We start from the raw sequence: 288,358 nt of genomic DNA on the forward strand, positions 1-288,358 counted from the left end.
AAGAGACTGTTTAGTTGCTTCCTTGATGGTAAGATAAGGTCTGTGAAGGCGTATAACCTATGGCTTACTCTTTGATCTCTCTTTACCTATGGAAAACTGAAAGCGGTTAAAGAGCAACGTGGAGCCATACACTTGTTCTCAGTTGTTGAATGCACTGCCGTTGGCTAATGAGGAACCTGTGCAGGGTGTCTGACCCTCTGCAGCTTCCCAAGGCTCTTTCCTTGCAAAGCTATCACCTCTGTAAATGGAAAGCAACTCAATGATGCCAGAGACTAATGCTCTCACTAAGACTCTACTATGAAAAGGGTGATAGACTAGAGACTCCGTGCATAGGATAGGATCATTTCAAGTTGGAGTGACTCGAATTGATGGCCACGAAAAGAAACGATCAATGAGTTCAGATCGTTGACTCAAAAAGCAAAGCATGTAAAGGAACCACAGTCTCTGGGTGAGATGTCTTTGATCACGACTCCCCTAACATTCCCCATATCTATTTAAACTTTGTTAATTATATCTGACATTTTAGCCCATGCTACTCTTACAGACTAATCAAGGGAAAGAAAGAAAAAAAATGTAGCTCAAAGCCTGAGAAGAATGCGGTTGTATTCGTTTTAAGAATGAAAAGAACACTTTTCATATGATGACGTCCAAGGCCATTGGGCAGAAGGACCATTGATAACTTCCATTAGCAAGCAGTAGCTTTATGTGCATTCAAGCCTCGTGCTGTCTGGTCATTCGATAATAATTATCAAAGAATGTGCTTATGAAGCAAGTGGCTGTGCACGGAGTGGGTGTCCACAGAGAGTAAGACGAGTGCTGTGTGTCCTCTCAGGAAATGAAGCTGCGTTCACCCTGACATTCAGCTTACGGGATGCTTAATGAATCTATCATAATTACCAACACTCAAAAAGGCAATTTTCACTCATCTCAAAAGACTTTAGGGGTGTGGTGGCGCACGCCTTTAATCCCAGCACTCGGGAGGCAGAGGCAGGCGGATTTCTGAGTTCGAGGCCAGCCTGGTCTACAAAGTGAGTTCCAGGACAGCCAGGGCTATACAGAGAAACCCTGTCTCAAAAAAACCAAAAAAAAAAAAAAAAAGACTTTATAAATTCTGAATTTGTAGGGTTTTAGTTAATAAGGTATTTCTATAATACTTCCCAAAACTATTTACTCTGAAAAAATGTTTAGAACACCGATGTGGCGCACTGATGTTTCATTAGTGGTCTGCACTTCAACAGGCCTTTGCCATTTACAAGGGATATTCTGTATGCTTCCTCTATAGAAGTGCCTTCAAGGACCAAGGCCTTTTTGATTATAGAAGGATCTTACTGTTGGAAGAAATAATGAGCAATATAATTCAGAAATGTGCACAACATCAGTTTTAGGGAAAATATATTCAATAAAAACATAACTCTTTCCATTTTAAGGTTTATTTATTTATGTATTATATGTGTACAGCTGTCTTGTCTATGTTTATATCTGCACACCTGAACAGGGCATCAGATCTCATGGGAGTACAGCGGCTACAGATGCCTGTGAGCCGCCATGTGGGTGTTGGGATTTGAACTCAGGACCTCTGTAACAGCAGCCAGTGCTCTTAACTACTAAGCCATCACTCTAGCCCATATTTCTTCCTTTATAAAACATTTGCTTATTATTTTCCTTTACGTGTGTGTGCTTGCACATGTTTATGTGCGCAACAGGAGTGTCAGTGCCTGTGGAGGCCAGAGGTCAGCAGCTGACCTGCACTGCAGTTACAGACAGTTGTGGGTTGCCTTCTGTGTACGCTGAGAATGGACCTGGGTCCTCTTCAAGAGCAGTACATGTTCTTCAGCTTGGCGCAACCTCTCCAGCCCCAACATATTTCTTTTTAATGTAAAGTAATGGGTGTTCCAAATTAAAATTCAAGTCATACCACATAGAAAACTGTAGAGTGTATTAAATATCCCTGATAATTCTGCCTAGCATGCAAGAATAGTCATTTACCAAGAATAGCCGGTTACCATTTTTACATATATCAGTCCAAACAGATTTTATGTATAATATATGTATATATGTATATATTTTGCACATTCACTATACATATGTTGTATTTATATAAATTATATATATTATTTTGTATACATTTTGTAATAAATACACATATATACATATGTTTTAAAATAGCAAAGTTGTGTACATACCACAGATTCTTAAAGTATGGGGGTGTAACCTCCTGGGCCATGTAATAGAATATGGGTGTTGTAAAAATTTTGGCAACACTAAGAGCTTTCTAAAGGCAAAAAAATGAAAATTAATATTAAATCAAACAAGTAATGAGTCTAGGGTGTTTTTGGCAGTGTGGACAGTTCGCATCCCATGATTTCACTGAAGACCAAGCTATCAACATACAACACGAGCACTAATCCTGTTGTCACACCGCACGAAGTGAAGCAACATTGCTTAAAACACCATGGCTCAGAAGCAAGGCCATTTCTCATTATGACTTGCAGGGTTTTTACTGTCTCTATAAAGTGTTGTGCTCATATGAACATAATAGTTTAGTTATGGAAAGGAAACTCTGTTAGTATTTTCTATTATCAGTATTCAGGATGGAAGAAGTACATCCCTGCCCAGCAAGAACCAGTTAGAAAGCGTTTCCGCAGCCACCTATCAGAGCCTATCAGGCATCGCTTCTTTACACTGCTTGGCTAGCTTGTTTCTAAAGGGTCTGCGCAAATTGTTCTAAAGTAAACTTGGTTTCTTTAGCTAATATTTTAAGTGTGAGGGAAAGAACTTAAACAAATATGTGGATTTTTGTTACATTCCTCATGAGTTAGGGAAGCAGAACACACCACTCTCCAGCCGCACATCAGATGCCAGGCAGTCTGGACCACAGTGAGGGCGTCTTTTGGAGGCTATTACTGCTGCAAGAAAATCCTGTTCCTAGACCAAGTTTGGGCAGCGACACCGAAGTTTACGAAGCTCATTTGCTCAACTCTTCCTTACTGAAATAACAGGCGTGAGTGTGATTATTGTTTTGTAGATTCAAACCACTATTGCTTAAAAACAAGAGAGCCACGGAAGGATAGCAAAATCGCTGGTTTGTACTTCATCCTTTCTGATCACGTTCTGTCCCAGGAGCCGTGGGTTTGCAGTTTTCATCTCCCCTGCAGTTTATCTACTGCACTCAGAAAGAAAGACCGACTTTGTTTATAAATTTCTAAGAAGTTAAAACCACTAAGATCCACTCCTAGTGCTGCATATCACTAGCAGTATACAAAATGAGATGAACCCTCTTAACGAAATCTCTCAGCAAGTTCTAGAAAGAAAAATTAGCTCGCTGGTCCCCAAGTGCAGACTGATGGAGGTGATTCTAGTGTTGGCATGGACTTTTCTTCTTTCTTTGAAATTTCCAGTTATAGGCTGGGCTACAACCCTTCGTCCTACACAAAAACACAGCTTTATTGTGGGTAGGAACAGGCCAATCGCTGTTAGCTGCTCTATCTCCCTTCGCAATCCACGGGGTAAGAAGGCCACATCATGAGAGAGATGACTACAGAGCTGGTTGCCCAAATAGCTTTTTCCCCTGTCATGTTTTGATGGTTCCCGCCTGTTTTCCTAAGGCAGAAGAAGATGGGTTGAGCCTCTTAGGGGAGGTTACTATTTCTTTCCTGAGATGCTCTGTAGAGATGATGAACATGGGCCAGGGTGGGAAGCAGGGAGGACCCGGCTGAAATTTTGGCAAGGGCCGCAGAGTGGGCCCCACCTAAACACTGACAGAACACACGGTCCTGGTCCAAGCTGTTCCACAGATGTGAGCTGGGTGCCTCCCAGCTCCAGCTGATGTGGCTTAGTAGATGAAGTGGCATTTTCCCCTTAGGAGTCTCCAATGCTGAAATCCTCTCAGGGGATTGGCTGCTTATGATAACGTGTGCTTGAAGATAGCCCTCCACGCCCGTCTTTGGGTGACCTCATAGGCAAGAGGCAGAGTGGCCTCTGAAGGAAACTTGCAGAGTGGAGACTCCCGGGTGGGCGAGGTTCCCTTCCTGGTTTGGTAATCCTTATGACCCCACAGGGTATGGAGAGTGGTGTGAGGGTCTGGTCTCACACAGCTGTCGGGTGGGAAAGAGGGAACTGAGGCAGGAGGCGAGACTGCTGTCGCAGATATTAGTTCACTGAGCAACTGCTGAGTGACAGGGGCTCCTCGCTCCCAGCAGGCGGCCATTCATGGAACATATTTTTAACGTGAATCGCAGGAGAAATAACAAAAATATGAAATGGCTAATTAGACTGCCATCTCACAAAGGCCCTGCCTGATGACAAGTTTCTTGGTCAGTCTCACCGGTTGCTGGTTTCCAAGCAGAATGAAGTCAGAGGCCATGAATCCTGGTCTCAGGCGGGGCTGCGGGGCGAGGGTTGCGGGGAAGAAGGGGATAAGGGTGGATATTCAGCAGGCCTTAATGTATTCCTAATGTGTTGGTGAGGTAAGCGTCTTCTAGAAGCCTCTGGGGTGGGGGCTGGGGAGGGCACCTCAGTTTGAGGTGGGAGCAGTGGTCTAGACACACAGAGTAATCCTAGAGAATATGTTCTTTGTGCGACAGTGGCAGTGTGGCCAGAAGGCTTTCTGGGAGATTTTAAACTCAGGAGCTGGTAACCCAGTTCTTGAGATTAGAAGAAGGATAGAAACTCGACTCTCTTCGTTTGTGTGGGACTCACTATATCCCTGAAGGGTATACGGAAAATAAGTAAAATAAGGTTTTCTTCATTGTTTGATGGTTTATACTGCAGTTTCCCCATATTTAGAAGCAGAGTCCATGAAAGGCAGCATTGCTGGGTCATACCGAAGACTCTGTAAGCTAAGCTTGGAAAGGATTTACAATATTCGCCTGTAACCCCATCTCACAAAAAGGAAGGAAGGGAGGGCAAGTGCTCTCCCACTGGACTCGGCCACACTGCTTTTGAGTTCTCTCTCCCCTCCTCTCCCCTTCCTTCTTTCCTTTTGTGGGATGAGAGATCAAGCCCAGGGCCTTGTAGATAAGAAACACGCATGCTGCCAGTTACACCCCTTTCCCTTCTCCTTAAACTCAGTTACATGATGCCAGTGGACTCACTCGGTCCACTCGGAGCAGAACTTGCCCCTGAAGCTCAATCACATCCTGCAGATACAGGAGTTAAGAACTAGAGACTCACTGTTGCCCTCAAGGGGAGGGAAAATTTTATTCTGTACAAGTCAACTTACAGAACTTGTACTTTCAAATGCAAAGAGATGGGGATGAGGAAGCTATAAAACCACAGGAGGCAATGCTGTCCTCCTTTGCAGAAATGGTGATTTCTGTCTCTGTGGCTCCCTGACAGCAGCTCCTCTTATGAATGTGACTGTAGGTCTGCGTGGACCTGAATGGTTTTCTATTGTTCAGGCCCCTGACGTGCAGACACTTATAAGGATCGATCAGTAGGTTAGTCAATCAATCAATTCATCCACCCATCTTTCTATAAACAAAGCTAAGGATCGAGGAAGACACTGCCCAAGTCTGGCTTGATGAGGACTGTTATCTCTGGCAAGCAGCAATGGTTCCGCTGTAGAGCATAAAAGAATGGTTTACTGTCCCACTTTTCAGGTCCTACTGATCTGTCAGACAGGAAGCACACGCAGCTTTCTCTAAATAAATTTTGCCAGTGACAGAAAATCTGAAAGCTAAAGCCAGGAAGGTGTTTTCCATGTTTCCTTCAGCATAGGAGTCCACAGGAACATTCAAAATCAAAGCTTTGTGAATAGTGTTGGATGCTTATTTGAAATAAAGGGCATAGATGTCCAGCCTCTTGAGCAGCTCTTGCCAGTAAAGGGTTAGGACTGTTCTGGCTTCTAGAACCCGTGTCTCAGGAAGGAACCATCTGAGATAACACAGAAAAAAGCATTCTGTTTCTTGTCTAACAACGTACAATCCCCATTTTCCACTTAAAAATCCCATTCTCCTTAAATCTCAGAGTTGGTTTTGCTGAGGTTTTCTTGTAAAATTTTAGGGCTTTAATTGCATTTCTGCGGCGAGTCACCTTCGAGCTTTCTGTACTTTCTAGATCAAGAAGTGTCTTTGCTGTAATGAGGAAAATATAGGCAGATGTTTGCTCTTATCTAGACTGAGAACAGTTCGGAGGGCCCAGACTAAATGGGAAGGTGGCCTTGTGCTCTGAACCTGTAACCAGGAACTATGGCCTATCAACAGAGTCTAATGGAATGGTCAACACAGAAAGCTCCCTTTAACCTCTGTAGCACTTAACATGATTGTCCAGTAAAATATTAGCCCCAAGGCCACTACTGGGTGGGAGGTCAGAAAAACTGGCTAATTTGGGATCCACTGAATTGAATGGCCATAGCATCATTGAGATTAATGCAAGTCAAGGAGCCTCACGTGACTGCCTCAGGGATGTGTGCATGTCAGGGATGTATGCATGTCAGGGATGTGTGCATGTCAGGGATGTGTGCATGTCAGGGATGTGTGCATGTGTCCTAGGGTGGAGAGCTCTTAGAGACTCCTGGATCAATTATTTTCTTCCAGGACAAGGTCAGTGTACCCAAAGGAGAATGGCTAAGAGCTTTTCTGAGGTTTCACAAGTTACATGTTAATCACATTTGGACTCTCTACTGGATTTTGTCGGGGGAAAGAGGGGCCTTATCTGCATCATTGGATGAAATATCTGAGCAATCGGTTCCCAATACTCTTAAATAAGACTGTTATATTTTGTTTTGTGTTGAGGTCGTGTGTGTGTGTGTGTGTGTGTGTGTGTAGAGAGAGAGAGAGAGGAGAGAAAGAGAGAGAGAGAGAGAGAGAGAGAGAGAGAGAGAGAGAGAGAGAGGAGAGAGTTAGTTATTGGCATTATTATAGAAGTTAGTAGAATATACTCAAACACATTTGCAAACCCTGTCTCAATGCCATGCTCTGTATTGAGTACCATAAGAGACAACAGGAAAGAGTAAGTTAAAACACAGTTCCACAGATGCGATATTCTACTAGGTGAGTGAAACAGAGATGTAAACACTGACATGAAGCAGACTGTGATAGGCTACGGTAAAAAAGACTACTAAAACCTTACACGAGTAGATAAAAACACACATTGCAATTCTCAGTAAGGGACTTGGGCCTGCACTTGGAGGATGTGGGAGTTTGACAGGCATTGGTAGGATGAAGGGGCGAGTGGAGGGATTCCTGACAGAGGAATGTCTGTAAACAAATTCATTTGTGGATAAGGGGCAGGTCTGCATGGTGATCCTGGGACTACGGAATGAAGCAGGAAGGTGGGAAAAGATGTGGAGGATTGGAAACATGCTTGTGAGAATTTGCAGAATTTTATTGTCAATGTATTAAAGTCCCTGAATCTGGGATTTGCTTGGAGCTTAGTGAAGAGCCACAGAAGGCAGTTCAGTTTAGAAATGGGTGTGTATGTTTGTACTAGAGTGGCCTCTGTCTGCACACATATATGTGTTGTGTAAATATTTGCAGTCATGTCAGGGGAAAAGAAGAAGGCATCAAAAGGGAAGCAGGGAGCGCTGTGGGCTGGGCCTGTCTTGGATTTTCCCTGGTGTATAAGAAGGAACTAAGATTTGTGTGTCAAACCAGAAACATGTTTGGCAATGCCAGTAGCGAGGCCATTGCCTTAAGGGTTCTGGATCCTAGGAACCTGACTTTTCACTCTCTTGAAGGGCTGTAGTTATCAGTCCCAAGACCACTGGGTACTTGATCTTCAGCATACTTGAGGTATCCTGTGTTCCCTTTGGATGTCATTACTTGATAACCTTCCTGCTGACTTTGTCCTATTGTAGGATAGCTTTCTGCTGGCCCTGTCCCCTGAAGACTGTATATAAGATGCTGTACTTAGTAAACTTGTTTAGCACAAGGTGTAGCTTAATGAAAGATCTCCTAACCCCAAATGTCCTATCTTCTTCATTATTCCTGATTTCCGTCCCCTTCCCCTCAGGAACCTATCACTGAAGAATAACCTGTTGGTCCTCATCAAGAGAAGACGGAGATGTTTGTGTTTTAAGGAGTGAGTGGATGGTAAAGCAGTTTTAGAAAGGAATGGCTGTATGGTAGCCGTTCTATGCTACAGTCATCTAGCTGAGAGGTAGCAAGGTGCAGAGAAAGGGGAGGCAAGGCAAATGGGCAGGTTCAGGTGTTATGTTGAAAACAAAACTGCCTGGCTTGACATCTAGTAGAACCAAAAATCAGAGGGAGGCATGGCAGCTAAGGATGAGGTCCCTGCCATACCTACCCCATACTCTGAGGCCACGCTTAGCTTATGGTTGGGAGATGGAACAAGTAACTACTTTGCATACTCTTTATTTAATGTAAGTGCAAATGAGGGCTGGGTTATAATTAAGGCCGAAGGCAGAGACACGGCATCGAATGGAGATTGTGAGAGAAACTAGGTTCTAAGTCACAATGAGGGAGTTGTTCTTCCAGAACTGACTGGTCTAAGGGACGGAATGACTCACCAGGGAAGACACCCATCCATGAGATGGAAAGCCTGTGGGCATCTGTGATTCTTCTGTCCTCCGTATTTCACTCAATAGTAGTAAGGTGAAAACAGTAATTTGGGGCTCACCCACTAAAAAGCAATGGAAAGGACGCACATGGGATGCGTGTGTGTATTCTTATGGCCCCTGGAGAATATTTGAGCTGAGCATCACCCATCCACTGTCTTTTTTTTTTTTTTTTCACAATTGGGGTAAATCTTACTAAGTGAGCCTAGAGGCGAAGTCTCTTGGATCAGATTACTCTACATCTAGATTAGGATGGAACAGGGTAGGGTGTGTGTGTGTGTGTGTGTGTGTGTGTGTGTGTGTGTGGCTATTTCCCCAGTTCTTGGAGACTGGACTGCTCAGGTTCATTCATGGTCAGACACTCTTTGCTACGTGTTTACGTGTCACTATCGGGGCACATCATCAACACTGTGTCAGCCTTAAAAGGTAACTTTCAACACACAACACTGCGAGCCAGGGAGGAGAGAGAAGAGCAGCCATCTGTATTAAGTGACATCATTTTAATCTCTGTTCTGACACTGAAAGTTCGATTCAAGAGATACAGAGGCTACAGGGAGGTGTCACAATGCTGGTTTTCTTTGTGTGGCAAAGCAGCTGTTAAAGAATACTGCACTTTACTTAAGCGAGTCTCCCACGGCTGGTTTAATGGACGCGCCTGAACATAAAAATTGCACAGTCCTGACCTGTATCTGTTCTGGCCCCTTGTTCTGGAGAAGTGGGCAAGGCCTAATTGCATGATTTGGCTGTTTGCATACAAAAAGGGAACTCAAATGCATCTTATAAGTGAATACTTGGAAAGGGAGTAGAAATCCATCCATTAGCTGAAAGAGCTGAACATAGTGCAGGATGAATAAGAGATGCTGTGCTCATTAAGTGCTTTGTAAACTGAAACTGTAAGCTAACAAGAATGAAGCGAAATGGCCCAATGGCAGAGCTAGAGCTAGTTTTTACACCTTAAAATGAACCAAGCATCACCATGGGTGCCTCTGCCGAGGAATCGCCAGCATCTTTGTAGATGTATTGTGTCTGTGCTGCATGCCAATAAACATCTCAGTATTTCCCACTGCTTAGATTCATCCCGGGGAAATATGTTTTATCTTTCTTGTCTTCTTGGATGAGTGCATGCATGTGTGTGAGAGGTTATATGTCGATGCACATGCTGGTTGTGGGGAGACACATGCACACAGAGAGTCAAAGTTATCTTTATCATCTTCCATTTTAGACACAGGCTTTCTCACCTCACCTTGAGCTCACACTGTGCCACTATTCAGCGGCCATCGAGTCAGCACCCAGCATCTTCCTTGTCTCTGCCTCTCTAGTATTGGGATTATAGGCACATCCTACCACACTGGCTTTTACATGGATGCTAGCGATAATTTGAGTCCTCAGAATTGTGTGGAGGGCCTTTATACCAATCAAGTCATCTTTCTAGTCCATCTACCGGAGTCTTTATGTCTAAAATATATTATTGTTGTTTTTGTTTGCTGTGCTGGCAATTAAGCCCTGTCAAGCAAGTATTCTATCGCTGGTATATTTCTATCTAGTGTTCTACATTGTAACCCTGCCTTTTCCTTGGATATTTAAACAGTAAGAAGTCTCATTTTTGCCTCTGACTGTGAGTATAAGAGCCATGATGTAAGAAGTCAGGAACTCTTGTCGTATATTCTAGTTCTTCTAGGGAAGTTCCTCAATTCCTTGCCCTGATCTGCCTTCCTGATGGGTCAACCTGACCCTACACACACTTCCTGGTGGGTCAACCTGACCCTACATGGCATTGGTGCTTTTCAGATCCTAGTCACCCTGCGAGCTTCAGTGGCTTACTGGCTCTCCCTCCTAGTGTGGAATGTTTGAGGTGGAGCCTATGAGCCTGCATTTCTACAGCTTCCCGGGCAAGATGATGCTGAGGTTACCCAGACCACACTTAGAGAACCAATGAGCTTCCTGCTTCCTGTTGTTCTCCGGACCATTCACTTTCTTGCTTAATAATACACATGAGTGTGAGGGTGCTGTCAAGTGTTCCATAAACACTATAATGACTTGACATTTCTTATGGGTTATCTCTGCTTGGCTTTCCCTTCCTTCCTTCCTTTCTTTCTTCCTATTATTTACTCTGGTTATAAGTCATTCTGCTGTGACCATTCTGTATGATGAATTTAGTGATTTCTAAGGTGACTTAGGCACTTTAAGTAATCCAATGAATATCACGGGGGGGGGGGCTTTTCTTTCTTTCATGAGAAAAAGAAAAGAAAAATGAAATTTGCTTCAGTTTACTGTGAATCACAACATTATCTGTTCTTTACTAGAAAGGAAAATCTCCCAGGATCCACAGATGTCCTTGCATCAAGTAAACAACAGAAAAATACAGCCTTAAATACTGAATTCTCCTGCCAAGAAAGGGGCTATTCAAAAGTGTGAGAAGTTGCAATTTTATACACACACACACACACACACACACACCTTTGAAAATACACAATGGATAGGAGCACTGTCTTCCTTGATGGAGACTGGAGGCTGACTTTAGGAGAGCAACATGACTGGATGGAAGGAAGGTCGGAGGCTCACACTGGGGAGCCGGTGGGAAGGGAGCTGAACTGGAAATCAGCAGTGGATACAGTTTTGCTGAAGGGGTGAAACCTGGTTCTGCCTCAGTGAGCGTCTGTGGCCTTCTCTCACACCCTGCTTCCATCTCTATTACTCCATCCACATGACTAAGGCTCTGAATCATAACCACATGCCAGGGAAGCTCTCTAGCTGGGGGTGGGCAGGGGCAGAGTGTGTGTGTGTGTGTGTCAGGGGTGGCGGATGACCTGAGAGTTTATTCAATGTCATTAAGTTTAAACTTGGGCTCAAGAGTCAACAGTTCTAATCAGCTCCCGAGTGACACCTATGCGGCTCATTTACAATCACTGATGGCCAGGCCAAGCCCCACAGGTATGCACCTGTATAGCGGCCACTTAAGGAGAGGCATGGTTAGTGAAACCAACCATGCAGGACAGCTTCCACAGGCATGCCTAGTACAGTCACCTGTGCAGGACTGGGGAGGGTCCTCAAGATGCCTACTGCCACTTTCTGGTCCTTATTGCATCTTATCTCCCAGCATCCCACCAGTGTTTAGTTGGCCATGTCCCTGCTGCTGCCTATGAAGCTGGCGGCTTTCTGTTTTCCTGCCTTTGATCTAAGTGGTCCTGAAGCCGATGTAGAGGTGACTCAGCCGATCTCTGCTAAGCTGATTTTCAGATCCCTAGTAGACTTTTCTCTTGAGCTAAACTGTTCATCTATCTTTGATTTTCAGAGAATCTCATAACTCTGTGTGTGTGTGCGTGTGTGTGTGTGTGCGTGTGTGTGCGTGTGCGTGTGTGTGTGTGTGTGTGTGCGTGCGTGTGTGTGTGTGTGCGTGTGTGTGCGTGTGTGTGTGTGTGTGCGCGTGTGTGTGTGTGCGTGTGTGTGTGCGTGCGTGTGTGTGTGTGTGCGTGCGTGTGTGTGTGTGTGTGTGTACTAATGTCAATTATTCTCTAGCTCCCCTCCTTAAATTTGGGTAGGAAGATGAACTATGGTCAGAGATCACCATAGCTGCCTTGGAATTAATTATCCCTGCTGTGGCTGCTAGGTAGTCTCTCTGCCTAAGGGACAGAAGATTTCTTCCCTTGCATAATTTCAGTCCTTCTTAGTGCCTGATATGATTTCTAACTCAGTGACAGACGGCCAGAGTGAGTGGCTCAATAAATTTTTATTGAACACCTTGTATGTTCAAAGCCCTCATGAGGACAGTAGTCTGGATTTTCAAGTTGATTATAACTCTGGAGAAAAATAAGTCGGACAAAAGGAGAATCCATTTATATGAAACTGAAATAATGTCCCACTAGCGTTGACCCATAGATGATAATGTGCTCTTACCCATTAGTGATGGCTCCACAGCAGGCAGGGTGGGCAGGCACAGTTTCTCTTGGTTCTCTGAGAACTTCCAAACTCAGCACTGATGTTAGACAAACACAGATGTGGCTCCCACAGAATTTGCAATTGTCCTGAATTGCTCCTTTCGCGCGTCAGACAGTCCTACTCAGTGACTATGTTTACTGGTTGGCATGGAGGAAATGTAAATCACTTAGTTTGCATGTGTACATTACTTTTCTCATAGCTGTGACAAAATGCCTCTCAGAGGTCATTTAGGAAAGATTTATTTGGGGCTCCTGGCTTCAGGGGTGCTATCAATCACCTGGAGAAGGCAATGTCAAGTGATGGTGTCCAGCAGAAGCCTGTGGGTAGGACGGTGAAGAAGCAGATATGCCATGGGCTAAGATGCTCAAAGACCTTTCTTCAGTGACCCAGCCACGTGCCACAGCCTCCCCAGACAACAACCAGCTGCGGGCCACGAGTTCAAATCTAAGAGCCTTCAGGAAACATTTTATATCTAAACTTTATCCGCATGCTTTCCCGCTCTGTAACTCTGACTTCGTAAGCGCCGTGCAGGTGTGCATACTACATCATCTTGAGTGAAGAGTGTAGTTGTCCTGATTTTGCACGCACAGTAACTGACACCTTTAGAGGATGATTGTTGGGTATTACACTCAGTGAGTGGCAGAGCCAGCATTCAGACCCAGGAAGGCTGATTCTGCTCATCATACTTTCTGGAAGCTTATGGAGTTTGTGCATTTAAAGAATGTTTGTTAAAGCATTAGGGTTTTTGTTGTTTTGATGTTGTTTTGATGTTGTTGTTGTTATTGTTTTAATTGTCCCTGGTGAATTTGTGCAATACTTTACTCTTCGGAAGAACTCTAAAATAGTTTAAAAACTAAACACAACTAAATGGCTTTGGGAGCTTGGTTGTAGAAAACTCTTTAATGTGATTCTAAATATTTTAATCTCTTATTAGTTAATGCCATTTTGATTTAATCAAGGGCATCCCCGAAACAATAGAGCAAGAACCATCATTCCATCATTAATGTTTAATGCCAAAGGTTTGTACTAGGAGACTGTTGTGGAAATCTGATCTTCCAGAACACAGTCCCCTAGACTTCTAAGAAGGCTGTTCACACAGAGGCACAAAGTAGCCCTGTGACCAGACATCAGGAATGGTTTTCTCTGAATGCACTAAAACCATCCTTATGTGAAGTGTTTCGCTTATCTTTGAGGTTTGAAAAAATGTCCTTCTTCTCTTGATCTTATTTTGTTTTACAAGAGAATTTTTTTTTTCTTTTTAAAGAGACGCCGTTTCGCTGGTTGTAGTATATTCAGTTTGTTGGGCCAATAGAGAAACCAACTGAAACATTTGGCCTAGTCATCTGGAGTCTGGGCCTTGCCTTGGTGAGTCATTTAACAGCCTCGGGCCTCTGACTCCTTGCTGCAGAAGGGGAAAGTGCGGCTTGCGCTCCCTGCAGGTTGTTACTGCTTCTGAGTCCCTCTAGCTCACTAGCACATGATCTCTTAGGCCTGTTTCACAGAAGCAATGTCCCTTCCCTGTTCCTTAGTCAAACCAGGCCAGTTGCTGTTTTCAAGAAACAAAACAAAAACAAGCAAAGGAAAACAAATCAAGAGCTTAATGACGTGGGAGTGACCTTGCTCCTGCAAACTCCAGTGTCTGATCAGCCAGCATCAGGGATCTGGGTCCTACCACCCCCTCTCTCCCTCTGCCTGAGCTAGAGATGGAATCCAGGACCTTAGCTATGTTAGGCAAGTGCTCTGCCATTGAGTTACCCTGTAACCTTTCTCAACTCACTTTTCCTTCTTTTTTTTTTCAGAAGTAGTTCCGAGCCCTTGTCAGAGTAGGAGGTCCAGGAGCATCCGTTGTGCATGGGTGTCATCCCGACCAATGACTTCACACACTGTCCTTACCCCTCTGGCTCTAGATAGCCAAACCTCCTTTAGTCAAACATATGTGACAGCTTTCAGGTGATAGCTTCTTCAGATTCTTGATAGACAACACAACTATGCTCACATAGATTGGTGACTAATATCACTAAAGTAGCATGACTACTATTTAAAAGTCGTGAATGCAACGAACTCTTATTCTAGCACTTCTTATGACAAATGTAATACAAACTCAGCGTGATAATGTGAATGTGTTTCAAGTCCAGTCAAAATGTTCAAATCTGTGTGTCTAAGTCATGGGAAAGCTTTGACTTCCAAAGTACAGTGAGCTGCAGCAGCTTGGAAGTGGCACTCCCAATGTCAGAGACATGGAAGACATTGGCCCTGTATCCCTGACTTCCCTCACCTCATACTTCAGTCTTTGCAGTCTCCTTTTAGGACACCTGCTATGAGGATCCCTCCCTCAGGGACATCAGCCTCCTGTTCCTATGCATGGCTGTGAGCTTGTACATAAGTGTCACATATCCCAAGCTGACAGAGGGGACCAGGTGATTCTCCCATGCTCACTTCCTAAACAGGCCACAGAGTCTATCGGACACATCACCGGACACCAGTTTATTTAAATGAACTCAGATAAAGCATGCTTATAGCTATAAAATGCATGTCAGAAGGAAGGTTCTAGATGCATGAGAAATGCACAGCTATACCCTGTAGACCACATCAACAGCCCATCAGTTGGGAATCTAACCCTGGCCTAAGCTAGCATTCTGGGCTTGTCTCCCATGATGCCAGCCTCTGGTTAAGGTAAGATTTTTCAAATGACCTGTTCTGGTCACTGAAACCTAGATAAGATTCGCAAGGACAAGAGTTGTTCTTTGTTTTCCTGGTAGAAAAGGACTAAGAAGGGCATCCTTGACCCTGATTCTCCCCTTTGCTGTCTGGACTGTGTGCAGGCCCTAGAATCCCAGTAGTTCTTTGTGAGGAGACAGGGAGGTCTCAAGCACCTGAGAGTGCCCGGGAGCATCCCAGAGCTGCCCGAGAGCATCCCAGAGCTGACTAGGAGCATCGCAGAGCTTTTGGCACTCACATGAACTTTCAGAGTCAGCACCAAGGACTTTTATTATGTAAGAAAACCATAAACCAGTGGTGTCTGCAGAATTCCTTAAGACATTGTGTATGTGTATGCACTACACTTTCATCGTCTTTCTCCTTCTCACAACGACTGATCTTCCTCCTCCCTCCTAGTCCTCCTGCCCCTTTCAAGTGTTGTTTCTTTACAGACCCTATGAAGCTCATGAAGGTTGCTCACAGGAAGGTCGATGAGTGGATATTAACAGGGAAGACATGTTACATGGCAGGTGTGTAGGCGCCTACCAGTGGCTACACCAATGAAGAATCTGTTTTTAGCTTTCCCTAGCAACCATTAATTGTATGTATATAATTCCCAGGAAGGGAAGGGGCCTCACGAACTCCTCTGAGATGCCTTGCTTTTGTTTTGCCTGTCTTAATCTCTCTCTCTCTCTCTCTCAATCCTCATTCTTCTTCTCCCCCTCTTCCTCCTTCTCCTTTTTTTTTAGTTTGTTTTGATTTTCATTTTTCATTTCTTTGTTGTTTTCTGAGAGGGAGAGAGAATGTGGGGAGGATCTAGGAAGAATTGCATAAAAATTAATGTGTGGTGTTTTTTTTTAAAAGAGATTGTTTTTCTGTTCTTATCTTTGAGGATATTAGTCCTGCATCCTCAGGAATGCTTATGAGATTGTAAGAAAAAACCTTTCTTGGAAAGTATATGTATAAAATCATTTCAAAGCAAAAGAATGGAAAATCATTATAGCACTTGAGAATACAATATCCTTTATATGAGAGCTGATATCTGTGCTTTGGATATCAAGGCCCGTAAGCTGAGCCATGACATAGAAAAACATATAGCTGCATAAAATTATTTTAATCTTTTAAAAAAGATTTATTTTATGTAATGAGTGTTTTTGCCTGGATGTATGTACACAAGCCTCTTATGTCCCTTGTGCCCTCTGAGCTGGAGTCACAGACAGATGCAAGACACCATGTACGTGCAGGGAACTGAACCCAGGTCCTCTGCAAGAGCAGCAAGTGCTCTTAACTGCTGAGTCACCTCTCCAGCCCTGCCTTTAATCTTCACTAAATGCTCTGTTTCAGCCCCGTGCTTTTAATACAACAAGGACTCGTCCTTCATTCACTCATGCGTGCATTCATTTGATAAACAGATGTTAACATCTGCCTTGCACATGATGGTGTGCTGCTGTTCTCCCTGAACTTCAACCTCATGGTGTGCTTTACAGTTGGGAGACTTGATTTCTACAAGGTACTTACAGAAATATCAGTGGCTTTCACTAAGTCACCTTTTCCCCACCTCTGCATTCCCTTTTGGAAAATCCTTCTTTATCTCCAGAAGTCAGAGGTTCAAGCCCTCATCACCCAGCTTCCCAAAACAGGTCTGATAAGGAGAACCACTGGTCCGGTGTGTGCAACCAGGTTCTCTCTCCTGGGGAACAGGGATTAAAAAATGCAAGCATCATGAGCTGCTTGTTGGGGGGTGGGGGTGGGGTGGGGAAGGGAGGGTTTGCATTGGAAGACTGAGTGTGCCCCTGAGTGAGGTCATCTGAAATGCTGGAGTCATAGAACCAACGGAATGAGCAGACAAAGCGGGGCACATAGAAAGAGGTCCAGACACAGTGCACAGTGAGAACACGCGTCCATAGACACCCACGGAACCAGATAGTCCTGTCTTCCCAGTGGCCTCCTGATGAGAACTGATATGTAGCTCGGCTGGATGCTGTGAGACACCTTTCACGTCTGTCCAATAACTCTTTTATCACTTGAGCCTTCCTGGCAGGGCTCCACCTCTTTAAGTAAACCTACGCAGCCTAAGAGGAAAATCAAGATCAAAGCTGACAAACCAGGTTTGCACAACAATGCTCCACTTAAGATAATGCAAATGAGCTCCTAATGGGTTATGGAAATGCAATATGAACTGTTAGTTTTCTAGCCAGAAGAGAACAGAGTGAAACTTATAAGTGGACTAAGTTCTTCCCTCTGACTCACGTGGAGAACAAGTCAGCAGCAGTTCCTGTCCTGAGAACATGCAAGCAGGAGTGACCCACGGCCAGTCTTTCAGAGCCTAGAGGGTCTGCACTGCAGGAATATTGGTTTCAAAGGGTTAATGGAAAAATTCTGGCAGCCTCTTCAGTTCGGTCTCCCATAGGTCTAAGGAGATATAGTATAGTATGGGGAGACCAGGTAAGAGGAAAGAAAATTATTTTAAAAGTTACTAAAACAGTAAAAGCCATGGGTAAGAAGGAGGGGAGGAGGGAGCCATCTAGAATACTTCAAGAGGCTGTTGCCATACCCAGAGAGAGGCCAAGTGAAGAACTTCCCTTTGGCCAACAGTGGCTTCTCGTTCTTCAAGATAACCGCAGCTTGAACTGTGGACATTTGGTATTAAGATCTGCAAAGCTCCACCCTCTTTTGTGAAGTACAGGTGTGGTCACGCCAGTAAGAATCTGTTACACAGCTTTCTCAGCTGAGAAGCGGGATGGAGAAGGGAGGCATGCAGAGACACTCTGAGGGAGAGATCCTCACTCAGGTGTCCCTACACAACAGTGATCTTTGGGATGGGAACCTTGGTATACCGGGAAGTACTAAGACTCTGGGAAGAATGAATGCCATTATCTACAAGCCCAGATTCCATCAGACAAAGGTTACACACATTCTTTGCATTTGAGTGCTTTATTATATTGGAATTGCAGTGATATTATTAACATTTGTACAAATGCACAAAATCTTGTCTCTTCTTGCTAGAAAGAGAAGTAAAAATCTGACCTAGTCGAACAGTCTTAATGAACTCATTGTCCACTGGTAACAATAAATGTGTTCACAATGCAACAAAAAGCTAAACAGAAAATTAAACACATTAAAATGCTGCAGCAATATTTACACTTATGACATATGCACCCCCCCTAGGTTTTATTTCTCCTTCCAGTTGGAAGGTGGTTGCTTTACAGACAGACACACAAACACAAAGGCTTTGCTGTTTACAAGGACAAACAACCCCAAGTCCAGAACTTAAAGTGACGGCACCTTTTTTTTTTGGGGGGGGGGGACTTTTTCAGTCAACATTTACTTTACACAGTGCTAAACTTTTTTTCTACTATATTTTTGGACAATTTTTCTACTCCAATTGTCCCACAACATTGTGTTTGAATAGAGCCATGATTTTGGGGCCTTTTCAGAAGATCCCAAGTGTTGTATACTCTCTATGGGGGACATTCCAGGCTTGCTTGCTTATTTATTTATTTATTTATTTATTTATTTATTTATTTATTTATCGCTTAGAGACAGTCCTTAAAGGCAGTTTCTCTGTGAGGCAGATGAGATTAGCAAAGCTCTTGGAAGGGAAGGGGTGGGCAGGTCTTCTTGCCAGAAGCTCCTTGGGGGGGGGGAGGGGTTCCTTTCTCTTAACTCCCTGCCCTGGGGCACCACTACTTTCTCTTGGAATCTTGATTCTCTAAAGGCAGTGTGGGCACTGTAAAGGAGCAAATGAGAATCTACTACACTGACTGTGTGGAAGATTCTAATGATGTATTTAAAGCTAATTTATTCAGGTCCCACATTTTCCACCTTGAGGCAAAATGACTTTATGTTTTAAAAAATTCCTGTAAAGTTCTCAGATATAAACCCCAAGGTAGAACCTTCAATGGCTTAGGAAGAACTTCCTAGGTCCTGTATTCTGATGAGCTAGATCCTTTAACTTGGTTTAAATATAGCAGTTGATTATTGATTCCTTTCTGATGATAGGCTTGGAAAGGCATCAAGAGGACCACTTAATGGTATTAATGTTTGAAAAAATGCTGGCAATTTGGCTTTACCCTCTCTTCAGTTTGCAGTTAAATAGGTTTTTCTTTGTCAAAAAATAGATGATTTATAAGGAAAAAAATATATAAACACTCTTTAAGCAATTTGGCTACAAGCATTATATCACTGAAAAGTTCCACAAGGAATGGCAAGAGACTTTGAGCACATGGACACATTTCTATTGTCACAACACGACGAACGAGGCTGATTTCAAAAGTTCTATGTGTTTTGGTATCAGATGTCTACTTGTAAGTTTATTGCTCCTGTGTTCTCTGATCCGTCCTTAGACTGTAATTATAAAACAGAGGTGCTGTCTTTAATCACCCTACAAGGCAACATTGTATATTTGAGACATGGGAATGGGAGGACAGGGCCACTGTCGATTCAGCAGCCTTACCAAGACTATGGCTAGGAAAACAGTGAAGTGTGCATCGTGGCACACGAGAGGATAAGTCTCCTGGCTTGTTCAGGACACTTTGGTTTGGAGGATGAGATAGAAAACTTAAGTGTAGCTTTGCTGAGACCTCATTGCCTCATTGCATGGTGCAACCATTTTTCAAAACCATGCTAGGAAGAAAGAGATCAAGGGGACAAACCATTTCATGTATTGGCTCTTCTTGGCATTCTTTAGCACGCTTCACAAGGCTGTGAGGACTAGCAATGAGTGTGCACACATAAACTGGGCGTACATGCCCTGGAAGGCTTTTGAAAGGGTGCAGCCGAGAGTCTTCAACAGACAGTTGTAAAGGGCCCAGGCAAGATGAAGGTCAAGGAAAAGGGCATAGGAACAGGAAGGGATCAAAGAGGTAAAGTGCAACTTTAAAATATAAATTATTTTTAAAGGCAGAAAAGAGGTTCTAAATCCCCGCTGTCACATAGGCACGGGTTTATCCCGGGAAGGCGCTTCCCTTTCGCTTCTGATACAATGGGGGTAGGGGTGGGGGTGGGGTGGGGTGGAGCTTAAAAGCTTAAAGCTGCTGCACACAGTTCATTCGCTGTTTGGGAGGGGCCAGGCAGCTCCAGAGAGCTGAGTGGTGCTGGGTGCTCTTGGAGATGGGTGTGCAGTGAAGAGAAGCCAGGAGGAAGGCATTTTATGGGTAAAAGAAAATCCAAAGCCGCTCAGGTTCCCATCACTGATGCCCTTTAGTTGAATTTGCTTTCTAAATGAAAGAGCTTACGTGAAAAAAAAAATGAAAAGAAGAAATACATTTTTTAAAAAAAACTTTCTCAGAAGGTAATTAACTAAGAACTCACAGAGCAGTAAACAAGCCTCAAAAGATGCACAAAGATCTGCGCGCGGGCTTCCAGCAAATGACAAGAAGAGCCACCCAAGACCCTGAAAAAATGGCACCCTAACTAGGGCAGGTTATTAGGGACTAACATTTTCAAGACACATAGAGCCTACAGAAGAATACTGTTCAAATGGAATGTTTAAAATAACATTTATTAATAAATATCTTATACATTCTAAATTAATAGATTCCTGTTCAAATTTTGCTTTGGTCCTTGAATCCCACTGTACATACATACATATATATTTTCTTAGATGGTTTTGCTCAAAAGGAAGGACATCCTATTCTAGCTGAAAGGCTAGTTTTATAGCAGTTACTGGTGCTTAAAAATAAGCCCAGCTAAGGGCTGTTTTGTTTTTTAATTGAAGCTGGTTTATGATTCTAATGGCAAAGTCTAGGCCACTATAATCTGCTTTCCTAGAAGGCAACAGTTACTGGAACATACCCCACTGACACCTCTCTTGGAATACCCACTGCATTTTATTAATTGATTAGACAAGTTCCACGGAGCACTGGCTGAGCAAGTCACGGAGCACTGGCTGAGCAAGATTGGGGAATCTTTATGATACACACCGCAACAGCACACACACTATCGGTCACCCACAGGCTATTTTAATATGGCAACTCGCATATGTTGACATGCGGTAAAGAGATGACGAGGGTCACCAGCACCAGTAGACCATAGCTAACTCCATATCTAGCTTTGAGATTAGAACACTCATCCGGGGCTGGGACTTTGAGTCTGCCTATCCCAGCATCGAAGATTGAGAAAGGTGTTTCTAAGAAGCATTAATGTGCCATGTCTTTTTCCCAGTGAGTGGGGATGTGCACTAAGTTTCCAGCCCTCAGCATGTTAGGCAGGGAGGTACTGGAGAAGTGCCCAGGAGGCTGGCAGGGACTTCAGAAGCAGATCCTGTGATAATGGAGCCACACAGGAGTAAGAGAGGCAGTGTTACTTGAATTTTCTTTCCTTCCTTGGATGGGGGTCCTCTGAAGGCTGTTACCACTGACTCCTGAAAGTCTGTATGGCTGACACTGGTAACTGGATGGGAGAAGACAATGGAAAGGAATTAGAGAGATGCTCTCCTCGAGTCGCTGGTGTGTGGCAGTCAGTGCAAGGGTTGTTTCAGGCAGGCTCTGAGATCTGGTCAAGGATGGACCTTTCTGTGGAATCTTGACTAGGGATAAACCAGGAATTAGATTTTCCCCAGAAGTTTTTCTCGACTGACAGCGAGCTGGCACCCTCACCGACTCTATCCATACTGCAAACAAACACACCTAAAGGGCCTGCCCATAACAAGAAGGCAGTTTATCCTAATTATATGTTGAGAAAGGTTTGCTGTGTGTGGTGGCTTGCCTACTTAGCATAAAAAACAGACATAATTGAGCTATAAATAATGCACATCAGTCAAGCTGTCGAGTCTCTGAATTAAGAAAACCCAGGCAAGTTCTTAACTGCAAAGGCTGTCCCTGGAACGGCTAAGTACTTCAGTTGAGAGGTGGGAAAGACATAAACTGAAAATCATCATTTTAGTGGCGGGTCACTCCCTGGATGTTATATTACTAGTGGATTAAAAATTCATTTCTTCAAGTGCTATACATGCAGGCAGGAGGGAAAGGTCCTGTTTACCCAAAGCAAGTGTCAGATAGAAGCCACAAGCTCTGCCACTCTAGCTTGCCCCTTCTGTTTTGAAGGAAGCAGAGCACCGACCTGATCTAAGGAAGGAATTTTACAGAAAACGACCTTTGATTTCAAACCAGAGCTATGAATGTTGAGTTCTTTCAAATCTAAGACTTACACGTTTCTTAGCAAGCCAGTTAGGTTAAACCATTTTGTTACTGCTGGAATTAAGGGAAAACAAAACAAAACAAAACAATATTAACTCAGTATTTAAAATACTTGAAAATACTTTCCTAAAATACAATAGAAATTTCTGTTTGCTCCATCTTCTTTCTTCCCTTTTCATTTTTCTTTTCCCTCTTTTTATTTTTTTTTAATTTCTTTTTGATTCTTAGGCCATATATTCTTATGCTTTACTGAATAGCCAAACATGTCTCTCAAAAAGCACAGCATACATGAAAAATTATTGATAAATATTGATTTTTTTAAAAGTAAGTTATTAGATAAAACTGAAACTAGTTATAAAAGTCATGCTCAGAGCCCTCATATTTTCTTTTTTTTCCTCTAAAATAGAATTTTTTTAAACTATAGTGAGCGAAGAAGTGCATCCTTCCTTTACAGAACTCTTATAAAAGTGATGGCTTTTGTAAAATACTGTTCTTTTAAAACCTATACTGTTCATAAACACACACACACTCACACACATACACTCAGGCACACACACCCATGTGCACACACACACATAGGTTAGGAGGTGAATTATTTGGGCAGAGATGAAACACCAGCATATGCCCAGACTGCTAGTGAGAAACATTAGCCCCTATTATTTGTGAAACACGATAGTAAAACACCAGCAGAGTAGAATGGCTTGTTTCAAGGAGGCACAACTGTGGTTTGGGTTTGATCTGCTTTCCGTAATGGGCAAGTCCGTGGACATTGCTGAAAATATAAATCAGAACTATTCAGATGAGCGCACCAGCCTGGCCACCTCCATGGGACTCGGTCAGCAGCCAAGGAATCTGAGTGTTCTGGCAGACTGCGAGTACCCTGAGAAACGCTGGCCTGGCCTCGCTTTCTCTCTGTTTCTCCAAGAGTGAGTTTGCTTTTGCCCACCAGAACAGCAGAGCTGGTTCCCTAGGCTTAAGAAAAATAATAATAATAAATCTTAGGTTATTAGCAGCTGATGATTGAACAATGTAATCTGTGTAGTGAACAGAGCCCTTCTGAACTATTATATAGTGCATGGATTTTTTTACATTATAGACAGGCCATAGAAGCGAGCTGTAATTCGAGGGTGTGATGTTAGAGCCCACATCCTTATTTGAATTTTCACAGTTGGAGCTTACGAAGTCCCTTTCCCTAGTGTCTCCACAGCTGGCATTCAACAGTGCTTCACCTATAACCAAACCACCTTTTATTTGCTCTGGTTATTAAAAACATTAAATCAGGCACATTAAACATCTCCTGGTTGCTATTTTGTGAAAGGCAAAAATTGAATGAACTCCAGCTGTGGGTTAAATGTGGCTAGGTCCACAGTTCCCAGATTTGCCTTTTCTTGTCTTTAAACATTATTTTCTCTTTTTACATGCAAAGCTAAAGGGGAGAAAAGGAAACAGAAGAAAAGTCAAAACAAAGAGTAAGCAAGGGATCCGGGGAAAGGAAAATGAGATGGATATTGGACATCTGCGAAAGTAGAAAAAAGAGAGGAAGGAGGGGGCCTGAGATGCTTGGTGGCTTTCATGGGATATGGATGGACCATAATTTATTTTTTTCTAGCAAGAGAAAAAAATTATTCAGGAAGGCCCATGTGTTTATCTGAGATTCTGGTGACATCACAGCACAAACTCAACATGAGTTATGACATCATGAGCTTTCCCACCCAGTTACTGTGTGGATCCATCTCGCTTGACATCTAAGCATACCTCATTTTGGCTAAAAGCTGTAGTTGAACAAGATTCATTGTTCCAGGCAAAGGGTTGGGCTGGTAAGAATGAAACCATGGCTATATACAGGAAAGGTTCCGTTTATAAACAAGAAACTGGTACCAGAAAATCGCAGAGAAGCACCAGCGTGCTCCCCAAGCTGATAGATATTCATTGCATATCTCCCTTTTTTTTCTTATATAACTAAGTATAAAAGACAACATTTCCATAATAACTATAAAAATGAAAGCCAGTCTTTGAAGGGCTGAGGCGTCTTCCAGGTCTGAGATAATTCTAAAAAAAAAAAAAAAAAAAAAATGCCCCTTTGAGAAAGGATGTACGGCATGCTACAGCTCTTCTCAAAGACCAGGTTTGACCGATGCCTTTTAAAGAATAGGATTCAGGTCTGTTCTGTGAGTTGTGAGCTGACTGAGGGTGGAGCTCCCCACGACCTCGCTGACCGATGAGGATGTAGTGATGGTGTTGTGTTGGATAACTTGCTGCTGAGAGCATGCTGGCACAGGGCTCGCAGGAGGGCTGCTCTCTGGACCTAGGAGGAAACACAGACACACATACACAAATATAGCTCTTTCTTGGGGGAGCTCCACAGGAATAGGTAGAAATGCTATTAGACATTAAACTGCGTATGGAGGAGCTTCATACATTTCCTTCTGGAAGGGAAGGCCAAAGCTTCATTTTAAACTGAGGTCGCCAAGCTAAGCCTCCCAGGCTCATAGCTATGGGAAAAGCCAGACTTTCCCCATCAGTAAGATGACCCCCGTAAAATGTGTTTGATCAAGCCTTGGGGGGTGTGAATTCCCCCGTCTTATATTTTCAGGTAGCCATTCGTATTATTAAATGTGGAAAAATACTCACATGTGGTGGGAGAATCTGTGTTGCTCAATCTAAAAAATTATTTGAAAACAAATTCACCTTCAGCCATGATTCATTGTTCCTCCTGCCTTCCCTGATTCACCTAGCATTTAGTCTACTGCCATTGTAAGTACAGAAAGTGGAGCCAGAGAGGAAGGGACCCCCACACGGTTTGCTGAAAACAGGGTGGGGGGGGGAAGCCCAGGAGCTTTGCAGCCTGGTGAGCAACATGCAGCATCTCCTGAGAAACTAGAGGCAAGTGATACACCCAGAGATGTCTCTCAACTCCCAGGAGGATCCTCTCAGGAGGATGAACAGGCCTCTAGTAACTGGACCCCTACAGACTCATTTCTGGCTACAAAGCAGGAATTTGGTAATGTGCTGCCAGGGAGAGTAAGGCCAGACCTTAGTGTGGGGGGGGGGAGGGGTGCTGGGCATGGTTTTGGAAAGAGGTCAGGAAAGATGGCTCCCCCTGGCAGAAGCATCTATAATCTCTTAGTCATTCCCAAGTATCTGTCTGGGTGTGCAGCCTGTGCTGTATTTTTCCCTTATAATAAAAATTCAGGGCAAAATGAGAGGCGAGTTTTCTTCTAAGGAATAAAAACGTGACTTACTTAAATACCCTTGGGATTCTTTCTGCATGGCTGTTATCGGACAGTCTTTATGTGTTAACAACAACTGCTTCAGCTGGGCCACCTCATTTTTCAACATGGACACTTCATTCTGGGAAGACATAGTAACATTTTGTTGAGAAGACCAAAGAATTAGCAAGCACAAAGTCCCATCATCTGCTTTCAACCGCAGAGTTATCAAGCTTTACTACTGACTGTGTTCAAATGACATTCAGAACGTTACTTAGAGGGATTGATCCGAATTCTGTAGTTTCCCTTCCATTTGGCCCTCTTATTGTATGGGTCTTTTGAAGAGACCAAAGTTTAACTCAAGAACTGAACCCCTACATAAAAAGCAGACCATACCCTTTAAGTGACGGGCTCTGGAACCAGATTATATAGCTGAGCTCCCCATGCTGCACTGACCATGTGACATGAGATAGATGTGGCCATGTATTATCTAACATGATTAGGTTAACCTTCACCAACCTCATTTATAGCATTTAGAAGATGGAGTTAGAAATGGTACAATGTACAGTGAAGTTGGTGACACCCACGGTACAAACGTACATAAGTAGACATCGTCTAGAGAAGAAAATTCCTAGAAGTCTAGAAGTTACTTGAAAAAATGAAGCTGTTTCTTTAATGAATATCTCCCACTTGCAAATGCATTTGGAACACTGGATAAACTGCACCCCGAATAGCATTGCTAATAAAGTAACAAATGTCTCATCTGCAAAAGCTTTCCCCATTATCCTTCAAACCACAAAATAATGATAATAGTGAGAAATTCTCCTAAAGATGAATAAATCACTTAATGGTACAGGAAAATGCTCTTAAATCTGCGAGCATTCAGGAAGGCAAACAGTACCTCCCACTTCCCAGCCAGGATGATTGATAGGTAGCCAGCCATGGTTTGAAGTGACTTTTGGCAAGTAAGGACAACTTTATTTTACAGGGAAATTCACATCAGCCTCCAACCAACTCCTCTTTGAACTTTAACTGAATTATGTTGTTTAAATAACATTCTTTGTTTCCCCACACCAAGTTCTCCTATTTTTAAAATAGTATGTATAAGAGAAATTCACCTTTAGAACATTACATATCTTTAAGTATATGTTTAAAAATAAAATAAAACTGCTCAAGCTGAAACAGTGAATTGTTGTGTGTGTGTGTGTGTGTATGTTTGTGCATGCACACAGCAAGGTGAAATGTCCGGCTACTTGCATACGTTAGCACTGAAACCTTTCTGAACACACCATTCCGGATACCCTAGCAAAACTGGCAGTTACAGATGATGTAGACAATGCAACTTAGAAACCATTACGGAGAACCTACACTTTCTCTACTGTGGCCCAGAAAACAATAAGCAAAGTATAAAAGCCAAACTTGGGGGTTGGTGAGATGGCTCAGTGGGTAAAAGTGCTTGCTACCGAGGCTGATGCCTGGAGTTCAATCCACATGGTGGAAGGAGAATCCACATGGTGGAAGGAGAGATCAACTTATAGATGTTATCCTCGGATTTCAATGTGTGTGACAAAGCACATGCAAATGCCCCCATAACCAACCAACCAACCAACCAACCAACCAACCAATCAACAAACAAACAAGCAAAGTATCGTAGTTTTAAAATTAACAAACAAAACCAAACTGGATTATTTTGCTTTCTTAACACGTTTTGAATTGAAAACCAATCTTTTTTGAGATCTAGTGGTTGTTTTGGAGATGGGTTCCATTTCTCCCTTACTGTGTCCTGGGCAGTGGCTGTGTCTTGGTAGCACTTGCACTCCTGCCAGGGTGTGTTGATGGGCTATCCTTTGAAACACTGGTAATGCTATTCATTAGCTGTCCACCATTAGTGGGAGCACATCCAAACTCTTTCACAATACACGTTTGCTTCTACAAAGTAATTTTACTATAAAACAGCATAAACTTTCATGCTTATCAATAAAGCACTATCAAAGTATATGAGAACATTATTTTGTCCACAAATAGCAAAATACTTTGCTGATAAACCAATAAGCTGCAAGCAGAGAAACGAAGTAAGGTCTTGAGTGGTGTAAAGTTTTGTTAAGGATGTAAGAATCAGGACTGGAGAGATGGCTTGGGAGTTAACAGCACTTTCTGTTCTTGCAGAGGACCTGATTTGGGCTCCCAACACCGACATAGCTCACAACCATCTATAACTTTAGTTCCAGAGGATGTAGCAATGTCCTCTGCCGTCTTCGTGGGAACTAGGTATGTACATAGTGCATATACATGCATGTAGGGAAAACATTCATATATATGAAATATATATGTGAAATATATATGAAATATATATACATACATATATATACACACACAATCTAAAAATATGCAGTGCTTTAAAAACAGACCATCTGCATATACTTCTGACATTAGTAATAAATTGTGTTATCAGGTCATGTCATGGTTCAGAGGTGAATACCAGTTAATAACATTAACAGAGAGGAGCAAGCAGTCCCTGAGTTCAATACACATTACTCGGATGCAACAGGGAAGGAGGAACAACCTAATCGCCTTGAAATTCATGCACAGGAAGTTCACAGGAAAGAAGAGAAGCAGCTTGCTCCTAGGGTTGAGAATAATCATGAGGGCTGAAGGCATAGCCCAGTGGTACAGTGCTTGCCTGATATGGGCAAGGGCCTGAGCTGTGTCCCCAGAACTACAAACCAAACTAAATGACACCACTACCAATGACAGCAGTTGGGGCTGACTTTCCAGATCATTCCACTGAAGTCCAAAATGAGAAGGCTCGGCTAGTTTAGTTCCTCACAGTAAGACAAGCTTCGCAGTCTATAAAGACTGTGTGCTGCCTTTCTATTGGGCTCTAGTCACCTAGCAATCAAATGAAGGAGCTGATCATGGACTTTTTTTGGTCAGTGAACTGCCCTGGACATTCTCACAGGTGCTTGCTTATACTCCAGGCCTTGTGTCTCATGAGGAAGCCAACTCCAGCATCTCTTGTATGACCAGATCTTACCAGTACAAGTCACAGTGCATGAACCACAGTTTCATTTCAGAGAGAACAAAACCTGTCGTCCACATCTGCACTCGTGTTGAGAAAGAGATTCCAAAACCTTCTTGGATGTCACAAGGAAGGGCCCTTAACTTGAGAAAGGTCAAGAACTGATGGCGTAGAGAAAGGGGCTAAGATGGGAGCCTCTGCACAGACATGGCATCTGAGGACTCCAGATTCAAAGAAGACAGAAGCAAGAAATACACCAACAGCAGGCTAGGCGTCTAGTAGGAACCTTTTGGAGGTGAGAGGACTAGAACCACCTTGAATTCGTTTTCGTAAGAGAAAAACCAGATAGAGAATATTTCAAAAGATGCACGAGACGAGTCAGATTTGGCCTGGAAGTTCAGCAGGGAAATAAAAGCCCGAACTGTGGGAAGAAATCTCTCACTTTATCAATGGAGGAAAAATTCACCTTTGTTGGTTGTAACACCACATCTAGTCTAGGTGCTCAGAGACAGCTTTTTAAAAAGTATAAATAATAGACACACACTCTTTGACTGAAGTCAATCCTTTCCTTTCTCAGCTGTGGAGTGATTTGGGGGTTGCTGTTCTTAAAGCAGTTAGCTATTTAGATAATGATGGTAAGAGAGGGACCCTGTCACACTGATGTGTTTTCAAACCCATAAATCTGCCTGGGGATGAAGTAGGGATTGCATGGAGGTGTTCCACACTGTGACAGCATCCTTTAAACAGCACGTTCAGTATCCCCTGGCAGGCACATTTACAGCTTGGGGCTTTGATGATGTCGTTTAGTTATATGACAAATCCACAATCCTTTTTTTTTTTTTTTTTTGGTATAAGCTGGAGTTTGTGCCAAAAACATAATTATCACAAAGGGCCCAGAATCCCACCCCCTTTTTCAGATTAGCCGAGGGCAGGTTTGGTCCCTCAGAAACAAAGGACTTTCAATTTGTCAAGCAACAGTTTCCATCTGGCCCGCTCCCCTGCCAAGTCCCAGACCTGGGTTCGTGTGTCTAAAATTTCAGCATCAACTTAGACCATGTGTCTTTGCACTAAAAAGGAAAAGCAATTACTTTAGTGGGTGACCAGATGATTTCCATATCCCCACTGAATGCAAGCAACCTAGGAGCGCCACATGGGCAGGGATCTGCCACTGCAGCAGAAGGAGACAGACTCCTTTGGTTCACTTGTGTCAGAATGAAAGATGTCAAAGCTGTGGCTTAGGGCACAGGCGATTTGCCCAAGTCCCTGGTCTGATACTTATTGGTTGTTTGGCATTGGGGTTGACTCCTTATCTCTCCAAGCCTAAGTTTCTCCATATTGCAAAATGTCAGATTGGGCATTTTCTAAATTTCTCTAAATCCTATTCCTATGATGAGTTCTTGGGCAGAAATTTACTGTGAAGCTAAGACTGAGGTCTGCCTTTTATTTTTCTGGGTCTTGTTTTCCCAATGAGAAGCTCTGCAGAAGCCTAGCTATAAGATTCTATTCTGGAAAACAACTCAAAAGTGGCAGCTGGCCACGCAGACTTCGGAGATTCCATTTGGCTGGGGCTTGTTTGCTTAGCGCCTTCTATTTCTGTTTACTTAAAATTTGGCTCATGGAACCAGTCTCAAGAAAGACACCTTTTTCTTTTGGCATCGAGAGGAAAAGGGTCACTCAAAGGTAGCTGAGACTGTGCTATCCTCTCCTGCATCACAAGGCATGGTCCACAGTACACAATATAACAGATACCATGGGACTGCTGTGCCCTCTGGTGCCTCTGTAACAAGCAGTGGCTGAAAACATCAGTAAGTGGGGTCTTCCCCTGCCCCTTTCTCTGCATAGCTTTTGTAGCCAAAAGATACCAGTGTCTACTGCTAAGGCTAAGGTTTTTTTTTATCCAGTTTTTAAGACTTAGTACCTCTTTTTCTTGGATGTCTTAGCTCTAAAATATTAAGCACACACACACACACACACACACACACACACACACACACACACACACAGTGAATTAGTGTCTAGTAAAGGGTAAATGTACTTTGTATGTTTCTTGAAAGCAGTCATAAATAAGGGTATGTCAAGGCACAGGCACATCTGACCTTAAACTCAAGGGCATCTTTCTGTGTGGCTCTGCTACGACTCTTCTCAGAGAAGATCCTGGAGTAAATCTGTAGGGACTCATTTTAATTCACCCTGATTTAACGTTTTGTGTCTGACCTGTGTCTGCTGGCTGTTCACGGCTCTGCTTTAAAGAACTTGCACTCAACCAGAGATGATGTTTGCACTACCCACATGCTCTGCTCCAACCAGGGGACAAGTGGCAGTGTCTGGAGACTCTGTGGTTGTCACAACTAAGGGAGGGGTTTCCTCCTGATGCTAATATGTAAAAGCCAAAGATTCTGTGACATAGAGTTTCATAGGGTGTAACAAAGATTCCCAGAGTCAGTAGGGCCTAAATTGGAAACCCCAACAGGTTTCCACCATCCTCCTGTGGGCCTCAGAACAGTCAGAATTTCCTACTTCAATCATTGCTCAGCCAATGTCCCAATGTGTGCTGGGTCCGTGCAGACCGCAGTCTTCACTTTTTAACATGCATGCATAACACACTTCAATTCTTTAAAAAATGTGTTTATATGTATGTGTGTCTGTGTGAATGTATGTCGTGCGTGCAAGGTACCCATAGAGGCTAGAAGAGGGTGTTAGATGCCCTGGAACTGCAGGCACGGGCAGACATGAACCCCTTTCTATGGATGCTGGGAACCAAACAGGTCCTCTGTAAGGGCAGCAAGTGCTCTTAACTGCTAAGCCATTTCTCCATCCCCCAATAACACTGTAAACACATGTCAAAGAGAAAATGTATCCATGAATGCTAAAATGCTTACATGCACTCCTGTTAAAGGTTTTTCATGGCCGCCTCTGCCCTGTCTGAGGACGGCAGTAGCTTTCAAAGTGTTTAGCTCCAGACACTACTTTGTGGTTTGACTCTGCAATCAAAGCCTTACCAAGTTGGTCGGGCATCCAGTCTTTGGACACTCTAGACACAGGGAATCATTCAATGATTCAAAGAGTTCAGGTCCACTGCTAGAACAGGGAATAGCCAACAGGGAGGCGAAATAGTGAGACATTGTCTCAAAACTATGTCACAAACCAGTATATGAGCTTATTTTTATGTAAGCTGAATACTTTCTAACGTTATCTTGTCTATCACAAGCAGGGTGATAAATTTAGGTAGGGGGATGGGGGAAGATGAATGCCTGTAAGTTATGGACTTTAGTTCACAGTTACTCTAATCTTCCTTTGTATGCTTTTGATTTGTACACTGGATGCCATAAATCTTGTCTGTTTAACGTAACTCACAACGCAAAGACATCTCAAGTGCCCCCTTTGAAAGGGTGCATAGATGGCGAGGGATGTAGCTCAGGTGGCAAAGTGCTTGCCTAGCATTAGGGAAGCCATGTTCCCCAGCACCACATAGAACTGAGCACTGATGTCATATGCCTTCATTGCCCACACTCTCCAACTAGAGGCAAGGGCTTCAGAGGAGCAAAGTCATCCTTAGATGCATAGTAAGTTCAAAGCCAGTGGGGTTACACCCTGTCTAAAATAAAATAAAATAAAATAAAATAAAATAAAATAAAATAAGATAAAATAATCTTCAGTAACTATTCTGAGACCAGCCTGGAGATACTATCAGTTTCTAAGGTGTACAGTTTTTCTATTTGGGTGTCACCTTCCACCTTCCTTATACCCATAGCTCAGTTCTGAGAAGAGCTGGCTCAATTTCATTGGCATTTTCTTGGGAGAACCTTCCTGATGTTAGGAAAAAACAACAAACAAACACTTTGAACGACATCACTGGTGAGCCTGGAGTTCTCCAGAGAAACCCAGCACATTAGTTCCAATCCTCTCTGCCCAGGACAATCCCAGAAACAGCTTCCTTAAAGATGTTCCTAGCTAAGCCACCCCTGGAAAGCAAAAATCACACAAGATTCCAATGTCGCTGAGGTTGAAATGAAGAGGGAAATAGGTATTTACTTTTTAGAGCAAACAAACCCGACACAACGCCAAGACATAAAATATTTTTCTGTTAAAAATAAAAATACAGACCATTGGGTGTATGCCTGGTGCCCACACTAGATGGCTTCCAGATGAAGAGCCTCCTCTGGACCATGCTAAGTGCCGAGTGGACATAGGTTCACATCTTACCTCCAACTCTGTAAAGTTGGTCCCTAATTATAGATGAGGAAACAGAGAGCCAGACTGCTTAAACACAGCCAGAAGCCACCAAAGCAAGGCACAAAGCCCTGCTTCTGTGCTTGGCCCCATGCATCCTTCATCTCTTGTGGGAGGACTGATGGTACTGAACTACTTAATGATGCTGGATGAGAGGGCCTGGGTTCCTCTGAGGCCAGGTGTGTGGTAGGATGCATGGGTCAACAAGCCTCAGGGCAGGAAACGCCAGCTGTGATGAGGCCGGGGAAGGGATGGGGGCCGCACCTGAAGCTGCATGTTTGTCTGGGTGAGCTCTTCAGCTTTCTTTTCCAGTGACATCACCCAGACCTTCCTCTTCTGTCTGCAGCGGGTGGCGGCGGCCCGGTTCCTTTCCAGAAATTTCCTCCGCCTCTCATCTGGGTCCTCATCCACCACCCTTCGCCGGCGTCCCCCTGTGGGCTGGGGCGGTTGTATTGTCTGGGTTGGCTGCATCTGTTGTGTAGCTGGTGAAACCTGAGGGGAAGGAGAGGGAGGAAGTGATGGGGACAGCGAAGGACATTTTGGGTAAGGAAGACTCCCAAGCCAGGGTTACAAGAGCAAAGCTCAGGAAGCCAGTTGCGTTTTAGTAAGCAAGGGAAACTTGTTCTCAGGGGATGAGACTAGCAATGAAATCACACTTGTGAGAGCAAGAGACCTTGAGTTGCAATCCATGTACTTGGGCTTGATGATACAAGCAGGCGATTTTTTCCCCTGCAGGACATTTGGAGAATCCTAGTGGTGGTGCTGTGTGTGTGTATGTTGGGGTGGGTGTGGGGCATTTGTTTCTTCTTCAGGTAATAAAAAAATGTTTTATTTAAGATGCTTTAAAGAGCATTAATTTGGCAGTGGATGGCTACTGGGTTGAAACAGGTAAGGTCAAGGTTAATGGGATGATATTTTTGTTTTGTTTTTGTTTTTCACAGAAAAAAAAAAAACCCTGTATCGTGGGTTGTGGGCTCTGTTAATTCCAAATGTTTTTAAAAATCACCTCAGTGGAACACACCCGTGGGACACTGCCACCCCTGGACTCTTCCAGAAGAGCCTTGCACATTCAGAAGGCAGCTGGGGTCCTCTTTCCTGTTCCCTCTACAGACTGCAAATGGGTGTGGTCTGCACTGTCCTCGGGGCTCTGACTAAGGAGGAGGGAGTCTCCGGAGAGTGTCTTTGTGACTGTGGGCCGGGCCTTGGACAGTTGGCAAGTGTTGCCAGCAATCCTCTCTGTTACACACAGTATCTGTGAGGCAGAGAGGACAGGTTGCCCAACACACATCTACATTATAAGGAAATCCTAGGAGGTCACATACTTTATTAATAAGGTTTTACTAAGCCTGTAGACTCCTTGTAAGGCCTATGTGGGACTCCACAACACAGAAAACGTAGAGATCCTCACAGAGCCAGCTTTATTTCCCTCTAAGAGGCAGACACATGGTCCCTTGTGAAATTTCTATGACTCCCTCTTTATATGTCTGGATACCTAATGCTCCCGCTAATGCCCTTCACTCCTGCCCCGTCTCCTGTCTCTCAGTCACCCAGGTTTATGGTTTAATACCTATAAAGCTGTTTTACAAGAGACATTTAACCTACAGAAATAACAGGGGAAAAGTTTGCAAAAGCTAAGATCAAACCCCCTTTCTAGCACATTCAAACACCATGATTGAAATCAATCAGAATGACTGTAATGGCACCAATAGTGGCTTCGAGTTGACGTCAGTTGAATGATGATGATATATTTTAGTCCTAAACTCTTGTCAAACCTTCTATGACTAACTGCAAAAAGAATCGGGCTCGGGAGGTCGGTCGGACTGCATCTCAGTAATTTTATCTAAAGCAAGGACGTTTTCTGAAACTCTTTATTGACAATTCCTTTCCGCCCAATCACAGAGGGATAGCAAAATAAATTAATTTTCTAAGGTCTTACTCACTGGGGTGGCTGGTGATGACATAATCTTTGCCATTGGCCAAGATGTAGCAAACTTGCATTTCAGATGCTAACCCCTGAGCCAACTCCTGCAGAACCAGACAACAGGAGCTTTTGACACAATGCTGTTTTCACGTCTTCTTTTTGGGGGAGATCTCTTGCTACCAGTTCTATACAAGATGAGTTTAAGCCCAACTGGGTTTTATTATTTACAGCAAGGACCTCTGAATGCCATGTTCTCCTTTCCTAACTTCAATCCACCTTACACTCAGTCACCTTTCCTGTTTCTTTTCCCTGTGTGCTGAGAGTGAGTCCAGGCCCAGTGCTAGGTCCAGGGCTTGGGCTAGGGGAGCAAAGGCTAAGAAATATTGCCTGTGACCATCAAGCGTCACCAGGATTCTGAACTCACACCTAAATTATGTAGGAAAATCACAGGAAGCTGGCAGAATTTGAAGCTACAACCTAAAACTAGAACCTGTATCCCTGGTAATTGCCGTGACTTTTACATACAAGGTAGAAGTCTCTTGGCGGGATTTGTTTTGCACATTTTGATAAAAAGTAAATGAATGGCAATTTGAAGAAGACAGAATTTGTTCCAAGTTATCTTAGACTCTCAGAATTAGAAGGACCTTCTGAGATCTCTATATCTCCTGCTCAGAAAACTTTATAGGATCTTGTCAGTAATCAGTCATGTGCATAGAGCCTGAGCGTGGTAATTTAGAGTGCTGACTAAATGATCAGCAGATATGGAGTCCAGAATAAGATTTAAAAAAGAAAATCTAGGTGTAGCTAATTATATTTGCAATTAGCTAATTACATATACAATTGGGCACTTACTGACTTGAAACAGGGCAATTGGCTAATTGGCACTTAGCTAGTGAATGCCTTTCATATTTATAAAACTGTTAACTGGTCTGAAAGAACTTGCCCAGAAAGGTGCCCAAACCTTGATGTCCTATGCGTCAGTAATGAACTCAAAGTGAAAGGACTGCCTTTGAGGTGGCTTTGCATTCTCCTTTTTGATGCATGTCCCAGTACAACAGCTGATTAAAATGTGAATAAAAATATCCCCAGGGCAACGTTTTATTTCTGAATTACTTGCTAAACTTCTTTCAAATTGTTTGAGTTTAGAATTGATCCTGGCTAGCATGTTTTAAAAACCTTTACAGACCCTTGGTGATTTCATATTCACGAAGGCCTATACATTTAATCAATCGGTATTACTACTTTGCTGATTGGAAATGCTGAGGGTTAATCTATCCCTCTGTTCACAGTCACCAAAGTCAGTCTAGAAAAGAACTGGTTTTTACTGCATAGCTCAACTCCTCTTGCTGGGTAGAGTGCCACTGAGGATCTTTGCAAAGGTAAATTAATCTAAGGGACAGGTTTGGCTGCCTGTGGCTGTCCTCACCTCTGTGCTCTTTCCTTACCTCGTTTGTTAGGGCAGGGAACTCTAGAGCTCAAAGCATCACTTGGTCTCAGAGCTTGGCTCCAGAGGCAGAAAGCAAAGGAGAGCGCTAATAAGCACTCCTTGGCAGACCTTAGCTTCCGACCCAGCGGGTTGGGGCTAGACAGTAGGATCTGGGTGGAGAGGACGAGTGAAAGTCATCTTGCTCGAAGCCCCAAAGTGACCAGGGCTCACCACACTCTTGGACATATCCTCCATCTACTTAGGAAAACCCATCCTGTCCAGGGCCTTGCTTGTCTTCTTAGTCTGGGTGACATAATGTCTGCTTGGTCCTCCACTCTCTCTAAGTGCACTCCGCATGCCTGTTCTCTTCCTGGCTAGCCATGGTGACTCTCTACCCCTGGGATTTGACCTTTCTCTTGGTCTGGTCATCTGCAGAGCTTGGCTGCCTCTCTGCCTCCCCCAAGATGCTGCACACTCAGGGATGCGTCAGCTCTCACCATCACTCCAGCACCTTGGGCCCTTCCCTTGCACTCCTTGAAGACCTTCATCTGCTGGGACTGATCCTCTTCAGCTTCTTAGCTCTCAGTTCAACTGTTCACATCTTTCATCATGAGCTCAAGTTTCTCTTAATCCTCCTATCAGTATTATCTATTTCTTAGGACAAACTTTATGACATGCCTGCAAAAATATAGGTTTTGGAGAGCTTACAGTTTTCATTTGCTCCTAGCGATTGAAGCTGAAATTTTCTTCTATTGTTTATAGAACCTATGAGCCAATCCTGTCTTACAGTTCACAATCACCTCCTAGGAAATGCACAGAGCTCCCCTAGAATGTCCCTAGGCTTATTAAACAAGGTAGCAACAGATGACTGCAGAGTTAGTGCTTTATCCATTAACAAGGCCAGGAGGAAGAAAGAGATGCAGGTGAAAGTCTACCTGTGCTTGGTTGCCGGTGTGCAGGGGTGGGTGTGGCGAGGTCTGGTGGTGCGCCGGGTGTGCGTGAAGGTGGGAATGGGAGTGGTGGTGCGGGTGGTTCTGCTGGTGGTGAGGCTGTGGGTGGGGATGGTGTGTGGGGTGCTGGTGCTGGTGTGGATAGGGGTGGTGGGGCGGCAGTGTCTGGTGCTGATGCGGGTGTGAGTGCAGGTGGTGGTGCGGTGTCTGGTCTTGCCGAGAGCCCATCATCTCCATCATGTGTCCGATGGTGCTCATGTTCCCGTTCGACATGGCGGCAGGATGGTGAGTCAGCGCAGCCTTCAGTCTCTGAAACAGAATAAAGGAAGGGGAAGCTGAGGTCACTCACATACACAGTGGGGATGGATATGGAAGCCAAAGGACTCACACTTTCGGTTCTCTAGTATTTTTGGTACTATTGTTACAGCAGCTATTGTGAGTGCATAGCTTTATAGAGTTTCACTTTGTTTTAAGTGTATTGTGATGGGTAGGGGGATCACTGTTGGTTCTGTTAACTGTTGTAGTAAACACACAGGATATCCTATCAAGATTTACTGAAAGGTATTTCCTGTGCTACTGTCGCTCATCATGGCCTATTGATAGCAAAATGTAAGAACTAACCCAATGAAACCATTTAATATACTGATGCATGAGTTGGAGGGTTCTGGCCCTCACCTGTGTGCAGGGACATCTTGTCTGCTACAAGATTTCTTAGACGCAAGGAAGAGATCGCATTCAATTTTAGCATGCAGGAAAATAACTAATATTATTTTTGGAGTTCGAGTCAGCCTTAGCAATCCAAAGGTAATGTGAAAATCTTTTGCATTACCACGGCATTCCCATGACCCTACTGAAAATTGTCTTTTTTTTTTCTCACACAGTCAGCTTCTTCTAACTTCATGTATGAAGTGAGGGAAGAAGAATGAGTTGTGGTATTCACACGCTGTGATGGCCAAGTTGACAGGCCAGTACATGTCCACTGACTGAGAAACTCTGCTCATTACGAAACAGGCATGCATAGGAATAGCTTCCACCTGAACCTAGAGCAGAGGCAAGCCCGTGTTATCAGACAGATTCTCCACCACTGTGAACTTCAGTCTCTCGGTTCAGCCACCCTAATGCCCAAGCAGCTGTGTAGGATGTGCAAGGGAGCCTGCTCTTCTGCCCAGCAGCTTCATTTACAGCCAGGAAATTGGCATTTCATGTAATACAACATAAAATGTTAGATACTTTGCTCTTTCTCCTTTTCCCTTCCTTTCCCTTCCTTTCCCTTCCTTTCCTTTCCTTTCCTTTCCCTTCCCTTCCCTTCCCTTCCCTTCCCTTCCCTTCCCTTCCCTTCCCTTCCCTTCCCTTCCCTTCCCTTCCCTTCCCTTCCCTTCCCTTCCCTTCTCTTCACTTCCCTTCCTCCCTCTCTCTGTCCTTCCTTCCTTCCTTCCTTCCTTCCTTCCTCTCTCTCTCCTTCCTTCCTTCCTCTCTCTCTCCCTCCTTCCTTCCTTCCCCTCTCTCTTTCCTTCCTTCCTTCCTTCCTTCCTCTCTCTCTCCTTCCTTCCTTCCTTCCTTCCTTCCTTCCTTCCTTCCTTCCTTCCTTCCTCTCTCTCTCTCTCTTTCCTTCCTTCCTTCTTTCCTTCCTTCCTTCCTTCCTTCCTTCCTTCCTTCCTTCCTCTCTCTCTCTCTCTTTCCTTTCTTCCTTCCTTCCTTATTTCTCTTAACCCAATCACTTAAATTATCAAAGGCATTCCTAGCTTACAACATACAAAGTTAGGCCACAATGTTGGACTTGGCCCATCAGTCAGTGACAGTATTAACCCTGTTCCTTCCACCTTGTGTTCTGTGTGGGAAGTTATCCTAATTCTGATGGCCCCTGGTGTGCTAAAAAACACTGTGCAATGTAGTTACTCCTTGGAAATGTACCCTAGGAGGACATGAGAGCCTCCTTGGCAAGCTCACTTGTATTGGCTCTATGAAGACTAGTGGGCTCAAGTTCTCTGCAGATTTGTGGCCTTATCTGATGACAGTGCGGAATGTTGCTGAGATAAAGAAGAGCTTTCAGATGGGCACAGAGGCCCTGGCACTGTAGCCAACATATCAGTCTCTCTCAACCAGCTTGACGAACCAAATCTTTACTTAAACACAAAGAGCCTCCAAAAGCAGATAGGGTGGAACTCTGTTGATCTAGATCATCCACAGCTATTTTCTGTATCTTGATCCTGTGGACCGATCTCACAGTGTGAGCTGTAGCCAGTGCTGGGACAGGAAGGGCTTGCTGAGGACAGTCTGGAGAAAAGGAAGCTTCCTGCATCCTGGGAAAGACTAGGGCTTGGGCACTGTGTTTACTACTAAGCAGAAACATGAAGTGATAGTCCTCATCTCTGTGTTTGAGAGATGATGTCATTGGTTTTGTTTTTTTTTTTAAACACTCATTATAAAAAATTTAAGCCATGCTTAAATTAAGATTACAGTGAAGTCACCCACTTGGAGCCAGATGTACTGTTTGTCCTGGTGGGCAAGCAGCATTCCAGAAACCCACATTTGCATATGCAGAACGAGAGAAACAGGTGGGATAATTGTAGCAGCAAAAATCTTAATGAATGTTTGACTTGGGATGAATTGGTTCAGATACCGCCTCTTTTCTTTAACCAGAAAGCCTCTGAATGCTGTTTCCCAATTTAAAAGAAAAGGAAAGCATAGAGGGGATTATGTTGCAGTTGTGTTTTAATTTAAGTTGACTTAAGTGGAATGTGCCAACAGGCTTTCTAAGCTATTTTTAAAAGTATCATTACAAAAACATATAGCATACATGTAGTGCCAGCACTGAAGAAGACAAAGCAGGAAGCTTTCAAGTTCAAGGCCAGACTGGGCTAGCTACATGCACACACACACACACACACACACACACACATTTGCATGCAGTTTCATAGTTTAAAAAAAAATCCACTGGTACATGAGTACCATGTGAAAAAGTAAAAGCCACTTGCCTATGCACTACCCCATTCCTCTTGGCACTGGCATGTACCTTCAGGCCATGATGTAGGGGGTTTGTGCCAATCCTTTCTTTCTACTGTGGTTTTTATATATGTTGCCTTCTGTTATTTTTTTACTGCTTTTGTATCCATAGAATTAGCAAATGTGAACGACCAAGCATTAACTGAGCAGGGGCCTGTCCTCACTCTGTGTTTTATAAGTATTGAGTCCCTAGGTTTCAGAACAATATTAGAGGCATATACAAAGAGGAGGACATACACCCAGGCATGGCTGCTGCTGAGAGAGAGGCAGGAACCTTTCTCTACCTGGGAAAGTGAGTGTGGGAAACCACACCATACCACCCACTCCCAGAAGCAGGGATCAACTGTGCTATGATACTTCTCTCTCACCAAAAGGAAAGGCAGAAAGAACAGAAAGGGCTGGTGGACTGACTTGGCAAGATAGAGGTCATGCTGCAGGCTGCAAAAGCAGGTATGTGTGTCTGGCACTCAGAAGACAGCTAGAGATGGAAGGCATTCTGTGTCTAGGAGGAAGGGAGGTGCCTGTGAGAATTTCTGGGTTTCCTATAGCACAGGGCCATTCAGGGCTGGATATCTGGGTCATCCAGGGTTGGGTATCTTCTCTCTCTTTGTATTTGTTGAGGGATTCATTCTTAAATCTACACATACCAAACAGGTATGGTGAGCCTTGTTTGGGCCCTGCAGTAAGGCTTGCTTTGCCACCAGCCCCAACTCTCCTCATAGATCCATACTGGTTGACTTCTATATAATTTTTCTGGTGATTATTTCGCTAATGCCTGATCGTGAAAAGAGAACCATCTTTGAGTTTTGTTAAGTGTTAACTTCCCAACTTTAGTGCAAACTAATACATAATTACATAAGAAATGAATGAATGAATGAATGATCATTCATTTCCCCCAAGGCTTATGGAGGAAACTTAGCAGCATTTTTGTCTTAGAGCACCACACATGGCTTTTGTTGGGAAGGTGCTAGATTTGCTAGCAGATGTCACGGAGGCAGTTGACCCCTAGAAGTGACATCAAAGGACCCATTCCTCCTGTACCCAGCCTGCTCCCTAGGAAACAGCAGAGACAAGGAAGCAAAAGGTTTTGAGGCGTGGTGTGTGCTAAGTCCATCTTCACTTGTCCCTCAAACGGAGGCATGGAAAATTGAACATCTCGGCTGAAGTGGGTCGTCGTGTTGTCTCTTCAACACTGGAACTGACTTTCCCACCTTTAATTAGGAGCAAATGGAGCCTGACAGATATATAGTGTGTACCAGATCTTCATCTCTCAAATAATTAGCTTGTACTGGTGAAGGGAAATTACTTGATTGCCTCAAGTCTGTTCTTGTACGTTCCAAGCCAAGGCAATAACACCAGCAACGCTAATAACATTCCATTTAACTATTTATTCACCCAGCAAATATTTATTAGGTTTTGACTCTGTGCCAGTACCGCACTGGGCACTTTGTTATTTGCCATCTGAAGTAAATGGAAGATACATCAAACCAGAGCTTTTAAAAACCAGTGGGGAGAAAAAAAATACACTATGGTACGACTTTGGCTCCCCTTGGAAAACCTTGGGCCTGAGTTAAGTTTAGCCTCCGGTCCTCGGCCTCCACCACAGTTGAAGGCAGTCGGTTTGGCAGCTGCTCTGCACATGTCTTTCCCCACCCCCCTGCCATTTTAGACCAGTTGGGGGGGGGGAGCAGTTCTTAAAGTCATGGATCCGCTGCTCCACTCTGTTTCGGTACCAAAGGGAGCACATGCATTGTGAGCCATTAAAATATCCCCACTATAGATAAACGCACCCCACTGTCTGAGGTGTGATGAATGACCAGCAAATGAGTCCAAGCTGTAGTTTGCAGAATGAGTTTTCTTTTTGAAGCTGAGAGGTGTCTTGTTTTAAATATACTCTGTCAAACGCCAGGAAAAGACAAGAGTGTGAGATAGACATTAATGAAACAAAAAACAAGATTTTTTTTTTTTTGTTCTCAGCTCTAAAAACAGAGAGCTGGGACTGCAAGAAGGAGATTCAGTTGACTTTCTGTCGTTTTTCTTCCATGATTTTACTATTGCTTATTTGAGAGAGAGAACTGAGTCTCCATCACACACACACACAAACCATCTCTGTTCCAGCTACATGTTCCAGCCGCTTGTTCCATGTTCGTGGTGGGAGTGTGGGCCTGCTGCCCTGGCATTGAGTCCCGTAGGATACTAGCTGTCCACTCCTGCCCATCTCAGCATGGCCACTGCTGAGCACCAAGGCTGCAGCACGCTCACATTTAACTCAGGTTTGTATCACGGCAGATCTTGTGAACTCCAGACACACACACACACAGCATCAGTCTTGCAAGCATGTGGAAATGTGTGCTTGTGCGAATACACACCCACCCACATACACAATCCAAGCATGGCATGTACACACCCACACCCACCCCCCCCCCAGGCAGGCTTTCTCCCATTAGCAACTTGTCAGTGCCAATTAGAAACATTTGTGTAATTCAAAAGCTCCCTCAGTGAGGTGGATTGCCTATGCTCCATCGCCTTGGAAAACCAAGACAGATTATTAAACTCTATTTGAAATTCAACTGGGTGGGAGGTGGGCACGGTGGGAACATTCTTCCTAGGAAGTTTTTCATTACAAACTGACATTTGATATGTGAACATGCCAAAATATGGTTCTAGACACAAGCATAAATCTAGCTAGATACAAATGTGGCCAAGTCTGTACTTCTGTTACACATTTAACCCAGTATTTCCTCAGTATTAAAATACTTTGGTTTCACTTCAAAATTTTTACAAAATTCAATAAGAATCAACAATGAAGTGTCAACTACACCCTAACATACAATGTCACAAGTATTAGTTATCCCCCGCTGTTGGCTCCCTCAACTTTCTTCAAGGTGCTTTTTCCTTTAGCATCCTCCACATAGTTGTACCGAGGGAGGGATGGCTTTCAATGGTGTGAGACCAAGGGCTTTGATGGATGTGAGCCTTCAGTACCAGTGTCGGTTGACCTGCTCTACTTGCAAGGACTTCTGAAATTAACATAATTAATGAGTTAATGCCAATGAGCAAAATTAAGCTAGTTACTTATTCACTGACTTTAATACCTACAACAAACTAGTTTAGATTCTAAGTGCATCCTAACTTAAGAATGTAAGAGGTCGAGTGGACGGCATGGGGAAGTGCATGAGCTGTGAGCGTCTTCTGTATGATGGATTTGAGTCCCCAGGAGCACACGGGCTTCAGAGTGTGTACAGAGAATTACTGTATAAACCTGGCTCTTAGAACTCATATGTCTCAGAGTTTTTATGAAGACAATCAACTAGAATCCTACTGTTTTTTAACCGTGGACTACGACTAGTCTGACGGGAGGGGAGACTGCTAGGACATCCTTTGCAACCTAGTCAACTAGAGATTTGACTGAAAGTGGTGCTTGCTGAATGGCACCAGCTGGTGGAAAAGTGTGTGGGGTGAATGTTAATAAGAGGGAAGGAATAGCCATTGTTTCAGAGAACTTAGAAAAAGAAAAAGAAAAACATGTAACTTGAAGTGAAGAAGTTTGGGCACTTGTTGCTATTGTTTTGAGACAGGCTCTCACTATGTGGTCCAGGCCTTGAACTCACTGTGATCTGCCTTTCTCTGCCTCCCAAGTGCTGGGATTAAAGGCATGTGCCTCCCTGGGGACATCTTGGTTCCTAGCCTTGGTCTACTGGCCCAGGAAGCAGTCCTGCCTGAGCTTCAGGTTCCTCTTTTATGAAATGCAGACACAGGGTAAGACGAGAGAAAGGTTATCCAGGGAATTGTGGGGGCAGATTTGGGATGCTTTGTGAGTGGGCATTTGGGTGGGGTGAATCTTTGCTTTTTATGAACCAGAAGAAAACAGGTCCAGTGAGATGGTTCCGAGGGTAAAAGTGCTTGCCACACAAGCTGAAGGACCCAAGTGCCGCACAAGCTCGAGGGTCTGAGCTCAGTTCCTGCATCCCAGGATGGGAGGAAAGAACTAACTCCTAAAAATTGTTCTGTGACTTCTGCATGTGCACCAAAACACAAGCACACCTGAATTCTCAGACATCTCTCTCTCTCTCTCTCTCTCACACACACACACACACACACACACACACACACATGAAATACAGTTCTACAAAGAAAACAAGAAAATCAAAACTCCTTTTCTCAGTATTAAAATGCTTTGGTTTCACTTCAAAATTTTTACAAAATTCAATAAGAATCAACAATGAAGTGTCAATTACACCCTAACATACAATGTCACAAGTATTAGAGTGTACTTTTAAAAATCCAGACACAGAAGGTCACATTCAAATGCAGTATCTAAAACATACAAAGCCAGAGAAAAGACTAGAAGTGGCCAGGGACTGGGGACAGGGCACAAGGTTTCCTTCTGAGTGACAAGAACACTTTGGAAGGGCAAAGGTAACAGCGACACAAAATGTAATAAGAGCTACTGAGACACATGCTCTAAACTGGTTAATTTTATTAGGATTTTGCCTCAATTTTAAAAGAAAAATATTGCAAAAGGCTGGGTTTGTGGCTCAGCTGCAGAGTTCTTTTTTACCCAGTGCTGTGCTGGCTAGTTTTATGTCCTCAACACAAGCTAGAGTCCTTCGGGAAGAGGGGAATTCAGTTGAGAAGACACACCCATAAACTTGGCCTATGGGCAAGCTGTTGGGCATTTAATTGATTGGCGGTTGATATGGGAGGGCCTCCTGTGGATGGCCTCCTGGGGAAGGTGTGCTATAAGAACGCAGGATGAACAAACCCAAGAGGAAGCTGGAAACCATCACTCCTTCATGCTTTCTGCTTCAGTTCCTGCTTCCAGGCTCCTGCATGGAGCTCCTTCCCTAATTTTCCCCGGATGATGAATGATGTCAAGCTGTAAGATGAAATCAATTCTTTTCTCTCTGGGCTGCCATTGGTCAGGGTGATTTTATCACAGCAATAGAGACCCAGGACAACAACCTGAGATTTGACAAAGATAAAAAGCTAAACTAGGAGCTAAAGGGGAATCGTGTTCCCTCCGACAGAGCACTGGCAGAAACTTCATGTGACAGTCACTGGGATGCCACCAGAAGAAGCACAACATCATCTATGAGAGAACACAAAAATGCCTGGATCTAGAGTGACAACAGTCAACAGGAGCTTCCAGCATCTGTCTCTAGGAATCTGTCTCTTCGGCAAGAAATTGGACCACCCCTTTTCTTGCAACACAGTCACCTGTCAGCTGGCTTAAAACCAAAAGAAACTGCAGAAGACATGGTCCCAACTTGGTGACAGAAAGCCAATAGTACTGCTGGCTGCCGGTACTCCAAGACTGGCCCCACCTCAACCAAGAGGAATTCAACACAATGAGGCAACACCTTGTCCTTGGTTAGCAAAACCAATAAAAAGTCCATTGTCATTATAGTCTAAGGAAGATGGGGCTTGACCCAGGCACATGCCTAACAGGATGTGGGGATTCCTTAAAGCACACTTAGGCAATGCAGCCATTGAATCTGCTAATGTGGGTTTCCAGTTAAATCTGTGGTGCCGAACCAGAGAAGCCTTCATGCAAGAGAGCAGAACTCTGATACTTCCCTGCACAGGACGTACCATGTGTGAGTCCATGCCTCTGTCCTTGTCTGTCTTCCTCGAATGCCTGCACCAGTCCTTGCCAGTAGAGGAGCTTTCTCCTAGTACTGAAATCTTCATTTAGGCATCATGTGGATTTCATTTTTTACCCCTGGAGGGTTGGGATGGGTGTCCATTATTCCTGTGTTCTGGCATGTTTGCCTGTTTCCAGCATTCACTGTCTTTTTAATTGATAAGTTGATCCATCTAGTCACGTTCAACTGCTATGCGGAGATGGTGGTAAGGTGTGTGTGTGTGTGTGTGTGTGTGTGTGTGTGTGTGTGTGTGTGTGAGGAAAACATCTCACAACTTTCCCTTTTAAAAAGCCTGTTCTTGGGCTGCCCTTTCCTGTTCTAGCCATAGCTTGGATGTCATGCTTAGACTGCATGCTCTGTAGCTCTTTGTTCCTTTAAGCCTCTGAGCCTAACTGTTAAGGGATGACCTCAGGCTGTAATTTGTCCCTAGAAGATAGTATCTGCCCGTCTCTCTGTGGATTTTAAAGGTAGTGAGGGCACAGTGTGGGGGTGGGGGTGGGGTGGGGGTACTGAGCACACAGTGGGCCAACTGCTGGTCCTCCTGAGGAGACTCTTCCTGTGTCATAGCATCTGTAGCATCTGGCTTGTCACTTTCTCAGTAGAAAGAACCTTCTGGGTGGCAAGTGTAGAGAGAATAATCCCTTTGTCTTGTTGCACACACTACTCAGTCCTAAAACCCCAACACCTGCAAACCTAGATGCCTTTAGGAGAGGGCTATTTCAGAGTTTTATAGAAGAAACTTCTATTGGAAAAACCAAATCCCTTGTTATGTTATTTCAGATGAGGACTTATTCAGGATCACAGGCAATAACGTATGTTAGAAAAACACAGAACTCTGCATTTGTAATTCACCATGGAAACTCCATGTGAACACAGCACATAGTCGAGGGTTTTAACAGTACAGAAGTCAGGGAATTTAGAGTTAGGTTCCCCAAAGACTTCATTTTATATGAGCATCACAGGGCCTTCCATGAGTTGTGATCTAATAATCTGGCAAAGGAGGTGTAAGGAATAAAGAAGGAAAGGGTTTCCTCTTTATTCTAAAGTTCCCAGAATCTAGCAGGATGGCCAGAGAACAACTTTTCATAACTTGTACCCTTTAGGTACACTGTTTTGCCCGGGTAGGTGACAATAATACCATTGTCCTGTCTGATGCTGGGGTGCAGGACTTGGCAGGGGTCTACATTGCTGGAACAGCTAATTAATTGCCACTACCTCTCCTAGTCCTCAGGTGGATCATGTCCATACTCTTGTTAGGATAGCTGCATTCAGTAGATGGTGCCTTTAGCTTTCTCCCCGGAAGGTACCTCAATCACTCTGATACCCAAACTTCTAAATCTGAAGTCTGTCTCCAAACTCCATGAAACCTGGAGGATTTCCTGTGACCATATCTCTGACTAACCTCTGAGTCGTCCCTGATAAGATGTTCTGAAGTATCATCCTTTGGCTTCGTTCCAGTTGTATGACATCAAGCCCCTGCTGGAGTCCCTTAGGGTCAAGGGCCCTGGGATTGCTTGTAGTAAGAGACTTCCTGGTGTTTCTCTTCTTTTGGGGGTAGGTGATGGTGTCCTGAAGCTATTTTCTATGATTGTGTCACTGATTTTCATGGTTATGAGAGGAGGGTGGAGAGGATAAGTGAGAATGATTGACACTAAGGTGCCATGTAACTTACTCTTTGGTTTCAGGGGTGTTAGGGGGTCCAAGGAACCGCTAACACTGACTTTTGACAGCTCTATCTTCATGTTGAAGAATAAGTCCAGGCTCACTGTTTTGGTCTAGATTATGACTCTTGACTCATCAGCCACATGAACATGAAAGGGATGTTGGGCATTAGCCCCATGATTCTACACGCAAGGTTTTCGGTCTGTTCTTATGAATCTCCTGGTCTACCTTGGCAGGGAGAGAGTACAGAAAGCTGAGGTAGGTAAGCATTGTATAGAGGTACCATTACAGCCAGTCTTCATGTGTGTCCTTGAAAATCATACCATGGAGAAGAGGATGCATGAGGAAGGTAAAACACACACACACACACACACACACACACACACATGCGCGCACACACACACAGAAAGAAAGAAAGAAAGAAAGAAAGAAAGAAAGAAAGAAAGAAAGAGAGAGAGAGAGAGAGAGAAAGAAAGGAGAGAGAGAGAGAGAGAGAGAGAGAGAGAGAGAGAGAGAGAGAGAGAGAAAGGAACAGAGAAATAGAGACAGATTTTTCCCCCATCCTGGATGTGTACATTTAAAACATTTCAAATGTGGGAAGGGTAGAGATTCGTAATTTATAAAGAACCCAGCAGCTTGTATGTGTTTATAGCAAGAAGCTGTTCATAGGAAAGCTTTAAAATTATGGCCAAGCAGACATGTTCAGATTTCCCCTGTTCTCTTCTACATTTTACATTTTCCTTGATAACAGTATTATGAGAAACTGAATATTTTAGGTGTTCTCCAGGCTTCAGTTTTTGTTGCTTTCTTTTGAGAGTATATGTGCATGTTAGTAACAGCATAGCAGGGGCTCTTGCTAAATTTCCTTCTTATCCTTTCTGTTGTCTTCATGGGCTACTTCAATAAGCCAGAGATCTACAGCTTTACTGCCTGAAACACTAGCAATGGAGGTGATGGGGCAGGGAGTGGGAAGCATCTCCTTAAATCATCGTCCCAACTGAGCACCATTCTAAAAATGCCAACTAGAAAGCTCTCGGGTTGATTTATGAGTTGAAAAGGGCCTTTCCAAGAAGTTGCCTCTTAGCAAGATGAAGACAGCGTTTTCTCAACCCTGTGGTCATCTCCATCCCACATCATTATGCTTCTGACTCCACTTTGTACTTAAGCTCACTGGGTACTAGGGGTGCTATAGTCATTTGGGCTAGCCACTAGCTTCCTCAAGAGAGTTAAGACTCCTTAGGTTCCCAGCCCATGAAGCAGGAGGCACAGATCAATCCACATGTTTGGAGTAAATATAGAAAATTCTCGTGAAGAAATAGTAAGCCATTTGCTTAAAGGCTAAGAAAAGGGATTTGACACTTGGTGATTTTCTCCAGGGTGCAGGCTGCTAGGCTGGGCAATTGTGTGATTAGTGGAAAGATGATGGGTAAGAAAGAACAGGGTGCCCAAGGCAGGGAAGGGTGGGGCAGAGGGAAGGCAAGAAGGCTGGAGGTGAGAAACTTCTACCAGAGGTTGGAAATACCTTCTTCTTATAGGTGTAACATCTGTTGGCAGAGCTGAGACAGAGTATCATGAATACAAGATTGAGTTGAAATATTCCCCACCCCAAAATAAGTTCAACTCCCCCCTTTGAAGATTGTCTACTCCACCCTAATTTCAAGATAAATTAATCACCAGGGGTATTACCAAGGAATTTCTTCATTTCTTCTTATCTGTAAAGGGAGTCTACTTCTGATATAACAGATAAGGAAGAAATTGCACCGTACAAGGATTTTATTTTATTTTATTTATTATTTATTTATTTTTGTTTTTTTCGAGACAGGGTTTCTCTGTGTAGCCCTGGCTGTCCTAGAACTCACTCTGTAGACCAGGCTGGCCTCAAACTCAGAAATCTGTCTGCCTCTGCCTCCCAAATGCTGGGATTAAAGGCATGCACTACCAGGCCCGGCTAAGAATTTTATTTTATAGGAATAACATAGGAATAATTATATTAGAATTTTATAATTTATATTAGAATTTCCTCACTTCTGTAAGGTTTTCAAGCCATGAATGGTTAACCAGAAGCTAACAAAATGGTTAACCAAACATGTCAACCGCTAAGCCCGTGGAAACAGTGATGGCCGTTCTACCAATGAAGAGCTGCTCTCCCATTTCTGAGATCCATGCCAATCAGCCCAGCTAGTTTCAGAATGACATGGTGTTAAAGGAACCCACTCAGGTCTGCAGAGTCAGCATATGTAAGAATACTGCTGCAGCCAGGCAGTCCTTGCTGCTCTGGCTGGATGAGAGTCTTTCCTCCATGTGCATAGCCACTGGGCTTCCCACCTGTTCTGGTCTGACTAATGACATTGTGACACTGAGCATTATTTTTTCTTTCAATTTCTCAGTAGTACCTATGTGCATGGCTGTACACACACACACACACACACCATACCACATGTGGAGTCACAGCACACATGTGGAGGTCAGGGAGCAGCTATCAGGAGCCCATTTCTCTCCTTCCACCATGTGGTTTCCAGGGATTCAACTGTAGCCATCAAGTTTGGTGGCATGTGCCTTTACCCTCTCAACCCCGGTGTTGGTCTTAGGAATCTTTTCCCAAAGAGAAAAATCTATTAATATTTTTTCTTGGTACTGTTTCAGAGTCTGGTATTTTATTTATTTATTTATTTATTTATTTATTTATTTATTTTCTCTTTTCTCATTCAAAACTCTCCTTGGCTTCTTTCCAAAGCTTATAAACTCAAGGAAGCCCACCACTCCTCAGCCTCCTTGGTGGGTACCACACATTATATACTTTGCTAAAAAGGAAACCTGTTGAAATTCAAATACATGACTTCTTACAGTAAGCATCATTGGCTATGAGTAGAGCTGTGTTTTAAATGAACCCAATTGGTTTCAATTATTTAGTAGCTCAAAATCCTTTCTGGAAGTAGGAGGGATGGCTACTAAAATTCGATGTATAAACAAAGAAAAATTATGAAAATAGCTCCATTTCCTCTAAGACGCTAATAGGATTAAAATCAGATTCTGGTATGACAAAATATATCAAAGTGCTTTTGTTGGTTCTATTCAATAAGTCAGGGTACCCACCATTGCTTCCCTTGGAAGCAATCTGTGTTCCTGAGCGGAGTATTAGCGAGCTGTACACAGAAAAAATGTGGTGGAAATGGAGGCATATAAGTCATTCCTACTACCTCAGGGTTTGAATGTAACTACCAGTATACATGGCAGGAAGATCTTGGCAGACTAGAGTGTGCGCCCTATCTATGCTGACAACACAGACATAGGTTGGTTGTTTAAAACAGCAGTTACACTTCTCATTTAAGCCTGAATTCTTGGGAAGAGATAAGCTCTCCAAATGTATTGCTCTTTGTTTTAATCTATTTTTGTTTGTTTGTTTTTCACATTGTATGGGGATAGAACCCAGCGCAGAGTAAGGAAACCCTCAACCTCTGAATTATATTTTCCAACCCTTGGTTTTGTGAAACAGGATCTCCTTAAGGAGCCCAGGCTGGCCTCAAATTCACGCTTTTCCTGCCTCTGCCTTCTGCTGCTTGGATTGTAGGTAGGAACCATGATGCCTGGCCATGCTTCTCTTTGATGTTGGACAGAATTCGGATTTCTTTAACAGCACGGGTCAGTTTAGCAGAGATGCTCTTCTGTGGATGATGGGGTGACATCCAGATAAATCATAAGTTGAAGATATAAGTTGAAAATGTAACCCACCAAATACTTTAGCATACAACACAGCACACTATAAACCCAGACTCCTTAACCTCACAGCTGGATGGTATCTCACTGCTACTGCCTACCACTAAAAGATAATACAGCACTGGGAATTCCTAGTCCAAAACTCAAAACCTGAAAAGATCCAAACTCAAAACCTGAAGGTTTGTACTGAATGCATATGGCCTTTTTACCAGACTTAAAGCAATACATTGTAGCATCACATGTCTGAATATTATCAAAAGCATGCAATGTAGGAAACCTTTACTCAGGAGGTTTATTTCTAAAGCGATGGACAGTCAAGAAGCCTGGTCTAAAACTAGCAAGCTCTGGAGAGGAAGTGGAGAAGAGACCGGAACACACTGTGCAACCTTAGCTGGGCTGATTTCACTTTAAATGGCAGTAACTATCTAGGTAAGAGACAGCCTCCTGTTGACCATGGCCATTTTAAGACTTAAGGGATACAAAATAAAGTCACCAGTGCTTTGACCTAGAGACATATAAGTTACACAGATATTGTTCTGAATTCAAGCATGATTTTAAAAATAAACACATTAAAAAAAAAAGCCTGGCAGTGGTGGCACACACCTTTAATCCCAGCACTTGGAAAGCAAAGGCAGGTGAATTTCTGAGTTTGAGGCCAGCCTAGTCTACAGAGTGAGTTCCAGGACAGCCAGGGCTATACAGAGAAACCCTGTCTTGGAAAAACCAAAAAGAAAAAAAAAAAAAAAGACATATGAACTGTCAAGGGTAAAGGCAAACTCAGTGCAGTACTAGTGTCTGTAGGCAGATATAGGTAGAGTCTGTTTATTATGAGAAGAGACTGTTGTCAGGACAACAGAGAAAAACGTTTGAAATGCAATTTAAAGTCACGTGGGTTGCACACCTGAGATTTCCATTATCCAGGGCCTCCAAAAGACGTGCTGATTTGGAGGTATAGTCTGGGGCTAAAGTGGCTTTACCTTCCATATTCGCATGCTCAGTGGAGCACAGCTGTACAACTTGGACCTTAATGTACTGAGGCGCTCCACTAAATGTTCCATGGTTCTCTTTTGAAACCATAAGACGGTTCATCTGGCCTCACTTCAGCTAGGCTAATGGCAGCCTACCTCCCAAAGATTCCTTTGCCTTTTCCAACTGGCAAACCCTGGCTTCATTTCCTCTGGTGCTGGAGGGATCACAGAGAAGGGCTGGCTTGGCATGGAAGCTTCCTTTCAGCACTGCCCTGGCACTTGGGGAGACAGTGCTCCTTCTCTGAGCACAGGTCCTCTGAGCACTTTCTCTGTGCACAGTAAGAAAGAGCTGGATGAGAGGACCTTTCCCATTCCTATCCAAGGAGCTTGGCGTCCACTCTGTAACGCCTGTGCTGGGTGAGATGGTGGTATCATAGATTAGTTTAGGTTGCTGAGTTCCATAGAGACACCAGAAGTCCCAAGGCTAACTCACATCTTTAGAACGTAACATCAAATATACGTGGTTACTGGATTATGTGCTGCTATTTTCCAAATAATTAAAGTAATGTCGAGGCATTTGAAGTGACTCCCATCAAACCTCAAACCTGACATTTTCTTCTTAGTGACAAGTTTGTCCATGGCCTTTGAAGGACAGGGTGGGTGGCCAGCTCTAGACAGCCTACATGTGTCTGTTGAAATACAGCCACCGAGACCCTGAGTTAAGCAGAGCACCAGTCGCTTCCTTGGCTTTCAAGACTAACGAACACAAGACTCGAGATTCTAGCAGCATCCTCACATGGCCTTCTAGTTCAGGCTCAAAATAGAGCAGTTAGGTTTCCAGCTCCCTCCATGCCTCCCATTCCCTGATAAAGAATTTCAAGAGTGATCATGGGCATATACAAATTAAAGCATCTATATAAATTCCTAATATCTTTCCTCAGAGCTTCTATAAAATATAGATTATGTAAAAATAAACTTTAAGGTGTACTGTTTCTTTTTCCTTTTTTTGAGATACTAAGAGCCTTGTCCTTGATGGGCAGGTGATCTGTTGCTGTATCCCCAACTCTCTCTCTCTCTCTCTCTCTCTCTCTCTCTCTCTCTCTCTCTCTCTCTCTCTCTCTTTCTCTGAAAGTTGGTTTTAATAAGCTGGCCAAGCTGGCCTTGAGCTCACTCTGTGTTCCAGGCAGGTCTTAAAATTGTAATCTGTCATAGTCTCTCTGGTTGCTTGGAATTTCGGGCTTGTGCCCCATGGCCTGGCCCAATTTTTTACTTTATATTTAATGTGCTCATTTCCTTGGAAAGAATTGAGGAAAGGCAGAGAAAATGGGCAACTACAAAGTTAGCTACAGCTGGCTGTCTTCTCACTCAGCCTTCTGACGTTACCCTTAATGTTCTATTTGATACTGCCTGCCTCCTGTCTCCCAGATGCCACTGGAACGACCCTGTGGCCAAGGAATGGAATGATACCTATGCCTCTGTGTGTGTATGTGTGTGTGTGTGTGTGTGTGTGTGTGTGTGTGTGTGTGTGTTAGAAACAATGTAGTTTGCTCTGGGATTTTCCTATAGCTCTTTAAACAGCTCTTTGTCATAATTTTTGGCTTGGGCCTCACAGACCTCAAGTGCATTCTTCAGGGCAGACAGGCCTCTGAGGTGTGAATGCCCTCGAATTCATGAGCACAATGTTTCCCTTTGTTCTTCATAGTAACCTGGATTCCTTGCTAAGTGCCACACCTCATGTGCATTAAGAAGCTGTTGGGTCAGAGACAGACCATGGCAAAGCCAGGACTGAAAAATGTCAACAAATGCACCCCTTCCACACACACACCCAAAAACAACAACAACAACAACAGTCTAGTGCAAGAATAAAGCAAGACATTAATAAGGAATGCAGTCCTCTCTTGCATGGCAACAGCCAAGGGCTCGTCCTAGAGACTTCATGGTTTGGATGTAACCCTAGCCTCACTCCCAGCACGCAGATGTGTGAACATTTTGTCCCAGATGGTGGTGCTATTAGGGCAGGCTGTAGAACATTTGAGATTGTGGCCTAGCTTGTAGAAGTGGATCTTTGGGGGTGGGCCTGATACCATGTGACCTCCTGCCTCATGTCCCTGTTACCTTGCCTTCCCAGACATGATGAGCCAATACTTTCTGATCCAGGATCCACAACTCATCCTTCCCTGAAGTTGCTCTGTCAGGTGTTTGGTTCCAGAAATGAGGAGGGCTTATGCTTGGAAGGCCGTGAATGAAACAGATGAAGAGCCCACACTCAGCAGGCCAGTGGCAGATGTGAGGCCCAGACTGTTCTCTGAGTAATTTGTGTATTACCCCACAGACAAAGTCTTAAGATCCACTCAGAGATTGAGAGATGTTGGTTGGGGAGGGGGAGGGTGGGGTATACAATCCACATGCTTCCTGAAGCAGTGGTCCCTGCAAGGACTCTGAAACACAGAATGGCATCAGAGGCCCGAGGGGATCCACACATGGATTTGCCCTGACGAGGACTGTTTATTTTCTAACTCTGAGTACTGACACTGGAGACCATCAGAAAAATGAATATTGAAAAGCTACCTTCAATTGTACAGAACTGTTCATAGGTCATATGATTCCAGTGACCCATCCTGACAAAAAAACTGCTTGTCAAAGCCAGTGCCTTTAGCAACAGCAACTTGTGATGGGATGTTGGGATACAGAGAAAGAGGTCTGAACAAGAAAATGAAGGAAGATGCTAAGGTGGAAAGTGAAAGGCTGTTTGGATTCTGATGTCTTGGGAGCTTTTGCAAAAGGCCCAGAACTGTCTGGGCCTTAGCAGTAGAGTTTGAGGGAGTAGACACCATTAAGTCTTCACCGTGAACCGAATCACACCCCATTTCTTAACAAGAGTCTTGTGGGCTTAAACCACAGGCTCACAGCCCAACCTTTCTTGCCAGGGCATTAGACAAGTCTTGCTTTCCCACAGCCTGGCATGGAATGTCAGCATCCCACCACAGTACTGCGGCTTAAAGATCCGTCACTGGAGCAGCCAAATACATTTCTCTCCACACAGCAACACTGTCCTGGCCCTCTGCCAGAGTGGGAAGACCAGGAAGGGGGGGGGAATCCTATAACTAAGCAAACCAAAGAGGAGGGTGGGTTGTGGGGAGAAAGGGTTGAAGTGGCTAATTTTCCCACCTTCCCCCTGCTGTGGTTAGAGCTGGGGCAGATAATTTATCACACATTTTGACTGCACGCCAGCTGGTGGTGGAAAAAAAAAGAGAAAGAGTTGTTTATTAATTCAATTAGTTGGCTTATTTATCAGGGCTAGGTTAGCAGGGGCAGTGTGGAGACCAGGGGATGCTGGCTGTCTCTCACAAGCCCAGTAGGCAAGTGGAGGCACATACGCTTAGCCCCTAGATGTGAAGTGTCACATAAGCTGTGTTGGTCATGCCTCAAAAGTGACAAAGAGGCCCATCAATTGAAATGAAATACTAGGGTGGGAATATGTTCAAAACAGGACAAAGTTGTCCGAGGGATGACAGCCATTAGTGTTTATCACTCTTTGGGGGGTGACTCTCATATACAATGCTATGTCTTTTAGGCATTTGGTACTCATCTTGGTTGTCTCCCCCATCATTGGTGGTTAGGCATAGGCTGTCGATTAGAAGCCTGAGCAGGATCAGACAGATTGGTTACTCAGCCACGTGATTTATTAAGGGAACTCCACAGGGTTTGCAATGGTTACTGTATGCTAAGCTGTGTTTGCAATGGCTTTATCTTGGGTACTGCCAGAAGTCCCTGGGCAGTGGATGAGATTTGCAGCTGTCTTGCCAGTGAGCTTCCTAAGGTGCAGGACCTCATCAGTTTGCCCCAGGACTTCCTTAACGCCTCACGTCATTTATTGCACGTCTGTCTTCTGCTCTAGGCTGACCCAAGCACTTGGTAGCCCTAGGCCACACATCTGCTTCTAACCCAGTGGGGATAAGTAGAAAAGAGGTCAAAAGAGAGAGGACTGTGATTTTATTCTTATTCTGATTACATCTTATTTCAATGTAACTTGATTATAAATTGACTGTAACATTTGATTTTTGTTTTGATTCAGAGTATAACAATTTCCTTCATGGAACCTACCAAGAAGAAATTTTAAAGACTTAAAGGAAAGTGGGTTCTGGGCACATGTATTGGTGTACTAATTTCATACATGATTTAGAGAAAGTGATATGATTAAAAGTGGTAATAGAAAACTATTAATGTAGGAATATGGTTTTTGTGGATTAAGAGTTAAGGGAATTTTGTTGCCTAAGGCATGGCAATGGTAAAGTCCCAATACTGGCTTTAGTGAGAAGCCCTGTGATTTTCTCATTCTTTCCTGGTTTTGTTCTCTAACATGTATGGAGTGTGCGCTGATTACTCTCTGACCCATCCTCCATGATTCAATTCTTATTACCCCTATAGCTTCCTCCCATCCCTATCAGTCCCTGACTCAGATCTGTGACTCTTCAGGCAAGGCCATCTGTGTGAGCATCTGGTTAGAACTATCTCTTAGAGCCAGGTGAGGTCACCAATGGCTACCCAACTGAAAACAGTGTCTCCCTCTCTCTGAATCCATCAGGACTCAGGATATCAGTGATCTTAGCTTTATTATGCTGGCTCACATGTATGCGGAGAAGCACACCCTCTTTGTTGTTCCCTATTGTCATAGGTGTGTGTGTGTGTTCAGGTGTTCACTCATGTGTGCACATGCCTATGAAGGGCAAAGGCTGACTGGTGCCTTCTTCCATGATTCTCCATCTTAGTTAGGGTCTCTCACTGACTTAACCCAAAGCTCATTGATTTGACTAGACTAGCTAGCCACCAAGGCCCAGGAACAACCTTCTCTCTGCCCCGCTCCCCAGTGCTATGTACTGGCAGTTACACTTGCTTCTTACATGAGTGCTATGGGGGGGAGGGGTCTAAGCTCAAGTCTTCATGCTTTTTCAGGAAGTTCTTTACTGAAGGAGCCATCTCGACAGACAACCCTGTGAATGTCCTAAATTGTCTTCATCCCCCGCTTTTCCTCTACCCCTTCCCTCTTTTATTCCGTGCCACCTCATCCCCCATCCTCCCTGGCTGCCTTTGTTTCTGGCTCACTGATTGCTCCCTCCACAGTTTCTCTAAGGGTCCCAGGAAACACATCTTTAATGTGTCTCCTTCCAACTGTACTACCAACACTTGGCTTCAGACATCTTCCACTGTGTCTGCCATGCTGGGTAAAGCCAAGCAGAGTTGTCTCCTTCTCATGCTAATCAATGGCTTTTGCCTTTCCAGTTTCCACTGCCTGGAAGCTTCTGGATCAAGAAGGAGAAAGGAGCAGTTGCTGGTGATGGATCGATGATTGCTTCGTTACCATTTCTCATTTTCAGATCAACCAAACCAAAACCAATGGATTTCAAAGATGGCGTATCTTAGTACTGAATTTGGCATTCTTGTTTCTCCATGTGTTCAAGTTTTCTTGTTACGTGTGTTGTTTGGGGGCTTCTGCTGCTGCCGAGTGTTCTCACAGGACTTTATAAACTCCCTGTGACAATTATATCTTGTGATGGCAAGACCAATATGGCGATCCCCTGTAGAATCTCTTCACATCCCCAAAAGGTGGTTCGTAAAAAGATTTCAGCAGTGTGGGGTTAAAAATTCTCACAAGTGTTTATGGCCGCCTAGGGTCAGGTTGACATGAATAAGAAGTTTATTTACAGGTAAGAGAATGGCTGGATTTTTGAATGCATTTTTATAATCTAAGACATTTTGGATTCAGTGAGCCTCAGGTGTTTGGGTTCTGTGAGCCCTGTGTGTGAAGTTTAGCATTTAAAGTTCATCTTTGGGTTCATAAATTGTTGCAAAACTCAAATCATCCTCAGCACACTCTAAGCATTCGTTCAAAACAAAAATAGAATAGTAATAATGACCTTATGCTAAACAACGAACTTGTTGGTCCACAGGAAACTTTAGGGAAGGGTTCATGTATTTCTCTGTAATTATCAGGCCTGAATTCAACTCGTTTCAGATTTCTTTTGTAAAAGAAGTGAAGTGCCTCTGCATGGAGTGCCAGCCTCCATAGCTCTGAAGTCCTGGTGCCTGAAGTGTCTCCTGACCTTCACTTGACCTCCCACATAAGTCTTTCCCATATTGACTACTAGGAGTTGCTTCTAGAAGTTTCTCACAGCTGAACCCAATTTACCTTTCAAGCCCATGTCAACATTGCCTAAGTTCTCACTTCTCCACTATAGCTTATTGACCCATCTGACTGAGAGCTTCCATGCCACTTGGGCCCAGTGGGGATTTACAGGATTCCACTGGATATTTTCCTCAGAGAGTAGGAATAGCACCTGCTTTTCTAAATAAGATCCTTCAAGGACACTGACCCCTTCAGATGCCTCATCAGATCAACTCACACCCAACTGACCCCAGCTCCTAGACCTCTGGCAACGGGCTAGGCTGAACACACCTCCTTTCTGATGGAGGATGCTTGGGAAAGTCGCAGTGGGAATATTTCCACTATTTAGAGTTCAGTGTTATACCACAATTCTGTTTCTCACCTTCAGTTTAATATGCATTTAGCATCCAGCAAGATTTTGACAAAGATAGCTTGGATTTATTCTACTTTGGTACACTGAAGGACACACACAGCTACCAAATGCAAAAATGAGAGGGTTTTTTTTTTTTCCCCTCACCATGGATCCATGCTCCAGAAAATTTCAAGGATGGCGGTTGGAAGAGCCACCTGGATTGAAGTGTGTGTCAGATAATCAGCCCTAGCCAGCAGCCACTTTAATAGAGCATTGATTGTGCTTTGAACTGTATGCTGCCTCTCTGTCCCACGTCACCAAGGGTAAAGGCTACTTCCCTTAGGAAAGGAAGACTGTTTTGTGGTATACATGGTTACACCAGCTTGGATAGAAATTATAGTCTGAATAGTCCGTTAACTTTCAGCTCCTCCTTTCTCTGTGTGCATATGAGTGTTGAGATGAGACCTTTAATAGGCTCCTTGCCTAAGAGGCTGAATCAGATGGGGTTAATTCTGTATGGGAAACAGCAACGGGCAGAGGGAGACAGGGGTGGTTCTTGCTCTGAACAGATTGACTAATAAAAATATACACTGTGGGTAAACACTGAAAGTAACAGATATGCCAGATGAGTGTAAAGGATACCAAGTGGCTGTCAAAGGAAGCAGGGTCTGACAAGCGTGCAGGCCATTGTCATGGGGGTGTTTTCAGCGGGGTCTTAGAGAAGAGGGGGACACGTTTCAAGTTTCTAGCGAGGCTCAGAGACTTTGTACAGGTATGGCAAGAATTTTTCAGAAGAGGCCTTCTTCCTTTCCCCGGCTCATTGCCAGCACTGGGGATTTGCTTTAGGGACACTGGGGGATTATTGTCTATATAGTCCACCCTTCTAAAGAAAAGCAGCTCGAACATTCAAAATTTTCATCTGCAAAATGAAAATCAAGTTCATCACCTCCATCCATAGGGTAGGCCGGCTTGGCCAGGGAGGCAGCGTATGCTAGAACTGTGTATTATTTATGCAATTGGCATTTATATTCACTTCCCCCTTTCTCCTTGATCTAAGGGAGGGCCATGCAAAAGCAAATAACTCCAGTTAATAAAATATGCCAAGGTAACAAATCCTACGAGCCATTTTCTTTTAATTTTCAAGCTGTCCTTTGTGTAGATGACCTACTCCCTTGCCAGGCTGACTGGCGAGGGCAGGATATGTTCCAGAATAGAACCCTTTACTCTTCTTCCAGGAAAGAACTTCTCAAATGAGGTCCAAGTGCTTGCTCAGTGTCAGAGAGCATACAGACACCTACACACGGCCGCAGCGTGCCAACTCCTGACATGGGAATTTTCAGAAGCACACCAAAGTCTCTGTTGGATTTAAATTTATTTTTAATCACATAAAATCCAATTTGGAAAATTGGTGCATGGGATTTTCTGAGTCACTAGAAATGCTTTATAAAGTTGTAAATACATCAAGAAGGAAGAAGTCCACCTCGGCAAGGCCAGTGTTCCTCAACAATGGGAAAACATGATCACAGTTCAAAGTGAATGAGATAAATATGTGTATTATGAATATATACTATGAATATATATATTCATGCATATATATACACACACATATATATATGCATGCTGAGGGACTTAAACATAAACTCTGAATACATTTGCTATCTCTCATTCATGAGGAAGAGTTGAGGAGATGCGGTCATTATTTGAAATAGCTTATTTTATTAACTTTGCTTTTCAGTGTTTTAAAATTATTTACCAAATAGTGACTATTCTGGATCATAGCAATTAATTATAATGGTGATCTTTGTCTTCCTTTCCTGGTAATTTTTGTTGTTGTTCTTGGCAGTATATACCAGAACATTTTCTAATTCCTGCAGGAATTTCCAAGAAGGATAATAAAAATTATTTGAGTTCATTCCATGTGCTATTCGCTATCACTTGTATCACAGAAATAGTCCTGTTGCCTATAAATGAAGTTCTTGAAGAAAAGCATGGATGTTTTTATGAAGCATACTAGTGTTGTGTCTTTGGTATGAATGGGAACCACAGATGTCTAAGCACATCCTCTGATGGTCACACTCCAAATCTCTATTGCTCTGCCAGAAGCCTTTAAGCTGTGGTTTGCACTCTCTGTGCACAAGCAGTTATTTGCTTCTCAGGAAAAAGTTACTGCCTTGTTTCTGGTGGGTATAAACATCAAAAATGCTCTACCAATTCCACCTTAAGCGACAAAGTATAGCTAGAAAACTGCAAACACGAAGATGCTCGGCAAGTCTTAACAAGTTCTTGTATAATCTCACAAATCTGAACTGTGGCCTCTACCTTCTGTGGGAAATCGGGTGTCCTCTTTCCCTCCTGTGAAAACAAGTCACGTGCTTAAGATGCTGCCTGGAAATATCCACAAAGAAAAGGTCAACAAACACTTCTCCACCAGGGGGATGGCCCCATTAATCACTGTGTGCCTCTGTGACAATGTATCATTCAGTCAGGGGAGCTGTGTGCAGACCCCACTGATGGGTAGACAAAACACCTAATACTTTGTTGACAGTCATCCCCCCTGAATAACTAGATTTGCAGTCACCTGGCTCTATCTATTTATTTTCTCTCTTTTTTTGATATCTTGCAAAAATTGGTTCCACAATAAATATATGATTAAAAAAAATACAAAATTTGAGATTCACCAAGCATCAAAAAGTTCAAAAGAAACACAGTGAAGATTTATATTTTGCAATTAAAAAATATGACTCAAAATTGTGACAATTCACAAGTCCAGAAACTTCCCATGGCAGACATCTGGCCAGCAGATTAATCTTTTCTGATACTGATTGATTTCTGTGGTATCTGGTGGACTGATTTTTCTTTTATTCGGGTTGAAGATGACCTGCCTTCTTAAGGCAATGTAGTTATAGAAAAGTTCTCTGTATAAAGACACCAGGTGCTATTTTTCTAGTAATATTTTTTAACCAGAGTCATTTAACTTCAGTAGAAAAAAACAAACTTTCAGATGGAAACTGTTGTAAGGATTTCCCCTACAATGAATCTATAAATCTGAGGTTTGTGTATAGATATAATGTAGCGCCAGGCTATATCGCTCATAAAATGCAGGCACGGTATTCAAATTGCTAGGGGAAGGGGTATGGCTCCAGGTTGGAAATAAGATCAAGGCTCTGAAATGACTTTGAAATCCAGAACATTTAGTTAGGAATCATGATAGTAACAGTTAAGAATGCTTTGGACTGCTGTGTCTCTCACAGTAATGTACATGGTAAGATATAGTGTAGTCACTTAGGCAACAGTTCAATAAAGCCCCAGACTCAGAAAATTAACACAGTTGCCACATGGCCTACCATTCTGCACTCAGGGAGAGCCCCGCAAGACTGGAAATCCTTGTTCACAATAACTCGCACATTACAGCATTATTTAAAACAGACTGAAAAATGGAAACAAGCCAGATGGCCAACTGATGAGCTGAAAAATACATGAATCAAATGTAGACCAGCCATGATGGGATACTGTGTGACAGCAAATGGGAAGGAGTACTAACAGGTGCTCCCCGGTGGGCAAGCCTGGAGAACACTATGCAAGTGAGTGTGGCAGCCCCTTCATCCCTCTGACTCAGTTCCATTTCTGTAACATTGTTCAAACAGGCACAAACACAACAGGCTAAGCAGCAGATGCCAGGAGCTGGAGAGCTAGCTGGGTAAGATGGGTGGCTACTGATGACTAAGAGAGTTCTTTGGGGGGCATGAGTATATTGTGGAGTTAGATAAATTTGAGAGTTTCATAGCTCTGTGACTATTTTTAAGAGGACCGTGCCCTTTGAAAGAGTGAATGCTATGCTTTTGTATCTCAACTTAGAAGAATCAAGCTTTGTGATGGGCTTTCTCCTAACAGCTGTTGTGGGTGAGAAGCAGAGAGACTAAGATTTTTAAATCATTGCAAAGAAGTTTCAAGTTCCAGATGAAAAAAATTCAGTTTTCTAACTACGCTTAGATGGAAACATGACTTCTTAACAACCTAGCTAAGAGATGCACAGTATCTGATGTCCAGTTCTGTTTCAGCTGTTGGTTGGCTGTGCTCAGTTTCCCTGTTTGGCAAAAATACCTGTTGGCTATCTTGCAAGGATTTAATGTTAAACAAGAGATAATGCAAGGACACCTACTGGGATCCTGGGATGGCAGCAGACAGAAGGAAAAAGAATTACACACACAACTACTTCACTCTGCAACATAACTAACATCTCGGTGATCCATTGAGAATTGTATGTGAGCAAATCTAAGAAATCCCATTCTATGTTACACAACTGATATGAGGAAAGCCACTCGTTGTATGATAGCTTTTCTTTTTCAAAGCTAAATGTTAAAATTTAATTTTTTTGAAAGTTAAACGAATGAAAATGAAAAAAACCATACAGCATCTATGAAAACATTTTACATACATGCAGAAGGAATGACGGATAAACATTGATGATGGAATTCCATCCAACAGTGGCAGTGACTGAAGTACACCAATCAACACGATGAATCCAGTTAATGCGAATTGACAAGATCATCAAAAACTTTAGAAAAATATGCATAGTTTATAGCTACTTATAAAAAGTTACATATAATTAAGGAATGTACACGCATACCAGAGAAGGTACAGATGGCTGCGAGAATGGTAAATAGCTAACTTCCATTCTCAGGGGCTTCTGCCTTGCAGAACAGAGCAGAGGAGGATTACGGTATCATTTCTTGTCCAGTTTTGCATGTCTTAAACATTGCATGATACTAAGGAAAGAGTAGATTCCAGGAAAACAAAAGCCCTTTTTTCTTTTTTTTTTCTTTTCTTTTTTTTTTTTTTGGTTGAGAAGGAGCTAGAGGTTGAAGGAAGACTTCTAGGAGGAGATGTCTGAGCTGAGCCTAAGAGATCTGAGGTTCTAACAAACCTGGGAAAGGGTTGCTGGTAAAGAAAACAGTGCAGGTAGAGGGAAACAGCAAGGCTCTTTGGCACGAGGAAACACACAGCTTCTTTAAGTCACACAGAGAGTGTTAGGTTTCAGCTCTGTGCAGACTTTTCTCCAGGCAGAGGCAGAAAACAAGGAGATTTTCATGATACTGGGGTGTAGAAAGCTTGATACATTGAAAACAAAACATGACCAGAATCTCCAAGTGCCCTTGGAGGGGTTGCAAGCTTGTTCCTGCTTTTTAATAGTGAGAACAAATTGGGATCCCTGGAATATACCACTTGAGATGCTGGGAGAACAATTTTATCCACCAAGCATTAAGTTGTTGCTGAGGACAGCTGAGCAAACAACTCGCTGAAGTCCGTCTGAGGCCTGCCAGCTAGTCACACCCATAATTTCATCTCTATGAACGAAAACAGCTCATACTGTCACACTGCCCTGCTCTGACTACCCCGTGGTTTGCAGCGTTTGAGTTATGGAGTGTCACTTGTGAAACTTTCTATAGCAGTGGGGGCTGTGTTTTGATGTCCTCTCGTTACCCCACCCCCGCTCTGCTGATTTATGGCATAGCGCACAGAGACTTAAATCAAAACGAGAAAATACGTGTGAAATAATGCAAAACAGAGCCAAGGGGCTGGCAATTCCATAATTACACCTAAAGGGAAAATAATTATGCAATACCATATGGTAAGGGCAAGCCTCTGAATCACAAATGTCCATACTGTGAGCAGAGAGCTCTCGGAAGAGCGAGCGGGGCCTTTGAGGAGAGGCCATAGAGAAGCTTGTCTTTAAAAAGGACCTAGAGACAGCTTTGTGAATGATGCGTGGCCTTTGATAATTCCGTTTATAGCCCAGGAAATGAAGGTTTGAGTGAGTGAGTGACATGGCCCTGACAAATGAATGTGGAAGAGCAGGGCTGAGCTTGGTTATTTATTGTTTCTGCACAGTGTAGGCTACTACCTACAGTGACCATGGGGTCTACCCACAATTCAGAAATGTGAAAATGACTTATTGATAGAAACCAGAAAACTCTCCAATCTTGACAGCAACTGTGAATTAGGAACTAAATCAACACAAGAAACAACTCACGATGGTGACCTTTCCGTTTATAAAAGGGGCAGAAGATGAAAGAATTTCTCCGTTGTCAAGAATATGAAAGTTCCCTCTGTAAGTCTATCAGTTAATGAATAACCCCTAAGTGTGAGAAATGACTTGGGCAAGTTTCCAGCTTAAATCTTCATGCCCCGGCGTATGGAACCTCCGGGGGGAGATGCTGGGAAAAGGTTGGGGGACTGGGGCTCTCGCTGGCCAAGTTTCCTTATGAAAACTCAGTCCTGAATTCAGTGCCTTCTGAAGTCCCTCACATCACTCCTCCAAGTGGAGTTTACTGAGACCTAGCCCAACACTGTGGGGGCAAGATGGGCTAGCCATTAAGCCAAACCCAAAGAGGGAAATCAAGGAAAGAGTTAGAGTTAAGGTAGAACTTGTCAAACTATGCCTCTCATGTCCAATCTGGCTAGCTATCTGCCTTTATAAATAAAACTTTATTGCAATGTAGCCATGCAGCTGGGAGACCTCAGTAGTTGCTACAGAGAGTGGTGTCCATAAAGCCTGGACTATTGACTACATGGCCATATGACTATATTTTCAGAAACATTCTCCATCTCTGCTGGAATAAGTCATTTACAAGGAATAGCTTCTGCTGTCAAGAATACTATGAACTCGGGATGAGGGTGGTTAGCAAAACTTCTAATGATCCCTGGTTGGCACTGGGGTTCAACAGAGGGGGAGCCATTCAGCTTCAAATCAAACTCTTCCCAGACTCCCTAACCACCCACACTCCTTTCTTCTCTGGTGTTTGTTAGGATGATGGGGAGTTTCCTCTGTGAGGTCAACTCTGCCATAGGTGGTGGGTATATTGGCCATGGCCTTGAGACCAGTGGCTCTGAGCTGACTTCCCACCTCTGCTGCTGCTGACCTGGGCTTCCCATTCTGCAGCTGTCCATTCCCTGCTGCCTGCCCCCAATTTTACCTCAGCCATTGCCCCTCAGCCTGTCCCTGCCTGTCACTCGGCTGTGACTGATCGTCCATCACAGCCTTTTCACTATTAGTCCGAGTTTGATTTAAGTGAAAGCCACCAGGTCCCTAGTCAGCATCTGAAGTGGAGTCCCTCTTTCGACAGTCTGCCAAATTCAGGAGACTCCACCAGTCTGCCTTCAGAGGAGGTGGTTTTTAGAAGTGAAACCACCCTGTGTCCCTTCACAGCTGGACCTGGCTGCCAAGCCAGACGGCTGCCTCAAAGTGTGGGCGAGCTTCAGGGGACAGCCAGCTGTGCCTTGCTGTCCAGTTTTCACCAGGCCAAGGAGAAAAGGGTGACTTTCTCTCATGAGAAATTTATGGAGAGGAAGAAAGAAAATACTGACACATCACCCACGTAGAGCAGGGCTGGGATGCTCTTTCAGTCAAAGAACACACTTACAGAATCCTTTCTTAAGAGACCAAAGAAACAAGTGACAAATTTTTTAAAAAGTCTTCTCTTGTGATATTAGCCTCAACCTTTCATCCACACACCCACGCACTCAAGGGAGCTATAAATTAGATATTACAGGCACAGGGAATTGGCAGTTAATGCTTTAAACATTATGAAGTTCCAGGTCTGGGCCTTTACACAGATACTTTTTGTTGTTGAATTAGGCAGTTACCATGTAAAAATACAAAGAGAAGTTTCTGGAAGGGATATACGTAAAATGCCCACACCAAACAGCAGGGTATGGGAAGGGCTGCCTGGCTTCTCACATGTACCAAGGACCAAATAAGAATCATTTCACATATTCACACAGTAACTCACCAGGCAGGTGTCATTATCATCCAAGCTAAGATGGGAGAGGTCCTCACAGGAGAAACAACTTGTTCGGAGCCACCTGTGAGCATGTTCCATCAGGAGGGGTTCAGAAGGCAAGCCCAAATCTCCTGTGAACCTCGTATTCCAGCATGGCTCCCACAACAAGGAAACATACATTGACCCTGAATTTTTTTCCCCTGGGAAGTTTGGGAGACAGTGATCATGAACTCCAAGTTTGCATTTCTCCCCGGAAGGAAGAGCCCCATTCATGCTTCTCTATGAACCATCATGGCCTTGGAGACTAGGAAGAGCCCCATGCTTCTCTATGAACCATCATGGCCTTGGAGACTTGGAAGAGCCCCATGCTTCTCTATGAACCATCATGGCCTTGGAGACTTGGAAGAGCCCCATGCTTCTCTATGAACCATCATGGCCTTGGAGACTAGGAAGAGCCCCATGCTTCTCTATGAACCATCATGGCCTTGGAGACTAGCTCATACAACCATTTCACAGGACAGAAAGTAAATAAGATGTAGGTGATTGATCTGAAGGAGGACCCTAGTGGAAGAGCTTTCCTTTTGGTCCTGTGACTATCTGATGCTTTAACAACATATAGACAGTGCTTTCCAGCATCACTGGAGTCAGAGTGGCAAACATAACTGCATGATTTGCAGTTGTGCTATGTGATACTTTGTTTATGGGATGATTACACAATCAATTAACTTTTTATCTAGTTGCCCTGCTTTGATTTGTTGGGAACATGGACACACATTTCAAGGAACTCACATTCACAGTTAATTCAGAGACCTGTGGTGTGATCCTCTGAAAGTACCCACACTGTAACTAAAAGAGTTTGTACTATTCACCCCACATACTCCCTTCTTCCCATCCCTCTTCTGTTTAACTGCTACATAATTTCCTCTTCCTCTCCCTTTTCCTCCTTTTTTCTCATCACCTCTCCCTTCCCTCCTTCCCTCCGTCCTTTCTTTTCTCCCTGCCATGAAACACAACTTACCTATCACAGAAAGAAAAATTTAAAAAGTGCTGTTCGTCGTGTGGCTTTGATTTCACTTTAACAGAGCAGCAGTGAGTGGTTGATCAGTTTCTAGCATTGCTGTGAACGAATGTGACCACCTTTGCCATAACTGGTTTCTCTCTTCTTTTACTTGGTTATTTTCATGTCATGAAAACCCAAACAGTGAGTAGACTAAGGGATGAAATGTGGACCATTGTGAAGGATCCACAGTGCACCATCTCATTAAAAAGGAATGGTTCCTTCTATCTCCGTCACTAGAATCAGGAAGCCTGCCCAAGGAAGATGCTTTGGGGCAGAACTTAGAGTCCTTACAAATCTTTTGCTCTAAGGTATGGCATTTTACTTTCCCAATGGTGGCTTTTGTACTGGGGATAAGCTTTCTAGTCTGTGGATGCAGATGCCCCAGGATGATGGGCTTTCACAGATGGCCAGGAGAGCTCACTCCTCCAAACAGCCAGCATCCACAGCTCTGTTCTAAAGATAGAATGGACTGGCTGGAAGCAAAAGCCAGCCACAGTGTGTTAACTGGACTCTTCTCTTCTGTCCACTCACAGCTGCCCTTTTCCACTGCCTTGGCCTCTTTGTGGAGCTTTTGAGCAGGGGTAAGAATGGGGCTCTTAGGAGATCAAGAAATTGCTGCAGGTCCTCAGCAGTCCCTGGCTAGTGACAATTCTCTCTGGGCACACTGTTGCTTGCTGTCCTTTCAACATGGCCAACAGGCCCGTTGTGTGCAGTGGAAATTTATGGCTTTTATGCTGGAGGGGAGAGCCGATCACCCTACTCATCCTTTAAGTTCAATCCAGTTTCCATCTTCCTGAATTGTCCCATTCAACCACATAATGGGCCTCTTTATTTTGGTCAGGGTTATTCTTCAGTTGTCCCCATGGAGACCAGAAAATTGCATGTCAGTCAGGTCCCCCAGGACCCTTCCTTGGTGCTTCTTAATAAGGAATTAACTCTGAGGGCTGGTTCCACCCTTGTAAATGTAGTTAGCTAAACTATTTCACTACTTCCACCCGACAGGGACTTTGCGACTCTTGAATCGGGTTATTTGTTTAGTTAGTTGGTTTTAATTTTTATATGTGTGCAAGGCTTACAAACAAAACATGTATCTTGTAAATGAGAGTACAGCTTCCAGCTGATGTATCTAACTGATTTTCAATAAAAGCAAAGAAAACAAAGAAGATGAATCTCACATCTTAAATCATTATCATTCAAACCAAAGACAGACATGCTTCCTTAAGTGAAACGGAGGACCGACTCTGCACTCATGGCTAGACGTCAATACTCTCTGGGTTTGTACGATAGAATCTTTGGAATATTCTGGAAGAAGAAAGGGGCTTCTGGGGAGCTGTGTGAGACTGCAGACCATCCTCAGCGAAGGCTGCCATATTCAGATATTACCAGTAGGTGGAAACCACTTCCTTCTGAGAAGATAGCCTGTGGCTAACATCTGATGAGGGGAGGGGTCTCTCCAGGTAGCATTGTAAATGGTGGGTCTTGATTGGACATCAAAGCAAATTTCAGGGTTTGTAGGACCCTCTGAATGCTTGTCAGGAAGTGAATGCTTCAAAATTACAATTGTGGGACCCAAGCTAGAGGAGAGCCCAGGCAGGTGTCCCGAGGATACCGACACAGCCCTTAGAAGGTCTCCCATTTGTCCTCTGACCAGGAAGAGCTCTCTGACTACAAAGCAACTCATTCAACCCCAAGGACAGCTTTATGTTCCTGGCACTCAACTTTCTTTCCTGCTCCAAAGTTTCTAACGTAGTAGGGTAATTGTTATGACTTAGTTCAGAGATGAGGCCTCTTCTAGGAACCTTTCACCTTCTCTACAGAGTTTGGGGAGGAAAAAAAATCATCAGCAGTGTTATCTCAGGTGGGCAAGATGGCTTGGCCAGTAAAAGTGCTTGCTGAATGGAAACCATGGAGCGTGGTGCAAAGCAAGAACCAGGTCCCCAAAGTTGTCCTCTGACCTCCGTACATCAGCATTGCAAATGTGCCACCACGTGTACATGCACAGGGACACACACAGGATAGATCAGGTAACTTTTAATAGTTTTTTTTAAAGGAGTATCTTCTCGGGTCTTCCCTTTCCCGGACACTTCATGTCCCCTGTTTCCTGGTATACACCTGTAGAATCTTCTTCACTGACCCACCTCTCCCGTGATACACACAACTTGGAGACTAGTCTGTATCTTGACATCTTGACATGTGGGCCTGTGGTTGTTTGAATGAGAACATCTCCCCCAAAGACTTGGGTATTTGAAAGCTTGGTGCCCAGTTGGTGGCACAATTTGAGGAGGTTTAGGAAATGTGGTTTCTTGGAGGAAGTGTGTCGCTGGAGGTGGGCTTTGAGAGTTTAAAGACCCATGCCACTTCAGTGGCTGCCTCTACTATGTATTTGGGATTGATCAAGATGATATGAACTCTCAGCTTTCTGCTTTAGCTGGCCTTCCTGATACTCACCACCAGGACTGTGGCTTCTCCACCTCATGGGTTCTTAACCCTCTGAAACCCAAATAAAATTTTCTCTACATTGCCTTGGTCATGGTGTTTTATCACAGCAATAGAAAAGTCACCAGTACTGGGCTTCTAATGGGTTAAATTCCAAGACTCTATAACCTTTTTTCATAGTGCTCCCAGGAGTGTACTAATCCATCAATTTTCAAACATTTTAAAGATTCCTAAAACATTTTTCTCAAAGTCTTTTCTTCCAATTTTACTGTGTCTACTGGAATTTAATTGTCTCCTATTTTCAAGCGAGCCAAGTTAATGCAAGATCTCCTCACCAGGGACTGAACTATTGAGGGGCCATAGGAAACTTTGTTGTCTTGGAAACAACTCTTTTGGTAGAACAAGATTTAGGCAAGTGGGCTGTGTCTGATCGAGAGCTGATGATCACTTTGGCATAGAAGCTGGAGAAACCCACAAGTTTCGAGACTTAATACTTTTGAAAGTTACTTTTGTTAACTGGAGAGGACCTAAACTGAGGGCCGCAGAACAGATGTGTGCCCGCTTACAGGAGCGAACTCTGAGAGAATGTGCTCCAGAGTCTCTGCAAAAGTCCTCCTGGCTCACTGTGGAATACTTAGGCAAATGATAGGTGAGTTTCATGGTGGGGTCTTCAGGAAGATTCCAGTGAGATGGTCACTCTGTAATATCCCCAAACAGAAGTTCTGCTGAGTTAAAACTACACCCAATTTGGCTAAGATTTGGCCAATAGAGAAATTCCTGAAAGGACAGGATGAAGCTCAGTAAAGAAATTCATGTCAGGACTTTATGGAAGGGGCTGTCTCACACTCTTCAGCTTTTCCAGTCTCTCTCTCCTAGGTGCTCTGTGAAACCTACCTGTGATATACTGGTGGCAGCTAGTCTGGTATACATAGTCACAGTGACAATAAAGAGGGGGCAGCAAGATCTGAAAAGGGGCTAGGTGATGGGAATGCACAGCTCAAGGGTGACGTCATTTGACTCTGTAAAAGTTGTCATGAGAGGCAGGCAAAACAGAAGTTTTCTCCCTGCATGGATTGGACCTGGCCTTGTCTTATTAAAGAGAAACCCTACAAGCAAGAGATGGAAAAGTGGACACCAGGACTGAAAACATGTTCTATGTCCATTTCTGAGTTTGACAGCTCTGATGCTCTGTTCTAACTTCATGATCTACTAATGCTCAAAGAACAGGAAATAGTCTGTCTCCAAAGATGGCCCCAGAGATAGAACTCTTTGCTATGAATTTCATCCTTCCATTTTTACTGGGTACTAGAGGTGAAGAGTCTGGCTAACATGGAGTCTGGGGAACTCTTCCTTCTTAAAGGCTTCTTTGAGCTTAGGTAGACACAGAGGCCATTCCATCTGAGTTGCTGGAGCAGCCATCACCTGGAAGTGAAGTCTTACCGAGGGCTCAGATGTTTGTCTACTAGACATTACCTCTCTTGTGCTTTCTGGATATAGAGCCAGACACAGCTTGGTAAGGCTATGTAGACATTTCACCAAGAACCAAGGGGGAATTTAACATAAATCTTGGGATATGGAAAAAAAATCAATATTTTCGTTTTGTCAGACTATTTGTTTATTCAGCTCTTGATTTTCAAATAACTTTAATGAGCTGGTGCATAACATGCAGTCAACAGCACACTGGCTAAGCCAACACCTGAAATTCTTATAGAGCAGTGGGAAAGGACTAATGCATAAATATTTATATTTATTTATATACTAAAACATAACTATGTATCCTCTTATTTAATATACATTAGGATTTCCATTTATATCTTGGAAAAGCTGTGGCCCCAGGAGGTCTAAGTAACCTTTGTTGAACTTGCCCCAGTGTGATTTCTACCCAAGGAAATGTTCAGTGGTGAGGGCCACTACAGTGTGAATATAGCGCCCAGCTTCCTGCACAGTCCAGTAGCAGTCATTCTGGACACTGTGTTGAGAGGAGACTTGACATAAGGTGGTGGTCCCTTCTACAAACTCTCCACTTTCATTCCTCTGACTCCCTTCTCAGTGCCAGGACTAATTGTCCGCCACCATCAACTCATTGTCCTTTGTCTTTTCTTGTCTACCCATGTCAGGGATCCATAAAAGTGAAAAATATAAAGGACATAGACACAAAGTTATGGGTCAGGGAAATGTGATTAGATGACATTTGCTTTCATTGGAAAAGGAACAACCAAACAAAGAATAAAGCAAGACATCTAAATCTTTACATGTCCATCCACGGTTCCCTCTTCTCACTTTGCATACATCTTCCATCATAACCCATGCGGTTCGCAGAGATGGCATATCCAAAGACTAGCTGGATAAAGCCTGATTTGAAATTTTCTGCAATGTTTTATAATTCCAAATCAGATCAATGTCACCTACGTGAACAAAAATAAGGTGAGTAGCTCTTTGTCATTATCTTGATGACAATATTCATGGCTTTGTAAAAGTGAGATTTGACTGACTATAGACTCCATGCTATTTATACCTCTGAAGGACTGTGCGAAGGCACACTCAACAGACAGACGAGACATGGCTGAAGTTCATTTATGACATATCAACAAAATGTCTTTTGAAAAATCTCATCATCCCTAGAAATGAGTCTTAACCACTACAGAAACTGAAATTACCACCACTAGAATTTACAATTAGATGCTAGGAAAAAAGGACTAAGTCTTCAGTTACCTTTGAGAACATATAACTAGTCCTTTTTTTTTTTTTTTTTTTTTTTTTTTTTTGGCAAAAATCTACAGTCAGTCTCGGGCAGATAGATAGATAGTATCTCTACAAAGCAATAACTTTTACAAAGTTTTAAAAATTGGAAAAGGATAATATAAAAATGAGAAATCAAATAAATTATAGCTCAGACTTTCTGCTAATGCACCAGAATCAGGCAGCGGGAGGCCATCCAACAGGAATATTTCCACTAAGTAAATATTTGTACATATAAACTCCCTCCTTTTAGTTTGATCTTTCTCTTAAACGTTATGAATTTTATAGCTTGGCAAAGTGTTGAGTTTGCTGTCCAAAACCCAAAAGGCTACTTTCAAAGATTAAAAGTACAAATGTTAGTGTGGGGGTGGGATGTGTGAATCAGAACAAGTGCAGCCTTCTCTGTGAGCCTTTATAGAGGAGAATCCAGCATCCTCTCCACTCACACTATGCACTCTAGCATGGCTTAAGTATAGCAGTGTGCATTTTATTATAATGTCAATAGCACATATTTTATTTCAAATTAGAGATTTTTAAAATAATCAATGATAAGCAAGGATGTTATTAAACTTCAAGGGAGAATTTGAGTCAATAAGAAAATGACGTCTACCCATTAGGTGGTCATGCAAGGAGACGTTTTCTAGCTTCACAAATGTAATTACTACACAATTATAATTAAGTAATCTTTACACCCTGACTACATAACATTTTCAAATTCCATCAGTAAGAGAAAAAAATTTGAGACATCTCCAATGAAAAAATATCTTCCGTAAATCAGCCAAATGTCCAACTAGAAATAAGATAATTTACAAGAATTGCTAAGAGTTGCTGACTATATTCAAAGACCCTTCTTGTGTCCAGGTTTATGTTGTAAGTAACAAGGCAGTCAGAAAGAAAGGTGCATGGCAAAGAGATAGATGCCTTGTCAAGGTGAAGGTGTGATAGGAATCTGGTCATGGTGGCACATGCCTATAATCTCAGGGTTGGGATGGCTGAGGAGAGAGAGGATCCAGTGTTCGAAGCCAACCTGGGATACCCATTGAAAGCTTCCCTGAAAAGACACAAGAGGGATAAAGGGCAGTTGAAGATACCAGGAGAAAACATTTAACTTCCTGGGAAACTTGACTGATGCTGGATGCCAGTGGAATGACAAGCCAGAGGGCTTTACAGTCTTGAAGACAATTTTCTCCCTACCCTAACCCCCTAATCAAGAGTAACCTGTCTATAAAAGCAAAGTACAGAAAGAAAGTATCCCTGTTGAACCAGCATACAGCAAGCATACAAGGAAATACTGTGTTTGTGGAATGCGTACAGCTCAGGGTCTGAATCCCTGCTGCTAGCTATGAAGACACAGAGCCAAGGGTGAGGGACTGTGAAGATTCTGGAAGACACGGAAATACAAACAATTAGCACAGCCACTGAAAGCAAACCACAGCATTATCTTGCTTTAGAGTTCACGGAACTTAGTTGCATCATAATAGGACATTTGTCTTCAGTTCTATTAGTCAATCTCATGTCCTTGTCACTATTAGACCTAACAACAACAAAAGTAGTAACGTTACATAATAAACGCTGGCCCGAAACCTACCGCTCCAAATACAACCAGTTGAAAATTCTTTTAAAAGTAATGCATGCAGTATGTACAACCTGCAAATAAAGAATCGGACTCTTGAAATGTCTACATTAACATAATATTTGTTTTCATAGAGAAATGCATGGCTTTTTCTTGACACTTGCTTTGAAATAAGAGGTTATATTAATTGACCCACACTGACAACCAAAAGAATAACGTATTTCAAGGAAACGACTGACCTTGTCTTCCTTTGTTTCTTTTTGTTTCTCAGTGTGGTTGTGCCATTGCAAATGCTGCGCGGATAGCCAGGGGAATCTGTGCAGCTTAACTCTAAACGACTTGGTAAGTTAATCTTCCTTACAGACCTTCCCCTTATGTACTCAGTTGGGTATGCTTTAGTTTGGATCCTATTGTTTTATATCATTTTATCTTCATAGTACAAATTCATTCCTAAAAATATCCTACTTCTAAAAAAAAAAAACCCAGAACCACACTATTTTTACATGATCCGAATATAGAAGGAACCATAGACGTGCCTTGTAGTCTTGGCTTATATAATTGGCTTATTATCCTGAGTTATCTCTTGCCCCCACTCCCACAAATATTTCCATGAAACAAATGATAAACTCGCGCGCACACACACACACACACACACACACACACACCTCACAGCATTTAATGTGGCGGTACACAGGGAAAAACTTGGACTGACTCCAGTCATAAAGAAAAAAAAAACGCTAGCTGTGTGAATCACTCCACCTAAAAAGCCCCTGCTCTGTTTGCATTTGTGATATTGGTACAGCGCCGGGAGAAAGGAATCTTTAATTAAGGTTGGAGTTTCAAACTAATTGGATGAATGTACTGCGCGCAGATTTATGCCATAGTCCTCCTCAGCAGCTGAAATGTTAACTCACTAGGGAAATAGTATTCAGAGACCCTTCCCAGGGCAGAATCTGGTCCTGTTGACGCATTACTTGCCTTGTATAGAGACCTGAATTGCAGAGCAAAGAAGCCCCCAGGCACCTGCTATACCAGTACCCATAATCCATAGGTGAGAAATCTGGGCTTCAGAACTGTTAGGGTCTTGTCCAAAGGCTCAATACTGGCTAACTAGAAGCTCTTCTGTGTTCCAAGGAATATATCCCATATTTAAATCACCGAGTCGGTGTTAAAATTGGCTTCTTTCAATCTCTGTTTGCTCTTTATTTCTCATTTGTGATCTTTGGGCTGTGCGGATTAAGGATGAGTTGTTTTTTCATATTAAAGCCCCGTTCCTTGATCTCACTGCTAAGCCTGCCAATTTTGTACTGTCCTAAGCTATGAGTGCCCCGTTGCCATCATTCAGTTTGGCTTAGACGTGTGGCCAACAGCAAAATGACAGAGAACATTCTTGGGAGGCCAGCACTCCCTATGTGGTCTCCTCTTGATACAGCAGAAAGATGTATCTCCTTCCCACTTGAATATATAATGGAAGATTAATTAGTTTGCATTTGCAAAGTGCCTCGAAAATCAAAAGTGCTATGATTACACCTAATTAAATTTCTCTCTTATATGTTCAGCAACAATTTCATTTGTATGCGCTTCTGTGCCAAGAAAATAGCTGTGTGGCTCAGGGAAGCTTTACTGTGAAAGTCTGTCACATGTGGATCTCACCTCTGCTGCCTGCTTGTTTCTTCTCTCCTTAATTTCTACTTCTGGTCTCTAGATACGGGCTGGCCTGAGTAGACATGGATTCTTGAGTTTGTGCTACATTTCAGAGTGAGACACTTTTAAATAAATGGACTTTTGTGCATCACAAAACAGCCTCCTGAGAAGGTAAATGCTGATTCATAGAGACACAGCCACACATGTTAATCTCTCTCCTGTGTGCGCTTGGTTGAGCGTGCCCATCAGATGAACAGGAACATGCAGAGGCAGTGTGGCCTGAAGCAAAGCCCTGGCAGGTCTGAGTCATGCCCTCGGCTTCTCGGGGTGGTATCATCACTGGGTCCTTGTAAACACCTTTCCCCACCAGTCAGGCTACTGTCCTGACCTGCCGAGATGCCTTCAAACTACAGGATAATTTGGTTGGTCTGGTTTTGCTGCTGCATGTAGACACAGAATGAAGCCTCCTGGGAGAGGAGCAAGGTGTGTGTGGAAACCCAATCTGATTTAGAAATCATCTCTCCTGTAGGTAATGTTGTGTTCTAATAAAGACCTGGAAATACAGACGCAGAGGTCTAATTAACCGAGTTGGGAAATCAAGAAGTCAGAAAACTGTTGATAGAAAAGTATTTCTATTGTCCAAAACATATTTGATGCATTAGGAAAACAAAAACCGAATTCTTTCTCCCAGCATCTACCCCCGGGGAGTGCATCAGCTAATGAACAGGAGCAGGTCATCGGGATTGACATCACAGCAAAAACAGCAGCCTGAGACCTATTTGTATGTGGTTAGAAGCTAAGTTCTAGTTTACTGCTGATGTCATGAGTCAAGCTCGAATTAGTGGAGTGGATTGGCAAGTTTTCCCTTTCTTACACATAATAAAACAGCCACAGCACATCTAGACCAACCGACTGACACACCTGAGCAGGTCAGACGCTGAGAGAAGATGTGCGGTGGTAATGGCCCTGTGGCTCTCAGTGTGGAGTGGTGACACAAGACACTGCTGCTTTGCATTTGCCACACAAAGGGAAGGGACCGTCCATCCTCGCCAGTGCACACATGAATGGAAACTGTCCGCTACTGAAACCTACTCAGCTAGAAATGCTGGCAGCCAGGGTCCTGCTTGGATACTGAGCAAGAGCTAAAGCAAACTCGGCCCCTCATTTAAGGAACATGGTTTGATCGGCATGAATGTGTGCATTGTCGGGGTCTAATTGTGCATCCACTGTTTCTGGTAGACTGCTCCGATCTCCTGTAAAGCTCTCAAAGCGGGCACACACCTGCTCCAGTTATTGAAGCTGGAAGATGGCGTGCTTCGAATCCATGTCCCTCATGAGTGGTAACAATCAAGCTTAGACAAAGGAGAATGCCCAAACTGAGCAAACGTATACCTTATTGATTATTTTCTTTCCTTTGGAGCCGTTTTCTCTTTGGGAGCCATGAGGAGGGAGAGTAGCCCAAAATCAGCTGAGCTCCCAGTACAAATCTCTGTGGCGCGCACGTTAACTTACAAACCTAGCTGCTCATTGCTGAAGTAATCACCCAAGGCGTCCCACTGAAGTATTTTCTAACAGGGATGATAATCACTCCAGTACAAATTAGGGGTGCTTGGGGGCTCTTCTATTGGCCTCCCGACAGTGTGTGCTTTTCATTAGTGTGGGTCCCTCAGTGGAATGCCTGACAGCTCACTTTAAATACACTTTTCTGCAAGTCAACTAACGAAACTAATTAGGAACTGTGAAAGGCCATATTGATAGACTGAAATATATAAGCTAGCTCTGACAATTCTCTTAGAAGACTCCATACATCATTGGCCTCTGTGCTGGGTGTGGGGCTCTCTTTTTTTTTTAAATGGCTGTAGTATAAATAAACTGAAGTTAAATCTCACATTTTAAAATGACTTTAAAGAACCACACGCTTCCTGAAAGCACCATTTTCAAATTATATATAAACATGTTTAATCAGTCTCTACTGCTCTGAACCACTGAGGGATTTCTCAGGGCCATGACTGGGTGACCTGCTGACTGGTGTCACAGACCCTAGCGCAGGCAGCATGAGACTGTGGTTTGAGCTATCTTCCTAAGTCGACAAGTTAGCTTACTCACAGCTAATCTTCCCAGCTCTCCCCAGTGGACTTTCTTCTATTCCCACTTTTCAGCTTCCACTCCAGCAAACTGATGGTTTAAACTGGACAGAATCAAAGTTAGTGACAAGGGCAGCTATGAGTCAAATCTGCATGACTATTGACACTTCTTGGTAGTTGTTCAAACAGCAGCCAAAGCACCCGGGCATGGCCGCGCGTATGGCTTCTGTGTGTGTCTCATCTGCACAGTCATAGACTCAGCTATAGGTGGATACAGATTTCTCTCTCACCTCTTGTCATTTGGTCTTTCTATGATCTGAATAGAGAACATGGCAGCAAGGTAACAGTGTCAGTGACGGCAACTGTGGCTACTTCAGTACTCTTAGGAAATACCGAGAAATACGCCATAACCCTAACCGCCTCTGCTCTACAGGCCCCACTGTTGGCCCCATACCACAAAGCACTACCGAAGAGTTCGTGTGCTAGCATTACACAGCATTCAGGACCGATGTTCTCAGATTGATAATTTACAACAGTATGCTGCAAAGATCAGCCAGGCTGACTGATAGCTGCAATAATACAACATGAAGGGTGGTGCCTGTGTTTGACTTGGTACCAGCCAACAGTTGCAGAATGTCGGAACTCATTTATTAATGGTTTGTTATACATTTGCAGAAAGGTGAGTGCCTGAATCAATTATCCAGGACTATCAAGCTGCTCTACCTGGCAACTTATGCACCAAGGACAGCCGACGATTGATCTTGGTCTCTGTCTGTCTCTCTGTCTGAAAATTGTCAACTCACAACAGATACCTTTGAACACCATTTGTAGCTTTGGCTGGGCTTAAGGTATTTGGTTGTGACTGAGACAGATGACCTAGGCGGTGCTGGAGAACCTGCCAGAGTGGTTATGGAAGATTTGGGTCCTGGATTAAAACTTAGAGGGAAGATTCCTGTGTATGTGCCAAGTAACTGGGTCTGTATCTAATAGACACCCAGGAGCCATTCCATCCACCTTACTTTTACCGAGTGTTATGGTTTGAATAGAAAATGCCTCCAAAGGCTTGTTCCTCAGCTGATGACACTATTGAGGGGAGACCACATTAGGAGAGAGTTAACTTCATTGATGAAGTAAATGATAACTTCATCGTTATGGGTTATTAGGAGGTGAGGTCTAGTTGGAGGAAGTGGGTTGCTTAGAGTTTGTTTTTGAATGGTGTATCTTGTCCCCAGGTCTGTCTGTCTCTGTCTCTCTCTCTGTCTCTCTCTCTGTCTCTCTCTGTCTCTCTCTCTGTCTCTCCCACTCCCTCCCTTTCTTCCCTCCCTCCCTCTATTCCTCCTTATTTTTCCCCTCTTTTCCTAGCTTCCTCGTTTTCCTCTCTCTTCTCCTCTCCCCTTCTTTTGTCCCACAAATTGAGCACATGATACATTTCCAATCATGATGTTTGGGCATTGTGGCCAGAAACCTATAAAATCATCTGCCAAGACACATGTTTTCTTTAAGCTGCATTTATCAAGTGTTTTTGTCACAGCAATGAAGCTGAGGAACCACTGGATGACAAAGGCAGGACTTTCCTCTGGCCTGGCTTGCTCCTTACACAGAGCTCATACATGCAAAGCCACACAATCACAGACTACACCAAGACCAGGAAGTGGGCCGCGCACACCTCCTGAGTAGGAGAGTTTACATTCCTTAGAACTGTCTGTGCCAGCCATTCTGTGCTTCCACACATCCCCAGGCTCCAATCTAGAGCAAATACAGATGCATTCCTGTACAGCAGAGTTTATTTCATTTTTCTTTCTCCTTACACTCAGGGTCTATCATGATGCCTGATGCACAGTAGAGCCATACAAATGTCTGATAAAAGGATTGATAACAATGAACAGCAGAAGTATACTCTAGTGTCCAGTGCATGTGTTTTAGGGGCCATCTGAGTCATGGTTAGGCCTTTGGCTGACAGCGTTCACTCTGTTTACAGTGAGAAACCATCAGAGTGTGTGCTCAGCAGAAATGCGCAGGGGTCATAATTTAGTTCATGTCCCCAAAGCACATATTGTGGTATTTCCAGCTTAGCGAAGCTTTTTCTTCACTACCATGAGCTGACGTGTGCTCCTACACAACACTTCCAGATTCACAGTCCAGAAAACATAATGTCATCTTGTCTCTTCCTGCTCCAAATCCTCCAGTTATACCTACTGCCCAAAAAATAATGACCATTCCCCCTGTCTGGTGTTCCAGAGACCCCTGGATGTTAGAACCGAATGTGTCTCTCTAGCAAGGCCTCCGGTCTCTCTCATACCAATCCACACTCCAGAGTAGCAAGTCTGCTGCTGGTGGGGTCTGGAGGAGCTGTTTGTGTGACGCCAATCAACCGTCCTCTGCAGTCTGTCAAGGTGAACTGAGACAAGGGCCCGTTACACTTCCGATTATCTGCTCAGTTTCTGCTGCTCTCCTAAGACTTCTGTCCAAGTGCAGAGGACTGTTTTCCTGACAGGAACATCTAGTGCACCTTCTCTCCATGTCTGTGGCACACGGATCATAAACCAGTTAGTGCTAATATCCTGATTCCCCAGTCTGCTGAGGCATATGTTTGTCATATAAGATCATCATATAAGCCACATGTGACCGCCTAACCGAGCCAGCCTCAGTGTTTTGTTTCTCCCCAGTTGGAATGGTCAACGTGTAACTAACAGAGTGCACGCTAAGAAATCTACCTCCCCATCCTTACAGGTTAGGTGGGGAGAAGGCACAGTTCTGGGATGCTGGGTCCATGAGAAAGAGAGTGTTCTAGGAGATTATTAAAAAGTAGATGTCCCAGTTGCTGTGGCACCTGCAGGGGCAGACACAAGAAAAGGCTAGGCATGGTGTCTCAACACTGTCTTTCTATCTAAGTCGAATGTCATTTGATATTGAGTGGAGATCGAAGCATCCCACAGCTCTGTAAAGTAGGGGGTCCAATCTTAGAGATCTTGTTGAAGGGGAAAGGAGAGTAAACTTTTTTTCATGTTCTTGCAGCGCAGACGCTGTTAGCCAGGGGCTGCTTGCCAACAGGCTCTTGGCAACTGACTCATTCCTCTGTCTGGTTAGTAGGAAGTGTAGGTAAAATATGAGCCATCATTCATCCTTAATGAATCTGTGGGTGACAGCCTGTCACTGCATGGGAGGCAAGAGCATCAAGGTACAGTCCCACAACTATGGCCGCCATCCTTCACGGATCCTGTCACAGAGCTGGAGGAAGTGAAAGGCGCAGTCTTTCATCACAGAGCAGGTGGCCACCAGGGGTGTTTAAAGGAGCAGAAACCATAGAATGCCGCAGTCCCAGCCAACCACATGCTCTTTCTTGACATTCTGGCCCTCACGCAACACTTGAATTATTCACGGCACATGGTGCCATCCCTGTTCACAGGCAAGAGGGGCCACAGCCCGGCACAAACAAACTGAGGGCCTTTGGTGGCGAACGAACGGCAGCTCTCTGGCTTCGAGAAAGCTGGTGCAGGGTGCAGCAGAGGGGCCTGTGGTCTCAGCTGTGATCTTACCTCACTGTCCCCTGCAGTGACCTCACCCAGCCACAAAGCCACTATTCATGGAGAGGGGCTGGAGCACGGCATACAAAAGCTTCATTTAGCCACGAAAACATGAATATTTAGCCTGTTTGATTAAAAATGAAACCTAGATATTTGGCTTTTGTGATTTGATGAGCTCGAGGGGGTTTTTGTTGCTGTTGTTAATTTCAAAGACTAACCTTGAAAAAAATAACAAAAAAATGTATCTTCTAACTTGTATTTAAATGAGATTTCATATTTCCTGAAAGGCTAGCCTTCTCTTCTCTTTCCCCAAATCCTTAGCTCCCACAGATGCTCTTACTTTTAAAGTCAACCATAGACAATTTAGCTATCAATTTTTTTCAAATACAGATAAATATTTTTTTAAAGAAAATTTATGGAAGCCTTTTATTTCGGTGGAGATGGGACACTAAGGTAGCATACTTTGTTGAGCTAAAATATATTTTTAGTAATTTTGAAATTTAGAAAGATGATCCCATCTTTCCCACAGATGGAAACATGCCATGGGAGTTTTTTATACAAAGAAAAGAGGGAGATTTCTCTTACAAATCTCTGTCCATAAAAATGTCCCTGGGATAAGTATTATAGCCACTAAATTGCCTGACGTATTTAACTATGCAGTTCATCGCAGGGTGAAACTGGATGCCCACACGTGTACAGAAGCACTCAAAATCAAATTTTAAATGCCATTTGGTTATTTTTAAAGTTTCAATAGCTGCTATTGAAAGAGGAATTGGACAGAGGGTTCAACAAGCTTCCTAAAGGGCACCTGTGGGGTGGCTGGAAGTTTCAGTCCCTATAATACCTGTGCCTTGTTCCCAAGAAGAGCCAGGCAAACAACACAGGGAAGAAAATAACCACCAGGCCTAATTCTCACTGTTACTGATGCTTGATTTCCACAGTGCTCAATGGCAGGGCTGAAGTGGATGACTGGACTATAACCTCCTGCCTGCATCTGGGCCTATCCTTTTCTGGGCAGATTCTTTGGAGTAGAACTGGAGGTTCTTCTCCAAGGTTTATGCCCTCAAAGTACCTGACACCTGTTCCCAAACTGTCTCCCAGGAACTAGAACCGGGTGTATAAGGTTTGAATGACATCCACTCTGTCTACACTGACTCTAAGTATGGTATGGCTCAGTACCTCTTAGACTAGCTCTTCCCCAAAGACATGTTTAATTTTCCAAGCTATTGACTATAGTAGTAAAAAGATTTCATTTTAAAAAAAGGCCAATGAGCAGAGACAAGATCAGTTCTTTCTTCCATCAGCATCCTGCCAGGTTTGAGAATCCCACTTTGTCTTCTAATCACATCAGAGGTTACCCAATACTGTTTGAGAAGGTAGACAGTTTCTCTTGGAAGACGACATGTCTCAAAAAGCTGTATAGATGACAACATTTGTTAAAGGAGCCACACTTAAAATGTACTGCAATTAAGATTGTTATTTAATTGAAATCTAAATTAAATACCATTGGAAAGTAATAATTTTGTTAATGCAGATGAGATCAATGCTCACCTCCCAATTCAGATTTGTATGTGGCTATTTTCCTTAAAACTGAGTATTCTTTTATCACAAACCCATAGCTGACGAGATGGCTCGGTAGGTAACACTGAGACCTGAGTCCAAATGCCCAGGCTGTAGAGTGGGGCATAGCATTTGTAACCCCAATGTTCCTGTGTTAAAGAAGGTGGAGCCAGGAGACTCCCCAGGAGTTCAAGGACCAGCTGGTGCAGTGCGTGCTACAGGAAACAGCAGCCTCACCATCAGAGGCTGTCTTCTTACTTTCTACAGATACTCTACGGCACACACATGTGGGCACTCACACACATGAACCCATCTCCCTCCCTCCCCCAGCCTCTCTCTCTCTCTCTCTCTCTCTCTCTCTCTCTCTCTCTCTCTCTCTCTCTCTCACACACACACACACACACACACACACACAAATTACTGTCACGTATCTTTTGACACCACATGACAAAGAAGTGCGATGTCACTTCTGGATGGTCATTCTTTCTGCAAACGTCTAACATTTGCATACACTTTCATAACCTTAATCTAACCACAAGGAAACACAGACTTAAGAAACTCTACCAAAGAACTGACCAATGTGATTTCAAAGGTCAAGATCATAAAGGAAAGACTGAAACTTAGTCATGGCTTGAGTAAGGTTGAGGAAGACACCTGACACCTAAATGTAGTGTGGCCTTGGAGGCTGGAGCAGGACAGAGGGGCATGAAGGCACAGCGAGCAAACAGAGGTGATCTGCGGTCCAGCTGAAAGCAGAGTCAATGTGCTTTCCTGGCTTTCAAAATTATATTAAGTTTATAAAAGATGTTACTATTATAGAAAGAAGCCTTGGTGAATTTGTGAGTTTGCTGTGCTACTCCGACAACATTTCCATAAGCCTAAATTATTTCAAAATGGAAGTGAAAAAAGAATTGCAACATTCATAATAAAAACTGGAGGTGTACCTATAATACAAAACTTTTTATACAACTGAGTAACTTAGTCTTACTAGGAAGTGGAAAGCACACCTCCTAGATTTTTGTGAACCACATAAATTGCCCACACAAATAAATAATCGAGCAGAAAACTGTAATTCTGAAATGGCTACTGCTAAAATCTAAGAGCACTATATAGCCAAAGTCCTAAGGGTCTCCATGGTCTGGGCATGCAAATCCCAGATCTGTTAGTTTCCTTCTTTGAATGAAATGACCGCAGTGGCCACCCTTCCAAGCAAAGCCAGGATTGTGTTTAAAGCAGGGAGTGAAGGGCAGCCCAGATAAGAGCTAGACACGCCTCTGTGCCACCCTGTTCACAGGGGCACGCTCAGGTGGCTGCTCTGCCTCTTCTTCCCAACCCATGGCCCAAGGGATGGTTTCTTTTCATGGGCAGAAAGGAAAAGGCATTTTCATCTTTGTTTAGTAGGAGCCTAGGAACCTACACAGACTCTCTACACCCTGCACGTGTCATTTAATTTTGACAAGGTGATCAAACATATCCTTCTCAGCCCTAAACATTTTTTTTTTAAATCTGTATCCAGCCAGTTGAGAATTGAAGCCTCCGTGGGCCTAAGAAAGCTTGTGTATAGTCTGAAGCGGATGGAAACCTGAAATTTCATTGCCTGATACATTCACCCCATTAAAGTTAGATTTCGAATCTCACCTCACGACACGCAATTACACACTTACATGGGAACATTTAAAGTATATTTAATTTGATAATTTTTATGTGACCATTAGTTTTAAAATGTATCATATAAACTATACTCACTTTGGATTTGGTTACTGCACTGTAAAAACATTAAAAAAAAAAGAGAGAGATGATAAATATGTTATTATCTTTTACCAATTAAAATGGATCTAGAAACTACAAAGATTTTTAACTTGAAGAAGGGTCATATATTTTACATTGATCCGCAAGCTCTGTTTCTTGAATATTAAGTATCTATGATAAAGATTAGACATGATTAACGTATCACGAAGATTTGATTACAAAAACAAACAAACAAACAAACAAACAAACAAACAAACCAAACCAACAGCATAGCCTTATGTGTCTGACACTTGGTCCCCAGCTGGTGACCTTTGGGGGGGCTTTAGGGAGGTTGTGGAACCTTTAGGATCTGAGACCTACCTGAGGGAAGGTTTTGAGTGATGGTTTATGACATTGTTACTCTGGGCCTGCTGCCTGTCCTGGATCTATTTCCAGACTCACGTGGATGTGGAAAGACAGCTGTCTCCCTTCCCGCTCCTTGGAAGCTAACCCACCAGGCTTCTGCACCTTGACTGACAGTATCCCCTCCAACTGTGAGCCTACACAAACCTCACCTCCTTTCACTTGCTTCTTATCAGGCACGGTGATAAAAAAGGTAAGGAAAACACATGACCGTTCTCCCTTTGAAGATGGGATCCACAAGTTTCCTTCCGAGAAATAATCCAAAACAGAATAAAAAAGCAACTCCAGGCTATAACCATACCATCCACTAGAAAGTTCAAAACTAAAACGTTCACATATGCATAGTGCAGCTCTGGTCATCGTGCTTCACTATAGCAACATACATCATGATAAACACATGTTTTACAACATGGATTGTACAGACTTCAGGACGTGGGTAATCTTGATTTGGGAGAACAATGTAGAAGCATACCCCTGGTTGGCAATGACTGCTGACAGTCTTGTTCTAGGAATGGGGTTATTGGCTATATAACATGTATACTTGCATCTTAAAAATGCTAAAGACAGTCGGGCGGTGGTAGTGTATGCTTTTAATCCCAGCACTTGGGAGGCAGAGGCAGGCGGATTTCTGAGTTCGAGGCCAGCCTGGTCTACAAAGTGAGTTCCAGGACAGCTAGGGCTATACAGAGAAACCCTGTCTTGAAAAAAACAACAACAAAAAATGTTAAAGACAAGAAGAAAATATGTTTAACTGCTACTATGACTAATAGTTTTTGGAGATGCAGTAGTCCTCTGATTATTCAGAGCTTTCCACTCTCAAGTGATGTTCTGTTATACATGGTCAATCATGACATAAAAATATTAAATTGAAAAGTCAAGACATATGTAACTTTTATTTCCCTGATTGTTCTTCTAAGTGGCATGATGGATTTATACAGTCTACTCCTTTATTAGTATCTGCTTTCTGTATGCTACTCACATGTTAGTCATTCTTTAACATCTTGGTCATAAGAGCAATTATACCTGGGCACACCTTTTGTTCGGGTAACCTTTATTTTACTCACTAGTGTTCCCAAAGTGCAGGAGGAGTGGTGCTTATGATTCAAATATGTCTAAGAAAATCTATGAAGTCCTTCATTTAAATTTAAATGAAAAAAGCCAGGCATAGTGGCACACGTCTTTAATCTTAGCACCCGGGAGGGAGAGGCAGGCAGATCTCTGAGTCCTGAGCCCAGCCCGGTCTATAGAGTATTAGTTCTAGGACAGCCAAGCCTGCAAAGAGAAATATTGTCCTGAAAAGAAAAACAAGCAAAAAGGAAAAATTAAATAAAGGATAAACTGAAAAATAAAGAAAAAAGTATGTTGATATTGTTATGATTCATAGTAAAAATGAATCTTTTGTCTTTGAAACCATGAAAAGGAAAAAAAGAATCTACAATATTATGGCCACAGTATGTGATATATAGTTAATGTGAAAGATGCCTTAAGTTGTAGGTTCAATACCATCTGTGCTTAGACATCCACTGCAGGTCCTGAGCTGTAATCCTCCACGCATAAAGAATGACAATAGTCATACACTGATTCACTATTAACAGTTATATTTTCAGTCTAATGTTATATCTAGAAAGGATATAGTGTACTTTTTATATTTTATATTTAAAAAGACCTATTAGTTGCCAAGAATGATGTCAAATTTCAGCTTTGGGCCAACTTCTTGGCCAATTAGATTCTACTTCTGAGACATAAAATTATTTGCCTTGTGTAAAAATCTGTCATTAAATACTTCCCTTCATACTGATGTACTAGGTGCCCTGGCAACCTAATAAACACAAAATAACCCTCAAGATCATCTTGAAAAATCCTCAAGATGGTCTTAAAATATCTGATGACTCCATCATTATGGACATTGATGTAGTAAGGCATGTGTAAGTGTGTATGACATTTGCTAGCACTCAGGACAGTAAAGACATTTAATGCCAGCATCTATAGTCTTCTGTTTCAGAAAAGGTGTGTGGAAGTTGGTCACAATTGGACAGCATGCCTCTGCCTCACTACACACAGTACCCAATATTTCTTATTCAGGAATAATTTCATCCAGGTTAGTTGTACTCAACCCACTCCTTTCTAACTGTTGCTACAGCAGGTGGGTGGATGGGTGCTCCAACAGTTGGGAGCCACTCAATGGGGCTTGCAGCAGAGGAGGCGAGAGAGTGACTCAAGATGAGAGGAGTGCCTTGTAAATCAGCCACTGAGATACCCGTCAGGGCGGTATGCCCTTTCTCCACTGCTGCAGTCATGAAGTCATGGGCCTGCCATGGGGCTAACATATTATTAACATAAATCACTGGCCTGAAGACTTGCATTTAAATACCAATTAACTCATAAGTAAGTGGGAAGGAGCTGACTCCTCTCACCCAGAGTGCTGTTTGGAGAAGTCGCTGAAATCATTACTCCCTGTTGAGATCTCTGCTTTCATAGGTGCTGAGATACCCACAGAACGAGAGCCAGCCATGTAAGCAGAGGCCTTGTAAGTAGAAGGCCGGGATTCCAGCTACAAAGCTCCTGCTGCTTCCACAAAACAGAAGTGAAGTGGGCACAAGGTTATTTCAATGGGATCATGAAACTTCCATGGCTTGAGATGGTCTCTCAACGGTTAAATGAAATTTATCAAATTCATAGATTCCATTCACCAACTCTTTCTTTACTTTCTTTGTACTACACTGCAACGGGAAATACGGTGAGACCCCCTCCCTTTTGTCACTAAAGTCCCTCCCCAGGTAAAAACTCATGAAGACACAGAATTCACTGTCTGAAGGCCAACATCTACAAACAACTCTACATTCCTAGTCATATGCTATGGCCCACGCCCACATGCACGTGACAGTAACTTTTGGGACGCGTCTGGTAGAAGCTTCTTGACTCCACATTGAATACCAAAGGTCAAGTTCTAGACTCATTTATCTCATGGATGCTGAATCCTCACTTCTGAAGGACAAAGGTGCCTCAACAAAGCCTTCCTGGACCTTTCGACTGGCCTTCTTCAGCACCCTGGCATTTTTTTCTTAGCCCACTTTCTTGTTAGAGACATATTCTCTATACTTGCAGAGTGTTCATGATCAGAATTTAACCATTATGGTTATATTTGTTTGTATTACTCATATAAAACGTGAGCTGCCCACCTTGGATGTCAAATCTTACTTTTCACACTTGTCTTCTGTAGATTTAGACTTGTGCAACCTACCACAAAGACCCTGATCTTGCTAGTGAAAAGAGGAAAGAAAACACTACCTGTCTTCCTTGCCCTGATCCTAGTGGCCTACAGGTATGTTACTAAAACTCACATCCTATTAAGTCATTATTTTTTTATCCTGCTTATCAAAAGCTATCAAGTAATGAACCATAATCTGAAGTCAGATGCATGGCCACAGGCCTGAGAAGAGTCTCTTCCTTGACATAGTACATTGTTCTAACTCTCCTGGGGAACGAAGGCACCAGCAGGCATTGTGGCTCCAGAGAGGACTCATGGAACATCTTTCAGATGACTTCAGCTCTCTCCTATATCCATCTGACAAAGCTGTTCTCATGAGGGAAGGGGTACTATTAACAGATATTATCAGAACCCCCAAAATGGACTTGGGGGTCACCAGTGTTTTATTTGTTTGTTTGTTTGTTTGTTTGTTTTTGTCTTTTGTTTGTGGGTTTTTTCTGTTTTGTTTTTGCTTTTGTTCTTCCCAGTATTGCTATATTGAACAAATTTTTCTCTGGTTTTCACTATTATTTAGCTTGTTTAATTTGACTACTGGGGACAGGTCTGGGGATGCTGATAAACAAAGGTTGTTCTTTAGCATCTAAAATCTGCTGAAAGCATTGATCTTTGTGTTTTTTCAAGTATCACAAGATAGGCAGAACTGGCCACAGGTATGCAGTCAGTGTGGTAAGCTACATGTCCCTCACCCCCCAGAAGAAGAGCCCAGAAAAACCCATTGAGATTGGTGTTCCTTGCCTGAGTGTCAGACTTCAGATAGTATTCACGAACATATAAATCTTTCTATTCAGTTCTAGGAGAATAAAGCTGAGTTCCTTCCCTCTTAGAGGCTATAGAGGTACTAGAAAGCCCCAGGATGCTACTTCCTTAGTCTCTTAAAGAGTAACAGACTCTATTCTCTTCAGAGAGTGTCTACAAGTAGCTGTTTTGTTTCTCAGTCATTTTTCATGTCTAAAGTGCTTCCTTATTATACATTCCTTTTGGTTTTAGCCTTAATGAGGAGTGATTGATGCATTTATTAGCTATTAAGAGAAGTGACTAACACTGCTGAGCTATTATAACATAGAGAATATGTTGTGTCTCGTAGCAAGTGTTGCGTGTATGTGTCTGTGTATCTGGATGTGAGAATTTGTGTCTCCTTTTTATTTGCAACCACTTTCTTGTTCACATAAGATCCCATATTGGAAACCCTCATGTGCTTCGCTTTCTACAAAGTCAGGGAATTGCAGAGCTTCAGACAAGAAAGTCTTACTTTTATTATGAAAAATGGGATTGAAGGCCAGAGTTTAGAAAGCAAGACATAGGGTCATACTTGAACTTTTTGAGAAAACAAAGAACATGATTTGTTTTGATCTGAGAACTGTTTTCTCCACCAGAGCCAAAAGCTTCCTGCTCAGCCTTCCTGCCCTGGTATCCTAAGAAATGTCTATGAAGCAATAAAGTTTTCTCAGGGGGGTTTCATTACTGAAAGGACTCATTAGGAAAGACATTAAAATACAAATTACCTCATAAACTATTTAGCTCTGCCCCAGTGGGAGCTTGCTTATTAGGGCCCGAGCTTTGAACAAATAGACCTAATCAATTAAGTTTCATTAGAAACCGAAGGTTTCTCAAACAGAATGTGTAGGTCAGGGACCAGCTGCTGAAGGCCTTGATTAGAAAGAGCCTCTTTCAAGTTCCCATTTCTCTACAGAGTCCCACCTTCTCCAAAGCTGAAAAGAGGTGAGCTTGCTTTCACTCTACTTCTGAGAACACCTGAGTGCTAGGTGTTTGGCAAAATCTGGCCAGGTGGCATGACTGTGACATAATGACACCTTTTTTTCTTCTTCTATAGAAGTGTCAGGAGGAGGCCAAAAGCGACTCAGAGCATAGACCTGACAGAGACGCCCATTCTCAGAGTCTTCCAAATGCATCGATGTGTGTCTCAGAGGAAGTACTGGGAAAGCTTGTACTTAGGGTCTCTCTCCTCTGCTTTCCAGACCCAGAGATGCACTAGCTACAAGCTCTGTATAGATCAAGGAGGAACTCTCCATTGGAAAGACCAGCACAGCAAAGCTGGGCTTTACAGATTCTCACAAACCTTTCTTGCAATTCAAGACTTGATTTTACAAAGAGAAATTAGGGCTCAGAGGTTGCTGGATGGAGGTGTGTGCATGTGTGCATCTCTATCTCTCTCTGTGCTTTATGTCTATGTGATTATATTTACGTGTCTATGTTATATGCATATGCACACAGAGCTATATATGCTCATGTCCAAGCCTGAGTTACCTTTCTCTATTACACTCCATCTTACTTTTTTGAAACAGGCTCTTCCACTAAGCCTGTAACTTACTTGTTTTGCTGGATTGGCTGGCCAGAAAGCCTATGGGATAATCATGTCTTTTGCTGCCGAGCACTGGGATAGCAAGCACGGACCACAAGGGCAGATTATTAGGACAGTGATGAGGACACAGGCTCAGATGCTCCTGATTACATAGCAAGCACTGTTTGTTTGTTTGTTTGTTTGTTTGTTTGTTTGTTTATTACCTATCTATCAAGTCCCCTCCCAACCCCTAGATGTTTTTGATTTAAAGATCTGCTTTTGGAAACTTCTGCGACTTTGTGTTCTTGTTTGCTTCTCGCTCAAATATATGTGCTGAACTCTTAATTCTCAATACTCCAGAGTGAGATTTTGTTTATATAGATAGGTCCTTTAAGGCCAAAATGATGTCAGAAGAAGAATTAAAGGAATAAGAATAAGAAGGAAGAGGAGGAGACAAAGGAAGAGGAGGAGACAAAGGAAGAGGAGGAGGAAGAGGAGGAGGAAGGAGAGGAGGAGGAGGAAAGGAGGAAGAGGAAGAGGAGAACAACAACAGGGGTAGGAGGAGGCTACAGACAGCACACAAAGGGAAGACTTTGTAAAGACACACGGAAGAGATGGTCTCCTACAAACCAAAGCCTACAATAGATCCCTTTACCTTTGAGCTCCAAAGGAAGCAATTCTGTAGATTCTTTGACCTTGAACTTTCAGCCTCTAGAACCAATGATGTCTGCCATTTAAACAGCCATGCTGTTGGGGTGCTTTTCTCACAAGCCAACAAGGGGCAGCAGCTTTCTCTGTTTTCTGTTGCCCATCTCCCTAGCTTCTACCTGTGCACCTGGACCTGATCTTTCCCTCTCATTGGACATTGCCTTCAACTCCACTCCCATATGGTAAAAACACCGGCAGAAAAGGCAACAGTATGTGATAGTGGCTGGAAAATTCCCAAGCCCATCACAATATGGATATGGGAGTTGATGGGAAGAAACTTATGTTCTCAGGGATTATAAATATGTCCTCCGGGTGTACAAAAATGTTAACTAGACCACACTGGCATTGCCAGAGTCGAGGAGAAGGTGAAGGATTACTTGAGCACAGTGAACTGTTTCGATGAGCTCAGTCCTCTCAGCAGGTAGACTTAATCGTTCTGTAGACTGTGGCCATCCGTCATCTCTCGGCTTTCTGCACAGCAAAGAACCAATCAATTGTTCTGACATAAGAAAGTGACAGTATGTCAATTGAATGTGAGAACAGCTCACTGTGGCTATTTTTAAGGTCTATGAAAATGTCAGTTTCTTAAAGCAGTAGGAGATATGTGCTCTTGTTAGGATCGAATCTCAGGGACATTGATTCCTACTGTTTTATGATCATTACAGCTCTACTTTGTAAATCAAGGAATGGTGTAGAGTTCCCATAATGGGGCTTACAATGATAAAAGAAGAAATAATTCAAGATATGCCTACTTCAGAAGAATAGAGGTATCTTAATGTCTTGGACTGGGGTGCGGCTCAGAGAAAAAGCATGCTTGACTTACATGCCTGAGATTCTGGCCCAATTCTCAGCACCCCAAACTAAAAATGAGGGAATAATACATCTTATCTGATAAATAAATAATACAGTGTATCCCAGTGTGTGTCTAGGGTGGTTGCAGACAGCAAATTTTCCTCAAAGAAAAACCCTTTCCTTTCTGCTCCCTGAAGTCCAGGTGGCAGCCACCACAGCAAATAACAAGTGTCGTCCTTGGGGGCTGTCGAAAGAAGACTGTGGTCCCACACTCCTCCACTCTTCTATCAGCATGTAGGGATCTGTCTGATGCACTGTGGTATAAACGGGCTTTTGTGGGCAGCCCTGGGAAAGTCCCTGTCCCTGACATGTCTTGTGAGGAAAAGTGTTTTTTGAGTTCTGAATGACTGACTTTTAAACACACAGTGGGAACACCACCCACATTTGTGAGAATTGGGAACTGCTCTAACTGGAACTGTTTGTAGAAGATCCACCAGGAAGATCCGAGGGAGGCTCTGAAAAGTCACGTGCACAGTGTTCCGCTCCTTAGCATTCTGAGTAAGGCAAGACCTTCTAATCAAATGGGAGCCAGTTCAGTTGCCAAGCATGTAGAAATCCTCACACAGCCAGGTAAGATGTTCATATGAACTCGTGATGCTGAGAAGCTGAACATGGGAGCCAGAGGGCTGCATCTATCATTGAGCTACTTTTACGTGAGTAAATTCACATCTAACTAAAATTTAGAGATGGAGGAAATGGCATTTCAAATAACAACAGGACATTAAAATAATTTTTCCTTTTCTTCCAACACGTAAGCCATCTCCCTTAATGCCCTTTTGTTTTCCAGAGACTATGGATATTGAAGAATTTTCTACCGTAAGAGATTAGGAAGTAAATGCTAGCGAGTCCTTTTAAAGGAGATTATCAATGGAAGTATGCAAAACTGCTTTGCCACATATTTCATTCATGATACCACACAGTTTCTGAAAACCTGCTGAACACTGAACTCCCTGTACACTGTATAGGCTGTTTAGCAAATTCCCTCCCCTCCTTTTGAGTCCATCTTTCCTGGGTCGACCTGGAACGTTTCTTCAGAAGGCTGTCTGAGATTTGGTGATGTTCATACAAGGACCAGCATAATCCCTGGAAGGCCTCGTGGCTGCCAGGGGACCTGAGATCTCAATGGTAGACATTCCCAGCTGAACTAAAATGCCAGGGAGAAGGGAAGTGGCCATTGGCAGAGTCTGCTAGTTACAAACCTGCTTTTAACATGCCAGGGGTGCCAGGGGTGAATTCTAAGAGATCTGACTTGTATAACCCAGAGGATAAACATCACATGTTCATGGATGCTTACTAACATTTTCGCTGCATCTGTCCAAGCCGTCTACCCTGAAATTCCAGAAATGTGAACTAGATCACTGACCAGTTGGTAAGTGGATAGGGAAAATCTGCCTTTTTAGTCCCTAAGAGCTTCCAGCCTACACATCAGCCGGTGATTTGCATAATCCGCAACACTTCCCCCTACCCAAATCCTTTCTTCAGCCATCCAATGCAAACAAGATCTGGCTCAGGTTCCCTGAACTAATCCACACTAACCCCATTTAGAAGGGAGGCTGTTCCTTGTAAGTTAGCAGAGCCAAATAAGCTCCCTGCAGCACAAAGAGAGGTTTAGTAGAAAGACGTTCATGAATATGCCAGTAGGAGAGGCTCAGCTTCTAGGGTGGTTGCTGAATTCCAGTGCTACACCAACTTAGTAAAACTTCAAGGTTTTAAAAAGCAAGGTAAAGAATTTAATTCTGCCTCTCCTTCTGAATTCTAATAGATCTTCAAGACCCTGATCACGAACAACAGTTTAACCAAGAGCATACATAACCTGGTCTCAAGTCTAAATGCTCCTTCCATATCCACACGTGTTTACACTTGAAGTATTTCTCATGTCTAATGCTAAACTCTCAAACCCTGCCTTAGCAGGGAGGCAGCCTGTGTACACGAATAAAAGAGCTTGCTGTAATGAATTGCTTGCTTTAATTAATTTGGCCATGATGATTTGGGTCAGTGGTCTTTCTCCTCCCGTCTTTGGGATGAAGAACTGTATATTCTCCCTGGGAAATCAGCCTTTCCCACCCTTCATATTTGCTTTTATTAGCAAGTGCTGATGCACAGACATTTCTATGGTGTTCCTATCTGTGATGTATTCTATGGGAGCCACTGGCCACAGGTAGTAGTTAACTATACTAAAATCTAGGCACTAAGATTTAGCACTGTATTTTAGATTATAATTTATTTTAGTGAATTTAGAATTTAAATATTCATATGCTGCGGGTAGCTACTGTACTGTAGAGCACAGGGCCTGGACATAGCTGTGAAATCTTTTAAAAGAGTTCCTGGGCAGTCCCTCCCACCCCCCTGCTAAGGGAGATCCCACAGTTCTGCATCTGACTGTATCATCACACTTAACATCAAACTTAGTCATCCATTTGTGGACCTGATTCCCCTATGAGAGTGTGAATTCCTAAAGGCTTCCCTTAGGAACACAAAGTCTTTATTGTGTGTTTCTATGGACCAAGTAAAGTGGAACTTTAAAAATGCTCAATAAAGATTTTTGGGGTACAGAATGAATGAATGAACTGATTTCTCTGTAGAAAGCTAGAGTCATTTCCTCACAACAAATGTGTGAAAGCGATCTGCTGCAACAAAACACATGAGGACATTCCTGGTAACAGTGTGACAAACTGTCTTTGCCTGAGGAGGTGACCCAGCCCTTTATCTTATCTTTTCCTTGTTTTATGCAGAACTGGAATTTAGAACAACTTGGTTATAGACAACTCTAGTCATTAAATCATGGCTCTGTCCAGACTTGTTCCTCAAGAAAATTCCCAGGAGACAGAGTTTGCTACCTACTGGGACCCAGTGAGGTAAGCACACCTTTGCTAGGATCCTGCAATCTTTAAGAGCTCACATTGGTCTAAAGGACAGCTAGACTCACTCATCAGACTTGAAAATAACCAAGTCTTTACATCTGATTATCATTCTTGTTCCAAAGGCTCACTAGCCAATGTGCTTTCCTGATAGCATCCTAGAGATGCAGTTACCCGAGTTCGAGGGACTGGGGACCAATGCTTCTGCTGCTAGCAATTCACTGAGCCTAGTTTCAGAGTCTAAGAACCAAAGAATGATCCTAATTGTTCTAGGAAGAAAACACCCCAGTCGGAATGGCGGTACTCATGTCATATGGAGTATACAGTTGCATCTCAGAGATAGGTGTATTTCCAATATCTGCAAAACTTAACAGCAATTTCTGCAGCCACAGTGAATGTCTGTTTTAAGCAACGGAATTTGAACTTTAGTAAATTCTGTGTAGTTTTATCCTTTGTGTTCATTTTAACAGTAAAATACTTAATGACAAAGATATTTTTACATTCCTATGACTAGGAATTAGCCCTAATTTCTAGTCAGGCCTATAAAAATTAAATGTTTGAAATTTGAAATCACTCTGCCTTAAGGTGTTTTCTGAAGCAAGTCTTGAACAATTTGAAAAGAATTAAAAGTCGTCTTTATTTTATATATTTTAACTCATCTGCAAATTCAAGGTAACGGCTACATAAACCCCATGGCTTCTTCCTATAGCCACGTCTCCATAAAGAACATGATGACGAAGTGAATTAAAGACCCGAATTCTATGGCCAGTGTCTTCACATCTCTATTGAAGAGTTAAAAGTAACTCACTATCTCTTATAGCTTGTATTTCTGCTCTCTCGGATTATAGAGTTTACACAGCATGTTTTAAACACAAATTAAAACAGCAACAAAAAGTATTCTTTCAAATGGGGATGGGGGGGGGGAGAAAAACATGTAGAAACAAATTACTATGGGCTAAGAGTATTACCCCATTTAACCTCCAAAATGACCCTATAAAGGGATGTCTTGCTCTTAGTTATCCTCATTCTTTATATGCAGAAATGAAAAAAAAAAAAAGAAAAAAGAAGAAAAAAAAAGAAAGGTGAAATCTCTAAGTCAGGCAGTGCTTATTTAGCACTAAATTTTTTCTCTTGATTCTCAGAGGAGAAAAAAATAGCCTCATCTTACTCTTAATTACAATGTAACCAATGCTTCCCATACTAGTCTAGCCTAAAGACTAGTGTGAAAATGTTCCAGAGATTTAAACTATGAACTTCATGTACTATTAAACATAAGGAAACTTGGCATTTTCTGATTCGGCATTCAAGATTTCAAACTTAGGCAAGCATAAGACCCTGGGTGATGTCCCAGTCCTCAGCTCCAGGAAGAGAGAATTTCAAATCTTAAAACTAACTAACTTAACTAACTAACTAACTAACTAACTAACTAACTAACTAACTAAAGCAGACCTTCTAGGACCTGCAGAGCTTTGAACTTCTGGGTGCCACTGAGAGCTGACCCTCCTATGCAGGGCAAGGTAGGAATAGTCCATCAGCGTCATGGCTGTGCTGTGGTCCCCATCCTCACTTGCCAGCCTGGCTACAGGGAAATGATGTATGCACATGGGTTAGGAGAGTTACAGCAGACCAGGAGAACACCTCAGGACTGTCCCTGTCATGTGGCCCAAATGGCTGTCACCACATGGTTGATATGACACTGAGTGTGGCTGGGTCACTATCACCAGCCCTCTCCTGTGGCAGCTGCAATCCAATCCCCATGCTGTCTTTAGGTCATCAGAGCAGCAGATATTCAGCATTAAGTGGTCATATCCGAAGCCTTTATCTGAGGCCCAAATCATCAAACTGCCACTTGTTGGCTGCCTGGCTTTGGGCGTTGTCTTCTGTGTATTAATTAATTCATAAGCCTGTGCAAATGAGATGGCTCTGTCAGAGGATTAATAGGATTAAATAGCACACCGCATGGAAATGTGTGGTTCAAGTGCTCCCTACGCAGTCTTTCACTGAATCCATACCACACAAAAGGCATACGGCAACAGGATGGACCATCAGCATTCAGTGCATATTTGATATGGTTGCATATTAGTAACTCATATTCATGCCTTACACAAATAGATATTTAGTGCCAGGTATATGCCAGGTGTTCAGATCTTTCCCTTCTGGGAGCCAGACAGGCAAGGAGGTTAGAGTCAGGTTAACAGAGGACTCGCTCAACTTTAAAATAATTGACCTCACCCAGGAGGCTTAAGTTACTCATGCTTCCTGTTTAATGTTTACGACTCAGAGTGGATTCAGCAACACTCAACCCTCCAAGAATGATGGTAAAGTTTAGCCAACATAAACTCATATGGTCATATGGCAACGCGTGAAACGAACATGGCTGGAGATTGGCTTGGGGTCGAAGCAGAAGCTGTTTAATCCTACTCAGGTCATTGGGAATGGTATGAACACTGAAGTCACTTAGGGAAATGTTTGAATGAAGAAAAGCTTGGAGAGATGTGGTAGAGATGTGGTAGAGTCACGCTGAGGAAGCCACAAGCTTTGCAATAAATAGTCTGAGAAGCTATAAAAATCAGAATACTTAAGGAGATTAGAAGAAGAAGAAGAAAAAAAAAAAACCCAAACCACAACACGTTGCTTCCAAGAAAAAGAGTGAGGTAAAACAAACAAGAAGTCTAGAGGAAAAAAGAAAACTACTAAAAGCACATTGTAGGTGTGTGCTTGATCTTACAGAACATAAACGGATTTAGTGAAGTAAGGGAGGGCTGAGGGTTAATTTATCAGAATCTGAAAAACACAATGATAAGACTGATTACTCTGTCATCACTCCTCAGAATGCCAGTGCGAAACCCAGGTAAGAAACACTCTTTTTTCTACTAGGAAGGCTGAAGGGAGAGAATGACTTTAGTCCAAGAGTTCAAGACCAGCCTAGGCAATACAGTAAGACCCTGTCACAAAGAAGAGAGGAGATGGGAAGAGGGCCTCAGAGGAAGGAGAAAAGGAAGAAGAAGATAGAAGGGAAGAAAGAAAATATGTCTTAAAGCTGGAGAATAGTATCTTGGGCTGCTCCTCAGAGTAGAGTGTTTGCCTAACACAGGAAGGTCCTGAGTTTAATCCCCAGCAGTGTATGAGAGAGAGGAGGGGGGAGGGATGGAGGGAGGGAAGGAGGGAGGGAGGGAGGGAGGGAGGGAGAGAGAGAGAGAGAGAGAACAGAGCATGCAAAGCACACAGTGTTAGAGAAGAAAGCTAAAGTGGACAAACGCAGAAGATGATGTCCAACATTAACCAAGATATAGGAAGTCCAAACAAAAACTGACAAATATTTTGTTTCAAAAATAACAATGCTTACTATTCCTTGAAGGCTACAAGATAGGAATATGGCACGTTCTCCTGTATTTCAGGAAGGAATAAAACTTGGTACAAATTTCAAGAACGTTGACATATAGTATTTAAACTTTATATTCCTTTTGATCTATTAATTGCAATCCTGGGACTCTCTGCTAAGGAAATAATCAAAGGGGGTAATTAAGTAGTTTCGAGGTAGCTGTTTGTTTTACTTTTGTGATCAAAGAACTAATTCTAGTGAAAAATCCAAATATCCTGAGAAGAAAATAACAGAATAGTTCATTTTTATATGATATCTATGGTATAAATCACGGAAGTATTAAAATGTTTATGAAAGATACTTCATGATAGAAGAAAAACACTCATAATATTAAAACTTTCAAGTACAGGCTATTAATTATGGAGGGTGATGCCAAGTTCACACAAAAAGGGAAAAAGACAAAAGAAAAATTTAATGTTAACTTGTCTCCAAAATTTTACTATCATATATTAAATATAACTCAAGCTATCCTGGAATCTACAAATCTACATGGGTGTTTGTTTGTTTGTTTGTTTGTTTTGCGTTTCTTTTAGCTAGATTTCAATGCTAAAGTGTCAATGCTCTTGGCCCATCAAGGGCCTCTCTGGCAAGTGTTGTCCTTGGCAGTGGTTGTCAGTCCCCAGGAACTCACACGCCAGGGACGCTGACACCGGTCAGTGAGGGCTTCTTGGTGAGAAAAGGAGAAACAGAGGCCAAGCTGAGTCCATGCTCAGAGAAGGTGTGACTTCTGCCCTCTTGTGAAGCTGAAAAGACATCCCAGAGATGATACACTCGAGGGGAGTCTGATAAGAAGGAACTTACAGGGCTCCAGGGGACTGCAAGCAGAAAGGACAGAAGTGGATAGGCCAGGCAGCCAGATGTTGGGTGGGGCACTGGGAAAGTGGGTGTAGAAGGAGCTGGAATGATCAAGAGCCAGACTGAAGTTCTGCTTACTATAGGAACGTAATGCAGCCTGCATCCCTGTACTGCCAACAGAAGGATCGTCCACGAAGTAGTGCAAGCGAAATACTTACAGGTTCTGATGTCCCCGGATTATGATTCAAGTTTGTTGCCTACTTGCCTGTCTGAGGACATGAAGTCACACTTGTGCAACCATTTAAACACAGCTTCCATTCTAGTGACCACATAGAGAATTTGGAGACGAACTCAGTTGATGCATGCCTGTGTTGGTGGAACTTAATGTTAAGAATCTTGTGATACTTTGAGTTTATGCCAAGATGGAGATCACGTAGTACTTTCAGCTAGCTTTCCAAATGAATGGGATACAAAGAGAATTTTAAAAGGATACCTGTGGAGGGAAACGCACTCCTTTACCTACATCGTGATGATCAAATCCCCTTTGCTTCATTAAGAAAACTATGCTTAAAATCAACGCTGTAGCACCACTTACTCCTAAGCCTGAGTTTTCTCCCACAACTCTTCTGTCTTTAGCACATTTAAGTCCAAAGCAAAACTTTTGTTATTAGCTGTGCTGGCCAAACTTTTGGAAAGTATAAATTATCCTCACTCTGAGAAAAGAAACCGAACTCTATCTCTGCAGAGCGGAATTTGCCTACGAGCACTTCTGCCTGACTTTCTTTTATTCTCCTTGGTTTCTGTGACACAAGCAGAGTTTGTTTGCGCAGTGTTCCAAAGCAGACAAGGAAACACGTGTGTGCACACGTACACAGATACACAGGGAAGACACGCCCAAAAGCCCTGACAGGGAATGTTCCCAACCAGACTGTGCGTTCCTTGTCCAGATGTGGCTGACTCTAGGCTCAGGGACATTAAACTAATACAAAAACAAGACCCAGCAACGCACGTGCTGGGCTCCGTGACAAGAGGCCATGAGCAATGGAGATTGTATTTCACCTATTGTCATGGTGACCAAACCAGGGTGGATCCTGGCAGAAAGAGAAAGAAATAAAACCCAGAAGACAATGAGTCCTTGGAGTCTGAGTGCGGGGAGAGCCACGACAGAGATGGATCTAACTGAGAGACTCTTTCTTTTTCTTATTTTGTTATGAGTTCGGGTGTTTTGCTTGCATGTGTGTCTATGTACCATGTGCATGCTGGATGCCCATGAAAACCAGAAGAGAGCATCAGATACTCTAGAATTAGTGTTACAGATGGTTGTGAGCCACCGTGCATGCTGGGGATTGAACTTGCATCCTCTGAAAGAGCAGCCAGTGCTCTTAACCACGGAACCATCATCTCTCCAGGCCTGGGGATCCTTTTTTTTTCTAGAGACAGGGCCTCACTCCATAGTCTGGTCTGGCCTCAAACTTGTGGGGAGACTGCTGTCTTGGTCTCCTTAGTGTTGGAACAATAAGTGTGTGCCACACCCAGTTGTGCTTAGCTCTTTTTCAACATACCTGCATGCTTTAGTAGCCTCAGTCCTTGCCCAACACAAGTCAGAACTCCAAGGAGCCAAGCCAGATCCACAGGAGCCCCAAGAAGATGGTAATGAGACAAGGGAACATAAATTATTGTGGGCAAAATTCTAGACAACTTGTACTAGATGTCAAGAGATAAAACAGTGGTATGGCTCCTAGGCTGGCTTGTGAATTGAAATAAAGTGACCGTCCCAGGTCTTCAAAACAAAGTCTCACCAGTGGCCAGGTAATGGGGCCCACAGCTTTGGACCACAAGATGCCTTATTTTGTTTCCCAGTAACCTGAAAAGGAAGCCCAGCCTCTTCTCCCTCCGTGTGCTTTACAGCATTGCTGTCCACAGTAAGAGCTCCAATAAAGGGACACCTTAGAAAGTGCCCTACCTACAGCCAGCAGCTAGCTTGTCCTAACAGCTACAGACTAGCACACAGAGATGGGGCTTCATTCAACTCGGAAATCAGAAATCCTGGTCAAGTCTTCCTCCTGTGACAGTTTGTGACCTTAGACAAGTTATTGACTTGAACCTCAGACCATTGATTATTAAATTCCCCTAAAATATTCCCAAGCCTCATTGTGTTTTATAATTTGTTGATAAATTGTAATTCTTGATTTCAAGAGAAGTATCCACTTGGGGTTGGGAGTCTGACCCACAGGGAACAAAATGCTGTAGGAACTCATTCTGTCCCTGTGGAAACATCAATGGCCTCATAATCTAAGCATTTACATGTTATTTGACAAGTGACATAATACACCCACCCACCCACACAGTAAATGGGTACATTGAAGGAGCAGATGACAGGTCCTGCTCTCCACCAATAGGAAGGAGCTCTCTACTCTCGGTCAGATGCTGTTTAGTTCTTTAATAACAGCAGGTAATAAGATCTAGCCTGTCTTAACTACACAGGAGTGTGGAGAAGCCTTTTCTCTGGGATTTAGAGGGGCCTCGAGAGCTGAACAGGTATAATAAGCTAAGCAGTTCCTGGGCCTGTGCTGCTTCTGGGTTTACACCACCAAGCTTGCTTGCCATGGGAAAACAAGAAGTGGCATGGCAGGAAAAGGGAAACACCCAAGGAGACCTGAACCCAGGCCTGTGACCGTAGCTCATCAGGTCCTGTAGTGGACGGTTGGAAGGGTCTCTTAAGCTCTGTGTCTATAAAATGAGGATGGTCAGGGCTCCTGAGAAGTTCCACTGGCACCATGCATTTGAAAACACCTTGCGGTTTGTAAAGGGTTCTCCATAGGCAAGGCTCAAAGTGGGGGGTGGCGTGGGGGGTGGTCATGCGCCAGCACTGTATCCTATCAGCTGCTTGTGCTTTCAAAACATCTCAGAGTTGCTCTCACCAGACTGTCAAGGGGTTAAAAGAGAAGACATTACAGCATGCTCCCCATCTTTCCTGCCACATACAAAACAAGTGCTTAATTAACGCTGACAATTGCTATGTTCTACCACAGGACTCTAAGGGGGCAAATTGCCTATAAAATGAGACACGTTGAATGTATTAGCGAAAACATTCTCATGGAATCTTACATAATTCCTATTAGTCTGCTCCTTGGGCAGTGGTTTTCAGAAGAGCAGAGCAAGAGGATTCTGGAAAAAAAAAATATATGGTCACTTAGTCCAGTCCATCATCGTGTTTTGATTACTAGCTGCAGGGACACATGGCTGCTAGCATGACTCAAAAGTTAATGAGAGCTTCCTTAGAGTCAACAGCACTTCCTGCCCCGCCGGGAAGCTTCGGTGGTGCAGCAGACAGGGAGTCATTCATAGCCTCCTACTCCCGCACTTTTAGGAAATGGAGCTGGGGCTGATTGAAGCCAACAGGCCTATATTTCTGAGAGGTGCCAGGGAGATGTTACCAGGGGGTTGCTTTTTCATGGGTACAAACTCTCCAGGCAGCTCCACCGGGAATTGGGTTTGTCTATGATTTATCTGTTGGACAGTGGGTGGCCAAGGGGCACCACAGGGCAAACAGTCACCCCACTTGATAATTAGGGAGGGGAAAGGCAAACACAAACACACCCAGGTTGACATTCAAAACAAAGTGAGTGTTTAACCAAGGCTCGCTCACTATACCACCCTAATTCTCTGTCTGAGGCCTGTGAGGAGGAGGCCACTGGGCAATGGCAGCGCTGTCGCTGCTGCTGCTGCCTTCTCAGAGGCACTGAAGCCACTCAGAGGCCACTGAAGCACAAGCCAGGTTGAAAACTAAAGGCCCAAGAATGGAGCCCAGCTGTGTGCTGGGCTAAGTCTCTAGAGCGCTGTAGCCCTCTTGCTTTGGTAAAGGGCTTGTCTCAGTTCCCCTCATCCCCTAAAGGCCTTGCCTCTCCAGTCTTATTTCTGTGCTCATTCCCATGGGCACATATTTAAGTAGTTATTCAATTAACTCCCATCACCCCTATAGATAGATGAACTATTATTGACCATCAGTGTGTAAAATCCAGCATGACCAGTCAGTCCATCATGATGGAAGAAACATCGCTGGCTATAGACTGCCTTCAGTTCCTAGAAGAGGAATGGCATTATTCCAACCTCTGTTTCCGAAGAACATACACATTGCTGCTTTCCTCTCAAGGAAAAAGCATGATGGTCATTGTTGAGGTATCTTTCCAAAAAATTAAACTTGGCTGGCTATTCCTTACAAGTGCACCACTTAGCTTGGAATTTCTGTGGTTTTATTCTCACCTTTTCTGACCCATTCTTATTCTCTACTAGCCCCCTCTCACACATCTCCTTAGTTCTGTTGGTACCTTGCATAGTTTAAACTGCACTTTAGACAGCCTAGTTACATTCCGTTTCCATTTGTGGGTCGTGTACAGTTCCAGGGGCCTTCATAGTTTGGGGTGCTTCTTAAGAAGCATCAGTTGAGTGAGGGAGATGTGTGGTGAGGGAGATGTAAGTTGTAATAAGTGGCAACAAACTGTGTTGAACTGAAGAGGTGGCAGAGTGGGATCTGTGAGGGAGTCCACCAAGCTCTTGATAAATGGAGGGGGACACTCTGAATCTATCGTGTTGATTCAGAGGTCCAAGCTAATCTTGCCCCCCACCATCCATGTATTAAAGTGATTGAATTTAATCTGATAGCTACTGACATTGGATAGCTCTGTCATAGTTGTATCCTAAAGTTCAACGTTGTAATCAAAAGCTTTGTCCTTGGGCTGTGGTACTTGCACAGTATACATGAAGCCCTGGGTTCAAGTCCAACCCTGGCATAAGTCAGGCAGGAAGGTGCACACCTATAATCCCAGCATTCAGATAGCTGGAGACAGGATGTTTCAAAATGAAAGGTTATCTACCTACGGTACCTAGGAAGTCTGAGGCCAGCTAGGCTATGAGACTCTCTGTCATATCAAAACAAAAAAATATCTTTGTTATTAGAACTGTCATTAGCAGGAACCAGCTTTTGCTAAATAATGTGTCATTAAGTCAGTTTTTAAACTGCTTTCCCCATGCTATCATCTAGGGGCAATATGTTCTATTGTGTGTTTTCTGGGGACAGAGTCAGACACAGCCATACACAACTCTTTTCCTAGGAGCAATGTCCTCCAGCCTTCATTAACCCTGTTCAAACGGAAGGTAAGAGCAGCCGGAGCCTTTGAGACAGCTAGAGCCTTTGAGAGCAGCTGGCCCTATGCCATCCTTCACTTTAACTAGCTTCTACACCGTAGTAGTCACCTACTCTACAGTTAGATGCAAGACAGGGACATAGATAAGTTCCCACAGCGCATTCAGCTTTCAGGCTTACTGCAGATCCCTTTACAACACAATCCCACCCAAAGCTAGATAGAAGCTTTCTAATTCCCACAAAAAGAAATCTAATCTCGAACACCTGGGAAGTTGAGTCAAGAGAATCCAAAAGTATGAAGCCAGCTTGGGCTACTTGATGAGTTCAAGTGAGGTTGAGTAAGTTAATAAGACCCATTTGAAAAATAAAAATAAAAGAAGACCCGGAGATGTAGACCATAGGACCACGCTTTAAAAAGGAAAAGAAAAGAAGAAAAAGACCGTGGAGACGAAAAGGATCCATTTGTCCTGATTGAGAACATCACTCTTACATACTCCTGCTCCATTCTGTGCTGTAGATGGGAATGATGCCTGTCCCATGATGCCTTGCATTTGCCTTTCCTCCTCTGTCCCCTTTCCCCACGTTCCCCCTTTCTCTCTCCTCATGCTCACCCCAATCTTCCCCACTTCTTTCCCTTTCTCCCTTAATGTTAAAATATCCCCCAAGTACCTGGTGACTTGTGTTTTTGCAGACCCCACTTCCAACTAAGACACACAGGACCCACGAATCCGTGGAAAGGTCTCATAATTTAGAATAATTAGAAAGATGTGAGGGTTCCAGTGACGTCAATTCGTTCATGATCCCCAAATAAAAGCCTATATCTATGTACGTGCATGGAAAACTGTGACATCAGCTCACCACCATCTTCAGAACCTAGACAGCTTTTAACCAGCGCTACGATGGAGGTAGGACAATAAATCAAAGATTGCCACACGTGCTTTTAGTAAGCTGCCCCAAATTAGTACAACTCTGAGTTTGGTAAGAACCCTAGTGGTTTGTTTGTTTGTTTGTTTGGTTGGTTGGTTTTTGTCAGCAGAGAACAGATGATCTCCAGCAGAAGAAACAGATACACTCTACTGGGCAGTTCCTGGTCGGTGAGCCTCTAGCAAAGCTGTACACTGATATAAGCTCTGCCCTGTGATTTTGTCCACCTCCAGGTTCAGGATGATGGCTTTTGTCAGGAGCCAATAGGGAATCTGAAATGCAGCCTGCCTGAGGCATCGCATCCTCAGGAGAGTCAGGCTGAGGTGCTGAAGTGAGGCCGGCTCTTCCTTAGTAGCTGTTCGCTAGTGTGTTCTGAGAACACACCCTGCCGAGGACATTCATCACAAAAGCCCCTGTGTGACCTTAGGAAAAGTCCTTGAAAACAGTGAAACAAGAGTCTCCATTGAAATCTGGAATCCATTCCAGTCTCGCACAGGAAGAAAATTAGGCATAGAACAACAAAGCCCGTAGTTCAGAGAGACCTGGGGAGGCTCTGGCTGACATTAAAATCATGGAAGACTTTTCCCCCCTTGAATGCTTGGTATTTCATCAAATCTTTTCATCTGTGCAGCCCAAAAGCGGCTAGAGAACACTGTATGAGTAAAGATGGCTATAACGGAGCAAGTAGTTGGCAAAACAGACAGACTAAGAGTAGAAATGCTGACTGCCTCGATCAAGTCCACCTGACACTTTTCCAAGATGCTATGTGAACGCTAGTCTTCCAAACGTTAGCAGCCAACACTGCTGCTTTCCTCTCTGGGATAATGTCTTGGTCACTGCAGGGGCAGCAGAGGTAACAGCTGGGGGCAAAGAGAAAAGCCTGCTTCCCAGGCACATATTGTGAGATCCAGTTCATGAGTCCAGGCATCACCAGCCTGGAAATATTTATTCCCTTAGAACATGAATCAGCAGAGGGGTGCTCACTCCGTGCATTTAACTCAGCAAACATTTGTGGGGTAACACTATTTTTATAAGGACAGACCAGTTCCCTTTTGTTCCCAGCTGACATTACTCAGAGCTAATTTGCCATATAATGTGATTGAGTTCATGCATATAAATAATTATAAGCCTGTACCACCTGTGGGAGCAAGAAGAGAGATGGCATTTTCTTTCCCTTTCTCTTTCTTTTTCTTTTTTCTTGTTACTTTTTAGTTAAATCGCGATTTTAAGACCCAGTAATAATCAAATATCAGGGGTACACGGTTTGAAATCATGTTCTTACATTTCATCTCCAGTTTGTCTGAAAGAAGGACACAGATTTCATAGCAAGGAAAAAGACTGAAGAATCCTTTAGTTGGGAACAGACATGTTAGACTCAGCCCCAACACATTTACTCATACACGTACAAATGGTTGAATTTTGTTTCTTCTTAAGCACCTTTATAGTTCATTTTTATTTTCCTTCAAAAAGGAGGGGTGTGTGTGGGTAAATGGCATTACTCCGGTCTCCAAAACAGATGCCAATTTGAACTTTATTTTGCCAGCAAGTATTTGGTTTGGCTCTGTGGCAGTTGAGTTGAAAAATATTTGCCAATTCCAAAAAGACTTAGCAAGCTTTGCTGTGGACGCTGTGCCATCTGGCACATCACAGGGCTTGTGGCCGAGCAAAGAGAGCTCTCTGGACCATAGCTTTCATTTGCTCGGGGTTGCTAGCACTGGGGGTTCAGTTCATTCCTAGGGTCAAGAAATTACAGGTCAAATAGGTGAGGTTCCCCAAAGGCAGTGACAATGCAGGGTATATGTGCGCGCGCGCGCGCGCGTGTGTGTGTGTGTGTGTGTGTGTGTGTGTGTGTGTGTTGTATTAGGACAGATTCCACATCCATGTAGCATGATGGATAACTTTCAGAACGGTCCACAGCAGCCTCACACACAGTCCAGGCTGCCCACCAGCACTCCAGATGCATGCCCACTGCTAGAAAGCACTACCCTTACCCGATACAAACAAACAAACAATAAAGAAAAAGGAAAGAAATGCTGTGCTGCATTTCCAGTCATCTGTGTGAACTATGGTGCTGAAATTTAACTGTATTAGAAATGAAAGTGCTACTTCCGGTAACCGCTAAATAGTCTCAGAAAATCCACATTATATTGGCAAGACAGATGAGAACCTGCTTTGTTAACACCGAGTAGAATATAGACACATGGATACATCTTGAAGTATTGGAAGAGTGGTCTCACTGCCCCTAAACATCATAGGTTAAAGGTCATTGAAGGCTGTTGTGTGTGGTCATGCCTTTCAAGTACGGATGGCCAGAAACAAGACCCCCAACCTTTCAAACAGTGTTACAATGTAACTAAGAACTGTGTCAAATAACAGCTGCAGAAGCAACAGCAACAACAACAACAACAACACAGTGTTCCTATAACTGTGGACACTTAGGAATTAAATGTGTCTTTATGACATTGTGTAGGAAGAGTGACACCAAAGATGTAGCTAGGATATAGAGTTCTATATTTTTTTTTTTCTTCACGCAATGAGCAAATACACACATAGTTGGGCACTTCTCCAAATTTCTCAACATCCTCGTCCTTAACATCACATGCCAATTATATACTTGGGACCTGATTATCTGATGCAGAAATCTTGTAACAAATACCTGGAAGGCAAGGCCAATCTTTCACCCATCTTTCCAGAGAAAGACCTATTCACCAGAACCAAGCCGAGCGGTCTCTTAACGGAGGTTTGGAGTCAGAACAGAACTCAGTGATACTACCATGCATGATGCAATGAAAGGATGACTGAAGCTCTTACTTACCATTTTGGCTTCTGAATGCATTGGCTGGACTTGGGGAGAAGCACAGGGGTTGCTGAGGTTTGGACCTTGCATGCCCATGATGCTGGAGTTCACTGACATCTGTCTCTCCATCTAAGAAAAAGGAAGGTAACACAATTAGAAGAGGAGAAGGGCAACAGAGGCTACAAAGTTGCCCCCCCCCCCCTTGCTTTGCTTTGCTTGCGTCTGGGGAGGTCATGAAGCATTTCACTGAACAGCTGAGAAGCTGCAGGCTTGGTGCAGGGAATAATGCACTCTTGAATACTGAACCTGAGCACATTAAAGAATCTCCCAGTTCTGTGCTCTCTGTAGAAGATTTGCGATGCCAAGAAGGATTGCCTGGTCTGGCAGCCATCGCCAAAGAAAACTACCAAATGTTTCTGCTTCACTACGCTCTTTAAACCACCACTAATCATATTTGGTTTTTGTTGCTATAAAGAATAATGTATGCATAGATGTTAAAAGATTATATAATATACCAAATGGTTACCTTAGGATGCCTTTAGCATTTGTTTACCTGAAATTTTATATAGAAAGCACGAATCATTTGGCAATAAAAAAAATAAATTTAATTTTAAAGCAGTTCTGTCCCCTGTAGTGCTTCTCTCTGCTGGTACAGTGCATTAGCACAATCAAAACAGCCCAGGACATGTTGCACAGCCCAGCCATCTCTGCACTTGGAGGGCAAAGGTGGGAGAATAGATCACTCTAGGCTACATAGGGAATTCTAGGCCAGTCCGAGCTACACAGTAATACCCTATCTTAAAGCCAAAACCAAAATCAGAACCTTCACCACCACTGCTACTCCTGCTCAATATATAGAGAGTAGCTGCCCCTGGCCTATCTCCTGCTCTTTAGCTAGTCAAGATTCCACACAGATGTAGTGTCAGGGTCCCACAGCAGGCTTAGGCTTTCTGCAAGAGAGAAAGAAGTTGGGGTGGGGATTACACATCACAGGGGAACAGTTTCACTTATAGGCCCTTTTGCTAGCCTACCCCATTGTTTAGAATTAACAGCAGTGCCAGACCGCTGGCATCCTCAGGGTGTTGAGGTCACCATCTGACACACTATGGAATAACTTTATCAATTTTAGGTCTTCTGAGACATTGGAACATTAACACATACCATACATGAGATATCGAGAAGATGGAAGCTAGGTCTAAATGTGAACCCCATTAATATTTCATGTACCTCTTACACATAAAGCCTGTAGTTAATACATTCAACTGTAGTGCTCCTGACCTCAAAAAGTTTTAGTTTTTTATTTAAAGATTAATCAACTTGCATAGCAAAATTTCTGTGTCCGTGCAGAAAGAATGCATGTGATGTTTTCTGTTAAGGAGAAAATTAATACTTTTCAAAAAAATAACCCAAATTTCTGTTGTTAGTCAATTGATGCTTCAATATATTTCTACCAAAGGGTAGAAATGTGGTTAGAAATCTAGAGGTACCCCATCCCCTATCCGGTTTTAGAAAGCAGAGTTTCTTATGGATGGAGGTTCAAAGTGGAGTGTGGGAGCTTCCCCAAGGGGCAAGCTTGAGAACGATGTGGAGTTAAATGGTTGTGGAAAGGTCACTCAGGTTGCTGAGGTTCAGTGGCTGTGATTTCTTTTGTACTGACCCCTGGCACAGGCATCTGGTTATTAGGCTGTTCTGTGCTGTCAGGTGGTACCAGCTCAAAGCTTTCTTCTAAGGTGGGTACCCAGCTTTCTCTCAGCCTGGATCAGCTGACCAGTTATCCAGCAGGGGTGCGGGAAAGGTGTCAAGAGAAAGTAAAGAAGGCCAATTTCCCGAGGCCTTGATAATTCAGCAAAATCAAATGTCTACTCCCGTGTGTGCTCTAACTCTCCAGGAGGCAAACGTACTCTATTTTTAAATCGTTTGAGTTGTGATAAAATATACTTAACATAAAATTTACCATTTGGCCCGTTTTAAGTGCTCTTGAGTATCATTAAGAACATTTGCAGGCTGTAATTAAGCTGTGAAGAATTCAAGAAATGTGCCCGACTTAGAACTTTCACCCCGAGACTGAGCGATAAGGGGAAGTGGAACAGCATTGGGTCTTTTATGCCAATGAGGACTCTTATAGAGAGGGGAATTAAAACCCGGGTGGGTTTGCCCTCACTGTTTAGAAGGATGGACTCTTCTAGCTACACAGGGGTGAGAGCAACCAGCCTGTGGCTGCCTGCTGAGGAGTCAGCTCTCCAGTGCATTTCTCTAAGTTGTTATGATTGTGTCGACTCCATTACACAAAATACTGGTTCCGAACAGGCTGTTTTCTGTAAATGTGGATTTTCTGTCAGGTAGACTATGAGCAAGCATCACTGCTGAAAAGCAGCCTGAGATTTGCTGGGCCAGCATCCTGTCTGCACTGTAACCCTAACTTTAAAGAGCTGACAGGAAGCTGAATGGCCTTGCTGAATGCCCAGCAGCAGTTTCCCACCAGGCCATGGTGTTAGGCTGTAGCTCATCGGTAGAGCACTCCTTAAACCTGAGGAGGCCCTGGCTCCCAACTCCGACTGAACAAAATCACCCATACGAAGGGTTCCCCTCTCTTCTCACACTCGAGAGCAAGAGTGTTTCCAGGTTACTCATCTTTTCTAATGAGAAATAGGTGTGTGTTTTCCCAAATTATGAAGGCATTTGACTTTCAGGATAATAGGAAATCACTACTCAGGAAGTCCTTGAAGGCCGCGCCTGCCTTCCCTACAGGGAAGTATCTAGCAGTTTGTGGCACACAGAAAGTGCTCACTCAACAAGGTGTGTAGGATGAATCGGTGGATGGATGGGTGGATGGATGGATATATATATTATGTACTTGGGATCTAGGCAACATGCATCCTGAATCAGTTAAGAATGTCACCTCCGTCTAAAGATAATTGAAACTTTGATGCCCCAAGCCTCAAGATCCCACTCTAAGGGAAGAACAGCCTTGACTGACAGCCTTGACTGACAGCCTTGACTGACAGCCTTGACTGACAGCCTTTGCCCGACTGTCCAGAAGACAACGTCCCAGGAGCACAGCAGCTGGTAACATGACTGAGGAAGGTAAACCTTGATTTCTACAGCCTGGGGATCCTAAGAATAATTTTCTTTGAGATTTTACTTCAGTTTTTATGAATAGCCTTACATCCCTGAAGCTCAGTACTATTGATATTTTTAAGTCAAATAGTTTTGGGTTGAGTGGCCTGTATATTGTGAGATATTTAACAGCTTCTCCCATTAAACACCATACTTCCTGGGAATCACTGCTCTGGGATGACACAGCTGTCATGACAGTCTGTGCTCTGGACTAATGGTTTGGGACCTCTTCAAGGGCCATGTTCCTGACTTTTTGTCTATACTGGTTCTTGCCCATTCACTTGAATCTTTTGCTTTCAGGATAGAAATCTTTTATTTATTTATTTATTTATTTATTTACACTCCAGATATTATTCCCCCCACCCCGTCTACCCGCCAACTGTTCCATATCCCTTACCTCCTCCCCACCCCTGTCTCCATGAGGATGTCCCACCGCACCTGACCTCTAAACTCCCTGGAGCCTCCAGTCTCTTGAGGGTTAGGTGCATCATCTCTAATTGAACACAGACCCGGCAGTCCTCTACTGTATATGTGTTGGGGGCCTCATATCAACTGGTGTATGCTGCCCGTTTGGTGGTGCAGTGTTTGAGAGATCTCGGGGGTCCAGATTAATTGAGACTGCTGGTCCTCCTACAATTCAGCCACGGGGGTCAGCAGTTTCTGTTCATTGGTTGGGTGCAAATATCTGTATCTGACTCTTTCAGCTGCTTGTTGGGTCTTCCAAAGTGCGATCATGCTAGGTCCCTTTTTGTGAGTGCTCCATAGCCTCAGTAATAGTGTTAGGCCTTGAGACTTCCCTTGAGCTGGATCTTACTTTGGGCCTGTTGTTGGACCTTCTTTAGGATAGAAAACTTTTAGGATAGAAACTTTCTCAGTGGGTCAAACTGTGTGATAGGATAAAGTGGAAAGTGTACTAGATTTTTGGAGCTTCCAGCTCCCGCCTCATCCCTAGGAATGACAGCTTAACTATATAGAAATAAAAGATCCCTGTAGTGACATTTCTCTAGTTATTCTTTAGAAATTCTGAAAAGAAAATTATTTTGGGCAAGTAGGACATAGAAGTTGAGCGAAGACAGCGTGTGGTTGAAATCTCCATGTAATTAGTTGAACTGAACAAAACTAGGGATTTAGATGTTAATAGTGCTATTCTCTTCTGTCAGCCAGTCTAGAGAAAACAAGCCGCTCCTCCACCTGTCCTCTAGCTCAAGTTTGCAAGATGCCTCCAGCCTGGATCAGCAAGCATTTGCAGTGGGCAGGTCCATGTGTCTGAGTCCATATGATCTTCATTCCTCAGCCTACTTCACGGATACCTGAGCCAATCGTTCAACAGGGAATAATCTGAGCTCCTTGATGTGAAGGGAGGTGTGGGTTCCACTTTACAACCCTCAGCCATGCTCAATGTGTTGTGGGAGAGTTGCCAACTGCTTACTGCTTTTAGGGTTTCTAGAAGTCTCCAAAATCCTGTCCTTCAAAACATAATCCCAGAAACGAATAGGAAAGGGAGAATGCCCTAAAGAGGGAGGCAAGACTTCTTCTGTTCCACTATAGCTCCCCACGTTGTCGGAGGGGAAGCAGTGTGTACAATATGCTCATCAAGAGTGGACACTCTTAAGGTCAGGTGTAACGGTGCATCCTCCTAACACTGGGAGACAGACAAGTTCAAAGCCACCATGAACTGCATAGTAAGACCCTATTTTCAATAAAACTCAATAACTTAGGAGTCTGACTACTTGAGTTTAGATCTTGACTCTGTCGTCTACCAGATATACATCCTTATCCAGGAAAAGGAACCCTATGAGCCCCCATTTTCTCATCTGTGATGTCAGTATACAAGTACGTATCTCAGCTGTTTGCTGTGAATGAAAAGAGAATGTGTCTGTTGTTTTGTAGTGGAAAGCCCAGACAGTGGAGACAGGATCACTGAGTTCAAAATCCAGCTACTCTGCTTCTCAGATGAGCAAGTCACTGGCCCAGCTTCCTGCTCTCCAAAGATGGCGGCCATCATAGACCTCCCTGGAGCACTGCTGCATGTGCTGACAGCGTCCTTGCAAAGTGATCAGCATAGAGTGGACACTCAGTAAGTGCTACCATTTATAGACCATGATGTGCACAAATCCAGATTCCCAGCTCTTGTATGTAATCACTGTAATTAATGTCCTGGATTGTGTCTAGAATCATCACTGCCTATTTGATGACCTGTATACAGTTCAAGATGTGAATGTGGGACTGCAGTCATTCATTAATCCTCCCCTGGAATTAGTACTAGAACACCAGTCTCTGCTTTGAGGCCAAAATCTGTATCTGTTCAAGTCCTTTGTAGTAGATGGCACAGTATTTGCATATGCTCTGCATATCCCTCCCATTTATATTCTATCATCTTATCCTAATACAATAATAATGCTCTTTAAAGTGTTGTTAAACTGCAATGCTATAGAATAATAGCAAGGAAGAAGTCGGCACATGTTGAGAAGATATGTGTGGGTTTTTTTTTTTTTAAACAATATTTTCAGTTCCCAATTAGCTGAATTGTGGGTGTGGAATCCCAGACAGAGAGCTGACTATAGCTATAAAACAATATCTTCCTGAACAAATCCCATTCCTTAGTTGTGGTGGGCTCATTTGCCACCAACAGGTGGAATAGACCCTGCTCCACAGCAAGGCCCCAAAGGACAGGAAAATGCCTACAAATGGGCCCCTGAGTACCCTATGCATCCTGGCCCACAGCACAAATGCATTCAGAGGTAGCTGCCTTCTTCCCAGGCAGCTCAGATCTCAGCTCCTAATTTCTTCCCTAGGACTTCAGTCCTAGTGAGAAGTCATTACAAGCCCTCCCCTCCCCACAATATGCTTACAGGCATCAAGACGGCAGAAGATCCTGGCATGGTGGGGTTGGGCAGGGTTCCAGGCATGGAGGCCGGCATGGGCTGCCTCTGTCTGTTGTGGAGATGGAGTAGAGATGATAGAGAGCCTGGGACAGGCCTGGAGACAAAGAGAAAAAAAATCATATTATTCCTGATGGCCTGGGTCTGTTATCCAGGTTCCAAAACCAATGGGGACACCAACATCACGGGCAAACAGATCGGATCCTCTGATATGAGAGCCACATAATTGAGGATATTAGGGAAATCATAACAAATAAAATACATGCCTGGTTTCCTTTGCTGCTTCCTAGTTAATACATCAAACTCTGCTTCATTTCCTGACCCGTTATCTAACTGATATTCAATGGAAACATGCTGGTGTGTCTCCAATAGCCTCTGCTTCTAAGGAAGAAAGTCTGCAGCACAATGCCCAGTTTACCCCAGTCTCAGCCCCCAGAGGGTCTTAGTGTTGAGGATCTGGGTCCACTGGGATGTTAGCCCACACCTTTGCCCTGAAGCCTGCCTGGCTTTGCTCTGGGTCCATGGTCACTCTACAGTTACAGAGTAAACTCCATTCACATATTCCTGAATACGCAGGAGTACATTTTGACTTTTTTTGGTAGTTCTACTATGAGTGGAAAAACACAAAGTCAGGACACAAACAAATGCAGCTGGGCCCCGGGGCTTGGCACTGAGCTCAGCATTTCTCAGGGTAAGTCCAGAGTTCAGCCCCTATTAGCAATCTCCCGTTTCATAATAATGTGAGGTGTTAGGCTGTTTGACAGAAATTGATTTGGGCCTGATCTGCAGGATTTGAGTGAGCATTTCTCAAGGGAATGCATAGTTTGAAATTTTACTTCAACTTGCCAAGAAAAAAAAATTAAGGGCCTGAAATTGATTTAATAAGCCAAGGAATGTGGAGTTGAGGGGAAGGGGAAATTATTTGTGTTTATTAAAAATGGCAAACAAGTAACTCTGTGGCTAAATTCTCAATCTCCTTGTGTTTCTCCTCTATGGAGTTGGATCAACATTAAACCATGACATTAAAGTAAATGGCAGATAAACAAACAAACAAACAAACAACAAAATCCCTGGGTCTTCTATATTCAACAGTCTAATCCTGCATGTTCCTGAATCAGTGAAATTTCTAAAGATAATAAAACATGTGACCTCCCGTGCCAAAAACTGGGTAAGGCTACAGATAGAGGGGTTTGGTGCAGGCCATTGCTTTCCTTCAACATGGAATAATACCCTGGCCTGTCCACAGCCCCAGTACAGACAGCACAGGCTCTGGATAAAGCTTAGTCAGAGCATCACTGCCTAGTTAGAACGTCTGCCTAGCAGCACAGCCCAGTCCACAGCCCCAGCAGAGCACCATAGTGCTGACTAGAGCACTGGAGTATATCATGGTACATTAGAGCCCCCACAGAGTGCCCAGTCCAGAATCCCATTGCAGCACCAACATACTATATGGAACTGTCAGAGGCCGAACAGGCCAGTTCAGAGTCACAGCTGAGCAATGGAAAGAGCTACTCAGCCATAAAGTCCTGGTGACTCAAAGAGAACTGGGGACTGAGATGGGCCAAGAGTGGCAGCCTGTGCTTCCTTCACAATACTGTTAAAATTCCAAAGAAGATTAAGTTTTCCCCGGGTTTTGCCCGAGAGCTTTTTTTGAAAACAGAGCTACTTATCACAGCTACAGACATCCGAGAAGGATTAGTCATCAATTAGTCAATACTGATGTGCTTAGGAAGGTACATGTATGAAACTATGAAAGAATACAACGCATGTCACAGAGACTGGGTGGACATAAAAGCCTGCACCCACAGTGTATATGGAAATGGAAACAAGTAGGCTAGCCTAGGACATTTACAACAACAGGGAGAGTCATTTCAAATGAGCCACCAAGACGATTTCTTGACATGTGCCCTGGGAACCTCTGTAAAGGAGAACTAGATTAGGTGTGAAGATCCTTTGGCTTCCACAGTTCCATCAGGATTTGGGGTCCAGCTGTCCCAAAACACTATTTGCCAGAGGTTTTCAACCTGTGGATCATAACCCTTTCATAGGGGTCACTTAAGAACATATTAACATTACAATGCATAACAGTAGCAAAATTACAGTTGTGAAGTAGGAACAAAAATAATGTTATGGTTGGTGGTCACCACAACATGAGGAACTGTATTAAAGGGTCGCACCCTTAGCAAGGTAGAGAACCACTGCTATAGGAAGTTGTGACTTTACTATGTCTCAAAGTCTCTTTAGAGGTGGTTTACACAATCTGAGAAACATAGACTGGACTCAGTTTACAAGCAACACTTGTTTAGAGCCCCCATGTTGACGTGAGCTTGGGAACTGTGCTGAATAGAGTTGTATGTAGAACAGTTACTGAGGGGTGGAGAGGTTGCTCAGTGGCTGAGAGTACTCACTGATCTTGCAGGGGAGCCTGGTTTAATTCCAAGCTCTCCCATGGCAGCCCACAACCAACTGAATTCCACATCCAGGGGATCTGATGCCCTCTATTGGGCAGCAGGTACAAGTGTGGTGCCTACATAGACGTGCAGGCCAGACACTCTTACACAGACAATTAAAATGAATACATCATTGAAAAACAATTCACTGATAGCTCCCCCCTGTTAAAGTTTATCATCTGAATTACAGTTTCATAAGAGGCAACATTCACTGAGAGCAGCTCTCCTCAGAACTACTCAGCCAGCTAACCCCATCCAAATAGATGTCCATGCAAACATGTCTGTACATGTGTGACGTCATCTTTCACCAAGTATTGGTCACCAGAGGGAAGCTTCAAATGCAGTTCAGAGAGAAGGAAAACTTTTGAGAACTGAAATCCTTCCTACATGTTATATCAGTCTGCAAGGTCACGCTCACGACCAAAGGACAACATGCCTATGACCATCATTTGCCTTCTCTTTCTAACTTGATATGTTAAAAAAGAAAAATGAGCAGATTTTATTGACGTGTCATTTTTTTAAAAGAAGGAACCCAATCAAACAATCCAATGCATATTGAATGGAAATGTCAAAGTAATTCAATTTAAAATGAGTTTTTACTCTTTTCCAAAGGCTGGGAACTCCCAAGTGTATTGAAACACTAGGGAATGGAATACTTCATTTAATCCAATAATTAGGTTAGTTATTTCCACACCCTGCCTAGATCTACTAGATTTTAAAATATCAAATATTTCCTCTTCACTTAAGAAATCCTTTCAGGGGACCTGGCTCCCTTGGGACTGGAAAAGTTTCCAAGAGATGCCAATCAGGCCAATTAGCCACGTACACTTAGAAGGAAATATGGCTACTCAGAATCCCTATATACTTGAATTCTAAATAATTTCCATGCTATTGTTTTCTATAGATTCTGTAAATTAGTTTTTCAGGCCTTTCTACCAAACCAGCAGAGTTTTCTGGGTTCCTTTCTTGGGCTTTTAAAACTACAAGCAGTCAAAAGCAAGATGTGAATGTGGTCATCATGACTTACAGAAAAGATCAGGGCTAGGAGAGTGGATCAGTGGGCACGGTGTGCCTAGTATGTGTGAGAACCTAAATTGTGTCCTACACATCAAACAGACAAGCAAACACTATATAAACATACAAAGAACTGTCCTCATCAGTAGGTGCAAAGAAACCATGAACGTGTCCGGGATAGTCCCACCATTGAAGCCAGAGTGGCAACATAATACCTGTATGCATTATCTCATTCCTTTTGGGTGTATTGAATTTTTTCATATTTAATCTATAGTATTCTTGAATAAAACTTCACATGTTTCACGTGGTATTTTCAAATAATCTTCAAAATGTTTTCATATACCGGTTTCATGTGACTTGAAGCAGTGCAGTGTGGTAGGTAGGTTCATATTATTCCCACTTGTACTTGGGCATAAATTACATTTCTCTTTTTCCTTTGCCCACAGATGCACACATCATGGGAGGGAGCAGAGCTTTCCTCCTCACACACCTCCATGGCTCCCATAACTAAGTTCTTATTGGTTTTTATGATAAAATAAATTCATGGTCTATTTCTCTTGATGTTCATCCCACTCCCTGAACATACCACTAAGTAGTGAGATTTCAGAATCCCGCTAATACGAGAAATCATTCATCCACATGAAATTCTATTTTCTCCTTTAAAAAAATAAGAATAAAAGTAAATAAGCGAAAAACCTTTCCAAAAACACATCAATTAGATTCTGAAAATCAGATGGCAAACTAGCAGGAACATTGTGAAAACACATCCCAACAGTCTTCCCTCTAGTGCAGGCTTGTTGCCATGAGCTGGTAATTCCAGACTTTGAGCGAGCTGAGCCTCCTTTTTAATAACCATATGCCTCTAGGTAAAGTATTTCTACTAAAAATTATTGAGGCATGGAACAAGGTAAATGTGTGAGCTCATGTTGGATTGTTCAATTACTGAACTGAGGCCGCTTTAAGAGTTTTCCAACTTGACAGATTACCCTTCTCTATACACTTGTATAAACACACCGCTTACGGCTGAAATCTATGTAAGCTTTTCTTTCAATTAAAATGTCAAGTATGACAGACTGTGTTTTTACTGTCCTTAGCAGAATGATAGGTGCCACAGCAAGAGGTTTCATGTCCTCATTTCCCCACCCCAAAGGATGTCTCCCAGTCTTGGGGTGTCTGAATAGCCCAGCCTCTGACTGCCAGTCTTCCTTGCCCCAAGTTGTCTTGTTTTATCTATCTAGCTGTGGGTCGGGGCATATGTCTGGGAGATCTAAAAAAGGGCTGTAGACTGATCTCCTTTCCCAGCTCTTCCAGTGATCCACGGTACCCAAAAATTGCTTACAGACTATCAGGACAGATAGGTCTGCTATGGAGCCAAAGGAAAGAAGGCAAGCCTTTCACACAGACAAAGATACAGACAAAATTAACTGAGGAAAATATCAGTTCTAGCACAGAAAGCAGGCCACAGAGATGGACGCAATCTGAGCGACATGAGAAATAATCACATAAGGACTTGTTAGGAGCCAGGAGGTTTTGTTTGTTTTTTGTTTTTGTCTTTGTTTTTAAACTTCCGAGGAAGAGAATGGGAAAAAAAGTGTTGGGCAGGCAGCAGATTCAGTCATCAAGCTGGAAAAAAAGTTCCTGAGCTTCTGACCACTCCTTTCCATTTGCCTTATGTGTGAAGATATAGCCTAGCCTATGTCAGAACCCTCGGAACGCTAAGACCCAGAATGTGGGGCATGACAAGGGAGAAGCTTCATCGTTATGAGAGTGCTGTTCCTGATCTCTGCTGTGTGCATGGTGCTTCACTATGTGCCTGGCACAAAGTAGGTGGTTAATGTCTGTGTTCAAAGACACCGAGACAGCCCAGGATTTGGTCCTTATACCAATATTGCATGAGAAACATGACAAACCTCTATCCTAGCCTCAGAAGATGTCCCTACAAAAGCCTTTTCTTAGAGCCATGCTTCTTCCTCACTTCCATTTAATACTATATAACACACACACACACACACTCACACACTCACACACACTCACATTCACTCACACACAGTCACACACAGTCACACAGCCCCCCCCCTGGACAAGTGCTATGGTTGCCCAGTATGCTTATTATTTGCCTCTGATATTAAAGGTTATACCTTAAATGAAGTATTGTGAACTAAATTGGCAAGTTCTTTTTTTATATGAAGAAGGGAGAGTAAAATTCTGAAGAAGACAATGTAGATCTTCAGACTTTTTAATCCGAAGAGGGCTTTCTAATGTGAAGCATCTATCTGCCCATTCTCCTGTGAACTAGAAAATTTAAATTTCCAGTGTTGCAAAGAAGGCTAATTGTTCAGATCACCAAGCAGAAGACAATAGGAATTCCTTCCAGGGGTCATCATTTCACTGTATAGGGAGTGGTAAAGAACATAGGCGCAGGAGCTAGTGTGGCCAGGCAGAAAACCAGTCTCTGGAGGGTATTAGCCGTGTGACACAGAGAAAATGACTTTGTCTCTCAGTAGTAAAATGGTATTCTAGTTCATTTTTCTCTTACTGAGATAAAACACCATGATCAAAACTTGAGAAGAAAGGGGTTTATTTCTGCTTGCAACTCCCAGGCCACAATCCATTAATGGAGGAATGTCAGGGCGGGTATATAAGCGGAAGCAGAGGCAACTATGTAGGGAGCTGTTTATTGTCTTGCTCCCTAGCTCCTTCTCATCCAGCTTTCTCTACAGACCAGAACCCCTGTCTAGGGAAGGTATTGCCCATAGGGAGCTGGGCCTTCTCACGCCGATTGGAAATTAAGAAAATGCCTCACAGACATGCCCACTGGTCAGTCTGATCAAGACAATCTGAAGTTGAAACTCTGCCAGATAACTCTGAAAAGCAGTTGACAGTTCTGTTCTAGTTAGTTCTAGAACAGAAATTGGCACTCCCAGGAGTGCTGTGTAAATGTGACAGACTTGATCTTCATGTTTTGGGGGATATTTATGAAAGCATCTAGAACTCAGAACTGGAGAATGCACTGTAGATTCAGAGCTTGAAGAGCTCTTCTTTAAAACTTAGAAGTTAAGAATGTTGAGAGAAATGAAGCCTGTGGAGATCCATCTTGTGAAGTTTCAGATGAAGGAAAGACTCCATTGGGGCTGTTTGTGCAGTATTGAATTAAGAATCTGTGGTTGCTAGTCAGCTAAAGTGGAAGAATTGGCTGTAATTAATAAAAGACCAGTACTACTGAAATGAAACCTTTCTTTCCAGGGACAATGGATGCTGATTAGCTGGGGCTGAAATTCCAGCTGTTGACTAAAAGACAACCACCACCACCGATGAGGTGAAATCTTTTGGGAAGTGTTTCCTGAGGGTCAGCAGGGTAAATTTACTCAGCAGTGAAAGGTAAGGCCAATCCAATAAAAGACAATTTATTTTCCTTCTGCTCCGCCTTTTAAAATCTATGCTGGGACTAGAAGTTTCAGCCCACATCTGGGGTGGTTCTTCCAACATAAATGTAGCAATCAGTATAATTCCCTAGCTCTGGCTATGTGATAAGGTAATATTAATTTAAAACAAATTGAAACATTAAAATCAACCATCACACGTGGGTTGATAATAAAATTTACTCATGGCATTAAATGATTTCTCACATATATTAAATATAGTGAATAATAAAAAATAGCTGTTATTACTTCTCTTATTATTCTAAAGCACCAATCAAACAACAGATTAAATATAGTTGTCTTAATTTAGGTTTCTGTCGCTGTGTTAAAGCACCATGGCCAAAGCAATTTCATGAGGATAGGGTTTATTTTTGCCAACAGGTTACAATTGATTATCAGAAGCCGAGGCAGGAACTGAAGTAGGACCATAGAGGAATGTTGCTTACTGGATTGCTCCTCCTGGCTTTCCCGGCCTGCTTTCCTATATAATCCAGGTCCGCCTGCCCAGGGGCTGCCTCTGTTCCCAGTGAGCTGCTCCCTCCCACATCAATCAGGCTTACCCACAGGCCAATCTTATGGAGACATTTCCTTGGCTGAAGTTCCCTTTGTTTTTAACATGACTCTAGCTTGTGTCAGTTTGACCAAGAAAATCATATTTCTGTCAACGAATTGTGATTTAAAGTTGAGATCTTAAAGACCATAAGTCTTTAGCATTAATTACTGAACATGCAATGTTCAACATTTCCTGCATATCTGTTTATTTAATGATCCACCAGCTTCAGGTTTCCCAGCCCTTCAACAGAAGAGAATGGACCCTTCTCACTCATAACTTTAGAGAATTGCAGAGTGACATCACATTATTTCTTAGAAAAGACTCTTGCAAATATTTCCTCAAATGGAACCAAACTGGTTCCCCAGAGACCAGTCCTGGGTGTTTGCTTTTACTGACAAAAGCCAACAGAAGCAGTCATTGGGAAAACAAGAAATGTGTCTAAACCCGTATTTTTTTTTAAAAAATTATATAATTAGTGTTCCAATTAAAGAATATGAGAGAGAGTGAATTATCTTGTTGCCTATAACTTTTTTGAGTGAGCTCACACTTCACAATGTCTCACCACTAAGATCCTAAAGACAGATGGGAAATAAACAGTGTTTCCCCTCTTTGAAAAATGCGACGAAGGAGTTCATATTCAGCCCTAGGAAAGGCAGCTTCAAGGAAAGCATGCAGCCTCCTTGTCCCAGATAGCCTAGTTTCAAGCAAGAGTCTCTGCTGATAAAGAGCTGCCCCTGCCTGTGGCTTTTATGTGTTTAACCAGAGAATTCTGCCTTTGGATACGTATCATATTTTCTACCTCATTTAAAACCTATATATATATAAAGCTACTGCTATGTAGCTTGTGTGTCCATCTCCCTGTAAAAGAATACAACAACCTTCTAAGGCTTCTGCCTCCCCCTTCCCCACCATAGCCTTGCTCTCTGTTACCTGTAGTCCTGAGCCTCTGCTCCATTCCAGGTAGCACATCTATATATTCCTTCTAACCACAGACTTCTAACCCTAGCTGTTCTCATTGCCTTTCCCGGGCAATTCCATCAGGTTGGGGCTCTGTAATAATGCTCTCAATACACCCTGTATTTTTTCATGATACTATTTATTGATACTTAATCAACCAATAAATCGATCCATCAGTCAACCATCAATGATGAATTAAGAAATGAATGTATTTCAAGATGCTGTATATTCCCATTCAGTGGGGGAAATGGTTTGGCTTCTTAGGTCATTGATAGAATAGTCTTTTCCTAGTTTCCCATTGGGAAACATACAGTGTATGTTCTGTTGTCTCAGTGTTTACCATCTTAGCTTCCCCATTACAATTCAACAAGGATTGACTGATTTTTAAAAAGTGATTTTAGAAAGCAAACCTGGGTCTGTTGCTCAGATTCATAAGATTTTCCTGACAAGGTGAGGCCCTCACTGGGTTCTACTGAAGTAGGAGTAGAGACAAGAAGAAGAATCTTTCCTTGCCATTATGTATAAATATAAATAACAATATGTTTCTTCAGTCAGAGATTTTTGTTTATCTTATCTATCATAGCCTGTGCTTCTGAACTTTTAGGTAGCGCAGGACATATAGAAAGTAGGTCTTTCACAAATACTTCTGGAATCGATGAAACCAATAGAGACATAGGATCTTATCTACTAGCAACAGATATTGCAGCACAGTACTCAAACAATTACCTTTGCTAAATTCTGAGAAGAATGTAACCGAGTCTAAGTCATAAGCCAAACTCCGGCTTTCATCTACAGACTCACCCAAACCATCTCTGCTCCTTTGTTCTGGTACTAGGGATTGAGCACAGAATCTTGTGCCGGCTGGGCCTGTTCTGGTCTTGAAAACCCTGAAGTCGTATGTACCTTTTACTCATGCCCCTTAAATTAAACTCAAGCTGTCAGGTGAGTCCTACATCCATTTGGTTTTGTATCGACTAAGCCAGTTCCCATTTCAAGTGCTATTTTAGGTGCTTCATAAGAGAAGGCCAAGAATGGTTCCACATTCATGTGTCCAGTTTATATAGTTTCCCTAGTTGGATGCATGACTGACCTTAGGGTTATCCAGCATGGTGCCCCGGGCTCGCTTCTCTGGGCTACCAGTTACCCCACACTGTGGTCAACGTGCATCGTCCCTGCCAGGAGTATCTGAAACTCAGTTCACCACACGGGCTCAATCTGGGCCTCTGTATTTATCAATCAGATACTCCTACTGCCTTTATTTTATAGACATAGTATCTGATGTCTTGGAAACTAAACTTCTTTCTCTTTAAGTGAAAGCCTGGCTGTGAGAAGTCAATGGTAGTTAAACAAAAAATACAGCCAGCAATCTGCATCCTGTTGGGGTCTTCGAGGGTTTTATAGCAGATGCCCTGCATTCACTGCAGAGGAGGGTTTACTATAGCTTTCATGCACTTTAAGCAGAAGGAGGAGTAATAGGAGGAGAAACCCAAGTTTAGGGCCATTCTGTTAAGACTATTAAATCATTGTTTTCCCTCCTGGCTTCTTTAATGACTGATTTCTGCACCATTAATCTGAATCAGTCCTGCCGTCAGGCGGATTCATTTGAGTTAACCCCCAACACGGCTGGATTCATTTCTGATGTACTATTTAGGGGGGGGGGTAGGGGGAATCCATTTCCAAACGTGATTTTTTTCCCTCGTAAAGAGCTAACAGTTCTTTGTAACGATGATCTTTTTTTATAAAAGATCCTAAATTCCTAAGCACTTTAGCTTTATCCACAGGTCGGCTGCTCACACAGGACGATAACGGCTCGTCAGTCAGCCAATAGCTCCACAGTCGATGATCATTCATAAAGTCACACTTTGAAAAGGCAAGCAAAAGCAGAACCACAGACTCAAGGAATGTGGCTCAAAGCAGGACGCACTTCTCGCTGGCGGGGAGAAATCCTCTCTTTCCAGAGGCAGGTCTCTAAGCACAACTTCTTCCTCTTAATAAGCATCCTAAGGGCGAATAGGCAGGCCTATGAGCATGAGCCTAGCCATCGACACGAGATTGCTGCTTTTCTCATCCTCCAGACATGAATAATTCATGGCGGCAGTCACGCAGTCACCACTACTCTTGCCTGCAGATTCCATGGAGGCCCAGAGCTCCCTGGGTTCCTAGACAGCAGGCAGGGCCCCACCCCCACCCAAGCTCTCTGCCTGCCAGCAGCTCTGCTTAGGTTTCTCCTGGCTTTGCAGCTTCTCAGTCAGTATCTTTTAATTGAGTCATTTCTGGTGGAATCTGCAGTTGGCACAAGACCCCGCACCTAGATTCCAAATTTACAACTGAAGTTTGCCCCTGACTGGCATCAGCTCCAAGCAGCACCAGTGGAAGTAGAGGCCAGAAAAGGCCCAAGAGTCTCTGGCTGGCCTTCCTGGGCCTGTGGGATTCATGGGATTCTGTGAGGCTCTCTAATGCCTTTACCTAATCTCTTCTGGAATCTTGAGGCCAAGAGCCCCTCCTGTACATCTCTAGGGAGGTCATATCTGAGACACTCTCCACCCCAGTCCATTAGGAGTTGGTGTTGGAATTCATTGTTCTGTGAGTATGCCTGCAGGAGAGGGAGACGTTGCTGCTCTACAGGGAGTAGCTTTGACATTTGGGACACCATACATGTCTAGGCAACCAGCTGCTGAAAGCTTGAATCTCCCAAGAGCAAGTATTCTATCCTATTCCATTTTATCCCATTCTATCCCATTCTGTTCTGTTCTGTTCTGATCTATTCTATTCTACTCTATTCTATTCTATTCTTTCTATTTTATATTCCATTATACTTGATGTTACTGAGGAGGGAACCTTAAAAATGACAACCAAATGATAGGGCACTGGATAATAACTCCCCAGTCTACCTACTTGTACCTCTTTTTTTTTTTTTTTTTTTTGACAAGGTCTTACAGTGTAGCCCTGGCTATTTTGGATCTCTATGTAAACCAGGCTGGACTAGAACTCAGAGATCTTCCTGCCTCTGCTTTCTGAGTGAGTGCTGGAATTAAAGTGCCACCACACCCAGTCTAATTTCTATTCTTAATGATGAAGTAATGGCTCTAGGAGGAGTCCTTGTTCTCCAAAGGAAAAGGTCTTGCCCCTCTACCCACCCCAGCTTAGTAAACACCCGATGAGTTTATGCCCTGACAGAGGGTACAGGTTCCCCAAGCCCATAGGATGAGTCCAGGTGCTGAAGAAACCCTGGCTAGATTGAGGCTGAACACAGTGCAGGGATGGGGGAGGGGTGGAGGGAGGGAGAACTCAGAGAAGGCGCCAGCAACATATAGGAAAATTCACATGACCTAAAGAGGGAAGCACAGAATTACAACTGTTTTACTCAACAGAAGACACATTAGGGAAGTGTGGGACGAGACAGAACAGTCTTCAATTTCCATATGACTCCGTGGTCAGAGTGACTCTCAAGGACAATCAAAGCAGAACAGCAACAGCTTAACCAGAAATGAACATCACAGGAAGTAAGTAAGAAACTCGGATGTCCCAAGAGCACATAGAGAAAGACAGCCAAATGGCTAGCTGAATTGTTAGCTTTGCCTAACACTTTGTTGGGCTCTTAAAATCATAGTTGCTTTCTTGTCTTTCCTGGGCTCAAGGGAGGAGGAGCAGGAGAGAGGGCAGACCTCTTGATCCTAAATGAGGTCTATCTTCAGTTATTTTAGCCAGGGTGCTCCACAGCAAACACAGAGCTGTGCAGGCTGCCATTCTCTAACATGAGTACAGTGCCTGGATTGGTTGGCAAGCCCAGCTAGCTGCCTCCTGGTTCTGCAACAGACTACAATCCCGCTCAATCTTGCTGCTTCTCCTTCAACAGGACCATGCAGCTGTGGCGTCAAAGTCCCAGGGATCACTAGAAGAACATTTGAAAGACTATCTTTGGCCCTTGGAGGATGCGAACCTATATTCTCTGCATAGGATGATACAATCTGATTTAGAAAATAAGATCATTACTAGTATCATTCTGTAGAACAAGTTAATATCATATTTTTATAAGACTGGAGGTAAGGGGTGTGGGAAAAAAATCCAGAAACAAACCAAAGGATGTGTGTTAAGTGCATGATTGGGATGCCTGGAGTACCTGCCATCTTCTGGGAGAACTTGCCAGAACAGATTGCCCTGTTTTGGCTCTCACAGTGTGTCAGTTATCTAGACTGAGTTTGGCGCTCAGTAAGAGCTATAGTTGTTGAATGACTTAATGAGATTACTGTATTCTATCCTGTCTCTCAATTCCTCACAGTGGTACCCGTATGATTTATATGTGACAAGGATAATTTTTCTTTTAAAATTCTTTCTCCAAGTCCTCACACAGGTGAGGCAGTTGTTCTAGCCCTGAGCCGTGCTTCCAACTCCTTGTCATGATTTGATTTTTGATTTTTCTTGTCTTTTTTTTTTTTTTTTAAAGACCATGGTAACATGAAGCAGCATTCTGACTTCTAGGGAAGGTGTGGTCAGGTCAGATTAGCCCTTGTCTTAAGCAAGGGACATTGGAGCAGGGCAGGGGTTCTAGGAAGTCATGACCATTCTTTTGTACAACCTCCCAGAGCTACCTTCAAAGTCTACTGGCTTTGCAGGAGCTGAACTGATACTAATCTGAAACAATCAAATCTCAGCAATAAAGTTTGCAATTAGGATACTCGGTATATACTTCGCACTTTGTAGGGAAGGATCTCAGAGGCCTTCTCAGCCTGGGATGGACTGGACACACAGGCAAGTGGCCATGGCTGCTGCTTCCCTAGGGTCAGCGCTGCTTCTGTTACTAAGTAGCAAGATAGAGACAGTGGCCATGTTCTGTGCATGAACACACTCACCACACATACAAACACAGCAGGCAGATTACACACTAAAAGGCAAAAAAAAAAAAAAAAAGAGACAAACAAAACAAAATAAAATAACCTCCAAAACAACAACAACAATGAAACCTAAAAGGACTTGAATTTTGGATAAATTAGCTGGGTCAAACATTGGAAGCTAGGCTTCACTTTATTCTTAGTTATCATTAGCATGCTTGTATGTATGTACATGTGTGAACGAGAGGGACTGTTTGAATCAGTCTTTTCTTCCACTATGGGGTCTGGAGAGCAAACACGGGTGATAGGGCTTGTGTGGCCATTTCGTTTACCCACTGAGCAGTCTTATCAGCCCCAGGGTTGAATACTTTTAGACCTGTTTTTCTTTGCTGTTTCTCCCAAGCCTCTTGTCACCATATTTGTGAATACATTTGAAGGTGTTCCACAGTGGAACGCACCTCTCATCCCAGCACCTGGGAGGCCAAGACAAGAGGGTCACAGTTGAGGTCAGCTTGGGTTCCATAGTGTGATTCTGCCTCAAAAACCAGTAAAGCCAACAAGGTATAGAATAGTTGTGGATAAATAAAATTTAAAAATTTAAATGTCTACATCTGTTAAGGACATCAAGTCTTTAAAAAAGCTTGGTTTTCTTTTAGGTTCATTGAGGAAAACAGACAAACAAACAAAAAATCTTTTAGGTGGAAATACTTTGGAAAAAGACATGTAGAGGCACCTTTCTCTCCCCTGGTGGCCTTGTGTTGTGCCAAAGAGGGGTGACTTGTACGGTACCCAAATTACTCTCCAGACAGTCTTATTCCTGCCCTTAAATTAAGGTGGAATTTGGGGTTTCACATTTAAAATGTAATTTGGACTCATTTTAGATGTCTTCCTACAGCTTAATAAACATCTTCCCCAGACAGATTCAGGGTCTGATTTTAATTTGTGGTAGGACTGCAGGCAGCATAAACGTCAGTTTCAGCTACAGAGAGTAAATCTGCCCTAGAAATAGAAACTGAAAGCGACTGGCAGTACACTTGAGCACATACCACATGATGTTACCCACAGGAAGCAATGGCTCCCTGAGAAGCCCCTACACTGGCCTGTGATGAGAGCCAAGTCTCTCCTCAGAGCCCTAAGCTGTGACCTAGAACAGAAAAGTCTCAGTGCTGCCTTCTCTGGATGTGTCAATCTGAAGTAAAGCGGTAAAATGAACTAAGTTGTTGGTGGCGTAGGTTTGAGTATGAACAACCCACAGGGCCACTACTGCTTCAGCCAGCCCCTCATTCACCTGGGGCCCTTGGGCTAAGTCCTAAACGCCTCTGAACTTCCACTGCTTTATGTATAAAATAGAAACAATTGACCAAGAACCTCAAAGAGCTTTATAACACTAAACTGACATCCGTTCCCGTGGTTCCCATAGTTAAGGAAGCTGACGTTGGAAGAGATCAACAAGTGCGTATTTCAGAGAAAGAATCCATCAGTTAAGAATATATCTGTCTAAAAGTCAAGGGAAATGGGTGAAGAACTTCTCACTGGGTGCTCTAGAACTCCATCTTCCTTGAACAATAGCAACAGCCCCCTTCTTGATTGTCCCTAACATTAAGCCTAACAGGGAAGGAAAGCAATGTCCTAAAGAGCAGGAGAGGGGACAATGTCTTCTCATGTACAAACAGTCACAGGTGTAAAACAGATAACAATCTTCATGTTATTTATTTGTATCTGCCATTTATTATCGTGCAGAATGACATTTTGAGGAGTCTTGGAAGACAGGCTCCCAGACGAATAGCTCTAACTTTTTAATGCAGTGTCCACTGGGACTGGCTGGAAACCTGGCATTTTGAGAACAGTAAAGATCCTTCAAACCCGAGAAAGGAAGCATTGTAACTATCATGGATTAGATGCTACCGGCCCCGCCTGCTAAGCAGCCGGGATGACATTCACTAAGGGCCTATGCTGAGCTGTGGATGGTCACCTGGTGCCTGTGAAAGTTGTGAGCATCAATATGGTGGGCTAGAGACTGCCTAGAGAACTGGCTAAACACTATTCCTAGGTGTGTCTGTGAGGAGGCACTGAGTCTCCTCTGAGTAAAGCAATGTGCCTTCTCCATTTGAGTGTTCATCAAACAACAAACAGAGGGTCTAAAAGAAACCAAAGTTCTCAAGCAAAGGATGGGGGTGCTGTCTCTGTATGATTACTTGTCTTCTCTTGATCTTGGGAAGGGACAACTCTCATGGATTCTTCTCTTTCTCAAGATCTTGGGAAGGGACAACTCCCATGGATGCTTCTCTTTCTCAAGCCTTCAGATTTCTACCAGGAGTTAGACTACCTGCTCTTCTGGGTCTCCAGCTGGTGGACAGCAGATTCTGGAGCCTCTTGACTTTCATAATATAAGCCATTAGCCAATTCCTTAAGTCAGGTAGGTAGACAGGAGGTGGATAGATAGTTGGACAGCCCTCTACTTACGATAGTATTGTATCTGGATAAACTCATGATAACTTTGTAAGTATATTTTGTAAGTCATAGCTGTATTTCATATACTATTGCAAGTCATACCTTAGCTGAGTTTACATAAAAATTATTAAAACATTTATACTAGTCTATATTTGAACAAAATTATTTATTCTAACAGTTATGTTATGGTAAAGTACCTCATTTGATTTATTAGGTCCTGAGCTGAAAGTGAAGCAGAAGGCTGAAAGAGTCTATGTTCCCAGCACCACAAACAACTGTAAGTCAGAGATCATCAGCATCCATCCACCCACCCATCTATCCATCCACTCACCCATCCACCAACTCATCCATCCACCCATCCACTAATTCATCCATCCATTCATCTATCCACCCATCCACCCACTCACCCATCCACCCACTCACCCATCCACCCACTCACCCATCCACCCATCTATCCATCTATCCACTCATTCATCCACCCACCTATCCATCCATCTATCCACTCACCCTATCCATCATCCATCTATCTATCCATTCATCCATCCATCCATCCATCCATCCATCCATCCATCCATCTCCTTATTAGTGTGTTTCTCTGACAAAACTTGATTAATATAGTGCTCCATGCTTAGATTGTGATCCAAAGAGAGTGCCCTATATAACTTTACATATATTCAGTATGTGAACTAACAGAGTCTAGGTAGTAACATGATAGTTTAACATAGATATAATAGCATAGATATAAATAACGATGTCTTTCCAATCATTCACCAAGTTCCTTCAAGTGGAGACTTCTAAAGTGGACCTGGACTCCATCCATTCTGGCGCCATCCTCACTGCCAAGGTCCAAACACTATCTTCTCTTACTTGGTCTTCTGAAACAGTTTCTGCCTCTCATGTTGTTCCTCTGTAGTCTAACTGCATTCTTTTATAAATCTTTGTAAACTAAAAGGTTAGTCATGATGTTTTCCAGTACTTCAACATTCTTCTATGGGTTTCCTTTGCATCTAGGATTTTTTTTTCCCCTAAGAGAAAGCATCCTTTAAATGCTAAAGTGCTACATCTCTTGGAGGTAGTACTACTTTTCATTAATTTCCATGAATATAACAAATTCTTTCCTGTTCCAGGGCCTTGACTCATCCTGTGCCCTATGCCTAGACTGCCTATCCATCTTCACTTTTGTTATGTTGCTATTCATCCTTTAGACCTTTGCTTAAACATTACTTTCTTAAAACTTCCTTCGAGTCCTAAATCTGAGGTATATCTAGTCTGTGGTGTGATATCCCCTGCTTGATACCATGATGTACCTGTAGATATGTGTAATTGTTCAATACCTGCCTCATATCTTCTATTCATAGTCCATGATAACTGGGGATGTATGTGTCAGAGATAATAATTCTGATTGATTTGACCATTGGGAAAGTTCATGCTTGCTGTCAGCTCATAGTGCTTCATGTAGAAGAAGGAGACAAGAGAATACCTACAGAGTCGCAAGGTTTATGGACCTGTAGAGATTCGACCAGAGCAACACCAGGATGCTTGTTTGCTGTTGGTAACAGAGCTTCCTGAAGTCTAAACTCTTTCTCTTACAGCACAAAGAGGAAAATACCAAATGGTTTGTTCCAGGACTTCTGACTTTCCCTTTAGGTTAATGCCAAACCACTCAACTGTTCTTACGAGAATCAAGTGCTTTCCACTCTTTTTTTGCCAGTGGTTTCAGTTGCTGAAACTCTCCAGAAAGGTCAAAAAATTTAACTTTTATTTTCAATTCCCAAGCATCAAACCCATAAGCTGGGTAATCTTTTTTATAAATAAGGCATTCATTGCTCATAACTGGTTGTCAGAGCCACTGTCTGCTTCATAAGGAAGATGACATAACTTGTGCCACGTGTGGTGACGGTGCTGGTGGTAGTGGTGGTATGTGTTAAATGAAATAAATAAAAGCAATTATCTTAAAGTCCAGTATGGATGAGAGAATTTATTTTCCTAACGTGGAGTCAGCTTAGAGGTGCCAGAGAGCCGCTGGCATTCAAGAGTGGCTGCTCAGGGCAAACTTCTGGCAACCCCCTTTGGTTCACTGGTCCACAGCCAGTGCTTGTCTTCATAAATGAATTCCACATCTTTATTAAGTGAAGTAATTTTTGTTCATTATTTGAAACACACTTTAAATATTTTGTTTCATGATATCCTAATACAATTCCCCGAAGATCAAGGAAGATGGAAAAAAATCAATTATATACATTTTTTTTCAAATTTAGAGTGATTATATAAAGAATTACACTCCAATTTATTCATTACGATACATATCATTTGACAACATCTTGAATAACTCAGGTGGTCATGATTAAAGGTGTCCATAGGAAATTCTAACATGTTTATTAAATAGACCCCTCCTTTTTGTCCATGTGGAGGAGACCATGGAGTAAGAATGATGGATTTCGTACCAACATCACACTTTCCTAACAAAAACGAGCGCCTGGAGAGCGCCCAGCGCACTTCACATGGGATACCTGTTTCTAGCTGGTTTGCCATCCAGAGAATGGCTCTCACTGAAGTGAGTCATATTTGACACAGATGAAACTTCAAAGTTGGCCCTTTGACAAATGAGCTAATTGGCTTCATCCAAAATGGACAGAATTCTTGGGGGAGGGGGTGTTTAAATTATTAGAATTGTTGGGTCAGAGGCAGAGAAGAGCCTGGAAAAGGTCCTGGGCCATAGGTAGCAGAAACTAGACTCAGCTTCCTCTGTTCCCAAAACCCTCTAATGAGTTTCACTGTTTTCTTTCCAGTGCTTATCATCATCAAGGGACTCTGAATTTGCATCCCTAATGCATCCTTCTCAAAGGCGTGCTGGCATCCCTGTGGGCTTAGAGTGGCTCTTAAGGCTGCTCTCCCTTTGGGCAGGTGCCCACACACTCCTTATATGGGCCTCAACCTATAGCTTGTCTGCTTCACTCACGGACTTATGTTTTCTTTAAATATTCCCTGGGAACCTCTCTTAATTGCACTCTTTTTAAAAAGCAAAAGCTTACAAGTCAGATGAGTCAGAAAATGAACGTTTAACTGAATCTGCACAAATTGGGCCACAGAGAGTCAAATGTACCATCTCTGTGTGCGATAAATTTGCTTTTTTTAGAGCTATTTTTATCAAAAGAAAATAGATATAAATAAGACCATTTGGATAAACACAGGTTAGAGGAGTAAGCTAAGACCTAGTGGGAACTCATTCCTGAACGCCAGCTCTCCCCTACCACACTTTGTTCTCACATTTTTTACAAGACCTAAGCATCCAGGCTGGCTGCAGCATCCCACACACCATTTGGTGGTAGTTCCAACCGATACAAAACAAAATATTTTATAACTGTGGCTCAAACATGTATTTAGCTTCAGCTGTGTTTTAAGAGCGACGCCCAGTCTAACATGAATAAAAGATTATTTTGCCCTAAAGAGAAAGATCATGGATAAAGGGAAAGAGAAGAGCTATGGAAGGCAGTCTGGAATGGCAGCTATCCCCATAGAGTGTTACCCAACACCCTGGGGGGTTCCAGGGCCCAGAAGAGCAGACACAGGAAATGCTCAGGGGAAGAAAGATTAACCTCACACCGCAGGCACATGTGGGGGCTGTGTGCAAACACAGGTATATGTGTAGGGGTGGGTTTTGGTAGCAGAAGACTTCTGCTTAGTTAACTGCCCACACTAGGTGGGTTGTTACAGTATGTTGGTGTAGAGTGGGGAGGATTTTAAATACCTCCCAGCACCCATAGCTTAATGCAGGAAGAAAACGTTCTCTTTGGATGACAACACCCCCACCTGCGAATAGAAACCATTTAGCCAGCATGCATTGGTTAGACTCAGGTGGCTGCCCCTGAGCATGCCCGAATGGGAACAATGGGCATTTAGAATTTTTTTCTTTCAACTCCTTTTGCAGATTCTCAGGGAAGTAGCTGAGTCACCACTGAAGAGCAGCATTTGAGAGTGCTTTTAATGAAGCAGGCATGGTATGAGATGGGGACAGATACTAGGAGTAAGAGGGACAGAACTCCTGGACAGGAGACTGGAAGCTTCCTGAGTCAAAAGTGCCCCACCACCACCACCATTCTACATGGAGCCTGCTTACGGAAAGGTCAAACGGAGCTAGGATTCATACCTACTGTTTGCTGAAAATGGAGCCTTTTCCAAGACAGAAAATTGGTATAAATACATTTTCTCTCCAGTATTTTTAGTCCTTGTCTATTTTTATTTTGAGCTTAAAACATGTAGATAGGCGTAAGATACGCAGGAAACAGATTTTAACAATCAGTGTTCGGTAAGGTTTTCACTGGGAACACTTGGAAGCAGTTTCCTGTGGCATTTTCTCCTTGTAGGGGACTTGTGCAGAGCATTAATTTTGGTTCCTGGAGGTAAGTGCGAGGTGCTATATGAGATTCTCTTAACAAAACACTAGTTTTCCCATGGCTTGCAGAATAAAGTTAAAAAACAGAAATACTCTTAGTGGGGGGGAGGGTCTGCATGGGCGTGAAAACTTTCGATAAAATTCACTATTGTCCCTGGGGTTTCTAAGCCGATATTGGCAGTCACTGAATACACTCTTTCTTTTAAAGGGAAGGAATGAAAGAGAGAAGGAAGGAAGGAAGGAAGGAAGGAAGGAAGGAAGGAAGGAAGGAAGGAAGGAAGGAAGGAAGGAAGCAACTAAACCTTGGTCATCCTGGCTCACATGCGAACGTGAAACAAGATGGCTTCACAGAGCAAATGGCCCTTGTCAACCAACTGCTCTCTGCTTACTGAGTTGGCTCTCTGTACACCCACTCCTGTGTCTTTGCATATGAAAAAAAAATGAGGCAGTAAAAGTGTCAGCCTGCTTTTGTCAGGAATAGCCAGTAAAAAATAATTGGAGGCGACTTCATACACCCCATGCAGAACAGTCGTGAGATAATTGATCCTTAATACGTTGCTCCCGAGTCTCCACATGCCAGGAAGAATTCTGACGTGTGGAGAAGTTACGATATGGCTTATTCAATAGAGAAGCTAAACAGAACTCAAGACTCTCCCCAGCAACCTGCCGATGGCATCCCACACTCTCTCCAGAACACGCGGCATCCTGTGCAGCAGCTGCCGTTGTGAGCCAGAGGGGGTTTTCTTTTCAGTCTTCTTTCATACAACTTCCCTTCCTCCCTCCAAGGAACTGGCACCATCATGCCAGACATGCAACCAGAACTGCTGCCGTGTGTGGCTCTAGACACCAGTGAAGAAAGTATACTCAATTCCACAGCTCCCTAGAGTTTATTATCCCACTTAGAAAGGGCTGTGATTGACATGGGGCAGCAGGTATTTTTAAGTTTTGACGGTTATTTTCTAGTAATTGCCAGCCTTAAAATTGTAGTTTGTCAATCAGACAGTTCTCTTAAACCCATGACTGCATTCTTTTCCAGAAGTAGGGCAATTAAGGAGAAGTCAGTAAACGGCGATCCCTCACAGGCCTTTTTTCTTGTCATATAATTGTTGTTAAAAGATTCACTGCCACGTCTGGGGAGGAGGCCATGCCATGACATTTTGCATTCAGTAAAAATGTCTGAAACCTTTTTTTTTTTTTTGCAAACAGTTTGAGGTTTGGCACAGCCCTGAAGTCCATCTTGCCAGGCACTCTCCCCCTTAATTTTTAAACCCATGTGTCTTTCAAGGGGAATTTAATCCGTATGTTTCTAATTCATTTACACTTAACTCATCAAAATGGTGCTTTATAAGAACTATTTGATGTGCAGGGAGTTGTATAGCTCTCTCTCTCTTTCTCTCTCTCTCTCTCTCTCTCTCTCTCTCTCTCTCTCTCTCTCTCTGAACTGAAAGGCCTTTCTTTCTACGAACCAGAAGATGGGATCATCCCAGGTGTAAGCCAAATGACTCGGGTGGTACTGGGGATCAACACTGAATTTAGAGGCAAGAAACTAGCCCACACAATGACATGAATAAGCCTCACATGCCTGCCTGCCTGCCTGCCTGCCTGCCTGCCTGCCTGCCCTACCCTCTAAAAAGGTCACTTTGACTCGTTCTTCCCTAAACAGGCCTCATTCACAAAATGTGATACTGAAGCATACATACATTCAGCGGCATGATCCTTTTGGATTCTAGGGACATTTGGGGCAATTGGGATTCCTACCTCCAAATCAGTGGAAATCAGGCCTGAAGTCTACATCTTGTTCAGTGAAAGCCTCACCGGGGAAGTAAACTAACCGCCAAATGGCAGAACCGGGAAGGGCTGAACAGAAGTTCTGGTCAGGCATTGTTTGTGTGGATTGCGTTCCAGGGAACTGAGTGGTAATAGTAGAGAACCTATGGACCTGCAGGATCTGTGGACCAAATGGAGCCCTGTTTCCCAGGCTGCGATCTCACAAAGGTAGACTTCAAGATCTTCGAGGCTAAACTTAGTTTGAAGACAAACACCATCATTTTGTTGGAGGCTTACAGATCCAGGCAAGGAATGTTGGCAGTGGAGCATGGGCAGGGATTCAGCCCAGGTCTCCTGACCTCACTAAGCATCACCAGTGAGGGCTCTACTGCATCAGTGCTTTCCCAAACCTGAGTGCAATGCCACAGTGAGCAAATGGTGAGAAATTGATAAAACCAGTACAACCTGGTGCCAGCCTTTGGAGGTAGAAGGAGATACCCATGACACCTTATGTCCAGTCAGGAGTACTATTCCATAAAGAACAGGCAGAGCATACGTATGTATGTATGTATGTATGTATGTATGTATGTATGATGTATGTATATATGTATGCATGATATATGTAGTACTTTGTATGTATGTGTGAACACAGTCATCTCATTACTGCAGTTACAGAATTGGTCTCGGGAGACACCGAAATGCACAGTTGCTCAAGCCCCTTGATGAAACACTCGGGTAGTTACACATAACCACTCACATGTGCCCAGTTTGCTCTAAATCATCTCTAGCTGACTCACGCTACCTAATTTGGTCTAAATGGTGTGTAAATAGTCATGGTGCTGTGTTGTTTAGGGAACAGAAGACAATGTCTGTACATGTTCAGTACACACTAATTTTCCCAAAATGTTTTCAGGCTGGAGCCGTGGCTATAACAGCCTCTGGTGCCGAGTGCCAACTGTATACTTGTGTATCAACACACACACACACACACAGACACACACACACAGACACACACACACACACACACACAGAGTATACTGGGTTGGGTAGAAAGCAATTCCTCATTGCTGCTGCTATGGTGTTTTTTAAAAAGGTTCAAAACCACTAGCCACACTTTTCTTGGTGACAATTCTACCAATGACACTATCAATTGGCCTCACAATTCCTTAAACACGAGCATATGATCCTATGGTACACTAGTCTAGTACCCCATAGGAGGCTTCACCTGAGTTTGGGAGAAATAGGTAGTGTATAAATGGGTTGGAGGCACAGGGGCACTGCTAGTTAAGAAAGAATAGTCGGATTAGGATTTACAAACACAAGCAAGCGTGTCTTGCCATGTGTATTTTCCAAGTACCCAACAACCATCATTCGCTAGTTAGAAGCTCTTCTGAGGTCAGGACGTTAGTTCATCTCACACCACGGAGCCCTGGGGATTCGTGGGAATCTGAATCCTAGGCTGCTGGGTAGTGGCTATGGGAAGGTGAGCTGGGTTAACTGGCTGTGCCACATCCTACCATAAAGCATCCTGACATAGGCACTGTCAGACATCGCAGACAGCCAGCTTACCCTGAACCGAACAAATTAAAAGCTGTCTCTATGGTCAAGGATGGGACGTCATTAAAACAGCTGAGCATTACCTTCTGGTCTGTTGCTGTTGCTGTTGTTGTTTGTCTTTTCCGAATTGGTCACGAGGTGACATGCTCTCTGTGGTCACGAGGTGCGGGAACCTCTATGGGATTGCAGCGCACCGCTTGGCTGTTTGGGGATTGTGGTCTAAGCCCTTCCCTACATGTTGAGGTGGAGGGAGGAAGCAGTGTGACTAGCAGGCCCGAGGTCATATCCTGCAGGTGGGTGGGTGATAGTGCTACGGAAGCTCCCAGCTCTGAACTCAGTGGACATCTGCTCCATGTGGGTCAGGCTCACACAGTGGGAGGCAGGAGCAGAGACTGGTGGAAGTCTGTCCGCTTATCCCATCTTATGTATGGCCTGGGACTCCTGGCCTAAAGGGCAGCATGCTCCACCCATTAACTAGACCCCACAGGCCCTATGGTTAAGGGCAAACTAGACAAGTTATTTTGTCTACTCCCCCTAAGCTCTTTCCTCATTAGGGTAGTGGGGTCTTTAATAGCTTGGGCACCTGAATGGGACACAGCTTCTAGAAGCACAGCTCACTAACACCCTGCACATGATTTTCCCTCACCCCTCCATCCTCAGAAGCCAAGAGGCATGAAAAGGACGGAGAAGGATTAGCAAAGAGAGAACAGCAAGGCAGACAGCCCGGTGGGATAGAAGTGTGTGTTTGCCATTCTGCCTTAGATCCCAGGTCCAGCTCTGCTACGAGATCTCATTATGACCTCAGACTCATTCTCTCCACATTTGAAAAAAAATATTTATTTGTATTCATTATTTTTACTCATGTGTTTGTGTATGTCTGCCAAGTGTGTGCACGGTTCCTTAAGGTCCAGAAGAGAGTGTCAGATCTCCAGCGGAAATTAACATAGTAATATGAGCCACCCAACTCCCGGTTCTGGGAAGAGAACTTGGTCCTCTGGAAGAGGAGTAAGAGCCCTTAACCACTGAGCGATCTCTCCACCCCATCTTCACAATCTACAGAGCTCTCAGTTTCTGACTCTGTGAAGTGGGTTGGTTGGACTGAAAGACTTCTATGAGTGCATTAGGATAATAGAAATATTTTTCTACTGCTAAGGGGTTCCAGATGGTGAGGGTAAAATCTAAATCAAATGTTGCTGCTTGTGACCTGTCCCCTGGAGCTGCCCTTTCCAGAGGTAGGGAATGGAAAAAAGTAGCGCTGTATGAGCAAACTGGGAATTCAGAAAAGCCATCAATGTGCAGGGAGGCCTCCACACATCTGTATGAGGGTGGATGCTGGTGAGAGCAGCCCGAGAGGGGAAACGTAAGGCGAGAGCAATTTACGTCTACATTCATACTAGATGAGTTTGTTTTAATTGCTGCTATTATGATTAATTCCAGAGGAATTAAATGGGATCAGCCCTTTCTTACAAAGAGTGGTTGAGCTGACCAAAGCGTTATGATAAATAAGAAAGCCAAGCAGACATGGGATACAACAGAAGACTTGGTGCTGTAGTGGGGGAAAAAAAAGAGTATGAAAGACTTCTACTTCTTGACTATGAAGGGCGAGGAATACAAAAGCCCTGGTTCTTTCTAGAGCGGAAACAAAACTACTTTAAAGACCAATCTTAAACCTCATCTTCAGATCTATAAAGAAATGGTCACCTAGCCTACAGCTCATGGTATGGGGAAGGTATCACTTCACCTCCAACCCGCTCAAAGTTTACCTTCTTGAAAAGGAACACTGAATGACAAAATTTCTCTCTGCATGATGATGATGATGGTGGTGGTGATGATGATGGTGTGTGATACACAGTTGTGTATATGTGCATGTACATGTGAGTATGAACATCCGTGGATTGTCAAAAGTTACAGTGCTAGCAAATGTCAGAGCCAGATTCAAGCCTAGCTCTAACAGTACTCACTAGGCAGGATTACACTGGACCATAGTAAGGAACAAGGCTTTGCCAATAAGCTTGTTCCCTACCCCTCCTCTAACAGTGATGCAGGTCCTGTGGAGGGCACAGCACACAGTCAAGTGGATGTGCAAGCCCCACAGGCGCCAAAAGGGCCAGCTGGCCATCTCAGTCCATGGGTCCAGCCCAAGATGCCGTCAATTCTTTAGAGATTCACAGACTCCTAGTAACTCATGTGAGTATACAAGATATCACAGTGCAGCCTCCTGAGAGCATTTCCCATTCCTATGAATACATAACTAACAGACTGCTTGACAGTTTTTATAGGCTGTGCTTTTGGGGGCAGGGGAAGCATATTTAGGCCAATTCCAGCCATTCAGACAGAAAAGTAAGGAATGATAAGGGATTTGAGGTATCTGATAGAGAGAGCAAAGTGTCCAGATAGGTCTTGGCTAGTATCTAACTGCCATTCTGGTTTCTGGGATGATAGCAGACTATTGATTTCTTCTTCTGTGTTGCTGCATCGATCGTTAATAAGCGCTCCTGCCAGTGTAGGTTCAGGAAGAAAAGATGTATCGCTGTGTTATGTTATGTCTGTGTACTCTGCAGTGGATGGACTCTAAGCCAAGTCAATTTCAGTTTTCCAGAGTGTAATTTAAGGAACGGCCTCTGATGTTACCAACACCCATAAAACGCAGCCCTCTGAAAACACCAACCTCACAGTAGACACTTCAAACAGAGTAATGGTGTGTGTTAAAAAAAATAATAATAATCACAAGCTGAAATTAGGATTTGGATTTCCAGTGTTGCCTGACTCCACCCTCCTGGTGGCTCCTCCCCCACCACCACCTCTGCTCTGTGGCTCCCCATCCAGGAAACTAGATGGGCAGCTTTTGTAACTCAAATCAAGTCCCCTTTGAAGGCTTTTAGGATCGCGAGACCCACCAAGTCTCAGAGTGAGCAGAAGAAAATCCCACTTTCATCTCCAGCTGCTGTAAGCTTTAAGTATAGGTCCAGATTTCTCCCACCCTGGTTACTTAGAAGCACATGTCAAGATTCCTTGTCAACACTAATTTCTGCTTCTAAGCCCTGACCTGACCTCTCTATGTAAAGTCTATTATACTGATTGATTGATTGATTGATTGATTGATGATTAATTAATTGATTGCAGTGCTGAGGATCAAATCCAGTGCCTTATGCACGCTAAGCACGCAGTGTGTACCACTGAGTGGTGCCTGCAAAGGCAGGTATAAAAGGCAGCCTCAGCCAGCTGCAAGGGTGCACCACTCGCAGGTGCGATTGCACACGTGAACTTTTAGTCCTGCTGGGAATTGAATCTAGTTCTCATGGCTAGACTTGCTTCAGTTTCTTCTTCACAAAGTGTCAGTTTTCCGTGGGTGAGAAGGCCTAGACCCACACTGTATGGCTCTGCCTCACCCCTTTCACCCAGGCCAGAAAAAGCCAGCAGGCTTTATAGGTTGAGTCCTAGCCTCCTTTTTACCATGGCATGTCTTTTTTTGCTCTCTTTCTGGTGCCTGGAGCTAGCTCTGTGTGATGGGTTTGTGCCTTTGTAAGTTTGTGGTCTCAGCTTCACCGTGAACTGAGAAGAACCAGGACTGCCCATATGAGGGAGAACTGGGGGAATGTCCCTGAGCTCAGCTGCTTGATTAGTAGAATAAAAAGAAGGAAGATGTCACAAAAGGAAGCCTGGGGTCGGAGAGCTACTGGATCAAGACTCATTTGGGGAATAGAAGCCAAAGCAGTGACCAATGCCCCGAGGAGAAGTGTTCCCTGAAATCACAGCCCCTGGCAATTTTTTATGAATCTACAGGTCCACAAAGGTGTCTGGTTCTTTATATTTTACAGAGACGAGAGGTCAGATGGCACAGAGAGGGTCAGCGGCTTTCTGATGTCACACAGACAGGAAGTAGGACAGTGATCTGAGCCCAGGCCTTTAGAATCCCAAAGGCCACACTATGTGCAGGAGACTCCACAGTCACATGATGTGGCACCCCTTCCTCCCTGTCATAGATGAAAGCAACATTGCTTAGGTATCCACGTGGTGTTGCTCTTTTTCTGAGCCTTTTCTCCTGCATCCCCAGAACTTTGTCTTCACCTTTCCTTCTAGAATAAAACCATGGCCTAGGGGCCCCTGTGAAAGCCAGAGTGTCCTTTGTTCGAAGCTCCAAATGAATGTTAAAGAAGGACGATGCCATCAGCATCCCTCCAATGGCCACCTGACAGTGTTCATAGACAGGCACTGCCCTGGGACCTCTTCTCTCACTAGGTTACTCTTCATGATGGTGATGGTGGTGAATGTTTGTCAGGGGTGGCGTCTAAGCCCTGGACAAACAAATCTGACCCTCTGTTTTTACATGGAAAACCATGAATACAGACCAATGCAAGCCAGACTGGGAAGAACTGCTTGTAGACCTGGGCTATAATGGGGTCCATGCCCTGTCTGGGTCTCTAGACCATCATCTCCCAAGATGTTGCTGTTTGGAGAATTGAGGCAACGCTATAATGGTATCATGAATTCGTCATGAATTCTTCAACTCATGTGAATCAGTGGTTATCTAAGCAAACTTAAAAAAAAAAAACCAGCAATCAAATAAGCCTCCCCTGCCAAAATCATCCTAAAGCAGCCATCAAATGATTACAGAAGTGCCACCTAGTATCCCAGAAGTCACAGCAGGCGAGGGGCCCTTCTCTAGTTCTCTGTGGATCACACACAGGGCATTTCTGATTATTGGTAAGGAGCTCACAGTTAAGTCAACATGAACTCTAACTCTGGAAAAAATATCAAGTGTGCATTCTTTGTTCCTGGCACATCCCTGATGCCCACTGAGCTTAACACTGTGACTAAGGCCTCAGAACCTTTAGCCTGGGTAAATTCCTCACAGATAAGCAGTTATGGTTGTTCCCAATGTACAGCGATGCTGACTTTGCAAACTCTCAGGCCTTGCTTTACCATCAGCCTCTACCCTGGGTACCAAAATTAATAATGATGATAATAATAATAATAATTAAAAGACAGCTGTGTGCTATGAAATTAGACTGGAGAATAGAAATCTTGTCTTGGAAAACTATGGAAGAATTACATGCAGTTTGGACTTTTTTTTATTACCTTTAAACATGTTAGCTTTAAATCTCATTTAAAAACTTGATGCTTAGTCCAGTGCGCAGCCACCAAGTGTTTGCCAAGCACCCACATAGCCTTAGCACCGAGACAAACAACAGGATCCAACACAGAGTATCTCTCACACAAGTATGAACTTGTGTGAACTTGAACTTGTATGAAAAAAATGGCATCATACATTCAGCCGAGATGCAGACTTTGTAGAATCTGCTTCCTATAAATGCCATTCTTGCCCGTGAAAGTGACAGTGGCACCATAGCCCCAGTTTATGTATAGAAAGAATGTGTGTGGCCTGTTTGGGACATCTTTGGAGCAAGGAGCTTCTTCCTCGTCTCTTGTGCCACTTTTGGACAGCAAAACCTAATCAATTCCATCACACAGAATACTCCTCATGGGGAGAGCTAGAAAACTACACATCGCACCACACAAGGAAACGTCATTCCAAAAAAGCCAAGCTGAAAATAAAGCAGCTTTCCAAGCAGGAAGAGCCAAGGCCCTCTCCCTGCATCCCCATGCATTTCTTCAGGAACTCTAATGCAAGCTGTACAGCCATGCCTGCCTTTCAGGATACATACATACATACATACATATATACATACACACACACACTACACCTGCTCTATTGCTGGGGAACCTTGAGTGGAATCCTTCAGTGATGGGGAAATGTAGGCTTCACATGTGGGGAGGCATTTAGCCCCTTCACCCCCATGTTAAAATGCAGACCTGCCGCACCCAACAAGGCAAACTCAGGTTTAGATTCTGACCCACCCCTCCTTTCTCCAGAAAGCAATTCCCCAGCCTCTGCTCCCCTTTCACCTCTGGCCAGTAAGGAGGGAAGGGGAAAGACTTATAGCATATCACGATTAATTTCACATAAAACATGCAAACACCTCACAGTGATGGGTTCCTTGCCTCTGTTCATATTGAGCTGTCTGGTAAGCTAGGTTAAGTAAGACAGAGGAAGGGCAGGAGTCGCCACAAGGTGAGCCGGGTTTGCCCTCTCCTTCTACTGTATATACAACACTAAACTCATGTATGATACAGAGATGGAGTGATAATTTTCAACACAAAAGTCTCTGTCTGTCTCTCCAGAGAGCATTAGGGACTGAATCAATACTCCTCACCAGGTAGTAGTGTCAGTGTCAATCAATCCATTACTCTGACATTACCTTGTTTCTAAACCAAATCAGTCAAGTTGTTTTTTTTTTTAAATCAACCCTCCCACTACTCGGTATATAAAATTAATGGAGGAGCACAAGTGTCTTCGAAACAGCACTGGATCATGTCCAGTGCGACATGGAAAACCCTGAAGTTAAAATTCTGAAGCAAGTGCACACTGGCTGCTAACTGTAGCTGGGATAACAGTGGGAGACAGCCTTCGAGCATCCTCAGATGTTACTCCTGAAACATCTCCTGTAAGTGCATAGCGAGCAGAACCGCACAGCCGTGACCTCGCCCTCCTCAGCACCACACAGAACAGCGTCCGATCATTTACAACTCACAAGCTATCCCCAGAAAGCCCTCCCAACCACCGTCACCCCACCACTGAGACCTCTTATGAAAAGACAACTGTTTTAAAGGGGATGGCGGGTGGAAGGAAGGAGGGTGGGAGAGAAAGCGAGAGAATATGAATTCTGGTGGAAGAAAATAATATACAGCTGTAATAATACCATGTTTTTAAAGTACCATACTATAGTTTTACTTTTAATAATAAAAGATAAAACAAGTCTGTCTGTGAATAATTAGAGGCTGCAGTCTGAAGCCAGTTAAAGTCACTGCAATTGATAATAAACTGAAAACCCCTTGAGAGCAGGTAAATGCTTTGCAACAGTGACCCCCCTCTCACATTACTTAACTACCCTGTGGTTCTTGCATTACATCACCATTCCAGCGATTGGTCCCTGCGTTTTTAACTCTCTCTCTGTCTCCTCCGATTAGGAGCGACACCGCAGCAAAGAAACTTCTCTGGAGTTTGCGCCTTCTCCCTTTGCTCTCTTATTTGTGGCTTTTTTTTTCTCCTCCTGCAGCTTCTGCTGTCTTGGCTGATACCTGCCCCCCACCCCCTACCCCTGGCTTCTAAACTCATTCAGGTCTCTGTGCTAGGATTTAAAAAAAAAAAAACCCTCTGATCAAAGTGAAAAGAAACGCCTCTTCGAGGTAAGAAGAGGAGCGGAGGGGCTGGGGAAACAGGAGGCGAAGGGAACAAAGGCAGCAGAAAGTCGAGGAAGGAGAGAGGAAGGAGGAAGACTCCAGATCGGACTGCAGTAGGGGCCCAAAGAATCCCTAAAACCGAGAAACAGAAAATAAAATTACAAACGAACCTCATGGACATCACTGAGGCTGAATTCCCTCCTGAGGTGCAGAACAGGAGAGCTGTGGAATGAGTGTGTGTAGAATTTGAGCCAAAGCCTTAACTAGCTTGAGTGAGTCATATCCTTCCCATTTGATTCCAGGCCAAGAGATGATGTAATGCGCTGGCCCTTCTTTAGCGCCCTGCTCTGGCTCTCTCCCTCTGGCTCTGCTGCTCACTCTCTTTCTCCTGGGCTGGCCCTCCTCCCCCTTCTCCTTTTTAGCTCAGCGCTGGTGAAGTCACTATTTAAATCTGGCAGAACTGAAGCAAAAACTTCAATGTAACCAAAACAGCCCCAGGCCCAGTTCCAGGCTCAGGGCCTTCGCGGTGCAATCGCCCTTAGAAACCAGTAAACAGACTAGGAAACAGTGCAGCCTGGGGAGGGCCTACAGCTGACATTGGAGCTCAGAGTGGGCCCCCCGGGGTCTGTGACCAGGGGTGGCGTTGTTCTTCTAGAAATAAATAAATAAATGATAGATAGATAGATAGATAGATAGATAGATAGATAGATAGGCAGACAGATTTGGAAAGAGCCCAGCATTTGGAGCCAGGGCAATAACAAGACAAGAAGAAGACACCAGGGAGGGAACAGGTTGGAAAGAACAAGAACCAAAAGCCAACTCCAGTTACCAAGACAAGGGTTTCAGCTGGGAACCAGGTGATGGGGTTTCCACAGCCCATGGACACTTTTCCTGGAGCTGCATGGGATTTTCTGCTGCAGAGTGCCAGCCACCTTTCCTCCAGAGAGTTCTCATATCTGACCTCCCTGTCAGCAAGGGCAAAACCACTTCTGGTCCAAAACACGCACTTGTGTCTGGGTCCACCAAGAACGGTGAAATTGAAGTCATTTCTCCCTCTGCAGGCAGGCAGCTCTGGTGGTTCTTTAATGTGCTAAGAGAAAGGACCCCTCCAGCCAAGTGCAACCTTGTCCTTCTGAGGTTAGCTCTCCACTCTCGGGAAGGGGAGGGGGGAACTAGGCTAAGAGAGCACAGGAAAATCATGGGGCCCCAACAGAACAAAAGAAGGGCTTCCCATTTGTCACCTTGCTTCGGGGATGGGATAAGCCTTCCGGTGGGGCTGTGTGTTTAAGAGTGTACAGGGAGAGCAGTGTGTATGTGTGTGTGTGTGTCCCCCTTTCTTAATTACAGAGGGAAGAAAATAGCCTGGGAGTGGTGAAGAAACCAAATGTTATCTCCACAAATGATAACAAAACTCTTTTAATTGCTGAATTCTGTTTCTACCTCAATTCCCCCTCAACCACACACACACACACACAGGGTACCTAGAATGGTCCTAACTCCTGGCAGCTTTGTTAGCCTGGCCTTCTTATTCCATCCTTTCTATTTCCCAGCACAACTTTGTGCCTTCTCAAAAAATGGGAAGTTCACTAGGACTTTTTTTTTTTTTTTAAACCACAAAAGCAGAAGAAAGGCTTAAGACTGCATTTTACCCTCAAACACTATCACAGCTTTGGCTACATTCTAGTGTCCTTGTCACTGTGCGTGCCAGTGAATCTTGGTAAGTTATGAAAACATTTCTCTTGTCTGCAGGGAGGCGGTATCCCTGGCATTTGGGAGGCAGAGGCATGCAGATCTCTGTGAGTTCCAGGACTGTCTGATTTCAGAGAGTATTTCATGACAGCCAGGGTCACACAGGGAAACCCTGTGTACTGGCTAGTTTTGTGTCAACTGGACACAGCTGGAGTTATCACAGAGAAAGGAGCTTCAGTTGAGGAAATGCCTCCATAAGATCCAACTCTAAGGCATTTTCTCAATTAGTGATCAAGAGGGAAAGGCCCCTTGTGGGTGGTGCCATCTCTGGGCTGGTAGTCTTGGTTCTATAAGAGAGCAGGCTGAGCAAGCCAGGGGAAGCAAGCCAGTAAAGAACATCCCTCCATGGCCTCTGCATCAGCTCCTGCTCCCTGACTGCTTGAGTTCCAGTCCTGACTTCCTTGAACAGCAGAATGGAAGTGTAAGCTGAATAAACCTTTTCCTCCCCAACTTGCTTCTTGGTCATGATGTTTGAGCAGGAATAGAAACCCTGACTAAGACACCCTGTCTCAAAACACACACACACACACACACACACACACACACACACACACACACACACACACACATCCCACTACCACCACCACCATCACCATCACTATCATGACAACAGACAGTCATGTCTCTTTACATGCCACAAAGCAGAGAGGAGGTAGACTTCCAACTTTAGTTCTGGGGAAATTACTTAGCTTATTAAAGACACCTGCTATTGAGGGTCCAGACCTGTTCCTCTGGATCCCCTAGAATTTAGCTCAGCTCCAGGCCATATCACTACACTGATGAGTGAAATAGTTAAGATTTGCCTCACACTCCTGTGAGCCCAGGGCTGGGGCCTGAAGCAGCTCTCACTTGCAGGCTGCTCTCAGTCATGACATCCTCCGTTGATGTGGAGGCCACAGTGACTCTCCGTGACACCTTTATCAAGGCAGGCAGCTCTGAATTAGAGGTGATCAGCCATAATTACAGCTGGCGCCACTGAAGCCCATGGCTTGACAGCGGCAAATGTGGTTGTTAGAGTTTGGGCCTCTATGTCAGTGGCCTGCATAACTCACTTATGTCTCAGTGGCCAAGCAGCCATTGATTTTTTTCTTCTACTGTAGGGAATAAATAAGACAAAAATTTCAACAGCTCCTACAAGCCATAATTCCAAGTCAGCTCAGCGAAATTTTGTATAAATGACTTTCACCTTTTTAGAAGAGACTTGCATTTTCTCCATTTTACCCTCGAGTCTCCAATATTCTTCCTTGTCTTAGTTTCCATACTTAATTTTTTTGGTGTTATTATTTTAAGCATATCAAAATGGCTACGGAGCGGGGGTTTCCAGATTGCCACCTTCCTGTAAACTCAATCTGCTATGCCTAGGATTGTTCTGTCCTACATCATAGGGACTAGATTAAGCTTCTGGACAGCAGACAAAGGAATCCTGGGATGTGTACCCAGATTTCACACAGACAGCCTCACAGGGATTTCCCTGGAGACTTGTAAAGACGATGGCTTTGGCCGAAGTCTGACCAAGGCCTCTGCTGAGGCTCGAAGGCATCACACTCTTGCTAGGAGGAAGAGACCGGTCCCAGGGGTCCAGAATGGGTAAGTGAGCCTCAGATGACCGAGTAACCTATCCAGGGGGCTCAGTGTTTCCAGAACTCATACATAATCCAAGGACCCAGAAATGCCAGCTGTACCTGAACAAGAATAGCACATCAGGACTCCTCTGTGCCGGGACCTGAACGTCCCAGTAAAGCTTCTTCAAGAAAAACAAAACAAACAACTCAAAGAACAAGGCTTCTTTGGAGTACCGGATGGTGCTGAGGCCAAGTGAAAAGTTTTCAGAGGCCTGACAGTTCATTCTTATTTGTAAGTGATGGCTGAAGCATTGTCTCCCCTTTGGGCTGCTTTTATACCAAGCAATGGCTGCTCAGTGTCTCCCGCTGGAAAAGAGACACTCCTGTGTGCAGCTAACAGGAGAGACTATCCTAATCTGCATAGGAAATTCCCCTCCAGACCTCCTTTTCCACCCACGTTGCCCACTGCCTCTGCCCTAGCTCCTCTTTATCCAGGTTGCTTCTGCGGAGAAAATGCTTTCAAGTAGGAACGGGTACAGTACTGTATTCCTGGTGAAAGCCTTCACTGAAGTTGCCCTGGCCAGTGGGCTAGGCTCTCAGATCAGCCAGCCAGCTCACTCAGGGTTACTGCCAACATCCCCCCTCTGCAGAGCTGTCATCCTTGGGAAAGGGTGATAGGTGCCTTGCAGCTGTCCCATGTAACTCACTCAGAGTCCCAGCTCCCAATGACATGCTCAGCTCCAAAGACATGGAAACCGCTGAGATTTGAGCCCCTTTGGATTCTTTCCAAAACACCCTGCTTTTAAAAAGGCACAACAGCCAAGGAGAGGAGACTTTGTTGGTGAATTTCTGAGCTCCATCACATTATAAAAGACACAGATAATGTAAGAAATAGCGTTCCTTCCTCGAGAGAGCTGATTTTTTTTTCTTTTAAGCCTCATCTATTCTCCTCAAGGAAAAACATATTATCTCCTCCCAGACATTGTTTTTAAAATTTAACCCATGATTCCTCCAGTCTCTGGGGAGTTTGAGAGGCCAGATAATTTCAGAGTTAAATAAGCTGTAATGACTATCACATGTAATCAGCCATAAACCTAGTATTAAAAATTATTCCCCCAAATGTGGCATCTCTTCCTTTTTTCATTTACAATAACCATCCAGGTGGTTTTCCAAGGACCCCCTTTGCAAATTGCTTCCAGCGAACCTTCCGGTCACAGACCACTGCACACCCACATGGTGTCACTCAGGATTCCTTTCAACTTGGGTGTCCTGTGTTTTCACAGTGGACAGAGGCTGAGGGGTGTCTGTGGCACACATCCTACAGCACGTGCAAGCAGGACCAGCAGCAGTCTTAGATCACTGGGACTGCTAATGCCAGCCGCAGGATCACCCGGGCAAAGCGAGGCCTTGAATGATTTGTTCTTGGTCACTCCTATCTGGTACCTACTGTAGCTCCTACCGCTTGGCACCAAGTACCTTCAGGCAACTCGCTGGCTGGCCACTCTTGTGTTAAATGCCATGTGTAATGTCCTGAAGAAGCAATGTTGAATGAAGGGCCATCTAATGACAAGAAACTTTATGGGTAGGTACGGGGTTATGAGAGCCCTTTGATTAGTCATAAAATAGCACCTTGAATTTGACAACACATTTCCCTAAATTTTTGCTTCAGTCTTCAAATATAGACACTACCCTATCACTTGAAACTATCATCTAGTCTGAAAGGCATGTGGCCGTACCTGTCCTTCTTAGCAGCCATTTGCTTCTTCTGCTTTCTCACACTTCTTTCTTTTTGCAACCCAGGCCTTAGCAGGGATCTAGTCCATGATGGGTAAGTCCTGGAGAAACCTGACTGAATTCTGGTCTCTTAGACTCCCATTCATTTTCCCCACTGCATTGTTCATGTGGAACACAACTCTATGGTCTTCTCTATTCTGTGTGTAAAAATTGTAGACACAGTAATATTTTTTTTTTGTTTTGTGCCATCAGACACATCTAAAAAATAACCGTTAACCACCATGAGCGGAAAATTGAATGGAGTTGTCGAACTGGGACATGACCACAATTCTTTCCCCCTACCATTTTATACCAAGGCTCTAGTCCCCTTAACAACTCAGGAATAGTTCATAACATGAATTTTTGAGTCCAAAAGCAGTTGCTGCCCCTGACCTGACAAGGATGACAGAGAATGCATGAAGACAGGAACCAAATGCCATGTTTATGATCAGACAACTTTTCAGAGAGACAGGGCTTAGGCATAGAGGGAGAGAGGAAGAGGATTTTGTTGTAAACATGAGCAAGATGGTCTACCTGGCCTTGAGAGGATCACTCTACTCACACAGGCTCAGCCACCTCACTCTCACATCTCTGGCTCTCATCAGAGCCACACTTTGAGCCAGCACGGCAGACTCTATACTTTCAGCTCCTCTGCTCCCGCTCTGCTCCACTGTCTCCAAGGCAAACATGTGGCCGCCAGACTTGACCATCTTTTGCAGAGGACTTTGGTGAGGCAAATCAGCCAGTTAGGGACTTCCACAATCAGTGAAAAAAAATAGTATTCTTTTGCACATTGTAAATTCTAAACAATGAGTTATCTTCTTTATGGATTGTCTTGTCCCACTGCCTCCAAATTCCGTGCCACTGCACATTGTAGTCAGCCATTGATACAAGCAGGGAATTGACTCCAGGATGCCTGTGAGTGCCTGACTCAAATACGTTCAAATCCTGTGTATAAATTAGCACAGCACTGGAATGTAACCTATGTACATCTACCCATATGTAGTAATGATATGTCTGAACAAAAACCCTGAAGATAGATAGTTTCTGCTGGCTGTTTTTATTGTTAAAATAGTACGTACACACACACACAGAGAAACACACACACACAGACACACACAGACAGACAGACACACACACACACAGACACACACACACAGACACACACACACACAGACACACACACACACAGCTTCAAGGGTAATAATGATTTTGAAGAGCTTTTGAGAATACGAAAAGTGCTAAGGAAGACTACACTACAGAAGTGTGTTTGTGGTTCCACTTCACTAGGATCCCAGCTGTAGGGCTCTGCATCTGATCATAACTGACCTCCCTCTAATGTGAGCAGAGCAGGCACAGATTTACTAAGAGGGTTTCTGCAGGAAGTCCTCTCCCTCTAACACTTCTGCCTGCAGGAAGAGGAAGATTCCTTTCCCCTTTCTAAAACCTCAACCCTTGGGCCTTCCAAATGGAATTATCTGTGTTTTGATTAACCCGGCCCCCGAGTTAAAATGTTGGTTTTGATAAGGGACAGTAAAATGAAAGAGAAACTGCTGACATAATATTTTGGTTTCCAAACCCACTTCCACATTCTGCTGTCCTTCTCAGGCCCGTACATGACTGTGGTTTCTGTATTTACACCAGAGTCCTGGAAGGAAAGGTGCAGTTAATCCCGCCTCACAATGAAGTTTGCCTCTAGCTCTGAGCAAATCACTGCAGTGCCTCTTTCCTGTGCATTGGTATGGTTTACGTCTTTCTGAAAGCCCAGGACAGTGTGACGAATAAATGGTTTGACATCATCCTGTGAGAGGGAAGACGTAGTAGCAATGGTGTCCAAGAGGATTCATAATAGAAGTTCCCAACATCTCATTCTTCATGAAGATGAGCATCCTTCTGACAACAACAGAAATAGGAAGGAAACTGGAACCCGAGTAGCAACTGCACCTCTCCCAGCACCTACTCTCTGACATTTGCTCTTTTAATAAACAAATATTTTCACTCTGTGAGACTTCCATACATTTGTACAAAGTGTATTGACCACATCCATCCCTGACTATCCGCCGCAAGCCCAGTCCCCCTCCCAACATCATGTCCTCTTAAAAAAAATAATCTCAGTGATTTCTTTTCTCTTTTTTTAAAAAAAGTATAGAATAGAGTTTATTCAGGGCATGGGGAAGAGAGTCAAGAGTGTAGTAGAGACAGAGAAGGGCAGAGAGAGAGAGAGGGTTGGGGGAGAAGAAGAAAAAGAAGAAGAAGAAGAAGGAGGAGGAGGGGGGAGGGGAACAGAGGGAGGGGAGGGGGAGGGGAGAAGAGAAGGGGAGAGGGAAGGGAGAAGAGAAGAGAAGAGAAGAGAAGAGAAGAGAAGAGAAGAGAAGAGAAGAGAAGAGAAGAGAAGAGAAGAGAAGAGAAGAGAAAAATAGAGGAGTAGAGGCTGGCCATGAGCATGTGGAGAGAGGGTAGGGGTTGGGGGAAAGGAAAACAAGAGTAAGAGAGCAAGAGAACAAGAGAGAAACAAGAGCCATAGTGATTCTTATAGTCTGAGGAAGACTAAATTCTTGATGGCTATCTCAGAATGCCCATTCCATGAGCAATGAAACTCTACATAAGTGCTAGAGCCAGGTGTGGTGCCCTACTGCTGTAGTCTCCGGTACACAGGACACTGAGGCAGGATTGCTTAAGCCAAGGAGTTCAAAACTAGCCCAAGCAGCCAACACAGAAAGACCTTGTCTCAAAAAACAAATTTTGTTGTTGTTGTTACAACAACAAACACAGCAGACCCAAAACTTGTTTGAAAATAAAATAAATAGGGGCTAAAGGTACAGGTCAGCTGTAGAGTTCCTTTCCAGCATTCCTGATCCCTTGGCTCCTTGCCCAATACCACAAGGGGCAGGGAGTAAGTAAATAAATAAAACCATCAAAAGAAAATAAGTATTTATGTGTGTTTTCTCTGAGTTCTTTTGCTCTAAAGAAGCTAGAATTGCTCTCTATTTTCTATGTTTTAAGGTAAAAAGAATATAGCAAGTGATATGTCTGTAGATAACCAAACCTCTATGGACTGAGTATCATGTTGCGTCCAAAACGGGATACCTACTGTGGAAGGAAAGAAAACATGCGTGTTCACAGCAACATGACACCCATCTACGTGGTTTGTAGAATTACGGCCGCCAGGACCCCTGATAAGATTAGCATTTCCTGACCTATGGCCAGTTTTGCATGGCATTCCCAGTCTGTTTACCCTCAATGCCTCCACAAGTTTGTTTTGAAATGTTTCCTGTCTCTTAATGTGACAGTCACAGTGAGACAGACATGGGGCAGGGTGGGGGTGAGGGGGTGGGCAGTGACGTGAGGATTTTTTTTCATGGTGCCAGTCCACTATGTGGGACATAAGATGGTTATTTTCTTGAAATTTAGTTGAGTACTAAGGATGACTGTGGATCTGGGTCCTAAGGAATGCTACACTGGGTCCTACAGAGAGTCCCTATCTTCAGGGTCTTTTATCCACTACTTTCCCTAATGGCTATTACAAGCAGGTTTTAGAAGCTTTTCATGTCTAGCCTTGTCAAGTGCCATGGCACTTAAGAGGAGAAAATGTCTGTCTATCCAAAACTCAAGAGTGACTGATGCAGAGGAATGGGATCACGACCTGTGAGTCACCAAGGGCTCCATCTGCGGAGAAGCGAGGCGGAAGTGTCTGCATTACAATGATCCACCTTGTAAAGTTTCTGTTTTGACCAACTCTTTGTCATCCTGATCTTGTCATAGGACCAAGGAAACAGCTATTAAAATGGATATCACTATACAAGCCTGGGGAGCAGTCACATTGGTAATTGCTGCATGCCTAAGAAAATGAATGGCTGAACAACAGACTGACTTAGGCACAGGTATGATAGACATGAGGGAAGTAGGCAGAGACAACAGTGATTGGCCGCAGTGTTCTGGGGACATAAAGGACAGAACACATGAAAGATACCCATTCAGACAGGAGCAAAGACCTCTGACACATTTCTTGCTTTTATTTAAATGTATGTATTTGCTTGTGAGATATGGTCTTGCTATGTCTTTAGAATGGCGGCCAATTCAAAACCTCCCTGCCTCAGCCTCCAAAGTATTGGAATGACTGGTACATGTCATCACACGCATCCGTCACTTATACTCTTTTTGTTACTTGTGACATCTATAGTAGGGGCCACTGAGCCCCTTTCACCTCTGACAGGTGTTGAAGCATTAATATCCCTTTACTCAGAGCAACATGCTGACAGAGGGCTAGGGCAAATGCTGTGGAGAATGAAGAGGTGAGGGTCATCCTTAAGGACCGTGCTTAAGGTGCACGTTAAAGATCTGTGTACTCTCATAAATAAATGCTAATTGCTTGCAAGTCATTGGTGGAGGTGGGTGAGGGTATCCTTGGGCTTGACTTCCAAAGGCAAACCAGAGCCTCTCCCTTTTCAAATGCAAGCTGCCACTGTGTAAATAGCATATGGGCACCTATCCCAAGCTGCACAATGTCCCTGAGTCACAGCTGCTTTGGGGTGACAGGAGCTGCAGGTCAGTTAGCTTTGAGCCCAGAAGGCCCCTGAATTCACTCTGGGCCGTTACATGTGAATTCTCCAGTTTCTGTTACAGTAACAGAGGCATGTGGTGTTACCCGATAGCTCTTGGCTTGGCAAACCTCAGCAAAATCCAGATTCTTCCGTTTCTGTCTCAGTCTCCCATTTCATTTCACTCACCTGACACCTTCCTGTTCTTAGCTGACTTCAAGTCACCTCACAAAAGGTTTTAGTTGGTCAAGGTGGTTTTGCCCTATTGTATCTGTTATGAACTCACAGAAACCCAAGCCGGATGTCCACAGTAAGGGATTTGAGGCAGCAGGGCAGGAAAGGCTGGTGTGAGCATGTGTGTGGTTTTTCTGTTTGCTTGTTTTGCTATGTGCTTTTGTATGAGTGTGTATGTGTGTGTATGTGTTTGTATGTTCATGGAAGCTGGGTGTAGGTGGTTACAGAGGGCAGAGGTATTGGATCTTTGAGAGGTGAAGTTACCAATGGTTGTGAGCTGCTGTGTGGGTGATGGCAACCAAACCTAGGTCCCGCAGAAGACTAGCATGTGCTCTTAGTTACCGGCATCTCTGTCTCTCTACCCTCCTGATTTTGTTTTAAGGAAATCTCACAAACTATTGTGTCACAGAGAAAACATTTAAGCTTGGGGGGAGCTTTTGAGAGGCTTTTGTGATGGTCTGAAGAGAAGCAATGGAAGCTAATTAATACTGGGTGGGTAGTAGGAAACGTAGGTGAGGACAGAGCCAGATTGAGCAGGGACAAGAAAGCCAGCCAACACTGTGTGAGGAAAGAGAGAAATCAAGGGTGACTCTGTGCTGTGACCTCATCCAGTGCGTAAATAATGACTCTGATGAAAAAGGTGTCATCACAGCTGAGTCTGGAGAGTCAGGAGTTCTGCTGTGGGCATATTAAATTTGAGATGCCTATTCGACATGCAGATGGAGAAGTCAGGAAGGCAGACGGCAGGAACATCTGAGCTTAGCCAGCAGCCAGGGCTGAAGCCCTCCACTGGGAATCAGTTCTAACGGACAGTCTACAACACGTAGCTGGGCAGGGCTCAGGGTTGAGTCATGCAGGAGGCTCTTCCAGTAAGAGGAGGGCAGAGGATAAGGAGGAAGGGAGGCAGCAAGAGGGTCAGAAGAGAGTCCTGGGAGCCCTGACTGAGGATGTGTGATGGTGGTCACTGTCATAGGCCAAGGTTGCCCTGTCTGCATCACCAAATTAGAAAGATGGGAGAATGAATACCTGTGTTCCTGTGGCTGCGGTCTCCTGAGGAGAAAGGTAGGAAGAGGCCCACTCTCTTTCTCCATCGACCACTGTACCCCTTTCCCCATGTCTGAAAGCACCAAAAAAGGAACTCCTCTAATGTAGACAATGTGAAGTTTTTTTGATTGGCAAGCACTAAAAGATATGACGTTTCAAACCAAATTCCACCCAGGAGAGTCCCCAGTGCCTTGGCCCCTGCCTGCCTTCTGGTTGTCATTCAGAGGGAGTTAAAGCACAGCCCGGCACCTCCACAGAGATACGTGGTTTTTATTAGCAGGAGATAAACTTCATGTCAACAGGCCTCTGCTTTATTCCTTCCCACCCCCCTGAGACCTGGCTAACGTGATAAAGTTAGAATTATCCATGGGTACTAGAGAGAGACCTCTCAGTTTCTACAGTTAGGGAGCAAGATTAAAAAGAAAGCTGTAAACCTCACTAATGGACGTGATGTGGTTACATCTATGACATTTCTCATTGTGAGAGTTCCCAGGGTGGCTGGGGGAATGTAGTCTACACATGGGCCCAAGAGCTGTTTTCTAAGAAAGAGCAGAGACAGGGAGAAGAACCTGTCTAGGTTGTTCTCTATCGATGAGTACAGGCATTCTGAGACATTTTCATTTTTATTTTCATGTATTATATATGTATGTATGCACATGTGTACATATGTATGTGTATGTATGTATGCATATGTGTACATATGTATGTGTGTATGTATGTATGCATATGTGTACCTATGTATGTGTGTATGTATATATGCATGTGTGTGATTATGTATGTATGTATGTATGTATGTATGCATGTGTGTGCATATGTATGTATGTATGCACATGTGTGTGTGTGTGTGTGTGTGTGTGTGCGTGTGGTGTTTGTGTATGTGGAGGACAGAGAAGGATGCTAAATTCTGCTCTGTTGTTATCCACCATATTCTCTTGAAACAGGGCTTCCCACTGGACCTGGACTTACTCTCATGGCCAGCCAGCCCCAGCTACTTTTCTGTTTCTGTCCCCACACTGTGCTGGGGTTACAGGTGCACTTTATGTGGGTGCTGGAGATTTGAACTAGGTCCTGACATTTGTTTTTAGCAAGAGCTCCTGCCTCTCCGGGGCCACCTCTCCAGTCCCTGAGACATAGTTTTAAGTGTGGCAACCATTTCAGAGTCTGCGACAATAGCTATCATATTAATTAGATCCAGGACCCTTGAGTCACAGAAAGGAGAGATGAGAAATTTACACTTCAGATAGCAAAGTTACAGACGTTTATGAAAGTCCCTTTATTATTCTAAGTAAATCCAAACTTTGTGGAATAGGGGAGGAATTGGGCCAGAGCCAAGCTGTCCCTCCAGAGAGACAGCTTGTGTCTACTTAGGAGGAGAGGGTGTGGTGGGTGGCTGCTGGGGCTCAGGGAATCACAGACACCCACGAGGCCAGACACTGTCCCGGTTATTTCAAAGTCAGGGGGAAGGAACAAACCCAGCCTCCAATTTTCAATGCATTTTGCAAACATGATCTCACAGAGCATTGGAGCAGAAACGATTTTGAAGTATGACTTTTGTTACTTCCTAAGTGAAGACTAGGGCAGAAGAGGTGGCCTGGATTGTACATGTGTGCCTTTCCCAGCTTTCTCAGTTACACTCCTGATAGGCCTGGTAGCTCAGGATTGGGGGCAGTTGTCAGTCATTTCCAATGCTTTGACTTCTTAGGAATGGAGGTGGTGCCCTGAGCAGCCATAGGGTTGGGGCCCAGAGCATTTCCCATGAACTAGACCCACACGGCCAGTCTCTGCCAATCAGAATCTGTCAGAGCTAACTTCATAGCAGTTAAATGGTCTGGTGTTTCTGTAACCAAATAAATGCATTAAGAACAGGACCCTTTTCCTGCAATTCTCTCTAACATCCTGGATCTGTTCTTAGAAGCAGATAAAAGGCAATAGAAACTCTGGCCCCAGTGATGCCAATTTATATGCACTGCAAAGCAATCCATTATGCTTGTCAACTCTGTTCCAACCAGTCCCAATATGAAGCTGGGATGAGACGGGTAGCAGATTTGGTCAGTACTGTTACTAGTCAGATCCAGTCTCTTCACCTCTTGTCCAGTGATTTTTTTTTTTTCATAATAGGATCATTCTCCTTGTACATTTTATTTGGGGTATTGCTTTTTTTATTTGGTAGTTGGGTTAATTGGAACTTTTCCCCATTAATTATTATAAAATATACATTTTTTTTTACAATGCTAGAGACAAAGCCCAAAACATGTCTTAGGGGAGGTGCTCTCCCACTGAGCTTCACCACTCCTGGTCCTGGTAGAGTGTACCTGACATGCATTTATCACTGGACCTTTCTAGCCATAGGTTTCAGTGACATTAGGAAAATGGTAAAACTTCTGAAGCAGGAAAGAATTTTTTTTAAAAAAGTGAAATGATAATTATAATAAAAAACAAAAGCTGAATAACCAGTTCTTATTAAATTCCAATCATGTGCTGAGGTAGTCTATACCATCTGACTGAATTCTAAAGTCAAGTCTGGTACAATTCTTATCCTTTTTTTTTTTTTTTTAACAAATGAGGAAATGGCTTTCAAAAGGTGAAGGTACTTGCCCAGGCACACAGTATGTCCGCGCCAGTTCACACAAAAGGTGAAGGCACACAGTGTATTCGCACCAGTTCACACCATCCACCGTGCCTGCCGCACTATTTCTCGGAGGACACTAATCAAAACCAATTCCTCCTTGGTTTATCTGCATTATTCTCCATTTTTAAAAGATTGATTTCATATTCAACTACGTGTGTGGTGGATGGTAAGTGCATATGAATGCAGGGGTCTGGGGACTCAGAAGAGGTTGCCAGGTTTCATGGGCATGAAATTATAGTCAGTTGTGAGCTGCTAGTAACCAAACCCAGATTCTCTGTAAGATGAGTCAAGGAATTAAAATCTCTCTTTTCTCACCTAAAGTAAGGGAGATTCAAGACTGGGCCTATCATATAATGGAATCTATCACAAAGATATTTGCCTGTTCATATTTATTGCTGCTTTATTTACAATAGCCAGAGAATGGAAATATCCTAGATGTCTACCCACTGGTGAGTGGATAATTAAAATGTTGCCCATTTACATAATTGTACATTATTCAGCTATTAAGAAAGATGAAATTATGAAAATTTCATGTAAACAGATGTACCTGGACACTATCATTCTGAGCCAGGAAACTCAGACACAGAAAGGCAAATGTCATGTGTTTTCCTCATATAATGATGTTAACTTTGAATCTTTAGATATGTGTGTTTCATTTGGAAAACCCACAGAGGTCAGGAAATGAGAAAGGAGCTATTGGGATAGCTCTTAGGAGAGGGAGAGAGAATGAAGTGATATAGGGAGGAAAGGAAATATGGAACAGAAAGATTTAAGTGGAGGCAGGGAAGAAGAAGAAAGATAGAGAAGAATAACTGACTTTAAAAGCTTTCTGAAAGGGGCTGGAGAGATGGCTAAGAGGTTACTGGCTCTTCCAGTAAGTCCTGAGTTCAAGTGCCAACAACTACATGGTTGCTCACAACCATCTGTAACAGGATCTGATGTCCTCTTCTCATGTGTGAAGACAGCTACAGTGTACTCATATATTTTAAATAAATAAAATTTTAAAACTTTTTGAAAAAGTAATATGGAAATTTAATACAGTAGAAGCTTCACACACACACATATGCACATACATATACACATATCCATATATAAAAAGAACTTAATGGAATTACTCTATAACAGGAAAAATACCCCCACTGTTCACTCCTGACTAGCAAGTAGAAAGCCCACTAGGTTTGAAGTTGCTAGCTAGTGGACCCTCCCCCAAACCAAAACATATCCATTGCTATTCTGTTCATTGCCCTCCAGAACCTGCTGAAAATTGTACACACTTGAGTTAATGAACATGGAGAAATCAAGATGGTACTAACCTTGAAGTTTTATCTATAGTGGCTAGCTTCCTTTCAGAGTGCTGTAAGATGCTATGGACACTCCCACAGGAGAAGACGAATCATCGGCCTCACTGGCTCTGGACCCTGGGAGCTACAGTAGTGACTGGCCAGGCAAGGCGCTTCTACTGGTGCAATAATCGAATGAATATTATGGGAGTTAACCAACCACTTTCTGATTCTATTAAAATATCTACCAGAGAGAGTTGGGCAACATAAATTAGATTTGATAAACTTAAGAAATAAAAAGACACAAAGTTGGGTGGGTGGAGTGGTGGGGATAGATCTTGGAAGAGTTTAGGGGATAAATATGATCAATTTCACACATTGTATAAAATTCTGAAAGAATTAATGAAAAAAATTACTTTTTACAAAGAACTGTCCCACAGTCCTGCAGATCCAAAGATGCAGGGTCTCTATGACACAGGGCAACAGCAGGACATCCAAGAGGAGTCCTGGAGGAGTATGGATATTGTAGATTGCAATATTGATAGTGTAGTGGAAGCCAGAGGCAGCAAACCGGACCAACAACTCATTGCAATGAACGTTTGCGAGCAGAGAGATGTGGACAAAGATGTCTCTTCTGAGAGACACTGTGACACATTACAGCTTCCACATGAGTTTTATTTTCCTTTTATGGGGGAGGGTGCAAGGAAGGAAAGTGGGAATGAGGGGATGGGGAGATGAGGAAAATTGGGGTACATGATGTGAAAATCGCAAAGAATCAATAAAAAGTTAAATAAACAAAAAGTACTGGTCCAATGTGTCTCAAATCATGCATATATGAAAGTGTGTTATAAGATCCTGTTTTCTAAGATAAGAACACATTAGGCAAGGGACACATGTCTGAGTAGAAGACTGTTCATTTCACACTAAATGTCCCTACATGGCTCAAGCAATTTACCCTAGCTTTTTAATGGTAGACTGTTAGGAATTGGCAAAGTGCACATATACTGCAGAAACAGACACATATCTATATGTTTTTATATTAGCCATCTTTTGCTGCTTTGATTTGTATGCATTTACAGTATCTGTTTTTATATATGGCACATGGGAGATATATGGAATTAGAAACGAGGCTGACTAATTATTCCATATAATCTACATATTTCCCCTTGTGCCTGCTCTTGCATACACAGCATATGCATGTAAAATATGTTGTATCTTTTGATTAAATTATCAACTTCTCTTATTACTCATCAAGGAAAATAGAAAATATTTCTAAGGCAGGAACTCAGCAACCCAAATTCAGGCCTGCGGCTTATCTAACTAAGAGACACACTTAAAGTCAGTCACTAAGAGACAGTGAACTCAAGAAAGTACGTCCCAGGGTTTGAGCTTGCTGTTCACATTGCTGCCGTTTTGTGGTTTTAGAGACAGGACCTCACTCTATTCCAGACTGATCCGGAACAGTGTAGCTCCTTCTGGCACTGAACTCATGATGATTCCCCTTGCCTTGGTCTCCCAAGGGATGAGCCAAGGTGCCTGGCTTGCTTGTTGATTTTTAAAGCATTTTGTTTTCCCTCACCTAGGTCAGGGGATATTGTTTAAAATGTTTAAAAAGGGTGAGAATGTTTAAAAAGGGTGATGCTGGCAAAAGAACTGGTTAAGAAAGAGGAAATGAAGCCTGAGCTAGCCAGGCTCGCTGACTGTGCCTGGTCCATCTGTATCCAGACACCCTTGGCCTGAGCTGGCAGCCCGTTTCCATGCAGTACCCGGGCAGGAGGGGCCCCAGCAGCAGGTGGAATTCCAGGAATAAAGAGCTCGACACAGGAAACACACAACAAACGTTTCAGTTGGGTGATCTTGGCTTGCAGCCACAAACTGTAACCCAGCCAAACTGTCCACTGCTGCCCCGGACAGAGGCCCACAGTTGTATATTATTCTTGTGGTTTGCTTTGAATTATTTTTTGATATTCAGAAAGTTGCAAAGATAGAGCATAGCACCCCTTCGGAGTTTCCCCAAGTGTAGTACTTCATAAGACACTGGCTGTTTACCAAAACAGAAATTAACTTGGAGATAACCAGAACGTTATGAATTAAAATACAGCCTTGATTTGTGTCTTATCTTTTTTTTTTCTCTCACTATTTTTTTTTCTTTTCCAGGAACCAATCCAGAATACAAACATAATGGAGTTCTAATCATTTTATTTCCTTGCTCAAAAACAGGCTCTCATCGCTAATCAAAGCAAATGCTATTCAGTACTTGGTCATATCTTATATTTTTAATGTTGCCTGCGAATATTCACCAACACATCCCCTAAAATATTAGCTAAGCCAAATTGGACATGCATCATTCTCCCAATCCAGACTGACCTTTCCCACATCCACCCTTTAGCTCCCGTGGCTGCTACAGGTTGAAGCACCTCCCACAGCTCTGCGGAGCCCCAGTCCATTTCTAGGTCTTATATAGGATGTTTCCATTTCAAGGAAACATTCTTAGCTCCTCAGAGGTGAGGGCACTTTCTCAGTGAGAGTCTCTGCTCACCCCATGCAGAGGGATGCACCACCATGGGCCACTAAAGTAAAGCAAATGGGCTAAGGTTCGACCATGGTGAGCAAGAAGAACAAGGGAACATACATCCCTAATGGTAGGTATTGCAGTGAATTGAAAAAGAGACTTCATACTCTTAGCTCCTAGGAGAACTCAAAGTCATAGACTACAATGAGGTCATTGATTATGAGATACATTGAAATTTTATCAGAAGATAATACATTTTGAGTATCCCTTACCCAGAATTTCTGGGATCAGACATATCTCAAGTTTTAAGACTTTTTTTTTCCAGATTTTTGAAATACACACACACACACACACACACACACACACATCACATACCACACACACACACACACACACACACACACACACACACACACACATACACACACACACACACACACACACACACACACACACACACAACACACACACACCTAGGAGATGGGGTCCAAATCTAATGTGAAACAAATACCATATGTGTGTGTGTGTGTGTGTGTATACATGGTTGAAGATAATCTCATATAATATTTTCAACAGTCTTATGCATGAACTGAAGTTTAATGGTGGTATGGAATTTTCTACCTGTGATGTCTTATTAACACTATAAAAATTCCATACTTGTGCCTAGTGAAACAACTCAGTGGCTAATGGTGATTGCTCCCAAGGCTGCTGAACTTCATTCACTCTCTAAGAATCCACAGGATGGAGTGAGAGACCTGACTCCCTCAGGGTGTCCCATGATCTTGCCAAATAGGAATCATGAAAGAAGTCCCCATCTTTATATAAATCTAATGTTTTTAGAGTTTCATGTTTTAGCAGGTGTTTTGGCACATGCACATTCAGAAGGCTTGGGCAGGAGAACCAAGGGCTAGAGGGCCATCAGAGCTATATAGTAGTACCTCACCACCCAAACGAAAAGTTCAGATTTATTTATATTTAGAACGTTCAGCGTAGGGATGCTTAAACTGTATAAAAGCAGCCAGTTACATTATTTAAACAGGAGGAGATCCTACGACCACTGACCCACCCTGTTTATAGAACAACTTAACTATCTATAAATGTAGTTTATATTTCATACACTTTCTCACTTCTTTATCATATTTAAGATTTGATTATTTTGGTAATACAAATTTAGAAGAAAAACAGATATCACTAACCGTGCAACTCCTTTGCAGTTTCACCAACCTATATTTATATTCACATAAGTACAATCAATTAATTATAAAAACACACTAAATGCAACCACCAAGACTGAAAAACAAACTCCAGTGTCTCTAGCAGTGTTTCCAAACCCAGACAGTGAAAGAACAAAACAGAACAAACCATAAATCTCACTGCAGCAGCACTGATGCTTTTTAATTCTTCAACTGAAAAGATGCCCGGTGTGCTCTGTTCATTCATTTAACTGAAGCATTAAGTTAGCAAATCTATGGAACAAAACCTGGGCAGTAGAAAGGAGAATTGTCCATCTTCCCTCGGATGGGAAGTCTCCTGAAAGCTTCTTTACCCTCACAGTGAACGAGCTCTGAAACTCAGACATAAATGTGACACACTTTACTATGTTTAACATTTCATATAAGATTGTTAGAGATTCAAGGCTGGGGAAATTATCCAAAGATATGTACAGTTAAGAAGATAGGGTCATTAAAAGAGAGCCCTGCTTTTCCAAACCTTTAGTACCTTGCACAGTGTGACCATTCCTTCTTACAAAGACAAAGCAAAAGTTTGTCTAAATTCTGTTACTAAGAACCCTGTCTTTGTGACTTGCAGTTTATTTCACATCCAATACACCTCTCAAATAAACTGTAACTATGAACTAACTTTAAATCCATTGACCTGATATTTCTTGTCTTCTGTGACACAGTCTATATAAGACATCAAAAGTAACTATACAGAAAAACTTCATTTCATTTGCAAACTTAGAAATGTCTCCTGACTTTATAAGCAGAACAAATATCTCTGTATAACATCAAGGCTGTTCTTTCTCACCATTGAGTTTTTCCCCTTTCCTCTCATCCCTCGAAAACCATCATTTAACAGGACCATATAGAGTATGAGTCATACTCGGAACAAAGCGTTCACATACCTCGTAGATATATTCATAGAGATAGAGTAAGAGACAAGTAGACTAAGTGCTGTGTTTAGTTTACAGAAGGACCTATTTTTTATTGCAAACTTCAAATGTTCTACATCTTTAAGAAGAGTACTCCCAAACAGTCGTCAACTCCAGTGCTCACCCACAGCCTTGGCTACTGGCTAGAACACACTCCAAGGAAGGTATCCCTGACCACTCTGACTAGCTTTTGCACAGTGAAGCTGAACATCCCCCACCCAGGGAAAGCATGCTAGAACCTTCTTGCAGACTCGTCTTCAAAATTCATTTAGAGCAGGTCATGAGGGGCAAACCAAACAATCCTAAGAGCGTGGGGTCCTAGCTTTGTTTCCTACAAAGAAAGCAGGTTACCAAATCTCATCTAAGACCTTATGTGATCCCAATAAAGCTTGTGACAAAGCAGCTCTGATATATTCACTAGAGGGATTTGGCTTGCAAAGGGTTACTTTTCTCTTGTGTCTGTCCCTAGCTCTCCTGCCTTTCCTCCTCTCCCCCTTAAGCTAACCCCACCCTGACTTCTCTTTTACATTAAAAAAAATTTAAACAAACAAGCCTTGGCTTGATTCTCAAAAACCTGCATCTGTGAGTGTGAAAGACCCATTAATCAGAAAGGTGGGTGACTTGGGACTGATTCAAGACACTTGAAGGACTTCCTCGGAGGTCTTCATAAAGAGGAGACCAAGCCCAACCCAGTGCAGCTTCTGAGAGCTGAGCCCAGGGTGGTATGGCCACCAGCCACATTACTCACTGGGGATATTGAGTCATGTTCATTTATAAGGGGGTGGGCACAGAACATGGAACCTTCCTAATGATGCCACTAAGCCTGAGAAGAGCGGCTCCCTTGCCAATTCTAGGTTTGGCATTCAAGAGTCATCTTCAGGACACCTGGCCCTTATTTATTACCTAAACTTTCTGCCATCGCCTCTTGGAGTGCAACCCTCACATATTCCCAAACAAGACCCTTTGCTGTTTCATTACAAGCTTAAGGTGAGAGGGCAGCAAATAGGAGAACTGCTCCCTGATTCCTGCTTACACTTAGAAGGTTAGACCTCCAGAATCATCATTGGTGGGATGACATGGGTGTGGGATTCTTGTGTCCTTATGTGTACGATGTGCTCTTTGTTTAAGTCTCTAAATTCCAGTCTAAAAATTAACCCCAAACGTTAAATCATTCTTACATTCCAGACTTTCTACCAGGTAACTCGGCATCACTTTCCACGTAGACTTTACAAGGAGACAGAAAATAATTATCTACACTCTTGACCTCTGTTTGCCCAGACTTATCAGTTCAAGCCAATCCTCCCCACGCCAAATCTTTGCCAAATTTCTTCCTTAACAAAAGCAGAAGAAAAAAATGTAGATCTTATTTCTCTGCCCTCCTTTTCTTTATAAAGTTCCTAAATATATTTTTTAAAGTTTCATTTAAACTGGGGCATTTGGTAAGTTGATAGTTATAGCATTGCTCACAGCTGTGGGAAAACTGACATAAAAAATAACCAGCTCAGAAAAATGGCCCATGCACAACATCTTTGAGTTTTTATGTTTTATTAGCAATTTGGACTCATTACTGTTTGGGGGAGGAAGGAAGGGAGGGAGATGTTTCTGCAAGTTGTTTCTTTAATGCATTAAGCAGAGTTTTCCAACCAAGTTTAATCCAGCTCTGCCCAGCCCCTGTAACATGACTGAAGGGATCTAGGCAGTGCTGAACACAGGCCCGGCTCTTCCTCCCCACAAGCCTTCAACCACCCATTTCCCTTCACCAAAACCCACTACCTATTGACGAGGTTCTAGGTGCTTTATGAAGCTTCCATGGGAGAATGAGATATCCTTCTCGCCACAACCCTGCATGCTCTCTGATCTTTCTCAGATTCTGTCCTTTTCTTAGTTGTTTGGGCAAAAATGGGATTACCATTTGGCTCCCACTCCTGCATTGCCGCCATGGCTTTGAATTATCAAGACCAGGATGAGCCTGAGGTCACAGTTGTCTCCCAAGCAATACCTAACCAGGCCTTCCTTTCTTCAGAACCTTCATTATTTGTACCTGTCTGTCGCTTGATTGGTGGGAGAGTATACTGCCTCCAAAATTCTTTTCTTCCTGGTACTGTTCTGTCATAATAAACTCCCACTGGCAAGTAGTATGCACTTTGATAAGGGAAGGCATGAGTAAATGATAGCCAGGTCTTCTCTTGTTCTCCTTTGCTATATCTTTGGAACACAAAAATTATAATCGTGGGCAGAAAGAGCCCCCCATGACATACCTCAGGAAAATAATCAACACGTTTGAGGAAATGTTAACTCCATAGAAATCACTTCCTCCATTGCTGCCCTTCCCTGGGCACACATGGACCACAGTGTAAAGCTAGCAGACACGAGACTCAAGAAGATTCAACAGGAAAATCCATCTTACTCAAGCCCTCAGCTTTGTAGGGGAGGGGAAGGGGGGGGGGAGGCAGAGAGACAAAAACTCCTGGTGATACTTCCACCTTTTTCATTAGCAAACCTTTAAGGTCTTACAAGGAACAGAAAGTGAAAAGATACAAAACTCTGAAAATATTGAATGTTACCTGAAGGGCTATGTTACCTCAGTGTTCCTTGGTGTGAGGCACAAATGAGAGAGAGGAACATAAATTTCACCTCTCTGCTCAGTTTCTTTGTCTCTCTTTTCGTTGACTAAGCTGTGATGCAAAGATAGAAATATGACTCCTAATGAGCACCTGTACAGCTCAGCTCAATGGCTTTCTATGAGGACATCTCTCTCGTCCAGACAACCAGCAGCAGCAGCAGCAGCAGCAGCAGCAGCAGCAGCAGCAGCAGCAGCAGCAGCAGCAGCAGCAGCAGCCAGATACATCCCCTGAGCCACACTGGTACCCATGAGGCAGATTCTTGGTAAAAATGGATGGGGTCTAAGTATCTGCACCTAGGAATTTTTCTTGCTATGTTTGAGAAGGCTCATGTTCTCTTTCAAAAGAATCTAGCCTGTACAGGGGAAGGAACAGAAGTAAAATAAAATACAGTACTAGAAACAGGAAAGTAGCAGCAGTGCCAAAGGGCATTTGAGGATAAAGACAACGTGCAGAAGAGCATTAGGGTCCAAGCCAACAGGAGAAGTGCATATGTGAATGAGGATATGCAAACACAAGCAGTCTATCCACCTATCACCGATCAACACTAGGAACATTGAAGCAAAACAAACACAAAACAATTTGGGGAAAGAAATCTCATGGCAATGGGAAAGGGGACTTTTCTGTCTCCGAGACTTCAGAAAGTTTCCCTGGCAACTGTGACAATGGACTCTTAGCCTAAAGTTCCTGTTGCCCTCCCCTTGCCTTAGAGAATCCTCTAGCCTGTGCTCACACAAGAGATATGTCCCCTAGGTAGCATCTTGTTCACGCTGCTGACACACAAAAGAACGAGGTGTTTGTGGGAGGTAAAACCTCTCGTCTTTCCACTGGACCAATAACCCTCCCCTACATCTGTCTCTCCAGCTGTAAGCATGAGTGTTCGGCAGAATGTGTGACACGGAACTTATAAAGCAAAGGCATTCTTGTCCCTCCATAATCCTCCCTGAGAGGCTCAGAGACAGACGCTGTTCAGGCAAGAGCTTCAGAGAAGCTTCCTCACAGCACTCTGCCATCTAAGCCATCCCACCATGCCAGGGCATCTCTAAGTGCAGGTGTAGGGTCGGGTAATAAGGTGGTCGTGGTAGCGTGGAGGAGGGCTCAGCCTCTACAGATGTGTGCTTAAATCAACCTTTAGAGAGAGAGGTGACAAGTCAGCTTTATGGTCTGGCCCCCAAAGACTTACTGTGGAGAGCAAAAATCAACAGCCTTGTGCTGAACAGATTTAAGCTGGCCAAGTTTAACCACTGCCATTTCCTGCCTGGGCGAGCACGAGTGTTCTTAACCCACACCGTGTTTGGAACTCCAGGAGGTGGCATAAAATCCAAAGCTGTGGTGAAGCCACCTGGTGTGGGCACTTATCCTGAGAGCTTTAGGTACTCTGAAGTCTGTCTCTAGAAGTCCAAGCGTCTTCAATATCTTATCCAAACCACTTTACTGTTTGTTTTGTCTTGTTTCCCTCTCACCTTTTATATCAATGTTAGTGGCCAACCATGAATGGCAATGTACCATGCCAGTCCATTTGATTAGGAAAGCAGTAGCTTGGCTTTCTTTTTCCCATGTTCCCTTTGTCCTGATACTGTGACTGTGCAGTGTTCTCTGGACGTTTGAGTCCAGGCCGTTGGAAGTGCAGCATATTGTCCTGCTGTTCATTGGGGGACAGCCACCTTGTCCCCGGGGGCTGGTATGCACTGCACAGGCTTGGTATGAAACTCCCTCGTAGGAAACGGGTCCAAACAAAAGAACTATGTTTCCCTTTTACAGGATTTTGCTGCCCTAGAACAGCATGTCCGCTTCCTTCACAGCTGGCCTGCTTGCCTGTGGCAGGAAAAACACTTGTCATTTATGATGTTTAGAATTTGTGTGCAACATTCATAGTAAACCTCTATTATAGCTCCCTTCAAAATAATGCCTGTCAAACTTCCCGAGGACAGGGCAAACCCCCTCCCATACAGGCAGTGAACAAATGGAAAACTTTCTAGAAAGCCAGACCCTAAAAATCCAACCAACTGTCCCTGACTTAAAAGTAAAACTTAGAAAATACCAGAGCTTTCCTGAATCCTGTGACTGTGTTTCAATAACGACAGGGAGTTTTAACTTATAAGGTTTTATTCTCTAAGCCTGGAAAATAACACATACCAGCAGGTATGCAAATAGGCCAAAGAAAACATGATGCATTGAAAATATGTTGCTGTTGTGCAGTAGGTGGGAGGAGGACTCTGGTTTCTCTTTTGACATCTGGACGTCCACACTGAGATCTATGGAAGTCAGAGGGTAGGAGGCTGGGTGGGAGGGAGAAGAGAAGATTTGTGGGGAAATCTTTACTCCCACTTATTAAGTTCAGCAAACCTGAGCAGCTAACAGCAGTGAAGACAGAAAGCCCTAAAGAGTACTGGTATGCTCGGTGGGATGGGGTCACACTGGACTGATGTGGGGAGGCCTGAGGGAGTGGGATGGGGAGGATGGGCTAAGCATGTGACACCTGAGCTTCGCTTGGAGGCTGGGAAAACCGCTTCACATGTAGGACATAGGGGGATCCTGTCTTCTGCCAGCCCACTCTGGGGAAGAAGCTTAGAGAATGGGTGCTGGAAAGGATTCGGGATAGTACAATTGAGGTCAGCTTGGGTTACATAAGGAGTGGGGAAAGAGAAGGAAGAGGAAAAAACGAGGAGAAGGGAAGAAAAACAGAAAGGGGAAGGAAGAAAGAAGGAAGATAGTAAGTACACAGGAAAAGGCAAAGCCAGACAGAGAGCTGACACAGCTGGAATGTTCAGGGTCTGAAAGTATCGGAAGATCATGGAGAGAATGTTCTATGCAGAGAGAAAATGGGCACGGTAAACTGAGGCTAGACTGTAAAAGCCCAGAAGGCAATGCCAGCTCTTCCCAAAGTAGACAACAGGGAAGGGTAATTTAAGGATATCCCATAGAATATTAACATAAGAATGGAAAGAAGAGGACAGGTAAGAGAAGGAGGAAAAAGGAGGAGAAATAATTCTATATGTTAATAAGACAAGGAAGCACTATATTCAACACAGTATGCTGGTCTCCTTCCTTCCTTCCTTCCTTCCTTCCTTCCTTCCTTCCTTCCTTCCTTCCTTCCTTCCTTCCTTCCTCCCTCCCTCCCTCCCCTATCCCTCTTTTAAATAAAGTAACCCTTTATCTCCACAACTGTGTATCTCCACAACTGTGTGGATGGATGATACAGCATATTCCTGTTGGTAGTTTTCTCTTCCCTTGAATGATGGTTTATATCTTATTTCCACAGTAGAGTGTGGGCTCCAAGAGGGCGAGTTCTCATTGTTTTGTGTACACATCTTTGCATAGCAGAATACCTAACATGTAGTAAGTTCTCAGACAAACTGTTTTATGAATAAATGACAGTGTGGCTGGGAAAGAATTAAAGGTTCAAAATAACTACTTTAGTGTTTTCAAGGACAATTGTTCTTTGTTTCCTGGAAAATAAGGCTGCTGCTGGCTGTGGAGAAGTCCAGGGCCATTCTGAAGCTTATATTTTTCATTTTTCATTGGTAACTTGTAATTTTGTTTTCCTTCTTCTAGATGCTTCTAGAATGTTGTCTTTGTTTCTGTAGATAAGCTATAAGCCATAATAGCTACGCCATTTTGTGCATAGCCTCTTGTTATTATCGTTGGGATAAAAATGTAATACGCACTGAAGAAGGGAGATGCCAATGATCTCAACTATTTTGAGTTCATACAGTTCTGTAGTGGGTTTTTGTCCCGAGGCAACTCCTTCCTTTACAATGCTAAGGATTGGAGTATGACTTCTATTTGTGCCTTGGGTAACAATTTCCTATATGATTTCTCTTCTGCTCTAATTAATCTTCCAGAATTGTTTCAAAATTTCAGATCTAGTACTAGATACATAGTGCCATTTCCCAATTCTATTCACACACACGCGCACACACACACACCACACACACACACACACACACACACACACCTGCCTTTACTTCCAGGGGAAGCAGAGAAGGGAGCTTGGCATGTCGGCTGGTTTGCCATCTTGAACCATATAGTCTTTGCACTTCATTCTCGTGCTTTAAACTTGTCATAGACTAGAAGTATAAATGCATGCTGAAATTTAATTAAGCTTAATCTAATTCACATCAAAACAGATTTCGTGTGTGTTTAAATTAGGAGGTAGTTTAAAAAGTAAAAATAATTGCAAAATATGTGGTCATAAGATATTGTTTGTTTATAAAATTCATTCTCTAGCTCCTTCTGCCAAAAGGTGCTGTGACGATTAGCAATGAAATGCCATTCAAGGGCTTTGGTTCCCTGCATGCAATGGCTGTCTGGCTGCTGCCCTGCATTGTGGTGTCCTGAGAGGACACAAGAAGTCCCTGAGCCTGGTGAAGGAAGAGCACCCTGCGCCTAACACCTGCCGTCCATCCATTCCTGGAGAGCATGGGTGCTCAGCTGCCTTGTTAGAAGTTTGGTTTGTTCCCCTTTGCCCAAAACATCCTATCGGGCTGGCCATGGAGCTCCACCACCACCCCTGTCTTCTGAAGTGCCACAGGGACCAGTTCCAGCTGCAGAGGGGGAGTTTCCAGATCTCAATAATTGCCTGCAAAGGCTTTACTCAGGCGTGCCTAATAAACAGGAAAATCCCATCCGCCCAGCACTCTTTTTTTGAGTAGGTTGTTTAAAACATCGACTCCCATCCATGTCTGTGAAAGGAGTGAGTCAGTAGGTCAGGGCTCTGCGGCCAAGAACCAAACAAACCATTTGTTCTCATTTTGCAGATCTCCTCATTGTGAAGACCTGTGGTAAATCTTGACACATACATCATCTTTAGAGCCCGGATTCAAAGGTGGGGGGAGGCCTGGCCAATAAAAGGGCTGATGAAGAAAACAACAACAACAACAACAACAAAACCCGCAACCATGAATTCGAAGCTAGCTTAGCTCCATGCTGTTTCCCCTCTCCACAGGAGGCAGCTGCACTCCTCCAAGTCCTGGGCTGTTGGATTGCAGCTGTCAGCCCTTTGTTGATCCCCCTCCCCAAAATGGAGACTCAACATGGCCTTCCGGTCACCCCTGGCTTTAATCAGCTCTGAGTCTGAGAACACCAGGCTGCGTCCTCCTGGGACAGCCACTCAGCCCGCTCTGGGCAAGCTGTCTATTTGATAGTGTCTCTCGTGTTTCTGGAACCTGAGTGCAGATATGCATTGTTCCCAGATGCCTGGGTTCCCAGAGCAGCTGCAAGCAGGGGCTTCTCTTGCAAGGATGATAACTGCTCTATGTATATCCCTCCAGAGCCTAAGCATCTCCTGCCTGCCTGCCTGCCTGCCTGCAACTCCAAACAGAGTCAACCTCACAGAGCCTTTGAAATAAAACAAACGCTCTAATCAGTTCACATGCACGCCATAATTGTGTTTCTTTCTGGTTCCAGGCAGTTGGTCATAAGATGAATAAAATGAATTTTACTACCTCGACTTTGAAAAATTTTACCCCTGTGTTTGAAAAACAAAAGCCTGGGTCATTATACAGGAACAATGGTCATAAGACAAACAAAAGCAATTAGATACTTGTGGTGATTTGAATAGGTATGCCCCCCCTCCCTGCCACACCCACGCACACACCATAGATCCGTGTGTTTGAATGTTTGGCCATAGGGAACAGCACTATTAGGAGGTGTGGCCTCCTACACACACTTAGAGAAAGTGTGTCACTATGGAGGTGGGGCTTTGAGATCTTAAATATTTAGAATACGCCCAGTGTGAAACATCAACTCTTCTCCTTGCTGCCTTTGGATCAAGAGGTAGAACTCTTGGCTCCTCTAGCACCATGTCTGCCTGGTCTCTGCCATGCTTCCCACCATGATGATGATGGACTGAACCTAGGAAAGTGTAAGCCATCCTCAATGAAATGTTTTCCTTTATAAGCATTGCCTTGGTCATGGTATCTCTTCACAGCGATGAAACCCTAACTAAGACAATTCTTAACTCTATCATTCGTCTGAAGTTAGAATTTTCTGAAGTGAGCCATTTCTTCCCCCATTGTTGCATTTATTTGTAGCACATGCTATACATTATAGCACAGTAGGGGGCTGAGGAGAGTTCCGTGGGTTAAATGCTCATTGTGTAAGTATGATCACCCAAGTGCAGGCCCTAGCACCCACGTGACATCTGGCACTGTGGAGTGTGTTTAGAACCTTAGAGTTGCAGGGACAGAGACAGACGGGCCTCAGGGACTTGGTGGCCAGATAGTCCGGCCCAAAGAACAGTTGTGCGTTTAGTGAGAGGAGGTCATGTCTCAAAAATGAAGGTGTTCAGCTATGGAGGGAGGCACTCAACTTTGATTTCTAGCATCCACATACGTGTGAGTCTATGCATGCACCCTCATACCAAACATACAATAAAAAGAGAAAGGAAAAAAGGGGCAGAATAAATGATGTGCAGATCACAGGTGAGGGAGTGGGCCCAGCAGTGACTATGTAAGCAGTTGAGAAGTGAACAGTCCATCCCCTCATTTGCTCAGTCAGGGCCCTCTGTATGGAAAGGGATTTGAACATGCAAACCACAGTCAGGCCAACACTTCAGATGTTTCCAGGGATGGATTCGCGGCTAGATGTTAATGAGCAGAGCAGGCATGCATCTGAGCAACTGGTTTCACAAAGGAGATTCAATGACCAGAAGGCAGAGATTTGGAGACTTTTCTCTTTTGAAGCCACCCCTTGGGGTGTGGTAGTGCAGGGGAGGGGACCACGAAGGAGAAATGCAGCTTTAACACCACTGCCAGGGCTTGTCACAGGGAGCCCTGGCTTGGTCCTTGAATCCTTCTTGACCCGATAGGTTATATTTTGAAAGCAATTGTCCAGAGATATTCCTTTGACTGTCTGAACTTGTCGCCTGCTTCTCCAATCTATACCAAGAGAACCTTTTCACCACCATATCCAGTATACACTTAGTCCCTTCATACAAATGGCGGGCGTGAGTATGGCTTTTGGTGCCATACAGATGGATAAATGTGTTCTCAGAAGGGATAATGTGTGTCTGGGACCCAGTCTGCACAGAAAAGTATTCCATTATTTGAAATGCTCGCTCTTGAACAAGCCCCTCCCCCTTGTTTTCTTCCCTTCACAATGGCCTTGTGTGTATCCTTGGGTTGACTACTACTGTCAGATATTTAAAACAAAACAAAATAAAGCAAAACAAAACAAAACAAAAGCCAGGCATGGGGTAGGAGGTCAGTCAATTGCTTTGGTATAGCCGTGGAGAAGTGCACTGTAAACAATCACTCTGGACTATCCCGTGGTGGGATAGCACTTCCCATTGTACACTGTGGGTCCAGGCCCTGGCTGTTTATCCACCATGCTGCCATGGGAATCATTGCAGGGGAAACAGCTCAGGGAAAAGCATGAGGTGCAGAGGAATGGGAATGATGGACTTTGAGTGTTAAGGAAGCCACACACGGCGATGCTGCGGGAAGCTAACTGGCTGGCCAGGGTACCTTTGACTTTGGAAATGATGAATTCCAAGCTCATGACACTCCGTTTTGTTTTTAAAATAGGTACAAGGATGAACGGTGGACTGAAGACTCAATAGGAAGCAACTCCTTTTTGACAGTGTAAGTTTAGCCAACTCCTCATGACTGAGGCCATGCGCCCTAGAGAAGGATCTATTGCCACCACTCTCCAAAAGCTAGGCAACCTCTCACTGCCTTCTGAGTACTTCCTCTCATCCTCACAGGCAAGTACACTTCCCACTGCTCATCAAAGCTTTGCTTGACACCATGGAGACCACCCTCAGCCGACATATCTACAATACAGCTCCTAACCTAAGACCCAGGGAACATTGCAGAAGAGGGAGTAGAGAGATTCTAAGAGCCAAAAGATGAAGACATCTTCTGAGAGAGAGTGTCTTCTTATAACAGGCAAGCTGCACACATGAAATCTCAGTAGCACAGCTGCCTAAACAAGATCTGAGCAATGACAACAGTAGATATGCCAAAGTGCAAAGGGAAATCTCACAAGGCTCCACCCCTAGATGAAGAACGAGAGGTAATTAGTGACTTCTAAGAGGGGGAGGAATCAGACTTCCCCAGTGATGACCCCTTTAATTGGCTTTCCAATAGCAAGGGGTCTGCCCTAAATACATATACATAGGCGACACTATGGATCCTGCAGGTTGCACTTAGAGAGAGAAGGGAGAGGGAGAGGGAGAGGGAGAGGGAGAGGGAGAGGGAGAGGGAGAGGGAGAGGGAGAGGGAGAGGGAGAGGGAGAGGGAGAGGGAGAGGGAGAGGGAGAGGGAGAGGGAGAGGGAGAGGGAGAGGGAGAGGGAGAGGGAGAGGGAGAGGGAGAGGGAGAGGGAGAGGGAAGAAATTAAAGAAAAAGAGATAGTAAGACATAAATAATAATAAATTATAATTTACCCATTAAAAGGGGCACAATGATTATCTCCCCAAACTTTCTCTTGCCTTCCCCCTTTTAACAATTTTTGTTTCTATTTTTAGCTGAAAAAAATTAAATATAATTTGTGTTCAATTCAAGGCTTGCTTTTTTTTTTTTTTTTTTTTTTTTTTTTTTTTTGGTTTTTTGAGACAGGGTTTCTCCGTGTAGCCCTGGCTGTCCTGGAACTCACTTTGTAGACCAGGCTGGCCTCGAACTCAGAAATCCACCTGCCTCTGCCTCCCGAGTGCTGAGATTAAAGGCGTGCGCCACTACGCCCGGCTCTCAAGGCTTGCTTTTATTAATAATTCCTTTTTGGCATTCTCATGAGTAAATGTTAAATTTTTATGTGACCACCTGCAGAGGGACACAGTGGGCTGTTTTCGATAAATACCTGAACATATTTCTATAGCTTCCTTTATTCAATGGAAATATCAATTAACTTAGTTTCTGATACTAAAACCATTTTTAGAATGTGTTAACACACTGTTGGTTTACTAGGGCTCATTTGAAGCCAGGCTGTTACTATGTCTACGGTCTTTGCACAAAGCTGGGTGGCTGAGGACATCTAGAGCTCCCAAAGAGCACTGAGTGCAGGACAAAGATCCAAAGGGAGATCCCATGGACTCAGCTCCAAATACGGCTATCACAAAAATGAAAAGCACACACATCACCGAAGCATGGATATCACAAAATACTGTTATCCAAATAACGGCTATCACAAAAAAGGAAAACCACACACATTACTGAAGCATGGGCTCTTTTTACTAAGATTGTTATTTATTATTGTTTTATTATTATTAATTTAATGTGTGTGTGTGTGAGAGAGAGAGAGAGAGACAGACAGACAAACAGACAGACAGACAGACTTGTGAGACCATGCCTGTCCTGTAGATGACAGAAAAGGACATCAGATATCAAGTTCCACGGAGCTAGAGTTACAGGCAACTGTGTGTGCCTCAGACTGAGACTGGGACTTGTGTACTTGGGTTTTCTGGGATAGCAGGAAGTGTTCCTAACTTTCGAGTCATCTCTCCATGTCCAACTCTTTTCTATGTTAAATATGGAGATGGTTTATCAAGTGCAATGCGTGCATATGTACATGTCTAGTAGGTTTGACAGTCTGCCAGTAATTCCAAAGGAGAAGGCAGAGACAATGGCTCCCTGTAACAAATGGGCTAGCTAGGCTGGTCCCATTGGCAAGCTCTGGATTCGTCGAGAAACCTGGCCTCAATGAATAAGGTAGGGAGCTATCATGGAAGACTCCTGGCATCAGCCGTGAGGTTCCACATGTATGCTCACAAATACACAGATACATGCACACACACAAACACACACACACACACACACACACACACACGAAAGAACGAAACTAACAAAATTTACCCTCTTCATCATTTCAAATGTTCAAGTTAACAGAAACCTTTCTGCTTCTCTTGACTGAAAGACTTTTTGTTATAACCTCTCAGACAGGCAAAATATTTAAAGAGTAATATAATAAAAACTTGTGTGGCCACCACTCAAACTCATCAACAAAATGTTACCAGCAAGAACCCCTCCGATGTCTCCTTTTGACGCCTCCTCCATCCGCTGTGCTGCTTGCTTATACTGGAGACAGTAAAACCCAGTGACCCTTTAGTTCAAGATGGTGTTGCTTCTGAACTATCTCATCTCCTCTCAGATCATTCCTCGTCCCAATTCTACAAAGTACAAGATGAAGTACAGCAGAAGAAAAGGAACTGTCTGGGTCGGCAGATGCCTCATTTGCAGGGTCCTCTTGCCTGCGACAACTTCCAGTCTATGATGCTGTTGTGTACTGACAATTCATAATATATTTATAAGCACTCCACAATACGTAATAAATCACGGTGTATTGATTTAAACAATGCCATTTGCAAGCCTCAAAGTGCTGTCCTGTGTTACACACATAGAGGAGTTGAACTACTTTGCCAGCCACTGACAGGGAGAAGCATCTCTGTTAGGGGCTCTGGCTAGTCAGGTAGTGTCAGCAAAATGCAATACACTGAGACCTGCCGTCGGGGAGTGAGTTTGCATGGATGCATTAGAACCTTGGCTAATTGTTTGGGGGACTATGTATGATAAGAAGGCTTTTAACAGTCAGGAAGAGAGAAGATCTTTGATTTGTGCAAATCTGTCCTCTTATTAGAGGATTCCTTTATCTCTAATTTTACAATAGTAGTGTCATTGGAAATGAAAAACAGGATTCAGTGCAGTAAAGGCAAGCAAAGAAAAAATTCCACAAGCCTCTACCACAGACTCTAGTGGAAGAAACCTGTCTGTTTAATTCAAATGTATTTTACTTCAACAGATATTCACATGGTCAGGGATGGGACTTTTAAAACTCGGCCTAAAGGCAATAGTCAGCTAAAGCCAGTTACAACAACTGTGAAAGATCTGATTTCTCTCTCTCTCTCTCTCTCTCTCTCTCTCTCTCTCTCTCTCTCTCTCTCTCTCCCTCTCCCTCTCCCTCTCCCTCTCCCTCTCCCTCTCCCCTCTCCCCTCTCCCCTCTCCACTCTCCCCTCTCCCCTCTCCCTATCTTTCTCTCCCCTGTGACTGCCATCCCCCCCCCCGTGTGTGTGTGTGTGTACATGTATCATAGACTGGAAGTTGTCACAGGCGAGAGGACCCTGCAAATGAGGCATCTGCCAACCCAGACAGTTCCTTTTCTTCTGCTGTACTTCATCTTGTACTGTGTGTGTGTGTGTGTACATGCCCTACCACTGTGCCACTCCTCCAACCTACAAGCTGTTACTGAACTGTTGGTGACTTGAAATGGACTAAGGTTGGTGCACTCACATATGACACTGAACAAGCACTGAAGATCAAGCTTCACCTCCGGCTGTCCCCCAGAAGTTGGCTTTATAGCAGACACACCCTTAGCAGGATAGTCCCTGCAGGCGACTCTAATCTTTCTTTAAATCATGTTCCTTACACACAGCATAAGGACATTTTCATGCATGTCAATGGTATACGCCGAGCATGTCCTCTCTCCCGTATTGAATCTGCTTCTTCACTGGACTGAGAATTGTCTTTTGAACAGATAACAGTGTGGGGAAATGTCACTGTAGCAACAGGTAAAGGTGAGACTGTATTTAGCATGCTCTCCTGAAGAGTGGAAATGCATATTTTCTCAAAGTGTCGGATGTGAAATGGCTAGCATAGACACAGTTACTTCTAAAGAAGTAATTTAAATGTATAATGAATGTTTTCCATCATGCTCAGTCAGGCTCGGTCAGGCAGCATTCCTCTTCAAGAAGGAAGTCTAAAAAGGTCATGGTGTCAAGCACTGACACCCCTCAGAACTGTTTTTCTTCCCAAGATAGCACAGGTACCTCAAAAGCCCACCACCCAAAGATGCTTCAAGGGGCAAAAGGACACAAACACTTATAAAGTGTCTTCACAGATACAGCTGGTCTACCTGTAGACCGGCAGCCACAGTTTAACTAATCAGAGAAGCCATTGTAGACACACATCATTGCTGAAGAAGCGCCTTCATCTCCTGATGGAAAGGGATGTTCTCTGTCCAGTGTTGACATTTTATATGGAAACGCTCCAAGGTAATCACTCCAACTCCTGGCCAAACCAAACATAACTTCTGATTCCTCTTCCTAATCTCACTTCTTCTGAATTTTAGTTTCACTCATGTCTGGGGATACACAGCCCTAGGGCATCCATGTATGAAGATTTTCATAGAGAGAAGAAACAAGATTGAACTCGGAACAGCCATCAGCAAGATTTTTTTTTTTTTTTTTTGTCTCTGAACATATATACAAAGACATCTGGATACCAACCATGTTCCCTTGAAGTAGATTTTTTCCCCTTGTATTAAAAAGACAGCATAAGATGCAACAGCAGATTTGGGTCATATTCTAGTGATCCATTGTAACCAACCCACTAGAAACTGTCATATAACCCAGAACCCACTAGAAACCATCACATAACCCAGAAGAGCTCATTCCCAGGTGGATGTGTGTGGTTTGAGAGTTATGCAATAACAGCTTAGTCACTGCCTAACCTGTATTGAGATACTCTGCATGTACTCTCGTGCCAACAACATTACTGCAAGAGATTGTGTAAACCCATTTCACCGATGGAAAAACTAAGGTTCAAAGATGGTAGAGGGACCACACAGAAAGTGTAGGAGACAGAGTTCAGACTGGTGCCTACCTTGCTCCCACTGTAGTGCATGACACAAGTACAAGCCTTCTGAGTTAGACCATACAGTCATACAACGTTATCCCAATTATACCTCCTCTCTATAGGTACTCGTAATTCTGGGATTTTGTTCATTTGAGTCACTAGAAATTTAGGTAATTGACTCTATTTCTTTGAAGCCATATATGAATCATTGTTCACACCACAGTTTTATAGCAACTCAACCACAAGAGTGTTTGTGCTATGAGTGACATTATGAATTAAAATGATGATACTCTTCTACCTGCAGCTACCAATACTAGTATTTCTGAGGTGAAGATTTGGTCTGGGACTTAAGCATTTCCTGCCTCAGCCATCCCAAGTGCCCAGCCCCCCCCCCCCTCCCGAGTCCTTCTCTTAGGGATGACCTCTGTCCTACCCCTATGCGGCTACAACGTTGGCAGAATGCTTTTCTGGGACACTTGGAAATGTATTTGCTGCAATCCCCCATTTCCCTCCCCTCAACTGGCTTTGTGCTATTTCTGACCTTGTCCACTGTCACTACTAACTCCAAATGCTCTCTAGGTACTATTACTTTCAATAACAACTCCCTGGGACTGGTTACGTACGGCATGCTGTTTAAAAGATGTGTGTGTAATATAGCTTAGTTTTCTAAGAGGTGCAAACCAACTTTTCCAACTAATTGGGAAAATATTAATAAACAAACAGTAGCGCTCGCCTTCAGTCCATGCTGCCTTTAGAGTTCTATTCTTCCTTTCTCCACCATGGCCAGCTTTGGAAGGCTGCCACAGCCAAAAATAACCTGCAAAGGGAATTTTGTGACCACTAATCAGGGCATTTTGCTTTTCTAGGACACAGACTCTGGCCATCTTTTTGCACATGCAGGGAGCACACCAGAACATTTCTAGATACTGTGCCAACATCCCATTGTCAGAGACAATTAAATTCTCTGTTGGATTTCCCCTTTAGAGCAAGGCAATTGCCTACGAGCTCTACAGAGCCATCTGCTCCTCAGTGTGGTTTTCGGTATAGGTGGGTTTATTGGTAGAGTTTGACATTGTATTCTTTTGTTATTAAGAAAGAAGTATAGATTCTAGAATCTTCTGACTTGCATTACACCGTTGAGCAGAACAGCCTTCTGATGTTTCGCTTCTTTCTAATCTTCACATTCATCTTCAACAGTGGAAACATGGAAATAGGTTGACTCTTAGTGGCCTGCTGTACGGTGCTTCAACATTCCAGACGTGGAATCTTAGATTCTCTGGTCTGTGTCACCGACTATGTCCTGGCCAAAGAAACCAGTTCAGGCCACGAAATGATGTGTGAATGGAAATGGCAGCGGGACTGATTTGACCAAGGCAAACAGTACTTCTCAAGAAGATAACAAACTAACAAACAAATGAAAACCTGAACAGATAAGCTGGGCTCCGGTCTCACAAGCAGAAACAATAGGTTGAAAAAATTAATTAAAATTGTTGAATAAATAAAGGGAAAGCCTCCTTTCAAAGAAGCTAAGTTTCTAGATGCAAGAGAACCATTCAAGTCAGCATGGACACACAGGTGTCCAACAGACATCCTTGCCCTGATCATGGAGTCTTCAAGTGTTTTAAGTGGACCATGCATCTTCAGTATCTTGCATGGCCCCCTTACTCAGAGCTGGGACTTCATAGGTGTACACAGCTAAGAGTGGGGACACATGGAGACAGCATCCAGAGAAAGTGGCTTTAACATTCTGAGTGACAGGACTGTTAGCCATGTTATTTAAAAAGGTGGCCAGGTGGCTTTTCCTAATGGAGCTTCCTCTGCAACTTAGAAAACGTTAGGTTTTTCTCACGATAACTAGCTAGTTAGTTCATGCCTTTCATCACAATTCTGTTAATTCATGGGGAGCAATAATGGGAGGGTATCTAATTTGTCTCAGGACATAATGTTTCTGCTCCATCAAGTGATTATCAATGAGCTACAGAAGGATGTGAGTTATGACTTATCTCTCAGAGATGAAAATGTAGTGGAAGAACGACAGTACCACAGGAGAAGGACAATGCCCCCTTTCTGACACGGACAGACACACACCTCAAGGGCTGAGTACCTGATGGTTTCAGGGTGACCTGCACTATGCATGAACCACCTCCAAGGTCAGGACTCAGTAGCCCTGAGCAGTGCTTACGATTTAAGGTATTTATCTTTACAGGCCATGTGTCCTCTACTGCACTACCCCACTTGATTCTGTGGAAAAACATCTCAGCAATTGGCATAGCGGTGCTCCAATAAAATGTTATTGTAGACACTTACATTTGAACTTATGTCACTTTTCCATGCCATACAATAATACTATTCTAGCTCAGGTGTGGTGGTGTACTGGTTAATCCCAGTAGAGTAAGAGGGCCTCAGATTCAAGGTCAGCCAGGATATATTGTGGGTGAGATCTTCCAAATAAAGCAAATGCAAAAAATTCCTATTGTGATGATGATGATGGTGATGATGATGATGCTTTGTTTTCAATCGTTTAAAAAAATGTAAAAATTATGACTAGGTGGTTGGCCAGGCAAAAACACCTGTAACAGCAGCAATAGGGAAGCAGAGGCAGAAAAGTTTTAAATTTAGGAACATCATGGCCTCATTTGGAATATTATATCTGAAAAACACACCACCACCACCACCAATGAATCAAAATAATAATAATGATAATGATAATAATAATAATAATAATAATAATAATAATAATAATAATAAAAGAGGCCACTAGATCAATTTACCAGAGCAGTCTAAGGTTGAAGACATTTTGGTAACATTTTTTTGGAAATGTTGCTAATAACTAAGGGTAATGGGAATTCAACTGCCTGCTTTGTATATAGCTCTCCTTCAGCAACAGGGAAGACCATAGCTGTACAGGCTGCCCTCTGGACGCTAGCAGCGCTAGCTTCCCCTCCCAACAGCAGAAAGCCAGCTCTTTGCTCTGCTATGTGAACAGCCAGATGTTGCTTGCCAGCCAGCAACATTTTCCTTACTATCTGAAAGCAAGGAAGCTGTATTGGTGCATCAGAAGCATTTAAAGCCTAGCAGTGATTAGAAAGACAGCAAGGCAGAGGGACTCCAGCAAGCCACTGGCTCCCTTTTGTTTTGATTTAAGGGAAAAACAAAACAAAACAAAACACCCAACTATATTATGAAAGCACACAGTTTTGTTTTGTTTTGTTTTGTTTGCTTTCTCTTTGAAATAAAGTCTTAACTTACCTCTTGAGTCCTATAGGATAAGAGCCACTAAGTCTACCTAATACTTCTTTTAAAAAGTTTTAGATTATCTATCTATCCATCTATCTATCTATCTATCTATCTATCTATCTATCTATCTATCTATCTATTATGCACAGGTGTTTACCTGCATGCACAAGTGCATCACCTGGGTGACTGATGCTTGTGGTGGTCAGAAGAGGGCATCAGATCCCCTGCAATAGTTATGCATGGTTGTGAGCAACTACGTAGGCGCTGGGAAATGAAAGCAGATCCACTGCAAGAGCAACAAGTGCTCTCAACCTCTGAGCCCTCCCCACGGCCCTTGACTGGTGGTTTTTGATAATCAAAAACCTAGTCGTATTTTTTCAAGGCTTTCATCATAGGATTCCTCTTATCCCTCCCAAAGTCCATCTCTGAGGGCAATGTGATATTTTTCACTAAGCCAGAGCTCTATTTTGTAGGCTAATCTCAGATGTTTTCCCTCTGAGATTGAGTACTGTGAAATTTTCTTCAAATGAAATAATATCAAGAGAAATCAGAAATGTTGATGCTAATCTGTGGTCTGTCCACAACATTAATCTTTGTAATGCAATCAGCATGACCTCTGATAAGGACAACATCTATGCCTGACCAGCTCTCTCACGGGGCACAGACATAACTACCCCCTGTTCAATGTATTTTATATTAAACATAGCAAACCCTGATAACCTATGACTTCCAGGAATAGTATCATCTTTCTTTGTAAGGTAACTCTTAAACATTGAAAAACAACAGAACAATATCTTTTTGGTTGGAAAAAAAATTCCAATGGCAGGTGTGGAATACCTCCCTTCAAGTCACTGGTGAGGGAGGCTGGCTTTTTGCACTATGATCAGTGCATAGTCGGTGTGTTCCTTTCACCAGTGAAGAGTCGGGAGCATTATCCAATCCATTAATGGTACCACTGACCTTGACTAAAATCCAGGAAGAAGGACTCGGTGTTTATGTAAGCTAAGAGTTCTGCCAGCGAACTTTGCTCTTTGCGGGGACCTGAAACATAAAGTCTCTAACATTTTACATGGTTCCCCTGCCATGTTCAAGGAGACTGTAGCCCTGGAGCACCATGGAAGATGTGACTGAAGTTCTACTCTGCCACTTCCCCTTGATTTTCTTGACATGTTCAGACTGCTCAAAAAACAAACAAACAAACAAACAAAAACCAAAAAAACCAAACAACAACAACAACAAAACAAGGCTGAAAAGCTGCCTCATGAAAGAAGGCCTCCCTAACTCCCACCCAGAGAGAAAGATGATCAACAGGCCAAGAAGAGCTAGAGAGATTTAATACTAGGAACTGGTCCACAAAATGACAAATTGTGAGGGACCAAGAAATAGGATGGTGCACTTCCATCCCAGCCTGAAGGCTTGAAGCCCAGAAGGTCAGTAGCATAAGGGCGTGGCTGAGCCCCAAGCTGGACAACTAAGAGTATGATACTCTAAGGCTGGAACGATGGGTGCTCCAACCCACACGGGCAAGCTTACCCTTCCGCAGCCTCTGTGTTCTATCTGGGCCTTGGATGGACTGGATGCTGCTGCCTGTCATTGGTGGAGGAGTCGTTCTGATTCAGCCCGCTAATGTTAGTGCTAACTTCCTCCAGAAGCAGGCATACACCTAGAGGCGGTGCTTTACCAGCTGTGGGTCTGCCTTAGCCCAAGTCATTAAACATATAAAATGAACCTGCACCCTTTTTTTCTTCAAATAAATGAAACTTCCTCGATGTTTGATTACTTCCTGATATCTAGCCACCTCCAGACTCTGTTCTTTCTCTTCTCAGTAATAATGGTGGTTGAGTCCGCCAAGTAGTCGTGGATATGGGTAACTATTCTGTTTTTCCTCTGTACTTCCAGATTTTATAATCTATATAACTCAGTTGCTTGCAAAACTCCAGTGAATTCATTCTAGAGATCCAGAGATCACAAAGTTGCTGAAGTCACACCCAGCATCACAGCCTATGGACAACTACTGGCATCCAGAACCCATAAGCAAACCGCACATGTTATCTGGTTTTCAGAAAGGGGGCAAACCCCACCAGCAAGACGATTGTCATCTCACACTGTTATCCAAAAGATTGAGATTCCAGGATCAGGCTACAATCTTCTCTTTTGTAAAGATCAAAGGGTAATTAGGATCTCATCCTGGTAGCAATTATAATATAAAGGGACCCACAGTTTGTAGGATAAGATGAGATTATTCTTAAAGCCACCAACAGTGTTCTCTCACTACAGGGGAGGCAGTCATTAGACTAGAGACATAATTGGAACAGAAAGGCCCTATCTATTAAGGAACTGGGTAACCCCCTCCTTCTGAAGACAGCGTGGGCCACAGCAGCTGGTAGTGGTCTCATCTAGTCTCACAATCTCTGTTCTAATCAGCGTAAGCACTCCCTGGATTGTGCCAAGTATCATTGTGGTGCTAAGTGATCACCGCACTTGAGGAAGAGAAATCTAGAAAAACTGCCAGGAACTGGCCCTGGGTAGAACCAAAGCAGGTCTCTAGAAAACAAAACTATTATCAAGGGTCAGTAGGTACTTTTCATTTTCATACATTAGTAATTTAGATACACTCCAATCCGTCTGGATTATATCTATGTTTTGTTTTAACCATCCCTAAGATCTGCCAATAAAGTCTACAAGTTGAAACATACTTTTTATTCAATGAGATCTTTTGTTTCCTGGTTGGCATCGGGGTGGATATTAGAAGTCTGAGAAACAGTTATGTTTTCAAATTAAGTTTGTATTTTTGTCCTCATGGAAGGCAGATTTGCTGATAAATCCTACCCCTCCTCCCTAGTAGGCTCACTCCAAAGCAATCCGATAGCCCCATTGGAGGACCTAGAACTCTTCCTTCCTCTGGTGCTACTCTGGAGAGTCTGAGGGAAGGCCTTAATAGAAGGGTGTCTTAGAAACGATATCGGACTGTTGTTCAGCCCAAATACCAGAGAGGGCCATTCCCTATAATGTCCTCATCTGCAGGTACCAATACAGCGAAAGGCAGAGCTGCCATCTTGCACAGACTTGCCTCCACCTGAATTAGTGACCTTGGTAGTGATGAAGACCGACAACTCTTAAAATTTGGAGACATCTAGCTGAAACACAGAAAGAGGTTCTCAACAGGCTGTGAAGTACACACTTCTCTTATCTGCCATTGTAGACACACAGACACAGGGTGTAAGAACCCACTTTCCAAGGCCACACCATTGTGTTCAGTTGAGAGAGAACATGTGCTGTGTGTAAGGCAGAGACTCTGGGAGGGAGCACGATGACCACAGGTCACTTGGGGATTGGTGGACACTAAGAGTCAATGGAAAATAAGACATTCTTCTCTCACCCGTTTGGAACGGGAGAGGAGCGCCAGACACACAGACACCTAGAAATTCAACCCAGATGCTCCAGCCATTTGGTGACCTTGGATGAGTATGCCTAATCTTAGCCGACAGGTTCCCTTGGGAATTTGCAAGCATTTAAAAAATTTTCCAGGAAGGCTAGTTCCAGGGCTCAGATCTGTGAGTCTGCTGATTGGGCTCTTAGAAGCATTCACAACATTAAGTGGAAAGAAAAAAGTTGTAAAGTCTCTGAGTTCAATGCAGGCGCTGTAGTCAACCCTTTAGATGCTGGACATTAGAGCTCAATCTTGAGAAGACAACCTCTTCAGTCTCCAGAGTTCCGGTGCCATCTGAGTGCTATGGCATATTTGTAGTACTGGGGGTGTAAGAGGGGTTACACCCACTTCTTGACAGTGCTGTGTCAACTAATGCTAAAATCATGCTTTCTCCTTCCAGGCTCTTGTAAGACTAGAACAAATCTATACACTCCAGAACCATAGAGGCTTGCTTGTTACTACCGTCCTCAGCCACGCTAGCTGTTACATGGTCACATTCATACCTGCCCAGTCTTTTTTCGGATTGCCTCCAAACTCCACAAAGAGTGTGTGAGCCAGCTCAGACACTTTCTTACCAGGATTGACTTGTGGCTAATCTACAAGCCCTCCAGTAGAACATTTTCCATGGATGGAATGAAGTTCACATCTGTGTATGTAATAGCAGCACAGTGGGTCTTGCCCCATGCGGCCCGGCAAGATCCCTGCCGAACACTAACAAGCTGGTTGGCAGACCATATTAAAACCCTCCCACGCAGAAAAGGCCTTTGTGTGTGAAACAGAAAGCAATGTTCAGCTTGAGCTATTTTTAAAAAATGGAATAAAATGAAGTTGGTAAATGCATGATTCTGTTAAGCTAAATGGTTGGGTTGGTAACAGCTTCTCGCTTTCCGTGTTTTAATTATGTCACCTGGGACCAGGACGAAGGGTTGGGGCGGGGCAGAGAGATTTTAAAGGCTTGTTTGCTTTCTGTCCCCACCTTTACTGCTGTTGAACTTTAAAAAAAATCTCCACAGGCAAAAATTCTTTGCATTGCCAATAAAATAGTTTCCCCTGGTTTTTATCAGCATAGGTCCCACAAGGAACTGACAGCGGTTTATGTCAATGAACAAGACTTATTGTTTTCAGATTTATTTTTTCATAGCAAAAAACACTATTTCACATTGAACTTTAAACATGGAAACAAAGAACAATGAAGACTCTAATTTGTGGTTCCAGCACAATCTCTGGGTTGAAGAAAGGCCACCTTGCACCTAGCTATTGGTGGGGAGTTTACTAATTCTGGCACTCCTGTGCCTTGTTTCATGTGACATGGACATGCACACACACACACACACACACACACACACACACACACACACACACACAAAACAACAGAGCATAGATGCTTTTCCCCTCCCCACTGGGTAGATATGTTTCCATGTGTGTATTTCTGGTTTCTATGGACTAGTCATAAAAAATAATGGGGTGGGGACTGAAGGTCAGAGAAACAGAATGGAAGAATAAAGGAGAAACCACAAAGGGATGCAGTAGGCTAGCCCACGGGAATAGGAATGAAGGGCGATGGCACTGAGCTGGGTTTATTAAAAAAAAAAGTTTTTTATTGTGGCTTAACTTATTATTTCATTTCTTGTAGAGAAATGCTACAGCAGGAAATGAAGAGCCATGCTTCGATCATATTTGGAAATTTGGGATCTCATTTTGTTCCACCACAAAGAGTGCCTGCCCTTCTTTACTGCTGCAATTGATGTCTGAGGTCAAGTCACTCAGCAGAATAGATAGGATGCAAGCTGGAAGCTAGGACGAAATTGTTCTGAGCATGGCAATGACAAAGGAGTGCTGGGAGTGGTGGTCAGTCATTAGACCTCTTCAGGCCCATGCTTTGCTTTTCTCAACAATGGCCTTTCCAAGAAGGTCCAGCTGGAACAGGGAATTCTCCCAGCCCGCTCTCCTCTTTGCTCCTCACCCTTTCTTTTCCCATCCCAGGATGCTACTCTTGACTGGCAACAAGATCAGAGTGGAATCTCTAGGGAGGGAGGGACATGCTTCTGGGCATGTCTATAAGGGATCATCTACAGTAGCAGAATTGTGGTCTTAAGAGCCACCCTAAATGAAGCAGTACCATTCCAGGACCTGGGAGAAGAACTGAGCAACAGTGAGGGGGTGAGTTGAGCATGAACAGTCCACACTCTCTGCTCCTGATTGCAGATCCATCACTCCAACCACCATGTGTCCCCTGCCACAATGGATGTGTCTTAAACAACATAAACTTGTTCTTCCTTAAGTTGCATTTGTCAGCTATTTTGGCACACAGATGAAGTAAGTAATGTTATACTTCTCTTTTCTTTCTCTCCAATCTCTTTTCTTCCTTTCCTTTCCCCTCCTCTTTCTCCATTTCTTTCTTCCCCTGTGTATGCTAAACCCAAACTCTTCCACTGAGTCACACCCACTGCCTAGGCTCAACATTCCTTGATTTCCCCCTTGAAATCGCAGTCCTGCCTTTCACAACCCAACCATGGTTCCCACAGAGATCACCTAACGGGGGCTTACTTATAACCCTTCCACTCATTTCCAGATTTCTACTCTACACTGTTTAGCCCCCTTGTCCTAGGTTTTGTGAGACCTGTCAGGGACAGATAACCTAATCTTTTCTAGGGTTCTAACTATTGTCGACTGGAGATTGCCCTCACTCAGGAATATTACAGGTCCTCTGCAGGTTGTCAGGAGCGGGACGTATGTCTTTGAGTGCACATCCTTAACTTCATGTAGAGCTGGCTAGGAGGAGAGTTCTTAGGGTGACACTTGTCAACCATTTGGAGAAACAAGTGTTCAGAGTGGGACCTCAACACAGCTGTTTCACAGATTTCGAGTTGAGGGAAGCTGTAAAATGTCAAAGGACTCAGTGAGTCTATGGGGAAACATAAATCCTACCCAGGGCTCTACTGCAACAGCGGATGAGCTGAAGCTAAAGACAACCTTCTCCTGATGAGCCAGGCATGTGTGGCTCTAGGGAGCCAGATAGGGACAGCCATTGTAAAGAAGGTAGACACGAGTGGCACACACCTGTAGGAGGTATGGAAGTTTGAAAACGATGTTCAGTTACACCCCCTATTTTAAGGCTCATTTTGTAATGAATTGTATTTATGGAACTTAGCATATGAAAGCTGTTTCCATAGCTTTCCCCTCATGGTGACCATAAAAGCAACTGCTGCTCTCAGTCCATTTTTTTTCCTTTATCTGTCTTGTCACAAGTATCCATTTGATGAAAATAATAGAAAAGAACATTTTATCCAAGTGATAAAATGAACAGCCAAGCATCTGCAGTTTTGGTTAGTGGCTGTTGGCACTCTTCCTTTGACATTGCTGTTCTCTGAAAGACATTTTGTCAGCTTTTAACCATTATCACCATATTCGTGGTCTCCTCTGAGACCATGAATGAAGCTGAACTATGATGTCAGTAAGTGTTATCAATGAACTCAAGCATAAAAACGTGGAACCTGCATCTAACGTCATTGCATGAAAGGATGTTAATCACGGCCTTATGGATGTGTGTGTGTGTGTGTGTGTGTGTGTGTCTGTATACCACTGTGTTTCTGCAAACGTGGGTTTACAGACCAGGGGCACAACCAGGAGGGTGTGCCTGTGGACTTGGGCAGGACTTAGTGGCGGATAGTTTAACTCCACAGTAGTAGTGCTGGCTTCAGCCTGAAATACTTTAAGGGCTTAAGAAACCTTGCTTACAACACTTTTGTGTGTTCTCATTAAAACTAGGTAGAAAACGGCTTCTTCCTTCACAGCAGATGAGATGCCTGCCCAGAAATACCTTGTAGTCTGTCCCTAATCACCACAAAATAAGGTTTGGTGAGGTCTTTGAGCCCACGTCTGATGTCCATTATTTAAGCTTCATTCTTCAAGTTCCAGGAACGATGGACATCTTTACTGCTGGCTGCTCAAGTGCTTTAAAAAACTGAAATATGCGCCTTTTGTGGAATTTAAATATATTGTTCAATGCTATGTTTGAAATGAAGATTATTATGACTAAAATGTTTAGTTTCTACTACAGAGCAAAGGCCTGCCTGCTGACCTCCAGTACAGAGCATTTGCTTTAAGAAATTTTGTGTTGTTGCATCCTGATTAGTTCTAAGATAAAGCCATACTTGCACCAGGACACCAGACTTCTTCTAGGTAATGCTAAGAGGCAAGCAAGGATAAGATCAATGCCAATAAACGTATCCAACCGTAGTTGGTTGTCAAGAAATATTCGGACCATTATGCTTGATCCTGATATTTAATCAGTGCAGAGGAGCAAACGTCAGGAAGTCGCATGAAGCACAGCATGAGGCTGTGGCGCTGGGTGTGGGCACTGAACGTGCCTGCTCACTGTCCTCCATACAGAACTTACAAAGGAATCATGGCTAAAGTGTACTGCAGACAAGTTTGACCTGCTGGTTTTCCTCTCCTATAGTTAGGAGACAAAGGGAATGGATATTCCTTACTTCTCAGGTACCTGGGGAGAGACCTGCAAAGTAGTTTCTATTCATGTCCTAACCAACTTCTTAGTAATATATTCTAAGAAAAACATCAAAAAAGAAAAAGAAAAAAATGAGTGCAGGCTCAGAGTCTAGGTCTGTATTTCCCAAACTAAACTCAATTTTATGTACTATAGTATAAATAATGAATTTTATTTTAAATTAACTTAATTTTATTTTTAAATTTTTCCTACTCATTTCTACTTATTTATGTAAATAATAAACATCACTTGTGATAAGTAGACTGTAATTACAATGAACACTTATTATTAAAGCATTATTCTAGAGTTTTCAGGTTTTGTTTTCTGATTTATAGTGGGAATTGGGGAAAGAATACTTCAAGGGCTGGAGAGATGGCTAAGCAGTTGCTGCTCTTCCAGAGAAGCTGGGTTCAGTTCCCAGCATCCACATGATGGCTCACAATCATCTGATGCTCCAGTTACAGGGGACCCAATGCCCTCTTCTGGCCTCTGTGAACATTGCATATACATGGTGCACAAATACACATGCAGGCAAAACACTCATACATATAAATGTTTTGGGCTTTGTTTTTTATATGAAAACACCAGTAAATTTTCTCATTGGGGATTTTCATATGTAACATTGGCCAATTTCTAATATGAAGATAGACTACATTATCACCTGATACAGAAGCTACAATGGCAATTGTATTTTCTCATGTTTAACACTAAGCAACTCTCTCTCTCTCTCTCTCTCTGTGTGTGTGCACTTGCGTCTTTTTTACAATAGTAATATGGATTAAGTCAGGAACCATGAACAAGGTTACAGTGGCTATACTATATTATAGGTTGTCAATCCATATCTTTGCTAGTATGTCTCACAAGAACCCTTTTACTGAGTCTATACAAGCCAAAAAGTATTTTTAAAAAATTACTGGAAAAGTCTAAGAAATACCATTAATTAAACATCATAAATTAAAACATTCATAAACATCATAAATCGAAAGATGAAATCCTCATAGTGACAGAAGCAAATAATGAAATGCCTTAAAGGGGTGCATTAATTCAGAAAAGATTTGATACAATGTGATAATTGAATGATCATTCAGTGCTGAGCTCTCAACTGTGTCAAACTTCTTATTTCCAGATCTGGCGTCTGCTACTCTTCCATGTAGAATATATGCACTAAGAGTTGGGGAAAAACACTAAGGCACTTTAAAATTCAAACTCAAAACACAGAGCACTAAGCACCTTCCATTAGACACCAGCTTTCAACAACATGACCTTTCCAACAAGAAGGATCCATGAGAACAACCTTGATTCATAGATGAAGGTTTCTAGGCATGTCTGCTCCCTAGCATGACTCCCTGGTGTCTGAATGCAGCCACACTTTGTCAAGGAGAGCTAAGGATGCAGCCTGACTTAAAGTTATAAGCATACTTTCATGGCATTTCTTTTAAAACTGCGGATAACTTGGTGGCACAATTCTGGAGTGTGAACCTTGTAGATGACAACAGGGGATGCAGCATCAGAAGGCTGGACATAGCAGGGGCCCCAGGAGCGCTCCTACCATTGGCTCCCTCCCTCTTAGACTTTGTGTGACTTTACAACCTCTTCTGCGGTGTCATTTGAGATTCATCTTTTATGCCTAACCATGTTACTCATCTGCCACCCACCAGCTCGCTCTGTCACATTAGTCTCCATTACAATACCCTTCTTGTTGTCTTCAAAGTGAGGGTTGTCACAAGTTATAATTTCATATTGAAGTTGTTTGCTTTTCAGCAACTTTCACCAGGCTGGGGTCAAGCTAAGAGTTGTAGGTATGTTATACAAGCTTTCTATCACTGAACCTATCTGAAGCCTGCCAATGTTGGGGGTTGTTATTGGTCTCCCTCTCTAGTGTTTAGTCATCTCAAGATCAAGTTATTATACTGAGCTGTACACTGGAAGGCAGGCAAACAGTAGTCTTCCACTTTTTGTTTGTTTTGCTTTGCTTTGCTTTGCTTTGCTTTGCTTTGCTTTGCTTTGCTTTGCTTTGCTTTGCTTTGCTTTGCTTTGCTTTGCTTTGCTTTGCTTTGCTTTGCTTTGCTTTTCCTTCAAAGCACTGGAGATTGACCCAAGGCCCTTGCACACACGAGGCAAGAGTTCCATCCCTGAGAATATTTCTAGACTCCTTTTCACCTTTTATTTCGAGACAGGGTATCACTAAGCTACCTTGGCTAGCCTGGAGCTTACAATGCAGTCCAGACAGAGCCTGCTAAAAATCTTCCTGCTCAGCCTTGAAAACAAAATCTTCTAAAAAAAAAAGTTGTCTCCCAAGAAAACACATTAATAAATGAGCACATAAAAAGTATAGGATGGTATTGGACTAAAGGAAGCACATGGGACCCATGTGCATTTGGAGAACACAGCATTAACTGTCCGAGGGAGGCGAGGACCAGAGAGTGATGAGGGCTTGAACAAGGACAGGTATGGTAGAGAGGAAGAGAAGAGAAAACTATAGACCTTCCAAGGCGATAAACAACATACAGAACACAGACGGTCACGTTATAGGCCATAATTGAAAGTGAAAAGCTAAATAAATATGAGTGTGGCCATTTATCCGAAACAACAGGATGCAACAGGTAGACATAATGTCTGTTATTGTGGAATTTATAGTCTAGGAGAAGGGACCATAAACAAATAACTATAGAAACAAGCTATTTTCCTTTAGTAGACATAAGTGCTGCATGGGAAGAAAGGGCTGCTACTGCGTGATGACTCCTCTGTTGAGTCAGAACTGCTGAGGAAGTCACCGGTGGCAGAGTGCAGAATGCTCCCCAGTTCTTTCCTAGGCAATGAAGGTCACATGGGGAAATCCTCTGAACACAGTCCAACCAGGAGGGCTGTATGCCCCCTCTGTAGGCTTATATCTCTCCAGCCCCCAGCAGACAGACTCTGACATGGCCTCGGGGAGGATGCCGTAAGCAAACACCATAATTAGGGTGTTTGACCACAACTTGTGTGTTACCGCGCCTCACTGAAAAATATTGAAATCCAAAAGTAAAAGAAGAGTACGTTAAACCGAGGAAACAGCGAAGAAGAAGACGGAACAGACACATCTGAGCTTCCAGCCAGCTCTGCAATCCTGTGATCTTGTTGCTCAATGGTGATTTGTTGGTTTTATTTGTCACCTTTGGCATACTCAGTTGACAGGTTGCTGGACAAGTTTTGTTTATCTCTTTAGAAAGCTTGGCTCACAGCTCTAAGCTGCATAGACGTGGCATGGCTTGGGGACACTTTGGAATTGCCAGGTGGACTGCCAAGTGTTCGGGGAGAGCCTTGTCATTTGGCATAGATGGATCTGGAATGTGACTGTGCATGAATCAATGGATTTCCAACTGCAAACAGTGTGAACGAATGAATGCATTTCCAAAAAGTTCACGACAGAGATCCTATGGAGTAAGAAGCTGAAGTGGGTAGGTTTAAAGACACAAAACCCTTAAGCCAGGATAAATACAGACAAACCACAGACTTCTCAAGAGGCACAATAGTGATCTGAAGAAAGAACATGGCTGACTAAAGTAGAGAGTCCAGCTTTCCATCTGGGCAGTCACAGTCAGAAAGTGACTAAAGTCAGGGTTTCTGTTGCTGTGATGAAACCACGAGCAAAAGCAAGCTGGGGAGGGGAGTATCAGGACAGGAATTCAAACAGAGCAGGATCCTAGAGGCAGGAGCTGATCCAGAGGAGTGCAGCATACTGGCTTGCCCCTCATAGCTTGCTCAGTCTGCTTTACCTTTTATAAAACTCAGGACCACCAGGCCAGAGATGGCCCCGCCCACAATAGGCTGGGCCCTCCCCTATCAATCAACAATTGAGAAAATGTCCTCCAGCCTTTTCTTATGTTGACATTTTCTCAATCAAGATTCCCTCCTTTCAGATAAGTCTACCTTTTGTCAAGCTGACATAAAGCGAACTGGCCCAGCTTGGTGACCCATTTTTGGGGATGACTAAAAAGACAGAAATATCAAGACTTGTCTACTGACTTAGGTACACAGCAAGTGCTTCCTAGCATCTGGTGACCAGTTAGTGACCAACAAATGTCAGGTATTTCTCATACTGTCACCCCTCCTGCCTCCTTCAAAATCATGGATCCCTCTTCAACACAGAGAAGAAAGTATGAAATGGGATCAGCGAGTGTAAGGTACAGTACATAGAAAATATCCAAAACAAAACAAAAAACCAAAAACTTACTGACCTGAGAAATCATCATTTGATTGATTGATTGATTGATTGATTGTACACAAATACATTCCTAATTGACATAAAAATTTCACTCAGTGGTGAAGTGTCTTTGTCTTCTAGGAAAGGATACAGTAATATTGACAAGAATCATACAAGATATGAAATTCAGAATTAAAGAAGTATATTAGGCATCTAGACCAACACTCAGAAAGGAAAGCGGGCCAAAGTAAGAGAGTCGGGTGAGAACACAGTGGAGTAGACAGGCCATTAGGCTAGCAACCCATGTAGAAATGCAACCAGCTCATAGAAGTCCCACTGTAAGATGGGAAAAACAGTTCTGCAACTGAGGTAGAAAGACAAGATACACAAGGCAAGACTCCCCAGGATCTGCAGCAGCCGGGCAGTGGGGAATTGGGGCCATCTGAAATAGGCAAGAAAACATAGTGAAAATGGATTCTACTGATATAGAACCCAGAATCTTTTTTAAAAATAAAAGTATCAAAATGATATAGAAATATATAATTTCAATGTTTTTACTTCATAAAATATTGTATTGTAACCACTGTATTTAAAATAAAAGCATCCAAAATATGGATGTATTCTGACCTTCCCATTAAAAAATAAACACTTTATTTTGTTCCTGAACTTGCATATATCTGATCAAGTGGTCTAAGAGTAAAAAAGAAAAAAAAAGATTTTTTTTTTTAAAGGAAACTTCTGTAGACTCAAAGGCTGCTGACCACTGTCCAGGAGTGGGGCCAGATGGAAGATCTGTGCTTAAATGACATTTGTGTGAAAACTTGGTGCAAGGCTAGAATAGGAAACACCAAGATCACACATGTCATAACAGGATCAACCTCTGAGAAAAACATGTCTCTGAAATGTTCTCAGTCATCCTTCTCCACTCTTTTTCTGGGCATCTTACTGATCAAAGTGCCAGGAAGACGGGCTCATTGATTTTTCTTTTCACACTTTCTTCAAGAGGCAGAGTCCTGGTTACCCGACTTTCAGCTCTGGCCTTATTTTCTAGGCAGAGCAATGGTACATGAAGAGAAGGAGGCAGCAAGATGGTTATCATGAGACCTGAGAACATGTGGCCAAAGTGTGAGGTCAGAGAGGCTCAGAGTCATTTCTCTCTAGCTGATGACTTTGGAGAAGCCCACAAGGCCCTGGTTTGCCTCTGCTCTTATCCTCTGCTTTGGGTCCCCTCCCCAACACTGGCAGTTCGACAGCTGACTATGCTCAAAGTGTTCACACATCAAAAGGACAACGAGGAAGTTCATGACCACTGTTATCCACCTGCCTTGCTCACTCTGCATAGAGTGGCAGGGTATTTATTGATAGAAGAGGTGTGCTCTCTGATTTCTTCTCGGGTGTTTTCTGAGGTGGGGGAAACCCCTAATGATCGAGAGCCCTGAACTAGAGAATGTTCACAGTGCCAGATTTTTGTCCGTACACATAAGCATACATGTGTGTGACCAAGTCCTTGAGTCAAGCCCCTCATGTTTCATTGTGAAAGAGTTTTGTTTCCTTATTTGGTTTGGTTTGGTTTGATTGGTTGCCAGCATTTCTTTTTGGATAGAGCTATGGCACAAAGAATGTCAATATAGAGGGTAAAGATGCTCTTTCTGGAGTCAGCAAGTCAGAGACTAAATCCTAATACTGGCACTTGTTTGTTATTGGTCTGAGACAAATTATTTGACTTTTCTGTGCCTTGGTCAGTTGATCTACCTGTTTTAATCTATTTTTAATTAAAAACTTTGGTCAGCATACAATGCATTTTGCTTTACCACTGCCATTTAATGTGAGTGCTGCATAACACCTTACCTTGGCTTATTAATCAGAAAATCTATGCCTATGTCATGTACTTCTCAAAAGGATTAAGCGAGTTAGTGTATCTAAAGTGCTTAGAGTACCCGGACCATGATGAAAGGCATAGAAAAGTTAACATTCCTTATGTATGGAAACATTCCTCATTTGATCACTGAGCGCTCATTATACAACAGATATCATTCTACCAACTGAAGATGCAGAACAGGCGAGAGAATGCTTGTGACTTTATGGTACCTATTTAGTAATGGAGAAGGTTGACCAGATGATAAACATACACATGAAAACTATACACCCTCATTTCATAAATGATGAATACTGTGGGAAAAAAGCAGTAACAAATGATGTCATAGAGAGTGAGATAAATGGCTACTAACTTAATTGGGAAAGGAAGAGTCCGGGGAGCTGGGATGCCAAATGTGGAAATGAGGAAAAGCCTACTTCCTGGCAGAGGAAGAACATAGGTGTTATGTGCCACTGAAACCAACTACCTCTCCTTTCCATATCCCCCATGGTCAGAGCTGTCATTAGGTGAGGAGCTAGGAACCATCGAAAGGCCATGGTTAATGTGGGGGATCATTACCCAGGCTCTTTATCCCACCATGGTTGTTTTTAAGGAGAGTCAGCAAATTATCCAAAGACCAAAATATTTGAAACATGGAAGTTCACAGACAGTCACCCTAGATGAAGACAGGACAACAACCAACAGCCTCCCTCATCTAATACATCCTCCTGGCCCCAACCAGGCAGGTCAGACTCCAGCCACACATGTCCTGTCATCAGTTGACTTCAGGAAGTTTTTTGAAATTGTTGCCCAATCTGTAAGGACTGTAATGGGGTAGAGGAAATGGAAAAGGGAAAGGGAGAGGAAGTTCTGTGCTTTGGTAGTTGTCGGAAATCATGGAAAATACTACTGATATGTTTGTTCAGTCCAAACACCCAAAACATCTGCTGTATGGGAGGGGGATAAAGGCTCTTATCTTGTGGAAATGGAGCACATCACTGCATTGAGATGTATGTCTTGAATTGATGGGAAGAATGTGGTCTAAGCTGTGCTTCGCAAATATTCAGTATTGTTTTTCAATGTGCTCTAGACAGTCTCATGTGGGGTTGGCTCTTTTTTGTTTATACTGACTTCTACACATACATGATAAGTTGCCTGAAATTCTCCCTGGTCTTCATCTGACAGATGTTTCTTCACCTTTCTCACTCAATCTCCTTGGAGAGGCCATTCCTGGTCACACTTGGCTACACAATCTACAAAAGACAACTACTCAGATCTTTTTTTTTTTTAAATCATTAACATTCAGCTAGTAACCTGCCAAGAGCACCTGACACATGGAAGATGCTCAGACTTTAGTGAATGTATGAGAATCCACAAACCAAGGCTCGGAGGTTGACATTCATCTAAGCAAAGAGACTGAATCTCATGAGGTTGTGTCTTGCTCAGTGTCAAACAGCAGGTGTCAGTGGGGATTTTAAGTAAGCATTTTTGATGCTTGGCTTTTAAAGATTTTTACTAACACTATAAGGAAGGCCACTCACTCCCTGTTAAAAGAGACCTGGAGTTTCTGTGTATCCCAATGGCAGGGAAATGGGGGGAGACACATGAAAGCACACACCACTTAAAAACTAAGGTCTCTGAAACACTGCCACAAGGAAGAAGCCATTATCCAAGATACACTCAGGGTGATCAAGGATGAAAAGTTCCTACATCTCTCTATATACCACTCATTGTAACCATCACCATCATTATTTTCATCATTAGTTATTATTATTTTGAGACAGTGATTTGCTCTAGAGGTTGGGCTAATCTGAAATTCATAATACTCCTCCCTCAGAAATGTTGGAATTGCAGACACACTGTGCCTGAACCTCATTGGTGATAACTGTGGTAGCTGAAATCATGTGTTTTAGGGGCAGAGTGCTGAGCGCTAACCCCACCCCACATACTTCCTCATTATGTAATTGACTAATCTGAATAATTTACTAATGCATGTGCCCACTTTTCACATCCTTGCCATGCGTGGATTATAGTGCTAATTCTCTATACTCACTCTTCTTGGAACTCAAGATAAATTCTCAATAAATAAATGCTGGGTAAATAGTGAAAGAACCTATTAGCATCCGTTCTGGGAAAAAGAGTCTCCGCTACTGGTATGGTGACCAAGGCAGGGAATGGTTGAAAATATATGCAGGAGATTTTGTGGACTCTTAACAACACCACTGATCTTTATATTAAAACATTTTCGATGACAGTGATTATAATTTCCTAGCTACAACCTAGAGTCCCACCCATTGCCAGGTTCACTTCACCAGGTGTCCTTGTATGGCTATGGTTTTAAGGAGTGGAATTTTTTTTTCTCAACCCTTCTCAGCATCAGCATCCCCAGCATGATACCTGAAGATGCTCTGTGTCAAGTACAAATGGGAAATGGATGCTTTCTTCCAGCACTTAGTTTAAATAGCCATGAGCTTTTCATAAAAAAAAGTACAAACTTAAAAATCAAATAAATTGCATTGTGCTATAGATTTTCCATTGACTTCAAAATTGCCATAGGAATAGAGACTTCATCAGCTGTTATCTGAGGTGAAAACATTTTGCTAAGTTTATAGATTTTTATGGCACCTGTGTGGCAAAAATAATAATAATAAATAATACTATTATTAATAATAACTAAACTGGATTGTTGGGTCAGAAAAGGAGAACTTTCAAGGGAAATAAAACGACATATCTTTTTGGAGAAGGGATAAGTGGGTTTAGTGTGAGTCAAGTGAATAGAAAAAGCGTTATGGTTTAGATATACCAGAAGACAACAAAAGGCTATAGAAACTATAGAAGTTTTAAAACACCTGAGAGCCCTCACATAAACAGGAGGTGTGGGAGCTGGCACGTGCACAGCATCATAGGAGGTGCTCAGTCCCTGCTCAGGCTCTTTGAGAAGTTGTCTACTGTGTAGCAAGGTTGGCTTGTGAGAGCTCATGGTTTTGTTCCACCTTAAAAGCCCATATTTTGTTGCTGTGCCTTAGAACCCCATCCTTCCAAATCTGTGCCCTTTAGTCTCTCACTGGTCAAGGGTTCTGTGCTGAGAGGAGACTATTCAGTCTTGGTATTCCTATGGCAGTGGAAAGCCAGCCTGGTGAGGAGCCTCTGCATGCTTATGATGTCTCTAACAAAGATTAACTGCTGCAATTTACTAACACTTTTTCTTATTGAAAACAAGACAGCTCTCCAGGACATCGGAATTAAAGAAAATCAGACCTTTGGGAATAAGAACACAGCTCTCAAGTAGCAAAGGTTACCCCAGAAGGAGAATCTATTGCCCTCCTGCTGAGGGCTGATGAGTTTACTGAAAGAAACACAATCTCTCAGACCCCTGACTGTTCTATCTTTTGGAGCAGAAAAACTCTTTTCTTGCCAGCCTGCCTGCTCACCCGGAGTTGCTGGCTGCCCCAGCTCCTCTCTGCTCTGTCAATAGAGGCCAGAAAGAAGAATTTAGGGGCTGACAGCAGCTAAACAGCTTGTCTGGCCTGCATGCAGGGTGTGTAACTCCAGAACAACTCTCCAAGGGAAGGGAGGAGGCAGAGAACGGGGAGATAAATTAGTCAACTGATGTTTCTGCAGGACCTGCCTCTGCACATCTACCCTCAGCCTCTCTTTCTTATCATATGCGGGCCCATCAATCCCAGAATTCTAATCTGTGCTGGGTGCTTACTGTACACTAAGTGTGTCTCTAAGGATTTGACAAGCACTATCTCCTTTACTAGCTACAACAACCTGTAATTTTAATTCATCATTTTTTTTCCCCAGACAAACAGAGGTACCATTTGGCCAGCATCAGAATCTGTACACAGTAAATTCTATTTAAACCATCAAACTGATTCATAAGTCAGGGCCGTTGCCATTGTCCTGGGTGAAACAGGAAGAGAGAACATGAGAAGATACACTGGGAGCATAGCACAATTTTAAAGATTCATTGGTTTTTAATGCAGTTAAGCTGTCAACATCCAGTGTCTATCTAATGCTCTCTCTCCATCCCAGACTATATTCTCCATAAGGCAGGGCTGTTCTTCCTGCTTCTTAGCTCCAAATTCCTGGTTAGTGATAGATACCTAGCCAATGGTTGCTGAATAAAGGAACAGAGCAGAGGACATGTCAATTGATTTTGCCGTAAACTTGGCAGAAAGTGAACTAAAAAGTGAGAGCAGGCAGCTCAGCTCCTCTACTTCCTCGGGTGCTGCCGTTGAGTCTATGCCACCCCTGCCCCTCCATGATGCCAGTTGCCTTCTCAACACTACAGTTCTTGAGCAGGTCCTGGTGCCATGTGTTCTCCAAACTTCTACTTTCCTCCACCCCAGTCCCACGGCCACTGCAGCCACTGCAGATTCTTGCTCTAGTTGACTCCTCCATTTCTTCCCTGCTTGAAGTACAAATTTCCTGTGTTACACCCTGGTATCTGGCCCTGACAGGGTCTGTTTGTTGTTCTTCTGCGAAAAAAAAGAAACATCTTTCACAAGGTTTTGAAGGCCAGGGAGGGTGACAGATGCTAGTTCTCTGGGGAGGACCTGGTGCTCCGTGGCCTTGGCTGCACCAGGCTTTTGGTAAATAAACAGGTAAGGTCAAGAGTCCTGTGCATGTGCTGTATCTGACTTGTGCACTCTAAGCACAGATGACAGAAGCCCGGGATCTCTGGTCTCCTTTACTGTCTTACAGACATGAGAGATGTCACTTCCCTATATCTCTGAAAGATTACAGTTACCTTTTTGACCAAAACCACAGGCACATGAAGACCTATCCATGAGAACGAGAGAGGGATCCTTTATTCTCCTGGGCTTTTCAGATCACTGGGAAGGACAGGGTCACTATGTCCTGTGACAGGAAGGTAGATCTGGGGCCTTGACATCCATTCTGCCATCTCAACTGTGCAAGGCAGGTGCCACTGATTCATCATTTACAGATGAAGGTCTGGGCCGGTCCCCAAACTAGCACAGTGACCCCAGCCCTGCTTCGTCCTAAGCCACATACAAAGTTTGATGTCCAGAATACTGAAGATGTGGCCAGCAGTGTTCCCAAAAATGTTCTCTATTCTTTGCTCTCATTTGCCTTGGGCTGTAGATGAACTGAGACTTCTTAGCCATAAAAGACTTTGGCACAAGACGGACATGAACTTCACCTTCTTATTAGTCAGTGAATAACCATGGCAATATACCAAAAACGACTTTTCCACATTTTAAGAGACAACTCATGGGAACCAGAATTGGCCATTTCAATGGATTTTACATATTTTTGAGCTAAGTCCTTTCTGGGTTTTGGTATTCAATTTTGAGCCAAAAGATGAATTTAGCCCAGTGTTCTCAGTGATGACCTCATGTACAAAAACGACTGATGCCCAAGCTCCGCCCCAAAAGAATGATTCAGACATTCTGGAGATGGGTTTAAGTTCTCAAAGTGACAGCAGCAGGGGCCATGGCTGAAATGCTTTTCTAGCCGATGGTATGACTTTGTCAAATAACAAACTACAAGTTCAAGTTTCTTGAATGCTCAAGGCGATCTTATATCTTTTAGTCTCCAAACATTGGCTCTCAAAAACTCTGAGCTGATAAGTATGAAGGCAACAGTGACATACATTTTAGAATAAGGGCCAGCAGCCAGCATTAAAAAAAAACAAACCACAGAAGATAATATGGAAAAGCCAGATGCCCTGGCAGAAGGCCCGGGTGTGGCAGAGTGGACAAGTGTAGGGGGCAGGAGAATATTAGGGAATTAGAAATTTTAATAACTTTGACCAATGAGGCTCCTGACCAGTCTCTGAATTGTGTGTAACGTATTGCAAATCCTGAGAGCAATAGAGGCATCCCTGTCCTGGCATCCAGCTGCTTCTCATTTCTCAGGCTTAGGAACAGAAAGGAATTGAAGCTACAGCCATCTGACTAAAGGCCCCCAATAGGCTCCCTCTGAACACCAGGGGGAGCACAGCGTGACTTGATTGTTTATCAGTCCTTTCTATAGAGTATGGAGAAGAATAAACTCTTGCTTATTGCCCAGGGCTCTTGAATACACTCAGAGATTCTTCACTATCTCCCTGTTAAAAGTCAGCAGTCTGTGTGGTTTGAAATGGAAATATGCACAAAAGTTCAAAATAACAACAAAACAACAACAACAACAACAACAAAACAAACAAAAAAGTGGTTTCTCTCTCCTTCTCTTTCTCTCTTCAATTCCCTCTCTCCTTGCTCCCCCTCCCTCTCCCTCCCCCTCCCCCCTCTCTCTTTCTCGTACATTACTAGGGATCAAATCCAAGGCCCACCACAAGCTAGACAATTGCTGTACCACAGAACTCTGCCTCCACCCAATCTCCTAGATTTGGATGAAAGAAATTGCATGTAGTACCTGGTGTTCCTGTTTGTATATTGAGGATAGTCATAACAACAACACACCTTGTAGCATCCGGGGAGGGTTGAAGAGTTAACGTGACAAGCCCAGAGAAAAGCTGGATATACAGCAATAGCCAGTGAGTTTCGCCTCCTGAGTGGCTACTCCTCCAGAGCCTATCATAAAAGTGTAATTGAAAGTTGTACTCTTCTATCCTCCAATCATTTCAAATATTCACGATTACAATGCACCATGGGCCTCAAATTATAGAAATGATGAAAGCCATTGAAGTGTATGCCAAGAAGAGACTACAACGCAAAGATGCTGGACTTAACCATAGTGGTCTACCATTAGAATACACAGAAAATGGTGAACCACACACCTCTGTGAGATAAAAGGATGTGCCCCCCAGTGTCTGAGCTCCTAGGATATACTTGCACTCTGAAGAAGAAAGGCTGCGATTAAAAACAAAGACATCATGCAATTTGCAGGCAAATAGATGGCCCTAGAAAATATCGTTCTGAGTGAGGTAACCCAGACTCAGAAAGACATTCATGGTGTGTACCCACTTATAAATGGATATCAGCCATAAAGTACGGGATAACCATGCTACAATACACAGCCCCAAAGAAGCTAAGTAACAAGGAGGGCCCAAGGGAGGATGCTTGTATAACACTCAGAAGGGGAAATAAAATAGACATCAGAGGTAAATGGAGAGAGGGAACTGGGCTGGAAAAGGAGTGGGGAGAGGAATGGATGTGGGGATCAGGTGTGGGGAGGGGCTTGAGAGGTCTGGGAAAGAGAATGGAAATCAGTGGAGCGACATCTCTAAGATAAGACCTGGGATGGGGAAGCTCTCAACAGTCTTGGGGATGAGCCCAGCTGAGACTGCTAGCAGCAGGGAATATAGAGACTGGTGTGGCCACCTCATATAGCTAGATGGGACTTCCAGTGGAGGAAGAGGGGAATCAACCCACCCACAAAACCTTCCACCCCAAATTTATCCTGCCTACAAGATGTGCAGGGATAAAGGTGGACCATAGATTGAGGGTATGGCCAACCAGTGACTGGCCCAACTTGAGACCGGTCCCATGGGAGAAAGCCAACCACTGACACTGTTAACGATACTCTGCTATGCTTGCTGCGGACAGGAGCCTAGCATAGCTGTCTCCTGAGAGGCTTCATCCATCAGCAGATAGAAACAGATGCAGAAACCATAGCCAAACAATAGGCTGAGCTCAGAGAGTCTTGTGGAAAAGTGAGGAGAAAGATTGAGGAAGCTGAAGGTATTGAAAACAGCACAGGAAGACCTACAGAATAAGCTAACCTGAGCCCATGGGGGCTCACAGAGACTGAAACACCAACCAAAGACCGTGCATGGGCTGGACCTAGGCCTTACACATATGTAGCAGATGTACAGCATGATCTCCATATGGGTCCTCTAACAAGGGGTGGGGGGCTTGCTCTGACCCTGTTGCCTGGCATTGGATCCCCTTTCCTTAACTGGACTGCCTTATCTGGCCTCAGTGGGAGAGGATACACCTGATCCTGTTTTAACTTGATGTCCCAGGGTGGGGTACTACCCAAGGGGGTCTCCCCTTCTCAGAGGAGAAGGGGAAATGAAGGGAAGGAGTGGGAGGGTGGGACTGGGAGAAGAGGAGGGGAGTTGTGATCAGGATGTAAAGTGTATTAATAAATTAATGGGAAAAAAGGAGGAGGAGAAGGAAGAGGAGGAGGAGGAAGTCTGGAATCTGTGGTCTTCCTCACAGCCTGTTCCCAGAAGCCTTAGGAAGGTAGGTGAAAGGACTCAAGGAGCTTCATGACGACTTAAATTCTGCTAGAGATTTAAATAGCCCCATAGACCAACACTAGTTATTTGCTAAAATAAATGCGCTTTCCTGATTTCATAATTTTTGACTGACGTAGATTAACCACTAAAATAGTATGTCATTTTAATAAAAGCAACAGCCAATGAGGAAGACGCAAACTGGTCCTCACCACCAGAAGACCGATGGCACAGTCTCCTGGAGGGATGCCCGTGGAGTAAACACTGATGAACCAGGCGTTCCTGAAGATGAGGGAGGACTCTGATCACACTTTGGTTTTTTCATCCTAGTACACATAGCTTTTTTCCCCTGTGGATCTTCAGCGAGGCCAGGCTTGGCTGCATGGAATTCAGCAAAGAGAAATTCTGCATGACCAGTGTGGCCACACACTCACATCTGGCTGAGGTTTCAGCTGACTGCACTTTGGGAGTTTTTTAACTCCAGCCACAAACACGGATCTCCTTCATTTTTGACTATATAAGTCAACTGTGAGAGCCTTGGGTAGGGTGACTTTTTTTCTAGTCCTCTTTGAGCTTACTAAGCACTAAGAGTGCAGATAGGAGGCTGGCTTTCTTGCCCCTTGTACTTCTTGTAGTTGGAGGCACAAGCTTCTTGCAAGAAATGGGGATGCCGTAGAGGCATTCAGTGTATAAGCCAGAGTGTACGTTATTTACATTTTCTACATGTGTGGGATCATGGACCAATGCATCTAGTAGGGTTGCACAATGGTCAAAGCAAAGCCTCAACCTGGCATCACTCCAGCTTTATACATGTTTGCCAGGTAACTTGGGCTTCCCTCTTAAGTCTCATTTCCTCCTCTGTAAAATGGGATAATGATAGCCTGGACCTTCTGATGTAGTCATGGGAATTCAATGAAAAAGTGCTTATAAAAATCTATTGTCCCACACTGTGCTATTTTCTTGAGTCTTCACAGCGATCTGATGAGGTGGATGCTATTGTGCCAACATCAGTTGATTAGAGAGGCAAAGCTGAGACCATGCAATCATCCCTACGGTCAGTGCATCTGAATTGACCCTTTTGCTTATAGAATAGTGTCTGGGTTAGGTTTCTACTGCTGTGACAAGACACCATGACCAAAAGCTACCAGGGGAGGAAAGTGGTTTTATTTCAGTTTATAGTTCCAAATCACAGTCCATCCAGGTACTGCCTTTCCTTACATTCCTTCAGCGATGGAGGCAGGAACTGATGCAGAGGCCATGGATGGCTTGCTCCTCCTGGCTAGTACAACCTGCTTCCTTAGATGTCCCAGGACCAACTGCCCAGGGGAAGCACCACTAACAATGAGCAGAGCTCTCCTACATCAATCACTAGTTAAGAAATGTCCTCCAGCATGCCGACAGGCCAGTCTTCTGGAGCTTGGGTCAACTTGATAAACACAAACAAATTTAAAAAAAAATCAACCAGTGCAGAGAGAAAGACAACTAACAGAGATTAGGGGAACTAATTTAAAGTAAACTTGGGGCTAGAAGAGGTATAAATAAAAAATTCCAACACAACAAAAAAGTTCTTTACACTTCACTCAATACTTCTTCCAGTCTTGGCTCTTAATTCTATCCAGGAAGCACAAAAAGCAGATTAAGAAAAATGCCTCATTTCAACCCTAAAATAACTAGAATATCAACTGGGGTAAGGCTGAAGTGGTGGGTCAAAGACACACACACAGGACCCTCATTTTCCACAAAGCCTGTTAGTTTCCTATGCAAAAAAAAAAATGTTGATTTTAAAAAGATTGAATTCAACCATTTCAAGCTATAAAACTCATCATTTATTAATCATTCATTAAATATCTGCTATCAAATCCCAATAGATAGTTGCCCAGCCAAGTAAACACTGGCTTTCGAAGGCTTAAACAGAAAGCTAGTTCACAGATTTTCAGTTTTTCTTGCCTGTGTCTGATTTCCATCCCAAACAGACACTTTCAAAACTTGGAAATGTTAGGGACAAATGGCTTACTGAAGTGCCTATTGAACATATCAAAGTGGATTAAGGCGGCCAGGTTCTCCCACCATTCCTCAGTCCCTACCTGTAACAGGGGTATGTCTGGCATGACCTGTCCCTTACCCTAAACTTCTCCAGCCCAGGGGCTGGACTGCCCTTCCCCCAACTGCCCTTCCCTATATTATCCAGCCCTTTTGTTTTTCTGGCACATTTTTGGTCTACCCTGTATCTTCCTGGTTTCTTGGTCAGTGGCTCCTCTTCCTTCTCCCCTCCCCCTCTCCTGACAGGGCTTGGCTCAGGGTCAAGTTCATCCCAACCTCTCCCAGAGGTCTCTGCCTCTGGCTATACTCTCCCTTTTCTCCACAATAAACCGTCTCCTCCACTATACCTAGCCAGGTCCTTCCTTTTTTCTTTTTTTCTTTCAGGAAATAAAATTAAAATGAGTTACTAAATGCAGTTCTCCTTGGACTTAAGAATGCACTGACTAGAATGTAGAATATATTCCTCCGCTTATTTAACTGGCCTAAGTATTCCTTTACATTTACATTCACATTTTTCTTTGTGCAAGTGTAAACCTAAATGATCTGGATTAAATGCCTGCAGAGGGCAGCATGTCGTATCCAGGATCACTTCTAATTGTGATTACTGGCCTCGCTGCCATCATTGTCACCGTCATCTCTCATAACTGGCCTTGCTGTCACCATCATCTCTGTCACTCTTACGGTGCTGGTATTCCCATGTTCTCATCTTGGAGATATATTTTTTTAAACATATGTGTGGTTGTTGGGGTGGGCACAAGTGTGTGTGTGTGTGTGTGTGTGTGTGAGTGTGCATGCATGCCAGATTGTCCTTGCGGAGGTCAGGGGACAGTTTTAAGGAGCTGGTCCAAGGCTATTGGCCTTCATGCTTCTGGGTGATTCATTTGTCTCCACCTCCTCTCTCACCTTGGGAACGCTGGGACCACAGAGGCATGCCAGTACATCTTGGTCTTTACATGGGCTCTGGGACTCAAGCTTGGGTTATCAGGCTTGCACAGTGAACCCTCTTACCCGCTGAGCCATCGCCCTTGGTCCCAGTCTTACAAAGTTGTAAGGTAGATTCTAGTAACATAATCTTTAGTCTCGTTATGAATAATGACTCTTCATACATTTCTGATACATTATTTAATTCAAATTCAAAAGTCCTCTTATAAGCCCATAACAACAAAGGTGCTGACATAGAGTTTAGTCGTCCTGCTATTAGGTAATTTATGAACTTTAACCTGCAGAGACTTCTCTGTAACAGAGCCAGTGGCAAGGGAAACCAATGAAAGCAAAGTCCCTTCTCTAGATGTGTTCTTACTTGCAGTAGTCTCTGCTCAGAAACAAACACTCCATAGAATCTGTTTCTTTAAGACTCTAAAAATAAGTTGATCTGTAAGTGACTTTGCTGTAATGCATACAGTGAGTCAGACAGAGGAGTAATAGCCATTTATAGAATGTGAACTGCACACTGGACTGGGGCAACCACTTAACCCTCACAAAGGGAAAAGTGGCCTTTCAGATGCTGCAGGGTTTGGTCTGCGAGTCTTGTTTCTAAAAGAAATCTTATTATAACTCTGGCTAAAAATATTAGACTATGCCCAGAGTCGATCACATGGTCAAATCCTTTGATAAAAAGAAGTTTGTCATGAGAGTATATGTGTGCATGTCTATGGTCTCTGCGTGCATATTCTGTACTGTGTGGTAATTTTATTATTGGTTGGTTAGTTTGGCTTTTGTCAACTTGACGCAACCTAGAGTTATCAGAGAGGAGGGAACCTCAACAAAGAAAATGCCTCCATAAGATATGGCTGTAGGCTACCTGTTAGGCATTTTAATTAGTGATTGATGTGGGAGGACCCAGCCCATGGTGTGTGGTGCCACCCTCAGACTGATGGATTTTATAAGAGAGCAAAATGAGCAAGCCAGTAAGCAGCACTCCTTCATGGCCTCTGTATCAGTTCTGCCTGCTAGTTCTTTCCTTCTCTGAGTTTCTGCCCTGACGTCAATGATGGACTACAATGTGGAAGTGTAAGCCAAACAAACCCTTTCTTTCCCAATTTGCTTTTGGTCATCCTGTTTCATCACAGTAATGATAACCCTAACTAAGAATATATAAATATATATAGTCTGTGAAGTCAATCTCTAGATTTGAGTGTTCTGTGTAACCCTGAAACCACACCTGGATGGCAGAGGGTGCCATCATACCACATGTGCATTTCCATGGCAAGCTTGTGTATTAAGGCATATATACCTTAAACATATATACCTTAAACATATATACCTTTTTGTAGTGCTGTGCATTGACCCTAGAGCCCCATCTCATTGCCTACATGTTCTGACAAAAAAGTAAATGACTTTTTTTTTAAAATAGGTATTAGACAGTGACTTAGGATGGCTTTGTGTGAACACAAAAACATCATTTAACATCACTCGCTCTTAGCTTCTTCTCCTATAAAATGGAAATAAATGCAGACCCTGCTTCAAGAGGCTGAGGAGAGGATGAAGCAATGCCGCACACGTGAAGTACCCAGGACTCATAATAAAACTGTTAGGAATGTCACTACTGTTCTTTTCTCCCTGGCAGTTAGAGTATGGTGTAATTTCCTCTTTGCTCTTTTCTAGGACTTTGGATTTCATTGCATTTCTAGCGCGTGCCTTCATAGCCTTGTAAATACTTGCCTTAGAGGTCAAGTCTGGTGGCTAGATGTTGACAAAGTTTCCTTGCATGGCTGATAGAATCAATATTTTGAAGGGCATAAATGACTGAAGATGGAGAGGTAGGGGAAGGAGGAGGAGGAGGAAGAAGAGACACAAGAAAGCATTTTGTAAAAAAGAATTTGCCCCCTTCTCTCATGTGATCTTCATTTACAAACATGTCAGCTGTTGCCTGCACAAGGATCTCAAACCTGGTACACTCAGAAGTAATGCAGTACCAGAACTATGACTTCATTTCAGTGTCACTTGATGACCATCTCCACTACAGTAATAAGATCTTTTTGGTCTTACTGCAATTCAAACCCACTTGAGATTTCCTAACCATCTATTGGCTAACAAACTGATTGTCAGTATTAGGAAATTCCACCCTGGGACTTGGGGACCTATTTTATTTGGATTATAGAATCTTCTTGGATTAAATCAATAAATCAGTCAGTTGTGTTTCTTTTCATCTCAGGAGACATCTTGGCCTTAAAACACAAACTTGCACATTGGAATGCACATGTGGTATGATGACACCACGCTGCTGCCCAGGTGTGGTTCCAGGGTCACATAGAACACTCAAATCTAGATGTTGACTTCACAGTCCAGCGTAGACACATTGTGTTACTCAAGGGGGTGAGATCATGTGCTGGCATGAATTTATCAGTCTTTTAAATGAATGAAGTTGAATTCAATCTGCTGACCTTGGACCAGAGGCTAGAGATACAGGCAGCATGAAACAAAACAAGTCAACTTGGACAGGAGAAAACCACAGTGTGTGGGATTGCTTTGTTCAGAAGGTGACACTACTGAATTTAGTCTGTGAAGACCTTGTCACATGAGAATCTACAAATAACTATGACCTAAACACGAGAATGAGAGACAACCCATCTAGGAACAAATGGACACATTCCATTGTGGTTGTATAGTGTTTAAAATCTATTTTTGGTCAAAGGAATACTGTAAATGCTTTCCCTTCTACATAGCTATCATAACCCCAACTTTCTGGCTCTCAGTAGTTTTCAACAACTCTACATGCCAATTATATATATATATTTTTTGCAAACAACCTTAGCTGGTAAACATTATTCAACCAGAGACATGGGATTCTCTGTGACCCTCTGAGTCCCCAAGACCAGCCGAGATTCACTTGGCCCTTGTGACTGATTCTTAGCTGGGTATCATTAAAGAGTACCCTGGATTCGCTGCACAATTTGAAAGCCATTCAGTTCTGAGGGCCCATGGGAAATGCTACCCATATTAGGCACATGGAAATGTCTACATCATCCTGAATGGTTTTGGAAGTAGAAATTTAACACAACTTTTTGGATTAGAATTCCTTTCCAAATTTGGGCCTGGGCTTTAAGGTGAAAATCTTTTGGGGACTTCTCGTGGGCTTATGAAATGTCAGTGCCAACAAACATTGCTGTGTTCTTCAGTGCCAGCTGGACCACAGACCTTCCCTTTCTTCATTACATTTTCTCCTGAAACAGCACTTGCATGGTGGAAGTCCTACTCCAAAGCTGAGTTGGCTCATCGTTAAATTCTGGAATTTGCCAAAGTTGTCCCCTTAACCAAAGAGAGTTACTGATGCTAATTGGAAAGTCAAAATGGGAGGAGCTTTGGCCAGGTGTGGAAGGAAAATGGATGTAGACGTTTACTGAATGTATGATAAGGCCAGATTGACATTTATCTCAAAAGCGTCTTCTTCTGAGCTCCTTTATAAGATGAGAGAATCCACTCTGGAGAGAAAGGTGGTTCCTCATTAGACACCAGCTCCATGTGATGCAACTGGGGATGCTGAGGCATGGCTTTCAGCAGGCATGGCCTCATGGAGAAGGTGGACTCTATAGCCATTTCCTTAGTGATAGAATTCCCTTGAAGTACTGCTAGACACATCGATGAAGTGGAGTGGGGCCAGGCAGAATTTATTCTTTAAGAAATAAAAGGGATTCCTTATGAGCCAGTTTCCTCATGAGATGTCATGGCAACAACCTCAACATGAAAGATGCAGCATACTCACTTTCCGGCATTCCTAAGCACAGGCTTCCTCTAATCCTACTACTGTACCACTAACTAAATCAGAGATGTGACCCTGGCTGGCCCACTGGAGAATTAACTCCTTTTTGTTGTACTGGGGCTGAATATAGGGTTGGGCCCTGTTAGACATGCACCACTAAGCTAGATTCCCTGGACCTGTTAATCTTTAGTTATTTCACTGATTGCTATGTTCAGCTATACACTTGGCAGAAATAACCTAAATCTTTGTTTAAAATATATAATAATATAAATAAACTCAACAGTCCAAAATCTTATATCAGGATCTACTTCTACTGAGCAGGATTTAGTTTAGGATCGAAAGTCCCTGGGGCTCTAAGTCTAGAGTTCACTGACATCATCCTAAAACTCATATTAGAAACCAACTGTTGGGGAATTCATCTCATAACATATAGGATCCTGTTAGCAATAAATTTAAATAAATGTCTTTTTGACCATCTTAATAATGTCTTTTCTTTTCTTTCTATCCAATTATTTCTTAGTGGTTAATCTGTAATTTAAGTTTTACCAATAAGTCACTTAATGCTGCTTTAAACCCAAAGAGGTTTTATCCATCTCAAACACTGATCAGATCTGTGAGGATGACCTGAAGAAGTATGAAGACTGCTTTCCTCTGCTCTTCTCTTCCCTCTTCCCCTCCCCTCCTCTCCTCTCCAATTCTGTCCCTGTCTTCCCTTGCTTTCCCTCTTTCTCTCCTTTACCATCTCCCCTTTTCTTTGTCTCCCCTCCCCTCCCCTCCCCTTGTCTCCTCTCTCCGTAACCTTATGCTTTTCCACCCTTACACTATTTCTCAAATAACGACTCAGAGGCTCATTATTTATTAAAAAATGCCTAGGCCATAGACTAGGCTTGTTCCCCAATTAGAGATGGGTTTAACCTGTTTATACTCTTCTATGCATGTCACATGGCTAGTTACCTCTCCTTAGCTTCAACCACTGACTTTGCAGAGTCTCTGGCCTCTCACTTTTTCCCAGAGTTCTTATCTTCCCACTGGATGTCCCACCTTTTAATCGTGCTTGAGTTTATTGGCCATTAGCTTTGTATTGACAGGTGATGCTTCCACATAGTACACATGAGATTATCCCTCCACTTTCCTCTCTCCACTTCCCAGTCTTTCCTTATTTATTTCTTGTGTTTAAAATTGGGATCAGGGGGTCTGAAGCCCCATAGGAGGAACAGTACCCCCAGAGCTCCTTGGAACTAAAACACCATTCAAAGAAAACACATGGTAGAACTTGTGGTTCTAACTGAATATGTAGCAGAGGATAGCCTAGTCAGTCATCAAGGGGAGGAGAGGACCTAGGTCCTGTGAAGATTCAATGCCCCAGTATAGGGAAATGCCAGGAATGGGAATGGGAATGGGTGGGTTGGGGAGCAGGAGGAGGGGTAGGGTATAGGGGATTTTCGGAAGGGAAACTAGGAAAGGGGATAACATTTGAAATGTAAATAAAGAAAATATCTAATAAAAATATGAAACTGAAAACAATAAAATAAATAAAAAATAAAATAAAATTGGGATCAGACATCCCAGTTTTGGGGAATCAATTTTCAATCTAGAGAAGACTGGCTTCAAATGTGGCACTTCATTACTACTTCTAAACACCTGGGAAGCTGACTGCTCCTGTTATCCCCTCCCCCCTTTTTTTTCAGGTAAAATAAAACCATGAGCATCTAACTCCCTTGATCAAGGGCTCAGCGCAGAGCCTATATTTCAACTGCAGGCACTTGAAGAACCCACACTTCTCGAGATAAAAGTTATCACATTAAGAGCATTTGTACACTAAACAAAAATTTAGTTCCCTCAAATAATAATCTCTTCAAATCTTTGAAAGAAACCTAAAAAAGTTTAACTTATTCTAAATTTTCTTTAAAAATCTAAAAGGCTGCAAAAGATATATCCCACACCACCTAGGTTACCTATATCTCTCCCCCAAGCTATCAACCTAACTTGTTATTTTGAAAATGATCATTTGGTCAAGCCCAGTTTGGAATTATAGATACTTGATGCAAAAAAAAAAAAAAAAAAAGCAAACCACAGTCAAGCCTGTCTTGGGTTCCTATTGGCAGTGATAATACATCATGACCAAAAGCAGCCTTAGAAGGGTAGAGTTTATTTCATATTACAGCTTTTGGTCTCTCATCCAGGAAAGTCAGGGAAGGAAGTCAAGATATGAACTGTATTCAAGAACTGAGGCAGAGAACATGGAGCCATTCTGCTTATTGGCTTGCTTCTCATGACTTGCTTTGATGGCTTGCTTACAGTACCCACGACTATTTGCCACAGTAAGTCAGGCCTGCCTACAATCAGGTAAATGTCCCCCTGGTCAATCTGATGGGAGCCTTTTCTCATTAAGGTTTCCTTTACTCAAATGATTATAGCCTGTGTCAAGTTGACAAGAAACTAGCCAGCAAGATATCTTATCTTTTTTTAAAGCAGTCCATGCAACAAACTTCAAAATAAAAATTTATAAAAATGTTAACATGAAATCTGTACTATTTTATATAGCTGAAGCTCAAAAAGATGCAGCTGTTTCTGTATGCCAAGCAAGCATTCCACCCACTGAGCTGCATTCCCAGGCTGGAAATGTCATGTTTGTTCTTAGGATGCTTCTGATTCTTTCAGGGTAAATGCAGGGAGTCTAGATGTATGGGTGTTTTGACTGAAGAGGGAGGTATCTTGTTCTGGTACGCAATGATGGGAGAGGTAGGAATCAGGAAGGAAATCATTTTCTTTTGCGACCCTCAACATTTTTCATTATAGCAGACAGTGAGGCACAAGGCATGTGCCTAGAAGAGGTATTCACTACAAGGGCCTTCCTTGGATTTTCCACACACCTTCTCTACTAAGTGATGGATGGGTTTGGATAATACTTCTATTCTAGACCCAAGCTATGGACCCTTTAGGACAACCTTGAAGCTAGAGTGGCTGTTTTCAAATCCCACATCTATTATTTACTACCTGTGAAAGGCACAGTGGGGTTGAAAGAGTTGGAGGAGGAGGAAGAGAAGGATTTGGAGGAGGAGGAAGAGGAGGAGGGAGCGGAGGAGCAAGAGGAGGAGGAGGAAAAGGAGGAATTGGAGGAGGAGGAGGGGGAAGAGGAGGAAGGAGGAGGAGAGAGACAGAGACACAAAAAGACAGGGAAAGAATATGAATTAATTGTGGAGAGAGTAATGATATTATCCACCTCACAGAAGGATTTAGAGCCTTAACCAAGTTAAATTTAAAAAGCTTAGAACTGGCCTTGGCAACGTGCCCAATGAGAGTAGCTATTTTTCATTATTTTAATGAACAAGCCCCTCTATTCCTTTATCTATAAAGTTGAAACAATAAACCTTCGAACAAGAATCAAATTAGATCCCATGTTTTAGTTCTACATAAGTCCTAAAATCCTCTGCATGTAGCAAATGCCTGCTGAGGTCTTGGGAGGGGGTTGTACCCTGTGGATTATATTTGCCTTCCTGAGAGCAAGGAATTTCCTGTTTCTCATTAAGTCAGGACAGTCATTTATATGCAGCTATCTTGCCTAAGCCTACTGATAACTTGTTACCCACGAATCAAAGGGGTTGGCAGTGTTGTCTAGCAAGGAGTGGTGCTTACCCAAGGTCTTCTAGACCTCCAGGGGAGGCCTGCAGAGACTCTGCTGACTGGATAAGAGTCATGTCCCAGCCACCTGTGACAGTATCTGTGTATAGATCTAGAACTGAAGCCCTACCTGTCTTGCAGGATTACCGGGGCAAAGCCCACAGGTAGCCTGGAGCTCTAGAAATGGGACAACTGTTTGCTCTGTGGGTGGCTGTTGGGGAAGCCTAGGGCAACACCAATCCTAACTGCAGAGCTGAATCTGATAAAGATGTAGATATGTTGACTCAGGGCAAAAATGAAAATGAAATGGATTTTTTTTTCCAGTTTGAATATATTCACTGCTGATCAGGTCAATAACACCACAGTTGGTAGGAATGCAGGAAACTTTAAAAATATCTCCTCTTCCTTGGTTATGACCCAAACTCCTCCTCCTCCTCCTTCACCTCCTCCTCCTCCTCCTCATCATCATCATCGTCATCATCATCATAACTAATGACATATGGAGTTTCTTTCAATGTCTTTAGGAAGACATGGCACTACTTCAGACAGTTGTTCCCAGCCCTGTCCCTCTCGCTTCACACAGCCAGCCTTTATTGCCCCTTTACTGGTCTATACATTTTGTTTCACAGTCAATCTCATTGTCAATTCGGTCACTAAATTTCCCTTCCACATCCACCCTTTAATCCCTTCCACCCTATGCTCAGAAACCAGCCCCTTTTTTATCCCAAAGAAAGGGCTAGTGAACTTGGGCAAACTATCCCTGTCCTCCCAGCTCATAAGCAACTGCTTCTCTCATCCTTCCTGTTGCTATGTCACCTCGGTCACATGTTGTCCAAAGGAGTCATTTGATAAATATTCATCAAGTGAATACATAAATATTTGTTGGTGATAATTAACTTGAACCGAGGACTTCTCAGCCCCCATGACAGGCTGGAGTCAGAAATGGAGCACTGCCATCTTCTCTCCTCAGCCATTCCTCCCGAAGGCCTTTACATAATATCAATTGCCAGGAACTGCTCCCAGCTCCCACTATTAAATCATTAAGCAATAGAGGAGAGGCAGCACCTTCTGGGGCTGAGGACAGGCTGAAACTGTGAGGAAGGGAAGCCCTCATTTGCTCTGAGGCTCAGAGGTGAGAACTGTAGGCTTTATTTTTGTGCTGTTTCTGTCACAAGCCAGTGTGACTTCAACGGCAGACTTCTGAACTGTGTTTTCCCTTTCCGTCCTCACCTCAACACCAGGGGCCTGAGCGTATTTTAATTCACATCCCCAAACTGGTATATAAGGCACAGAAATGAACCAGGATATACATTTGTATATGTGTATTTATGTCTGTGCATACCTGTCCATGTGTGTGCCCATGCATATGAAGGGTAAAGGGTTGCCTCGGTCATCATTTGTCTTGATATGCCAACCACCTTGTTTATTGAAATAGGCCTCTCATTAGGATCTGGGGTTTAGCAATTGGGCTGGCAGGACATCAAGTCCCAGGGATCTGCCTATCTCTGCCTTCATGGCAAAGGCCGTGGTACCACACTTGTCTTGCATTGATACTGGGGATTCTGACTCAGGTCTTCATGGTTGCTTGGCAACTTCCCCAGCCCCAGGGTGTACTTTTCTTCTGTAAAACCTTAACTGTCCTAAAACCAGATTCCAAGACCCAGATGTGCATTTAGTGCTCATTTGGCACCCGACCAGGGATGGATGGCCTGTCCATTGGCTACAGTTTTTCTTTTAAATTTTATTATCAATTTTATTGTATTAATAATTACTTTTCTCTAGGTGTTTCTCTTGATGTATCTCCTTTTAGAAATGTCATTAAACATTCTCTATGCTGGCTCCATGTAGCCAAAAGACTTTTCATGGGGGCATTTTCAAACTTTGCCCAGGTGTGTGTTATCACACTGGTGGGCTTCAACACACAATTCCAGGATTCTCAGCATCCCTCCCTCCCCCAGGTCCGAATGTGAGGCTTATTGTAAACTAATTACTGTTTCAGTTGGACGATGATGGGTCCTGAGGAAAATGAGGTCATGACGCCACCCTTTCCATTTAGAGAATGTTCGAAGTTAAGAAACTTTGTTCTCAAATGTAAGGAAAGCGACTTCTCTTTTTCATTATTAAAAATGAAATCAATAAAAAGACGGAGAAAATATTCCTGGAGATAAGGAAGTTTAGGAAAAACAGAGCTCTTGTTATGCAGAGGGCTGAGGGACTTTCTCCCAAATTGGACAGGAAGCCCACCTGTGTGACTGAAGTCTGAGTAGGCCAGGAGCATGGAGCCTGCTGGTGGTGGTACTGCTATCTCATGGGAAAGAGAATGAACACACGTAGTCCAGGGCTCATTTTCTAGTCACTAGAGACAATAGAAGCTATGTCTTTGCATATTTTAACCAACCAACCACAGGACATTCTGAAAACATACATCTTTCTGGGTAATTAAAAAACCATTTCCCCACCATGTGATCAAATCCCAAATGGATAGCACAAATGTCTGTGCTCTCAGTGAGTTTTCAAATACTACTGGACCAATTCCTAAGGCATGACGCTCCTGAAGTAGACTTTAACCTCCCACTGGCAAAAGGCCAATGTGGACTACAGGTTGGCCTGAAAGATACACTGGCTTACACTTTCCAAAGATTATCTACAACCCACCATCACTCAGCCCCACGACAAATGACTGCAAAGTGTTAGTAAAGGGGTACTAACTAACCCTAGTTACTAACACTGACTTTTGACAAGCACACTTCCCAAGACACCTATCATACCTGTGTAGACACTTACTGCAAATACCTGCACACGTGGCGTGACATATCAAACACAGTAGTTCACAAATCAGATTCAGGTTGGTAATGGCCAGTGTTCAGGGAGAAAAACCACAGTAAATCGAATGGTACTGAAACTCCCCGAAGCTTGTCATTCAAAAACCGCTACTCGAAGGTGGCAAGCATTCTTCACTCAGAGAACAAAAAGTTGAAATGATATTCCTGTCTAGGTGCAGTGACTTAATGATCTGACACTTATGAGTCACCATAAGCCCTTTGTCGAGAGGACAGGATTCAGCCCTGTACAACAGGAAGGCCAATTCAAGCTGTGTTTCACAGTGACCCCATTTGGTTCCCTACCCTACTGCATCTGGAGCAAGGTTATAGAACTCGGATGGCCAGTCTTTAGTTTCACATCAGGCATGCTACAGTGAACCTGAGAAATTATTAGAGAGTCACACACCTGCAAATACAACTCATTTTTGAAGTGGAAAATGTATATAAAAATATATGTAATATATACATATAAAACACACACACACACACACACACACACACACTGTGTTATTTGGTTAAAATAAGTAAATAGCACAAAAAGTTGAAATAGCACGGTGCCCACTATGTATTAGTGCCATGCTGAGGTACAGAAATCTATTTTCTTTGTGACTCCAACGGTCAGGTCTACATTTACCCAATAGGACAGTCTCCCATGGATATCTAAGCTGAGCTAGGGTCCACTGCACAACTCCTGCAGAGAAATAGTATGTGAAAAGAGTGTTTCTTTTCCAATAATGAATGCATTGGGGGAATGAACTAAAATGGCCAAAGTTTTCAATCTATCTTTAAGAAGAAGGGTTAAGTACAAAAATCCCTTTAAACAATAATGGGATTTATGCGTGAAACATTACCCTCTTTGAACATGTTTAGAAAGCGGTTCTCCTTTTTCCCCTCCAACTAATAACAATTCAACATTATTTAACATAATCCTACCGACAGGTAATTTCTGACACAAAATTTATTACTGGCTTGCCCTCTGAGGGCAAGCTCTCTATTAATGCTTCCTTTAAAAGGCTACGGCATACATTAGATTCTCAAACGCTTTCCCCCATGTTTTCCTTGGAAACTTCTACTTTCTGTGGTATTTCACATTGCCCAACTCTCTGTTTTAACTGTATCCTTGCACACACACACACACACACACACACACACACACACACACACACACATACACACATACATTTCCACCAATGCCCGGGGAACACAGTCAGTGTTTAGCATTTTTCTCAACTGTTATTGGGCTTAGCCGTACCTGGATAAACAGCAGCCCTAGCATGTCATACACGGCAATGATTCCTTTTCCCTGCCTCTAAGCGAGTACATGACTGACTGAGAAGGAAGGCTTGGCTTTAATACAAGTGTGCTGGGAAATAAGAGAGCTGTAGGTTGCCTTTGTCATTGTCCAAATAGGGCTGGTGAGATGTGCAACCGGTGCCCTGATTGGCTCTGGGCCTTTCACCATGCCAGGCACATGAGTCTGCTCAGAACACAGTTGTGATGCTGACTCATCCCGAGAGATAATCTTGTTCCTGGTGAGTCAGAGTGAGGCTAGGTGTTTCCCTACCTGCACGTAACCATACAAGGCCATCGCTATCTGAAGACTTACATCATCTGACCCCAAGAGAAACACGCACCAGCTCTGCCTTTTCTGGAGCAGCTCTCCTGGCATCTTGAGCTTGTGGGTTAGGGTTGACATGTGGCATCTTTCCTTCGAAAGGGGTGTGGTCTAGATGGCTAGGAAGGTCACAAAGTGGTATCAAGATAAAAGGAAGTAAAAAAAAGTTGCCCCCATTAGTTAATATCCAGTCCTGTGAGATATGATAGATAAGTGCACATTCACATATCTGTCACCCAAGATACAGATCCATCCTATCACTGAAAATTCCCACACTCCCCTCTGGGCCTCTCAACACTCTGCATCCATGTTATAAATAATTCTGACATGGCTTACACTGAAATCTACCTGTAAGTTACTCCATGAACCACTGTATAATGTATTCTGAACACAATGGTGAGGTTTATTCCTGAGGAAAACTTGGGGTTCCCCAGTATCATCAGAAGGTTGAGGGTGTTTCAGGGGAGAGCTTTGCCTTGCTTTGCCCTAATGGGTAACCTGCTTCTGTGGAAAAACACACGAGGGGTGACCCCTTGGGTACATTCTTGACTTCACACTCTTCCTCCAAGGTTGAGAAAAAGATGTGTCCCTGCTTACCCCGGAGGCCCAGGGAAGAGTCCTGTCCCTCAGTCTCAGTGAACTCTACACAGAAAGAAGCTGAGGATGCACACAGGCCTTCTCTGCATCTCTCCTTCAACATCACACATCACACATCTCACACACACACATACACACACACACACACGCGCACACACACACATCACACACACACACATCACACATCTCACACACACACACACATCACACATCTCACACACACACACATCACACATCACACATCTCACATCTCACACACACACACAAATCACACATCTCACACACACACACACACACACACACACACACAAAACAAACCAGAAATTGCCAAGATGGCCAAGGCTTCATAGTGGGCTGAATTCCCAAGACCCTGTGGAAGTCTGAGGTACAAACTCTCCATCCTGAGCCTTATCTGAGGTCCCTCACACATTAGGGAAGAGTTAAATGCCTGGGTTCCTGGTCTATGAGCAACTCAGCCATCCATTTTTCATTTGAAAGAATTTCTAAAGGCTGTATTCTTATCTTCAGGAGGCCCTGTAAATGCAGTTCTTGTGTTTTCATTGGGTTTATTTAGCCTGGGGGATTCAAGGCCCTCTGTTTAGGCAGTAAATTTCCCCCTTTGTGTGAATGTATGTGGTTAATATACTTAAAAATCCATCAGGCAGGGCTAACAAAAATGCAGCCGCCTTTACACAGCAGTTTTTGGCAAGAATATAGTCACTCAGAATGACTGAGTAGAGCTTCTAATTGAATTGTGGTCACTAAGCCCAATACTATCAACGTCTGTAAAAGTCCAAGCCTGATACCCTGTGCACACACACTTTTCCTTCACTACCTTCTCTCACCCCTGGCCCAGCTGACATAGGCACACAAAAGAACCCCAGGTCGATCAGGAGGCAGGGCCAGAGCATAAACATCCTATGAGTAGTTGGCTCTGGGCCTGAAAGGGCCATGTAGAAGACCTGGCAGCAGGGGTCATAGTGACTGGAAGGCCATGGACTTGCAGTAAAAGGTCACCACAAGTCGTAAGTTACCTCTGGGAGGCTTCCAAGCCTTGGATGACCGCCATGTTGACATTTGCTTTTGAATCACATAGTCTAGCACTCTAGCCCTGGGAGTCCCCTCGCCTCCTGCGGTGAGAACTCAGTCCCTGGTTCATTTGCTGACCTTGTATGTTTCCTGCTGTGAAGCCTAGGCCTGCCTCCCTATCTTCCTCTTCTCCACCAGCTGAGGGCTTCTGGCAGCAAGCAACACACACACACACACACACACACACACACACACACACACACACCTCTATAGCTAGGCAGCACTGCTCCAAGAGAAAGCTGCACCCCCTCAGCCTACCTCGCAATCAGGGTAGCCTTAGCTCCCCACTATGAGCCTTTGAAGAGAAGCAGGGAGGAAGAGAGAAGTAACCAGCCCTCCCTTACAGCTTCCTCTCAACAAAGACAAAACAGAATTAAGCTAAGAATGCTGTAGGGAGGTTGTGCTCATCAGGTTTAGAGATAGCAAAGCGTTTTCTATAGTCATTGTCTGAACCTGAGACATCCTATCCCCCCAGGTTCATATTTTCAGCATTGCTTTCCTCTGTGTGTGTGTGTGTGTGTGTGTGTGTGTGTGTGTGTGTGTGTGTGTGTGTGCGCGTGTATGCTGTTTATGGAGGGTGTGGAACATTCAGGAGATGATGCCTACAGGGCAGAAGTCAGTTGCTGGGGTGAGCCTTTAAGAGTTGTGTATGAGCTCTGACGTTGGCCTCTGTCTGCTTCTTAGTCTGCTGTAATAAGAAGAGCCCCCACCACATTCTCTTGCTGTGATGAACTGTCCCTGCCAGGATGGACAGGAATCTTCTGAATCCATGAGCCAAGTAAGGATTGTTTTCTGTCAGAGACTGTGGTCACACACACAGTTTAAAAGAAAACAATACTTGTATCCATTGAAGGGATTGGATTCGCTTAACAAATATTGTCTCACCCAGGCCCTCAGTAAAGGTAGTGACAGAACAGTACAGTAAGTACCCTTCACTTAACTGACCCTCTCCATATGTGATGTAAAGAGAAAGAGAATTCTGGGATTGATGAACACCATTGAGCCACCTTGATGGAAATGGGCTCAAAGGCTATTGGACCTAGAAGCAGGTATGGTCAGGCTCAGAAACTCAACAAGAGAGACAACTGTATGTTGTCTAGCAAAAATGACTCCAGAGCCAAGATCAGATTGTCACACAGACCTAGGGCCTAGGAGGAACTAATAATGGATGCCATGCCTAAGGTATGTATATTTTATTCAAATTAATTAAACTCACACCTTACCCTTCATGAACTGCCATGCTACTTCAGATTGTTACTATTTAGCATGTGTGTCTTGGTGCTGCACTGTGGGAGAAAAGCTATCTACAGTTGCTCCCTTATTATAGCTAGATATAGCATGATCTGTAAGTAGGTCATAGATTAAGGCTGATCATCGATAACTAATTACTACTGATTAATATTTGTGCCAATAATTATATTATTAGCCCATTAAATTTAGGCCAGTTAAGAAGAAATATTGAGATCCTGTTCTTGTCATATTTGAGTCAGACAATACTTATGCTTACAAGGAGCTGAGGTCCCCGTGTTAATGGTCACTGCCCTAGTATTGCTCACACATCAACATGTCAAGCTGTCAAGATGCCCTGAGGCACTTCTGTACCCAGGCTTGAAAAAAAGCAATGTTCTAGAAGGAATAAACAATGAAATGTGATTTCCTACCATTGTTTTAAGGTCATTGATCCTTGACATTATGTCTGGAACCACAGCTTATTTAATGTGCTGTGGGGGGAGGGAAGGGGGGAACCCAGAGTGGCCGAGACCTGGATGACAGAATGCTGACCTCCAGGGCAGCCCTCAGAGCAGCTAAACTTGCCTAGACCCAGCCATGGGCTAGTGAGCAGCTTCTGTTATGGATTAGCTCACTTCTGCAGCTGTTTCTCCACATATATATCTCCTAAATGGTAAATATAAAGTAAGTTCCCGCAAGAATCTTTCTGGCTTTCACCACTGAAGTCTCCTCTTCACGTCTACTTCCACACCACTCTTGCCAAACAATCACAACTTGAAGGACATCAACGAGAAACCCATGAACATATGTGGTAAGGAACAATGCTCTTAGTCACTTTCTAAAAGGTAATAAAAGTCAAAACACAATGAAGAGAGCATATAAGTGTGTGGGCATGTGACTGTGTGTGAGTGTGTGTGAGTGTGTGTGAGGTGTGTGTGTGTGTGTGTGTGTGTGTGTGAGAGAGAGAGAGAGAGAGAGAGAGAGAGAGAGAGAGATCTATATGGTACAAGAGGAAGCCATGTAAGACCACTCAGAGCCCTGTGTCATGATTAATAAGCAGAGTTCACAGCCTGCAACACTACCCAGGAAACACTGTGTTCTGTGCTGCACAGTGTTTGTTTCAAAGGGCAAGGGCTGGAGAAAAACAAAGGAAGCCAGGGGGAGGAAAAGTAGTTTGGTTTAACTATGCTGTTGAAAGCTCCGGAGAATCATGACCGCAATCTGGCCTTTCATTTTGTTGGGATAATGTTTTCCCAAGTCTACAGGTGCCCACCTTCGGGTAAAGGCCCTTACATTTATAGTTTTCACAAAAAGGGCATCAAAGCTCTTGCCTTTCCACACAGCCTTTAATGTTTGGTCCCCTCATGGGCTCCAAGGAGTACTTTGCCTAAAACTTTGAGATTCTTCCCAGCTGACAGAATTCTAGAGCTAATGGAAGGCAACTCCATCTTCTCCTGGGGCAGCCTGGGTTGATCCTACTGACAAGAAGCCCAGCAGAGACCACACTGACAGTGCCCTGCAGGCTCCTGGCCTCACCTCTGCACTGACAGTGCCCTGCAGGCTCCTGGACTCACCTCTGCACTGACAGTGCCCTGCAGGCTCCTGGACTCACCTCTGCACTGACAGTGCCCTGCAGGCTCCTGGACTCACCTCTGCACTGACAGTGCCCTGCAGGCTCCAGGCCACACTTCGGTACATTGGTGGATTAGTTTCATCCACAGGTTTGATTTCTTCTATATTAAAGACCTGCCTTTATAGCTATAGTTTCTCTGCAAGGAGTTCAACAAGGTGGTTTGAAAAAAAAAATCAGAGCTTCTGAGTTTGTCTTTAAATGCTAGCTACAGAAAGCATGATCTAAGTTCTCAAAGGATCATAAAAGGTGTGATGGGAGAAATCTGCACTTATTTAAAGTATCTTTTTGAAATATGATGGCTGGGGCCAGGAGAGATGGAGGGAGGGAGAAACGGTGGGGGAAAGGGAGAGGGAGAGGGAGAGGGAGTGGGAGTCTGTGTTGTAACAGATACAATCTGCATCTGCAGAGCCTTAGTAGACTCCACCTCTGGTTAGGAATGGTTCATAGCCAAGAGGTGAAGGGAAAGTGGACAGGGGACCATACTTGAGTGATGTCAGCTGCTCTCACACAAAAGCTAAACAGGTACACCACCTGCTTATGATTTGAATCAAGAGGGCATGGTAGAAACCAACACACCAGACCTAGATGCATACTGTTCCAGGGGACAACACTGAATTGGTAAGTTTTTTAAAGTTAAAAATATTTCTATCTATAGTCATGAGAGATGCTGAAGACTAGGATCAAAGGTCTCTCATTATGGAGAAAACTGTTCCTTGATGAGAGTTGTCCTTTGGTGGCATTCCATGGACACTCAGATCTTATCAAATATAAAAGTGGTGACTGCTACTTAAGGGTCATTCTAACCATTTCCTCTAGACCGGGAACAAAATTATAGGGCAAACAAGGAGTTTGGGGTGCTTTTCAAATCTTAATTGAATTGAAATTTGAAGTTCAACTCTGTTGACAGGTAACAAAATGTACCCATCTCAAGTGCATAGGCTCAATTTTCCAAAGGGTAGGCAACTTTAACCACTAATACAAAACAAATAGTAAATATGGTCAGTCAGTCTTGGGTTCCTTTTCTGGCCAGACACCTCTCTGACTGCTATAGATCTTTATGCTAATGTAGAACTCTCTGCCTGTTCTATACTTTCATGTGTGTGCACTCACCCCAAATACATGTTTGTTCCTGCCTTGGTCATATCAGTTTCGGCAACTAGACATTTTTTTCTTTTTTTTTCTTAGATATTTTCTTTATACACATTTCAAATACTATCCTGAAAGTTCCCTATACCCTCCCCATGCCCTGCTCCCCTACCCACCCGACATTTTTATTTTGTTCAAGGATTTTTACATTGCTTTATTTTGACTTGTCTTTCTGAGACGACCTTGTTATATGATTACAGTGGGCTAGGTCTCGAGTTCTGGGTAAGCCTGGGCTACAGAGACCAACTGTGGTTTTCTTGCCTCAACCACCCAAGTATAAGGATCATAAGCATGTGCCACCATGTCCCACTGAAGCCTGCATGTTGTTTAAAGCATTGTGCCCTCGCTCCTATGTCTCACTGTGAGACTTAGGTGGCATTTCTTAGACAGTTGCTAAAATAGGAGGGAACATGGGACAGGAAGCAGTAGAGAGTGGTGTCATTGCCATCCTTCTAAGGGGGGAATTCTAGTAGTTTGTTTGGGATTCCCCCTAAAAGACGGGGATTCAAGCAGAAAATCCAGAAACAGAAGAAGTTGCTGACTTCACACTCAGAGAACTCCTGGGACTCCTCACAGAATCTGAAGTATACAGTGAGCAAATGCTGTAAACAGCACTGAGGCTGTTGCTGAACCTACCAATATTGCCATGATAGAAAGTAAAAATCTCCCGGGCATATAAATTACTAGTTTTTAATCTGCCACAAAATGAAAATGTTCTTCATCTTCTTAGGACCAGGCAGAGAGATTCCGTTCTCTTTTGAACTCAGTCCTCTCTTTGTAAGCCAGCTTTGTGTTAGAACTCAAATTGAAGCGGGAGCGACACTCAGAGGTTAGAACATGTTCTGTTCCTGGAGTTTGGTTACCAGCACCCACCTGGGTGGCCTAGCATTGCTTAGCTCTCCAGTTCCTGGGGGTCCAGCAACCTCTTCTGGCCTCTGAGGACTCCTGCACACATGTGGCACAGATGTACTCACACACGCATACACACATACATTTTGTAAGTCATGGAAGAACTCAAACTATCCAAATAACTCAGCTTTTTGTTTCCTGGTGTCCTTCACGATCTCCCACGCAATTTTACTTTTTAAAATTTATAATGAGAAAAGGGTCAAATTATCCTGGGTCCTGAGAAATTCTTTGGGGTAAATTGTCTTACCAATAAAAGAAGGACGAAGTAAGCCAATATAACCAAAACAGGAATCATTATTTAAGAGAGAAAAGGCTCACTTCTTCTGAGTGAAGGCAGCAACAGGCACTGCTTGATAGGCTGTCTTGCCTCATATTATCTTGTCCTGTAATAAAGGAGACTACATGTCCATTTAGTCATCATTCAAAGGACCAGCAGCTACCTCCATGGACATTTGTCAAAGTCTATCTCTCACCCATGTAAGCAACAGATGGCAAAGCATAGCTCAAAATCTCACCATAGACACAGGTCTCCTTAACCATCCTTATCCAATATGATAGGAACAGAATTTATCATATGTCTTTGGTACTAAGGGTATGTTCAGAAGTGGTAAGGTCTAATAAGAAGAATACCAAGAAGAAAATCCTAATTAGCTCTGGATTATTTAATTCCTGGGAAGTGACTTTGAATCAACCATCGTTCTTCTAGAATTTTTTCCCTGTATTTTTTTAAGTGAAGTTGAATAGGGATTTTTGAAAAAACAGAGCCCTCTACATGAAACAGATGAATAAAGTATGAATGTATTTGAGTACCATACAGTTGCAAAGGATTAGCATCCTTTCATGTATGCCCCTTACTAAAATACTACAAAGCTAAGCATACTCCTCCTTAAGGACCACCCTTAAATTTATGAAGCAAGTCTTCTGAAAACACATTTCTGGTCAGCCTATGAATTTTATATCACTGTGAAAATAGTTGTTACAGAATGATTCTATATGTATAGAAAAATCTTTCCCAGGCTTGCCTGGAACTCTCTAGGTATCCTACCCTGGCCTCAATTCTCAGTGATCCTCCTGTCTCAGACTCCCAAGTGCTGGGATCACAGAATGAGCCAGGAACCCTGACTCCCACAGTTTTCTAGATTAAGAGTGTAACTGGCTATACCACTATAACTTACTGTTTGACTGGATAAAGCGTGAAGGCATAAAACCTACCAAGAACTGACATTTAAAATACCAAAACATTCAGATCCAAAATCCAGAGGAAGGCTCCTAGACAGCTCAGTTAGTATACCTCAGCAGCTACACATTCCCTCCTAGGAATGGAAACCAAATGAAAGTTCTTATACCAGGATATACCACACATGCAGATTCTCCTCACACCTCATAAACAACCACAGCCAAACCAGACAGTATCTGAGATAACTTCTACCTGTTTGAGATGCACAAGGTCTGAATAGCCAGTTGCATGCTGAAAACATCCTCTCCCTAGTTTTGCTGTCTGTCTGAGATAAGACATTTACAAACAGTGATAAGGGATCCAGTCCCACATGGAACAGGATTCAGAAGAGCGACTGTTCAGTTTTTCAAACGTAATTAAAAGGCCTCAGCCGATGACCAATACAGAACAGAACAAAAATGCACTGAGGCTATTGGTGAGGTGGAAGGGTGTGTAAGGAGACAAGTCTGCATGGGTTTTAGAGTTCACCAAACCACACGCAAAGGCTCTGCCATGGAATGGCAGCAGTGAGACAGCACATTCATAAATCTGGGAGTAATTTCCTAGAACGTGTTAATTTAGATAACTATTGTCTCAATAAAAACTTGATGCTATCCCATCACCTTAAAGCTCCCCACGATGCACATTCATCAGCACCCCCAAGACTGAGCAGAGCCCCATACTTACTATTCTATCATGCTCACCCTCCATCATGTTTAATCGCAATAATGTCATTTAAGTGGGGTCCTATAGCATATGATCATTTGAAATCGGCCCTTTCTGTGAACTTTAGTTTCCCCCACCCCAACACATCCAAGTCACTGTGCTTATCAATATTTCATTACTTCGATTGTTGGATAATGTTTCATATGGTTAATTAATCATCTACTAAAGGACACCTGGAAGCATATATGCTTCTTTTTAAAATTAGTCTGAATGTGTGAATTCTGACACGTTACATTATTTGTATGAAATAAAATTTCCCTTGACATAGAGAAATGTACCAGGACACAAACAACTTTAAGTTGATTGGTTTAGTGTTGTACATTAACCACGTGGTTTTTACATTCTGGTAACAGTGTAAATTTCTGCACGATAAGTCCTAAATGGCTTCTACTTGTGAAAAGATCAAGCAAAATTGTTTTTCTGCCTGGGTATATTTTTTTCAATTTTTATTAGGTATTTTCTTCATTTACATTTCAAATGCTATCCTGAAAGTCCCCCCATAAACTCCCCTCTCCACTCCCCTACCCACCCACTCCCACTTCTTGGCCCTGGTGTTCCCCTATACTGGGGCATATAAAGTTTGCAAGACCAAGGGGCCTCTCTTTCCATTGATGGCCAACTAGGCCATCTTCTGCTACATATGCAGCTAGAGACACGAGTTCTGGGGGTACTGCTTAGTTCATAATGTTGTTCCACCTATAGGGTTGCAGACCCCTTTAGCTCCTTGGGTACTTTCTCTAGCTCCTCCATTGGGGGCCCTGTGATCCATCCAATAGCTGACTGTGAGCATCCACTTCTGTGTTTGCTAGGCCCCGGCATTGTCTCACAAGAGAGAGCTATATCTGGGTCCTTTCAGCAAAATCTTGCTGGCGTATGCAATGGTGTCTGCGTTTGGAGGCTGATTATGGGATGGATCCCTGGGTGCGGCAGTCTCTGGATGGTCCATCCTTTCGTCTCAGCTCCAAACTTTGTCTCTGTAACTCCTTCCATGGGTGTTTTGTTCCCAAGTCTAAGAAGGGGCGAAGTGTCCACACTTTGGTGTTCTGGGTATATTTCTGTTTACATTTTTTTATTTGGTGATTTAGCTGCAGTAATGTTTTGAGCACCATCTATAATGTCTATTATTTTCCAGATGGAAAAACTGAATCCACAAACTCTTAAGGTTGCTAAATAATTTCTTGTCTTTCTTTTTTGTCCTTTTTTATTTCTAGCATTGAGATTATAATATATCACTCCTCCCTTCTCTCCCTCCCCTCCAGATCCTCCTATACACTCCTTGTCACTCTCACTCATGGCTTCTTTTTAAAATATTGTATAAATACATGCATATGTATATACATATATGTTCCTGCATGTAACCTACTCACTCTGTATGCTGTTACTCATATGAGTATTTTCGGGGCTGACGGATTGGTATTGAATAACCAAGTAGAGCAGTCTTCTTAGGGGAGGATTATTTTTCCCTCTCTGAGCATTTCGTAGTTGCCTATAATTCTTTCTGCATATCAAGGCTTTGTAGGTGTCCCCCAGTCTGATTTAGCCTGTCTATTGCTAAAACAGACAATGTCCTTGTTCAGCTCAGTCTTAACAGTCATGTTGGTAAGACATTATGGGTGTAACGTCTGACATTCCTAGGAGAAACAATCTCACTCTCTCTGATCCTCTGGCTCTTACAAGCTTTCTGCATCTTCTTCTAAATTGATCCCTGAGCCTTAGGCACAAGAGTTGTTTTGTAGCTGGACCGAGATCCACAACTCTGCATTTTGATTGGTTATGCTTTTTTTTTTTTTTTAATAATGGTCTCTGTCTGTCACAAAGAGAGGATTCTTTGAAGAGTTGTGAGAACTGCCATTTATTTGTGAGTATAAAGAAAAATGTGTTTTGTTTTAATGAGACAGTGCCTCATGTTGTCCAGTCAAGCCTGGAATTCCCCATGTAAGTAGCCAAGGCTATACTTAAATTTCAGAGCCTCCTGCCTCCTCTTCCCAAGTGCTTGGATTAGCAATGTGTACCACCAAACCCAGTTTTGCCAAATAGCTTTGATCTACTTTGCTCAATTCTTCAAGATCTCTACTGCCAGCAGAAGTTTCGTGTATAAAATTCCATCTTCCCCTTTCTGTCACCTCATGCTCTTAACATAGCCTAGACAATAGCACACATTTCAGGAGAACTTGCCAGGGACCAAGTGCTTATCATTTACTTCAGCCTACATTACTAATACCTTTGCAAGCAGTCTCCATCACTGTTGCCACGGCAGAGGTGAGGAATCCGAGACCTAGGAAGGGTGTGACACCTTTCCTCTGGCCATATAACTTCCAAGTGCTGTGTTCAGGATTCACATGTGTGGGACTCACACTGGAGACTGGGCCCTTGACTCTTTGCTGCCACTGCTACCTTGTACCTCCCCGCTGTATGCCCAGCTGCCAACGTGCCTTTTTGTTTACCATCCTCTCACTGCTTCCTCCTCTCATATTGCTCCTGAGTTCATGACTTTCTGCTCTCCTTATGTGTCTCTAGATCATTGCTCTTTCTCAGTTAGGCACATGTAAATATGGGAACAGTACATGGAGCCTTGGCCTCATTTCCCTCCACCACTGTCATCTAGGAAAAGGAGACATGAAGAGAGGTCTGAGGGAAGCTCTCTACCCAGGAGAGACTGACATGGCAACTATCTAGAAACTTCTCAGATGACTGTCTTTAGGACTTCACCCGTTTTCTCTCTTTGGTTCATTTTTCCCTTATCAATGGACAGAGAGAAATGAAAGAAGAAAGAAAGAAGGAAAGGAAGAAGGAAGGAAGGGAGGAAGGAAGGAAGGAAGGAAGGAAGAAAGAAAGAAAGAAAGAAAGAAAGAAAGAAAGAAAGAAAGAAAGAAAGAAGGAAAGAAAGAAAGAAAGAAGGAAAGGAAGAAAGAAAGAAGGAAAGAAAGAAAGAAGGAAAGAAAGAAAGAAGGAAAGGAAGAAAGAAAGAAAGAAAGAAGGAAAGAAAGAAAGAAAGAAAGAAAGAAAGAAGGAAAGAAAGAAAGAAAAAAGGAAAGGAAGAAAGAAAGAAAGAAAGAAAGAAAGAAAGAAAGAAAGAAAGAAAGAAAGAAAGAAAGAAAGAAAACATGAAACTTATTGGCATCATTTCCAGAGCTCAGAGGCAGAAAACCAGCCACTGACGTCTTGCTGTTACCTAGGTATGTCTCACAGCTCCTTTAAGAATAACACACACGTAAAGGACCCTAGTATATCTATATATGCACTTAGAGCATCCCTGGTAGCTCCCATCCTCATGGCTTTGGCTTTGATACCATTTGGATGGCACTGTTGATATGGTCTCATTTTATCTTTCATTTGACATGGAGGGAATAAACCTTTCTAGCACACAATATATTGGTTAAAAAAAAAAAGAAGAAGAAGCTTTGAAAGCCTTCCTGATGTAAGCTTCCTGATACCTTTTTTCCAGCCACTTGGGATGCTGAAGCAGGAGAATTGTATGTTCAAGGCCTGTCTGAACTAGAATGAGTTCAAAGACTTAGTTGAGACTGCATCTCAAAGAATAAAGTCAATTGTGGGCTTAAGATAGGGCTCAGTAGTAGATTACTGGCCTAGCATCACGAAGCCCTAGGTTGGATTCCCAGTGCCCCCATCCCCCATCCCGGCAGCCTACAAAACTTTGATCTCATCCATAAATTGTGCATTAGCCAGCTGTTCCTCCTTTTCCATCCCATCCCTCACATCCCTGAGTTCTCAGATAATTAAATTAAATGTGCCAGGGCTTTGCCTGCTTCATTGTTTTCTCATAAAAGAGATCCAGGAAAGCCGTGCTGAACAGCTCTGCACACACAGAATTGCTCAACGGCCCCTGTGCATCATATATCCATCTGCTGACATTCCCACTGCAAACTTCTAAGACAAGGTGGAGTAAGTGTTAAGGAGAAAGCCTAAAGGGACAATGAAGAAAGGATGATCTCAAGATACAGGGATGTGGAGGTTTAGAACCAGAGGAGGGAAGGAAGGAAGGAGAGAGGTAACTCTCTTCACCCATTTCTACTCTATAATACAAGACCTAATGTACCTACCCTCTCAAGTGTGGCCACAGATCTCTCTGTCTCTCTCTCTGTCTCTCTGTCTCTCTGTCTCTGTCTCTGTCTCTGTCTCTGTCTCTGTCTCTCTCTCTCTCTCTCTCTCTCTCTCTCTCTCTGTTGCATGGATGTGTTACACATATACAAGTGTGGGTGGGGGCATGACTCATACATGCGTGGGGAAGCCTATGGATGACATTATGTGTCCTGCTCTACCTATCACTCTTCCGTTTTATTCCATTGACACAGAATCTCACTGAATTTGGAGCTGGGCTGGTGACCAGAAAGCCCAGTACCCTTCTATCACTGTCTCCCAAAGTTCCAGGTTTCCAGGCATGCGCTTCTCTATCTGGCTTTCTTACGTGGGTGTTGAGGATTTGAACGTAGGCTCTCATGCTTGAACAGTGAGCATTTTTACCCACAGGGCCATTTCTTTTTAGTCATTTGCTTGTCGATCGCCTTTGAACTTTACAAGAAGTGGAAATGAAGTCATAGGTGACACTTCTGATAGAAGCAGGTCACATGAGCACAAGAAGACAGCTCTGCATTAAGGATTACTATGTAGCTAGGCTGGGTGTCACAGAGCGGAAATCACAACTACTTAGAATGCTCAAGGCTAGTTTGGGCCAAAGAGGGAGTTGAAAGCCAGGCTGGACAACTTGATAAGATTGTGTTTCTTAATAAAAATATACAGTGGATGCTGTGTGTTGCTCAGTGGATAAATGCTTGGTTGTTGTACTCAAAGCCCTGGGTTCATCCTCTAGCACAACAAAATGCCAAACCAAAAGAACATTGTGCAATCTGTCCAAGCACTTCGGTGTTCTGGATTGCAAGGTTGCTTCACACTGTAATTCTCAGAGGAAGCGCCTGCTAAAATGAGCAGCCAGGATTGGTCAGAGACCTTAAGAATCAGAGTTGTTCATTTGTCGGCTACAAAGAGATAGGCCCCTGATGATGGACAGGACTTCAGAGGTACACCATCCTAAGTCACACTGGGGCTGTCATCCCTGGCAGCTGTCCTTCAAAGGGAGGCTTCTGACTCAGCGAGATGGGCTGTGAAGGGCCTTCTCAATGTGCCTTTCCCCACTCTGATCCTGTAGACGTCATGTCATTACAGATGATGTTGGCAAATAGCATCTTCTAAAATTATCTAACATTTCCAGACTCTGTTTCAGAAAGAATTCTAATCAGTGGAGTAAAATACAAGTGAGGCACATATTGTTTTCTAGCTGTACTTTTATAATTAGCATTATGTGACCAAGGAAATCCCCAACAAAATCAGAGCTAATTCTCTCTCCTTATGATATCTGCCTATGTCTAGCTATATCGAATAGATATTATATATCATCTATCACATAGCATCACATAGTATATAGCAAATAGCATATATATATATATATATATATATATATATATATATATATATATAGTGGTGATATATCAATATCTTCTGTCTATAACTACATGCACATCATCTATGTGACTATTCAGTATATTCTGGCTTTCATCAATAGTTCCTGGCTCAGAACTCTGACATGCTTTGTGCCATAGTGGGTTCTAAGGCCCCAGACCCTGGAAAGAAGAAAGCTGCACAAGAGAAGCCATCAAGCCCCGGAGCACAGGGTTTGCTGAGTCCCCCCATGCAGCCTATGAGCATCATGCTTATTCAATGGAGTGTTCACGGAAACCCAGAAGGACAGTGTCAGGACAGATGTGGGACAGCTCTCTCATACCTCACCAGCATGCTCAGCTGTAGTTTTGTAATCTTTTTCATGAGATGTTGCAAGTGTTTTCTTGAGTTCTGTGAGCCTTTTGAGTAAATTCACCAAGCTGAAGGCCTGAGCTGTGGCATTGACATTTTGTGGGTGGGAAACACAGGGAAATCACCTGGGGGTAGTGACGGGCAGCAGAGGAGGAGGCAGTCTTAGAATCTGTCTGTGGGATCTGATGCCATGGCAGGATGTGTTTGAAGACTGTGAGTTCCCCTGGAGGAGAGGACTCCCAGCAGGCATCTGTGCAGAAGGACTGTCTACGGCTCTCTGCTTGCTCGGTGTGTTGGGGAAGAGTATCCCTATCGATCAGGTGTCAGACATGATCTGTGTTGTGAGCACACAATAGAAGAAACTAAGCTGAGCTGTGTTTTTCTTTCTATAGCTTCAGTAGCTATTGTCTGTCTGTCTGTCTCTTCCTCTCTCTCATCTACCTTGTATATACCTCAAATGAGCTTAAGTAAAACTCTAAGGGAGAAACTTAAGCTAAAGGAATTTAGCCCAAAGCTGGACCTTTGAGCATACCCTTCAGATCATACTGCCATGCAGTTTAAAGAAGAGATACTGTCTCTGATCTCACGAATTTACTACACAGAAACAAGCATCATTGTCTCACAGAAAAACCCTCATGAAACTCTGTCAATCAGCAAAGCCATGAGCTGAAGCTCACTCTCTGAATGTGTAGTCTAAACAGCTGTCTTGTTTTGCCTCTTCAATGTCACATACATACATACATACATACATACTCAAAATAAAATAAATACAACAAAATATGATTTGTTCCTTTACTGAAAATGATTAAAAAATAACCCTCTTCAATATAGAGTATAAGACTATGACCCACTTTAGACTAAGATCCCCTGTTAACCCTTAAGGAATAACTCCTAGTCTCATCTTACAGGCCTCTTCTCTTAAGAGTCCTGGGTCCTGCCATGGAATGTATACCAAGCAAGGTCTACTCAACAGAGAGATACATGGATAGAGGAGGGTAACAGAGGAGTTTGGCCCGCAGGATGTTCAGCCACTCGTTCTGGTTGAAGGTGAGTGTTATTATGCTCAGTTAATGGGCTCAGCAATGATAACTGCATAGGGCACCAAGGATGACCAAATGCACCGCAAGTCATTGCAATTCCCGAGAAAAGTCTAACGAAGTCAAGTGTCAAAGGAAGCTGTAGGTAACAGTTTGGAAAATGATCATTGCCCAACACAAGGCCTGCTAGCCTTCAACATGACTCTGAGCCTCTCCACACATCTCACACCTGAGAAAGCTTGTTAAGGTTTTATGGCCATCAATGAATCAGTCTTAGCTCTGGTTCCTTAGCTGCCATGATGGGAAATCAGTCTACCACAGAAGTAGCATTTTCCTGTCTTCACAGAAGCCAAACATGGGAAACATACATGGCTGTGTCCAAGTCTGATCTGAGGAGGTGACTTCAGGAGTCCTTTTGTCCCTTTACCCCCAGTCAGAATCAATGTGGTATCAATTGTCAAATCCTTACAACCACAGAGAAAAGTTAAATTAATCAATCAAGCCTGGAAGGTCTATCACAAAGACTCTTCCTGAATTACAACCTTGCTGAAGGCCAACACAACTGTACACCAGGAATACTCTGGCAAGGACATCTGCCCAACAACAGCCTGTCTGACCCTGGACTGATGCCACCCTCTACACTGACTCCTATAGCCATAAATGAAAGCTTTAGAAGAAACCACAAAACTCTATACTGTTTGCCCTTTGAAACTTTCGTCTCAGTCTCCGTGAGGATATCTTTAGGTTATCATGGCACACACATTCCCATTGAAATGCTTCAAGAAGGTCCGTTATTTATATTGATACACTGGATACCCTTCTAGCTCCCACTGAGTTTGGGAGTCCTCCTCCAACAGCACAGGACAGGATCACCCCTGCTGTGGCTCACTTGGGGGCCAATACCAGGAGATGACAGAGGCTCTGGTATTTAAAGAGAGACTCGTGCACTTCTAAGCCAGGACTGAGCGCACCAGTTATTCATCCTCCTCAGTGTGGTCCGATATCAAACTGAAAAAAAAAAAAGTCTCCAAATTGTCATGGGGCTCTTCCTGCGATTGTGTGCATGAAATAAGATTTGTTTGGAAGCCGGATCCTCCAGATCCACTGAATTGCTCTGGGCATTTGCCCTGTTCTGAAATCAAATCCCTCCAAACATCTCCCAAGGGCACTGTTACCATTTTTTTTTTATTATTTGTAGAGATCACAGTGGAAAATATCCTTTGGAGTCACCAGGGGTCAGCAGAAAATGACTGTGGAAGAAGACACAGATGATGGACTGTCCATTTCTTGGACAAAGATAGTGTCTGCTCCAAAGACAGTGTCTGCTCCTGGTGCTCAAGTGTCTCTGCCCTCTCAGAAAACAGTAACAGGGTCATGGAAGACCACAAGCAACTTGGAGTTATTGGGTCTTTCAGTTCCAAGATTGTCCTGTCAACATGGATTTTTAGCTGGGAAGGAAAATTAAAAACATGGCTGAATCTGCCAAGGAGAGAGCAGAGCCAGTAATTTCTGAGTTTGCTTCCCCAAGGCTCAGCTGGTCGTTAACTATCTCCCCTTGCAGTTAGACTAAAGCATCACACATTTTAGCTTTCACTCCAAATCAGAGGCTTGTTCCCCGTGCAGATTCTTCAGTGTGTTAGGATCAGTGCCCTACTGTCCTGTCTTAGCCCTAAACCATTAAACAACCTGAAATAATTTTTACCATCCAAAATTGCTTTCACCTGCTAATAACAGTGCTACCAATGCTAATAAGGAATGTGTTCTTATCCTTGTAATGGACACCACACTAAATTATTACATATATAATATCTCAACTATTTCTGAGGATTGCTATGGGAATTGTTTATCCTCACACTAGGGATGATGTAACCCAGGTATGGTGAAGGTAAGCATGCCCAAGGCCACATGGGAATTACTTGGTAGGACCAGGGCTTGGACCCAGGTCTCTCTGGTCGCAAGGTCATGCTCTTACCAATTCAGGAGACTTCATTTGTGGAAAACAAGCAAACACAATAACAACGGGGGGGAAAAAAAAAACACCAACAAACTTTGTTTCATTTGGACAGGAATAAAGGAAGTGTATTCTTCTTTCAATAATTTAATGTTCAGGGTAAGGCATCACAGTGTTTCTCAGCATCTGTGACTCACTTTTCTGGATCGCAGAGTGCTGTTATGGAAAGAAGCTGTGGTTTAGGTCATGCAGTATCATTAGATCATTCTAATGTATGCAGCACAATGCAAGAAATCTAGTCACTTGCCCTTTGGAGGAGTAGAGCGCGCGTCTGTCTGGGTTAGGACCTCTCTGACTTTGAAATTACACCCCTATCTCAGAGATCACTGGTTTGACTGCCCAAATATTTTGTACAAGGGATTCTGAGATGCTCTCCTTCCTCGTGTTTCATTTGAAAGGGCAGCCATTCTTCTTCTGGGCTGCTGCCTTATATCCAAAGTCTCATTGATAAATGTACCATATCCTTCCAAGGGACAATATCTGGTCAAAAAGGCAGCCCCTTTGGGAGAGGACATGGGAATCCCTCTATTCATGTCCCCTGGACAAAGGGGCTTGCAGTGTCATGATTTAGGAGGTCTTGGCTTAAGGCGCTGTGGTAGGCATGATAAAAGTGAGGCTAGGGATCACATTTCCCAAGGAACCCAGAACACCATACCAGAGGTGGGTGGGTGACATCCGTCTGCTGAGCTTGTGACGCCAGGCAACTTCAACAGGAGTGTCATGAAAACCAGGCTGGCCCCTCCAATTTCAAAAGCCCCAGCTCCTATCCACTTTGCTTTGATGGTGTGCAAAATGGGTCTGAAATGTGATCTCTAAATTATTCCCAAGGTTGCCGCTGCCAAAAGAAAGAGCCATAAGCCAGACCCTTCCACGTTCAATCTTCATCACCAGCTTTGAAATTAAGACCACTCTGGTGGAAAGGACTGGGAAGTAGAATGTGGCAGGCCCTGTGCCCTCCAAATTTGGACTAATGTAACTTATCCCTAAAAGACAAGTATAGACACACAGGTAGGTGCTTATGAACAAAGAATGATATATAAACAGAACTGCCTAAAGATTGAGGTACACCATAGGAGGGGAGGTAGCCTCTCTCTGTTTCTCTGTCTGTCTGTCTGTCTGTCTGTCTGTCTGCTTGTCTGTCTCTGTCTGTCTCTCTCTCTTTCACACACACACACACACACACACACACACACACACAAAGGATCTACTCTGTGTGGACAATAGTTTGTGCTCTGTGAGAACAATAAATAAGAAAAGAAAGCCTAGACAATGATTCCTGAGCTCAGAGCATGTCACTGAGTGAGTGGTGGCTATTGAGTGATTGATTATTCATTCAGATATTCATAAAATCTCACAGAAGTATGAGAGTTTTCTACAGGAAAGTCATTAAGGCTTTTTCTGAGATTGTTTTAAAGTCACAGGTATCATCTAACTCCATGACCTCACTGTAACTTTACAGGCGACTCTAGATAGGGCAGGCTTAGAGGATTGCATGGACACTGGGTTCTGAGGCTTTGGGATGGGAAAGTCTACAAATAGCTATTCAAAGGCGAAATGTAGAAATGCTTGAAGGATATTGAGAGGCTGTGGGATGTAAGGACATCAATGGCAACTGACTTCTTGAACTTGCTGATACTCCAGTTCATAGACATTTGTGCCCCGAGAAGCTGGGAACACTAAGTCTACCAACAGAAATTCACACTGGTAGCAGAGAAAACAGAATTAGGAGAAAGAAAAAAGTGGGGGTGAAAAGTCTAGTCCTGTTCTTCAAAGAATAAAGGGCCTTGTCCTAGTAGGGTTTTTTCCTTCCTTCATCCCTCCCTCCCTCTCTCCTTCCCTTCCTCCCTCTCTCCATCGTTCTGTCCCTCCCTTCTCTTCCTTCCTTCCTTCCTTCCTTCCTTCCTTCCTTCCTTCCTTCCTTCCTTCCTTCCTTCCTTCCTCCCTCCCTCCCTCCCTCCCTCCCTCCCTCCCTCTCTCTCTCTCCCTCCCTCCCTCCCTCTCTCTCTCTCCCTCCCTCCCTCCCTCCCTCTCTCTCTCTCTCTCTCTCTCTCTCTCTTTCTTTCTTTCTTTCTTTCTTTCTTTCTTTCTTTCTTTCTTTCTTTCTTTCTTTTTTCTTTCTTTCTTTCTTTCTTTCTTTCTTTCTTTCTTTCTTTCTTTCTTCCTCTCTTACTTTAATTGTTTGCTCTTTTATGAAATATGGTCTCACTTCAGGCTCAGTGTTAAACCCTATCTCAAACAATAAGGCAGAAGATTAAAGACACCTGATGCCCCTCTCTGCACACATATATAATGTACCACTCATGTTCACAGACACACACACACACACACACACACACACACACACACACACACACACACACACACCCTATCCTTAATGCCTTGCTCCATCTCACACTGACTGTTCAGCCATTCTCTCCTGAACGCCTACCAAGATCCAGGCATTCACTCAGTGTGCCCATGGTCTAGTTGGGTAACTGAAACTCTCAAAGGCAGCCAGGCATGCTGCAGAAGGAATCCACAGTGAGCCTGGGGGAATCAGGAGGGCTTGAAAACTTTGCTAGAGAACTGGCAGAAAGTAGACTAATAACTCAAGGAATGTTTAGGAGACAGGCAGCTTGTATTTTTCCAGGCCTTAAAGAGAGTTAAGTGGGCTGTAATCCTTGAAACCAGAGTTGAGAAGGGGAACTAAACTTCCCTGCCCTTCAAGTCGAACAGACATTATATTCATCAAGTGCTTAAATCCACAGCCCCTTCTCCCAGTAACGGAGCCGAGCTGTGAAAACAGTCACCTGGCCGAGATACTTTCGCCAGCCGGCTTGTCCCCGAGGTCATGGAACAGAGACCAGCAACACATTTTGCCTTTTCATTTCTAGTTGCTCATTTTTAGTTTTGTTTGGGGGCTCTCGTAAGTACCATCAGCACCTTCTCATCCTGGAAAGGAAGAGGAAGGAAGATTCTCATCCTCGGAGGGAGGAGCTGGGGTCAAGGCGTGTCTGCCCACGTCAGGCGGATGGACTTGGCTTTGTGTCCCAGAGTGACTGACAAGCCGCTTGGCTTCCCACTGCTAGGGAGGAACTGGCATTCAGGGACTCACGCAGCACTGCCACTTGCCCATCCTGGCTGCTCCACTCCCCGCTGCAAATAATGTTTCTTCCTGTCGTTTGCTTCCTTCCCACTTGGCAGGCTTCATGTCACTAATGGATCTGAAATGAATGGATCCTCTCTCCCTTCCTCTCTTGGACCTCTGACAATGTCAGCACATTCTGGGAAATTCAGCAGGCAGTTAGTTATCACCTGTGGCTCATCTCCCAGGCCTGGACTGCTTTCTCCACACCCGATGCTCCCCTAAACACCTAGAACTAAGGCTTGGGGTGCAAATACAAAGCATATTGCATCATCTCCTCCGGAACGACTCCGACTTCCTAGACATGTGGCTGGGACACACCCGCATCTCCTTGAAGATATCTTCTATGGACATATAACATTCTGTTTAACCAGCATAGAGAGTAACTATGGAGGGACACAGGAAAGGGACAAAATCTAGGTGTGGACATTATCTCGGTCCATTCTTTCTTGATAAAAGGCCAACAAGTGGGTTAATGATGTTTGCTTCCATTATCAGCAACAGGATTTGCCTTTCAGTTGCTTGGCTTGCTAGAAAGCCACATTGTGGCTAACTATGCAGAAATGACCACTCTCACAGTTGACTGCCATTGAGGCAACATGACTTGTTACATGTTACCTATGTGACTTTGAGTAAGCAGCACCCTTTCATCTGCAAGGAAAAGATCATAATATCCCTGTTCTACAGATAAGAAAACTGAGACCCAGAGAAAACTGGTAATTACATTTTATACCTCATGCTGAATCCACACAGGACAGCATGTTATACACAGGACACCTTACTCAGTCACTACCATTTATCTGAGCCCCTTTTCACACATAGGGCAAGTCCAGGCTATGGCAGCATAGGAACCTCCAGTGGAATGAAGCTACCCCACCTCCCCAGCATTGAACTCTTGACCCCTGCAGGCTCAGTGCTGCACCACTGCCCACTGAGCTAGCCAGCCAGGCAGCCTTGGGGGCTGCAGAGTCGCTAACTACCCAGATTTCGCTTCTAAAGGACTTCAACCCCTTTTGCTCTCCCTTCCGAAATCCCTTCAAGATTTAAGTACACCTTCTAAGTTAATCTGCTTCAAACATTTGCTTAAGAAATCAAAGAAGCAAAAGCGCCCTCGCCTTCACTCAAAGCTGAACATGGAGATAGAGGTCTCTTCCCGTGCTGGTTCTGCCTTCTATTCCCCATGAGTTCTTTGTAAGGAAAAAAAAAAAAAACCTATGTTGGCCACAGTTGCAATCAGCTTTAATTCATTCTTTATTGCTGCTCTGGTTTTCTGTTATTTGAGCTGGTTTAACTGTTAAAAGCGTTTCAAATGTTCACATGGTCTGCATTAGGTTACTGAATTAAAACAGGCACAGCCCACCAAATGTAGCTCTCTGAAATGCAAACCACATGAATTTGATTTCTTTGTGGTATAACTTTAATTGGGTTCAGAGGTCTCCGGGACTTACCTGTCTATCTGCTCTGTGATGACCTGATCTGATAAGAAAAACTTAAAGGGATGGGGAAACCAGAATGGCTTCAGTTCTAGTTTCTAAACCGGCGCTCACCATTGCTTTGGGGGTTGTTGCTCTCCATCCAGCTACAACTCCACAAAGTCAACTCAGTTGGAAATTGTAGGATCCTCCCTTGAGGCTTCTACACTTGTTGTCCTACTAAGTGCAGGGCCCTCCCCTGGGGCTTCTTCACTTGCTCCCTGCTCCACTAGCAAGTGTGTGGTAGGCACAGAGCATCCAGCTTACAAACACAACCTACTGGGAGATTGTGAAGATAGTCTTAGAAATAGGGTCACATTGCCCTTAACTCCAGGGTCTCCACCCCTAGTCTTCTCAGCCAGATATCCTCATATTTTGAGTCTCAACAGTAAAGAAAGTTTCAAGCTCTTGGTTTTAAGGAGACTTTTTCAGCCCACGTCTTCTGCGTGCTATGCTCCTTCTTCCAGAAGCTTCCATTTGGTCCTAAACTGAAGGTGGGCAGAAGCAGGGTGAGTTCCTAGGAAGAGCTAAACTTCCCCTTGAAGGTTTCAAAGAAATAGTCACATGACATAAGCACATCAACACATATCTTCTGAGTATTGCCAACAGATATCACGCAAAGCTACCACAGAAGGGAAGAGGCTGGAAATCAACAGAACTACAACGATTCCATACTGAAGAAACGGCAGTGAGGAGGGTTAGAAGACTGCTGAGTTTTCAGCCTGGCTTCCTGACAAATGGCATTAAGCCTCAGTGACAAACACCGTTGTGACTTCAAGTCCCAAAGGGAGACCTGGCGGTGCACAGAGGAAGCACGACATCCTTTGGAATTGTTCTGGCCTTGTTAGCACCCTAGGAACACAGGTGGGATGCATGGTAGTGGGTCTGTTGACTAGAGATAGAAGTAGAAATTTGGTTTGCAACTAAACAGTGCACATTTTCATTAAAACAATGGAGGAGAAGAAATTTTCTCTTCAAAAGTTTATTCACTGCACAAAAAGGCTCACTTGGATGTTCTACAAGAATGTTGCAGTCTTTCTGAACTAGCTAAGCCACAGAAACACACTCACTTCTTACTCTTCCGTGAGCTGGGACCTAACAATGATCAGGGCTAATGATAATGATAATAATAATGGTCTCATCAGCATCCCAAACTTTGGTGGAAGGGCCATCCTCATTTTAACAAAGAACAGGACACCAAGTGACTAAGGAAAGCTTCCAAAATGTCATGTTACTGGGTGTGCATTTAAGCTGTGTGAGGCCAATGCTGGTCTTGCTTACCAGGAGATATCGCTCTCTTACCATGGTCTCAGCAAAAGTAGATTAGGCAAGACACAAGAGACACAGATGGAGAAGAGATGAGGGAATCTGTGTTCAAGAGACAGACATGGCAGCTCTCGGGGCCTGTTATCTTCTTGTTCTACTCTATCTGGAACTGATACCATCGGGAAGGAGGGAAGCCATATCACTATTCACTACCTAAAGATGCTTCCTTGGGATTTTGTGGAACCATTTTATCTTTACAATTACTTGTTGGATAATGAGGGAGTAGAAAGAAAATGTCATTCTAGATTAAAAAGTGGTGTAAATTTGGTGTATTATTTCATTCTTGGTCAAATTCACCATCATCAATGAAAGCAATATGAAACTATTGAACACTAATGGTTTATATGTTAAGGTAGTTGGAGTAAAGTTACTGATACCTGCAGCTAAAATGTTTGTTTCAATATTAATTTTTTTGGTAATACCTGAGACAGAACCCAGGGTATTATACTTTACCAGTGAATTATATTCCTGTCCATATGCATTGCACATTGTATGAAAGATCTCTGGTGGCTTGAGGGATACATAGATGATAATGTCAATGAAATGTTCATTACAGAACATATGTAGCAAATGTGTAGTTCTTTAAGCCTTCCTATATATATTAAAGGTATAAGAGTTGAATTTCAAAGAGAGACTATAAGGCAAATATTTTATTTCTTGGCTTCTGGTTTCCTGACACATTTGAGTTATTTAGAAAACAGGACAGGTGGTAAGAAATGTCTTTGCTGGGAAGAAAGCCAGCATCAGATAATAATTGCATTGCCCCTTTTCAAGGAAGACAGTGGCCTTGGGAACAACTCACTGACCACTTGTCATCGTGCTTCCCAATCTCAGGAAAGATTTTCATTCTGAGAGAAAACAAAAATTGAAACACCATCATGTGGAAAGACACGTCTTGTTCTATGAACTCACAGAAGGGGTGGTAACATTCCTGCTCAAGACAATGTCCAATCACAGAAGGGAGAGGGGATTCATTCTAAGAGCCCATCCTTCCATAAGGAACTTTACACAGTCCTTGTCTGCGAGGAGAATGAGAATCATATTCTTTAACAGTGTAGCCACTGGTAAGTTAATTTTGCTCTAGTAAATAACCCTCAACCCATGCTCATGCAGACACCCCTAAGTAAGTGCAGTGAGCCCCAAATTGAAAAAGACATGAAAATAATAAGGGAATGTTAGGAAGAAAAAGAGTGGGGGGAAGAGGATAGGATAGTAATGATGAATCTAATCGAGGTACAGCGTGGTGTGTGTGTGTGTGTGTGTGTGTGTGTGGTGTGCAGTGTGTGTATGTGTGTATCTGTGGTGTGCAGTGTGTGTGGTGTGTGTGGTATGTGTGTGTGTGGTGTGGTGTGTGTGCATGTGTGGTGAGTATATGTGTGTGTGCAGTATGTGTATGTGGTATGGTGTGGTGTGTGTGGGGGCGAGAAAGGTAAAAAAGTACAATGATGATGAGCAGAGGTGGATTTTAGCATTTGAACTGTTTATAGTACTTTTGGGTTTGAGAACATAGACTTGGAAGACTATAGGAATAAGTAGCCTTAGGGAAAAAAATAAATCCCTAGTTGTTTGTTGAATATTTTCTAAAAGATATTTTAAAAGATCATACATAGTACTGAAAATAAGCAACTAGTTATTGCCACTATTGATCTTAGTGTTTAAATTAAGGAGATGTCTCTCTCTAATTCTTTTATATCTATCTGTGCTACTTCTGCACCAATATAATCCTTCCATGTGAAACGGAGAATATTCCAGTTACATAAAACCTCAATATCACATAGGGGGTTGGCTCCATCCTGAGCACGGAGTCACTCACAGTGTCTGAGCCAAATCAGGGTCTCAGGGGGTGCCTTCATTTCAGCCCAAGGTGGATAGGCTTATCTCTTCTTACAAGAACTTGGCCTATTACCTTGCTCTAGAGTCCACAGCTCCTTGGAACATCCTTGGGTACTCAAACAAAGCTAGACAAGCACTGGTAGAGCAAGGTGACAGAAAAATAGAAGAAAAGGCATTTCTGGCACGGAGAAAGCAGCGTATTCTTCACTGAAGTGTAACCAGTGGGGGCCTGGGCTGAGCTGGCCCTGGTTTTATAACCTCTCCACACATGTGCACAGTCAGGGCTAAATTTAAAACCTATACCGTGAACCTTAGGAAAATAAACCACATTAAACATGCACAAATTGAAAATATTACACAAGAGATTTCACAGGAAATTGGTCCAAATTTAGCTTTGCTCTTTATGTATTTAAGCCTCTTATGCGTTGCTCAGAACTTTCTATCAGAATTCTAATTTTCCCTGCCCCCACCTCAGTCCCCTCCAGCTCTGCAATGGGCTGCTTAGTTTTACAAAACTTACTATTATTATTATTTTTTTTAACTTCCAAAGAATCCTGCTGTACTTTCATCAAACAGTATGCTGGCTGATGAGTCGTAGCATTAGTGGGAGGGGTGCGTGTCTCCATGAGAGGGCCACACTGGTCCCCTAGACGGACTGCTTCTCCCTTAACATATGTGTGAACCTATACAAGGCATCCAGAACAGACAGATGTGACACTTTCGGAAATCTCCTTTCTCTTATTATATAGCCATTGTGATAAATACCATCTCCATGGTTTAGAGTCTCGCATTTATTTCCTCTCTCCTATATGTTTCTTTTTGTTCTTAATCTTGGATTGTCTTTCTCTGAACCTCCCCCAAGTGCCCCCTCTGGAGTGAAGTCAAGCAGAGATAAATAAATAAGCTACTCGGATGCTAAGGGTCTAACAACCCAGCTCTTACAATGACATACATCTTATCGTGACAGGTCACAGAGCCAGAGCTGGACCACCCTTTCCACCTCAGCTCTGGTTTTCTGCCATCAGTGGTGACTGTGGGGTGCTGCCAGGGCATGCCAGTCTGTAGCCCCAGGAGCTCAGCAGTTGCCAGGTGAGAAACTGTGCCAAACCGAAGAGTGGTTTTAGGGGGGACAGACACACATGGCCTGAGGACATGCTGGGAGGTGCCACTCTTTCCCAATTGTTGCGGCCAGCCAGGACTTGATTATTACTGGCGCTTTCTTACAAACCACTTTTCGGAGCCTTATTAAATTAGAGCTTGTTTTCTATTTAGGTTGGAATTTTTTAAATGATTTTTGAAACCTGAAATTCATGGTGTGTGCCTGCTTCTCTTTACTATGCCAAAAGAACACAGTCGATGGTAAATGTGATTACGTTTATCCTGGTCCCTTTCCTTCCCTCCGATAATTCTCTACTTCTTATGAGAATTACAAGGCTCAGGAAGAGGGAATAAGTCAGGCAAATGTTCAGTCCTAGACTGCAGTCAGAGAGCACAGCGGATACGGGGTGTCTGGGAGTCTGGAGAGCTGGCAGGGAAAATTACCCTATTGTAAAGAAACTTGCAGAAGGTTCCCTTATTCCTATGACTATATTCCTTTAGTTTTTATTTTAGAAAAATTGAAAGAACATCCTGGATCCCTGCCAGTGCTGTTGGCTAACCTGGGGAACAATCTGCCCCTCCTTTATCCACTGATAAGGGCAGGCATCACATATGCCCAGGGGTCTTGCACCAGGACTCCAAGAGGAACATGTGTTTGGAAGACACCCAGGCAGAGTTCGGTCCAGAAAGGGTGAGGACCACAAGCTGAGTCAATGGTTTGGCAAGGAGAATTACTTCAATTTTCTGGCTCATTAAAAGTATTATGGAAATCAAGGTGACATCATGATCTGATGAGCCTATTAAGGGAAGGATCATGTGGATCCGAAAACTGCAAAGTCCTAAAGATAGGAACGCTCAAACGAGCCTACAAACAAGGAGGCTGAGACAAGAAAAGCAATTTGTTTACATACCACGGAAAAGTTAAGTAACTTCCCTGATTGCAAACATTTGTTTTCAAGTGTCAGGAACGCTATGAACCCGGAACTTGAAATCCCCACCCTGTGATTGACAGCCTTGCAAACTCTGTGCCTCTTTGTTCCTAACACTAAGCCCTACTCAGGGTCTCACTCTGGGGAGTGTCCCCTGCTCCGTTCACCCACCACACAATCCTGCTGCTAATGTGCTGCTGGTTTATGGACCTTACGGCCTATTAGATGGCTTGGAGCATACAGATGCAGTGATTTTTCCCCTTTAAATCACCCAGTCCTAGAAGGAGGTAGAAGGAGACTTTGAAAAGAGCCAAGAAGAAACTACAGGATCAAAAAAAAAAAAAAATCAGTGTCACCACTTAAGCTATTCCCCTTTTCAAGATGACGTGAGTGGGGTACAGCAATTCCAACTGCACACCCAGCCTGCAGGAGAACAGGAGGGAGGCCCAGTGTAACCAACCTCTGCAATTCCATTCAGTACTTTTTGAAAAAAAAAACCATAATTATACACATATGCATCTACAAATACAGGCTTTCCTGGCCAAACATAAGCACACGCAGATTAAAATCAAAGCCCACCCTGGGCTGCCCTTCATAGCCATCTCTCATGGCCTCCCTTGTGACCAAGCAGTGAAGTATTCAAGACTGTATGACAGGGTTATTGCAAACTTTCAGAAGGCTCAGTTCAAAAATGCCCAACCTGTTTGAGATACTGACCTTCCCTCCTTTGCAAATTATAGGGCAGATAGCTCAAGACACAACAAGCACGTACTTCAGCATGTGACTGTTAGCACTTGTGGCAGAAGAACACGCATGTAACAGTTAGCACTGTGGCTGAAAGAACACGCGGACTGTCTTCCACCGTGTGGATGTGCAGTCCTGAGAAAGCTGGGAGGCTACTAAGTTCTTCTCTGAGAAGATGTCAACAGCGGCCCTTCCTGGTTTGAAAAGGCCTCCTCATTCCCTCCCATAGCCATGGAAACTCAGAGCGTGTCACCAAAGAGGTCCTGGCTACAGGACAGTCATTCTGTAGAATATAGTCTTGTTCTGGTTCTTCGTTTGCCTTTTTCTTTTTCCTCTTAATGCTTTTATCCCCACAGCTGTTGTAGCTCAATAAAAGGAGAGTGGGGTGGTAGATCTTTTACCACAGTTCTCTTGCCAAGGTAGACAGCACCATAAGCCATGGAGGCATGCGTATTAGTTCCTGAAGCTTCGCTAACATAACAAATTACCAGACTGGATGCCTTAGAAACAACAGCAATGTGTTTGGTTTGGGAGGCTAGAAGTCTGACATGGCGGTGCTGCCCAGCTTTTTCTTCTGGAGTTCTGAGGCAGAACATGTGTGTGCCTTAACCCTAGCCTTGAATACTCCCCATAGTCCTCTGCATTCCAAGGTCTTCAACTGTACCAGCTCTGTGTCTGTCTGTGTAGTCACATGACACCTTCCCCTGTGATTCAGTTCCTCCACCTCCACATAAGGAGTCCAGTTGTTGAATTTTGGACCCATCTAAGTCCACGTCTTAACCTGAATTACATCTTAAGTCAGGGGTCATTTATATGTGCCAGGCATTAGGACTAGAGTGTGTCTTCTGGAAGAATACCTCTCAGTTCGTAACCATACATATCCAATAGTCAAGATTCACAAACAAGTCAGTCTTGCCTCTGAGATGACAACTCACTGAGCCTATGAACAACGCTGTCCTGGGGTATGGTACAGTATAGGATGATTCTATGGAAGTGGCCATACTATAGCCCTTGAGCTTAGGGGATGGCCATACTGTTGGGGAAGCAAAACTATAGAGAAAGAGGAAATGGTAGTGAAATACTGGAGGATTAAATCAAAACTGAGACAGTGGAGGCTCACAGAGGAGGCAGGATACAACACTCTCAGTCCGTGCCTTCTGCCCCCTCTGCCTAGCCATGTTTCTCCTGCTGTCCTGACTCACAGGGTGAGGTGCAATGAGGCTCTCACTTTTGCGGTGACACTAAGACACACGGGGTCTGGTGGGATTTCTGTTTGTCTTCCCTCTGCTGTTTAGCACTTTCTACATGCTAAATGCTCTGGCTTACACAGGCTTCCGGTCACTTTGGAAACCTTAGGTTTCTACTCCAAGTTCTTCCACTTTCCACCGGTGATGGTCTCATCACGGCTCCAGGATAATAGTCTTGAGGATGGCACCTGAGCCATGTTAACTGCAAACTCACACTTAACATTGTAATAGAAAGATGCGAACAGAAAAAAAAAAAAGCTTAAAATTCTGTACTTTTCAAACTATTTTCTTTCTAGAGAACCCATTATTTCATGGAATTCTTCTAGGGAAAAATAACAACAACAAAATTATCAAAAGTGGATCTGCTATGGCTGAAATGGAGTCTGGAACACAGGTGTCTGGCCTGCCTAGGCACCCTCCTGGCCTTTATCCTTGAGATCCTGAGCAGGTTAGATCATGTCCAGTTGACTTAAAGTGCCCATCGTCCAATTATCAAACTTAATGTTGTGGCATGTAGATATCACATTATAATATTCTGGAGTCTACTTTTAAAAAAAATTATTCATTTATTTATTGTCGGTCTGTTTTTATTTAAATGAGAAATGTCTCTGTGTGACTGAGAAAACAAGAGTTTTCCTATCATCAGGCTGTATTTGTGCCGGCCCTTTTCTGTCTCTGGCTCTGCCAGTTAACTTGCCTTGAGCCCCTGACAGTACCCCGTGGTTTGCTCTATCTGCTAAAATCCATGCGTCCACCTAATTTCAAAGACACTAACAATACCTTGAACCTCTTTTTCACTGAACAAGTGGAGGACAGGGCCTAAAATTAAGTTAATTAATAGAAAGAAATTTAATAAAGGAAAACAATCAGACCCATTGCCATAAAAAAGCAATTTAAGAACTAGACTTTGGAAAGTCCCCCAGCTTTCTAGAGATACTCTCACGAGAACATGAAGGGGAAGACTTTTTCTATGCAAAAGTCTTTACAAACAAGTCCTTCTTGCTGCCAGGCCAAAGTGGCTTCCATCCCACGAGGCATCTGGGTTAAGTCGGAACTGACCAAGGACTGATCTGAACAATGCACACTCCCTGCGATTATGCACAAAGGATTCTCCCTGTGATTGTGCCCTCGGAAGGCTACCGCTGGAAAGCAGCATATTCGGATTCTGTTTTATTAAGCCCCACATTGATGGGGCCCCTGTCCCTTGGCTTTGCCTTGTTCTAAATTCCTAGGACAAATGAAAAATGAAAAGCCAGCAACCCTATACTCCCATGAAACCTTACCTAAGAGCGGGCTTCAGGACTGCGGAGAGACTGCTGGGTTTCTGTTGCTCTGCTGAGCTGCTTGTCATCTTTTATGAAAACCCAGACGGGAATGCTCCTTTGTAAGAGTTTCCCAGTTAAACAGTTTTTCTATAAATAATACCCAGGGCCACAAATCCCTGGAAAGCGCCTTTCATTTGCTTCACCAAGGGGAACTGGGTAGCAAAGGGAAACAAGGGGAAAGGATTCTTTTTGATGCCCATATCAAGACAAGCTGTATACCACCCTGCATATCTGTGATACCCTATGAACCAAGTCGCCTCCCTCTTGACTAGCTAGGAAGCATTTATCCCATTGACGTGACACCTCCCCTGGCTCCCAGCTAGGTGACCCTGGTCTTCTCTGACCACAGGAGCAGCGGCAGCTTGGCGGAGGAGAACGGATGGACTGTTTGGGTGTCTGTAGAAACAGCTGACAATCAGTCATGTTGGACCTGAGATGCCAACTACAGACCATTCGGCAGTTTTTCCGGTAGCTCTTGGGGTGGGAGGTGTCTGTCTGGCTTAGCTACTTGATCTAACAACTACTCACTTTGGGGAAAAAGAGGCTAAGGCAAGAGACCCCACACTCGGGGCATGTGTTGTTCCTTTTAGGCACCCATGACTGTGGGACAGGCTTGGCAAGGAACCCAGGAAGTGACTTGGAGAAACTTCATCTACAAGAATGACTTGTCCTGATCCTTTTCCTTCTGCGTCTGGTGTCACTTTTAGCAGGCACAGTGTCTGCTGTGCTCACTACACTGGTTAAGGAACACCAGACTCTCTTGGTCTTCATGATTCCCTGAGGAAGGCATGGGGGACATCTGTGGCTCAGGCACTTCATGTAAGACAGCACAGGGAATGAGAAACAGTAAAGAATGTGCAGGTTATCGCGTCTATGGCCAAGTAGGCTAACTAAGAAAAATTGCAGGTGAGGGCCCAGTATCTGTCTCAAAATTTTAAATGCACTAATAAACAGATAAGCAAGCGAATAGACAGGCAACGTTGCACATAATCCACCTCCAGATAGGCTCTCTGCTTTCTGTTTGTTGACTCCCTTCATTTTCCCTACATTTTAGACTAAGCCACTTCAGCTTACCCTCTCACTGAAGAGCCATTTTCTCATTTGTTCTTGAAATTTTTAAATAAACTTAAAGGCTTCAAAAGAACTGATTTTCACCTTCAAACTTAAGAAAAGCCAAGAATTTAGTTATGCAGTCAAAGACCTTCTGTGTGTCATTGGGCCTCCTTTGTACCAGTTCTGCATCTGACAGCCACTGGGTAGGAAACCCAATGAAGTTGAACCAGGAGAAGGGTGTGGTGCAAACGTGTTCAAGCACTTGTGGGTGATTGTTTTGTCCTTTGTGTTCCATGGCTCCTGTGAGAAGCCTCAGTCTCGGGCAGGCTCCAAACTGCCAACTCAACGGGGCAAATAATAATTATTCCTAATGGCAATAATAATTATGGAACGCAGTGCACCCAATATTAGATGGGTTGTCTGTGGCTTGAGGTGGGGCACTCAAAGTTTCACACATTTGCTCTATAACTCTCTCTCCCTCTCTCTCTCTCTCTCTCTCTCTCTCTCTCACACACACACACACACACACATACACACACATGCATACATGCACATACATGCAGAGTAAGACAGATACAAAGAAAGAGAGGAAGAGAAAGAAGAGAAGGAGGAAAAGGAGGAAGAGGAGGAGGAGGAAGAGGAAGAAGAAAAAGAAGAAGAGGAGGTGTAAGAAGGAGAGGAGGAGAAGGAGGAGGAAGAAGAAATCTCAACAGACACACTCTTATGTTTCTCCGCAAAGTACCTACCTACAGAACCAAGATAAATAAATGCCATCTATATGCACAATAGAAGGAAATTGGAGCACATGTAATCTCTGATAGCCGATGTATACTTTTTTCCTTTTAGGTGGAAAGTAACTTTTCCAAGTCCAGCTTCTTTCTTTTTTGGAGAGAGCAGAAAACAGGAGGGAGGGAAGAGAGGTCGGATGGCTCTGGATGCATGCCCTCCCCCACCCCCTCTCCACATCCACCTGACTCTCCCCACAGACATCATTGCCTTCCACTGACAGCACATTCTGGCCCGTTCTGCAGCGCACTTTCCTCCTTATTGAAAGTGGGGATCTTCATCTACATCGTTGTCCTCTCTCCAGTCTAAGATGGGACAGTCATCACCTGGAGGATGCCAGCTGTAGCACTTCATCTTCCCACAGACGAGTAATGTCAGGGTGTCAGAGAAATAAAAAATGAGCCCTTCTGAAAACAATCTTTCTAGACAACAGGGAACTATTCATATTTCCCAAAATATAAGCAAAGAAATCCTGAATCCACAGAGGTTATTTTTTTCTTTAAGTTCATTGCCTTTATTCACCTTGTGAGAATACGCATGTGCCATGACCCATGAGGCACAGAGAGCAGAGCGCAACCTCGCCACATGTTGGCCTCAGGGACTGAGTCACACGCCTGGCTTGGTGTGGCAAGCGCCTGTGCCTCTGGTACTCTGCTTTCCTCTTACAATCTTATTCTTGCTTGTCACCTTGTGTCATGAAAGAAGAAAACTATACAAGAGCATTCATGACATAGGAAAACCCTTGTTATTCAGAATACACTGGATACAGCTGGAAAATGCTTCAAGTGTTTTGAATAAGGAGCCACACCAGTCAAAGAGCCTAAATTATGTTCCAGTTAAACAAAATATTAGAAAATGTGTATATATACATACCCTTTTCATTTGGGTGCACCTGGACTATAAAAGCCCACAGTCACCTTTAAGAGTGTTGGGTAGTTCAGTTTGGATTATTTTAAAGTCATTTTTTTTTCAGTGTTTTAGAGAGGTATGGTTTGGAATACGCACCTATAATGTTGTGGTTTTGTTTAATTTTGCCACTAAAAATATACTGTGGCTTAACTCAAGGCAGCAGAATGATTTTAAAAGTAGAGTTTGGCTCCATTGACCTTACCAGTTCATCCAAATGGCCCCACCCGCTGTGATCCCAGTACTATGGAAACAGGATGAGTCATTATCTCCATCTTCTCTTTAACACTCCTCTCACTGCTCAGCCCTCTAGGCTCTCTGAGCTGAACACTACTGGGGAAGGGAGAGGAAGTATCATGCTAATCACAGACTCTCCAGGAAGCTGAGTTTGGTGAGAGCCATAGACCATCTGAACTCAAGGGTGTGTCCATATGTTGCCGAGAGCATGCCCAGAATAGAACCCAGGAACAAGTGGGAAAGGGGGGGGGGGGGTCCATGCAGTCAGCAGGCCTTATTTGGAAAGCCAGGGAGACCTGCCGTTAGACTCCACTGCTGGCTGGATAGCCTTTTCTCCATCTCCATAGCCACTCATTCATTCCACACCAACTTCTATTACATGGGAGTTATTGCACCCACTTTCCAGTTGAGTAAAGTGAGGCTCAGAGACTCACTCACTCACCTTGGGTCATCATCATAAGGAGTCAAAGCAGAGGCAAAGTGAGCCACCTACTCTACCCTTCCCCAATTCCTCTCCTGGGAAATGCTGGGACTCACCAGAAAAATCGAGCGATGCTGTTATCTAGATCCCTGGAGTCTGCCAAGCAGATTCTGATTGGGAGGGGAAGGGCTCACAAATCTCCAACCCTACCTAGGTGAGGAAGGACTCGTAGCTACTGACTTTTGAGGGAGAAAAGTGAGTCTGTGTGGCCCTGGTAGTTTGCCCATACTCCAGTGTATAGATTTATACTCAGGAGTGTATGGGCAGCGCAAACCGGATTGTGAGTTAGAAAACAGAGCTCAGAGAACAAGGAGGTGGGAGAAGAAGGGTTTGGGGAGCACTTAGGAGACACGTCAGGGAGAATATGCTGAGAACACATGTGTGCACGTATGACGTTCTCAAAGAATTAATAAGACTTTGCTTTAAATTTTTCTTGACGAGGTCAGTGTGGGAAATAATATTTATTGTATTGATTGTTGACATAGCAGGATTTAGAATCACCTAGGAGTAAAACCTCTGGGTTGGATTAATTGAGGAAGGCCCATATTATAATTGAGCTTTACCATTTTGTGGGCTGAGGTCCCAGGCGAGAGAGAGAGAGAGAGAGAGAGAGAGAGAGAGAGAGAGAGAGAGAGAGAGAGAGAGAGCGCTTATCATCAGCATTTGTTTTCCTCTCTCTGCCTCCTGACTGTGGGTAGGTGCCATGTGACAAGCTGCTGCCATGACTGCCACCCCCACAAAATGAACTCCAACATTTTTTTGTTAAACATCCTTCTTTAAGTTGCCCTTGTCAAAAACAGGAAAAAAAAAAAAGCAACAAATGGAGTCCGAGAGGAGAGCCTGTGCATCGACCCACACAGCACTGCGCACGCAATCACCTCACCTTTACAATTAATTAGTTACGAACACTAGTACCTTTGGGTCTAGGAAAGGAGCCTGGATTCTTCTGGCAAGTCCTGTCATTTCCCAGGTGAGGAATGGAAGGGTAGAGTAGGTGGGCCAGCTTTACATCTGCTTCAGCTTATTCATTGGTGATTCATTCATCACCAAGGAAAGTGAGCCTCACTTTACCCAACTGTAAAGTGGGTGCAGTGATTCCCACATAATAGAGTTGCATGTAGAATGAATGAGGGGCTATAGGAATGGAGAAGATGCTGAGCCTATCCAGCCAGCAGCGGAGTCAGAGGCAGGTCTCCCTGGCTTTCCAAACAAGGCCTGTTGACTGCGTGGACCCCCCTTTCCCACTTGTTCCTGGATTCTGTTCTGGTAACACTCTGTTGGACATATGGACATATCCTGGTATTCAAACAGTCTACAGCTCTCACCAAACTCAGCTTCTGGAAAGCAAACTAAAATCATAATAATCATAGTAAATTTGGGACAGGAAAGAGAGACATTGTGTAATTTTCTTATTTATGTGTTTGACTCCCTTCTTGTGTAGATGGAAGGACATGGCCTTGGGAAACTGAGATCTGAGATAAACCCTTTCATTGCAGACAGTGAATTGTCTGGACCTCACACCCTCAAAACGAATAGCTCTTAGCTTTCCCATGAGCCCCCTCCTACCTAGCATCACTGGGATGGGCAAACTGTTTTCCTTGCAAATCTTTCCAATTGGCCTCACACACAGCAGCTTGTCAACATTTACTGTAGGCACAAAATGGTGCTCCCTGGCTACTTTCTCTGCAGCTGAGCCTCCCCCATGTCTGCTTCAGACTACACAGGTGAACAAATATGGAGACACTTTCCTGGAAGCTTAGGAGACAGGCCTCCGATTTTCAGGTACAGAAATGAGACTCTGAGCTTCAGGCTTCAATTCACAGTAGGGAATGGTGGTTCCCTTGCAAGACAGGAAGGCCAGAGCTGAGCCACCAAGTGTCAGAGACTTCAAAGACTTCGGTCTTCCTGAATATGAGGTGTTTGACTCAGGGAGTCTCCAAGACATGGGTCTACTCTGTTTCCAAATACTTACAACATTCTTGGGTCTCTGTCCCTTCCTTCCCAACGGAAGGAAGCAGCTGCTGTCAGCCCTGGGCTACCCAATTAGTAGATGAACACACACTCAGTGTGACCAGTAACCAGGCTGAGCCTCAGCCAGCTCCTGCGTGCGAATGATTCTCTTATTTCAGACACTGCCCTGTGTCTTCCGTGGCATGAGGGAGGCAATGTGTACTTTGGGATGCAACAAGCCAACTCTGTCCATCACTGGCTGGTGACTGAGGACATGTGACTTTTCTTCCTGGGCAATAAAACAGAGATGGGGTGGAGCATACACCTACCGCTCGAGCTTCTGGAGAAGGACAGGAAACAGCGTACAGAACTACCTCAGAGCTCTCACGGTGTAAGCATCGGGCCCACATCAGCATCTCTATCCTCACTGTCAGCCTCTTGACCAAGGGTTTTTCTAACAAGGAGATGAACCCTCTGAAGGAGCTACAGTTTTCTCTGCCAAGCAGACCAGCCCTTCTGTGTTCCAGATGAGGAGCTGAGACACAAACATACAATGGTTGCTGAGGTACCAGAGGCCGTATCCAGATTTGGAGACAAGAGCAAAGGGCTGCTTTGCTGGACTTTGGGACACTGAGCCATGTGTTCCTGTCTTCCGGCTCCACCCCTTCCTTCATCTGGCTATAATACTATGTGGTGTTACAACCTTTGACTGTTCAGAAACATTCTATTTCCTCAAGTATCAGTACTTAATGTTTTGTTCCACACATAAAACCCTGTGAGTGGAAGGCTGCTGGCCCCCTTGTCAGAGGTAATTTCTCAAGGCTCTGCCTGGGATTTAACGGAAGCCATATGGTTAAGTCTGTCAACCCTCTCAGAAAGCAATCCCCCTGAAGGGCCCTCGTAAATGTTCTTGGGGCTGTGAAAGATCTAGCAATTTTTAAACAATAAAGCTATGCTCATAGCCGTGATATTCAGCCGAACACAAAGCAGGAAATAATGGATTCTGGTCTGAATTAGTTAAAGGCAGCTTCAACTTGTCCTGACTGAGGGTTGCAGTTGCAAGACAACCTGAAATCTAATCGACAGGAAGGAACTGGCCAGGATGTCCCCAACGTTGGCCTATGGTGGACAGTGACAGCCACAGCTAGGCTTAGGTTGGTTGAGGTATTTAGGAAAACTCTTAATAATGATATCAAACGTGGGATTTGCGGCACATTTTAAACTGTGGTGTCCTATTATCTTGACTTTTAAACTCCCTGTCTGTGAATGCAGCACTTCCCAACCTCTCCTTAGTTGTTTATCACACAGGAATAGTGCTAAGAGCTCCTTGCCTCTGAATGCCTGCCTGTCCCTAGCTAATGGCACTCCGAATGACAATGGCAATCCACACAGCGGAGCCTCCTTGTTCTCCTCCTTGGAGAAAGCAGCCGTGCCTTGCCACCTATGCTTTACTTTCGATTTTTATTCTTTATGGTTTGTTTTTGTTGGTTTTCCTCAGTGTGCCCGAGGGACCATCACTGGACACTACCCATGACATAGCATTAGGAATTGCAAGGAAGCACCAGAAAGCAGCATTGGCTGGGTGTGAAGATGTGGAATCCATGCTAACGGCGCCTTCTTATGGAAAACCAGCTTGACTCCCAACACTCTGCACTGTTTATTATGGGGAAGTAGAGTTGCCTAGCCTCAGCTCCGTGCAAGTAGAGTTTATGCATGATGTAGGCATTTGTACCCCACGGACTAGAATTTGAGTGAAATCAGGGAGGGATTTACCACCTAAGCAGCTTCATGTATGCACTGTTGAAACGTATTGCCAGATCTCCTAGTACAGCTGGCTAACTAATGCAACCAAAATGTTTCACGTGTATCTATTCTATTCTAATGCTAAATGCGTAAAAATTTCATTATAAGCGATTACTGGGATGCCTCCCTCATCATGAGCATGCATTTACCCAGTATACAGAGAAGTAAAAAGCAAGAAGAAAATCCATAGGTCAGTAGGTCAACAGTGCCTCTAGCAACCTGTCAGAACCCTCTACTGTAGAATGTTGTTGAAGAACTCCGTGTCCTTATCTGCATCACCGACCGGAAGAAGGACTGCGCATGTATCACCTAGCACCTCAGAGGGAAACGGACTTCTCTAAGAATGCTTGGCTCTATTAGGATCACCACTTAGCTTCTCCACTAACCACCGGCTCCTCGAGAAATGCCTCATGTTAAGAGAGACACTGAGAGGCGCGTGGGATTTACATTGCGATTACCTGCTCCTGCGCCACGGTTCCCAGCCTTGGCTGACTTGATCCTGAGTTAATGAGCGTGTTATACGATATCTAATAAAAATGACTGGGGTAGAGATACTGTTTGGAATGTGGCACATAGCTGGTTCAAGGCTAAATCGATTTCATCTCTAGTTAACACATGCTTGTTTTCTGTCTTTCTTGTCTCTCCACAACCCATAGCTCATTTTTTTAACCCCATCTGGGAAACTTATCTCCTAAAACACCCCCATCAATCAGCCAAAGACACTCTTCCCGACAGGGCATCTACCAGTTTTACTGAGCACAAGCAGTCACTGGTTTGGAGATGCCTCCCACATTCGCCAAAGCTGCGTGTTTTTCTAGCCTGTCTAACCACCCAAGTGCAATTTGGGATATTTATACTTCCCTGAAGTTTCTATTGAGATAATAGCACTACTTTTACAGAATTGAGCAAAGGGCATAGCAGGGGTCGCCGTGGAATAGAATAGAAGCTGAATCTGCTGAGTGTCTACATACTTAATATTTTTCACTCGTTTTGGTCTGCTTTGTCTCAGTGTCTGCCCCCCTCAGCCCAAGTGTGAAAACTTGATCCCTACAAGGGTATGCACCCTTGGTCGTGGAAGGCTTTACTGATAACTGGCATCACATCCATTTTGCAGACCTTTATGCCAAGCCTCTAAGCTTAAGCTTTACAGCATGAAAAGGGGCTGGGGGCAGGGAAGGAGAGAGAGAGAGAGAGAGAGAGAGAGAGAGAGAGAGAGAGAGAGAGAGAGAGAGAGAGAGAGAGAGAGAGTTGGCTATAGAATCTAAGCCCCAGTGAAAGGGAAGAAAAGACAGGGATAGGAGTCAGGCAGTCCTGTCTCCTGCAAAGTTCCAGTTGTGAACACACCCTCTGGCCACAGCACAAGAGTGTTGTGCGTGGGCACAGGTGGGTCCCAGTCTCTCTAGCTGGATGCAGCTTCAGTACCGAGCCTGAATGAAGACTTTCATTGCTGTGTGCTGTTTTTGTTGGCCAGTCGCCATGACAAACATTTGCAGGTGGCTTGGCCAGATTTTGACACTTAAATATTTGAGGTTGTGATAAAAATCAGAATATTACTACAATATGGTTCTCTATGCTCATGCATGTGCACATGCACGCACACACACACACACACACACACACACACACACACTAGAAATTTTAAAAAGCTATCTGCAATTTCAAATGCTCATTTGCTGACATCTCCCGGGGGAACTCGTATTTTAAAATGAGCACTCATTTCCTCTTTGCTGAGGGAAATAAAAGAGCCAACTATCCCCAAGTGTTACCACCTAGGGTTCCATACTCAATCCACTGGTGAGAAGGGCAGGGCTGGGTCCTGCTGAGCCCCTCGATCATCTGGGCAGAGCTTTGGATGGGTCACGTGGAGGAGAAGAAACCCAGGAGTGACAGGATGTGGGGGTTTTGAATCAACAGAGTAAGCACGACAGGGAAGGATCTGGAGAAAAGAAATAGCCTCCCTCAAGCTGGGCAACGAGACAGAGACAGAGTCCTAAAAGTAACAATTATCTCCTAGAACACATCAGGAGATACACACAACGCCCCCAAGAAGCAGAAAGAATGGCAGAGTGACACAGCCTACAAATGTCACCCAAAATGTACAGTCTGGGGCCAGCTGGGTAAATTATTGACAGAGTCAACACCCATCTTAAAATTTAGTGCTAGCCTTAAAAGGATTGCTTCATAAAACCCAGTGCTGCGTTAACAATGGGGAACACTAAGGGCCTCAGAGAGGGTTGTGGGTAGGGGTACAAGGGGCAGGCGAGGGCTGCAGGGGGGAAAGAATGCTGTAAAACTGCTAGTAAACTCTAGCACATTTTATGTTCCCCCCCCTTGAAAGAAAAATAAAATAATTATAATTAGCTGGTCCAGCTGTGAATTGTCTGCCCGAAGCCAGGGCCCAAGAGAAAAAAGGAGTCCCCCGAGATGCAGGCACCATCTTTAATGAAGCCACATTACCTTCCAAGGACATTGTGGTTTAGAGATAGTGGCAATACTTGCTTTTCAAGTTGCTTGAGAAGAAACCATTAGCAAAGATACTTGGCTAGAACGATACCCGCTTTTCAAAGCAAAAGCAAAGACCCGGACATCCACACTCACTGTCTGTGCTTTGTCCCTCTGAGACACCTAACCGAGAAGTCTGAGACACAGTTCCCTATTCCAGAGCACTCAGGAGTGAGCCAAGGCTTTGTCCTGTGCCCACTCTTGTTCTCAGAGAAAAGGCATTAGGAAAAATTGTAAGGAAGCCTCAAAATTGTGTTTTAAGTCACCACAACTAGCAGCCCCCTGAGAATTCAGACTGCATTTGGAGGTGAGTGCAGACCACAGCAAGTTCCCCTTCTGGTTTCAGGGGCAGCCAATTGCCAGGGCCCATCAGTGTACGCACAAGAAGTCAGTGCCTCTCTTCAGAGGCTGTAAAGAACAAACTCCATCCTCATTCTGGAGATAAGGAAGTGGGGAGGTTAAGAATTCGGCGTTTCTAAGAAGTTGATGAGTAATGCCCGCATTGCTGATGGTCAGACCACACTCTGCAGCAAGGGGCCAAACCAGTCATATGATGTAAAGAAGCGAGAACAATTTCCAGGACATGATATGTATGGATGTCAAGATACTTCTACCAGTTTCCCTCAAGATCTTAACATTGTCTTGTTTCATAAATGAGAGGGAAGGGCCCTGCTTACAAATATAGGCCAATGGAAAGGCCAGGAAGGGCTGATGAGAAAGAAATAACAAGAAAGACAGGTGGGAAGGAAGACCAGAAAGAATGGCAAGTTGTGGAATATACAGGTGGCCCAGCCAAGCAGCTGCAAGGAGTTTGTGGTTGGGGTCACACTGCCAGGAGGTACCTGGGCTAGCAGAACTCCTCTCTGTTGTCACCAAACATTTCTCCTGAGCAGTCTTCTGCGGTCTGCATAACACCACTAATTTTGTCTGCCATTCACAAATCTTATTTGAAGAAATAAGGTCACATAATGAATAGCTTTCGCCCTCAACATCTAGGATCAAAATAGCCCCAAGCAAACGGAGACGCCTTTTCTCATCCAAAGCATCACTCTTTTGGCAGCATCATATTAGACGGTAAAAACAACAAATCCAAGCACTAGAACCAGGGAGAATGTACAAAAGGCTGCCTGAGCTCTTCCAGAGACAGAGAGGAAGTCTTCTTACCCAATCTGGCGGTTGGTGGAAGGAGCCTGAGTGATGACCGAGCTGGACTGGGGAGAAGGCATGGCTTGCTGAATCACAACGCTGCTGTCGTGGTTGGGCATCCGAGTGCTGCCTAGCTGGTGAGCTCCAGGTCCCGTCATGGTCCCACCAACTGTATTATGCATGGAGATATTCTGCCCAGAGAAGACAGAGGAGAAAAGTCAGAAGGAGCCAATGTTTCATCTACTCCCCACACCTCCAAGGCCAAAGCTGGAAATCTGACCATGTTGCCTAAACAGAGTTAGAGCTTCTAGCAAGGCAAGGATTCATCGGTCTTGCTATACCTGAACAGTTAAGAGGAGGTGCCAAAGGAATACTTACCCCAAAAGTAAAACATACCTGGAAATAAATGCCTTGACATTTGCTGAGCATACTGCCACCAGCCATCCCGAGGGAAGGCTCATGTGGCAGGAAGTGAGAAGGGGTAGTGTATACCTCATCTGACTCAGTGATGCACACTGCACCAGAAAAGGGTGGTACAAGATGCTGTGATCTTGTGGATTTCATCCATCTTGTTCTGTGTATGCATCATACCAGGTCGATTTCCTTGCTTTCAGTTCTACAACACTATAGCCACCTACCTTCTTTTCAAAGAATCTTGTATTTTTCTAGATATAATCATGGTGCTACACAATCTATAAACTGTGTAGATTCCAATATAGGTTCGAAAAGTAGGTTCTAATGTAGATTCTACAATGTTATGGCTTTAATAGATCAAACTGGGGCCCTGAGCTCCAGTGTCAAGAATAACACAACATATTTCCGTGTCTTAAAATCACCCTCTGCAACCACATGGATTATTGGAATGCTGGTACATGGAGCAGAGTAGCCCTTCAACAAACGCTATTGCCCAGATGAACTAAAGAAGCAATATCCGAGTCACACAAGGGGCTACTGCCATGCATGGATTTCTGGTGATCCTGATGAAAGCTATGGGGTTTGAAATAAGCTAAAAACAAAAATGCGTTAAATAAGTATATTAGGTAGAAAAGCAAGCCAGTGGGGCACCAAGGCAGGAATGCATACGGAGGCCAAAGAGGACTGATCAAGGCATGAAGGCTGACATGTGACAAAGTCAGAACCTGGAAAACAAGAGAAGATGCACGGACATCAAGGCACAGGCAAGAGTCTGCAGCAGACCCCTGGGCAGGCAGGCAACATGTCGGTCAGCCTAGAAGGGCAGGGGACTTCCAGAGGTCAATAGGAAAATAGGATGAAGATGCTGGGGAAAGAAATGGGGTATCACTTGCAATTCACTTGAGGGAAAAACGTATCTATTTGTCCACACTTTGGTGTTACCCAGGGAAAAAGAAATCAAAGGAGATCATGAAGTGGCCCTTTGAATTTCTTCTGCAAAGAGCAGGATTTCCTGCACTATGTGTTAAATGACAGTGATAACATGTCAGGTACTGGGGGTGGCTACACCCATCACGTGACACCTTTCCCGGGTTTCTGATTTCTGAGCTCTGACCACACAATTTGTAAGGAGTTCAGATGGAAAACAGGCACCTGGCTTAGACTGAGACTTGACTATGTCATCACGGGGTCCCAAAGGCTCAAATATATACACGTGTGACCCGAAAGCTCCTCTTGCACACTGGAAGGATTTTCTGGCAGGAGGAAATTCTGTGGCTAGGCAAATGGAGAAGGAAGGAAATGGTGTGTAGAGACAGGTTTCCGTGCAGGCAGGGGGATTGCTGCATTTTCTTTTATAGGATCTAAGGCTACAAAAGTCACGAGAATAATGATGAAAATAAACATCATGTGTTATTCTTCTTAAAAGTAAACTTTAGCGTCCTTACACACCCAGACCACGGTACGGGTTATCTTCTGTATGTTCATCCCCTCAAAGATACTCATATCTCCATATTTCTTATAATCACCCACATTTCAACACTATGTCCAAAGCCTAGAGGAACTCCGATTCTTCTTTGAAATTCGTGTTATTGTGCTGTTTCCACTGTATATCACAAAAGCTGTACAATTTGATGTTTAGAATTGCATCCCTATAAGCACAGAGGAGAATATAAAACGCATTGCATCGCCTTAAGTTCCCCAGGACAATTCTTTTCTGTCATCCCCAGATGTAGTTTCAAATCCAACCAGTTTGTCCCAAGCATTCCTTCTCTGTCTACATCTCCATGCCTTGTCCCACCAGCAGAGGTAGGGTCTCAACCTGTAGGTCACGACCCCTTTAGGGTTGCCTATCAGATATCCTGCATATCAGATATTTCCATCACAGTTCATAACAGTAGCACAATTACAGCCGTGAAGTTGCAAATACAATTTTATAGTTGGAGTTCACCACAACATGAGGAACTGTATTGAAGGCTCACAGCATTAGGAAGGTTGAGAACCTCTGCTTTAGTGGGAGACCTTCTTCACTCTTGCTTGGCTCTCCTCTCTCCTCCTTCCCATACACGACACTAAATGTACAACCCATCACACTGCACACAGGGCCCAGTATGCATGCCCACCCTCAGCCACTGCATGGCTTCTTTGCTTTGAAAGATGCTAACAGCACCATTTATAACATCCCTGATTACTGTAGGACCTTCCCTAACTAATAGTTCATCTACTCCCTTCTTCCCTCTGGTTCTTAGTAACTCGTCCCACCCACCTATTTGGAACTCTCCTGCCTGCATTCTGATCTTACTCCATGTTGGACCCTGCAATATTGTTTTGTTTTGTTTGGATGGCAATGCTCTTAGGTTCTGACTTCACCCTTCACCTCTTGGACTATCCATTCTATGGGAAATTTCTACACCTCTCTAATGATGGGAACCATTTCCTCTGTAGGAGTTTTCATGAGATTATATCTGTTCTTGATCATATAAATATCTATTCCTTCCCTCACCTGCTACCACACTGAGAACTAAATCCGGTTTTGCTCTCCACTGGGACTCCATCACCACATACCATGTGGGTGTGTGGTGAAGGCAGAGGGCTCAGTGATGCACAGGACAGTATCCCTAGGCTATTCAGACTGTGGAGCCTTCTGCCTTTGTTCCCTGGCCTTGGAGAGTGCTAGCATCACACCTGCTCACCTTGAAATCTGAAATCAAGTTAACAGCAATAGAGTTTTAGATGTTAAGGAACATGTTCTCAGGTACAGGCTGAAGAACCTAAGGAGGTCAGAACTAAGACAGAAGAATGGAGAGAAAAGCCTTTGAAAGTACCCAAAGAGACCCATGAATGCTCAGTGGTTGGCTTCTCGCCTTTGTTACAAATGACCAATAATCTTCTTTACGTGAGCCATGTAAACCAGGGAAAGCCAGGCTCAGGGAGCTCCTCAGGAAGCTTGGTTCACTTCTGTTTTTATTTGAAAGCATAGCATGTTAAATTAGAGAATGAAGTTTCAGCCCAAGATGCCAAAGCTTAAGAACCTTTTCTGAAAATCATTAAGAGAAAGTAATTATTATCTAGGAATAAGGCCTTCTTATTACATCTTCCCCAATAATTTTGAAAGAGCTCTGTTTCTTTCTGAGGTCCTACAAAATGACTTCTGAATCATGTTTTCATAATTCCCCTTCACACACACACACACACACACACACACACACACACACACACACACACAAACACACATTCTGCATGCTGACTTCCCTTGGACCCAGAGAGTGATTTTAAAACACTTTGGAAAAAATAAGTATTCTGGTAATAGCATCCTCACTTCACACCTGGAGGTGACTGTTTTCTTTCAGCATTATGTAGGAATTCAAACATGAAATTATTTTCTGAGTTCACGTCGTCCCAATTTTGCATTCAAAATCTGCCATATTGATAAAAGAATAGCATTTTGCATACAGAAAAATTCAACATCCAATTTCAAAAACACAAGGAGTGAGTTATCTTGCTGATTTATTTTTGATAGTGCTGGCGGGTAGATTTGAAGCTAGTGAAAGAATGTCGCCAAACAGACAGCACGGATGGATGTCAGTTCACAGACAAAGATCAGAAGTGTGTGCCTTGAATTAAGTTCAGCCTTTGGCCTTTCTTGTTCGACAACCTTTATCAACAGTTTGGATGAAGATATAAAAATCATGCTTGTCAAATCTGCAGTTGACACAAAGTTGGGAGACAGAGCTAATGTTCTGGAAAGCAGAATCACGTTTTCCTTGAGCCAACTGTGTGATCTGGCTTCCAAAAATGCTAACATAAATCTAGGTTGTTTTAGAAGTGAAACGTCCTGATCAGGGGAAGTAATTATTCCACTGTAAGGTACGTTGGGCTGACCACATTTGGCCACCACATTTTAAGGGAGAAATTGACAAATAGGAGGGAAAGAGAGTAATGAATGCATTAAAAATGCACTGCATGGAGAACGGCCCAGGAAGCAGGGAATATTTAGTCTGAGAGGGGAAGACCTAGAGGGTCATGCTAAATGCCTTCAAATATTTGCAGGATTAGACAGAGTCTGCATCACTCCAAGCGCATAAGTCCAGAACATGCAATAATGATGCTAAGAAGTCAGTAATAGCCGAGCGGTTGTGGCACACACCTTTAATCCCAGCACTTGGGAGGCAGAGGCAGGCAGATTTCTGAGTTCGAGGCCAGCCCAGTCTACAAAGTGAGTTTCAGGACAGCCAGGGCTACACAGAGAAACCCTGTCTCAAAAAAGAAGGAGGAGGAGAAGAAGTCAATAATAACTAAAACTCATGTGTCTATGTTAAAGCAGACACTGTGATAGATACTTTATAAAGCACATCTGTAGTGCAATCCTACAAGGTGGGCATCATTGCCTATATTTTAAGAAAGAGAACAAAAGTTACCATCACCTATAATGCCACCAACTTCTGGCCACCATCTGTCTTATGGGTCAATACTTAAAAAATAGAAATTTGACCTTATGTCAGAATAGTTTTATTAGTATGTAGAAATATCCAAAGACAAAATAAAATCTCCCATAAATACTCAGTTCCCTGGGTCTAGTGTAAGCCAGGACCAATGACCATCATCTGTGCTCAGGGGTATCCAGGATTCTTGCATCGGGATGGAAACAGTGCAAGATGACTTCCAGATCTCTTTCATAGCAAAGACATGGGTTATACATGGGCTCACATGTTTTAGATGATCAGGTACATATAGTATTTTTGAAATTGTACTAGGTTGAGAGTTAGGTTTCTCCCATGCTATTCTCCCCCTCACCCCCATTGGTGTCACGTAACCTAGACAAATCACTCAGGAACCCCTTGCTCAATAGCTTCAACATTATACAGGGTTAGGGGAGCCCAGAACCATATAGTTTGTCAATTCTACACCTCTGGCACTCCACAAGTCTCTTCTGCTACATATTATGAGTCATTAAATATTCAAAACAGACACTTGGGACTGTGATTCATTTGCTTACAAGGTAATTTTTTTAAATCTATAACTGTAAGCTTTCGTGGAAGGGAACCTTTCAAAAGTTACAAAATTCTGCCAGATGGAAAGGATCTGGAAAGGTGCTGTCTCTTAGCCATCAAAAAATGGAAGCTCCACAGACTATAAAAGGTCTTTAACAAAGTTCCCCATCTATGACTGACACCTCTCAGCCTTCCCTTGACATCGCCCTCTGTTCTTGCCCAGAAATGCATTGCTTTCAATTCATTGCTGTTCTGAGGCATGCAGGGTGTGAATGGGATGAGAACCAGGGAAGTAATGAGTCTTGATTGCAAGCTGAGGGAGCCTGAGGTAGAGTGGTAATTGTCTTTCTGCATGCATGGGCTTGGAGCACAATACACAAAAAAACAACTTAGTGTACAAGAATGTACATCCGTGTTCTTTAAAAATAACTATAATTTCAGGGTGTGGTAATGAAGGATGAAGGGAAGTGGACCACAAATGAAAGTAAAGGTTAGCATGCACAGTCCAACCAAGGAGGATTCCCACAAGATTCCAGAATGCTATCTTCAAATCTACATTCTATCCAACTGCCCAGGTGTGGAGACTTTACAAGTCTCTTCATAAAGATCCAGGGTCACCCTGATGCGCATTTACAAGCCAAGTTGTGCAATCTTGGAGTTGTCTGCATTTTAATGATGCCCGGGGAAGTTATGAAGACTTCCAGAACTTTCCAGAGCTAAATATCCAATGAAGTGCATCCAAAAGGTGGCTATGACATTCACAGAATAACAAGTTCTACGCCTCTAGATGGAATTGGGATTTTGGAGGTGTAGTGGGTCCTGAGTTTTTCTTTGGTGCTATCAGTGGCTATGCCAGTATTTGGTGGCTGTCTTGCCAAGAGAGTAGGCTGTTCTGCAGATGAGGGTATAGTATAGAAGAATTAGAAGAATCACAAAATGGGAAAGGCACCAGGGTTCAGCCATGTAGGAGCGCTCTCTCTCTCTCTCTCTCTCTCTCTCTCTCTCTCTCTCTCTCTCTCTCTCTCTCCAAACCCTGCACTTTAGTGGAGTCAGATGGAGCAGGATGCAGCACAGTGCAGGTTAAGAAAGCTCACCAGGTAACTTCTACAGGACAGAGAGGGAGAGGAAAGTATGGGGTTTTGTGAAAACCCCCAGCTTTGATAAACAAGTTTAAGCTTTACTTTCTAAGAGTTTGCTACTGAAGAATTCTAAAAGGGATGAGGTACAGGGTCAAGGGGACATAAGCATGGGATCAGCTAGACATCGGGTCAAGTCTACACCAGCTCTTTATAATTTGGGCCATTTTAGTTCTCAGAAACCAACCATTCTCAATCTACAACAGAGATAACCATCTAAGGACAGACTTGCCACCATATGTGAAACAGAGCTATCCCAGCACTGTGAGTGAGAGCATAGTGTGTCACTTTCCTTATAGTAAAGTAACATGAAGCTTAGAGTGGGGGAGGCAGCTTCTCAGAGCTCTTCCCATGACTAATAAGAATAGAAATCATTTTTATAATGGCCCGGCACTTATGAAGCAATACCATATGTCAGAAAATCCAGCCTTTAAGAGGTAAATAACGTGAGCAGCCACAGTTCCTAGATGAGGAAAGCGAGGCACCGAGAGACTGAGTAGAATGGCCTAGACCCAGGTGCTCAGAGCTGTAAATAAGTTCACAAGATGGAAGTGGCGCTGTTGCAATTGTTGTGTAGTGAGAATGTTTCCTTTTGGAGAGGGACATGGCAAAACATCAAGCCTATCTGGGCTCCTTGAATGACCGGCACAGAGAGTGGTCAAGTAATGCTGAACTGTGTCCTGAGAATCACAGCCCATGTATCACACCATTTCTACAGATCCACACCTTCACCAGCTTCATCCCTGCAAATGCTTAGTGTGACACCATTCATTCATCTCAAAGCAAAAGTGGCTCCTCTCTGACTTGGGGGAAGATGGTGCAGTAAAAACAGCTTGATCATGGCTGGTGAAACCCTCAGTGGCCTGGGCTCTTTGCACAAAACCAAAAGTAGATGGTCCCCTCAGGGGCCTTTCCGGTCTGGAGTCTGTGTGATTCACAACAGCACACCCACCTAAATGGTCACACTCTCCTCCAGTGCCCAGACTTCTATCATTTGCCCTAATACTGGGGTGGAGCACCTGAGCCCTTCCTGGGTGCAGTTTATAGCTACTCATTTAATACCATAGTAAAATACCCCAGACAATAAACATCTTCTCAGGTGCCACCCTTAACTGTGAGAAAGTTTCCAGGTGTCTCTCAAAGGCCCCGCCCCTTCCGTTACAGATTCACCCACCTAGAACTGTCCATGTCTGGTCTCACCTCCTCTTTATTACCCTCACTGTTTCCACTTAATAGGTTCATATGGCAGTGTGGCTTGGATATAGTTTGTGTGCCTCCAAGGGTTCATGGGCTACAATTTCATTCTCTTTGTGAGGGAAGAGAAGGCAAAATTTAATCCCACTGTGATATTTCGAGGTGAGTCTTTCACAAGGTGACTCACAAGGTGATTCCATAAAGTGTGCAGGCTGGGATCCCACGGTTGAATTCTAGCGGTTTAATAGGAAGGAAAGAGATCAGAGGCTCTAGTGCATGTATCTGTCTCTGGCCCTTGCATCCTTCTCAGCATCCTGTCAACAAGATGAATACAGACACCCAGGACCTTTCCCCTAAAGATACCACTTACCCATCCTGTAGTGTTGTGTTATGTTATCAGCAAGAAAAACTGAAATAATTCCCATGGGCTAAGAGGAAAATGTCTCTACCGTACCCACACTCTAGAATTAGAATTAAGCCAATGTCAATAGTTACTGTTCCTGGAGTCATGAGGGCATTAGAAAAACCAGACTCAGGCCATCAAAAATGATCAGATGCACCGATCACTGATAGGATCTCTCCATGATCAAAACCTTCCAGTCATCTGCTCATTCCACTGTGGCATGGAAGGACTGCTGTAGTCTATCTACTACCTTCTATATGTGCCTCCAAGCTATTCACAAGATGCCCTCCACTAACCTTTGCAATAGTATCCAGCAAACCACACCCCCATCTCCTCCCCCTGTACCATTCATGTACACAGGGTTCCTAAGAGTTAGGCACCAGTTTCACCTTTGCACATATTCTCTGGATTCAGCTCATTCTTCAAGCACCAGACTGTGTTACCTTCTCTGCAGAGCCTTGGACCCCTTTCTTATTATCTGTCTCAGTTCTTTGTCCCTCTGTCCTCCCTGCCATTTCAAGAGACAGCTGCATTCTTCTAAGCAGAGCCAGTGCCTGTGTTCATAGTGGGTGCTCAGTAGATGTGCCCTATACCCAGTTGTTCAGTAAGCAAGTGCTGTATGTTCCTAGGCAAAGATGTGGTATTGGTGTGCTTCAAATTTCTCACTTGGGAAACAGGAACAGTCTTACCTTATAAAGGTTTTTGTAAAATTAAATTAGGTGATATAAGCCCTGTGTTTAATGTTGTGTTGGCTACATTCAGCATCCATTCACACCTCACTGGAGTTACCATGGTGCTCATCACTACAATTACCAGCAACAGTGGCGCTGCAGCATCTGCAGCATCCTTCACCTCCTCCTCTGCTCTCCACTCGCCCACGCACCTTCTATCAAGGCTCTTGGAATACACTGGCAGGTATTTATTTTAAGGCCACCTTGTCCTCTCCTTTTTGAATGCTTAGGTGACAAGGGCAGGTTCTGACCCAATGTGATTGCTGAGTAAATCTACATAAAGTGTAGTTAGCACTTGAAAAGAAAAAAGAAAAACACAGGCCTTCTTGCTGCTGCCAATGGCTCACAGGGTGGCAGAAGGGCTGAGAAGAAGGTGACACACACACTCGGCCTGAGGAATACTTCACCTAGGCTCACCCACAACAGAAACAGAGATGATGCATCATCAATGGCTGACTGTCGGCATTTTGATGGACAGTGGGCTGGTCCACAGGCCTGGTCACAGTCCACCACGAAGCACATAATCTCACTTAGCGCTTTGAGTTTTGTTTTTATGATTCCAACCACCAACCACCATCTTGCTGTTTTTTGGGGTTTTGTTTTGTTTTGTTTTGTTTTTTAACCACTAGTTCTGGAGAGATTTGTCATCTAGTTTGATCCTCCAGCTTCATGCTGCCATCCCAGCTTTCAACTCTTCAGGTCCCTTCCCAGACCTTTGGAGACCCCGCTATTGATAAGCTGACATAACCTTACCCACTCTTACAGCACCTCCCCATTCCAAAGCCTACAGCTCAGAATGATGTCTATTAAAAGGCCATGGTCACCCTCATCCTTAACATTATTCCTAAGCTCACATCTTCCGACTCAAACCCACTGTCTAGCTCAGTCATCTAGCCACCTCATACTACATATAAAGACCATATCCTCCACACCATGGCCTGCACAAGCTCAGAGCCCCCTCTCTGCCTACCTACATCCTCTTTGAAAACTGATCAACAGCATTTTCTCACGTACACACAGAGGACAGTCACACTTGATTCCTTCCAACATAAGGGGAAGGGCTAGTGCTATTAGGGAGATAGTGTTACTTCATCCATTTTCCTAACACACAGTATCTAGACTCAACCTTTCTGCCTTCTCTCTTCTGATGCCTCTTAATCTCAGAATGTCTCCCCTCCGCTCTCTTTGTCAGGTTTACCTTGGATGCCACTTTCTTGATGTCTCTGCTTGTCTAAAAGCACTGCTGTCCTCTCCTTTGAAGCACAATTTACGTGATGCATCTGGTATAGTAACTCCCAAGAAGTCCAGGAAAGTGTTCATCTGACTTGCTTCTCTTGTGGCCCCCCATTTCCAAACTGACATAGAATAAATTGTCTGCTGGCTGAATTGAAAAAATAGTTCTAATTTCTGAGACAATGCCACAGAAGCACAAAGTCACGACTTCTCATTGCTCATGTCCTACACAGTCACCTCAAGGCTGAGATCCTAACAGAAAGAGATGACAAGTCCTGGCTTCCCTGGCCTTCCTATGCATGCAACATGGTGTTTAGCAGTCTCCTCTAAGGGTACTATGCCATCAGCTTCAACCAGAGCCACCAAGTGAACACTGAGGAAGCCAAAGGCAAGGACCAGAAGCAAAAGGGAACCTGAGTCCTGGAGAAGGTATGGGGAAGGTAAACAGGTGGCAGCAGTTACCTGGGCAGGTTCTCACACCACCATGAATACGGAAAACAATAGGGTCACATCCCACAAGGGGTACTAAGCAAACAGGACAATGTAGAACAGTTGCCAGGAGGTGGCTAGTTCTGGAATGACTAGGTAAATCTCCCTTCCTTCCTGACCAGAACCTTGTTAGTTTACTGAAAAAAAAAAAAAAAAAAAAAAAAGAGTATACATGAAACTACCATGGGGATGCCAAGGGACATGTCTCTCCAGTTTGTCAAAGAGCAGAAACATAACCATCACACTCTCTGGAAGCCACATAGGACATATGACCTGAGAGGACAGATGCCTTTGCTTGCCCTTGCCCAAGCCCTGCTCTTCCTCAGCTCTTGATCTTTCCTGGGTGAAAGAACTGGAAGGGAGGGCTGTCTAGTACAATGAAACTGCTGGAAAACTACCTTGCCTAGAGCGTTGGTTGAGCATTTGACAACAGGATAGCCTGACCTCTGAGACAATGGAGAACGAGTTGCTGGTCCTTCATCTTGGGCTGGTAGAACTCGTCAGGTGGCTCTCTGTGAATAGCCTTGCTTTGTAAATTGTTCAGTGCTGGGGAACAGGGCTGCTACAATGAGGCTCTCATGACCCATCTGGACTCAGCAGCCTCTTGATGTTTTGGAAATCACCAGCTTTCCTGGAGCACAGGTACCTCCTGGTTGTCATGCTAGCTGGCTTGTTCCATCTCGGAAGCCAAACAAACCCAAAACTGAGCAACGCAAGAGAGAAGTCAGCGAGGTGTTGGGTTAACCATGTTTGGTAATGGGCGAGCAATAAAATGAGGTAACATCTTTCTCTTGAACATGGCAAGAGAAACAGCATTAGCCATCCAGCATAGGAGAAACTAGTTACACTGGGTATGACAGTCCTCCGGGAAGCTTCTGAACATCATGCCCAGATATTAAAGTTTTAAACATTTCTGCCAGCAGCATCTTGAATCTTCTATATCCTCAGGGATCCAAAGAAGTGGAAGAAGGCCAGTGAGGTAGCTTCCATTTGCATAGAATGGCTATGATGTCCCAAAGTGTGCATTATGTCACCTATGACTGCCACAATTCCATTTTGTCCTGACATCCTTGAGACCAGACACTGTCTGTCTCAGTGGACTGATGGCCTCCTAGACACCTGCATTGCTCCCCAGACCAGGCACTTGCTGCAGCATCCTTAGAAGCTCCTGAGTATTTCAGAAAATTACAATTCTGTTTCTTTGATCCATGTTCCCCAGTCCATCCTTCCCATTCACAACACTCCCATGCACCCCTTCCAAGCTACCCACTGCACTCTTTCTGATTCCTGTCCTGAAAACAAGGAATTACAAAGAGAAAACTACATAGAAACACCACCTGGCTCTATTTTTCCCCACCAAATGTGTCTATGAGTTGTAAAACACCTTTTCAAAACATGGATTCATTTCTCTATGGGATACTCTGTCTCCCATTCCTATTGCACCCCTTTATCTTAAAATCAATTTTCCTCCATCACACCATCGTTCCAATGTGCTGTGAGCCTTACAGGGCACAGAGCAGAGTGGAAGCCGACTTGAATATACAATCAAAAACACCCAACACATTTACATGTTTAAGAAATGCACATTACTCTTATCACATTACTCTTACTGTACAAGCAAGGTATTCATAATATACTGTTTCACTAGAGAAAATCAATATGAGGAAAATGAATAACACACATACACACAATGAGACATGCATTGTGATAAATATTTGTGCCTTATGGATTAAAGGTACTCAAATGATAGAGAAACCTTGGTTTGAGAGAAGGACATACCTGGTTTTCTGCTCCATCCCACCTGTCTTAACTGGAAAACTTAAGATATCTAACTTTACTGCCTAACATCTAAGGTCACATAGTAACAAAATAAATTCACTCCATCTACTCATGATTCAGAACTCATGATAGGACAGAGAGAAACAATAGAAGACAGAGTTAAGATGTGTCCCCGTCCTGTGGTGTGCTCAAGTTAACCCAGCCCCACCCCACAGAGATGAGCCCAGACAAGCATCACTCCTCTGAACCTGGGGACACACCCTCCAAACAAAGTCTTGCTCTGAGGCCACAGCTTCCTATTTGTCGACATTCCTGCTGGCAAGACAATTGGGCTTGGCATAAGAAGGGCTTTATATGTGAGAATCACAGAAGGAAGAATTTGGCACCTGGTGTTTATGTACCATAAAGCCATCACCAGACTGAGCACAAGTCTCTTTTCAGCCAAAATTCCTGGGCAGGAGGCAAGGAGGTGGTTCGGAACTGCATTTTTCTACCTAGACAACCGGGATATATGGGTTGACTTGCTAAGCAACATGCTAATGCCATGAGAGAGTTTTCCTTAGGTGTCAGCACCCAGCAGCTTCCGCCTCTTGTGGTGTGACACCTGGTCTATAGACCTTCAGTAGCTGGAACACTAGAGTGTCTCCTGGGTTCCTTTCCATTTCAGTGTGCTCTACTGTCAGTTTCAGGATGTGCAGACTTGCTGGCTATTGGAGAAACTTTTTAAAAAAGATACGTTTCCTAACTTACAATAGACATGCTAAGAAAGTTGGAGACCCCAGTAACAGCCATGACTACATTGCTGGAACTTTTAGTGAATTGTCAGAGCAAAGGACTCATAGTTGCTCCAGTAAAGTGAAGTTTCTGTTGTCTGGGGTGTGTGTGTGTGTGTGTGTGTGTGTGTGTATTTGAGTGTGTTTATCTCTTGCTTGCTTGCTTTACACATGAATATGAGTGTGTGTGTGTGTGTGTGTGTGTGTTTGTCTCTTGCTTGCTTTACAGATGAACATGACTCTGTGTGTGTGTGTGTGTGTGTATTTGGGTGTGTGTGTTTATCTCTGGCTTGCTTGCTTTACACATGAATATGAGTGTGTATGTGTGTGTGTGTTTGTCTCTTGCTTGCTTTACAGATGAACATGACTCTGTGTGTGTGTGTGTGTGTGTGTGTGTGTGTGTATGTGGTCCATGCTTAATATTTGTCATCTGGTTCCTGTATAAGAGACAAATTGTAGGCCTTTCTGCAAAGAAATAGATTTCTCAGATGTATTTGACAGTCATCTAGTTTACTAGTCACCTTATAAAATAGTTGAATTTGAAATTTTGAATTGGTTTGAAGAAAATCCGAAAGAATTTGAGTGCTGGAATGCATTTCCTTTTTCTTTTCCTTTTTCTTTTTTTCTTTTTTCTTTTTTTTTTTAACCAGGGGAGAGTGCAAACACAGTCCCCGACTACCACAAATTATGCAGTCCAGTTTCCCTCATTTGGGGAAATCGCAGGGATCAGCACATCCAGAGTGCAATGGATAAGCCTCGCCCTGGGAAAACCACCGTTGTGATCATGGTATCTCCCCTGCCAGGTAAGTATGCATTTTCAAGATTATATCTGCTGGGAAAATGTATGCCGCACACAAGAAAGAGATGACCCCAGAGCACTTGAGTGATCTTTCCTCTGCTGAAGAAGCTTCGCCTGTGAAGCTTCTCTGAAGCTGTCCCTGGGGCTAATAACTCTGGATAGCTGTGTTTCTATCAACTCCATCTTTGTTTCCACAGAACAATAATATTTAGAGATAAAACCTAATCTCCCACTCCCAGCCTAGGAGAGGTCACTTCCAGGAGCCTAGGTTCTCAGTAATGTCTTATCTTGCACACTGATCTATTGATCCCAAAATCTTTTCACACCACCCCAGTTGATAAAGCATTAGGGGAGAAGAGCAAAGAAAGTGCTCTCTCTCTGTCTCTGTCTCTGTCTCTGTCTCTGTCTCTGTCTCTGTCTCTCTCTCTCTCTCTCTCTCTCTCTCTCTGTCTCTCTCTCTCTCTGAAAGCATATAGTGCATGGAAAGAAAGCTGGTGCATAAAGTCTGCAAAATAGTCATATGGAACTCCAGAGGAGACTAAGAAATGTGGAGTGTTCAATCAGGGATGATGGGGAGGATGGGGATGATGGGGAGGATGGGGATGATGGGGAGGATGGAGGGATTATGGTTTTTGTCTTAATTTTTGTGACACGATCCAATCACATCTACTTAAGAGTGTCCTGAAGCACTAGCACAGACAAATATCCAAAAATTCCTCTTAAATTCAGCCTTTGTAGAAGTCTGCTTGCCCCATCAGCTGACTCCAGTGAACATTCTACATTCACACACACATTATACCAAGAGTTCTTGGTATGTTCAATTAAATAAAGAGTCCCTGAAAAACTTGGAAAATCCTGCTGCCTTCAAAGAGAGACTCTGGCTAATGGCTGACTGGTGAATTACAGGGTGGATGGAGAGGGATACTCTCCTACCTGCAGGCACAGTCCTATGACCCAAAGGGTGTTGGGCTGCAGAGTCACAACCCCTTAATATGCAGAATTTCATGGCTCGGTTTCTGCCAAAAGGTAGGAAAATGAAAAGGAACAAGAAAATTCCCCAAACAAAGGAAGCACATCTCTAACACTAAGGAAGACCCAGCAGGGAAAGAATTTATCTACAGGAATGAAGGCAGGGCCTTAGATGGGCAGATCTCACACTGGACTCCTATGCATCCAGGGAAGACAGAGAGAAGAGAATGACAAGAGCTGGAGATTTCCTTATGAGCGTTCTGAAGGAAAGGCACCAGAGAGAGCCTTGGATCCAGTCCTTGCCTTGGCTCAGAGGAAGACAGAGCCCTGAGGCCAATATCCACTCAAAGGCAGAGCTCGAGTGTGTGTCTCCTGACTCTTGCTGCAGATTCGTTCAGCTGCAGCAAGATTGTGTTTTACACTTCTGCTTCCTACTCATATTTAGACCTTGATATGCTTGACCCACGAAGGAATGACTTCATGTTGGGGGAAAGAAAAGTTAAGAATCTTTGGAGGGAGAGGTTGGTCGAGTTGATGACTATAAGCCTGCCATTACTGCCTGGCAGGCTGAAGAAAAGGAAAGGGACTCTCTTGGAAGGACGCTGAGCTTCAGTTCTGGTCACTTGGAATCCCCCATGGCAGGAGACCTGAGGATATTTGCAATTATACTGTACTCGTTCCTCACGTCTCCTCAAAAACAAAACAAAACAAAACAAAACAACAATAAGAAAAAGCAACAAGTTCTCTGCTTTTCTGTTGATATTCCTCCTTTCCACTTCAGTGCCCATGGCCATTTGAGCTATTTACTGGATTCACACTGGATAATGTTCTGATTTAAAAAAAAAAACAAAACAAAAAAAAAAAAACAGGCTTAAATAACCTGGTGTAGCTGCAGGGACAGGAAAACTCAATTGCCACTATGGCTTTGTATACAGATTGTGTCACACTCAAGGCTGAAATCCTAAACTATGTATTTTTACCCCCTCGACGCTGCCTATTGTGTGCTTATAAACAGGAACCTGGCAGCGTGTCAGGGGTGCAAATTGATTTCCTTTCCCAAATAAAATTGTAAAAAGCAAATAAACAAGGTTACGTGGGCTAATGAAACATTACATGCCAGGCTGGGGAGAATTCCTTTCAAATGTATTTTCTTGTGCAAAAGCAACACAAAGCATCCGTGAAAGGCTCTTTCATAAACAACGTGTTTACACAAGAATGCATTACTTGAAAGAAAAGGAAAACTAGGGTGTACCACCCATGATAGATTTGGATTATGTTTTATGAAATAAATTGGGGGGGTGTAGAAAGGGGGATGGTCAGTGTTAGAGAATATGAAAATTAAGCTGCTTAAAAGTAAGATGGAATTTCTTGTTTGACACATTATTATTTATCCGAGTGTTTTCATAACGTATCAACAGACTTAAGAAGCCCACTTTCAGGTTTATCCTAATGGAATGAATCTCACTTGGGGAAGAAAGTGAATGAGGTGGCCCACCTCACTCCAAGATCCTGGGAGAGCTCACTTGGCTGACTGCATCCGTGGAAACATCTCCTGGAGAGTGGCCTATTTCCTAATGGAGATGTCGTGGCCAGCTGGAAGCAGTTTCAGTAATCGAATGTGTAAGAAACTTCGCTGTAAATTGCCTACCTCATACTTTATAACAAAGAATGGTGAATTTGGCCCTAAAGCCAAAGCCATCCCAGGTGGACCATGAGCCTCAGACCGAATCACCCACATCATCTCCCATCTTCAAAAACATTTCTGCCTGAGAAACTGGATAGCATAGATCCTGGTAGCACTTACATATGCAAAGTCCCAAAACATCTGACATGTGCTCAGAAGGAAGGATTCAATAATCTGGGCAAGGGCAAGGCAGGAAAGGGTTAAGGATGAAGCTTAATTGGTCAATTGCCTGTGGCTCAAGCAAGAAGACCTGCAGTTTGAGCTCTAGCACCTAATTTAAAAACAAAATCCCCAGGTTTGCTTGTAATGCCATCAGGGAGGAGGCAGAAATGGAAGGGTCGCTGGGGCTTTCTGACCAACCAGTCTCATCAAGCCTGAAAGCCTAAGGTCCCTGGGAGAGACCCTGTCTGAAAAAGACAAAGGGGAATGACTTCTAAGGAAAGATACCTAATGTTCGTCTCTGTTACACATATGAACACATATATGTACACATATTATGTCCCCCAACACACACACACACACACACACACACACACACACACACACACACACACGCACACGCAGAGGCAGAGGCAGAGACACACAGAGAAAGACAGAGAGAAAGAGAAAGACACGCAGAGACAGAGACAAAGACACAGGGATAGAGATTGCTGGAGAACAGAGACAGGGTCTGCCAACACTTACATAGGGACAAAGGTCATTTTGGTTGCTGTTCTTATAACCTAGCCTTCTCTAATTCTACCACCTGTCCTTAGGGTACAGGTATCACATACTTAGTGACCAGGAGCAATATAAGTTAAGTTTCCATGACTCCAGGATGGCCTTTATAATCAAAATAGGAAATGAATCTTTTACCCTACTCATAGCTCCCATTTAGCCTCTAAATGTAATTCAGCCAGCTAGTTAGAAATAAAGAACAAGCTACTCAGAAAGAACAAGGGATCACCCACTACCTCTACCTGTTCAATGTGGTGTGCTGAGGTCAGGTCCTCAGCCAATGAATTCCCATTCTCTGCAGCACCTTGCTTACCAGGCAGTCTTGCCTGTGTCTCTTGACCACTCAGAAATTTCTTTTCTCCATCACTCTGAAATCCACATCTATGGCAAACACTGTCGGGGGCTGATGGTCACAGTGATTAATGAGGTAATATTTGTAAAATGCTAAGCACTTCCCTGTCTAATGATCAAATGCAAAAGCTTCAGACCCAACACTCTGGAGAGCAGTAAAGCACAGAAAGGGTTAGTCACCACTTGGCTGCAACTCTGTACTAGGGAAGAAATTGAAGAGTTGGGGGAGGGGAGATGTTTTGGAAAAGGATTTGGCTTAAGGGTTGGGGCACTGGGCGCATGAAGTGAGCGAGCGGGAAGAATCATTGGAGGCTAGCAAATCTGAAACATGAAATACTTTCTTTCTAAAATATAACATAAGACTGAAAACTCTGCATCCTTTTCTGGAACACCAAAGATAACTTAATTACACAAAACTGTTCCCTCTGCACATCAGCCCCTAGCATGCACGCCAGGGTGTGAGAGTGGAGCACTCAGAAATATCTGCCCTTATCCGAAGACAAGGATGAGACAGGGAAAGGGGTTGGTGAGAGACACCATATACAAAGTGTAACTGGCAACTTCATCTCACCCTGTTTTCTGGGGAAATGGAGGACTCAAATTCATCACAGGCAAATTTGATAACAGATGTGTTTCTTGGCGAATCTACATTAAGCATTCGAGAAGTAATTATCCCCTACAGCGTGTGGTGTTCCTGTGTGCGCTTGGCACTGTGCAAAATCTTCGGCCCCTTTGTTTTTATCTGACTTGAAGTTGGAGCCTCGGGGTGATACTTCAACTGCTGCTTTAGATTATAAACTCTTAACAGCACCTTGCTCGAGGGCACTGTGTTTATTGACGCTATGTAAGCAATTTACAGTCCCTTAATAGCGCATTCACCACAATGTTACAGTGTTTAACTTGTTAAATTATATTTAGAGCTTCAGGGAAAATTACCTCATTGGCTTCACTAGCGAAGTTATTGATATCATGAAGTTATGGCGACATCCACCTGACTGGTGACAGCCACAAGGACATTTTACAGGCTGGGGTCAAAGGCAGAGGGCAGAGTTTGAGCCAAGCTGGGGAAGTAGGGAGCTGAGCAGAGAGACAGAGGAGGGGATTATAGTGGAAAGCTGTCCAGGGCTGAAAGGACCTGAGGGTCCGATGGCCATAGGGAGCGCAGTCTTGCTTTCCACTGCCTCTACAATACAGTAGAACAGCCACTTTCCTATCCTAATATACCCTCCTGTTAGAAAACCGCTAGATCCTGAGGCTAGGGATGCCACTGACTGGCAGCTCCCATGCACCCTATTTGATGGGCTTAGAGACCAGAGTGTAACTCTTTAAGACAAAAGATTCCAAAGGAAACAATCAATGTATTATAGTTTGCCTCCTATGGCTGTCACAAAACAGGGACCAAAAGCCACTTGAGGGAGGAAAGGTTTATTTGTTCTTACAGCTTACAGTACCTCTCTGAGGGACGCCAAGGCAGAAACTCAAGCAAAGAAACTGGAGACAGGAGCAGAAGCATGCTGCTTTCTGGCGTGCTTTCCACAGCATGCCCAGCCTGCTTTCTTAATACCGCGCACCACTCACAGTGGGCCAAGCCTCCCCACAGCAACCATCAATCAAGAAAAAGCCCCTTAGACTTGCCCGCAGGCCAGTCTGATGGAGGCAATTTCTCAACTGAGGCTGCCTCTTTCCCAAGTGACTCTAGCTCATGTCAAGGTGACAAACTATCCAGTCCATGGTGTCAACATGACCACAAAGAGCAGAGCAAGCAGGAGAATGAATTAGGAGATAGGCAAGAAAAGTAGCCCTAACTGCCAGAGAATAAGAGGACCGGGTGGCAGGAAGATAAGAGGAGGAGGAGGAGGAGGCCAGAGCAAGAGCTCCATCACCATCACAATAAAGAAAGATTTTAAAAAGGCTAAAATATCTTTGGGCCTGAAGCTTGGTGATGTCATGAGGCATCTTTAACAAACCAGCCAAAGGCCAAGGTATTAACCAACCACAGTAGCAACAGGGGACAGGCAGTGAAAGCCGCCAAGTGGCTGATGTGTTCTGGGGTCTTAGTTCATGTGATGTGCCTACTCAGTAGCTCACAAACAGCTAAGGGCTAAAGGGAGCTACTGAAGTGAGGGGGTGGGGTAAGCAACCTCTGTGTTGGGGCCTTTTCCTGTACCTGCACTCTGTAGCAGGTCTCTCTCCTCGGGGTGCAGCCTTGCCATAGCTGCCAAACAATGAAACAGAATGCTGAAAGGCCAGAGAGTGAAGGACACTGCTCACCAGCCTTCTGAGCTAATGTGATCATTAATAAGGGGTCCTGGAGCAAAGGCAGGCTGTGTGTATTTCCAAAGATAGGGAAGAACACTGTTTGGACCTAAACGCCAGATTTCCTAAGAGGAGAAAGGAGGCGTCATGTGTATAGATGCTGAACACCAAAATGGACTCTCACAAAAAAAGCTCCAATGTTAAATTGAAATCAGAATTTCCCACTTCTCTGAAATTAGATAGATTTTAATGATGGATCTAATAATTCACATATAATATTGAGGTTACAGTTTCCAAACTGTATGTCTAGATGTCCCAGAGACAATACTGATCTCACAGGGATGGCACGAGTTGATGTTTAAGGAACACACAGCAGGACAGGACATCTGTTGGACACTGTGCAAGCATGGGTTGATGGTGTTTCACCATTACCTCACACAACGTGTCTTTAGGCGATAGCACATGTGTAGGAGGCCAGATTGCTGGTGGTTGTTCCGATTAAAAGCAACCGCGTACAAGAGTAATTGTGGGACAGAAGATGAGGGTGCAGGTGTCCACTCTGAATCTAAGGCTTTCTGAGACATTGCACATAGCAGGAGAGAGCAGCTGCAGTAGAGAGTGCAATCATGCTAGCCTTCTGGTGCTTCTGTTATTTTTTTAATTAATTATTTCAAATCAGTACAAACAAGCATGCGCTTATTAAAGTGCTTGGACCTGAGTGAGTGTTTACTAAACAGAATGTTATGGAATTCCTCTTGGCTTAGGCACATGCCCCTCCCCCCGTAGTGCTGAAATACTAAAAGTGTGTGAAGCTGCGAAAGACCTCCAGACCAGTGAGGACTGATGGAGAAATGATTCATTGGGGCTATTTAACAAAATTGGGGTCTATTAGCCTTTAGGATAGCTGGTCATGTGGGTGCAGGAAGAACCTGTTACACTTTCCAAAGACTCAGATGGTCTGCAATTCAGCCAGCATCATGGGGATTTCTATGCCCTGAATTCTGGAAAGTGCATAAGAACATGAGAACAAGAGCCAGATATTTCTGCATGTTTAACTTTTTCCACATCTACTGGGCTCTACCAACACACTCACATTTAATTATTTTTCTGTGGCTGTGCTTTACATTTGTGGTGATGCCATGAATGTCACCTGTCATTGTCTTTTGACACCAACTGTTTATTGGATCAGTTCAGGACATCTGGAGAGACATCTCACCAGCTCTTAATAGAACCACAGAGCCAAAGTCTTTTGGAGTTGCACAAAGTCAGGACCCAGCATCACAGTGTATCATCATGACTTCTACTGCAAAGGATATGAAAAGGATCCAGAGAAGATGGAGTTGCTCTTATCAGAAAGTATCTTCAAACATTCTCAGTGTCCCATTTTGTTAACTTGACACAGTGTAAAGCTACCTGAGAAGTGAGTCTCAATGGCTCGATTAGATTGGCTAGAGGGTATGCCTGTGAAGAATTGTCTTTACTGCCAATTTAGGTAGAAATACTCAGCCTGCTGTGGGAGGCACCATTCCCTATGCAGGTGCCCCTGGTTTGTATAAGAATGCTGGCTAGGCATGAACCTGTTGACAGAGCCACCAAACAACATTCTTCCATGTTTTCTACTTTAAGATCCTGCCTGGGTGTCTGCCCTGACTCCCCTCAATTATGGGCTGTGACCTATGTGCAAAAACTCTTCTCCCCTAGGTTGTCTTTGGTCATGGTACTTGTCATAGGAACAGAATGAAGCTAGCAAATCCACCAAAGGCCCATTGTTTCCACTGTGAAACAGATCAGGAGAATAGCCCCAAACTCAAGAACTGGCTTCATGGACTTTAAACTCAAGCCAGTACCACAGATGGGAACTGAGATGTTTGGTTGGCTACAAAATTAATTCAATTAAATTTCAAATCAAGAACTGTCCAGTGAATTTGTTGAATTTTTTGTTATAATTGAGGAGTAAAAGGAATGATGTGCAAATTTCCAAAATTGTGTGTGTACATATGTGCATGTGTGTGCACGTGTGTGTACATGTGTATGTGTGTGTGTATTTTAATGTACATGGGTGGTTTACAACCATGTACGTATGTGCACCACATGTATACAGTGCCAATGAAGGCCAGAGAGAGCATCAGATCCTCTGGAATTGGAGCTATAGATTGTTAGCCATCACATGAGTGCTGAAAACAGTGAGTTCTTTGTAAGAGCAGCAAGTACTCTTAACTGCAGAGCCATGTCTCTGTCCCCCAGCATTCTATACCTAAATGTACATATTTGCTCTCTCTGTGCATTCACTTGTAAATAGTAGTTTATTAGGTAAAACACATGGTCCTCCTCTGGCTACTTCAGAATTCCCATAAGAACTAAAACAGTTCATCTTTGTTTTCATAGATTTACAAAGATCATCGTTTTGAACTTAGCTGTGTAAGTGTGTAGGAATCACTAACATAGCTATACAAGTCAGGGTACTGAAGTATGAAGGCTGGCTTTATGTGTCAGTGGGCTAGACTATAGGTGACCAAGGAAAATCAGGGGTTCAATCAGAATGACTTCCTCACAGCCACATTCCCTATAAAGGGCTATAAAATACCACTACCCAGAGCAGGATGAGCCTCTTGATCTGTGAAAAAACTGTAAGATACACAAGACAAACACTGCCTCAAATGAGTCCATTCCAAAAGGAAGTTGTGTTGGACTCAAGCAAGTTGTGTTGGCCAAGTATGAAACCTGGGGATGCCCAAAGAATTGTTGAGCATGGTGATTGCTCTGCCTGAATGCCTCCTCCTGGTCTCCACTAGCCTTTCCTAAGCTCAACCACAACAGAATTTAGTAGGCCTTGTGCATCTTTGCTGAGCCTTGCAAACACTGGTTCAAGAGCATCTGGGATCAAAAGAGAGAGGGATAAGGTGGCTCTCACTGACACCCACACAAGGTTCACACTAGTCTGACCTCAAGCATGTTAAGTTGGGGGGAAAATGATTATACATGGACAGACAAATGTTTAGAAATATGTACTCTGAACAGACAGAGCTGTAAGGTACAGGGGACTTGCATGGTGGAGACCACACATACACATACTTGGCCACATACTCTCTCTCTCTCTCTCTCTCTCTCTCTCTCTCTCTCTCTCTCTCTCTCTCTCTCTCTCTCACACACACACACACACACATACACCACATGCACATCACACACTCTCTCACACACACATACATATCACACACACACATACACACATACATACACTACATGCACACCACATGCATAGCACACACACACCACATGCACACCACATACAAACTACATACACACCACACACATATACCACACATGCACACCACACACACACACGAACACACAATACACACAACACAACTGCATACATACCATACACACACCACACACACATGCACAAACACTCCACATGCACACCACACACATATACACCACACAAACACTACATGCATACCATACACACGCATATGCCACATGCACACACACATGCACACCACACACATATATGCCACATACACATACCACATGCATACCACATATACACATACACACCACACACATACATGTGGTTGGATTCTTATAGAATCAAACTATAGAACTTGACCAAAACAGGTAAATCTTCAGAGGAAGAAAATCGATTTTGATTGCCTTGGACTGTGGATGGATGGAGGTTAGAACCATACCCAGTGGGTATGAGATTTCTCTTTGAAGTGATGGAAATGATCTCAGTGTGGTTGTAATTGTGAATACACATACTGAGTGGACTCCTACAGTGATCTAACTGTCAGAAACAGCAAAGAAGTACAACAGAAAGTGTTGGGGAATGTCAGCCCATTTGCCTGAGAGCTGCATGGGGGACAATTGGCCACACATGTCAAAATCTGTCGGGAGCCATGTTTTCCTAGTTCCATCACAATTTAAAGGTTGCTCTCCATTTAAAGGGTTGTTTTTTCCCAGGTGCTAGCACAATCTCATTCAGTTCCCACCCACCCAACCATGAGTGCTACAGGGAACATGTAGATTTCAAAATTCTCCTCTTAGTGCCCAGGACGGAATGGGGGCCAGCAATGGGAACTGAAGGTGGTACAGGAAAGCAGCAAAGCAGGAAGGGAGGTTCTCAGAGCAGCGAGCACAATGTGACAAGGTGCTCCAACTTCGGAAGTCACTTTACAGTGTTAACTCTGAGCTCCAGAGCTGAGAGGCAGCCACAAAAATAAAGCAAAGGAAAACTTTCCAAGTACATGCTTACTAAATACGCTTTGGAGATGGCCACATAGTTCCTGAAAACAGGCTGGGCAATAAAACCTGTGACCCCTCGTAAGAGCAGGGAGGGTTTGCAGGGCAGCGCAAAGCTGGGGTCAAAGGGAGAATCTCTTGGAAATGATAGCGTGCTCCCTGAACAGTGCATATTCGGTGAGGGATGGGCTTTGCACAAGTCACTCAACCAAAGATTCACGAGTAAGAAAGAACGTTCATCCTCAAAGCATCAAGGAGAGCATCCAAGTAGAGAGTAGGCAGGTGGCGAGACAAAGAAAAACCTTCCATTCTCTTCCTTTTGTCTTGTGATGTTTGGTTGGGTCAGGCGTTGGCCACCAGCAGTAGAAGGAAAAGAACTTCTTACCACTCACTTTTTAGGGAGGAAAACTTCAATGATAAGCATACCACTAACTTAAAGCCTGCCGTCCTAGGCTCTGTAATATCAGTCGATGCAGCATCGAAGTACAAGTAAAAGCCAGCTCACACTGACAAATATATGTCCCCATCCCTTATCTGCCTCTTCCTATCATCCCCATGGCTACAGCTCCTGGAAAGAGGCTGACCCTGCCAGCCAACTGCCTTCCACAGACCTGCCTGTTCCTGATAGTTTTCTCAGCTGATCAGTGGATTCCTGGTGTCCCCCTGGCCTCCACACATCAGCTAGGTTAATGGAGCCTTCAAACCCATCCCTACACTCTTGTCTTGGCCTCCAGCTCTTCAGAGCACCATGCTTTCTAAATGACAGTGGTTCCCACCCAGAACTGTACAGGGAAGAGCCTGGGCCTTGTCCTGTTTTTTGTATCTCAGTAGCCTTCCCCTCTGGAAACACTCATTCTCTTGGGAAAATACATTGCTGCCTTTTGTCTCTAACACACTGCAAAATGCAAGGAAAGCATGCCAGGCTGCTGCCAGAATGCCAAGGCCTTTGTGTTTAACTGGCACATACTGCCTTGCTCCTGTTAGAGCAACACGGAAGTTTAAAGGTCACATGTAGTGACTGTACCAGGCTATCTTGTTGAAACGGTCCTTGTAGGCTTGGCTTGAAGGTTTAGGCCTCTGAAGAGATATTCTGAGAGCTCCGGAAAGTGTGAGAGCAGACTTTGCTTCCAACATCAAAACTTCATTACCCCAGCATCCAAGTTCATGTATCTCTCCAGAAACTAGGATTACAAAGCATGGGCCATGGGCTGGGTTGTGACAGGGTAAGAGATGAGTAGCATCTAACTACAGAACAATGGGAACAGCTCCCTCAAGTCCACTTCAAAGTCAGCCCCTCGCTAGGAGAGAGAGAGAGAGAGAGAGAGAGAGAGAGAGAGAGAGAGAGAGAGAGAGAGAGAGAGAATGCCTGCCAGCGGTCAACAGTAAAGTAAATACTAAGCTACAAAAAGACAAAGGCTATACCCAAGACAATTCTTCAAAAGAAAGGAATGAGCATCCAACATCATAGCTCTCCTAAAACCAAGCCTTTATCCAGCAAAGTGCAGAGCCAGGCATTTAGAAAACACAGCACTTATATGCAGCAGATATGATCAATTGCATTTCTCAGCTCTATGATGGAGCAATGGTGCTCACCTGGTCGGCATGCAGCTGAGTCAGGGTGCTGCCTCCGCCAACCCATTGTCCTGGATGGGGTCCCTGTGGTGACATTTCCAGAAGTGACCTAGTTTTATATTAAACACAGAATATAGGACATGGTGTCAACAACAACTGTTCTTTTCCTTTGCTAGATCTGATTCAGATCTGTTCTGTTAAAATCCAGCCAATTGTAACCTAGTTCTTCTACAGAGATCTGTTTGGAAGGTGCACACCTACATGGCTTCAGAAGGTTGACATCATTCTGTGGTGGCTCCAAAGAGTGACAGAAAGCTACTTGCAATGAGATCAGGATACCATCTCATATGGACTTAAGTACTTTAAAAAGACAAGGACAGTAGTCTCCATTCAGATGGAGAGAAAACTGAGAGGTGGGCAGACAAATGGGTAGGCAGGCATGCACCAGTGTGTGATGTGCCTCTCAGAATGCTCTAAATTATGGCATAGGCATTAAACTTTTGCACTAGTATAAAAGAGACAGTGAAGAGTGGCCCTGTGTGAGGAGAGCAGGGTAGGAGGATAGGAAGGTAGAGGCCACAGCTGTGGACTCCTGAGTGACATGAAAGGCCAAGGCACACATTGCTTTCTTTCTTAAGGAGACAACCTGCAGACATGCACTCTGTAGAGTACAAATAACCGAACTTGAGATGGGCAAGCAGGGCTGACATCCTCACGAGGCTAACAGGAGCATGTGCAAAAGACCTCTGTGAACTTCAAATTAAGTTACATGGCTACAAGATGCTGATAATGATGATGGTCATGGTCAGGGTGGTTATGATGAGAAAGAAAGCTGGTATGAGAAGAAGCAGGGTGAGGAAGAGCCAGGACCCAGGCTACTGTGGCTTCTCAGAGACTACTGTGAGATGGGAACAGCCAGATGGCATCAGCTGATTTGTTTTTAACAGGATTTAACATTCAGTAATGTACCCCCAAAATGTACACCCAGTAAATTAAGGCTGTAATTCCATCTTGGTGTTATGGTGACATGAAAATCCACTCAAGCTGGGCTGTCAGGGTTTATGAAGTTATCAAAGCCCCTTGATGGAATTATAGCACTATTATGCACAGCTGGGGGGACATTACTCCTTATCTTAACAGCAGTTAAAAGCACAGTGGCTCAAAAGGGCACTAAAATACCAGCTCCCTATTAGTGAGCAGCAGGGACAGCCGACAGCAGCATGCATATATGCACGACTCTCCCTGTCTTTGTCTCTGACTCTGTTTGTCTCCATCTCTCCCCCCCCCCCCCGCCCCAATCTCTGCCTCTTTGCCTCTGTGTCTGCCCCCCTCCCCACCTCATGACCAGTCTCTCTGAGTCACTGCTTATCAGTCCTGGATGCTGTATTTTCTGTGTTGTCTCCTTCACGGATTTCCCAGATAGCACAGTGTCTGAAACAGACAGTGTTCTGCTGCCTTCTGGACATACAGAAACATTGGCAAGTAATCAGTCTCTTCCCTTCTCCTCTAGAAGGGAGCTATAAACATACTGAAAGCAAGCAAGAATGACTGGTGGGATTTAAAAATAAATAGTATGCTGGCTAGGACCAGCAGGTCTGGGTTCCATCTGGGTCAGACCCGCTCCACTATCTGCAAATTGTGTTGTTTGGTCAACC

General features: G+C 43.5%; 2 protein-coding genes and 1 non-coding gene across 3 annotated transcripts in view; all 3 read right to left on the reverse strand.

The window, feature by feature from the left end:
* Nucleotides 1-20,155: 20,155 nt before the first annotated feature.
* Nucleotides 20,156-145,003, reverse strand: Creb5 (cAMP responsive element binding protein 5). Its single transcript, XM_021164793.2, has 7 exons — nucleotides 144,935-145,003; nucleotides 114,103-114,229; nucleotides 108,152-108,262; nucleotides 37,031-37,354; nucleotides 33,013-33,240; nucleotides 25,533-25,641; nucleotides 20,156-24,595 (listed from the first exon to the last, which is right to left on the reverse strand). The coding sequence occupies exons 1-7, from the start codon at nucleotides 144,943-144,945 to the stop codon at nucleotides 24,432-24,434; spliced, it is 1,074 nt and encodes a 357-aa protein (XP_021020452.1). The 5' UTR covers nucleotides 144,946-145,003; the 3' UTR covers nucleotides 20,156-24,431.
* Nucleotides 145,004-151,514: 6,511 nt separating this feature from the next.
* The window catches only part of LOC147003979 (cyclic AMP-responsive element-binding protein 5-like), a 267,689-nt gene continuing 130,845 nt past the window's right edge, over nucleotides 151,515-288,358 (reverse strand). Inside the window, exons 5-7 of the mRNA XM_085840875.1 lie at nucleotides 260,992-261,164; nucleotides 255,852-256,017; nucleotides 151,515-151,649 (exon numbers count right to left, since the gene is read on the reverse strand). Coding sequence (XP_085697001.1) covers nucleotides 151,515-151,649; nucleotides 255,852-256,017; nucleotides 260,992-261,164 — 474 coding nt within the window. The remainder of the gene's footprint in view (nucleotides 151,650-255,851; nucleotides 256,018-260,991; nucleotides 261,165-288,358) is intronic.
* LOC115031403 (U1 spliceosomal RNA) lies at nucleotides 274,761-274,924 on the reverse strand. The gene has a single exon (XR_003837043.1). It is a non-coding gene; the product is annotated as a U1 spliceosomal RNA (small nuclear RNA).

This window comes from Mus caroli, unplaced genomic scaffold (genome assembly GCF_978045245.1).
Source record: "Mus caroli unplaced genomic scaffold, Mus_caroli_1 scaffold_7, whole genome shotgun sequence".
NCBI lineage: Eukaryota > Metazoa > Chordata > Mammalia > Rodentia > Muridae > Mus > Mus caroli.

What these genes read in the sequence shown, in the direction of transcription:
- Creb5 (XM_021164793.2), bottom strand. An exon ending in TGCATTCAGAAGCCAAAATG is followed by an intron (nt 37,355 to 108,151) that starts GTAAGTAAGAGC and finishes ATTCTGTTTCAG; the next exon opens with AGACTGAAGGCTGCGCTGAC. An exon ending in AGAATCCCAAGGGTATTTAA is followed by an intron (nt 24,596 to 25,532) that starts GTAAGTCACGTT and finishes GTTTCCTCCTAG; the next exon opens with GTCCAGAGAGCAGCCCTCCT.